Genomic DNA, 246,408 nt, shown 5'->3' with positions numbered 1-246,408 from the left:
TCCACATATGTTGAAATATTAGAGGCATGGCGGCATACTAGTGGAGAGAGGCAGGGTACACCCCGGATGCATCGCCAGGGCATGACGGGGCTTCCTTACAGACAACCTAATTTAATTTCCAGCAGCCACGTGTCATCTTGATGAACAAATGCTAGAAAAGTGCTAACCTGATATTGAGAACAAAATAAACAGAATAAGCTTTGTGGCTTAAGCAGCTGCACCAAACAGCAAACAAAATGTTTGCTTTAATATCGCAGCCTCCGCTGCTCTGAGCTGTCATCGTTCTTCAAGTCGCGAGGTAAAACACACAGAGGGAATCATCTGCAGAACCTGTTGACAATGTAAATGATAATCACGGAAGGAAGAAGCAGGGACTTACTGTGAGTAATTGGTTCTGTAACACAAACCACACTGTTAAAAAAGAAAGCAATACAAAAATCTACGTGTATCGGACCTACCCTGACAATCCAGAATCACATTTACATCAAATACATTGATAGATGCTTCAGAAAAGCAGTATTTCTTCAATGGTGGTTTTCTTTGGGATCTATATCAGGAACATTTGATGAAACGCTAAATATGCAGGAGTCATTTTTGTCTTAAATAGTCACCTCCATTGTTTGCTTCACTGCCATGAAGCAAAGATGCTCAAATCTACCACAGATCTTTTGTCCATAGCCTGGGAATGTTGTTCCTGCAGCCCACATGGCTTTGATGGGCATACTTTTGCTGAGCTGCTGTATGAGAGGAGAAGGACAGTGATCCCCTGATTTCCTGTCGATATCGGCGTGGAATGCAGGCTGGAATACCAGCGGCTGTGGGAGCGGAGCTGGGGAACATCAGGCCCTGATGTTTCAGTTGATGTTGTTGTATTTAGTTGTTGTGGACGCGTCTTCGTCTTAGCTATCAGGAAGGAAGGATGAGATTGAGTTTCTCAGCTACATGTCGCTGTCGAGCCTTCATGGAATCCTCATGAGGACGTACCTTTGGGTCACGTGTCCTCTTTTTTAGCAGTAAACCGTCTGAGTCTGGTGTGATTTATGACGTTGGCAGGTTTTGCTTTCAATCATCCATACAGACATGATGCTTCATGCATCTCACAGGGTAATAAAAATCGTTAGTTCTTAGTTCTTCTTCTTCTTCTTCTCCTCCTTCTTCTTCTTCTTGTTCTAGTCGGGACGGTGGAGGATGCATTGTGGAAGACATCCTGAGGAAAACCACCATCAAGCCAACATTAGGCCTAATCTACTGGGGGGGTTCATCTGAAAACCGTCATGGATGGACGTCTGTGGGGGCCGTCCTCTGCCCAGACACGTGAAGCTCCACCAGGATTCTGCTCGTAAATTATTTAACAGCATCCAACTGGACTGGGCAGCAGAACGTTTACGCCCAGTTCTCTGAATGCTCGTAAACTTTGCTCCGGATGACCTCGGCTCCCGGTTGGTTCTTCGGCTGATGTATTGATGAGGCGGCTTGAGGATTGGCTCGGATGAGATGCCATCATTGCCGCAGCAGAAGCAGCTCATGCTAACCAAGCAACACGGGGGGGTTGTGATTGGACGTCGCTGTGGTCTGTTACATAACATGATTCACGGCTCTGACATGCAAAGCTCAAACGCTCTGGTGTTCATGCACACAAATACCAACACATGCACGTATTGGATGACAGGGAGTTCTCATGTTCGTGCCTATGTTAAAGCACATACGTGTAAATGGTGTGCTACGTGATGTGGTTTTCTGATGATCTTGGGTGGTCTTCCTCAGTGATGAGTCAGCTGATGTCGTGTGATCTGTAAATGAGGAAGATTTCTTTATTACAGTCCTTACATGGATCAGCAGCACGTCTTCCTGCTTTAAATAAAAACAAAACTCCACCTTCGTAGATCCGGACGTGTGCGTGATATGGTCAATGTTTGTACACTCTTTACTAATTTACTTGTGCATTCTCTTGTGTGCATCATAAACCCTTTTCCGTGTGTCTGGGTATTTATTTGTGCTCTTTAATTCCTGCTGAGCGACCCAGACACGCCATAAAAACCAGCTTGTAACTGCCTCACGGCCGGTTTGAGCTGGCTATGTCCTACAACAACAACAACAGAAAAAAAAGAAAGAAAAAGATTTACGCTCTCTCAACCACATGCATTCTGAACAGAAGGTAAAAATTTAAAAAGCCTCCTCCTTAGAGGAGCCTCAGGCTACCCTAGGGCTAAATGAGTACACATGAAACCACACCTAAGCAGCACGGCATTAACATGCCAATGCAAATGAAATGTCTCTGCTTACCTGTCAACACACGTGACTTCTTACAAAACTTTACGTGTCACGTGGCGTGCGGAAAATGTTACCACACAGATCTGAAAAATACCAAAAAATATGATGGCACGTGGCCACGCTGCCTTCTGTTCCTCGATGCAACATCAGTGGGAACCAAGAACGCTTTCTCATTCTTTCACTGGTATGAGAACTTAATGAACAGTCTAGTGGGTGAAGCTTTTCTTTCTCTGGACAGCTGACTGTGGGTACATTACCTTAGTGAAGGTAAACCAACACTTTAACCAACAGTAGACACAAAGGACATGAAGGGGTTGACGGTCATTTTTATGTTCTTGTCCATAAAAAGAGAAAAGTCATCATGAAATTGATCACATGTCATCTTGCAGGAACCATGAATGTACGTATGTGTGTGTGTGTGTGTGTGTATGTGTGTGTGTGTGTATGTGAGAGAGAGTGTGAGTGTGTTCGAAGGGAAGTCAAAGGTCAGGACTGAAAGGACTCAGTGAGCCCAAGGGTCAAGAAAAAGAAAAGAGTGTGTTGATCTTGTGCTTCTTTGTACCTGCAGGTATGTGTGCAACATGACCGTCTTCTTCATGGGCCTTACCTTAATAAGAATGTTTATAACATGAAATAATGCATTATTCAATATTTATGACACAACAAACAGGAAGTAGAAAAAAGTTCCTCAGCACCAACCCACCCACACCAGTCACATACATCTGTCTGTCTATTTTGGGGTGGAAACATTCTCTCAGGTGATGGAGGTGATGGTTAACACATCTATCAGGCTTGTCACCTCCCCCCAGGCATGAAAAGGACAAACGTGAATCCAGCAGGTGGGAGGGGGGTTGTGAGAACAGTTGGGGAGCTGAGAAGAAGGACAAGCACAGATGTAATAAAATAAATTCAGTTGTAATAGTTTTATTTTTTTTTACACTTTCAGTAGGTTTATGTTTTGCCATTGTTTTTAACACACTTATATTTAATTACCTTAAGGAGGATTTATTTCTGTCTTTCTTTAGTTGATGATCACCTCACTTTTGCAAACGTCCTGATATAATGCAGTAATTTTTAAATTGTATTTTCTTTTATTTATTGGTGTTAAGTGTTTTTGAAGTTTCATCTAATGAAAAATTGTAAAATTTTCTTAATGTGATTGAAGTGTTTTTGCACAAAATCTTCTTCTTCTGAAGCACTTTAGTGCTTTCATCTAATGTAAAATTGTAAAATGTTTGAATGTGATTAAAGTGTTATTGCAAAAATCAAATATTTCTTTCTTTCTTTCTATCGACGGTTTGATTTTACCTGGTGTTAGAGAGAGCATTCTTTTATCTGCCTATGCTGATGATGTTGTTGTTCTCATCAAAAACCAAAGGGATGTTGATGTTTTGGTGGGTTTGACAAACTCATTCAATGTTTTAACTGCTGCAAAAGTAAACTGGAACAAAAGTGAAGCCCCTTGCTGTTGGTGAGTGGCATGGCAACCTCCCGGTTCTTCCTCAAAACTTGTGTTGGAAGACTGATGGTCTCAAATGTCTCGGTGTGTACCTGGGAAATGAGACAACAACCAGGAAAAACTGGGAGGGTGTCATTGAAAAAAAAGAATGGAAACTTAAGAAATGGAAATGGTTGCTCCCCAGAATGTTGTACAGAGGTCGAGTGTTAGTGATAAACAACCTGGTGATTACAGTTCATCCAGCGGTTTCTGACCGGACCAGCGGATCTGACGTGGAGAGAGGTGGCCAGCTGCATATTCAAACGTGTGAGTAACTTGGACCTGGATGCTGCACTGTTTTTAATGGACTCTACGTTTCTAAAGTTAAACGGTTTGCCTCTGTTTTATCATGGTGTTTTTAAGTCATGGGCCCTATTTAAAAGCAGCCGAGGAAAAAGCTCTGACTCTCTCTTCTGGTTACTGAAGGAACCACTAGTGCATGAATCCAGGTTGGATGTCTGCAGTGGAGCCACACCTGGGCTGTCTGAACTTTCAGTGAGTGTGGGAGACTTGCAGTGCTCTTCACTCTTCTAACGAATGTTTTTAATCTGTTCAGTGAAAATTTTAATATCAGGAAATTCATCTACGGTGCTGGGTACAATAAATCGAATCAGAGAAAGTGGCAGCTTTTAAATTTTATCTCTGAAGAGGCAAAACTCAATTTATGTGACCAGGAAGAGGAGAATTGAAAACAATACTGTTCAAGAAGCAGCTACTGGTTTTTGCTGTAACATCAGATGTTGCTTAAAACTAGAATTTGGTTTCTATAAAATGACAAAAGACCTAAATAACATTAGGAACAGCTGGATGTTACAAAAATATCCTATGCACTTTAGTTAATGATCACCTCACTTTTGCAAACTTCCTGATATAATGCACTAATTTTTAAATTGTATTTCCTTTTATTTATTGGTGTTTAGTGTTTTGGAAGTTTCATCTAATGAAAAATTGTAAACTTTTTTGCACAATATCTTCTTCATTCTTCTGAAGCACTTTAGTGCTTTGATCTCATGTAAAATTGTAAAATGTTTGCATGTGATGAAAGTGTTTTTGCAAAAATAAAGAAAAATCTTTCTTTCTTCATTTATTTAACTGTTGATTAAACCTATCAGTTAAAAAAAACTGAAAATAGGACAACCTATAGTTTTTGCGCTTAAATGTACATATTTTCCTGCAATTAACAAACTTTTACTCCAGTAAAATAAGTAATTCGTGCAAATATTTAGGAAATGTTTGTTGACGCATTGGTTTGGTTTGGCTCTGGCGAGCTGCGTGAAACCGGTGCGTTTCAGACTCCAAACGCGCTCACGGATGAGACGCAGAGGGATGCGCCAAAACGGCGGCATTTGACGCACCGGTGTGAACGCTCATGGTTCCTGACATTTATGGTCTGGATTTATGGTTGAGGAGAATCTGCCTTTGAATCTGAGGTCAACTGGACATGCCACCCCACCCCCCTTCTTTACAGCTCACACGTGTTTACCCGTGTTGCGTAATGACCATCCTCAACATTTTTTCTGGCATTTATTTTTTCTTCCCAGGTTTGGATTGAAATCGAATGAAATCTTCATTGTCACCACGGCAGCAATCTTAATCTTAATCTTAATCTAACCACAAATGTCCTAATCTAGACCCTCTGGGCGGGTTTGCCACTGCTGCACCTTGTTTGTTGATGATGGAGCGATGCATTTGTACATTATTTTGCACACTGTGTTCCGTCTTTCTCATATAACACTAGAACATGCTTCACATCCAGAACAGCACAGAAGACACCGACGCTCCTAAGGACACCGTAAGGACTGAATTCCTCAACTGGAAAATTAAATAAAACAAGATACGTTCAACTTTATCAACCGGTGGTTTGTTTCAAAGCCATACTTTAACATTTAAAGTCTCTTTTTAAGCTTCTAATTGTTATGACATCACTTCTGACACCTGGTTTTTGTTGATCTAAATCATGACCCACTTCTCTCACTACTTGACATCAACATGAAGATATTATAAAACATGATGATACAGTCGTATAGATCATTATAGTATTTTTCAATGATTCCCTACTGTCCACAGAGCCGACGCTCCATTCTATGAACGGACTCTTGAGCCACCTTGTGGAAATCTAAGGCTACAACCTGTAACATGAAGGTGTTGAGTTTGTTTTTTATTGTGTGGAAGCCATTAATAAATTCAAATCATTAAACAAACACCAATTAAAGAGGGAAACCACAGAGTAGAGATGCATCCATTCCAGGATTCCTTTTGTTTCCCACAGTAATGAAGGAGTTATAAAAGTCAAAGTACTGATGTGTTTTTATAAATTCTCATAAATAAAATCTAACACTCTCCTGTGTCCTCTGATGATAAACTTATTTAATGTTTCCACATCTTTCTGCAGACATCTTGCAAGGCGAAACTCATTAAATAAAATCCAGCGTGCACAAAGAATGTAATAACAAAACCATTGTTTTTATCTTCTCTGAGGGTTTTCATATATAATCCTTTTTGTTCCTATAATCAGCCACAGGTATGTAGGTCAGAAGAGAAGCCCTCCTGCCTCCATAACGCTCAGTGTGGTTTGTGAAGTATTTGGGTGTGTCCAAACGTGAAACATGAGCTGCTGCTGCTGCAACCAAACTGGATGCTCTTCAAATACCCAGAATCCATCTGTGCGTATAGACCTACTGTCCAGTGGTGCATTTATAATTCACAATGGTCTTATGAACATATCCGGCCTCGCGGCTGGTCTACTATCTCTGAACGGTAATCAAATCCAGGAACAGGACAGTTAGATTAAATCTCTCAGGTGTATAATTAAGACTGTCGCCACGGCAACACTAGATAGGTATAAATAAATGCATATCAAGTGGTCGTCTGCAGTCAATATTGAGCTTCTCGCGGCTCATGGGAGGGAGGTAATTGAGATATTAGCAGCAACGGTGTGTCTCTGTGTAGCAGGCTGCAGTCAGTGAAACACAATCAGCCATAAAAGCTTCACACATCTCTTTAAATCTACACACCCTATCAGGTTGCCAAGCGACAAGTCTCGGAAAACCCTGCGGCGCACCTGAATCTGACTGGCGTGCGCCCTGATGGGTTGGAGCAGCCAATGAGAGCGAGGCTGAGGAGAGGCCTGCGAACAAGTGGTTCAAGTAACGATGGAGGATGCAAGAGTTGAGGGGAATGCTGAAGGTGTGTGTGTGTGTGTGTGTGTGTGTGGAGTTTGAAGAGAATTACAGGCGACATTAAAAGTAATTCATGCATATTTGTTAAATGTTTTTACTGATATAAAGTAGGAAGAGTTGGGATTCTAAATTCAAAGGGATTTAAATTGTCTTAAAGAGAAGCTGTGGCATAAAAGTTTTCCATTTATGTGTGCATGCGTGTGTGTGTGTGTGTGTGTGTGTGTGTTTGTGTGTGTGTGTGTGTGTGTGTGTGTGTGTGTGTGTGTGTGTGTGTGTGTGTGTGTGTGTGTGCATCAGGTTTACAGAAGCCTGTCTATCAACAATGGCTGACAATGGACCTCTGGCTAGAGGAGAGAGACCCTTTGAAATATGAATGAGGAAATCTACACCTGTTTCCAGGTAACCAAGGCAGGGATTCTGAACCGTGACGCTGAATTTGGCGTGTGTGTGTGTGAGTGTGTGTATGCTTTTGTGTGTGCACCTGCGGGAGGTGCATTCATGAACGACACAGCTTCCTGTACCTGTTCAGACACTCCGAAGGGACGAAAGCAGCTGTCGACCCCTCCGACCTGACGGGACAGACGTCAATCTGACCTGCAGACGCGCTATGAAAGGCGGTGGCCCTCTGTGCTGAAGGTTCCCCGCATGACCCGGCCTGCTGACGACTTCACGCATGGAAGCAGGTCAAAGCTGGACCAACTGAGACGAGCCTGAAGCTGCCGGCGGAGACTTAACGGAGGGTGGACATCGGAGGAATAAAGACGTCTTCACAGGATTTGCACCGACTGTCGAGTGCGAGGATGAATCCGTTGTGGAAGGTTTATAAGAGCAAAGTGTTGAAGACTCTAAACCCTGAATATGAAGAAGACACCGCTGAAGAGGTACAGACTTAATTCTCTCCATCCCAACTCATAAACGTATAGAATCAGAAAGTTGAAGCATCTGTTGTCACTAAAGTCGGTGAGTTCATTTGGCCGGTCATTCTTTATTCATCACGGGGTCAGATGATCTCCCTGAGTCCTTCTGGTTTTCTGTGCAAACGGAACTTAAAAAGCAGAACTACAACCGAAAATACTTCCTCCTGCCTGTTCTGGCAGGTTGAAGCTTCCAACTGACAAAAATATCTTCGTTCATTCTGTGGATTCATTGAAGATGATTTTCTACCACAGAGGTGTTGAGTTTATTAAGTGTCTGATCTCTTACTTGTATCTAACTTCTTTAAATCGTTGTATTGATGTGTGATCTGATTATTTCTCCACCGCTGCTGGTTGTGGTTGCAGCACCTGTGCTCCATTTGGTACCAATGAAACAGATCCAGCGCCGTGTTGACCCAGATATCTGGTTGAGAAACTCGATCCTGAGTTGGATCTGAACCAACGGCTTAGCTGGCATTCCGTTGACGGACAAGGGAACGGGACAGAAAGCCAAGGCCTCGGGGGGGGGGATGGAGATCAAACTCTTGGAGTACCAGGGTAGCTAACAGGACAGTAGGGAATACGGTGCATGTTCGGAAAGATAGTTTCCATGGAGTTGGACGTCCGAGTCGTCCTCGCTGCTATTTGAGTCACTGCGGATTCACACGTCCGTGAAAAATGAGAAGTGTTTTCATTCACGTCAAATTCACGTCACAGTCGAGATAAAAAAGCAGAAACAAACCCTAAAAACAATCGTATTCTTTTCAGGTGCATCATAGGTTTGTCTCCTTTTTCTCTGCTGTAGGTCACAGAGGTGGAACATGAAGTCACGAGTCCGGTGCAAGAGGATGAGGGGCCCAACGCCGTAGCCCAGTTGGCCAGGAAAGTATGTCTGCATCGACAGCTCTGTTAGCGTTTGAAGAAATGTATTTTTAAAAAGTGGTGGAAAATTTCAGTACCATCGTTAAACTGATCCTCCGAAGCCAATCACAGGTTTTATTCCGCTGACCTTTGACCCTGTGTGTGCGGGTGGTGTCCAGATGCAGGGGGCGGGAACTAAAAGCTGGAACAGGCTATCGGCTCTGTTCAGCAAAGACGATGAGCACCAGCTTCTAGAGGAGACCGAGAGCCCGCCGGTACCCGACCAGTGAGTGCAGCTCTATATCTCATCCTGGATGGAGGTTGTTCCATCTGTCAGGTTCATGTGGGGGTACATTAACAGGAAATTTCTGAGTATTTATCAAGTTGTTTGCGATAAATAGAAGCCACGATCATGAATGGATTGGATTCATGTTTTAATATGTCGACACAAGTGGGCCCAAATAATTGTAAAAGTAGAATTTATCTGACAGGAACATGTCAAATTTATTAGATGCTTAAAAGAAATCCTTCAATATTAATGGAAATATTCATTAATTTGCCTCTCATCACTTATAATAGATGACAAGATCAATTTGACCCATTCTCTGCTGAAATGAAAATCACCACTATGCTAGCTTAGCTTAGCATTAAGACTTGAATCAGGTATCATGTCCCTTCATCAACCTGAAGGTCAGATATTTAGAAGTTTGTAGGTGCAAGCTCAGAAAAAAGATAGAGATACCCCCTCTGGAGTTCAAATGGTGGTGGTGGTGGTGGTGGTGGTGGTGGTGGTGGTGGTGGCCGATGACCTGGTGAAGCTCATAAAAAATGAATTTGGTGAATTTTTGGTGATGTGGAAGTGGAAGATGTGGAAAGCAGTAGCATGAAAGAACTACAGCGTATATTTAGACAGAAGCAAGATAATTGGCTGACAGTGGAGGCGGAGCCATGCCACTGAATAGCTGTGGTCAGCTGATGAGAACAGGTAATTACTGAGCTCATGTTATTGATAGCAGGAACTGAATTTATGCTACCAAAGCTTTGTCCGCTAAAACACAACTTTCTCAGTCCTCTCGCAGTGAAACCAGAGGAACCTCCTCGACCCGCTCGCCGCACGGCATTCTGGGATAGCTTTGCAGCCAACTGGGCTGCCAAGAAGCAAGCGGAAGCTGCAGCCACTGCCTCTGCAGCCAATGAGGTGGCAGCAGGTCAAGGTGAGGAGGCGGTTACAGGTGCCAGAGGGGAGGAGTCCCAGCAGGACGGGCAGGCGACCGTGGGGGGCGGGGGCGACGGAGGAGAAGGAGGTCGGAGCAGCAACAACAGCTTCTCCAAATACGTGTCGCTGGGACGGGGAGGCGAGGAGGCGTCCTTCAAGTGGAACTTTGTCACCAGCAAACTGGCTGAGCTGAAGACCAAGACCAACTAGAGATTCATGAAGGGATGGGGGCAATGCAAAGAATGTGATGAAGGATTGGGAGGGGGAACGTTTACACAGGATGTCCTGTAAATCTTCAGCTATTGTAAAAGTCACTTTTAATCACATTTAACAACTGAACTGAAGCAACGCTCCTTTTTAGGTCTCTTTAAAAGCACAATTAATGCACATATGTGAGAATAAAGGAGTATTTATTTTACCTTTATACACTATTTAAGAACTAAATACTCTCAGGACAAATAAAGGGTTGTGTTAAATATTTTTATTTATTTTATTTTGGGTTGAAGAGGGATATTTAACTTCCTGTGTGTTAATACTGAACTTCAGAACTGGGATTTGTAAAACAGCTTTTAAACCATAAAAAAAAGGTCTTCACACCTGTCAGCAAACTTTATCTAATCTGTGGTTTAGCAAAAACTGGATTAAGGGATTGAAAGCAGTGATAGCAGGATTAGTGGAGGATTATCCCACTTAACCTGTTCAAAGGGCATTCTGGGAGTTCTGCTTCTATTGCATAACATTTTAGGAACTGCGTTTCCTCTCCTCAGACGCCAGGAGGTGGAATATAAATGTGTGTGGTGAGATAACTTCAGGTGCAACTTGAATTTTTGTGAGTGTGACTGACATGTGCAAAGTGTGAGTTTATGAACATTCTTGACCTTTGAGACATGTAAAAAAAAACTGAATTTAAATATTTTATTTTAAGATTTTGGGGCGGTTTTTTTGCCTTGTTTTATTCTGCTGTTTTGTTTTCTTGTATGCTATAATAAATTCTGCTGCACTAAAACAAACAAAAAGCATGAATCAACAGTTTATGTATTATTAAATGTGCGTGCATTTACAAAAGGTGAGATGGAAAGAAATTGTGAAAAAAAAAATTGTGTAAATTTTTTTGGGTCTTTTTTTATTATAACTTGTGCAAAGTGGATAAATTAAATAGGGTCTAAATAATAAATTAGATAATTTGTGTGTTTTAAAAAAATGACACATAGGTGCTAAAATCTCAATGACGTCAGTATAAAATAAACAAAAACTAATGGACATGCAGTTTAGAACCTGAACGCAACTGATTCATGAAGCCTTCGCACAATCCGACATGTCACAGCAGGAGACCCGCAGGTGTATTCACGACTGACGCATTCCACGCAGAGGTAAAGGTCACGTGACTGTGCGGCATTCACTTCCTCTGTTCCTGGGGACACTTCAATGGGAATGGGCCATTATTACTGTTATTAAACCCACCTGTGTTATTCCTGCTGCGACAAGTCAAAGTACCTCCTGCCGTCCCGCCCAATAGTGGAAAGAAGAGTCTGTTGTGGTGAGTTGTGTTTGGATTATTCACGACTTTTCACTTCTGTCTGACGTCATTGTTACAAAATGAACAGTAGTACCCCAAAGTGTCCAGCAGGGGTCTCTCTTCGCTTCTTAAACTCTCCCTGACGCCGCCGTTCTATTTGTTCTCTATAATCATCTAATTTACTCTCTGATCTCTCATTTCCTCTCGCCTCTTTCATTTCCTGTTTTTCCTGTTCATACACCCATTTCCTCTCCTACTGCGCCGCGTTTCCTCATATACAAAACCGTTTCCTTTTTCAATTTAGAGGCCTTTGTTGACGTTTCCATTTGTATTTGACAAAACGCCCAAATTAAATGTGAACATCACGTCAGCAAATGGACCCAGAGCTCAAGTTCAGCTTTTATTTTAGCTGACCGGGCTCCATCATTTCCGAAGGTTTCAGCCTATCATTACGGATACTCCTGTTAAATCCGGTGAGGCCTAGTAGTTTCGTCCAGAATTCCAGTTTGAGTCCGAACAAATCTTTTCTTCCCCACAACTCAAGTGACATGCACAACTTTTTGTCATATTTATGTGGCTCACACACATTCTGTGTCAAGGACCATAAAACAGAGACGTCTGAGAGTAGCTGAGTCATGGTTTCTGGTAAGGTAGGCATCACTGGGGAGTTGTTCGGGTATATTTCTGCCTCTTTCAGGCCTTCTGGCTCTTTTTTGTTTGAAAAAAATTGCTGATGTCAAAGCTCTTCACGGGAGTTATGACCTGTCTGATGTGACCTCATCTCAGGACTGTGTCCCCCCCCCCCCGGGGGTAAAAGAACTTAAATAAGTATCAGGGACTGAAAATAAAGTTTAGCAAAGTTTGTCTGCCTCATTTCTCAACTGAAACCAAATTTCTTGACTACACACACACACACACACACACACACACACACACACACACACACACACACACACACTGACGTCATCGGTCGTCCTTTCAAACAGGTGTGTCCCTCACCCTGTCTCTCTGATCCTGTGACCTTTGCCATTTGGTCAACTTTTGTTTCTCAAACAACCCCCCCCACTCATCCCCCATCCTACCTGAGGAAAAAAAAACCATGACTCAGACACAACTTTCTTTTCTTTGCTGATGACCTAACTGACTCCGCCCCTCACGGTTCTAATGACTTGAAACCGAAGCAAAGTTGTTGGAGCACGTTTTAAGAGAGAAACGCGTTTCTGAACCGTCCGTCCGTTCGTCTCTGCGCACAGGAGGGCTGTTTGTGTTCACGATTGTCGTATGAGGTGGGATTATGATTGTAATTATGATGTTGTGTGCAAACAAGTGGTAATAATGGCAACAGGTAATTCTGGAGCTGAGATGTTTATACAGACTGAAAACAAAGTAAAATTAGATTTCTATTATGCAAAGAAGGGAACTGTGGTCACCCCCCAGAACCCGTTGCTTCATTGAATCGTCTGCTGACACAAGAGTCTGATGTTGCAGCGTCTCTGTTTTAAATTACGCCTCCATGGCGTTCCGAGTCAAGGTCGTCGGAGTTGTCGAGTTTATGAACCAGCATCAGTCAGTGGGAAACAGGAGTTTGACCCTGAGGCGTTTGTCGCTCCGTCACCTTGTTGTGTCTGTAAAATAATAATTATAAAAAGATTTACAGGTGATGTTACGGAGGCGTGGCAGTAAAAGCAAACAGTGAAGGTGATATTTGTCGTCTTCTTACATGAAAACCAGACAGACATGTCTGGGGGCGCTCAGGTGTGACGGCGCTGTGGCGACGTGACTCACGCGCTCCAGCGGCGGTCCCATCTGGAGAAGAGCCGGTAGAGGAGCAAAAGTGTGTGTAAAAACACACCGTCTGATGGGGGGTAGGGGGGTTTCCTTAAACCACCACACCTGTTTGGGGCAAGAGGGGGAAGTCTGAGGAAAACAGATTAAAAATACTAGCATGACACATTCGTCACTGTTTAGTCCAGACCTGGGTAAACCACGGCCCCGGGGGCCACATGTGGCCCTTTGCACATGTCTGTCTGGCCCGCGTGAGGCCAGTCATAAATTGCATAAATTAAACACCACAATTTCACGCAGCCTAATATAAATATTTGCAAAGAGTTTTATTCTTATGATTATCAGTAACAGCTATTCAAAATATTTGATTTAGTACATTTTACAATGAAAGAAAGATGCGCAGAATTAAATTCAAGTTACCACTGGTGGGGCCCTATGACACAATTCAGGTGGCCCCTTGTAAAAAATTTGAGTCTGATGCACATCCGTCCATATTTAAATGATGGTCCCATCGATTCTGTTCTTATATGGTGGCATAATGAACATTTTATAAAAGTTTCAGCAGTGAGGGTCTCTTCTGACGTGGCTAATCTTACAGCAATGGAACAGATGGAACTCGACACCATCAGCAGGATTTTTAAATCTGCACCCAACCTTTATTTCTTGTCATTTTAAAATGAAATTGCTGCAGTAACTGCCCCCCCCCCCTCCCCATAATATCCTATGGTTACAATAATTTCACTACTGTAACAGAAGTTACATGATCTCTCTAAATGGAGCAGAGGTTTCAGACTTCCATTTCCCACACAGAGGTCGTTCTTAGAGAGAAGACTGCTGGAGATTAGCCCAAACTTTGCACCAGACAAAACTGATAGTTTTATCAGCGGAAAGCAGGAGAGACCCCAAACAAGTACGCCGTCAAAGCAGCGTTAATCTCCAGTGTTTTTTTTTTTGAGAGATAAGAAGGAGACAACTTGATTTTCGTAAAGCTCTGCAAGGTCAGGGTGTCGCCTTTTTAATTTTGAAGTGATAATGTGTAGATTCCTTCCTCTCTGATAGATTTTCAGTGTTTTACTGGAGAGGAGAAAACCTCCAGTCTTCGTGTCAAACAGGTTCTCACACGCTCTAATCTCCAGTTTAAATCTCAGGGTCATAATCCCGGGGGCTCTTCAGGGACAGATTCTGGACCCACGAAAAGAAAACTTACCTCCTGTTTCCCCAGCAGAGGGGTAATCTCCTGGCTAAACTACCCCCGCCGGTCACATCACAACCCACCAAGGCACACAAACACCATTCATCCATCTGGGGATTGAAATGTGATCACTCGTCACCGTTTGTAGATGTGTCTGCTGTAAATAGATTGATTTTGCTTTGGGTTTCCACTCTCTAACAGGAGCTCAGGGCTTTAAATCCTGCCCTCATCACCATAAATCAATAATTGTTCAGTCAAATATTTTTGTTGTTCCTCATTCCTGCTGGTGGAGTTGATGGCTTCTGCAGAACAGGGCCACCTACCAAGGCCGCTGAGCCCGGGGAACACGAGCCTTGGTATTTTCATACATGACAGAAAATATGGCCGAGCAGCTGAGATGTTTCTGCCTCCAAAATTACAGTTTGTGGAGGTTATTTTTAAGGCCGCGACGCGCTGGAGAGCTGCAGGCCTTCATCAATCACGCTGCCTTTCTGAGCCGGGTTTGTCAGGCTGTTGTTCTGGACTTCTGGTTCTTGTGGTCGCGCAGACAGTAAAAGTGCTGGTGTGTGTGTGTGTGTGTGTGTGTGTGTGTGTGTGTGTGTGTGTGTGTGTGTGTGTGTGTGTGTGTGTGTGTGTGTGTGTGTGAGTGTGTGTGTGTGATAACTTTAGGTTGTCTATTTGGGTATCCTGGTTGTTGGAATGCTAATCGATTCTTTAGCCTTCCACAGATTCCCTGTCAGGCTCGAGTTACTGTTGCTACAGCTGTTTAGGGTTGTTGTTCTTTGCATTCACGCCGGACCTGTAGCTGCAACCTCTACACACACACACACACACACACACACACACACACACACACACATGCGCACAGAGGGTTTGGGCTATCAGTCCAAATCAGGTTTAAGAGGAATAAATGTAAATGTAAAGGTTTCATCAAAATTTGTCTTTGGGACATTTGTAATATTTATTCCACAGATGTACAACCATGAAAATGCTTTGATTCAATTTAAGTAGTAAATTCATGTAGATTGCAGAAAAGGAATCGTGGGATATTTTTGGGAAACCTGCTTCTTCGTTTTCATGCACAGCATTACGGGACGATCGATGCCGCTCTCCTATCTGCTCATGAGTCATAAAAATGAAAGGGAGACTGAGACTCTCGCGCCCATCAGTGGAATTACTTTGTTCAAGATTTACGAGGCGTTCAGGTCAGGCCGGCAAAATGATGTTGTCTGCAGAGAGCGACGACGGTTTGGAACGGTCTTAACCTGACACATCTTCTACATCCTGGTTTATTTCCAGCTTCTATATGCTTCATAAAAATAAGATTCAAGCTCAGACAACTGGTTCAAACATATATACAGTAAAGACATGCTATTTGCGGGGCTTTCCCACCACATCAGTGAAATCCCTCGTGCACCACAAGGCCAACCTGTGTCCTCTGACTGGAGCCTGAAGGAAGCAGTGACCCGGAACGCAGTTGCGGAAATTACACATTGACGCACAGCTGGAGGTTTCAGTGCTCCTGTTTCCTGTCATGTATGATCAGAACAGGTATGGAGACACGCTGGGTTTGGTGTGCACACATCCATTCACGGCGACGTGAGTCCACATGGCTCGGCTTACACCCCTCCGTTCCTCCAGCAGGAGCCCCAAATGCTCCCGTCCCGCCTGTCATCAGGAGGTCATTAAGGCCCCCTTCTCCTTAGACCGGTCGTTCTTTCGAACGACCAGAAATTCCTGTGTTCCTCTACGTCTCTTTGGAGCCGTCATCCTTCCGTCCATCTCTATTTCTGACAGGGGAATCTGGAGCGTCTGGGAGAACAGAGTCATTTGATAAGGAGCTGATGGAGGGAGGCGGGAGGCTATTGTGGGAAGAAGTTTTTGTGGGGGGGTCATCATTTACGAGGGCTTGTTTGCCTGGATTTAAATGTTTGCCTGGATTTAAATCGAGGCAAACTAGTCTAAATGTTAAAATGTGGTGGAAAAGACTGAAATTGATGGATTATGACTCCTGAGAAGATCGATCAAACAGATGCAACCATTATTCAGGCATTGGTATCAATTTTATTCTCTGGTATTACAAAAATTCAAACAAATGACAATCTATGGTTGTGTTAGGGTCTCAAACTTCAGGCCACATTATCGATTTCTCCCTCCTGAAGGTAACTCATCACAAGCAGAACGCACCTTTGAACGCTCCACTGTTACTGTTCTACATTTCTGTTAATACGTAAGTCTGCTTCCTGGATGCCTTCTGCACGGGAACAGCACCGCTGTTCAGAAATACTTCTGCTGTGCAGACAGTTTGCTTTGAATTCTTATATGGGTCATTATAAATCAGTCATCAAAGAGCTGCGTTCCTCACTGGATTACACCCAGTGATTCAAACTTTGGCAAAAAATCCGCAAGAGCTCAAGAAGATAGGCTGAAAAAGAGACGGAACGGACTGTTTTAGATCCTGTTGGACGTTCACATGTCAGTTGCTGACAGGTCATTTCGCTTTGTGGTTGGTTCCTGTCGGTTCTGAACAGCATCATGGGAATAATCAGCTCTGTGACTTTAATATTGTTCATTTAATTCCGAAAACCTAATTTGAGGGGAACCAGTGAAGTGGACAAACAGAGGCTCAACTTAATGCAGGGTTTCCGAGACTGGGCGATACCAAATTTATTGCAAAGCAAACTATCCTTGACATAATGACTAGAATCACTAAAAACGACGCTGTACCTTCGCTACCACTTATTATTCTTCTCTGAGACATAATTAGACCCCACAGAGAATGATAGGCTATATTAAGTGTGGATCCTATGGGGTTTTCTGAGGGCCGTCTTTGGTCAGATCCTCAGGGGAGGGCCTGCCCAGTGTGGCGCCCTGGTGATGGGCCTTCCCTCTCCCTGACAACCAGACCGGGGTTAAATTAGGAAAAGGCTAACCCCAAACTGTGGTGGTGGCGAGGGCGAGGTCACACCATCTCCTTTGATGATGGTGGAGGTTGGAGTCGGCAGCAGACAGACGCTCTTTATCTGACGTGATGTGACACCCCCACATTTTCTGCTGCTTAGCCGGCTGTCCCGGTATAGATGTGGATTTAGCATCCGCTAACGGCTCACAAACAGGAAATGGACGACCCCAAGGAGGCTGTTTAAAGGAGGCTAGTCATTGTCCATCCCTACTTTAGCATTTATGGTCAGATTAAGCTGGTGAGAAGTTAATTACATCCCGCTTCAAAGCGGTGATGTACTGTACAGTACTGTAATTGTCAGCGTTTGTGTGTCCATCCGTTAGTCCGTCCGTCCGTTAGTCCGTCCGTCCGTCCGTTAGTCCACCAAATATCTTCGCAACCGTTGCTGACAGAAAGATAAAAGAAAAAGCACATTACTCGGGCAGCAAAGGGGATGAAAATGAGATGATGACCTTGAGAAAACTACATCAAGGTCAAATTTTAACTTTTGTACACTCAAGATTTGATCTATGAAAGTAGGTCAGGGTAAAATTTTGAATTCAGGGGTGTCGCAGGATGTTGCAGTCAGTAACTGCCTTGGTTCTTGTTATATACTGGTTTCATGTTTCAGTGTAAGCTACAAACATTAGCATGCTCAGCTAACTACACAAAAGTTCAACTTTATTGTATTTCCTGTATGTCATTGTCATCGTTTTTGAATTGTCAACTGTAAATATTACACATCCTAGCCACAGGCTCAATTTTCAACATAGCCACAGTGTTAGCATTTGAGCTAGTCAGGTTTACCATAGCCAGGCTTTCTCACTGCTGAGGCTGCAGTGAGGAAGATAACCTGAAGGTAACTGTCTAAGACTGGATTCAGTTTGACTACACCAGTTTGATTACACCAATGTGTGTTTCCAGCATTAATAGAGATATTTAACACCCCATCACTAAAGGCTTGTGTTAATCAGGAATGTTGTCTAGAACTCTGGCCATACGTGAACATTTGGTCCCAGGACATGCTTCTATATTGAAGCAAATGTCCAGAATAGAAAGCAAAAGAAATTGACTGGGAAGGTGACTACATTTTGGAGTTTTGTTTTGAACTCTGTGTCCTCATTGGAGTCAAATGTCTGAGCTGGAGAGGTGCAGATGAAGCTCCCCAGCTCTCGAGGCCCAGCTGTCGACCTGATGTTTCCTTGTTCCCACATGGCTGTGAAAAGATCTGAGTAGGTGATTAGAGTGCTTTCTCACAAGCGGGTGACCTGAAAGAAGTTCAATACTGTGGTTTTGAGACCTATTTTACAGACATAATCTTTTCTTTGATGACCAGAAAACACTAATCTTTTAAAAATACACACACCCATGTTTTAGCACCCACGTTTTGAGATGAATACTGAGGTTATTTAGCCTGAAAATATTTCCATCTACCATCAAGTCTTGTTTTCAGATACCATTTGCATATGTGTTGACTTTATTAGTCATGTCAGATTTACTTTCTGACACTGGACATGGAGATTCTTTCAACATCATTAATGCCAAATGTATTACAGATAGGATTAGTCATATTATGATTGAGCAACATTGCGGGACTTTTCCATTTCTTTCAATGGAGTAAAAAGAAAGTGAGCCGCCTTTGAAGGCAGTTTAAACTTGCTGAGTGCTGTTAGTTGCCTCTGCCAAAGACTTTGTTTTCACTGCTATCTCTTTGTCCGCTGGCAGGATTACGCAGACAGTACGTCACATATTTTTATGACACTTGGTGGAAGGGTTTGGCGCGGCGTAGGGAACAACCCACTTCCTTTAATTGCATTGCGATATCTACAGCATCTTCTATTCACTATGCACAAACTAACGTCGGGATTCTGATGATTTTTTTTTTTTTTTGACTTGTCTGTGTTATGAAGAAACTATTTGATGGAAGGGAGTGTAAATGGGGGATCATGTTTCAAAGTGCAAACTATCAAATTCTGCAACCAGGTTGCATCCAGTTACTCCCTGAATATTTCTTACCTTTGCCGGTGAGAGTTGGCGGATTAACATATGTCATCATCTCACTTTGTTAAGGCCAGTTTCAATTCAAAAAGCTTTAATTATGCCCAAGGGGCAATTGAAGGCACATAAAGCAGCAGTATTGGTGCAAAAGACAGGATTGGTGCACATAAAGGAAATGCAGAGTGCAAAGACAAAAACCATACACAGTCCATACACAGAAAACTAACACTAACACTAAAATACACAATAAACAGATATGTATGTATTTATAGATCCAGGTTTATAGACCCAGATTCATTATATCACAATGTAGAAAACATAAAAGGTTGAAATATATTCAAAAAGTAAAATTTTAAGAAGATTCTCACTTGTCCAAATCAACATGTGGTGAAAACCAATATCTAAAGGCATTGAGAATGCCTTTAGATTAATTTATTAATTTATTTTATCAAATAAAACCACCAGAGAGTTAACATACAATGCAGCTACTCACTAGGCTAAATGAATTATAAGGATTAGTTGCAGAATCCTAATGGGTCTTATTCTAAAAGAGAGGTGAGGTAACTTTGATTTTCCATCCATGTTGGAAAAGGCCATCAGAGGACGACGTGAACTATCCAACTTGTGTAACACCTAAACCAGGAAACTGTGGCTAGCTGGAACATTTCCTGATTGAAAACAGAACAACGACCGTCATATATTCGGTTTCGGTTGAGCCCAGCTGCAGTCAATCCTGGCCCTTGTTCTACAATGAGGGTCAACGGACCTCACAGACCACTAAAAAGGAAACACATAAAAGTCTTGTCTCCTCTTTGTGTAAGTTTCAGCCGGGGGGGGGGGGGGGGGGGGTGGCCTCTCCTGCGTCCCTGCCGTTGTCCTCCTGACGTCAGGTAGTTATTTGAAGAGGGTCTGCGTCTGCTGGTCAGGTTTCCCACAGGCCCTCAGGCTCAGCCCATCTCCCTGACCCCCCGGGAAGAAGAGGTCACGCATGAGAGAAGGGGAATGAAAAGGACCACTCCTCTGATTTATGAGCTGATGCAGCTACAGGATACCCCCCGTCTCAGGGACGGCTTTTTGTTACGCAGGTCAGGGTACACCAAAGCGTTTAGCATTTCAGCCGTTTAGTGGGAGAAGCTCGGCGTTCGGGGTGGGAGGGGCAGTAGCTGAGTTTGTTTTACGGTGTGTTAGGACAACATGCAGGTACAGCGCAGTTTCTTTTTCACTGATTCTCATTTAGCTTTCATTCCCAGATGTCATCCAGCTGCAAGACACTAGAACATTACATAACTGACTGGACTGTTTTGAGTAATTCCAGCCATTCCTTGGAAGTTGGAATCACTTATGAGGATTTTATTTTGGCCTCTCCGTTATAAGTCAATCTTCTACTGAATAGAATCAAACGGCAGGTTTGATTCTCACTTAACGCCTTCATTATTTTGTTTTACCGTCACACCGTGTCATTAACGCTCCTGTCATTTAAGGTCCTGCCACTCCTTTAATCATCTCATTCCTTCCACCTGGCTGTCCCGCCCACCCCCTCACCTGCAGCCCATCCTGTCATTTTGCCTCTCAGTATGAACACAGGTCCAGTTTGACTCTTTCTCTGCCGGATTGTCTTGCTTGGTCTGTGGTCTAATCTGTCCTTTAATCCCTCTTCCTGATCCTCAGGACAGTTGGATTACCCAATTTTCAACCCCTGACTTTATCAATCTGAACCACATGTACACTGATAATCATTTTATTTGACTGGTTTGATGTTTTTTTTAGACCAGAGGAGCTTCTCAAGTTCCTATATTACAAGGGCAGGATTTATGGTCTTAATTATTGCCTGCATCCTTGAATTTTTTTTTTTTTCATAGCAAATACAACTTCTTATCCTAGTTTTTGTAAATGCATACAAGTTCATTTCTGATCAAATAATTCCTTTCATCATAATTTTCCTCTCATTTCTCAGTGAATTCTCAATTTGTAATTCAAACAAATTAAATGCAGCAATTCTACAGAAAACAAGACAATATAATTAATCAGAGGAACCCCGATGTCCATTAATGCTCAAAATGACTGTTTCGTATGCACGTTGACATATTTAGATTATTTTTTCATTGATGTGGGGGTTGCACCATAAAACTGGGGCATTTCTGTCCCTCCCCAACCCCCCTACTACCTCTAAGAAGTCCCTCACCCATTTTAATGTGCATTCAGCACATCCCCAACAAAATTGGGGCTTGTTAGCAGCTTCTAATTGGCCAATATTTTCTACTCTCCATAGCATGAGCTAGTTTTGTGTGTTCAGTCTTCCCTGAGTCATGAGTCCTCTCAAGCATAGGGATCCACAGTCTGCTGAGCTGCTTGTGCAGAAGAAGTGGAGCAGATTTGACACACTTCACAACCCCTGCAACCCCGACAAACGTTTCTGTTTCTTCGAGCAGAGAGGAAAAATCCCCAGCTACAAATGCATCTCAGTTTTAGGTCACTCAGATGTAAAATTCACTGAAGGTTTTCATACCAAAAGAAGCTCTTTTGCGTGCCAATGTGACGTGATTGCAAAAAATAAAAAACAAAAAAACCTGTCTCCTTGTGACAGTCGTCAAAAATGTTCGACCACAGGGATGTTGAAACTCTAAGCATAGAGGGAGTAAGAGTTTATTTTGTTGCCCTAGAAATAAGTCTGTTATTCTTCAGTCAGAAAAGGGGCCCCTTAAATAATTTAAAAAGAAGACAAAACAGCTTTTATGAATTAACAACTGTTTGATTTTGCATTTATGGTTTACCGAAAAGCTGAGAAAAGTTTTTGAGAGATAATTTGTCAGTAAATACTCAAAACCAGTTTGTCATGTCTTAATTGGGCCAGAACTTTGATGTACAGGATACGCTGGTGGGCAAACAGAGGTCTTTGGACCCCCTGTGGCGTTTTTAACGTGAATGAAAAACCACATCAGCAGCATCAAAGTCAGGAGTCAAGGAATCCCTGCAGATTTACCGTCCACTTCTCAAACTACCAGCCATTCTTTGCAGGCACACTTAGGTCTTAGACAGGGACACCAACTAACAGCTCAACACTTGACTGACCACAGACACGTATTCCTCTAAATTCTCCTCTAATGTGCCAGCTGTTATCTGTTTACTTCCGTGCAGGCATGGGGAAGAAAAACCAACCCAAAAACATGACCATATGTTTAAACCTTGTCCTATGAACCCAAAACAGGATGTCCCAGCAGGACCTCTGGTCAAAGTAACTGACATCGACACAGGCACACAGGAGTGCTATTGTTTTGTTCTGCTTTGGGAAAGACGAGGGAAAAGGAAGTGTGATAAATATAAAAAAATTGATGTGTCAGTTTATGTGTAGTTCCACGGTATTGTTTGCAGTTTAAGACTTCACAGCTATCTGAAGAAACAACCAGCTAGCTGAATATTTTACCATGCAGAGGTGGGAGAACGTGTCCGACACTGCTATCCTTAAATGTTCTTCAACCATTTTGTGTTTGATTCAAGTGAAAATCCTTCATCATTACTACTGAAATAGAAATGGCATGTTTGTTCCATTATAAAGCTGTAGCCAAAGTCCAGCTAGCAATTAGTCAAAGACTGTAAAGAGGGTAAAAAGAGCCACTAAAGTACATTTAATGTAATCTGGGCCAAAACTGATAAATTCTTGTTTCAGGAAGAGCCGGATAGGGCTGGGTACTCACATTGTGTGGGTACTACTGTTAATGATTGGTGCCAACTTTCCATATATGACAGAGCGCCTGGAGAGTTTGATGGGAAAGGGTGGGAAGAGACTTTGCTCTCCCTTGAGTGTGGCAACACTTTCCAGAGTTAAATGCAGACAAAAATTGCTACTTTAATAAGAAAGCTTGGTCCAAATTTAGTAAACTTAACACTTTCAACCCTATATAACCCTTGATCAAAAGTAAAATATGCCTAAAAGTTGACCAAGTAAGAAGCTGAAGTATTATGAATAACGAGCAAACCCAGCACTCTGCCATGAACCCTCTACGGTCCTGGACTCTTCATTGATGTCATCATGTCAATAATTAACAAATAAGTTGTTTTTAGAAATCAGTAGGTGTTTATCATTGACATAAATGGCATCTGTTGATCACAGCTTCGAACGTTAGCCAGCACTACAGCTTCAACGCACAACAAGCCAATGCATCCATCCAAAACTCTATCTGAGCATGTGTTGAACAAGCTCAGCTAAAACAGCAGGCGTTGGTTGAAAGGTGAGCAGAGCCCAACCCAAGTGATGGACTCGTCCCTGATAAGAATGAGTAAACTTGCTGGAGTTTACCCTGCTTTCTTGTTTTATTAAAAAAACTGTACAGGTACTAGGCACCTGTACAGTTCACTATGAACACATTATAGCTTGTTGGTTCAGGGCTATTTCTTATGCTGGGCACAAAGAGTTTCTGACTGACGCATTGACATTTTCATTCACTGTCTCATCAAATTATGTTTTCTAGTGCAGACTCTTTTCATGCACCACTGCCAGTGTCTTTTGACTCTTTCCAGAACACTCCTTTCTCTCCAAATTTAAAGAAAATGGAATATTAACTACAGATGCTATCAACGTAAGAAGTTTAAATAATAGGTAATTCAAGCTTCTTTCCCTTCTACGTAAATGGCATGGATAGAAATGTTCTTTGACCCATTGACATCTCATTAGAAAGATTATTTATATGATCTGAAGATTAGATCCAAGAAAAGCCAGTGTGTTTTCTCACATATGGTATGGATGGATGGGTGATGGCAGGAGTAGGAGGTCCACCCTACAAAGAACACATACCTGTCTCTCAGCAAGACGAGAGAAGCTATTTGAACAGTGATTTGCCAGGTGCAGGTACACCTGCCTTTAAGAAGGAATGGGCCTGATTGGTTTGATTCAGGCTACACCTACTGATGAGTACAACACTTCATTTTTACTTCATGTATTACACTTTTGTGTTCTGATTATGCAGAGAGGAGCTGGATTGCTTAAATAGGGTTTTTATTGCGTTCACGAAGAGATTTCTATATACAACAGTTTGTGGTCCTCGCAATGGACTGGGAGAGATGCAGCAATGCTCCACTGCTTTCAGTCTTTATGCTACTGGTCTATCTCTATATTTGATACCCATGAGAGTAGTGGTATTATTTTTAATTTTTAAATTTCAAGCAAGTGAAGCAGTATAAACCCAAAACATATTTTACTTTTGAAAAAGTTTGAATTTGTTAACAGTTGACCTGATTGTTGTTTAATAGGTCTTGAATTTAGAGGGTGACAGGTTCTACTCTAGGAGGGCAGAGCACCAAAAAGTCCTACTTGTCTGTAAACACAACCTGTTGCAACTCAGTCAGGAGCATAGTATGTAGGGAATGCTAAAAGGATTAGTGCAGAGGCACTTGAGATAATGTGAAAAATGAGACGAGACGTGGTGGAGAGAGAGAGTTGTGACACCGTCACAACACCGCCTCAGTCAACCATTACCTCTAAGACGATCAGAGAACCAGAGACTGATTGAAAGTGAATGCCACAAGAATTTAAAATGGAAAAATGTGCTTTAACACTGTAAATACTCTAGAAAATAAAGACGCCAAACAGACATTTCTTTCCTTGTGTTTATTTGCTGTGTACACCAGGCACAAACATCTTTGGAATAAAAACTAAATCTCTCATATAAATCAAATAAAAATGAGATTCAGAATTTAATGGAGCCACTTTGTAAACATGCAACCAGATGGTTTGAATTGGGAGACATTTAACAAAAAAAAAAACATTTAAGAAGTTTAGAAGAAAATATGGGGGGAAAAAACAAAAGCTGCAAGTAATTGTGTTCAATATTTACCATGTACAAATATATCAAGTAATATTCAGTCTAACCTCTGTAAATCTTGGCAGACCCTTATTTCAAATTTAAGTGGCATTATCCTGGCCAAGCAATGGGAATGACCTTTCATGGAGAAGAAGTGAGAGTCAGTGAAGGATGAAGTGAAGTGAGGTAGAGTCACTGGTTATCAGGGGAAGGAGGGCAGTTTCAGCCTCCCCTGCTTGTTTTGATGGAAAACAGGCTGACTGGGCCAGCTGGAAAGGTTAAACGTCCGTTGGCTGTCAGATGGTAAAAGTGATGTCCCAAAATATTGCACAGCAAAGATCAGTCAATTCTACGTGTTAACTGTGGGTGCTGAATGTTTTACCTTTGTGATAAAATGCCATTGTGTATTTGTATATATACTTATTTTATACAAGTGAACCTCAATGGATAAATTTAACATGAAAAAAGCAACAACTGGCTGAATTAGCAAATGGACATTACAACTGAGCATAAAATATCACAACTGCTGGATGGTGATGTCAGATTTCCATATACAGGTTGACATGCAAGCTGCAAAAGTCCAGATTTGGACTCACAAGACTCTTTGCCTCATCATCATCTCTGCAGTTTGCATCACTATGAGTGCATTAAAAATGTTAATCAATAACAATCCCATGTGATTATTGGTCAATGTGAAAATGTAGAAAAATAAGACAAATAAGATCAAAATGATGAAAAATATCAGCCGGGCATGGCTTGTCTTCCACAATGCAAGCGCTCCTTTGAAGCTCAGTGTGTCATGTTACATGAGATGAATCTCTGTCAAGAGTAAAAGCTATACCTCTTTCATTTCCTTTTTTCTATGTCCAGTTCAGTGCATTAACAACCCCACGGGGGTGCCTCGCATGTTTGTTTCAACGCCTGCGTTTAATGGGTAAAAAAAAAAAAAAAAAGCAACACACAAACTAAACTGGGACAGATCAGAATGAGGTACTCATGGTTCACTTCACACTCACAACATTTTTTCCAGTTTCAAACAACCCTAGCTTAGTGGTTTTCCATTTTAAATTAGTCATTAGGGGAGACCTTCGGTGTCAAGGACCCAAAACGTGTCCACTCTGTTGGTGACTAAAACACTTTCATGTGCCCTGTCCGATTTCAGATCGGCTCTGAATCCGGGTGGGTCAATCATGGAAAAGAAGCGACTAATTGAGAAGGCAACGCTGTCTGCTGTAAACCCAGTCACACACATCAATGCAGACATTTCAATATTTTGTTAGGGAGAAATAGTTCCCATCACCAGAATTCACCAGAAACAAGGAATCCAATGAGGAAGGTAGTCATATGTCATCGGAAGGTGACTAAGGAGTAAATGTCTGCACTGATTCCACTCTTATTTCACTGACAAGTCTCTTCTCTGTGGTTAAATATTAAGCCACAGGTTGATTACAAAAAAGAAACCTTCCGATTCTCTGCAGTCCTTGGCACATGGTCCCTTTGCCCTAAGTTTAAACGGTAGACTCTTTGGGTCCCTGTCGAGTAGCGTTCTTGCATCCGTAAAGCCACTTGATGACCCGAGCGTTTCTCTCGATGATTGACACGCCGGTGGGGAGCTGCTCGGCTAGCTCTTCCTGAAACAGCCCGTCTCCCGAGTGCCGGGAGAACTCGCTGGGCTCGGAGCCACCGCAGCCGTCCCCGCCTACACTGCGGAGGGCCAATGAGAGCGTGTCGATGGAGCTGGCACCAGAGAGAAACTTCTCTCGACCCAGACACTGTATCATGTCCACATCCAGACCACAGAAGTCAAAGAAATGCTCCTGCTCTGATGACGCTACTGAGCCACCCAGACGCAGGTCCGACTTTGATCGCCGCAATCCCCCGAACTGTCTTCTGGGTACTGATAGGGGTGATGCCCTCTTCCATGGGTCATTCTCATTTTTGTGGTTACTAGAGTGGTTTCCATTGGTGATGCCACTATTAACTCCCTCTGCTGTAACATTTGTAAATCCGTTCTTAGTCCGTTCAAGCATACAGCTAAACCCAGGACTGGGGATAGACCCTGGGCTGCGCTCTTGATCAGTTTTACTAGACCTCCTGCTCCCTGGACCACCATCCATTGTGTCTTTGTCATTGGTCCAAGACATGCGGGAGTCTCCGTCCCTTGATTGTGCTTTCTCTTCATTAATAACCATCTTATGGATCCTGCCTTCACCTCCACTGCTCTTCTCCCTCATGGATCCCTGGAAAAGACGGCGAACAAAACTGTAGCCCTTCACTTCCATGTTATTGTTGTCAACCACTGCAACTCCGCTTGGGCTCTTGCACTCTTTCTTTTGTCTGTAAATGACAAGGGAGTCTGGTCGCAGCATGCGTTTGCCTGTGCTTCTTCTGAGTACCGGGGCACTGTGTGGTGCCACCAAGCCAGTATTTCCCGGAGTCCTTGGGATGGGAGGCATTACATTGCTCCGGTTATGTGCCTCAACGTCAACAGAAGTCCGTCTGTTCTCCTTCCTGGAGTCGTCATTTTCATTTTCATCTCTGGAGGTGAAAGAGCCAGAGAGTGTAGAGAAGGGAGTGTTGGATGAATATCGCGGGGGTCGATGAGGAGACAGGCTACCGGGAGTGGAAGCAGCTCTCCGGGGATGTGGTGGTGGGGTACCGCAGGGCACTAGCACAGGCTCCTGTTTAGTGTTGATCACCTGTTGGCTCTTAACATACTTAGCCTTGTCTGCCTCTAGCCTCTCCACAGCGCTGACTGAGCGGCCATGGCCTCCACCGTCTATCTGCCTGCGCAGGTAGTCTGGACCCTTATTGAGCAGCCGCAGAGGAGATGGTGATCCAATTGGCGTTAGGGGCTTCATGTTGATTCAGTAAGCTGGGAGAGACATCAAAACTGCAACTGGCTGACAGCTTCTGATGTTCCACAGAAGTTCAGTCTTTGAGTGGTGATATTTAGTTAGCAAGTTTGTTTAAAAGTTTTCTACAGATGGTTTAGAGACTCTTTGTTGGGCAATGTTTATCCTGGACAAATCTATATATTTTTCTTGTATTCACACAGGCATTTGGATGGGCAGGCAGAGCAGGGAGAAATCCTTTTTTTTTTTTTGTCTTGTCAGCCAAGAGCACTCTTAAATGAGACACTCCCTGCCCACAGCGCTACAGAAATAGAAGACTGAGTGCACTTTAAAAGGGTAACTTTTTCCTCCCCCACTTGTTCTTCTCCCAACAACACTGTTGATCTTTTCAGTGATGGTTGCCAGAAGAAATCAGATACAATGGCCTCAAATATTTGCTTTGTGCCAGCAGGCTGGGGGACACTCGGTCAAGACTTTTGTTTGGTTCCCTTTCGATGCTGAGGTGACCTGAAGGTGGCCGGCACCGAGGCACTTGGCTCATTGATGGACACGAGGGGTAGATGCAGATCTTCTTCCTTGTCCTCACCTGTGTGGCCCCTGGGAGACAGAGAGAAGAAGTGAATTTAGTTGGATGTGGTATTCTCTAGAACAATCATAAACTGTCCTATTGAGTGAAAAGCAAAAGTGAGTCCGTAAGTCCACCAAATATCTTCACACCCGTTGCAGATAGAAAGATGAAAGAAAAAGCACATTACTCGGTTATAGTCTAATAATAAACCATCCTCAGTGGTTTTGTGTCAAATGCGGACGTCTACATTGATTTTAGATCAAAAATCCTTTCTAATAAGAAATAATTGAAGTTCACGGCAAATGTCTTTAGCAGCGGGCAGCAAAAAGTTTACACCAACAGTTAAAGGTTTCTGTGCCTTAGCAATATGATAAGCCACTCAGTATGACGCTCTCAGTGCGCTCGCATTTGTTGATGTGGTGGCCATCAGTGATTACTTCTGCCATTCGTGTTCTCTTTTTTCTTTCAAAGACTCTAAAGCTCTGTCTTTTAAGTTGTAAGTGCTTTGGTCTCCAGGTGCTGAAACAGCTTTTGAAGGCTTCATTGACTCATTTATTAGCTTGTCGCCACATATTACACAGAGCAGGCTCAGCGCAGGAGATTCAACTGAAGGGATAAACCCCGTATTGTAAGTAGGGCTCCTGATGTTGTCTTTTAAAAACAGATTTTGTTTTTCTTGAAAGTTGTAAGCTCTTCTGTCTCCTCATTTGACCTTTTTCCTTTTCCAAGACTCTCCCTAACAAAGTTTTTTTTAAAATTCGCTTTTGCTTGTGGGCTTAATTTTGGGGGTAACAGCTAGTAACCTGTCATGTGACCGAGACTTGTCAAGAGGCACAGATGCATGCATTTGTCTGTGAGTCATTCCGCACAGATGTGATTAAATGCTTGTCCCACCGGATTGCCCACAGCATTATGTCTGTAAGGACTGACCAGCAGCTCTGGAACCAGGAGCTGAAGTCCACAATGAAGCAAGAGGACCCAGAGGTTTTACACCTGAAAGAGGAACCAGAGGAACTCCAAGGCAGTCAGGAGGGAGAGCAGCTTGTACTGAAGCAGGAGACTGATGTCGTAAAGTGGACTCCTGATCCACACAGGGGCAAAGCCTTATGGTTGTAAATTATGTGGAAAATATTTCATAGTGAAATCAGCCTTGATTAAGCACATGAAAATCCACACAGGGGCGAGACCTTATGGTTGTGAAGTATGTGGCAAAAGTTTCACAGCGAAAACACGCTTGAATAGGCACATGAAAATTCACATAAAGTGTGATGCCTTACAGCACACATGTCAAAGTCAAGGCCCGGGGGCCGGATCCGGTGTGCGTGTGAATAATCTATGGCCCCCTGGATAATATTTAATCACTATTACATTGTTCTTGTTTGTGTGCGTCATTGCGTCTTTAGCACACATTTTTTGACAGGGACACACGATCATCAGACAGCGTGCGTCCCTGGGACACAAGCTTTAAATGCACCTCCGTTAACCAAAAATATTCACAATTTTTCCATGTCTCCACTTAAATTTTGAACCCGGAAATCGGCCTTATGTTTTGATCTTGTGCAAGTTTCTCATACTGAGACTCACCTGCGTGATTATGCCTTATTAAAATCGACCAAACGGCACCACGACGTCTGCTCGTTTTACTAACACTGCAGTGAGAGTTAGTTAGACCATCAAGAGCAAGCATAAGCTGTCCCTTATGTTTAAACAGTCCTGTTGGGTTTCTCTGTCTGTTAAAGTGCTTTGAAATGTCTGCTGATGTGAACAAGAACTATGCAAGTAAGGGTTGATGGATTGATTGAGTGATTATCACCATGCCTCCGAAAAAGATGCAAAAGGTGGAGAAAAAGCATGTGACAAGGAGTGCTTTCTTGAATAAAAAACATCCATCCATCCATCCATCTTCCACCGCTTATCCGTAGTCGGGTCGCGGGGGCAGCAGCTTCAACAGGGAGCCCCAAACTTCCCTTTCCCCGGCCACATCCACCAGCTCTGACTGGGGGACCCCAAGGCGTTCATGAGTAATGAAGAAAAAGAATCAGACATTACTGACAGATATGACTGAAATTTGTGTGGAGAAGGCACTTTCAGCTTGGTGTAGCGTCCACAGGAGAATACAGTATATGAATTAAAGGCAAAGCAAAAGTGAAAAAAAAAAACCCTATTACATCTTTCTCTATTTCTAAAACTTTAATGACAACCAGACTTTAACATTTTGATAAAACTAGTACTGTATATAATTTTACTTTTTTTTTCTTTTTACTTTAACATTTATGACATTGTTATTAATAAAATCATTAAAACGAACTGTTTGGTTTTTATATTGTACTACAGTATCGACAAAATTCAATCCTTGCGTACGCTTCTACCGTATATTCTGTCATTACTTTTGGGATGCATGAACACCATGTTGGGATGCACAGATTTTTCTTGGAGTGCATCCCGGGGATGCACTACTTTCTTGAGGTAAAATGAATTCTGCTATTGGAACCAACCAGGCCACAGCCGCTGGTGTTTATCTGCTGGTGTTTTGCACGCATCAACACTTCATTCCCCACAATGCAACGTTAGCCTGCGAAGTCACTGCAGCAAGCAGGCCTCAGCTTCATTATTCATCCTCAGTGTTCTGTGTTGAGAAAGTTTGGCAGTAATGAAAGAATATAACCCCATCAAACATCTCAGAATCACACAAAGATGTGATTGTTCTTTGAAGGAAGTTTGTTTTTGTCTGCATGCATGTTAAAAAATACTTTCACTTGAAGAAATTACCAGTCCAGCCCTCAGCTAGAAGCAAATCTGGTTTCTTGACCATCTGTGTATTTGACATGGACATCCCTGTTCTAAAGGGAAAGCCACAGACACCAGATGGCAGGAAGGACCATGCTCCCTGCAGCTCAGCTCAGGTTATGCTTATTTAAAGCTGAAGGGAGTTGCATGTCTGGGGCCAACGGTAATCCAGAGCAGATAAATGTCATCATTTAACAACCTTCTACCTTACATACTGGATTCAACTCTATGTTTAGACAAGCAGATGCTTTTAAGAGTCGCTGAATAAACAGGGAAGGGTTCAAATGCAGGATGTTGCTGTTGAATCTGCAAAAGGCACTATTTGTTCTTTACGGAATGCTGTGCAAGCATTTTCACAAATGCAAGCACATACGACACGTTACGAACGAGCACGTCAGTAGTGATTCGCATGCAAATGTTTCTCGTCTTTTGTCAGTGATTTGTGTCCGTCCTGTATCTGTAATTTATATCTGCAGAAATCTGTAAAAGAAGTCATCCTGAATCAGTTTTTGCCGGACAGAAATATAGGTCAGTTGTTGGTTAGGATTCAATTGAAGATAGTATGACAGTAAATAAAACTTTTTTTTTGACTGATTATTGAGGAAAAGGACTATTTTTTTAAATATTCTGTTGCCTATTCACTGTCTTTCTGTTCTTTTCAAATAGAGCAGCACTGCCTGAGGTGAACTGCTGTCACCAACACGCCTGTCTCTCACTGCATTATGTTGCAAATTGCATTGACATTCCATGACATGCAACTCCAGTCGATTGATTGTTGCTCACTCTCAAAAAAATAATTGATTTTAATCACATTTCCATCTGTTCCTACCTCGTCTTTTTCAGCTGTTTTGTCGATGTGAATAAATTTAATGAGCTTAATTTGCAAACTTACACATAATGTCGATCACTTAAGCAAGTGAGTGGTTTCAAACACGTTATTCTGTCTCACGTAATTAAGAACACTCGAACCATTTAATGTATAGCATTTAATTTAACTCCACAAAACAAAAATGGCATTAAATCTGACCTTTTACACATTGATCTTGTGCTATTAAATTAGATGGCACCTTTGTGCAATTAAAATATTTACAGTCTGAGGTTATGCTACGACTGCTGTAAAGTTTTAAACATCTTTGCATGTTGAAGGTTTCAGTAAATTAAACACCCTACAGTGCTGCTAACTAAAACAGATCCACGCAGTCACACTTAAACAGCTTGTTCAACAAATTAACAAGCCAGTAAGAATTTACATGATCCTTTAAACTAAACGCGACACTGAACATGCCTGTGAAATGGTGCCATATCAAATGTTTATGGCGTGTTCTGTGATGGAACCCGTTCCATATATTTGACTTTTTAATGCTATGTGAAAATTTGGGAGTGCGACGTTGGAGAAGGAGGCTGCTTGTGTCTATTATGGGATAGGGTTTACCCGAGGAGTATTTATGGTACACCCCAGCACAGTTATCATATGTCTTTGTATTAGTGCATATATGTCAGCATGTCATGGTATATTTGTGTATCTGCTCTAGTTTTGCGCATGATCTTCCAAGCATGTGTGTTTGTGTGGAGGAAGAAGTGAATTCCCTGTAAATGAAATAAGGCAAAGAACATATATTGGGGCACAGGTGGTGTCTGTTTTTCATTTGCTTCCTTGTAAATTGTATTAAGGGCCCATCTGGAGAGATAAATGCTGCTTGTGCCGTTAGACGGCAGGAGGGTGTTATACTGTTGTGCTTATTGTTCCCGCAGGTTCCTCTAAAATGTTATCAAATGTTATTTTAACCTTTCCTGCACATGAGCTAAAACAATGAACGACCTCCTCCGACAGGAAAAAGGATCTATGTCTCAAGACAAACCGCATGACACCGCCGATGGTGGTACACACAAGAAAACGCTTAACCCCAAGATTCTAATCATATGTTATATTTATGAGTCTTATATTTAAAGAATGATGCGTGACACTAACAATAGCATTACAAAATAAAAATAAATGAAGGTCAAATTTGACACAGTGTAAGTTCTATCAGCTCAGTATGTCAGATGATGATCTCCTCATGCTTCAAGACTTATTTCCTTAAAACTAAGATTAGTCTTTAAGATAATTTTGTCCATTTTCAGTGCATTGTGGGAAGTTTCATGACTTTTTTCAGGAAAAAACACATCTTTGCACTTCGACTCAGAATGTTTTACTTTTGCCAGCTGTTAGCCACTGTTGGTTTGTTCAGTGTGAAGAAGATGAAGAGAAGAGCCTCAAGCGCTATCTGTTTAGAAAGGGTTGGAGTCTTGATTCTCCTAGTTCCCTGCTGTCTTCTCACGACCAGCTGACATTGGTTCACCACTGCGTTCCTCCTTCCTTCTGTCCATGACCCTGACTACTCCCTCATTCCTTCATCCCTCCCTTTGTACGCTCAGTCCATCTCTCATGTCATAAAATGCAATAAACTAGTGTAAATCTGATAGTTAGGGGCATTCCTTGAAATAGGCCACATGTATGATAATCATTAAGATTTGAAGGTTCGCATTGCTTTAATTTGGGTTACATAATAAGTCCGCAAGCTAGAATTAGATAAATTATGTATTTCCAAAACCAAATAATTCAAATTTTTCCATTTCATTTAGTATAACTATCAGTATTACTGCCACATTGGGAGAGGAAACCTCACATTCATGTAACTCTACCTTGCTCAATCTCTACAGCTTCTCACAGCGTAGCTCTAGCATGTCTAATGGCACGCCACTATAAATTTACCAAGGAAGCGGGTAAGAGGGGAAAGAGCCAGCCTGTTTTTTTTCCCCCCAGATGTCAGGATGTCGGAGTTCAGGAACGTCAGAAATTGTTATTGTAATGTTACGGGGGAAAATATTTCGCGACAGGTGTGGAGAAGGGAAAGGAAGGGGGTTTGAACCGGACATAAAACAAGAAAAATGGAAAGAAACTGTGAAGGAAGTTGGGATAGGGGCTTTATTGTACTGGTTTTATCAGGACGCCTTTTCTCCAAGTCAGTCTGTGCTCCATATGAGATCAAAACGGTAATGCTATTGAAGCTTTAAAGGGGATTATCACCACAGGTACCTAAACAAAGTCATTAATAATGATGTTGGCTTTCCATTTTAAGGGGGTGGGGTAATCCCTACCAACCTTGGAATCAATCAGAATGTGAGATATATTCATATTTGTCCTACTTCTAATGCATGTTGTTGGTTCTTGTGCATTAAGTGAATCTGACACACCAAGCTTGAAGGAACCCAGCCACTTTCAGAGGTTATCTCTTGCTTCAGGTGTTTAAATCTGAGTTGCAGTGTTCAGTAACGGCTGTTTGAGACTGTGGGGAAATAAGACACAAGTGCATTAGATATTCTTCTTAACATGAATTTAAACATTACAATAAAAGAAAGTGGCTCATCGAGGGGAAGGACTTTGCATGATGAATAGAAAACACACCAACAGCGTGAGTCAGCAACTCCAGTGCGATCTATTGGAGAACAATCACCGCCATTAAGTCTATTGAGAATGATGATCCAAATTAGTACCTGGCACCTTCTCCTGTTATCTCCAAGCTTGTGGAAACTGTAGGCTGATGTTAGCCACCCTCTTTTGTGTGTAACTGCACTGTGATTAAACCATTCCCTTCTGTCTTATCACCAGAGTGACCCATCCCAAACTTGACTTCCTAAAGCAATCTTACCTTCTGTTTTTCATTCCCCTGTACAACTCCTGTTTGTGCTTCCTTAGTGCCTCATTTCCCTTCCTACTCTCTCCTCTATTGGCTGTGGACAATCTTGGAGCTGATTTAGAGTATATAAAGCCAATGCCAATTAATGATGTTCTACCACTATGCGAAAGTAGATCAACCAATATATATCTTCTAGACGTATGGCACTAACACCAATATTGGGGCTGAGATCATGCAAATTCATTGAGTCATTGAACAACAACAACAACAACAACACATCCCAATTCCCTTTTCACATGGAGTTCACAACACAGAAAAACAACCTGAAAAGGCTGTGAGGGTTTGCAGATAAAATTTATATGAATTATGAGTCCACAATCCTATAGTTTCCTATTGAAACAATAGGAATGTTTTCCCTCCTTAGTTGTCCATTCAACTCAAAATCACCAATATCAAGAACAAACTCAAACATGATCATCAATTCAGATGTGACCCTTCTCTTACGCCTTACATGTCCCTTCTCTTTAATTAAACTCTGTCCATATCTCCCTTCCTTTCCTCCCTCCCCCATCACCTCTCCACGAAGGCCCGGCCTGCAGGGGAGGCTTAACTAGACGCCCCCATGCAGTTAAAGAGGAACCAGATGTGTTGCTTTGTGCTACGAGAAAATGCTCAGACAGAGACCTGTCACCGAAAGGTACTCTCATCAACATCATTATTTAGGCCACTAGCATTCGGCTTGTGCAGAGCCGGGTCATGTTTGCATTTTCTTTTTGATTTGCACACATATTTGGAAGTAAAAAAGTTCAGTTAATCCTTGATGCAGACATGAGGATGCGATGCATAAACAAAATACAGGAAGTGTTTGTTTGCTTCAGGAGAGCCCACAGAGTAACATCTGGGTCTGCCGGGCAGAAACCAAAGGAAAACCGGCTGGCTAGGGATCAGAAGGTTAAAGGAACTTGCAGTTTGAATGATGTATTCAGAGAGGTAAATATAAGATAAGAGGTTAATAAATTCACAAGGACCACCTTTGAAGCTGTTTGGTAAAGAATCCAGCGTGCCTTCCTGTCAAATTAATCTTTGGACTGATGAGAGGCATCTGCCGCAGACACGGAACCAACCGGCCATCTCTAATGTCCTTCTCTGTCCTTTATGCCTCGTATTTCTCAGTCTTTATACCAACACCTGCCACTACAGTTTACTGAAACATCTGAATGCTCAAACTTTAACCCAAGTTTCTTTATTTCAAGAAGCAGCATCTGTGCACAATGATCCTCAACAATGTCACAAATAAAGTAGCTGCATGGATGCCAATGAGACAGGATTCATGATTCATTCCAGTTCTGCACTGGTCACTAATCAACACTACAGACACAGACTTCAAGAAGTCTGTTAAGGACCAGGACAAAAGAAAGGAGGCGTAGTCTTCTATTAACCCCACAAAGAGGCACACGGCTCTATGCATTATTAATGGCGCCCAACAATGGTTCTCCTCCAGGTCTACAGATCCATCTTGGCCTGGTTGCTTGGACTCATTAGTAAGGGAGGGAACGGGGCAAACAACAACATGGTGACAATAAATGCAAGTGATGCTGCGTCCCTCAAAGACAAAGCTTAGCAGGCGATTGTAAAGCCTCATCAATGTGAACCCCCGAGTGGAATTAATCGCTTGATCTATGGTTAGAGGCTACCAAGGGCTTTCTCTACATTCATGCGGAGCAGCAGTGGGCCACCTGGGACGATTTAAGGGTCCCCAACCTGAATGAGCCTTCTCCCCATTCGTAAAATGGACAAGCTAGGCTCCTAACTCACTGTCACTGTTGCTTTTGTCATTCAAAGCAAGTCACCGCAGAGACAGCCGATCTGTGGAGCCACAACCCAAAGAAGGCAGGTCTGCCCACAGTTAAACATGGATTGATAAGATATGAACCCCTAAGGAGCATGCAGCCTGTGTGCTAGGACATCAGTTGGCTAGAGATGAAGGTCCAGGGTGAAAACGTGCCAAAGAAAGCCAGCATGTTCTGTGCACAGCAACCTAAATCGCTTAAATTTAACAGCCATTGGGTAAATCATCTGCAAAGCTAATTAGCTAATTAGCCAACTGGCTTCTCAGATGGCAAATAATGAGCCGATGAAATCACATAATATTTAGACATATTGAAGCCAAGGAAAAAGCTGCAGCAAACCAAATATATACCTGATGGAATCGCATGAACTCTTATTTGGCTGCATTCCACTAAGTGTTGGTAATAGCCTTATTAGAACAATTATCACTATGAGATTTCCATGACTGCTTCAATGTGTGATATAGTCCACCTAGGGCGCTGAAAGTCAGGCCTGTTATCAACACTGTCACGCCCATAAAGAGCTAACAGATAACATTTGCTGAGATAACATAATATTCTCAACAGAGAGGGTAAGTTCCTACTTCTCAGCCAAAGACCCAGACGGGTGCTGTTACCATTGATAATTAAACTACTCTGGCCTAGAAAGCTTTATGAGTCACTATTTACTTTTTCACCTCGAGCTGTACTCCAAATATTAAAGTTTGAACTCGTGCTGCCAAAAACTGCGCATCATGGTAGAGAATGAGTGACTATTGCAATAATATTGTGCACTGTTCTTTAATACTGTAACATCAAAAACTTAAAATTGATTTCTTTGGTCAACTCTTTGTGGAGCATGCATCACATGAATAATGACAAAACGTGTCCTACTGGTGCGTCTACCATTGGGATAGCCATACTAAATATTCATTAGTGCCTCTTCTGGTAAAGTCTCCTTAATCAATAACTGACGACAAAATAACACACATGTCATGCCTAGATAGAGTGTACGACAAGTGCTTCATAAAGAACATAAAAATGAGCCATCACGTTTTTGACCTGATGGTTCATTTTCAGATAAATGCATGAGTGTGTGTTCATTGTATTATAGCTGTTGACCTGCAGTTCCAACAATGGCCACTGGGTAGAGAAAAAAATGGTGTTATAAGTGGTATAGTGTTGTTCCTTGAATTTGATGGAGGACAATTGTAGATGTTTGATCGATGATCGATTAACAATATGCTAGAAAACTTTAAAAACACTTTTTTTTTTTTTGAGTGGGGTGCAGCCACAGGGAGTTGTGCGTCACGGATGTTTGTGTGGGAGACGTCTGCAGTGGAGATAGAGGCACTATGTTCCTTAGAGAGTGTTCCATACCAAGTGTCCATATCTGAGCTGTATCAGGTAACCATCCCAGGTCTGCACAGCACCTCCATATGCCCCGTGATGACCAGATAAACCCCAGAGACCTACAGCATGTAGGCGATACATCCCTGGACACTTTGTATCTCAGGGTAACACAACTCTCCCCCAAGAAAGCCTGTCCTGGGGGCATTCACACAGCAGAGTGCACCGGCAGAAATCTGGGCACTCCCTCTGTCTACCAGAGCCTTAAATTCTCAAGGCCTGCTCTCACACTGTGAAGCCTCATTAAGCTCTCAGCTGGTGAGAGAATGCTCTATAAGAATCTGCCGTCTGGCAGGTTTCCATGTGTTTTATTTTGTCACATTTTTCACTCTGCCAGGCAAACGTCTGCTCCAACAACACGATAAAAGACACTTCAATGGATGATGGCTTTTAGACTTGCATCCAGCCACTAAAATGTCAAAACGTAGTTGCTGGTGGTGATAAATGATGTACTGTTGTTCCTTTTATAAAATGTTACTTCTATTTGGGAAGTTTTTCTGAGAGCAGACTCGCACATTCTCACAAATTCATATCTGGAAGGTGCTTAGTGCAACTCCCAAGGTTAGGGTTTGGTAATGTGGGGAGGGAAGCCTAAATTCTGGTGTAGTGGTAAGAGCAAATAGGCCCACAGAAAAAATTTAATTTAATTACGTTTGCATTTTAAGATAGCTTTACAGTAATAATTGTGAAACTGAAATTCAGAATCCAATGATTACAAGCAGTTCTGGCCCACTTTAATCCCTGGTTCTTGCACCTCTAGGTCCATTTCAGGGATAACAACAATGTCGAATTATCATCAGTATAAATGGTGCGAGCTAACAGGATGACAGGATGGGGGTGTTACATTTTGACAGCGTGTTAAGCGTGTGACCCACATTCAGAAGACTAGCAAAAAAAAAATATTGAGGCGACCGGGACAGAGGTCCAGGAGCTGGGTCTGAACAGAGAACCAGATCTAAAGGTGATCCGTTCGATACGGATGTAAAACGTCACGCTAGACGCTAGAAGCTGCTTCTGGAATGCTGCCACGCTATTTAAAATAACACACCGGAACGTCATGGCGCTCTTAGCTAGTTCTGACTATTTAAACAAAAGCAGAGTAGAATGGGTTCTCCTGTGAAAAGGTCTGTAATGTAGATTAAGATTGAGAATAAAAGCAGCAATCAGATAGAAAACGATTGAAAACAAAAGTCTCAAAGAGACAAAAGAAATATTTGCGTGACCCCGTCCTCACAGAGACACAACAGGTCGTCATTCACACAACATTGATAACGTTTTAGTAAACAGTCAGCACTAACAGTTAGCAGTAAAGGGTTAACTCAGAGCTGTTTGGGGTTGGTTAGAGTTTAAAGCTGCTCCAGCTGTGCCGTGTCCCCAAACGTTGAGTCATCATGTGAACGAAGTGCCAAAGCAATGAACAACACCCCCCCCCATCATGTTGCTTCATCTCCATCGCTTTAAATGTGCCACCATTGATTTTTGAATCGACGTAGCCAAACAGGTTGATCAGCAGAACATCTCTTGTTGAAATCAGACATGTTTGACTGCTGACTTTGCTGTTATTTAAATATTAAATGGTTTTCTGTAACAATAAATACCAGTGACTTGTTGAACAACAGCTAACAAGATGTGATGCCCACATCTCCAGGAAAGTCTAGGTGAGGTTTAAGTAGATTTGACCATGGAAACACGAGACAACATCACCACAAATCTACCAAACAAGAATAGAAATATGTCTTGAATTCACCCTGGGGAGTCCTGCCAATTTTAAACCAGATTTAAAAAAAAGGCAAGAACCAAATAAGAAATGCGTAAATATCTCACCCAAAACCTCATCAAAGAATTGCTAATGTGGGATCTCATCGCTCAGAGTAAAAATGTAATGAATGAAGTGGGTTTTTAGGGCATTAAATACACAGAGACATTGTGCGGTCTTCCCAAGGCAAACTAGAAAGAAGCATAACTTGACTAGAAACAACAACAGATTCAGCTTCTCGCTGCCATCTACACTTAGCCGTTAACCTCCGCTGAACCTGCCAGTTGTCGTCTTTCATTACCGATCAACCGACCCGCTTTCTCAAAAACACCCCCACCCCGAGTGCCACGGAGAGAGAGCCTCCTTCTCCTCCCTTGCTCCTGTCAGAATAGGAAAACATCTGGGGGATCCACGAGGGTTTTAGGGGGACCCTCAGGCGTAGGGAAGGGAGCATCCAGGGCTCGTGTCGTCTTCCTCGCGGTTGAGCGGACGCTTGGCGGCGTGGCTGAGCCTGATGCGATGTGGCGGGGCTACGGAGGCGACCGGTCGGACTGTGAACAATTACCAGGACGTGAGAGCGGAGCAGAGCAGAGGGCCGCTCTCACAGCTGTCACCGATGCGCCGGGGAGCGCCAGGAGATGGAGGTCTGTCACATGGAGTTTCACGATTTCATCACTCGCCATCAATTATGGATCGAGGAAAAAGCTCAACGGAGACGGGAGCCATGTCAAAAATCAGAAACCGACTTCAGGCCGCTGAGATTTGCGTGACTGATTGTGATAATCACATATCAGTTGTGGTTTCATAATTAGACGCAAACATTTGGTGCAAATTTAAGTGAGTTAAAACCTGCTAAATGATATTTGTAGAGACCGAAGCATCACAACCTTTCAAGGGATGAGCCAACAAGTACAGGTTTTGCTGACAGAAGACACAAACGTGGGCTTATCCATTTTTGCAAAGTACGTCTTTGCTCAAGAAATTACTTAAATGAATATAATTCAACACTCCGCTGTTTACAAAACAGAGAAACTGCTAGCTTGGTTCTTAGATGGTGGGTTTTACTTCTTCTTTTACCCGGCAATCTAATGCAAGGGTGGGTTTTACTTTATCACAGGGTGTCAGCCAGATGATGTTCTGAGAGGCTCCACCTGTTTCGGAGGGTTTCTTCCTCTTTTTTCAAACAGTTCCTTCCAAAACACGGCGAGAGAGGAAGTTCCCCAGAGATCGACGGCGCAACGGTCCGAACGAGGAGCAATAAAGCTAAATTAGAAGCCTAACGGCCGTGAGGGTTTGGAGCCTCGCAGCGTCGTGAACCTCGAATGCCTAAAACCAGCTGCTGTTCAGACAAACGAACACACACGCTCCCCTAACGCACTGCCGGGGGCAGATGATGTCATTAATAGCGAGCGTTTTCCCCCTCTCTAATTAGGAACTCAAGCTTCCCGCCATAACTTTCGTGTCTTTTCATACAGCCGTTCAACAAAACGAGGGATTTACACAGAACAAATGTTTGACGTCCTTTCTTCAGATGTGATGTTTTTTAAGGTTGAGCTCCACCGGAAAGCAGAACCATGCCCTGAATGTGGCATGATAAGAAACACATGAGCGGCCCATTGTGAAATAAAACCAGCAAATATCCGTCGGCTTCCTCCTGTTCCGCACACTGAGTCCTGATGTGGCTCAAACTGAGGGGATTACACAGGCAAGGATTTAAAAACAAAAAGCGATTCAAGTCGAAACAAAGAGTGAGAACAAAAACGCCAGGTTTACGATTACATTCCGCAATATATAATCGATGGCTTCTGTCGAAGAGGCGACGGCGCAGAGCGTTTATGAGCAAAGGTTCTCTAAACTCGTGAAGTCAACACGATTGAGCACGCTCTCCAGAGCGTGTCACGGCCGCCGACGCCGCCGTCATCAATATGGCCGATGAAGCTAGGAGCCAAGGCGGGGGGGGGGGGCGGAGGAGTACGTTTCATTTAGTCATGTTAATGATGTCAGGCGTCCTTTCAACACCCCAGATGGAGGCTACGACGGCAGTACCCCCCCCAGGCCATCCGATCTGTAACAGGAGTTCTGCTTGAGTTATAGCCATGTTACGGCTGGAAAATGAGCACTGCAAAGGTCTAGAAGAAAAAGGAGGACTCACTCACTAAATGCACTTTTTGGTGCAATTTTTTTCTTTCCTATTTTAGCTTCTCGTGCAAAGTTCTCTGCAAAGTAACGGTCCGGCCTCACCACAGCCGGTTCTGCATCAGAAAGCATGAATTAAACCTCCCGCTGCTGCACACGAGCCAAACCGACACCTATGAATCTCAGGGCGAACATGTTTAGAGGACACGTGTGGTCTGTTTAGTCTGGCTCCTGAGCTGTTTATGCGCCTGACCCACCCCGCCACCCCCCCACCAACACCTATCAACTGGTGCATGAGCCTTCAACATATCAGTGCAGGATGAGGGGAGGGGTTGGGAGGACGTGGGGTCAAGGTGGAGTCGACCCTGAGGCCGTCCAGTCAGAGGAGTCATTAGAGCCTTTTCATTTCGGCGTGTTGCTTAATGACCCATCAGACCTCCAACTTACTTTTGCTCCTTTTTAAAGTTCTCAGGGAACACTTTCTCAGATTTTTTTTTTTTTTTTGTTCCTGTTAATATAAAACAAAACGTATATATTTGTCATGACCAACCTGATTGCTTGGGAAATGCTTGATTTAGTTCAAGATCACAAAAACTTCACTGATTAGACGTTTGGAAGTCAGAGAATCATTTGAGCCGTTCTCCTAACTCCATCCAGATGTGAATATTTAATGTAGATGGTATAAACCTGCTGCTCCGGGGTCAACTGCGTCTGCTTTAATCAGAACACAGGGGTCAGCCATGTCTCTCTTTTTCCTGCAACTTTTTTTTTTACCGACTGGACTCCAATCCTCGGTTAAACCGCATATTTCCGTGGCAGATGATGGATAACCGCACTTGCCCAACGTCTTGAAAATAAAAATGGATCCATGCGTGAACCTGATCTGTTGTTTAAAAACACAGGGAGGCCAACATCCATCACATGCGTGCTGTTAAAGCAGAATTTACCTCATGGGGAAAGGACCATCAACACACCGTAAACATTTCTCTGACGTGACGCACAAGATAAACAGAAGTAACGCAGCAGTCAGTGTTAAATAAACACAAAAACACACCCCGTATTAAACACCAATATGTCATAGAACTCATTTTTTTTAAATAATATTAATAATAATGTGATTTTAAAACCTGGCGGTCGGGCAGCAAGCGCTCAAATGCGCAGTATTTGTAAAACTGCGCAACAATCATCTGCCCAATTAATAAGACAATCTTAAAGTCACGTAAAGAGATATATGGTTTTGTTGTAATACCTTCACAACGCGCAGCCGAGAAGTCACAAATAATCCCGCTGATCGGATCGATCGGTTCCGACCCGGATCTATCCCCGATCGCAAACCGGACAACTTCACAGACACGCCTCCGTCTAACGGAACCTCTGACAACGACATCAAGTTTGCTTCCTCACCTTGTTTGTCTGGTTTATCTCCTTCTTTTTGCTTCACGAATTCCCCGTGGAGGTCCGGAGGAGCTCTCCGTGACAGACGCTCTGCTTCAGCGTGGCGCGTCGCCGTGCGCTCTGCGCTCTGCGCCCTGCGCTGACTGCTGGCACACTGACGCACCGCCGCCCGCCAGCACCGGAATAAAGAGGGAGTCCCGACCTCCCCACGGCGGAGAAGCGGGGTGGGCAGGTACGAGCCGTGTAAACTGACTCCTGTGGGCTGCAGGGAGCCGAGCGGAGGGGTGGGGGGAGGCTGTGGGGCTAACAGTGTCAAATGTAGGCTAACATCTTAATAAGTAATGCTTATTATAATATTATTATAGGAGGCTGTTGGCGGTGTTATTCTGGTCAGATCCCGTGGAATTCAGCAGAAAGCCACAGTGGCGCTGCTAGGCAACGCTGTAGGAGGGCACCCCCCCCCTAGTCTGGTTGAGTTTGGAGCGGATACCTGTACACACACTTTGCAGTAATTCTGCACATATAGCAGAACTACATAGTAGACAAATACCTGGTTGATTAACTTGACAACTTTCTGAGTTAATTGAAAGTTTCATTCATTGATCATTCAAATTAAGTTTAACTCGATTGCTTCTACCATTCGATTGGTTGATTGTGCTCCAATCAGTTCCCATTGTTCTTCTTTTGTTGGTAATTGAACTTTAACAATGCACTTCACACATTATCTCTGCAGACTTTCAGTTTGTCTCTCATGATCTGAGCTTCTTACGATGTTCCACCCTTTGATCAGTCACTCATCATGCTGATAGATTAGCCAGGAGTCGCCCTGTTTTATCTTTGTCTGTTGGAAGGATGTCTCAAAAAGCTAAGAACAGATTTTTAATTTAATTAAATTGTTTAAGTGGTTAGCATAACACACAAGGAGTCCATCAGGCTTTGATGAACATCATCATATGGATCCAGACTTTTGAAATGGATTACTCGAGGGCAGTTACCACAATTAGGAGTCTAAGTTGTTTGGATGTAAATTACACAAAAGTGTTCTCATAAAATCCGTAACACATTAAGTCAAGATCTGCATCCAAGTAATCATCCATACTTGATATTCCATAATGTTTAAATTAATTGGGCCTACTTAAATGTTGTTTCTGTGAGACAACAAATAATAAATAAAACAACAGACTTGAACTCATACCAAATTTCCATTTACTGTATACTGTTGATTCAGTTTGGATTCAAATATGACACATTTTCCAAAGATACTGAGTTCCATCTTCAGTGAAATATTATTATGACTTGAATTAGTCTCAAACTAATAATGAAAGTAATGTGATTCTAAATCCTAGGGGTACGTTTTTATGCTCAAGGAGTCACATTACGGTGATCGTGGGACAATTGCTTTTAGGCAGAACGACTCAAATGTCATTAACATGCTAACAACAATCTTCATCATCATTGCTGCTGGAAGGTAGGCGCTGCTAATGATTAAATTACGTCATAACATCACTGTACTGTTGTCTTCAGCACAAAATAAAGATCCTGAAGTGTTTCTTAAATCATCCTTCTGTCTCCTCTCTTCTCGGCTGCCTTTATCCTTTCTGTCATAAAACACTGTCTCATAGACGTCACCCACATCTGTTTCTCATTTCCAAACTCATCACTCTCTTGGCATCAGACAGGCAAGTGAGGAAGAACAGCGCCAATAATTTAAACGTGCTCCAAGACAGAGTGATGCTAAGGTTTATGTGATACACACACAGACACACACACACACACACACACACACATGCAGACATACACACACGACCCTTCCCTTCGTCTGCGCTGCCTCTGATGAACATTTCACACCAACGGTGAACTGTTCCTGTGAAGTAGCTCCATAGATCACAGGAAACATGTGAAACTGATGTTTGGAAAGTGCAAATGTGCAGCTTAAAAATAGCAAAAAGCAAAGCCTTGAAAGAGCAGAGGTTTTAAAAATGGAGATCAATAAATCCTGTGTTATAGAGGAATGGCATTTCTCAAAATAGACGTTCCTGCTTCTGCGATCCAAGCGGGCCGTCACGCTTCATTTGGGGGACCTACGGGCTGGAGACGGCCGTCCTCTGCCACATCTGGGTGCAGTAACACGATCCACCGATCCCCATTCCTTGACCTTTGCCCTCACTGCCACCAGTCGAGGAAGCTCCACTTCCTGCTGAGTGCTTTGTGCTCCGTGGTGAGCGACCCCAACCTCGTTTGACGCTATATTTCGCCCCAGGAGGACGTTTCCTGTGCAGTAGTTCTCGCTACTGCTACGTGCTTGTGGACGGCTGATGCAGCAGGTGGCTAAATCCTAGCACGATTCCTGGTGCCAGTCAGCTGTTTAAGACCCTGTTAGCTCAGGGGCACTAATCCGGTAAGAGCTGTGAATGATCACGTACTGAGAGACGGCGGGAGACAACGGGGTTACATCCACGGTCTGAAAGGATCTGTCATGTTTCAGCCGTGACGCTAAGACTGGTAGCGGCTGAGAGAACCCCGACCTGACCCGACAGTCCATGTTCCATGACTAATCAGTTTGTAAAAATCCTGCACCGTTAATTTCAATATATGCCGACATACATTAATACCATGCAGATCCAGGTCTTCACAGTTTCTGGTGTAGATTACATCATTTATTATCTTTGTTTGACGTGCATTGAACTTATTGTACTGCACTTAGCTTAAGAAGTTAAAGTGATTTAAGAGGTTCCACAAATCTCATTCATTAGGATGTCCATCCAATATTTGTATTGGGATTCTTGTGGTTGTTTCTTTCTTTGGACAGTAGCCAGACTGCTAGCCAAGGCTAGCTGCCAAAGCTAGATGTCAAGACACCAAGCCAACAACAGTCAGACATTGACATTTGTTTCTGGAACACGAGAAAGAATCATCTACATATATAATGCAAATACGCTGTGCAATCTGTGGTGTCCACATGTGAAGAAAAGACATTCTGACTGTTTTGACTGCAGGAGATTCAGTTATGGCAGTCACAATTTTGTGACTGTATTCCTGACCTGGTTTACTTGATTTTCCTTCAGGTTTTAAAGAAGGGACTGACAGGAAGGGAAGCCAAGCAGTTTTTAATATTAGGCAGATAAAAGTATTCATGGATCTTTAGTCTTCGTAGACTTGGATCTGTGAAGATCTAAGCCTTCTACACTGATGTGTTGTTAGTTTAGTTGTTTCATGACATTTGATCAAAGCAGTCCTGTGAGGAAAAAGCTGAATTACACCCTCACACCCTTAAAAGTTTAACACTTTAAAGAGAGGAAGCCATCCCGCGACCAGCTTCCTGTTTTGGCCCATCTTGGACCATTTGTTGGCTTCTCTGTAAATGATAACGGTCTTATGACCATGTGGTGACTCTGAGGGCAGAGAGGGAATCGTCTGCTGTCCTGTCATGTCTTAGCTTTTACTTCTTCAGTTTAAGTTCAACAAAAAGGGTCCGGTAGGATCTTTAATGAAGCCCATTTATCTACGTTCTTTTCTCCAGAGGGATTATTAAGCACAATAATCACTTAGAGGCAGACATTTCCCTGTCTCCAACTACGTTTCTTTTGCTTAGGTGCTGGTGAAACCATCACCATGATCCAATTATCTGGCAGGAAGTGAGATCTTTTTATGCAGGAGATGTTTAAGTGGATGTTTGGCTCGACAAGTACTGAAAAATATTGCCAGGTTTAGGCTATTAAAGTACTTTATCTTTAATTTTAGCATTCCAACATGATCTCATTCCGGAGGCGTCAAATACCTGCAACCTGTGGATCCATAAGCTTTTATCCTCTTCGACATCTCACGCAGTGAGCTGAACTTAAATCCTACATCTAAGAAACATACTCCTTGTCATGGTGTCCTCCTCTGTTTATTTTACCCTTTGTCCTGACCTTTAACCCCTCCCCCCGCCACCACACTCCGGTCAGTCACGACGCCTTTTGTTAGCTGTTTACTTCTGGTGGGAGGAATAGCGAGCCGCTGCATTGTTTAGCTTTAGAGCTAACAATCCTGCTCAGACAAGAACACGCTACAAGAAAGGGAGGAAGGTGTTTGCTCGCTACTGAATGCGCCGCCGCCACGGGTACTTGGTTGTGTTTTAAAATGGGTGAGCAAACAAGGAAAGATACATAATCGATGTCTGGGCTTTTCCATGACAGGGAAAAAAAGTCATTTTAAAGCACATTTCTCACATTTCTACACACCCTTACCCTTTGGGGCATGACTCAAGAAAAATCTGGTTAGGTTACGTTAATGTAATGTTGAGTAATGACAAAGTCATAAAAGGTCTGATCAAAAACCCCAACTGAACAAATTATTTTCTCTGATTTAGAGACCCCACACTCAAACTGCACCTCTACCGGTCCACGCGACGAGATGACGCCTATAAATTCTGCAGAGTGGACCGGGCGTTGCGGGTGATTTCTTTATGGTTTTATTAATGGATGATGTTTTATTCATGCTGTCAGTTGTCACTGCAATGAATCTCATGGGACATTAAAGCAGCAAACCTAGGAGGCAGGAGAACTCAGGATTTATCAGGAGAATGGATGCTTTACTCAAACTATTTCCGTCTTTGAATCTTAACTCTTTTTGTGTGACCTTTCGGATGCAAACACAGGATGTCAATTAATGACAAATGCAGGCTGATCCTGTCAGAATGTCACAGGGTTTAAATAATCGATGGAGCTAAGCGGTTCTGCCTCGATGGTAAACATGCATATGATCTCTCTTAATGAAGAAAAATAGAGCTCAGGGATCGCTGCAGGTAATGTTTTCCTCATTGGTGTATTATTTCACCCATGAATCAGTCAATGCATCACCTTTAAAAAAAACATAATCAAGTATATATTAAATATCAATATTTTTGAGTAGACAGAAAAGACATTCTCTTGGGTGTTTTAACTTGGCCGAGGGATTCATGGCCTTCGTCTGTACATCCTTTCCGTATCTGGGAGGGAACTGGCTTTATGAACAGTTTGCTGCAGACAGACTGAGAGGTCGGCCGGCCAATGGGTCGTCACTCCATTTGGAGTTTCTACAAAAACAAACACCGAAAAGTAAGGATTCATTTTTGTATACGGGTCAGTGTTTGTCATGTGGATGTCTGCAGGCTGTCATGTCTACATAGCACCTGCAATAATAGTGAACAGTCTTAAAGTTGAGCTGTTTGTTGGAACAAGACAAAAATGAGGGAGCCAGGATTGCGGTGTAAGAACGTTTCCACGTTGACTTATTAAAATCCCAAGTCTCTACGTTTACTTGTCAAATAATCATCCAACATTGGCTCGAAATATTGCTTTCAAGGTGTTATCCCTCACCAACTACAGTCAGCATGAACTTAAAACTTGACAATTTCTACCTTTTGTATATTTTCCAAGTGGAACGCTAGGTACAGACTTTCACATTAAACACTATAAATGCATGTTTTACCACATATCCATTATATTATACTGGCTCAGAAGCACGTCCCCCGAAGGGCTTTAGGAACTGCATATTTCAACATCCTCTATCTTCACAACCTTTTCACAACAGAAGTGCCAAAATGTCGAGGGGAAGTTCTTGACATCCAATGTTTCACAAAACCCCACATGATGACACAATTGTCAGCGGTGATTGTGTGAAATAAGCACTATATTTAGCCAAATGTAGTTGATATCTGTCTTTATAATGAAGCAATGGAGATGCAAATTATGTTAAAGGGTTAATGTCTCTATGAATAGTTGTACATTTCTTTTAATGCTGTAAGAAATGATCAATAATGGATGTAAATGTATCAAAACATATTTTAAATGAGACAAGTTAATATTATTTGTCAGTTTCTTCAGTCCTTAGACCGTTTGGAGAAGATAACCCGTAAATAGCTTCCAGACACCGATGGTGGTGGCGGCTGATGACTCCGATGAGACTGGCAATCCCTGAAAACTGGACAGTTAGGACAAAATTTGGGGTACCCCTACAAACCTGAGGTACACAAGGATCACATTTAAAATGACAGCAATAAAAATGAAGGTGTGCACGAATAACAGCAATAAAGAAAAACTGCACATGGAAAAATGTTATGAGAGATCAACTTTTACTTTACTTTCTTCACTTATTAAGTGTAATGAGGGGTCAAGCTGACTTCAAAGCTCTTCACACGGGCAGAGCCTTCCATTGCGAAGCTGGAACAAAACAAATGTGGATCACGATCCAGGCTAATCGCCTCGGTCTGCAAAACATACAACCTTGTTCTGAAAACATAGCAGCTAAAGCCTAGAAACCTGGCTTCACGCCACATCTACACCACCAGTCAGCATCATTTTAAGCAGGTCACTTCTCAACTATACCCCCAGTCTGCAGCGGGACCAGGTGGAATCAAAAATGGTTTCCACATGTACTCTGCTTGACTTATGATGTATGGCTCCTGTATGCTAGGTAATGAGTTACAACGAGCGTTAGGTCTTCTAGGAGAGATTGTTTGCAGATTGAACCTAAACCCCACGGTTAAGTTAAACAAAGGCTCACCTATAGAGAGTCATGCTCCATTGGCTTTTCCTGTTGTAGTTCACCCATAGATGAAGTCCACCGAGACAGCGGATCTCTCTCTGTGGTCCGTTAGCTTTCTCTGATTTATTCTGGGCTCCTGCAGGAAGACAAAAATCTCCTCACCTTTTCCGTGACACAGGTGTTGAACAGGGTAAGTGGCCCAATGACAGGCCCTATTGTCCCCCCAGGGATGTAAGTCTAGCCTACCTTTGTTCTTAAACAGGAGACACAGGCCTTCAAATAGATGGGGGTCTCAGCCTGTGGGGACATGTACCTCTTCACATTTAGCTGATGCAGCAGTGTTGTGAACAACAGGGTGGTCGGATGCGAGTAAAGCGGCGCTTGTCAACACCTATCTTGTCCCAAAACATGAGACAAAGTGGACATGTCTTTTTGAGGTGTGAGAAGTGGCGACAGGGTGCAGGTTACTTGTTTGGTCCTGATTAGTCTGACATTTTTGTATAAAGTTTAACAGAACTGCACATTTATTAAAGACATCGAGCAAACCTGCTTTGTCAAATATGGTTCAGATTTTAATTAAGGGGGCTTTGCTGTTGTTTGGTCATCCATTCACCAAGCGGTGTTTGTGGTAATTAGGATTTGAATGCAACAGCTTGCTGTCGGGCCAAAGGCTCTACACTCATCTGCCAAAGCGCTTGTTGCCTTTTTTCTAGAAGTGGACACCTACAAGCATCCAGCATCAGAGCCAACAATTAAAATTCAGCCAGTGTCTTAGAGGCAACATGTTGTGAAGGGTGCGTGTTAGAATGCCCTAATCCATTTGAAAAGGCTTTATTTGTTGACTTTTATCAAAAAATTCATTTTGATTTGCAACTTAATATGATGCCAGATCCATGGGGGGTGTGTGTCTGCGTCTAATGATTTTGTGGCCTCTGGGAAAAAGTAATCAAACGGTTTTGAAATATGCGCCTGTGTCTGAACAAATGTTTCATGTTAACTCGTTCAGTTCAAACATATGGGTACAGACGGGGGGGGTTTCATAGTGTGTCCCAAAGGACATTTACCAGCACTGTGTGCAGCCTTGCAGAATCCCATACTGCTAGCAGAACTTTGATTGTGCTCTTTGCCAAATGATGCTAGCCGTGTGTGAACTCCCATGTTTCATGGTTGCCAGTCAGGGAGGTGGTCTGAGCTTTGACCCCTGTGGAGTTTCAAAGGAAATAGACTTTCCCAGTGCCATCAGCCTTAATCAGAATCACATTGCCTACGACTACACTTACAGGCTGTCCCTAACCTTAACTTCGATTAGCCTGAATCCTTAGATTGAGTTGACTACCGGTCTCCAGTCTTTGATCTGCTGCAGTTCTTGCATGAGGCTTTGGTAACCCCTAATCAGCATTGTGGACCAGTTAAAGCTTCCCTGAGGGTTGTGTGGAGAATACGGACCCACAATGTGACCATTAAGGGGGGAGACAAGGCCACATTGGGAGACGCACAGTCTGGCTCCAGTCATGGATAACCTCAGGGTACTCCCATCCCTAATGCCACATGACCATTAAATTAAGGAGCCTTCATAAATTGGACACAACTGTTTTTGACGCCAGGGTCTGCCAAACTGACACCATTTATGTGACCATTACGGGGACCATTGCTCTTTGCAGACCTGCTGACATGAATGGGTAGTTTGGCCATGCTTTAGGGCGGTGGTAAACCCACAAAACTCTTAGCTTGACCAATGGCTTAATTGAGGAGCATACTGTGTAGTGACCAGCTCAGAAATCCCAGATTAGGACTCTTGGTAGGGGGTCCGAGGTAGATTATAGAGATGCCAGGTAATAAGAATGTTAAGGTTGAGAGTTTCACAGGTACTTGTTCAACAAAGTGTCAAATATTACAATTTGGCAAATTCCTCGCATGTCATTGAGAAGCACAAGGTACCCTCTTATACCTCTGTTGAAAACACAGCAATATTGATATTGGAGATCAGAGCCACTGTGAAAGTCCAAATATAAATTGCCCAAATAGTGTTTTGTTCTTCGGGATGAGACACAAGAGTCACAAGACAAATTGCTGGAACCTGATGTCCTTGGATAAGAAAGAGTTGTCCAGACAGTTCTGTTTAAACCTTAACAGAGATTTGGTCCTTCCACAGTGATTACACAATATTACCACAAAAGGGAATACCCTGGCTTTGCTTATTTAACGGAGGTGGGGGTTTCAGTCCTGTCACTTGATTCGAATCAGACCCAAGAATTGTAAAGGACCAACTGTTGGGTGAACTTATTGACTTTCAGTAAGAGAGAGTTGCCCGCTGCTCACTTAATTAACATGTTCGTGTTAACGGAAACAGTCCTTAAGACTCAAAAGAGACAAAGACTGAGACAGTCATTCTCTTCATTTCACGGGGTAGATACCATGTCCAATGACGGCTCAGAAGCCATCTTCTCTGAAATTTCTATACTGAAAAAAAAGATGCCATAAAGACACGAGTCTCATCTTGAACGAGCTTTGAAAAGGGTGGCTAATGTCAAATGGAGCTTGACCTGCATCGTTGCCTTTTTTTTTTGAGACCTCCAAGTGACAGGTTTTTTTTTTCAAAGGTCACGAGTCTGCTTTGGCCAGTATCATCTGTCATTCCGTGAAGGAACTTTGTCCTAAACTGACCCTTGCTGCATTGCGGAGCACAGAGAGCCTTCTTTTCCTTGTTGCATATGTATCTGGTCTTGCTCAACACACTACTCAGGAATGTTGGAGGTAAATATATTCATTATGTTAGACAAACAACAACCAACATCTCTTGCATCTTACCCTACCAAATGATTCAATGTGCTGTAAGGTGAAAATCAAGATAATGAAACTTAAAATATGCAACCCTGGGCTGGAAAGTTTAGTAATCTGTAAGTAGCACCATGTTGAAAGATAATGCAACAAGATTATTGGTCTGCTATCACCAATAAGAGATTAGTAACTTCAAATCTGTTTGTCTTGTTGTTATTCTTAACCGTCCGACCATTCCGTTAATCAGCTAGAGGCTTCTGTGTTGTCTCCAGAGGCAACACATTAACACTGGAGATGCTATAAACAGGAAACAGATCTCCTCTCTTGTTTCGCCACTTTGCTCCCAGGAAGCGACAAACCTATTTCCAGAATGACGCAAACCAGAACACGCTCACACACAAACACAAAATCCTCAGCATCTACACAGGATCAGGTTTTATTTACCTACTTGACACCTTAATCCTCCCACTTGTCAACATAATGCTAAACACTTCTCAATTTGATTTTTGCTGCCCTGTGAACTCTGATCCAGGCTGGAAAAGTCCAACAATTCTAAAACCTGGTCAAAAGCAATGAACACAAAAACGGGACATGACTTACTGCTGTTATCAGAATTCAGATGGAACACGTGAAAGACTGGAATTTGCTGAGGGAATGTGATTCATTAATGATGCAAACAATATTCTGGTATTTCACCACTTCCTTGTTAACTTTAGTTTGTTTTCTTTTGATCCTCTGGACCTGATATGTTGGGCAAATGACAATCTGAACAATACCTATGAATCATGGAAACATTTGCAAGAAGTCATTTTAAGTTGAAAATACTGGAAAACCCCCAGAGAAATGTTGTCCGGAGAGAATTAGCGAAGTACATCGTTTGATTATTCCGTTCGGACATTAGAACCTCCATGGAATTATTGCGTCGGGTGGATGGAACACCTGTCAGTGTGAAGAATAACTTGTCTCTACCTCTTCTGCCTCTATCTCAAAGACGAGCACACACCCACATACAGATGAGAATCCTCAGAGTGGGGAGTCCAACCTGACGAACCAGCAACTGTATCAGCAGGAGCTGCAAAAGAAATACCAGGAGAAGAAAAACACAAGAGCAAGAATCGAGGAGAAGCATGAGAAGAGATAAGAGAAGGAGCAGAGAAGTAATGTTTGTGTTGGCTCGCCTCTTCCTCCAGTCCTTGGAGATCTACTTCTCATGTGTAAATATAGGTTTGCATGTCAGAGGGTGTTGGCGTAAGATTTAGTTAGTCCGTGTTCTCCTCTGTGGGCCCGCGTCGTATTCTAGATGAGTCAGCGTTTGCAGGTTTGTGCCAATGGGGATGGAGTAGCCCTGACTGACGGACCCCAGCACTGTCAGGCATCAGTAAACCGTAGAATGATGACTCAAAACTCCTCTGAGAGAAGAGGGTTTTTGTTCTTTCTACTCTTTGTTGTTTTTTATTTCATGCCAAACTAGGCCAACACAAATGAGACGATGAAATGTGTTGTTTTTTTTTGGACTGATTCCAAGCATCTATAAACAATTAAAGGCAGGATTTTATTTTGACACAGCCATAAAACTATTGGCCCTGGTGGTATATGTAAATAGATTCTTGGTCTCAGAGAGCCGTTCTACTTTTTTTATTTACTTTATCCCCTTATTTACTTTATTCCTGCTATTGGAAATAGCATGAGACAACTTAACTAGATAATTCAATTTGCTTGTTTTGTCCCACAGGGCGGCATACGGGATTTTTAAGTACTGCACACAGCATTTTATGCATCATTTTAATACAATTACATGTATAATGTGCTTTAATGTTAGCCACAGAGACTAAATTAGTCCCTATAAATAAATAACAGTGTAGAATTATTCCGTATTAGCCATAACCCAGCACATGCATACAATGGGCAGGAGGTACAGACCAGTTGTTCTATTGTGTAACATAAACACAGGCACATTAAGTGTGTTAATGTTTATGCTTGTTCTATATTTATGTGTAAATTCGTGCAGGAACATGAAGCTGAAGTTAACACATACACACAACCCCCCCACCCCACTCCACCCACTAAAACTACACACATGCTCAGACCACATCACACAAGCCCCGTTTCTCACTCCAACATTCGGGACTGTGGTTGAAGTTCTAAAAGAGCACCATGACAAGCTTCTTTGTTTCCCTGCCCTCCTTTCCCTTACGATCGCTGACGTGGAGAAACTCGACGATTGTTCACGTTTTTTGTTTTTTTTTAGATGCTTTTTCCAAATCAACACAAAACAATTGTGATTCTGTTTCTGTCGTCTCGAGACAATGGTCCATTCAGAGCATCTTCTTCTACAAGACGCAGTTGGTTCGGTCAGTGTCAGAAGAGCAGTCTGCATCACTTCTGAAGGAGTTCAAAATATCTTTTAAGAGGCTTTTACCTCACAATTATTAGCTTTTTTAAATTAGAAAATCCTTTTTTTCCCTTTGTAAAATAACTTTCTCACTGTTCAAATGCTGCAAAAGCCTCTGACAGGTAACAGATTGTTAGTCACGTACTTTCCCTCTCCATACTGAGTCGCAGTCATCCAGTCATAATCCTGTCTTTCCCAACTTCTGACTGACATTTCCTCTGTTTTGCACTGGTCCAACTTCCCACCAGCGTTGTTGTTTGCAGCGGATGACATCTTCATTTGGAATCCATCAGTAGGCAGAGCCGATTACAAATCGCTGTTTGTCCATTGTTTTGTTTCCCATGGTTGCCAACACGTCTGGCTTCTCAGCGGCTATTGTGATCGACTGTGACTCAAATAAACACTCAACGCGTGGTTTTATAAAGGCTGTAATGTGTGAATGTGTGAACTGTGCTTTATGATGCCTCTTGTGGTTAATGGTTGAATCTCGTGTACTTTGTGCTCATATTCAGTGGCCTCTATTCTGTGGACTGAGCAGCATCCGTCTTTTAGAAATGGTACCCTGGTGTTAAACCCATAAGGTGAAGACTTCTAAGTATATTTTGTTGATTTTTTTTCAGTCTTGACTTAAGAATTCTTAACATTTTCATAGCATTGCCACAAAGATCCTTATCTCTCATCTCCAGTCCTGCAGAGTTCCACCCAGCCCAGGCCTGTTTGCCCCCTCTCTCTGCTCCTACTCTGTGCACATGGAACTTTGTGGTTTTGGGTTCGGTCCAGAATGCATCTCTGTGGTCAGCCACTTCTTAGACAGGCTGAACGAGACAGGACCTCAGTTTTCCTCCTCTCGCAGCGGCGCCTACCTAACATGTCATCACATTCACACCAGCGGACAAACACACGTCAGCAAACGGCTCACGCCCGACCCGGAGAGGAACCTCTCCAGAGCTTCCAGTTCAACCGAGGCTGATGCTCTGTGGTGCAACCCCTCTACCCCCCTACCCACCCCCACTTCAGATTGAGGTCCCAGGCCTGGGTTGGAGCTCCACAGAGCCCTGGGGATACATCTCCAACACTCTAATGCAATATTCAAATCCCACCTCCATCTGATGCCAAGGCGTGCCCCGCCTCTGCAAAGCTGTCCTGTTTCATCACTGTCCACGCTGAGTCACGCTACACAAACACACACACACACACACACACACACACACACACACACACACACACACACACACACACACACACACACACACACACACACACACACACACACACACACACACACACACACCCCTGCTGCCTCCTCAGCTCTTTCCACATTCTCTGCACAGCTCCAGGGCAGCGGCGGCGGCGAGCACACATGCAGGAAGACGATCGAATGCACGTGCAGAACGATAAGAAAGCATCGGTTGAGTGTGAGCACACAAGGTGAACATTTAGTACAGGTATGTGCTTCTGTTTGGACTGACGTGATGTTTTTCACTACTCTGACGATGAATCTAAAAACATAACCTTCCTCATGACCTCAGGAACTGAACTAAAATACAGTTTTGAAGCATTTATTACACCTTTCTGTTATGTTTTTCATACCTGCATTTTATTCAACCGTGCAATTCACATTTTACATATTTCTGAGAGTAACTGCATCAATTTTTCTGCCCAAAATTACAGATAATGGGTGATAATGATAATGGCTCTACAAATAATGGGTGTTTAAGCTTTATAAAATGTTTTTTAAAGCATTCCAGAACTTTGATAGGACTTTGTTGACCCTATCCCCATTTTGCCGTACAAGAATCAGGTGAATGTCAATATAGACGTCCCCCAGTAGGAGTATCTGATGTAATGTCAACATTAACTTTGTCCACCGCCAGCTGCTGACAAGATAACGTCTGTAAGTATAATATGTTCATACCTCGGTTTGCACAGGCCTTCTAACATCACATGCATTTTCCAGCTATATTTAGGCTTCACCAGCGTCTTCTCCTCTTCAGCCAATCACGTCTCGTCTCTCGTCTCTCCAACTCAATCAGGAGTTTTCCTTCTGTGGAGCCACCTCCTCTTTCTGGTCTCCCACATCTCACATTCAATGTGTGATATTGTATTTCTATATTGGGTAAAATATCTGCTGCTTCTTCTGCAGATTTACTAGAGAAAAAGCATAATTCAGATGCACAGCATGGTGGACGGAGAACCAGTAAGGGTGTGATCTCACACAGACAGACGGGCATCGTATTCCCTCGAACTCATGAAACAAGTCATCACATCGTAATTGAGATTCCATAAAACCCTTTTAGACATTTCTCAAGGCTCGTCTTTTCAGCATAAATGCGGTGTCTCCCCCAAATAGCAGCCTGCATATATTGTGTGGACCTGTATTTTTGTTGTTACTCTGCTAAAAAAGGGGCGAAGATGGAGTTTTGTGGTTGTTTTTTCTGCGACAGGCTGCTCCTTTTTTAGACTCGGCGGTCACTGCGTTTCTCTCATGTGGTTTCACTAAGAGGCGCAGTGGGATTCAGCTCTGGAATTGACTTTTCACCCTGAGCTGACACAGTGGCAGCGGTTATGTGACTCAGACTGAGAACTGCTAGACTGATTAAAGGGGGGGGGGGGGTTGCGATGGAGAATGGTGACAGATTTAGCAAAAGCTTAAGGTAAATGACAGCTTACAACAGGGAGAGGGTTTATGGAGAAATATCATCCGGACACGTGGAACCTAGACAGTTTGTGTGAAGAGAAGACTCACATTCAGTCAGAAACATTCTCATCACGGCGGAAATTACAGCTTTGTTGCCCCCCCCAAAAAAACTGAGTAGCGATGGGAACAGGATGAAGCCAAGGCCTGATGTTTTGTGGCAACTATAAATCCTGAAAGGACATACCCACTAATCTAAGTGACAGCTCTTGTAGAAGCAAAAAATCAAATAAAATTCAATAAACTATTCAACTAAAAAGAAGTTTTATTGTGTCTATAGAAGAAACAGAAGAAGACAATTATTTGTACCGATGGACCAGGAGGTGTCAGAATGCATGTAGTTGAAGATGGATTTGTCTGTCCCACCTCACCCCTGCTGGGAGGAATTGAATAATCTTGTGGCCTGGAGGATAAAGGAGTCCCTCCATCTGTCAGTGGAGGACTGAGACGACAGTCTGTGATGGATATCGTACCACCTCAATAAAAAACGGTTGCATATGTTGTTTTCTGGTTGTCCGCCAGCATCTCTTTGGTCTCTATCATATTTATGTAATCTCTTTTCTTCCAAACGTCTTATGTCACTCTCAGCGTGGAGGAGGTGTTCACGCCTCGCATCCTTATAAAAAGATCAGGATAGATTTAGATATGCTCACTTTTATCTATTTTTCTTCTGATCCACGAGGTGGCTTTTCCAGAAAGACTTAAATTGGTATTTATGCAAAAGAAATTACTTTTGGGTACTTTTAGTGCAAACTGCATATAGATTTTATCACACATCAGATATATTATTGTATTCCATCATGCTTCAGACATCTCAAACCCCAAGAGCTACTCACTACAACATCTGGCTGTTCACACAGTGTATTTATTCAGCGGTACACACACTCTCACTGTAAAGACATTTCAATCCAAATTACAGTTTATTACATTTAATAATACATGAAAGAGGAATTTCTTGCGGTGGTAAATTGTACATGGAAAGCGTGTCGGTGAATTCCAGAGCTGCGATGTGGAGATACAAGCCGGGACATCTCCTGGTGTCTGACTACACCTCTCTGAGAGGATGATTTGCATTCATGCGTACGGATTGTGAGGGCAGCGGTTGAGTCAGAGCAGAGTTACACCACTGACTCTGTGAGTGGCGCAATGTGTGTGTGTGTGTGTGTGCGGGGGTGTGTGGATATAAAGTGTGACGAGAAAATACTTTTAATTACATAACCCTATTCGAAACCCAAGTTTCACATTAAGTGATATATAGATATTAGAACGTTATGAACTGTATTTGTGGCCAGCTTCTCTCCCTCATCCCATACAGGTACTGATATATTGCTGATATATCAAGGCTGGCCTTGGCTGGGGGAGCCTAAGATAAACCAACTACTGCCTGCCTCTCATCCTTGGCCCTAAGAATGAAGTCATAACTCTAGCAGATGTTCTGGGAACAAGCATCACTTTTACAGTTAACAGAGCCCCCTACAGGTGAGGAGGGAAACTCAATTTGTAGCAGAAATCTGATTAAAATAATCCGTGTCCAATTCAGGTAATCTGAGTCTGCATGCTCTACGTTTTAGTCGTAAAATATTCATAATCGGTGACAATGTGCGGCTGAAAACAAGGTGCTGTTCCACATGTGTGGAATATCTCACATAATGGAATAACTCCTCAGGTTTCTTTACAACTCGCTTTTAAAGTTCAAAGTGTGTTTCCCCACCCCCTCGCTTCTATTTTGGAGGGTGCCAGATGTGACCTGAGCAGAATCGCTGAGCCAGCACACCTTTCATAGTAATGAGGTAAGAGTTATGGTTTGCCCCCAGAGCGAGAAGGTCTGCATGGATCAAAAAGAGAAGAACGCCCTGGAAACCTGGATGTGACAGCGCAGAGAAGAGTCTGGACCTGATGCATTAACACAGTTTTATTAAAACAGTGTGTGTGTGTGTGTGTGTGTGTGTGTGTGTGTGTGTGTGTGTGTGTGTGTGTGTGTGTGTGTGTGTGTGTGTGTGTGTGTGTGTGTGTGTGTCTGTGTGTGTGTGTGTGTTTAAACTACTGCTCTTTCATTTCAGGCCACATGGCTTGCATCTGATTTTGATTGACACCAACTGGCTGTGAGGTGAATCTTTACTCGTGGATTCAAGCCTCTTCTTGACAGAAGTCACTTCTTTAATGACAATTCTTTTCCGTTCTTTTCTCGTCCTTCTGTTCATTCTAACACACTGAATACCTGTTGTTTGTTTACTGATTACCTTAATGCCACATGTCCTTAGTTGCTGAGAGAGCAGAATTCATGCCTCTGCTGTGTTCTTTGTATTTCTGGGACAATGGCTCCCCCCTCAGGCACATCCGTGCGTTTGCAGGAGCACTGCCTACTTGTTGACTTTAGGAGGTGCTGATGCATCATGGGAAGACAGTTTGCTTTTATTCATTTTGTTATCCTCTCTGCACTATGGCACAGATGCTGAAGCGGTAGGATCCCACCTCCTCCCCTCAGGACTGGGCCCGAACCTTAATGACGGGTCGTTGGTGTGATCTCTCATCTCAGTCGGCGCCTCACTGTCTGATATCTCAGGGGCTCGACACTCCTCACCTTACCTTCCCACCTTATATCAGCCCACATCTTCAAAGTGATGTCCACATGTTTTCTCAGTATGACCCATCTCTGAATGGAGGCTGGAAACAGGGTGAAAAACTAGTTTGTGGCATCAGTGAAAGCCTGAGAAGCATCAGTCACAACCGGATTGAAGGAATGAGCCCCACATGGCACAAAAAGAGGTCCTGGATTAATTTGTAGAAGCCTGGCTTTTCTCTTCATGTTTGCCCGATTGTCGTTAGCATGTCCTCTGTTGGCCTCAACAGGAACTTTGAGCTCATCCAGTCTCTTTAGAATCAGAGATGATTCCTCTTCCTCCAAAACCCCCCCCCCTGAAACGTTCCTGAATGCAGGTCAGTGACGTCTGGTGTGCAACAAGAATAATGGAGAAATATTTTGCCTGCTTGATCTCACTCACATTTCAAAAATAATCCTGCTGCTCATCAAATTAAAAACAATTTGTTCTGTATGCTGTACCTGAAGCAGCTGGTGTGACCAGGGGAACAGTGTGGATCTGGTTAGGGTGCTCTTTCATTATTGAGTCAAATTGTTAATAATGGATGAATGTTCATTACGAAATACAATTTATTTGGAAGTAGTTTGTGCGGCCTCCTCGTTCGCCCTCACAGAGATTGCACTTTGGGCGGCGACCCACATTTCCCATAGCAAAAGCCGTCCCTGATGGCGTCACATCAAACACTTAGATTTGGTCGGTTATGTAACCTCTTTATTGGTATATTTCCTGTTTTGCCATCAGCTGCTTTCCCAAAGCAACATTTTTACGTCGTTTGAAGATCTGCAGGTTGAAACAAACAAACAAGGAATCACCAAAGGCGGTGAATTAAACAGAAGAATGAGAGAAATGTTTCACAGTGACTCAAACGGTACTCGTGCAACTTGGTCGCCTCTGGTTCCTTTGAGTCTCAGGTGTGTTCCGCTGTGAGTCGTTCATGTATCATTGGACTGTTGGTGGTAAAAGGTCTGTTCAGCTCAGTTCTTTCTCCACACTTTCATTTTCACACTTGTAGTTTTCACATAAAGCACTGAGTCAAGACACTTAAGGACATTAATGAGGTTTCAGAAGCACACCCTGGAGCCACAAAAGGCTGTTACAGCTCTTGGAATATGTTATACTTTCCAGAAAGACCTGTAAAAAATCCTTTGTTTCTATAAAATCCACAATTACTTAGCGTGTCTTGGTAAAAAAAAAAAAGAGTTCTACCTTTCAAAAGCAACCGATAACAAATGATAAAGATATGGAATGTAATCAAATCTAATCACTAATGATCAGTTCCAATCTGTTAAAGATTACAATTGAAGAATGAATCACTGTTAACTGTCTCATTTTATTCACACTGGAATCTTAACACCCAGATTCCAAACATGGAACAATTTTATCCCGCTTGATTTGACAGAAGTCCAGAGCCTCAAACAACCCAAAGGTCCAGGAAGGATTGATCCCTACTTCCTTAGGTCAGCTCCACACTTTCAATCTTATTCTCCCTTTAAACAAGACCAAGAACAACTTGTGTGGAAATAACTAAAACCATTTATCTAAACTATAGAGCCCCTGAAAGGTTTATTGAACAAGTCAAAGATTTTTTTAGAACAAATTTTCTATCTCTACATCAGTCTGGCTTTAGGAAACAGTACGATTCAAGAGCTCATGTTAGACTGCAGAAGCATTTTTTTCAGTCTTTTATTAAATTTCTCAAAGACATTTAACAAAGTCCATCATTTTGAAGGATAGAGTATAATAAACCACATTGGTTTACCTTTGTATGATTTAGGTTGGTTTTCAAATTACTGATCAGATATATCTTCCTTCCTTCCACTGTGCAGAGACGACATCCTGCTGTATGTGGCATTTCGGTGCTCTATAACCCAATCATTTTCGGTCAATGACTGTCAGCTGCAGTGAGCTGCTGAAAACCTTTGCGTCACACGGATCCTATCGATTCTCATCCACCGGAGACATGATGTGGATCCTTGTCTGATCCTCACATGCCACATGGCCATCATTACCAATCTGCGCCTTTGCCTTAATCTAAGATGATGTAAATTGTACCCTTAGGACGCTCACCATCTGCAGGAGACATTCTATGCTTATTAACCGTGATGTGACCTGGCATTAGTCAGAGCGCTGATATTTTCAGTGGCTTAGAGGGAAAGAGAGAGAGCTGGACGTTATACAGATGCTTCAGCTCTCTGGCAGAAGTGACTGTTGTCCCTCAGATCCTCAGCTGACCACTTTTTGCCAACAGCCTGCAATTAAACCATCAAAATATTTTGCTGATGTCCTCGCTTGCAGACGTGCCGTCAGAGCTTGTCATCGCTTACAGAGCTTACACCGGTGGCGTCATGTCACCGTTTACTGTTACTCATCCCAGTCTCATCAGTGATTCCTGCTGGGCCCTCAGCAAAGATCCCGAGGCCAGCATCTAAGAACCAGGAACCCATCAGTGATGTATACTTTATGAGCAAATTGGAACAAGAAAATATCAGTGTTATGATTTATGAATTATGTACGACCGTGAGTGAGCAGAATGTTTGTGTAACCCAATTTAAACTTTTTGTGTTGAGTTTACGTGAATAAATGTGAGTCTGTATGCTCGACAGGATTTGAAAATGAAAGTAATTTTTCCAAATGAAGCATCTATTAAGGCAAACAGACTAATAGAACTGTTTTAAAACATAATTATCTTGTTTCAAATCAATTGGAAGTTATAATGATTACATCCAGCTTCCCGTCCCCCGTGGATTCAAACACTGCTTGACAGCAGCTGACTGGCTTTGAACAACTCACTTCGGATTAGGGAGAAAATGTGGTGACAGATAAATTATGAAAATGGAAACTTCATAGCATGAATAAACAGCTGTGTCTAGGGTTAGCTGTCAGATTTTTATGATCTGAAAACTGCGTGATTCCGTAATTCAAAGGACAAAATGGACTTCTTCCACTGAGAGTGATTTTTATTTAGTCTCAGGAATGGAACTCTCAAACAAAAAAGAATTAGTTTTAAACAGACTTGGTCACTAGGGTTCAATAACATTGTTTTTTCCAGATGTTCTCAAAACACAGCTTTTTTTCCCTCCAGACTGAGGATTTATTTTGGTGAGCTACAATTCATAGGAATGTCCAGCTTTAGCTGCAGAGAGCTGACCAGCCTCGATAGAAGCTTGTGTTACAAGTAGTCTAAGTATCAGAACAATTATCCACACTTTCTTTATGTATGTAGATGAATTCACAAATCGATGACATGTATGGTAGTCTCTAAGTATTATTTTGCAAAGTGAGCAATTGTGATGACTATATCTGAACCTAGACACATAGAAATAAAGTATACAGAGACAAATTTCAAATCTTTTCTGCAGCCATGTGGGAGCATCAGAGACATTTGATACTCATTCATTATTAAGCCGTTATCCTAAATAGAACATAATACACAAAAGCAATGGACACACTCATGCCAAACTGCAGACAATAACAAGATACATGATATCTGTTCCACCGTCTGATTAACTAGCATCACCACCAACATATGGTATTCACCAGCGTACGCCATTTTCAGGAGGTTATAAAGTCTTCCTCTTAAATAGTGTAAGCTGCTGCTGATCCTGCAGACATAGCAACGCTAATAATTCATCTTCAATTCAGGTGAACCTTCAGGCGAGCTATTATCATGAATATAACTACCAGTTTAATATGCAGAGCTGCTTCACTTCAAAACGCCTAACCTGAATGGAGAATAATGAGGTGCATATCCGATTATCATTTACACTGAGCACATGGGAACGAGAATGAGTCAAAGCGACTTCAGATTCAACAAACCGACGTTAACTAAGTGGCATTTAGAAGTGACACAGAACTCTGTATGAATGCTAAACGCCTTGTTATTATGTGTTATGTGGGGAAATATTTGCATTAAAATGAATTGATAATTGTGGTGAAACAGTATCAACCACACATGAGGGTGTTGTTTGTCCCTGTCCTTCTGTGATTACCCTCATCTCAGTGCAGTCTCTGAATGTCACGGCGCCAGGAAGCTGTAAAAAATGAAGCACCCTAATGTCATAAAGAGTGGTAAAGACAGACACAGCCAGAAATGACTGATAAGACACTTTGTCTCCTGAACTCTGACTGCTGCGGTGTTTTAGCATGCCTATTGAGCAGTACTCCATTATCACCGCTAACCATATCTTATTAATGCTTTAACCAGGATTTTTCTGAGACTAGACAATATGTAATTATTTGTTTAACAGTTTTGCCACAGAACAAATGATGTGTTTAGTCAGTATCTCATTTGAAAGTCCAAAAACATCTGTTTGGGCTCAAAACTACACAATCAACACAGATCTGTCATGTCTTATCTTACTGATCTAACTCTGAATAGTTTGAGCCTAAACAAGTAAAGTCCTGACTGGTTATAACATCAAGTTTCATCACAGCAGAGACAGAACAATCAGAGGTTACTCGGATAGTTATAACTCAATTAGCTGTGCAAAATCTGAATTTTATATTAGCATTGCAACTGCACATTATTTTTATTGTCAAGGAATCTGCCATATGTTTCTTAAAGGCATCAGAATGTCATTAAAATGTTGAAAAAAACAAAAATCTCATTTAAATTAAGTCTTTTATTTATCATATGACAAAGAAAAGCAGGAAATCACAATACAGGAAATTAAATTAGCAAATATTTTTCGGTTTTTTTGCTGAACAATAACGTCAATAATCCATAAATAACAATCATGGCAGCTCAGCTTGACACACTTTGGTACACCTTTGTGTTGCATCATGGGTAATTTCGAACAAAAGCACTCATAGTCTGACCCTTGAACTCTTCTGAATCAACAGGCCTGATTCATGTCAATGCTTTTGTCATTAGGGGAGTGAAGACTTTCTTAATCCGGAAGGTGCTTGTACCGGTACGCTGAGTCATGACTTTTGAACCAGCAAAGCGAGGAGATTCCACGGCCACTCCCACATTTACACACCAGCGACAAAAGTTAGAAACAGGAAAAGAGTCAGGGTGCGTTAAACAGAAACTGACAAGTCTATCTTTATTCAAGGATCTTGGGTCAATACAGCGCATGTCGACTTGAGGGGGGTTGAGCAATCCGCTGAGGAGCTACATGCTCCAGGGCTGTGGAATGAAACTAGCCTCTTTAGCAAACAGGATGTCCCTTATAGGCAACTTCCCTGTAAGATTACACTAAAATTCTTCAGATGAAGTCAGCCATTGTAAATATCACCGCTCATAATATTGGGTCACATTGCGTTTCAGAAGAATTCAGATCACTGAGCCGATCGGTGCCTTTGGGCCTAACGTCTATCTTCTGAGATGAATGCAGCTGTGCTTCCATGATTACATTCCTTCGATCGGGGTGAGCTAAAGGCTAGATAAAGACCCGTGTGATGAGAGTGGTCAGCCACCACGGATTTACTGAACAACTGCACAAATGCCATTGTCATCAAAACAATCCTTCTGAAAGAGGAATGAAGGAAATGATCCTGGACGTCAGGAGGAAACCGGTCTAGACTGTAATTTATGGCCACACTGTTGAACTATGTTTGTTTCCTGTTGATTTCTAGTTGCTTACCTTGAATAAACAAGGAGAGGTCGGAGGGTATTGTCATAATGTGAAAGAAATATGGCACAAACAGATGTGAAAATCCTCTCCCACCTGTCAGAGCCGCCAATAAAAACCACGTTCACACCTTGTTTCTTGAGTTCAGGGCGATTCCGTCTGGTTGTAAATATAATCTATCAAGGTATAGGACCACTGGTTGATGAATTCATTTGTCTCTGCTGCCACTGGACCTCCTGCTCTTTAAATCTGTAGTGTTTATTCTCTTGTTTTTACTGCTGATTGTGCAACAAGCTCACCTTTACCTGGATTTAAGGTGAGAGTGTTGCAGCTGCAGAAGGCTATTCTGCTAAATTAAGCACCCTCAAAGGACATAATTACACTCCAGTCTGCGCTATGGACCATGACCTTTGACCCGATGAAGGCTGACAAACAGTCCCTGTGGAAAAACACCATCATCATCAACAAAGACCAAGTATTTCAGTAACAGATGCCTAAACACACAAGAGGTGAATGCATTAGTGTCGTTACCTAACGTGACACCTTAAACCTCCGTTCCTATAGGTGTCACTATAATCGCCCCCCACCCCTTTCACTCCCGCTCCTCCTCCCTCTCCCCCCCAAACCTCCGCGAAAGGGTGTGCGTTTTGAAGGTTGCGTGGAGCAAAAAAAAAAAGAAAACCAGAAAGCCCCGCCACGGAGGAGAGCTGCAGTCACTTCGGCTTCACCAGCACCCGGGACGAGCGTCTGATGACAGCGGGGTGAAAAGCTCCGCATCCCCGGTCTGAGCTGAGCCCCCTAACTCCGCTTCACCCCTACCGAGGTGCTGTCCTCCAGGGAGCCCGATGGAGATACCGCATACACGGACACCCACAGCAAAAAGTTCCGATACGTAACGTTTTCAGCGAAATGCGATGTGGTAGCAGCTCCGCGGCTTCTCCTCAAGGTCAGCGTCGGAGCGACACCCGCCTCGCGGACGACTTTCTCGGGCAGCCGGAGGGAGGAAGAGTCGCGGAGGGGATGCCACCGCGTCTCCAGCATCAGTAAGGACGTCTTCCCCCCCAATGACGACGGTAGCTGCTGACGGGGAGACGGAGCCGAGGAACCCCGCTTCCGCGGAGGTTTATTGTCATTAAATTCCACGTCTTTTTTCCCCCCCTTTTTTTTTTTGCGGTTCCTGTTTCCTTCAGTCGGCCTGTGTCGGTGCTGCGGTTCACCTGAAGCGGCTAACGCCCACCGCGGTCGGTGTCTGTCGGCTAGCTAAACCGACTCCGTCAAGGAGACGCTGCGAAGTTCGTACTAACTTCCTTGAACTTGCTTGTTATTCAAGCGGACTTTCACTGAGCAATCTTTTATTTATTTTTTTAAAATCATTATTATTATCATTTAAATTCGTCATGCCTTCGAGGGGAGCTCCACACAGCCCTGCGGGGCAGGGTCTACCGGAGCGGGGACTGCTGCTGCTGATGGTCCTGCTGTTCCTGCAGGGCTCCGTCCTTCCCTTCGGAGCGGCTAGCTCTCCGGATGTCAGCCAGCCAGCGGGTTTGAACCCCCACAAAGTGGCGGATGTTGGGCATAATGTTACTAAAAAGGCTTTCCCTGTCCTCATCTTCGACTACCAACACATCCAGGCTCCCTTTGAGATCTCGCTGTGGGTGCTGCTCGCCTCCCTGATGAAACTAGGTGGGTGTCATGTCGGTGTCACCGGTTCGAATGTTTAAATGTTTCCTGGAGCTCAGCTAGTATATAATTAGTTTTTATTTATAGTTTAAAGACAAGAATCAACAAGTAGTCACTGCAGGTAAGTTTACCCTTTTTCCACAGGGGTGTTCATAGAGATGTTTTACCGGGGCAGGTGCCCGTGGATGCCCCCCTGGTTAAGCAGTTATTCCAGGTGTGACTAGAATAGAATAGAATGCCTTTAATGTCATTATACACAAGTGTACAACAACATTCTTCGACAACTCTCTGTGCAAAAGGTTCAAGTATAAAGTAACTATAAATACAGAACACGAAAAAAAAAAAAGTCACAACTACAACAAGAACCAATGCAGTCACAAAATACAACATCCCGCGACACCACTGAATTCATAATTTTACCATGACCTGCTTGCATAGGTCAAACATCATAGCTAGTAGCTTTGATCTATGGTCTTACTCACCGTTATCTGGTTCCTGAGTGTACAAAAGTTACATTTTGACCTTGACTTAGTTTTCTCAACGTCAAGGTCATCATCTCATTTTCATCCTCTGCTTCCTGAGTAATGTGCTTTTTGTTTCATCTTTCTATCTGCAATGGTTATGAAGATATTTGGTGGACTAACGGACAAACGAACGAAAACTGACAACTACAATACATCACTGCTTTGAAGTGAGATATAAAAAAGAAGCAATAATGAGATTATATTTACAAGGAACCCTCAAGATTTTACGGTTTACTGTGCGGCAGAGGGCTTAGTAGCAGCCATTATGACACATCTGTCCATGATAGCCATTTATATTAAATTCTCATTCTTTTATCTGCCGCTTTTTTCTTTTAAATAAAATTAAGTTAGTTTCTTCTATTCCTGACTTCATATTAAACATTGATTTTTGTAAAAACACTTTAATCACATTCAAACATTTTACAATTTTACATTAGATGAAACGTCAAAAACACTAAACACTCAGAAACACTAAACACCAATAGACAAAAGGAAATACAATATAAAACTTAGTGCATTATAATAGGAAGTTTGCAAAAGTGAGTTGATCACCAACTAAAGTGCATAGGACATTTTTGTAACACCAGATGTTCCTAAAGTTATTCAGGTCTTTTGTCATTTTATAGAAACCAAATTCTAGTTTTAAGCGACATCTGATGTTACAGCAAAAAACAGTAGCTACTTCTTGAACAGATATGTTTTCAATTCTCCTCTTCCTGGTCACATAAATTGCGAGTTTTGCCTCTCCAGAGATAAAATTTAAAAGCTGCCACTTTCTCTGATTCGAGTTTATTGTACCCAGCACCGTAGATGAATTTCCTGATACTAAAACTTTCACTGAACAAATTAAAAACATTCGTTAGAAGAGTGAAGAGCACTGCAAGTCTCCCACACTCACTGAAAGCATGAAAGACTGTTTCACGAAGGGGACAGAAGGGACACTGGCTGGACACAGCAGGGGTAAAAACGGAGATAAAAGCATTGGAACCGATGGCACCATGTAAAATCCAAACATTGAAGAGAAGATTATGTCAACCTACACAATGCCTGGTTTACAGATGACTGACTTAATCAGTATAGATAAATCTAATGGTTTGTAGCTTCGGCATCGATTCATGTCAGAAGCCTACAGTTATCGGCACTGATGGGCTCCTAATCATTGACAGAAAACTCAAAACTTATCAATTTACTATTACAAAATGATCTATGACCTCCAGGCCAACACGGAACCTTTTGTTCTGCACAGCAATGAAAGAATCCACCAGTATGCTAACCTCTCAAAACTGCTCAGCTCCCTTGGTGACTCAGAGAGTAAATCCATATTGCTGATTGCACTGATTGCTCGTCAGATCTGTCGGCCTCGCATAGATAGTGCTGTCTCCTTGCCACGTAGATGACTCAGCAGCTTGATGCAGCAGTCTGGATTTTGGACAACTTGAAGCTGACGAGTTTTTTACAGGCGGGCCTCCTGCTACGCTATTGTGCAGCAAAGATTTGCAGCATTGTCATTAGGCTATGACCTTTAAGCGTTGTTGCCAAACTGAAATACCTCTGTCCAGCTTCTCTTATTCCGCCGTCACTATCCTCTTCATCATTTTCTTCCTCCTCATCAATGCCTCTCAACTCTCCATTCGTCTGTGCTTCACTTTCTTCCTTTCATTCCTCTCTGTCAATAAGTCCTCATGCTGTGTTTTCCACACAACACTGCGTTGGACCTTGCTGCTTGTTTCTGAAAGCACACATCTTCCTAGTTGCCAGTGACATCAGGGGTCAGAGTGATCAACGACTTGAAGCAAAGGGAGGAAACTGCCGCACTGTCTGGGCAAGAAGCCCAGTGTCTCTCTGGGGAGAGAAGACAGACAGGGATTACCTTGCTTGGTGGCTCTCCACTAGGATGCAGTTCAAGGATATGAAGTCACCGTGAGATAAAGCGTAGAAAGGAAAAAAAAAGGGCACTGGATGAGTGGGTGGTCTGTGAGCAGCAGCGGACTTTAAGGCTAAGAATGGCTGAAAACGGGCTGTAGATAATTCAGTGTAGCTGCTACTCCGCTCAGCCTTGGTCCAGCGATTGATTCATGTTCTTGGATTTGCCATATCTCCCGAGCCTAAGAGCGCATCCTCAGTCCATTTATCTCAAGAAACCCTGCTTGTGTGCTGGGTGCCTTTCTGTTCTTATTATTCACATGAGTACCCTCCTTAAATTGATTGTAACGGGTGCAAATGACTTTTATATAAATCAAAACCCAGGCAATGTAATTTTGTCCGATTATGGCCTAATAGGGTTGAGTCAGCATCATATTCTTTATATCTATATTCTGTAGTTTATGCGGCAGACCGGTATTAGACAGAAAAAGCTTTGATCTATCCTGAAACCGATAATTGATACTGGAAGCCTGCTATATATCTATTGTTTATGCCTCTATTTGTAGCACAGGTATGTTCTAATCATAGTTATAAGCACGAAGAACTGGCACTATTACAGCTTTATCTAAATGACACAGTTTCACATTATGTTTTTTCAGTAATATATAACAAGGCCCTCATAAACATGATTCACCTCCAGATACAAAGAACACTAAGTATGCTGTTCTAGGTTGTAATGCGTATAATGGTTTACAGCTTGAGATCTGATAATACTCACTAGTCCTGCACGGCTGACAAACGGGACACACCTTATGGTAATAACCTTGGTGGCGGCGAAGTCCCATGATTCCTGCGTTCCCCGTGTTTCTAGCCAAGGCTCTTGAAACATATTTGACAAGCCCAGCTAGTCTCACCTTCCATTTATAATCCATAACTGGTCAAACATTTTGAAACGAACGTCTGGGTCACTTGAGTGTGACAGTCTGTGAAATCCACGCGCTATTAAATACAGAGCTGTTGCTATGCAAGTGGTTTTTGTTGTAGTGCCAATGGGAGAGATGGTAACCTGAATCTAGATCCCTGGGATAAGGGTGAGGAATCAGGACTTAACATCAACCATTTGACAGTATTAAGGGTCATTTTGATAACCAGTTTGTGATACAAGGTTATATATAAAAAATTAAACATTTATAGTGAGCAGAATGTTGTACAGTCAGTTCAGTACAAGTGTGAACTGAAAAATAGTGTTCGATGTCTTTGTTTTAATAAGTGGCACCCAGAATATAAACTTCAGCGGCTGTACGAACTGCAAAATGTCAGGCTTTGTGATTGTAAGACAGACATCTGTTAGATTAAATCCAGTTTCACCGTATGTAAGTTTTTTTTTAAATAAGATTCTTCAGTTCTTGATACTTTTTCAAGAGTGCTGGAGTTAGTTTGCTTGTTTGCCAAGCAAACCATTCCCACAGTCCTACCCATTAATCTAAGGATTGCATTATCTATAGTAAACAATGGACTATAAGTAAGGTTGGAGACTTTATCGGCGGCATTACTGGTCTGACCCTGACACCACCAGTATAATTGAACAGTTGGTGTTTTTCCTTGTACGTCTTACTACAGGTTTTCTATTTTTAAAAAACTTGTCACTGACATGGAAATTGCAAGGAGTGTGCCAGACTCAACCAAGGGTTGACCTTGCATGCAAGACTCAGTTGTCTTGCCACAAGTTGACAAGGCATATGACTTGTCTCTGAGGAAGTGTAATTAATATTTGTTCATTTTTGGACTCCATACTTACAGGATTTGGCAAGCTAAAGTTAAAACCCTTCACACTGTCCTTCTCTAGGGTCATTATGAGGGAAAGATTACAGATATGTTATTAGAAACTGCATCTTTGGCAAAGTTTATGTATCACAAGCTATTTGTGTCTTCAGCTATGAGACAGCGTTAAGTCTTTTTTTTAATTAAAAAAAGAAATGTCCCTAACTTATAAATGGATACCCTTTTTCTTCATTAATAAAATTGCTCTGTGCTCTATTGCCTGTGTTGCAATACAAAACTATCGATCAGTTTGATAGTTGTCATTTTAAGTGTCATGTGGGAAAGACATCTTGGCAGTAAGTGGAAAAAATAGACAATTATTTATCCAAAATAACCCCTTTGGCAAAGGAGTGGCTGTCAGAATTTCTAACATGTTGTCCCAATGAAATGAGATTCTCTTATTCATCACAAGACAGTCACAGAGTAATCTTAACTTGTCGGCTGTTTCCTCATAATGCCTAAACCTTCTTTCTGTTCATTTTTTCCCCATTTTATAACTGTCAACGGCCTGATCATGGCAGAGACTTACAGTACTGCTGTTACTAGACATTTGATACCGTCAATGAGTTGAGCAGTTAGGAGTTCCAATGGTTGTCGTGCCTGTAAAGTGTAGTAAACAGAGTTCTTAACATCAAACCTCATGAGGAATCACATGTCTGAACCAGTAGTATTGTGCAATCCGTAGCATTGGGGATCACTGGAAATGAACCATCTGCAGGCCATTATAAAGGCCGTTATTAATAATTCAAACCAACATGAGTCTTGTTGAAGCAACTCGAGTACAATGATCTGCATCGCACAATCAAACAATGATTCATAGGCTTGTCTTTACATAGCACGGTATCCAGGAAGAACGCCTCATTTACACTGAAATAAAAGGACTTTCTGACTCTGCTGTGAACCTCAGTGAGATATGACGTCAGAGCATTTGCTGCTGTATTTAACATCTTAAGATTCTAAGGAAATCCCTTTTCAAAGTGACTGTTTCAATATATTCTTTGTTCTCTGTTGCTTGATCTAGCATATGTGGTTGCCAGCAGTTTACAATTAGTCACCTGGTAACAGGACCGAGTCACTGGCTTTGTAAATGATAGTGTGTGACAAGTACCAGGCCGTGCTCGCACTGGGTACACATGCCCGAGTGAAAGAACTGCCACCCTTTGGTGGTTTTTAGTGAACTTGTTGCATGAAAGTCAAACACAGATGAAACATTGATCGTTTTTGACAAGCAGCCAGGATGAACCACTTGATCTGGGGTTTTACATGCAGCGTGTCCGACACATGTCTTGACAGCGGCACAGTTGTGTTGTGTGTTGCTCTTTAGACCATTGCCCTTGTTTTTGCTATCTTATTCTCTTATGGAGCACTGAAGCCATGATTGGAGTCATGCTGGAGAGCTTGAAGATTCTCCGAACTGTCACCAGTCAGCCAAAGCTGGACATTTCATACATCCCCACTGAGGCTCTTGTCCAGGCTCTCGTCATTCTAGGAATCTTTACATTTGAGAAGGATCAATATTGATGCTGAAAAGGCTCTCTGTCTTATTTGCTTCCTCTTTGTGCAGAAAGCACAGGCATTACTTGTCCCTCCTGGTCAGCCATGAATGATAATGGGTCATTTAGAGTGTCACTGCTAGGTCCAGTGTTGAGGCACCAGCAGTAATGCGTTTAGTCTATTAAGTCATGAGCCGTTTTCCCTTTCCTCAAGGATTGTATGTGTCATCTTTTTATCAATGATTTTGTGCGATTGGTTTTGACAGCTGAGGTTGTTTATTTTTGAAAATTGAAAGAAAAATTCCTGCGGCCACTGCAAATTATTCCACAAGCGGAAACAATACTGGCAAGGATTGGTATGTACTTACCAACATGTGTATGCTGTAAGCATGTGTGCGATGTTTTACAGACTCAATAATGAAAGATGTCATGCTTCGACAAAGTTGACAATATACGTCGATAGATGTATTCTCAGAAAATATTTAGCGTTATCTTCAATCTCCCATAGAATGCAGGACAAACAGAACTTTATCTAGCGTGCAAGTATTCAGGGTAATTTATTTGGAAAATATCTTTTTTTTTGGCAGATTGTAGATTTTACAGTATATGATTTTCATTCATTCATTTTCTGTACCGCGTTTTACCAGTTATGCTGTTAACGGGGTTGCCGGATCCTATCTCAGCAGACTTGCAGGCATGAGGCGGGGAGATATTCATGGTGCATTGCAAGTGCATCACAGAACCACACGAAAGACGAAAAACCACTTGTGCACACACTTGCACCTACGCACAATTTGGAACCGACCAATTCACCTAAGCTGAATGTTTTTGGGGATGGGAAGAAACCGGAGGATCCAGACAAAACCCTTGCAGACACGGGGAAAACATACAGAACTCTGTACAGAACAGAACTCGAACCCGGAACCGTTTAGTTGTGAGGCAACTGTGCTGTTGTACTGCTCTAACATGATTTAGTGAGAGGTAAATGTGAGCTCAGGCTAAGGTTAGCATACCATGTCACTCAGAAGAAGGCTCAACACAATGTGACGCCTTGTCTCCTAAGAATAAACCTGCTTGGTTTCAGATGTCACCCATGGATTCAGTTATACTCGTAGCATATATTGGTAGATATCTGAAGTATGGCTAGCAAGAACTGTGCCTTTGGTCCCAAGGTCTACCAGAGGTCAGATGATCTACAGCAACATTAAACCAGAGCTGCTTAATGGTTATCAACAGAGGAAGTTTGTGAAAGGTTACTTCCCAAGAATTTGTCAAAATGGGCCGACCAGTGCAATAACTCTTGTCAGTCATTACAAAAAAGTGTTTCTAGTAGTTGCCTTTTTAAATCTTACGTCATCTTGAAATATTTGTTATAACAGAATAGTCTTTCAAGCATATGGCCTGATCTCATTTAGAAGTGATGTTTGATCAGACATTAAAATCAAAGTAAAGTCAATGTCTAGCTTCGAAGAAAACATTTTTTGTTCGCAGATGTTTTTTCTTTTCAATCTCATGACAACTTGTTTTGTGCATCACCATCTGCTGCCTTCTGCCCACTTTCCACAGGCGAAATTTGCTGCTGATCCATTGAAGACTACATAGAAACAAGTAGTAATGATGGGAGTCTCTTTTTCTTTACACACATTGTGATTAGATTTTATTTACTTAAAGCAAGGTGATAAACTGATATAAAATTCCAGAGAGTGAAAATCACTATAATCTGCTCTGGTCATCTTTCGTCTGGTGTAATCTACCATCTCCTGCAAGTCAAATGCATTTCTGTGGTGTTCTTACTTTTTTAATGACATAATATTTTCTATCGGGGTTTGCAATGTTGTGAACATCAGTCAGTTATTTTTTAGTGCTAATTTAATGTAAGACTTCAATATCAAGCTCTCCTGTACACCAAACATTAACCTTTCCTCTGAGAAGACATTGTTCACTGCATAGAACCGGTTGTAGAAAACATCTAGCCCACCCAACAAGCTTTGAAGGGGAAACACGAACACATCAGGATTCTCTTAACCGTGTTTCAAATGGTTATCAAATATTGTCTTTGTTGTTAGGACTCTTTGGAGTTGTGTGTAATGCCTGTTTTCTCTTGAATGCATTCAAAAAAGAAAGAGCACTTAACTTCCCACGTCTTGTCTCGGTCCAGTTCAGCCCATCAAAAGTGTATGAGAGAAAGGCTTCCCCAGTCTCCTTTATAAAGAACAGACATGCACTTGTTGTTGATTTCTATCCTGTCAGTTGGAAACCAACTAATATAAGTCAAGCAATTCATTATTAATACATTATTGCTCAGGCTATGCAGAATGAAAAGACAGACAAGTGTGCACGGATCTTGAATATTATCCAGATCAAACTGTATTTGAACTGTATGTGCAGTTTTATTAAAAGATATTTTCTGTGGAGTTTTGCTGGCATCCACTGGGTACCAAACCCAATATCGCCCATCTGCGTGCAATATCTGGCTATTATTTATCCTGTTTCCCCAACAAGTCAGCTGAGGTAAACTTTGACTGGCTTCTGTTGGCTAGGCGTTAGCGAGGACGGGGTGTGCCTGAGATGACCTCCCAGGCTAAAAGTAGGTCCCACTAAAAAAAAATAAAAAAATGACTTATGACAGTAATGAGCTAAACCCTGCGGTATGCATCATGGGATCAATACACAGCCATAACCCCCTCCCTTCAAATTCAGTTGCTTTGTGTTCCCGCCAAGAATTTCTAAAAGGCATATTTCCATGAAACGTCTGTAGCTTTAGGGTGTGACTGTAACCAAAAAAACCAAAAAACCCCCAAAACAATTTGTTGAACACAGTCTGCAAAACATGTCTTTATTATGTCATTCAGCAAGAATATTTATGAGGACTTTTTGGGCGTGTCTTGTAAGGTACCAAGTCACACTAGCTTCTAATAAAAAATAAACTATCATAGAAGCGATATAAGGATTTAAACATAAGCACTTCCAGTTTAAGTTTCAATGTGATGTTATCAGTTCTTATCCACTGTTATGCCACATTAGCAAACCCGTATGAGAGTGTAGCCTTCTTTGGTTCATATTTCTGTGTTTGTGTGTCGGTGTTAATGCACCATGTTGTTAGCGGTTACAGCTAGTTTGGAGAACGGCTCGTCTCTCTGCTGCGATAGTGTTCTGTAAATATAGCTGAGGAAAATATTGTCACTATGATGTTCACGCCACTGTCTCGTTGATGTTTTTTTCTTTTCTTTTTTTTTTTCCCCCCGCTTCAGGCTACAGTCACGCCCTCGCCTCATGCTGTATGTGTGCAGCCTTGTCTGTATGTGACTGTTGTGACATTTGTGATCCCATATCACCTCGGTTTTTCCTTGTTGGGTCAACAAGTAGAGTCAAAAATAAAAGTCAAAAAGCATTTGTGAGGCAGACTTAGACATAAACATAAATGCAAAAGGTTAGTTTCAATTACACCAAATTGGGTTTGTACGTAAGCACAGCCACAAATAGTCTTTTTACTTTCTTTTGCTTGTTACACCTGGGCCAACTGTCATGTGAGATCCATCTGGATGTAACAAAGCTTTGCATATTCTTCCAGTTTGTCCCATGAGAGGTCACAGAGACTGGAGACTTTACTTTCATCTCATTTCAAACATCCAGTTTGGTGGGAATATTATTCCTAAGGGATTTTGACAAAATGAGCTAAAAAAAAAAAAGTCAGGATCAGAAATGTTTTTCCCTGCTGTACCTCAGAACCTGAACTCTACTGAATGCTGATTTTTATTCTAAAATAATCATTGATGTTCTTAAACTCTTCATGCAGCATTTATTTTACCCTGAGTCGGCTCATTGGCTTCTAAATCTGAAGCAGAAATTAGAATGTTTTGTCCGTTTGACACTCGTTCTTGCAGAAGTGTGGTATTTCACAGCTGATTTCTCTTCTGCAGTTTTGTTAGCGAGTCTTTGGCGTGCTTTTGCAGATGGAAAGTGTTCCAGTTAATCTTCCCTTGGTGACGTAGGCTGTCACAAATATGAAGGCCTAAAGCAACATACAATGATATGCTTGATAAGTCACTAACTCATTCCTGTTCTATCCTTTTTTCCCAGGGTTCCATCTGATTCCTCGGCTGTCCAGCATCGTGCCTGAGAGCTGCCTGCTGATTGTGGTGGGCCTGCTGGTGGGGGGCCTTATCAAACTAGCAGGAGAAGACGTCCCCCCCGTGCTGGACTCCAGGTTGTTCTTCCTGTGCCTGCTGCCTCCCATCATCCTCGATGCTGGCTACTTCCTGCCAATCCGTCCCTTCATGGAAAACTTGGGCACGATCCTGATGTTCGCCGTGGTGGGGACCCTGTGGAATGCCTTCTTCGTCGGGGGGCTGCTGTACGCCGTGTGTCAGATCCAGCCCAACAACCCGTCCGTCCTCCACCAGCTGGAGCTCCTGCCTTGCTTGCTGTTTGGCTCCATCATCTCGGCTGTGGATCCCGTCGCTGTGCTGGCCGTGTTTGAGGAGATCCACATCAACGAGCTGCTGCACATCCTGGTGTTCGGCGAATCCCTGCTCAATGACGCCGTCACAGTGGTGAGAATCAACAGGCTGCTGATTAAACAGAATATTTAATCGTTGCTCCGGTAGTGTAAATTACATCCTGAATGTGTGATATCCAGAGGTGTGAGCCCTGGATTGTATCGCCTGTATTTCTGCACAGCTGTGAGTCGGTGATGGTTAGAACTGTAGAAAGTCGTGATTCCCTCTTTATGTAGAACATCTGGATACAAGTGAAAGCTTTATATTGTGCAGCTGAAAACTCTCAGTGGTAATTCCCATCACAATTGAATGAACAATTAGAATTGTGCAAGCATGCCATCTGTTTGTTTGTCTGCTGCTAACAGCCATGTCAGTCCATCCCCACCAGCTGCAGTTAAAACACTCACTGAAGTCACTCCTACATGAAATATTAGGATATATTCCTCAAATCCTCTTCATCCTCACTCGCGCAGGTCGTTATCTTGACATCATGCAGGATATTAACCAGTATGATTTGAGGCTGGACGACACTGCAGTCGTTGAGCCGGAGCAGAACTCATCAGTCTTGGCAGCTGATTGAGTCCATTATTAGCCTGTCTGGCATTGCAGGAGACTCGAAGCACCCAATGGAAGATATATCACAAATGTGTGCAGAACTCTTCCACTATTTTGCAGTTTGCCTCACAGGATGTGCTCAGCGTTTACAAATTAAAATGTGATTTTGTTTTATGTTTATTTCACAAAAAACATTAAATCTTCAGGCTAAATGGTCGCACAAACATCATTTATTACATCATGCACTCAGAGAACTCTATAATTGTTTTACATGTGACACCCTTTGGGATCTCTGTTGATTTTTGATCATTAACCTTATCTTATGACTCTTTGTCTTTGTTGGTTGAACAGAGGTAGACTCTACCACCCTACAAAGATAAAGAGCAGTATCTTCAAAAAAACTAAACTAGGAAGAACTAATTTTCTTTCTTTCTCTAAAAGAATTAAAGCATATATTTCAATAACCCGCTACTACTAGAAAATAAAATAAATTGATTAAATAAACTTCCTATTGGGGCAAATTTGCTTTTGCATGTCCATAGAGCTGTTATGATTTTCACGTTTTCTTTTTTATTATAAACTTTCTATTTGTCTTCATGAGGAATCCTAACGCCTTATTTCTTAATTTCATCCGTGCTGATCTAATCATCCTAAATTCAGAATGTTTTCTGTGCCCCCCCCCCCCCCTCCTTCCTCCTGCAGGTGCTGTACCACCTGTTTGAGGAGTACTCTGGCGTCGGCGTGGTGACGGTGATGGATGTTTTCCTGGGAATCATTTCCTTCCTGGTTGTTGCATTGGGTGGCGTTCTGGTGGGGGCGATCTACGGGATCCTGGCTGCCTTCACCTCCCGCTTCACGTCACACACGCGCGTCATCGAGCCGCTGTTTGTCTTCGTGTACAGCTACATGGCCTACCTGTCCGCGGAGATGTTCCACCTGTCTGGCATCATGGCGTACGTTTAAAGAAACTACAGATCTAAATACATGTTTAGCGCCACCTTGAACCTTTTTGGTTTTGGTTTCTTCCTTCAAATTCAAAAAACTTTGTTAGTCCCCAAGGAGCAATTGAAAGCACATAAAGCAGGATTGGTGTAAAAATGTAAACTTAAACAATAAACATAAGTAACAATTACATAATAACATAAATATAAATATGTTAAATAATAATTCAAAATCTAGTTAGTTTAAAACCCAGTTAGTTTTTGCAGGTTTTTGCTCTTAGTTCTTACAGATTGTCTGTCTGCTGTTTTGTCTGCTCTGGTATATGTTAAACGCCCCAGCTGTCTCAGGGACGTCCCTCTAGTATCATATGTGTTCAATATATGGATCTTCCCTCAGTTGTTAATTATCATGCTATACATGCAACTTTGACACTGAAGGGAAAATCTATTTCAGGTGTTCCCTGAATAAATCAGCTGTATAACTAGCAGCATTGTGAATTCAAGTTAGCTAATGGAATCTAAACCAAGGATTACATCGTCATCCCAGAGTTCTCGGTGGCGTCGTACCTCATCACCCTTTCTGGGTGTGAGCCCATTTTCTGTTTATAGTGCCGGGAGTTATTGATGTTGCGGAGGAGCTGATGATAAACGGCATGTCCCCCCGGAGTCGTGGCCAAAGGATGCGAAGCTTCAAGGACGGCCTCTTTATAGCCTGTAACCTGCACATCAACAGCTGCATCTGTTGTGGAGGGTTTTTTTAATTTTTATTTGTTCACCTCAGCCAGGAGGTGAGGTTTTCATCCTTGTGTGAATTTTTAATTATTTAGTTTTGGCGGGTTTAGACAGAGCTGAAGACTCTTGGGTCAGAATGGATGGTTTGAGACTGAAGGGGAAGATCCTGTTTTTACTTTTACTCTAACATGAAGATAAAGACTTTTCCTTTCATTCATCAGGGTTTGATGTTTTCTTTTCTTCCCTGACATGGATGCAACAAGGTGGTGGATGTTTAGCAGCTGCTCTGTGTTTAACACTTTTAACTCAGAAGCGCCATTTGTCACCTTAATAGAATTAAAAAGTCACTAAACGGGAACGAGATCTGGAATCAATGCCGAACACGAGCCGAGTGACTTCCTCCATTATTAGAAACCTGTGATGTCATCAGCTCAAATTAGACTGCTGTTTCTTTATTTTACATTGTTAGAATAATCTTTTTACCTGACAAGCGATTAAAACATGCATACAAACCCCCCCCCATGTTCATATTTTTCAACTGATGTAGTTTGCTTCCTGTCCTTCCAGGCTGATCGCATGCGGAGCGGTGATGCGACCGTACGTGGAGGCCAACATATCCCACAAGTCCCACACCACCATCAAGTACTTCCTGAAGATGTGGAGCAGCGTCAGCGAGACGCTCATCTTCATCTTCCTGGGCGTGGCCACGGTGGACGGCGATCACGACTGGAACTGGACCTTCGTCACCGTCACCGTCATCCTCTGTCTGGTGGCACGTGTCATAGGTTAGCGCCAATAGGTCGGCGGGGGGGGGGGTTTATAAAGGCTCTGTTTTTAATTTGTCACGTTCGTTCTCGGCATGGGGGTTCTTTCATGTCTTGATATTTAAGAGTCTGCCTAAAAATGAAAGTTCTTCCCATGATTTGCATCATGATGCGCTTTGAAGTGAACTTTAATTCACATAAGACGGATTTCTAGTTATCAAAGAGGGAACTGGATGTGCCGCTGGGAATAAACGCTGCCGTCGTGTTTCATCACGCGGGTTGGCGGCGTATGAGGGGAAGCCCCTCCGTTGATTTCCACATCGACTTCAGGCTGTCACACGTCCTCCTGTCGACGATCTGTTAGCTGGAGTTATTGTCGATGTCGTAGAGAAAGGATGAGGACGCGCTGAGCCGCACCGTACGGAGTTCTAAACATTAGTAAACAGTTTTCTCCTTAGGTTTGCTGAGAGATTGCTCTAATCAAAAGGAAATTTGCTCAAAGTTTTCTTTTTAATAATCAAGCAGATGTTTTTTCATTCACATGATATAAGAATCAACAAATTCGTCGTTTAAAGACAATTTAAAGTTGTTGTTTTTTACACCATTCACCTGATAGAATGGCATTATTTCTACTGGAACAGATTTATTTAAAAGAATCACAATTGCACACTCTTGAACTCAGCTGATTGTCAAGTTTTTTGTAAGTAGCTGTAGGAAAAAAATTTACAAAGTGAGAAAACACTGGGGAACCCTACACCCTGTGCGTTTGTAGTTTTGACCCTCATTCACCTTGTATTTGTCTGGATCTGACGCGCACAGGAAAAAGCGTGAAAGACTTGCTGAGCTATTTAAACTTTGACAGTGTGTGACTCAAATACACACACACACACACACACTGATACCCACTGACAGACTCCTCCATGTCCCTCCCAGGTGTGGTCGGTCTGACCTTCATCATCAACAACTTCCGCATCGTCAAACTGACCACCAAGGACCAGTTCATCGTGGCCTACGGCGGCCTGCGGGGGGCCATCGCCTTCTCCCTCGGCTTCCTGTTGGATAAGGAACACTTCCCCATGAGAGAGATGTTCCTCACCGCCATCATCACCGTCATCTTCTTCACTGTTTTTGTTCAGGTACGACAGTCTGGTTTGTCTTTATCTGGTCTATGATTGGATTTTAAGTTCACTTCTGCTTTTCTGACATCAGTACGCTTTTTTAAAACCATTTTAAAGGATTCCGACGCTCCCTTTAAGTACCGTGACCTTTTAACGACCCGGTGTTGACACGTAATCCAGCCACCTATGAAAACCTACATGCTAATGGAAGCAACTAAAATAAAAGCCTGAAGATACGAGGCGACACTGGGAACATGTATTATTCATGCTGCTGGAGTTTACCGTGGCCATCAGATGCTCGGGCAAATACAGACGGAGCGGGGAGTGTGTGTGTGTGTGTGTGTGTGGGGGTGGGGTGGGGGGGCTCTGGATTTGGTCGAAAACATGACTGCATGAGAGGCCGTGGGGTCCCGCTGGTCTTTACCTCCGCTGTCAAGAATCAGAGCCAAAGCTGGGATTGGTTGTGTGTTTTTGTCTTCAGGTTGAGTCAATAAATCTGAAATCGATCTCAAAAAGGCGACCCGGGGGGGGGGGGGGGTGCATGTGATGAGAGTTTGAGGCTCATGCAGAAGCTTTTGAGGACTTTCAAAAAAAAGTGACAAGAGTAGAAAGATGTGACAAGAGTAGAAATTTGATCCGATGGAAAGAATCTCTGGTATTTTTATCAGCTGTAACAAATAATTCTGATATTTTATTGCCTCTAAGTTGGACACAAACATCAACCTTATATCCTGTTTTGTACTGGGAGGTTAAAATAAGCAGAGGATGATTAATGCGTTCGTGAGGAGCGAACACGCGCCAACAGATAATGTGGATGCAAATCCACACCCAACCACCTGGTTTCCCTCAGAGCCGCCATCCAGCTTAAACCAGAGCAGGAGGTGTTTATTCTTCCTCTCATCTTCCTCACAGGGCATGACCATCAAACCCCTGGTGGAGCTGCTGGCGGTGAAGAAGAAACAGGAGGCTAAGCGTTCCATCAATGAGGAAATCCACACCCAGGTACCCCCCCGCCCTCCATGAGTCTGATAATTACCAGCCGGTATGCAGACGAAGAATGAATTGCTAAAACGGTCCGACGAGTTGAACCGTAATTCCGAGTGTGCTGCATTTGAAAACGACGGATTCATCTACTTCCGCTTTTCACTGAACCTCGTCGTTGCAAAGCCTTCACACTTCCTGTCACAGCAGTCACAACCTCACGTTAAATGTTTTGTAGCACATTCCTTTCAGTTATAGTTTTGGAATGTGAGCCTCTTACTCGGTCGGGAAACAATTATTGGTTGCTGCTGCCACCTATTGGACGTGTGATGATACTACATCTGTAGTACTGTAGAGAGGATGATTATCCAAAGTGGAAGAAGTCAAAAGTTATTTTACCCTTCAGTCAAGTGTAGGATAAAAAAACAGTCACTGGGAGGTTGATGGGGCTTCAGGCTAGAAGATGAGCCTAATATTTTCTTCTTCCTTCTTTTTCTTTCGTCTTCCAGCTAAATAAAGAAGACAGGAGAGTCAACAGGCTGTTTCTGGGGTGTTTATTATTCTTTTGCGTCATTAATTCTCTGTGCAGGAACCACAGTGACATCGCCGGTTCGCACGGACGAGGATCACCGACCCTGTTAATGATTTTTTCAATCTTTTGTTCAATCGCATTGGTGTACAAGTCACAATTGGAGACATACTAATATATACTTTGTCGTTCGAGAACAATAATCGTTTATGCCGATGGAAAAAGAAAACTGCATGAAGATAAATTTCATTTCAAAAAGCCTGAAACCGTTTTGTTTCCTGATGGATCTTTGGACTCATGTGATTCCAAGTTTTTGTTTTGTTGTTGTTCCAGCTCACGTAGAGAATAAACCAATATTTGAATAACAAATGGAAGCACAAACTCCAGAGTCGGCATGCTTATAATGAAATATGAGTGTGTCCATCACACACTATCAGTATAACCAGAAGCATCATAATGTATTATTACTGTGTTGTGTAATACTTCATCATCAAGCAGTAACACTTCAGTGAAGCATTTCATTCCGCCGTCAGTCTGTCACCCCCGCCCCTGCAGCGCCGGCCCGCTCTTGATATAAATCAGCCTCTTCCGACGAGACGGATGTAAATTCTGTGGCTCTGCTTCATGACTTGTTACCATGGCGACACCGCATGCTAGACTGTCATCTGCATTCTTAGCTAAAACAGCACGGCGACCCTGAGCCGGCTGCACTCCGGAGAACATTTGCATGGGTGTGTTTGTCCGGTTCTCTGTGTTCAACTCACCTTGTTGATGCTTCTGCTCTCATGACTTCCTTCCTCATAGTGTCACATGATTCCCTTTATGAGGAAACCATTAAAAGTATTCTTCATTCTCCCTCATTCAAGGGGCTTAAGCGTGATTTTTAGCTGCGATGAAAGATCCGGTCAGCTGTGACATCTCGTGATGATTTCTGCTCATCGGTTATAGTTTACACACAAAATAAAAGTTTTTCTCATTTTTTCTCATCCAAATGTTGGAAGACATTGGATATAACGGTGGAAAACAAACGAGTGTCGATCGCATGAAAGAACCGCATTTCTGTTCCCCTCAGTGATTTCATTAAGTTGCTGTAAACACTGTTATCCAGCAGCAGACGTCACATGGGTCAGACATGAATATTAGATCAAATAGTTCTCAGACACACTAATGATCACACTCCGCAGTAGAAACTGGATTTCGACTAACTGAATTTGGAGTTTTGCCTTCTTTAAAACCTACTTTTCTGACGCTGCTCCTCAGTTCCTGGACCACCTGCTGACCGGCATTGAAGACATCTGTGGACACTATGGACATCACCACTGGAAGGACAAGTATGGGCTCCGCTCCAATTTTTTTTCAGACTGTCCTGCTCACCGTTCATCCCTTCATTTGTTTTTTCATCCCGTCTTCCTCCCCAGGCTGAACCGCTTCAACAAGAAGTACGTGAAGAAGTGCCTGATCGCAGGCGAGCGCTCCAAGGAGCCGCAGCTCATCGCTTTCTACCACAAGATGGAAATGAAACACGCCATCGAGCTGGTGGAGAGTGGAGGGGGAGTCAAACTGCCTTCTGCGATGCCTTCCACTGTTTCTATGCAGTACGTAGCAAAGATGCAGTTAAAAAGAATCGTCATTCTGTCGGATGCTGCCATACGAGTCGTTTCTGTTTTCAGGAACATCCAACCTAAGAAGCCGCCGCCTGCCAAGCCCGTGGAGAGAGCTCTGCCCCAGCTGCCCCGAGGCCGAGAGGAGGAGATCAGGAAGATCCTCAGGAGCAACCTGCAGAGGACGCGACAGAGGGTGACGCCGCTCTTTCAAAATAACTGAATGAACTCCAGTTTTTAAAGAGTGAATGAGCATCAGTGCAGCTCTTCTTCTGTTTTTCGTCTTTGTCGTCGATCAACACGTTTCCTTTTCAAAATCGTCATTTCAAAAACGTGTCTTTTCCTCCTTCAGCTGCGCTCCTACAACCGACACACCCTGGTGGCCGACCCGTACGAGGACGGCTTCAGCGAGTTCCTCCTCAAGAAGCAGAAGATGATGGAGCTGGAGAAGAAGGTGATTTAAATAAAAAAACAACACATTTTGATAGAATTTCTCCAGCTGGAATCAGTTGGATTGAAGTCTTAAAAAAACTCTGCAAAACTAGATGAAGAGCAGCGCTTCATCTTGGTTCCGTGATTCAACCCCAAAGTAGAATTTGTCCTATAATTAAACGTCCACATTCGGGATCCTGCATTCATTTTCCTGACACAAATGGGAGACTGATTCCTTCAGACGCTTGAGCGACTCCTCGTTTTCATCAGCCTGTAATTACGTAATCAAAATAGACTTGCGTTTGGAGTTAATCGAAGGCGCCGTAGACTCCAGAGGATTTCTGTATCGACTAACGGGCGTGATATTAATGAAGTTTCTCTCAGCGGTGATCTCAATTGAGTTTAGAAGCGTTTGAATGAGGGGATAAAGCAGCGTGTGAATATCTGGAGTGTCTTTTTAAGCTTCCTGAAGTATCGACTTGGAAACGGCGTGGATACACATTCACTCAAAACAAAATTTTTCTTTTTTAGATTAAACATATGAACAACTACCTGACGGTGCCGGCTGCTCCGCCCGACTCCCCCACCATGCGCAGAGCCAGACTGGCCTCAGGTAAACTCATCCACCTTTGCTCCAGGGAAAAAAAACCTCCCACCTCCCTTCTAACTGGTTGTTTGCGATGTTCACAAAGCGGTCGCAGCCATGTACGAAAACCCGTTTTGCGTGTGCCGGACGGCGTGTAAACCCATCTGTGGTTTTATTTTAGGCAGACAAACTGATTTCAAACCCGATCAGCAGCAGAAAGGGCCCCCGATCTGTCCAGGTATGTAGCGAGGGAGGGCTAGAGGAGAGGCCCACCTCGCATGCATGCATCAGTTGTGTTCCTTGACGCCCATGAATTAACTCATCACTAATGAAGGCTCATGACGCGGTCCCGGGTCGGGTCCAGAATTTGAACGGATTCGAGTGGAGCATGATTTTCTGTTGTTGTTGTTTTTTTTTTGACAGGAGAGGATTTATCCAGCATGCGTTGCATTAAAATATGATTCTGATGCTTTAGTTTTGCTGAGTTTAAGATGTTTTTAAAGACGTCTGCGGTGACTGTACGTATATTTTTGATTTGAAACTGTTGATGGATTCTCCTCCCCTCGTTCATCACTCATGCACGCGGATGGAATGAAACGGCCACATTTGCTTCTCAGCTCATTCCCCTGATGTTATCCGTTTTTCCCCGCCTGCAGACCCCCAATCCTACAACGTGAAGCCAGCATCGGACAGCGTTCCCAGCATCCAGGTGGATCTGGCCTCTCCTCAGTCTCCAGACTCCGTCAATCTGATGGACGAGTTCAGACGGGCCGAGCAGGAGGAAGAGGACCGGGGGCTGATGATGAGGCCGCCGGGCGACGGACACGCAGCCAAAGACCAGCAGAAGCTGATGAGGTGCTTGAGCGACCCCGGCCCCAGCCCGGATGAAGACGAGGATGAACCCTTCCTGCCTTGATGTGGGGATGAGGAAGGGGTGGGGTCTCAGACTTTACTGGTTAGAGGAGAAAGAGGTGCTTTTCTGCTCTAAAGAGTCCCTTTGGTTCACAAACCAAACAAGCCAAAACTGCTAATGCTGTACAAACCAGAAAGAGGAAGGAGATCTAGAAGGAAAATTAGAGCCATTGGTTTATCGTCATCCGGTTTTCGTTTTTTTTCTTTTTGTTGTGGACAGGATGGGATCAGAGTAAATAAACAACATTTACAGTTGGCAGTCATTCAGGAAAGAACTATGCATTACCAAAGTTTTGGACTGTTTCCATGTTAGACAGAAACGTCCATTAGACAGACAGACATTTTTTTCTGTCTCCAAGGTGAAGTCAGTGATTCTGATCGTTATCTCATGTCTGTGCACTGGAGAAAGGAGAACCGGCGTGACTCGAAATAACATAAAACACAGCTCTTCCTCCTCCTCTTCCTCTGCTGCTCCTCTTCTTCATAGTCTTTCCCAGGAGGAATTAAATCACATCAGACGTTTTAGCAGCTCTGGGCTTCCTCCCTTCTTTCCAGGTCAGCCGACTCAGCTGTTAGTGCCGTTGCCATGGCAACATGTGACCATGGCTTTGTGGAGCGGAGCATCAGAGGCAGAGATTTGGCATTATTATATATATTTTTTTCCAGATTAAGGATCTCGATCCAGAATCACCGACTTCGCCCTTAAATCATTTATTTTTTGTCGATTTTGTGAACGTTCACAGATTTGACTGAATTTCTTGTCTTCGTACTTTGAGACTCGCTGGAACTCGTAGTCCTGAACGTAATCAACTTACTGAAGACATGTTTTACTTTCAAACACTGACGCTAATCCATCACTCTAAAGAAAAAAAAAGTTCTTCCACAGCTAGATTTTTAAACTTATCGTAGCGACTTTCGAATATTTTACGTCGAGCCTTTTCACATTGTGCATTTATATATTAAAGTGTATTTTAATTTCAGGGGTGCTTACTAGAGGTGGTTCCAGTGTTTTGTTTTTCACCTCAACATTCATCACACGAGTAGTTTCCACATCAAATCATTGATCGTTATCTTAACCCGTCCGACTGTCACGGCAAAAAATTGTAATTCTATGCAGTATGTGTGTAAAATAAGTACATTTATTCTATCATATATGTACAAATACCCTTTAAAACTCTTGTCACCTTATAAACGTGCATCACAATAAAACAAACCATCCGTAGCTCAAAGTCTAACCGGGGCATTCATCCCGGAAACAGGATGCATAGCTCGACTCTTTTCATGCAGCTGCTCAGTAAACCGGAGTAGGATAGAAATGATTTTATTCTGTTTGAGCACGTCGATGACAAATCCACTGTGTTGTGTTTGTGCAAAGAAAGAAAAAAGTGCCACAATGATTCGATCGTAAACCTGAGTATTTTTTCAGTGGAGTCGTTCCTCCTTATAAAACTCCCAAAGAACTGAAGTAAACGCAGATCTCTGAAGTCAGATGAGTCCCCGCTCTGGTTTTTGGGCTCTTAAGTTTTCTCAGCGCTTCCTGTAAGCATCTGAAAATGTTCTTTCACCTTATTTTGGCTAGATTAGGGAATCATTTCTCATTGTATATGCATGCACTCGTGTACTATTTAAGTGCAAACTTTTCCTGCATCAGAATTCTAACCCAATCCTTCATCTTAAATTTCCTTGTTTGCTGATAGGGTCAGGGGTCAGACATGCCTCACTGTCCCAGTCCTCAAATCCTCTTCCTGTCATATTTTTGCTTGAAGGATATTTTCACGTAACGTTAAATTTCAGAGGTTACTAAACTGTTTTTTTGGGGCGACTTCTATGTAATCATCCCCAGATGCTCTTAAACCTTGACCCCCATTGAACAGGTCGCTTCTGTTTTTGACCCTTTCGTGCTCAGCAGAGACACACGAGGTCTAGGAAGGATGCAGCGAGCGATGTGTTTCTTACTGTGTTCTCGATTCCTGGTTTGGTGGAGGCAAAGTGGAGTTTTATTGTCCTCTCTGCAGATGGTGTATTTTTCATATCCAAATTGATGTGTACTTTAAATCAGTATAACATGGTGATGATTCTAGAGGTATTTAAGAACGGAAGATGTCCCGTCCCTCGTCGCATTACTCCACTATTTTCATGTGTTTATTTTCATATCAAATATCCTCTCTTGGCCGGGACATAATAATCAAGATAACGTCAATCTGAAGCCATACAGCCTATAGAAGAACTTATTTCATCACATTAGAATGTTCTTGTCCTATGTTATGCGTTAAATGTAAAGGTAACCTAAAGTAAGCCTTATTTAAATCTACTTTGTGTCTTGAAATGAATGCTTTCTCTCGTTTACTCATGGATTTTTTTTTTCTTTACGGCGCTGAATTGTTTATCTGTTTAAGTGAAATGTTGCTGCTTCAGCATCTCCAACACATCTCTGTGCTTTACTATACAAATACCTTATAATGGCTTGAATCTGAAGTCCCTCGCTTTATCATTGTGTGTTTCATCTGCATTCTTGTGCTTTACATTGCGTGCTTTACAATTTCCTTTACCCAAGATGCATCAGACAAACTTTAAATTGTACAGAGGAGGCTGAAGTTTCCAGCTAGAAATCAATCTGCAGCTTATAAGCTTTTTACACAAAGTTCAGTGTCCTAAAGTTTAAGGTGGTTCTGCTGTGGGAAGTCCGATCAGAGGTGCACGCAGACACTTGACGGGCTAAAATGTGTAAAAACAATAATTTTCCGATGAGGCAAACGCCAGCGGCGTCACCATGACTGTTTTCGGCCCTCCTTTACCTCATCGCCTCCTCCTGTGCCCCACCCTGTTGCACCACACCGAGCACTTTAACAGAGCTGGACTTCTATCTCAAAAACGTTGATGTTAAAGAGCAATAAGTGGCTTTAATGTAGTCTACATAGTGCATGATTATCAGGTGATGCATCATAGGGAAGAGGAATGTACTTTCTGATCGGCCTTATAAAAGTGGATGTGGCGTTTTTCGTCTCAGCGTTACGACGCCCTCAAGCTGTGGATTATATTTCCCTTTATTCATATTCTGTATTTCTTCATGTGTTTGATGAATTTTTGTCGGTCAGCTGTTTGCAAATTTCAATTTTTGAAATAATCGAAGAGTTTTTTTATTTTGTATAAATAAATATGGGAAAGTATACACATACAAAAAGAGCAAAAATATAAGTATATATATATATATATACACAGTATAAAGTGTATATATTAGATATTTATTATAGTAATGTGCAAAATCTGAAAGATTAAAAGTGTGCACTTTCTTCTTAGTTCGTCTTTACCTTTCAGCATTCCATTCCTGTAATGACCAGTGAACTAAGAAACAGAAATGTAAGATACTATATATGAAATAAAAGTTTTACTTTATAGCAATGTGGTTTCCACGTCTCATGTTGTTATCTTCATCTTACACTGCAGACATCTGAGCAAATTCACTCACTGGCAAATAAGTATGTAGATCCTTTATTTAGTAATAGGAGCGAGAACATTCAACTGAATTAAACTACAGAACACAAGAAGGTCCAATCCCTGATGATTTTTCCTGAAGCAGTTTAAAGATGGTGAAACTGTTTTTTTGACTTGCAGTAAGCTCTATTGGCCAAAAGGGTGCGCTACATAAGAGAAAAATTACAATTAAGTCAGGTTTCTGCTGAGTTCAATAAACCCAGAATTAAGACTATGAAATATGCAGAAACAAAATCTTGGCCTATTTCCTTTATATTTTATTCAAACATTAATTATTTTGATTTACTTCTAAATAAATTCTTTTATTTATGTTTCCCCCTGTTTTCAGTCTCTATGCTAAGCTAAGCTAACTGGCTGCCACATAACTGTGTTTTCTGTTGGTACATGAGAAATTCTAGTTTAGTCATGACAGCATCCATCCCTCCAAATATAATTGGGCCCAGAGAATCTGCTGCTCTTGTAAATTAGTCTAAAGTATACTGAATAAAACTAAGTGTGTTCTGTAATAGACTTTTTACATCAACATACACACACAATGAATTCATGCTAACATCTAATATCCCTCCCTTTGTGTTGTTAATGTACATGTGGAGTGTGAAATGATCTTGAAAGCTTCTCAAATTGAACTCTCCAAATACTTTCATGCATTTATTTATTCATTTATTTAGCTGTGGTTAAATCTTTTGGTTTGTTTGTGTTCCCATGGAGTGGATTTTATTAAATTGATCTTATTTCCATGAAGGCTTTTATGTTAATTGTCCTTTAAAGTGGTTGTTCCGTGTCTGCACTAAAACAACAGGGCACCGCTTGTAATGCACAAACTGTACAGCAGGTGGCACTGTGTCACAACAAAAGAACATTCCACTTTTTTCAATAGTCCTACAGGAACTCTTGACGCACTGGAAGCACACCGGCACGTTTAATCCACGTTCTGGGGAGGGGGTCGAGCTTCCTGTACACCCCACCCCCACCCCATTCCATCAATTTAATGTGTTTACTACTGCGTTCCCTCTCATTTGCACGCCCCATGTCCCCCCTTCTAATGTATGGCTAATTGTTGTGTTTAGGCAATAAAAACCGCAAACCGTTGCGCCGAAAGCATTTCAGCGTTGACTAATACGCTTTGACAAATACTTTGCGGCCCAACCAGGAACGATTTGATGATGGATCTGATGGAGATGGGTCAGGCTTAAGCACGAAACAATAAAATTGCAAATGTAAATATGTCTTTATGTCAGCACTGGTGACCTCGAATGAACCCTTGACCTTCAAAAGAGGCATGGGTAAATGGGACTTCCCCATATCCAGAAAGTTTTGTCATCGTGCACCGAGGTCAGCATCCCATCCCCTCCCCCCAAAATTGCTATCAGAGATATTTACAGCTCGACATGAAGCTCCCTGCTGGGCCTTAATTCCCAGCATCAGGGAACGCTACGAGAAACCCGGCGCTACGAGAAACAAATAGAAGGCCTGGCGACATTAATAATCCCGACACAGCGGCACAGGCCAATACATCTCTGACTGCTGTTTGACGCATTGAACAACCCTAACACAGAGATGGACTTTTCTCATTGGCATCCTGTTTGATGAATAAAACATCAGCGCAGGTTGGGACGAATGGATGTTTGTTCCTGACCCTCCTTCAGGAAATGTTTTAAAGATGGTCATCTTGGAGATGATTCCACTGACTGTAAATAAACGGGCCTCGATCGTCTTTTGAGATCCTTCAGATGTATCCTCTGGTCATTATCACATGCAAATGAAGAGCGGAAAAGAGGGCAAGAGATTCGCTTCTTCTACCCCATAACATATTCTGTTTGCAGGACTGATAAACCATGATAACACAATAACAAAGCCCAGCCCTGCAAAGGGAAGCATCTTGATGCAGACGACTTTGAATGCGCTCATGAATTATGATTGAACGCGGATGTTGCCGGTATGTTCATCTCTGGGGCGGGTGGGGATGATGTGCACAGGAATGACATTTCTGCAACGACTGCAGCACTTAAATTCATATATTACGAGATACAAGAAACGTCCTTGTTGGGGTTGTTTAAAATATGTCATTTATTCTCAGGGAGGAACGCCGAGCTTTAATTTCACCCTCGCCTGTCGATGGCGGTGGGACTGCATTCCCTCGACCATCTATCCCGGTGATAAACTTGGGCTGTCAGCGGCTGCTGCAGCTTCATGCAAGCTCAATGACCGGATTAGTGTCTGAGTTGGCCTTTTGAGAAACAGTGACTTGACATGTCTGTCTTCTGACAGAGAAGACACAGTTAAGATGTGGCCGGAATGAAAGGCGGCGTCGTGTTATCGGTTAACTTTCTTTAACCTCCATGTTTTCATAAAAACAGCAGATTATCAGAGATGCCTCTGAAGAAAACATCGTGGAACACATGGAGTGAGAAGACGGTCCTTTTATCGTCGATGCAGGCCACAAAATGTTTGATGGATTCTCCAGTTCTCTAAGGAACACAGTTTTTGGATCATAAAATAAAAAACGCCATATTGAGAAGTCTTCTTTGCCTCATCTGATTTTTTTCTTGAATTTTAAAGATCTACCCAATTAAGACTGCAGAGAGAAACGGCTTAGCGGTACAAGCATGGGGTCAAACACAGTACAAATGACTTTAAAATCAGAACCCCCCACCATACCGGTATACTGGGAGACTCGTAAAAAAGAGCCCGAGGAGCTTCACGCCTTGAATGTTAATGAGCTCCTTCTGGTTTTGCAGGCTGGAGCTTTCTCTGAGAATCTTTTTTTTTTTTTTTTTTTTTAACCTTTTCTGCCCAGAAGGAAGAAAACCATCCACCTCCACAATATATTGAAAACAAGAAGAAGAAGAGGAGCTGAGGAGAAGTTCTGAGCTGGATGTAAGTTAAGAGTACAGGACCAAAACCACGACGCCTGCAAGAACAACCTGGGGTAACTTCAGGATGGCAGGATGACAATAACCCCAGCTGGTCTCCTGTTGGGTGGGACAGGTCTGGTAATTAAAGACCAATATGGAAACTAATCAGACCTTTGTTTTCTGGTTCCTGATTCAGGTGCATTAGGTGAATAGTGCTGTGCAGGCTCTTCGGTAATGGGCCACTCATGGGCCAATCTATCTTATTTAATCCCCAGCAAACACTGTGTTTACAATTTAGTTTCCATCTTGCTTGTGTCAACATTATGCAAATGAACTTTTCCAAACTTCACGCGCACCAACACACCTGAGACGTACCGTAACGCCATGATTCAGCTACTTTTTTTTTTTTTCCAATGAGAGCAAAATGAACCGAACAGACTCCAGGTCCTTCCGCCGCAGCCTCCGGTATAGACGGCGTTCAGCCGCGGAGGTGGGCCTGAAAACGGATGCTGAGCCTGCCAGTCAGAAAATCCATCTCCATGACAACCAAGCAATCTGCTAATGATGAGAGTGTGATGTGGATAAAAGCCCCAGAAAGTGCTGGTAGGATGGACCACGACGTGAGATGATTTATTTAAATATGAAAGCATTTGTAACGACGATGGTTGGAAGGGTTTTGCGAAAGGATGCAAAAAGTCATTATTTTTCTATTTTCAGATTTGATTAAAAGCTTTATTTCTATCCATCAGGATGGAGACAAACATGTTTGTTTCTTCTGGTTCTTCACACCAAGCATCCCAGATCGTACGTCCGATTCACTTAGTCTATGTTCTGTAGTCTCTTTGTTTTGTCGCTCACATTCCTTCCTGCTTCCTGTCCATCTGGTGAATCCTCCATCCTGATTGGATTAACCTGTGAACCACTTCCTCCCCCATTTCCTCCCCTTGAGTGCCAATCTGGTGTTGAAGGACCTCCACCAGCCTACCATTCCCCACCGGTTTACCACAAACACATCCAATCCATCCACCCATCCATCCATCCATCTCTCCTTTCATTGGATGGATTCCCCTTCCTGGTTTAATCATCAGATCTAATTTATTCCCTAAAGGTCATTAAAAATCTGCTCCCCTATAGATAGATAGATAGATAGATAGATAGATAGATAGATACTTTATTAATCCCAGAGGAAATTGCATATATCCACTGCTCAGTGGATATATCCAGTGCATATATCCACTGCTCAAACAAATGTATTTTTTAAAAAAATCTTGTTTTCCATTTGTTAATTTTATTCCTGATGATCGTTAACTCCACATCCGTTCTGTTCTGGAAGCTTTTCTTCAGGATTAAACGGGCACATTTCCAAAACGGACCAAAGCGCTCAGACTCAGGTTTTGTGCTGCGTTCTGATAAACCGCTGCGAAAATCCATCAAGAATCCCGACCAGCCCACTGGATTGTCGAGCAGCAGACCGTTTCACCCCCACCACGCTCATCCACAACCCCCCCACCATCCTCCTCCTCCTCCTCGCCCTGCCCGCACTATATGTTACATTCCCAGCCCCTCTCCTCTCGCTGCTTTTACGCAAGACGTCCACAACAGAAGCGACACTAGTGCGCGCTGCAGGCGAGGGAGACACGGCGCGGCAGCAGCCTCACACACACACACTCACACACACTCCCTCACTCACACACACTCACACACACACTAACGGACGACGAGTAGCTTACCGAGGAGACGACGCGGCGGTTTGTGTGTGTGTGTGTGTGTGTGTGTGTGTGTGCGTCTTCTTCTTTTTTTTTTTTTTTTGCACCGGAGCCCTCCGGACTGACTGGATGGTGGATTTCTTTCCCTCCCGCCTCCCTCCCTGATGGACCCGGATCCAGGGCTCGGATAACTTCACTCGGGACAAAACCCGCCTTCTTCCATGCCTCCAAACGAATTGTTTCACCCGGCGTGTTGACGCCAGCTTTTATTTTTTAATTTTTTGGTCCAATTTTTTTTATTTTATAAAGAAAACGCTCGTCTGGACGCGCTGACAACCCCTGACAGCGGCTCGACTCGACTGAACGCGTCCGGGATAGATGCGCTCAGAGCGGCGTGACAGCTTTTTATTTTTATTATTATTTTTTAAATTCTTAACGCGATTCCGGGAGATTTGCCAAGTGGAATAAAAGACGTGGGTTCGGGGGAGATTCGGTGAGGAGAGGAACGGGGAGCACATGAACGTTTCCCCCCCCCTCCCACCTCCGTCAGCAAACCGTATAGGACAGGGTGTTATTTAGATTCAGAATCATGCTTGGGGGGCGCAACTTTGCGAGACGTTTGCTGATCTGACGTGAAAGAAGTGTTTTTTTTTAATAATTATTTTTATTATCCGCCGGCTCGACTGCATGAACGTGGAACCCTGTTATCGGTGAACGTGAACGCGTCCGTTCGTTACGCAGCCTGGCGCCGCTTTTTTAGTTATTTTTTTTAAATATATATATATATTAACGATGCGCATGTTTAAATCCCGTAGTCTGTGTTTGATGTTCTTTTTGCTGTAATTTAAAAAAAAAAAAAAAGGTGGTGTTTTATTTTTATTTTTTTTGAAAAGTTGCCAAAAAACAACAAGAACAAGAACAACCCCGATCCGGATCCCGTCGATGCGGCCCAGGCCCCCACAGCTCGCCTGCGCGGATTCTAATCGATATCCGTGATAAAGACAGCCCCTGGAGAGGAGCGATCACGATAAGTATCGAGGGAGGGAGGGGGGGTGGGTGTGTGTTCAGAGTCCCACATATCCAGTGTGTACTCATGCCTCAAAGTGGCAGAGAGAGGACGCGTTAGAGGGGGGCTGTCAGGGGTAAATACTGGAAGTTAAGGCGACGCGTCAACAAAAAAAAGTTTCAATGGTTTTCCGAAAGTTGCCCGGTGTGTCTGCATCGGGCATGGGGCTGCGTTTGTCCCAGAAATTCGTCTTTCTGCTCTTTCTGTCCGGTTTGGTGACGCTGTGTTTCGGGGCCCTTTTCTTTCTGCCCGATTCGGTTCGGTTGAAGCGCATTTTTTTATCCAAAACCGAAACCCAACCCGTCACCGTCGGCTCGGAAAACGATGCCAGGGAGCATTTAAAAAGACCCAAGGAGCTGGATCACCCGGGGGCGATGACCTCCACCAAAGGAGAGACCAGCACCAAGATGAGAACCTGGAGCCGCAAACCGTCCGTGTCCCGGGAGGGGGCCGAGGAGCGGCTGGCCGGCGGCAGAGCGCAGGAGGATCTGACTCTCCTCAGGTCCAGGACCGAGTCCGCCTCGGAGAAAGCCACCGCCTCCGACTACAGCGTCCACTCGGATACGTTCAGTTACGGTAGATTCAAGAGGTGTCTCCTCAAACCCCCGCTGGGGAGGGACGGAGGCAAACCGAGCGACCCGAAGACCGACGAGCGGCGGGAGAAAGTCAAAGAGGTGAGGAGATGCGTCAGGACGCGTGGATGTGGCGCAGGAGACGGGTGGGTGGGGGTGGGGGTGGGGTCAGTGGGGGGGGAGAGGGGTAAAGAGTAAAACAGGAAGTATGTTTATAAAAGATATTTCATCAAGAATAATAATGAATAATTGTCATTTCTGAAAATGTGTGTTAAACTGCAGCCGGTCACTGTACAGGGAGAGGGTGGTGTGTGTGTGTGTGTGTGTGTGTGTGTGTGTGTGTGTGAGAGTGTGTGTCAGCTGTATCACCTTTGCCCCCCCCTCCGCCTGGAAACCACGTGACTGCTCAGTGACACTTTGGCCAGCAGCTCTGGAAGTCAGTGTGTCAGTTTTTTTGTTGACCCCCCCCCACCCCCCCAGCTCCAATAGGGGCTCCAGAGTGGGAGCGTCTGTGGATCACACATCTGTTCTCACTCAAGGCAAAGGGGAGATGTGGTGGTGGTGGGGGGGGGTCCTGTTATCACTCTCACTTCCAGGCGGCTGTCATCCTCCTCCATCCGCCGCCCTTCAGGCCGATGCTCTTCTGAGTTGCTCTTCTGTTGCCCCTACGGTCTCTCTGGTTGCCTTTTTGTCCTGACGGTTGACGTTCGTGTCTCCAGCTCAGACGTAATTCCAAGGGAGGAGCTGTAAAACCAAACCTGGTTCATGTCTGCATCTTTATTCTTTTGATGCAAACTTCTGTGGAATCAGATGTTTACTCATCCGCCTCTCGGATTCTTTTGTTGTGTACAAAGAAAAATCAGCGTCTCGGTGGTTTTTCCTTTGGTGTGTGACATTCCAGACAGACGGTCCCCCCCCATCCAAAGCCCACAAAAAGGGTCTGCTCCAGCCTTCCGAGTGCCTCAATGCCCACCCTGTGAATGGGCATTGTTTTCCTCAAGTGCCAACAAGTAGCAGCCCCCCCCCCCGTGTGTGTGTGTGTGTGTGTGTGTTCTGTGCACCCACGGCCAATTGAGGGGGGAAAACGAGGCATAATGACAGTCTGATCACACACCACCCATTTTCTGAAGCCAGCCCGCCCCCTCGCTGAGCTCCCGTCCGGAATGCCAGCGAACGGTGCTAAAGCCATCCAATGTGCTGTCTACCTGTTCCAGGTATGCCCCCGCCCCCCCCTACGTCCCCCCTGTTAATGGACGGTTCAGTTTCCTGTGAAACCCAGAGCCGCTTGAAGATGAGAGTAACACCAACCCACCTCCTGCGTGTGATCCCGTCTGGATTCGGATCGATCTGGACTTTGACGGGCCGTCGAGGCGTCCGTTGCTGATCCAATGATCTGCATCTGTTTCCGCTTTAGTTCTGCACGGGTTTAAAAAAAATTTTTTTTACGGTTGTCAAAGTTGTGCGTGTGTGCAGGTAATTCAGAGTAATGAGTGGTGTGTCAGGGAAGTGGACCCCCCCCCCTCCACCACCACCACCACCACCTTAGAGATGAAACGTCTCAGTGGATGTTTAAGAGACAAAGATTTGATTCCAGTTTGGAGAAAACTCCAAAAGCTGTGATCTCCGTCGGTTAAGACAGTGTAGGAACTGTTTACGGCGGTAGGTCAAGAGGTCAAAAGGTCAAGCCAAATGAACGCCTGATTCAAGTTGTCACGAATCTACTTTATTAATGATAGCGTCATTTAAATACAGCCAACTAAAGGAATGTGAGACGTTTTGCAAAGACGGTCCACTAAAAAGTGATTTTTACCTTCTTTAACGAGTTTTCAATCGAAGCTAAACTTCATCTCAAGAGCATTTAAGAATAATCAAAGTAAAGCATGACTATTATTGTTGTTTAGAATAATAAGGAACATGTTTGTTAGGGAGAAGACAAACATTAGGTTGATGTTCAGTAGTCTTCAAAAAGTCACGATACTCCAGCTCAGTAAATGGCGCCATGGTGATGGCATCTTGAATCCGATTGGCCGGCTTTTCAAGGAGAAGAAAAATGTCATGTCGTCGTTCATTTACACTCGACAACTCGTTCAGGTTTGGAAGCTACCCTTTCCGTAACATCTCCCGTCTTCTGGTGCTTCGTTGCATCAACAGACTCTCCCAATGCCCCGCATCCCAGAATCCCGACTCCTCCGTGTGTCAGAGGAGGAGTTCTGGGGTTTCATTGTTCTCCCGATAGACGAACGAGGCGTTCTGGCTTTACCTCATGAAACCGACACGTTGGTGAAGAAACTGAAATAACATCTCGACTCTTCAGGCACAGTGTGATCTTACAGGAACCGCTCTGTCGTCTGGGACGAAATCTAATAAGAAGCAAAATTAAGTTGTAAGTAAGAACAAATAAGCTAAACCTGACAGATGAAATTACCTTGTTTGCGTGAATATTTTAAATTTTACCCCAAAATAGATTTCTTGACACATAGCACGTGTTTTTGTATTTTATCACCCTATATTTTAACTTTTAATCAATAAAACAACAAGTAATGGTTCAAAATATGATGACTAGAGATGCATTTCTCTTCTCAGGAGTGTACAAAGTGTGAAACTACATAGATAATACAAAACATTTCATGTTGTTGCTGTTGTGCAGTGCAAGTTATTATGTCTGCAATCTAAAAATTCCCTCTTAGCAGTAATGACCGCTGAGCCGGTCGTCTGAATAAAACGGTGTTGCCAAGCGTTGCTTGTGAGCGCCGTGACCTCGTTCCGCCCTTCGGTCCCCCCTGCTGTCCCCTGCGAAGAAGCAGGTGTGCCAAACAACCTTCAGCCTGAGTCCCGGAAAAATGGCCACCTGCTGCGTTTAGAAGAAAGAAGCGTGAGATGAACAAAGTCTTAAAGGAAAAGGTTGACACTCTCCCGGCGCTCCCACTGAGCCGTAACATTTGCGCTTTCCCTCTCCGCTGTGGATGCTGTTTGGAATACGACCCCATCATTGTGTTTTGGGCTGTGAGGAAGTGAGCTGCTGGGTCGATGGGTATTGATATATCTCGCAAGTCAATGGCTCCTGAGATGGATATTAACAACCCGCTGCTGCCAGGCATTGACGCAGGACTGGAGAAACGTCACACCAATAAATAAATGGGCCCTCAGTTTGTTCCTGTTTGGGCTAATTTTTACATTTTTTTTGACCAAAGGTTGATTTTTTTTTTTTTTAACCTGGATAAATTAAAAATAATTGGAGTTCAATTCATGGGGAGTTAAGTTAAGAGTATTTAGTTTCTGGAAAACCCTGTGAATGTTTCCTATATGAATTATATTTATTTTATTTCATGTGCAGTTTGTTTTTTTGTCCGTAACACAAAATCCACTTATTGGAATTTCATGAAACTTGGTGGGAGCCTCAAACATGTGGCTGTGAAGAACTCATTGAATTTTGGATTGTGTAAGTTTAGGAAAAGGGTTGGAAATGGCAAAATATATCTGATCTCTGCATTTCCGTCCAGATTTTTCCGGACCTTGTTGGAAGGGTTGAGCCTTACCCCAAAGAAGGAACTGTTGAATTCTGTAATAGATCCATATTATGGGGTGCATCCAAGATTTGTTTGACGTTATAAAAACTCCGATGGTAAACTGACACTGAGGATGTGGACAGGTTGCTTTAAGCCACACCCTCACGCCGCACAGGTGACCCTGAAGGTGAAAACAAATCCTGTGTTTCACAGAATAACAGGAAGGATAAAAACTTCAGAGCCCAGCAGAGAAGCTTTTTTTTTTTTTTTTTTGTCAGTCAGTAATAAAAGCTGATTACACCGTACAATACTGGGTCTTTTCCCTGCAGGCAATCACTGCAGGAAGTTGGTGATCAGGTGAGATGCAGGGGGGGGGGGGGGGGAACGGAAGGATGGGAGGAAAACGGGGAAGATAGTTAACATCCTTTTTTGCACTCATGGCAGTTTTCTGCTTTGTGGTGGGGGCATTAACTCCAGGGCAAGTATTTCTGTTTAGGCACGCTTTTCTAGAGGTGTGTGCGTGCGTGTGTGTGTGTGTGTGTGTGTGTGTGTATGCGTGCACTGGTATACACCTCTTTATAGATAATTCCATGATGCACATAGGCTGCTTTGTATGGGCGTATTTGTTTATTTTTGGTGTGTGTGTGTGTGTGTTTGCTGTGTTCTGTCCTTCGTGCTCTGTGTGTGTGTGTGTGTGTGTGTGTGTGTGTGTTTTGCTGTGAGCCAGGGGCCGGAATGGAGGATTAAATCACATCTTGAAAGAATAAAACTCCTTAACAGCTGTTCCCTCTTGCCAGGCCTGCGAGGTCCAACTCTTCCTTTCATCGTGTGTCAGAGTAAAGATGTTCTGTATCTAACCTAATCAATAGTTCCCTTTAACAATACATAATTGATTAATCATGAAGAACAGAGGTGTCTTCTTCATAGAAACACCTCCATCCCCTCCATCCACGTCACGTTTAGCTTCTTGCTCCTCTTTGGGCTGCATTGACTGTCATTTAAAATGATGCTGTAATATTTTTTTCCCCCCAAAATTCATCTTGGCATTGATTAATCATTAACATCCCTGGTTTTGTGCGTTTTGTTAAACGTTTCCCTGCAGCGTCGGGTCTCACACAGCTTTTCCCTTCTCAGTGACGTGTCCCAGTCAACAGTTTGCAGATGTTTTCCCTGAAACCGCCTCCTTGTTCTTTGCCTCCGCACTTCCATATTTGCACAGTCTTTTTAAATACGACCTCGCCGGTCTATTTGCTCGCTGTTCTTGTCCGAGGCCCCCGTGTCTCTGTTTATCGAAGCCTGCGGGCGCTGCAGCAGTTGCCAGAAAAAGCAGAAAGGGTCCCAAACTAGAATCCCTGTACATCCTTGACCGCCGTCTCCAACAGAGGAGCGCTAAGAAGCCGAGAGAGGCTGGTGGACACGTTACTGACGGCAGTCGTGTAAACTCATGCTTTTCTCAGATTTCATTGTCTCCCCCCAACCCCCCAGCATCTAAAAAGACGTTCTTACAACATTGGGCTTTTCCTTTCTGGTGCCGTTTCTTGGATGCACATTTATCTTGCGTTGACGGTATTGCTGACACAATGGGGTCAGTGTAAGTTTACAGCTTAATCCTCCCTCCTGAAGGATCAAGAATACTGGAACAAAAAAAAAAAATCCACTTTCATTCCCGACTTGATGCTGTCAGGATCGTCAGTGTTCCTCATCTTTGGGATTTATCTCACGATAAAACCAAAATCATACTCGACTTGGGCCTTGACCCTGACCTTTTTTTTTTTGCACTTGAGGGATTAATGGCCTCACGTTTAGATACAGGAAGTGGATCGTTTGCTTCTGCTTCCTCTCCAGCTATATGGAATAAAACGTCACTCACCTCTTCCTCACCCAGCCTGACAAATCAACAAATCAGAAGGAAAAACAGTCGGAAAGAGAACAACTAGCCTGCATGGAGGACGCCGACCCCCCCTCCCCCGCAGAGTTCCAACCCCCTGCCTTTATTCTGGTCTAATTGGTCTGAAACAACATGTGTGGCTGTGTTCACGGCATTGGGGCGGGGGGGGGGGACGCAGCATGACCCCACATGTCTTCTTATCTGGTCAGTTTTTATTGCTGGTGATTTTTTTTTTTTAAATAGAAATCTGTCGCCTCCTTCCTGCATCTCGGCGTGTCGCCGCCGCGCCGCCGCAGGCGTGTTTCCTGCCAACCAGGCACCACCAGAGAGCTGCTGCTGCAGACTGACCTCTCTGCCTTTGTTGGTATTGTGTTGTGACATGATTTCATCCATACTTTAAAGACGACTGAATAATGCTCTCAAGCCTTTGACCCACAATTTAGGGCGCGTCCCCGGAGGACAACATCTTTTTTTCCCCCGCTAGACCTCTTCCACAAGTCGGTGTCGTCTTTGCTTCAAGTGGGGATCGAACTGGAAAAGACGGCGTCTCCTTGCTTATTTTCTTCTTCATCAGCATCAGTGGGCAAATAGCATTAATTAGCCGAAAGCTTACAAGACCATTTTAAGGAGAGCTGGGTGTATTTGTTCATTATTATCGCAATTAAACACCTAATCAAATGGCAGCAACAGTGTTCAGTGCTCATTAGGGAGCCGTATGGATTTCTTCTGGTTTCCATCGAGGTCGGACGAAGGGGGCTGCGAGATAATTGCAATTTTCATCCGTCCTCCGGTTGATGGAAAGGCACACAAATAACAAATAAACTGATCCAATAGCTACACTAATGAATGTTTGAGTGTGCGGGAACAAGCAGTTCGCCGATGGTTAATTGGATGAGAAGTGTTGGTGACAGGCCCTTGAGCGTATCTCTGGAGGACAAATATTACACCGGACAGAAGCCGCTGAATAAGGAGGATCGTCTCATGCGATGTCTTTTTGCAATAAATAAACCCCTTCAAAAACTTTAAAAAAAAAAGGATATTTATCTAGGAGAAGATGGTGCAAAATGAAATGTCAGTCCTTGGTGAAACAGCACTCAAAAATCCCCCCCCCCCGTTCAGGAAAGCAGCTGTCGACAAGTCAGCATTTAAGAGCCGCTCTGATAAACTACAGAAAATGATCATTTTATGTATAGTTTAAATCTCAAAGGGTTGTACATTTTGTTTGGATACTGTATAGGAGATATCATCCCAAACCTTGAATATCCTAAAAAAAACCCACCTTTTTTCCCTATAAATTTAATTTAACTGTTTTACTTTCATGTCACAATCCATTTCTGGAACTTATTTTTTATTTTTTTCACTTTTGAAAGAGGAAGGAGGAACGTGGACGACGACAATACGGCGGCTTCCAATAACAGGAAATGGGTGGAACTTTGCTGTTCAGTTTCAGTTGTGGTTGCGGTTAACGGTTTTCTGGAGAACGTCACACATGTTGTTTCAGTTAAGAGCGGCAGCTTGTAGATAAAGAGAATCATGTTTCACTCGCTGTGAATTGTGGTGCGTACGTTGGTTAAGTGATGGGGATATTCCACAGGAAACTCCTCTGACTGATTAGAAATTCTGGTGAATGTTTTTCTAGATACTGATGTCATGTATTTTCTGCTTTATTACCTCAACAAATCCTGTTTAGGACATTGAATGCTGTCATATATTTTCATTTTCTCATCACCAACTCCAGTTGATAAAGGCTTCAGGCAAAGCTCTCCAACTAAAAAACCCCAATGCATATTGACATTATTATACATAATTATATCTTTTGAATTGATTTAGTGTAAAAAAATATACAGAGTCAATCATCTTAATTTCTCTTATCCAGTAGGGAAATCCGTCCCGCAGCTGAAACCCAGATGTTTTCATTTACGTTGATATAAAATAGAGAAAAAAAAATCAAATTCTCAAGATGGAATTGCAGAAAAGAAATCAGGTTAATAAATGTTCAGAATGATGCTTAACAATTTTGTTTTCATCAGCTGTTGAGATAATGAAATCTTTCACTCATGATCACTCATAAATGGAGAATAATTGATATTTAGTATGCAGCCTTGGTATTGACAGGGAAAAGTGGAATATGTAATCCTGACAGAGGTGTCATAAAACCAAGCAGCCTGTCAGTCAATCAGCACAAAGGAGAGGCATTAGCGCCGTTTCAGAGCCAAGTCAGCTCCTACCTTGATCCCCTGTGCTCAGACTTGGGTACTTCTGAGTCATGCTAATGATCTTATTACACTTTTAATGTGCAAACTGTACTGTTAGCTCGATCTGTCTCCAAGTTAATATGGTCCACAATTAGAGTGGAACTCTGCTGCTAAACCGAACGTTCCCATCAGGTTTCTGCCGTGCCCCCTTCCGGATACGATGATGACTCCAATGTTTGTTAGCCTCGCTCTCTCCATTCGTGTGGCATATATAATATCAAAATGACATATATACTTTATTAATGTCACTATGTTGGTGGAAAAATACAACATGTGTTGACCCCTCCTGACAGAGTTGTGAGGTTTTAATGAAATTTTTTTCTGGATTGACATGAAATGATAAAAATGTTCTTTCCCAATTCATCTCTCGTGGAGATCCGGTACGTATGAGGAGCTCAAGCCCGGGCATGTCATGTGATTTTGTTTTTCTTTGCCAATCATGTGCCTGCATGCCTGTTATTAAGCTAAACATGGGATCGTAGCTTAGCAACAGCTTCATTTTGTCATTAGATCCTAAACTGCAATCCAAACACTATATGGAGTTCCATTGGTACAAACCAGTGTGATGTATTGAACAAGTCATCGGACCAACATGATAATAAAGTTTCTGTCGCATGCAAAGCTATCCTTCTAATGCACTCTGCACTGTGATGAAGAGTATTTATCTCCAAATGTAGGATTCATAAATGATATCAAATGTGCTGAGAGAGGAGCTTTCTTTTGTTCGTAAGCGACTCATCTCTGTTTTGTATTCCTCGAGGCAGCCGTCCAAGATTTTGATGCGGGTGTTTTTCCTCTGTTTGGTTCTGAAACAATGCCTCTAACAGCATTGCTATCACACATGCAGAGATCTGTTGGCCAGAGGGGAACTTTTGCAGGCAAGTCAACACATGAATGAACTTACAATGCTAACAGAGCTAAAAGAGCTAACAGAGCAGAAAAGCCCAAACCAAAACAAACACATGGCTCCACAGGCCAACCCAGCTAACAGTGGAGGGTTTGGCACTGAGCTAATATCTCATCAGGAGAGATGATAATATGCAAATAAACTCGAATGAGGTCTTTGAGTATTTATTTACCCAGTTTTTACTTTATTGATTACAGTATTTTCTGAACTATAAGGCACACCTTCAATGAACGGGATATTTTAAAGCTTTTCAACATATAAGGCACAGTGGATTATAAAACGCACAGGATTATAAGGTGCACCTTCAATGAATGGGCTATTTTAAACCTTTTCCCATATATAAGGCACACTGGATTATAATGGATTATAAAGTGCACTGTTGGTTTTTGAGAAAATTAAAATCTTTTAGGTGAGCCTTATAGTGCGGAAAATGCTGTAGTTGGCCAGAAAATTGTGACCATCATTGCTCCGTTAAATGATTATTTACACAGCAAAATTTAATATCTCCGATATAGAATACTCAAAGGTCCTACAAATAAAGCTTGAAAATAAATTGATTAAATTTTCTACACTTTTATTCCGGACAAGTCAAAGGCAAACATGCTAATGTTTTAAGCACACACCTTTTAGCATGTTAGTCTCTGTTGAAATAAAGGTGCTGAAACTGATGTTGATCAAAACACCAAGAAATTGCGAAATTAAACAGAGGAGCTGTTTTTCTTTTGTGAAACTAGGATTTATTATTTTGTCTTAAAAGATAATGTCGGCTTTGTCACACTCGTCCCTTTGGGAACATTCTTTGTTTACATCCTTTAACCTCGTTTTGCACCTTTTTCGTTGACATGTTTCCCTTGTTTTACTGGATGAGTTGGCTTGACTCCATGTCCTGAAACAGGAAGTGTGTGTGAAGATGATCCATGATTTATCACTAGCATCCCCTGTTCATGCGTGTGTGTGTGTGTGTTGTTGTCACAGTTTGCGACTCACGCTTTGTGATTCGTGTGCCTTACCTGTGCAGTGAAGTCACTTCTTCAGCATTCACATTAATAATTTACAGCGAGTCTCAGCTCTCTGTTTTTAGGGCTTGTCCTCCAGGCCTCCAGTTCTGTTGAATTCCTCCTCACACCCTAAACACACATGACTCTCTCCCTTCCACTTCCTCCTCCTGCTATCTTTTCATTCTGCTGTGCTTTCTTATCATTCAGACTGACCTTTCTGTTTGGGAAACGCTGTGCTGTTGTACTCTTTCCCGTAAAGCGAGATCAAACGTTCCTTCACGCCTGCCTGACTCCCATCATCCTGCCCACCGAAACAGATGGATCCCATTGGCAAACGCCGCTCATGTTAGCGTCCCGCGCTAACGGCCGTGATGATTCATCCGCTAACACTGTAATCTGATCTGTAATCATGGCTTTCAAACGTTGTGATTGAACGTCAGAGTAATTGTAGAATAGATGATGTGAGGCGTCAGGTGTGAGGACGCTAGACGTGAAAACAAGAGACGCTTTGTTGGTCCCACGGATGTGATGGGTGTGGACGGCGAGGGAGTTGGTTTGTCTTTAACGCTGCAAACATTTATTTATGTCAGCATTTAGTGCTCATAATGATGTCAATATTAGTCATCAAGCTTAATTAACTGTGTGAGCCACAATTATCAATGTAATTAGAACCAATAACTGCGCCTCAGTTGAAATGCATCATCAAATGGACGTGTGTGTGTGTGTGTGTCTGTGTGTGTGTGTGTGTGTGTGTGCACTAATTTGGTTTTTAATTGTCCGGTTATTAATATAATTGCCAGAAGTAAAACCCACCCATCGCCCCTCCCAATAAAAGATGTCACTTTTATCAATAATTAAGTCAATTTTGGACTCTTGCCTTTGCCAACTCATTTTGAGTGGCGGGGGCCCCATTCAGGGGGAAGTCAGGGGGTGGAATCAATAATGGTACAAACTGGCCGTAGCGCCGGTGCTGTTTGATGCGATCGTTTTGGCGGTGGTGGGGGCCGGCGATCCTTTCTGTTGTACAGAAGATACCACAGTCAATAGAGTCTCTGGGATCAAGACACCAAAATAAAACACTGTTCAGTCCGGAAGTCTTTTCTACCTGGGGTTGACTCGTACGGCACAACCGCTTGATGGAATGAATGAACGCTCTAATTGGGCTAAAGTTTCTCCAGCATGTCTCCTGGCAACGTTTTTGTATCACCGCTCTCGGTCCAGCAGCTCTTCGAGTCTCTCCTCGATTTGAAACGATGCTTTATACGTCTGCCACTACCGTACAGTAACACCCCCCCCCCCATCTAAAACTCAACCTCCATCTCTAATCCTGCTCCAAAGCGTAGGAAGCTGCACGGCGAGTCAGGGGAAGGGGAACTGGCTGCTGATTAATATATGCTTCTACTCCCACACCATTGGACACTGACACACAGTTTACTGGAGACATCCCAATGATAACTGTGACTCGCGTTGAGGTGCTGTTACCGTTGGCGCTGCATAGTTCCTGAACTGAAACCGTTGACAACAGTGCTCCGAAAGTATTGTTTAGTAATGTTTGTCCACATTTGACTTATTGGTTGGTTCGGTTCTAAATTCCCCTGTAGTTGTGGTAGGTGATAATAATATGGAGTAAAGCTACAAATGAATGAATAGCTGTGGGCAGGCGCCGGACTCTTGAGGTCATAGTGTTGATCTGACATGGTGCAACTGATAGCTATGCTCTAAATATAATATATGCTTGGTTAGGAATGAGGAGCAGCTGAGTGGGCAGACCACGAGGTCGGGTGATGAGTGGATGTGGGGAAATTTAATACATGTGTTTGCCGGGAATGCACAAATCAGTGGGCCTGGAATGACGACGAAGGGTTAGCTGCGTGTTCGCAACAAGGAGATGAATCAGACAGAACAGAGGACGATTCTTTTTTATTTTTTATTTTAATGCGTTGATTTTGATCCAGCTCCAGTAGAATTTTTTTTTTTTTTAAACATTTCTGAAAACTGTCATCCCCATTCTGCTTGTAATCCGTCCAACTTTAATTCTTTGCCTCGCTCCTTCAGTACCATTAGTGTCGAATCAGCCCTTTTTTCCCCCCATCCATTTATCATTTGAAGATGAATGCTAATGCGCCAACGCCCCACTGAACTACTTACAGTCTCTTGACATGCATTTACATAAAGAGTACGGCATCTAAATGCTCCTAACACCCCGGACATCTGTGGTTTTTTTTTTCAGATCTCCCACGAGTTCACCTCTCGTGTGAATTTGCATGTCGCTTTGGTATGCATGCGGTAGCACCCGGCAACTTTGAATGAGTTTGGCCTCTGTGCAGCCGCACAGTTCATCAACGCCCACCTACCCCTTACTAATGCATAAATGCATGTTCTCATGCATGCCAGTTTTGAACCGTGGGCATGAATACACGATACGTCTTTGTTTTCTGCTTCGTCTTTATCAAATTTTGTCCTGGTTGACTCAGCATGTTATCTATCTGTCTGACTGATATTTTGTGCTCTATAAGTAAAAATCCCATCGTCACTAAACACTGTACATTCCAAACTGCTTGACTCCGTCCAAAACCACATCAGCTGCCCGTTGCTCTACATTTCCTCCTCCATGAACACCACTGAGAACGTTAGCCTGATGTTTATCGTCAGCTTAGCTGCGTAGCGGGTTTTCCTTCCTCTGGGCCAATCGGTTTTGAGGTTTAAAATATGAGCCAAGTAGCAGCTGGTTTTGACGCGAGGTGTTTTTAAAGTTCTTTCCATGGTATAAAAGACGTAGTCAAGGGCAAAACGGGTGTCGTTCACGCCCTCCAGCTGACTATCACTGAGTCTTCCAAGAGAAATGAAACGTGTTTCGAAGGTAAACTGTAATCTTGTAGCCGTAATTGGATTTGATCCCACATCCCTCAGCGAGGGGGGATGGAGCTGAAACCAGTTGAGAAGCTGGGAATGCTGGTTCAGCTTTTCACTTTCCTGGTCTGAAGCAGGAAATGGGAAGTGGGCTCAGCAGAAAATGTTTTCTTTTGAGATCAAACCGTATCAGCGTCAACTCGCTGCATTTCTGCCGCCGTACTGATGTTATCTGGCCGTTCGTATACTTTGAGGTCAGAGGTCGCCTCACACTCATCCACAGGTTAGAACGGGAAAAACAGGAATCGGGAATTGGAATTTCCTGCAGCCTGTTATTGATACTGCAAAGGTTCACGAGAAGTGCCGTCTCAGCGTGTGGTCACCCACCTCCATTCTACAAGCAGCTTATTTTATCGGACAGCGTGAGGAAGACGATGAAGATTTATGGCTCGTGTAGCTCATTCTAATTTCTTAGCTGAGGTGAGCTGTGAGTCACCACGCCTTCCTCCCGTTTTCATCATCCACCCTCACCTCATAATCCCACCTCCGTTTGCCTCCTCCTCTCTCCTCTTAGCATTTTGAATTATATTGGAGGTCTCATCCAGCCGCCGGTGACACGCCGTAACTCAACAAGACATCTGGTTTTAATTTTGTTCTTGTCACTCAAAGAAGGGGCTGAACACTTAATTGAAATGTTATCGGAATCGCAATATGCGTGACTTGCGATATTTAAATCGGAAGATCTGCTGTTTTTCTTCTTCAAATAAAATAAATCATGTCGTAAATGAAGCGGCGTAGCTCCAGCTTACAAATCACGTCCTTCAGAAGTAAGGGAATATCCTAGTTTGATGAAGACCCACACAAAAGCCACATCTTCATCATCACAGCTGTATATTTTGGGCGTGAAAATGAATGCAGTATTTACCATATTTCTAAAGAATATTCTGACCTTCTATTACCCCGTCACACTCTTCATGAGGGTAGATAACTCCTCCCCTTAATTGGCCCCTTAATTCAAATTCTTTCTTAATTCTTGCTTCTTTTTCTTCTGAGTTAAATCTCTTTAGCTCCTCCCCACCCCCCCGGCGGCAAGTCGAGGAGCACATGGAGTAGCCTGGGATTAAAAGGCCGCACGATTGCCAACTTAAGCATTTAAAGTTAGGAGACAATGCTGGGCTTTAGTCGACGATTTTTATGTTTTAGCAGGCAACAGGGGAAGCGACCGGCCTCCTCGTTCCACTAGTCATTGTGACGCTTATGGCTCATAACTGAGAGCTCATGCTGCCCGAATGCAATGGAAGAAAAGGAGAAGAAAAGGCTTTTAAATGAGAAGCACAGTAGTGAGAAATGGGAACGCAAAAGAAGTTCAAGCGGGGATGAGTGTTTGTGTGCTGGCACTTTCCCCTGAGGTGTGTTGAACATTTGCCCCCTAGGCTGAATACTCTGAGATGACTGGCCTCATTTTGCCTCTCTCTGCTTAAGTCCAAGACATCCCCCCCCCCACCCCTGGGGGGGGGGTCCTGTAAATTACAGCTAACACAGAATGGAAAAAGGGGAAAATTCTTGCCTGCCTTTGTTTGGGTGTGCGTTTGATTTGGTAGAGGAATGCATTTCCCTGAGAGCGCTCTGGAAGCCAGTTGTGCTTCCTTCTAACTTTCACTTGTGTTGGTGGCTTAATATGTGCAAAAACCAATTTCCCCATGTTTCTCAACATAGTCCAACGAAGAATTACTCAGCAGGGCCATCCGATCTCTCAATTCCCCCATGCAACTTTTTGCTAACGCAAACAACCACATACAAAGATTTATTCTGGTCGACAGTACCTTCTGACAAAACTGCTGCTGTGAGTCCTGGAGAGAAAAGGCCACGCTGAAAAAAATCACTGTGGGGATCAATAAGGTAATTTTCTGTCGGGTCAGCGGCTGACACTCAGGTTATTTACTCTGAGGGGGCGAGGATGGGCTCGAGGCGTATGTTGGTAGACATATTGCTTTGCTTACCTAATCTCTCCCCCCTGAAGACTTTGACCATGACAAACAGCTCCTGCAATGACCTGGAACCATCAGGTGATTCGCCTCAACCACGCTTTCATTCCCTTGTTCCCGGCACCTAGCGGATCAAATAAATTTTCAATTCCTGTGGCTCAGTTTTATATATTCACAGATGAAGGCTGATATTTTTAGTGGGTCCCTGAATGTATTTGAGGTTATTTATCGGGTTAAGGGACTCAGGAGGAATGTATAGCTCATAGAGAGAGATGTGTCGCCATTGATAGTCTCAGTTTGGTGGTCTGAGAAGATTTTAGTGCTTTCTATGATGTCGTTATTATTATGTCCAGTTTCTGTATAAAAATGTATTATTTTTAGCTCTTGGGTAGCATGAGGCATGATTTTGTTGAGAAGTTAAGACACATGTCTGCAAATATTTTGCATTTTTTTGCTTCATAAAATGACTTTATTGGAGAATATTTTGATTTTTTTCAGAAAATGCTGGCAGTGTGTTTGTACTGTTTCAGATTTTAATAGATATTTCCCTACATCTTTATTCATATCCGAGTGCGGATACACGTTATGTAATACACTTACAGCAGATACGTTGCACAGGAGCAGAGGTTGGTGAGGTAACACAAACCGAGACGGAGACTTCCACCGCGTGATGCTTTTGATTCTCTCAGAAATGGATAAAGATTTCATGGAATTTGAGCGAACTAACTGATCTGTTTGAAGATCATAGAAGTGCCTTCAGCCTGTGAGGGAACCCTGTGCCTCTTTTCACCTCCTGGATTTTGCTAATGAGCGTGTGCAGAGTGTTGTGTTATGTTCAAACACCCCAACCCCCCCACCACCACCTATCGCCTTGTTGCCTGTGGAATAACGGGAAATCCCGAGGGAGCTGTGAAGAAGAAAATTTATGCATATAGAGCCTATATTTACAGATCCTCAGATTGGACTCAGCGAGCCTTAACAGCTGTAAAGATCTCTATCTCAGAAGTCTGCGGTGAAACATAAAGATCGTAATTTACACAAATAGAAACACTGAACAGGGGATTTATGTTACATTACGATTTATGTCAGTCGAGATAAACGCAAACTCCTTTCTTACGTTTCTTTCGTCGACGACACACAGACATACGTGGATGTTGTTTTTCTGAGTCGACGGCTCAAAGACCATTTAAACCTACATGATAAATAATTTGTGCTGCAGCACAACAGCTCTCTTTAATCTTAATAGAAACTGTACTCTGACCTTGATGCATTTTTCAATATAGTTCAATTTAATTTTTCATAATGGTCCATATTACAATAATTACTGTAACTATTCACCCTGTCAGAGTCTATTTTTCTCTGGGTGCTAATGGTTGGGAGCTGGGGTGGAATAAGAGCGTCTCAATGAGGGGTTCAGGTTCCCGAGGATGGAGGCGAGGCCTGCCGTGTTAAAGCCTGCAGAATATGCATTGGGTATATCACTGAGCCGTCCCATTCGACTGCTACACCCGGGTGAAATATTCGCAGAGCAGGAGACCATTTTCTTTCCAATTACAGCAGCTGCACCGGCGAAGTGGCCCATTTGCTCGTCGAGGCACAGGGGGGTGTGAGGGCGAGGGTGAAGAAAGGTGGGCTTTGCATCAATGCAGGTCGTCCATCTGGTGACATGGAGAGCGTGGTGAAAGTTACTAACAGATGCTGTCAGTCTCAGTTTCTGTCAGCGCCTCAAAGTTTCTGATTCTGTGGAGAAAAAATACTAAATAGAACTAAAACTGTCTGATGAGGATGGAAAACTGCAGAGGCGAACACGTCTTGTTGATATGTTGTTCTTTATTTTGTTGCTCTTTAATTCATGTTTCAGTTCCCATCTGCATGCACAAGCCTCCTGATTCCCGTCTGCTGTTTTTTCCACAAAAACCCCCCCAGAATGATTAAATATTTCCAACTGTAATTGGAACATCTGATGAATAGTGATTTGTTGTTTGATTCTTAATGAGATATTTGGATGATTTTCTTTTGTGCCAACTCAAACAAAGTTGTGTGTTGTTGGATTTAATTGCATATGTCAGTCAAACAGAGTAATGGGGATGTATAACAACAATATCCAGCATGCTCCCCCAATTTTTACAGTAATCTAATCCAGAGCCACTTATATACTGAATATCTATCGATCTATCGAGCTATCGATCTATCGAGCTATCGATCTATCGATCTGTCTACCTAAATGTAACACATCAGATACACGTTTAATGGATAATAAAAACAGGTTCATTATCACATTTAACTTTGCTAAGAGGCTGTATCTGTATTGATAAGACAATTCGGATTAGCATGCCTTGTAATAAGTTGACATAGTAGTGTGTTAAAAGAGATGGTAGCTTGGATTTGTTTCGATTGATATCTGTTTTGTGGAGTAATGAATTCATGGTGTAACGATATTTGTTTGCCTGTGTGAAACAAACCATTTTAGTGTTTAATCAGATCGCCCACATCAGACTGTCAGTTTTGACGACTGTACCAGGTGAATTTCTACACTGAATTGTTTTATTTCCTGCTAAAAGGGGCAGGACTTCCTTTATTAAAAGGAAGTCTTGCCAAGAGAGTGTGATGAAACTAACTAGGATGGATGACACAACATTTGTGAATGTGGCCATCAGTGATGTCCGTCCCGTCTGTGTCGATTGCCTAAAAAGCGCGTTGTCTGCAGACATCTCTGATTGGCACAGGTCTGAATGAGGAGATGCTGCACTGGTTTCACTGGTTTCTGCCCGACACTGAGAGCCAATCACACAACGCCCTGTTGATGAAAAGTGGGAAGTGAGACAAAGATGTCTATTGTTTCATCAGACTAGGGCTGGGATGGGGGGGCCAGGAGGGGCCGGGAGGGAGGGGGTTGGTACCCAACATGGCATATACCTCAAAAACAAGACTCCGAGGGAGGCCTCTGCAATGCCCTGACACCTAATGGGGTGAATGACAACCCACGTATTATTGCAGGGGATTCTGGGAAATGCAAAAGGAGAGCTATTCATAGGCAGGACCAGAGAGCCTCTTAAAGGGGGGGTTGGACAGTATCGCTCTTTGTCACGGCTGGAGTCATACACATTCAGTGTTTCAGAGGTGGTGTCAGCAGTGTCGTTGGTGGGGAATGGGTGGAAAGGGGCGCAAAGGGTGGGGCTGGAAGCTGCCCCCCACCCCCATTGGAGTCCCCCCATAGCTTAGTAATGACATCACTCCCACTTCTGTACCTACCCCATGCCGAGCACCAATTACCCCGTCCCTGGCTGCTACTGGAAAGAACGCTTTTGAGCAGTTTTTTTTTTTTTTAGTGTGTTGACACCTCATGTCAGGAAACCGGCAGCCGCATTGGAAAGTGATAACACGTATGAGCTGTCACATCCCCAACGCTCAGCCGTTCAGTTGGCAACACATCAAATGACGTTTCATTTAGTTTTTTAGTTTTTTATACACGTGCCGTTCTGCTCTGAGACCGAGTACCGTTACTGTACGCTTGTGTTACGGTGTCTGATTGATCCTGTTGGGAGTTTCTTTGGACACATTTTATTCTGATTTTAATGTTTAAAACTTTCAGGTTTGTACACATAGCTGCCACCTTTTTAATTCGTCTGAATATTTGCTGTTTGGCCTGTTTTACAACCGTTCTCCTGCAAACTGTGAGGCGTGAATAATGTTCGGGCCTTTGTGTTTAAAGACAAAAACGGTTGAACTTTAATATTTTTCAGAGTTTTAGAGAGAGACAGATATCCAGCTGCACAAAAGGAGAAGTAAGCACAGTAATAACTTTACAGAAGCGGTTAAAATTCCTGAATGTGTTTGCTTCGCACTGTGTCGAAATGCAACGTGTGAATCTGTAAAAATTAAATTAAATGTGAGAAAATCTTGCAACACAAACCAAATGATTTGAAACGCATAAATGTATTGGTTAGTATTCTGTCTGTAGTGGCCGCGTAATGCAGGTGCTGCATGTGTTAACACAGGTAAGGGCTCTTATCGCCTATTGCACCTCCTAGTCATATCTGACTTTGTCTAATCCGGGGATTGACGGTGACTCATTCGAACCACGGTTACAAAAGGTCGCTCTTGGTGAAATTATGAAGGCTGTACAAAATTTATGATACCCCCCCCCCCATCTCTGCAGCTCGTGCACCCTGACACGTGTTGTCAGACAGGCTCAAGGACATCATCACATTTTGCTTCTTTATCTCTTTTCAGCGTCGTTCATGACCCTAGAATGTGCCTCCTCCAGTGGTCAAAGAGGAGACCGTTCAGCTGAGCCCCTCCCTCCATGTTGCCCTTAGTAACCACTCTAATTCAGGTTTATTGCCTCGTGGCCCTCTGACCCTTGGCAAGAATGAATCCCTACCCATTTTTTTAAAGAGATCACACATTAACACCATAACAAGGACCCTCTCTACTCAGATTTTTATCGATATTTATCAAAATCTATTTCTGTGATAAGTTAGCGTTTGTCTGGGGTCATTAATTACGTCTTGGAACGGATTTAAAAGCAGGTTTATTGCTCTCCAGTCACATATATCATCTGGAAGTATAAATTTAGCACATGTGTATAAAGTTAAGAGTCCTAACACTAACCTTACCCCCCCTCCCCTCCATGCTGCACCAACAAGCGGCCATTCTGAACAGACTCAAATGTGCTTGTGTAATAATCAAATGCCGACAAAGATGCTTTGGGTCGCTTAGCTTGATCCCAGGTCTCAGTGATCACAACCCAGTTTCAATCAACAGGGAGAGATTTGAACCGGTAGCATCTGTGGAATCTTCTAATGTAGGGCGTGTATGCAGGATTCATGATGGAGGGCATGTGTGCAGTATTCTGGTCTGTGGTGTGTTTCTGTGGGGCATCTGTGCAACACTTTGGTGTGTTGTAATGAATCATGTCATGTTGTTAGTTCATGTCTGATGCTTATTGATCTGTGTGTGACGCTGCATAACTAACGTGTGCTTAGTCTGCTGTGTTATCTCAGACAAATTCATCATGAGGAGGACAATCTAATCTAATCTAATCTAATCTAATCCTCTAGAGAGTGGATTGCTCTACTACTATATTTACTGCTAGATACACCCGTATCAAATACCTTAGTCGGTTTTGGAAACATCTGCTTTCCGTCCTCCATCTAAACTCAACATAAATAAAAACAGTATTCAGTTTTGTGCACTTCCAACACTTAAGATCTGTTTCTCATTTCAGAGCATAAACATTTTCTGTTTCCAACTTTATTTATTAAAAGAAACAATTTATTCATAGTTTGAGATGCACTGTAACCGTGGTGTTTATAATCTCCTTATTTTTCTCAGTCTGTATCAACTACTTTTATCTTCGATCTTTACTCTGTAAATTAATCCTAAAATCCTATTTATTTGCCGTTTTTGTGTTTCTTTGTGTTTGCCTTATACTGTATCTTTTTTTCTTAAAGCCTCTGTCTTTTGTAAAGCACTCTGAATGGCCTTTAAAATACCAGTTAGCAAAACAGGCATCACAAAAAGTCACTGCATGGAATCTTCCTCTAAAGTACCGGTGGACTACATTTGACAAGAATGGAGGAACAAACCATCTATCCAATGTCTACAATGAGAACAAAATGTTACTAGACAAAAATAACGGCCACCTTAAATGAGTCTTGTTCATGTCAATTTCGCATATAAGTACAAATTAAAGCTTATACTAAATCAGATCACATTGCGAGCATCTCCCTGTGGCACACCTTCCTCTTCTAAACATGTCTGTAATGGAGCCTACCTTCACAATAGTGCAGTGCCCCCTCCTGGTAGGAGACTTGCAGGTGCAGCTCTTCTTCACTCATCCTCCTGATCAACATCTTGAGCAGGCAAGGAGTCGTCAATTGTGCATCGTGGACTTGTAATCCGGATGATCCGGTTCACCACCAAATCTAATGGGTTATTCACTGGGCCGTATCCTACCTCTCCAAAAAAACCCATCTTGATCAAAGTCCATAAAAATGTTTTTGAATAATCGCGCTAACAGAGAGAAGCCTTTCCTTTATGGCTGAGAAAAATCTACCTTTAACGTGGCACTTATTCAACATCAGTGATATGTATCTGCATAAATGTCACTGTGACAGATTCCCATACCCTTTTTATACTTGATGATTGTTGCAGTTTGATTTGTTATGCAGTGACACCTCCGGTCTGCACTCTCCCTATACTTGAACTCTTAAATTTCACTTTGTTCTTCACTTCATGCCACATTTTCAGCAGTAGCACTTAGCTCATGAACACACACACACACACCAAGTACCACAGCATTACACCCTGTAGGGTCTTGTCGAAGAGGGTCTCCAGGGTGGGGTGGCTGCATGTTCCCTGGCAAACAGTGGACTGCTGATTGACATCTTATTATAGGGTCTTCATGTTCATGGCCCTATTGGGCGATTGGGAAAGTCATTACATGTCGTAAGTCCTTGCGCTGCCTTTGTATGTTGAGCATGAGCATCGTTTTTGACATCCTTTGCCAATGTGCTAAAGAGGCAGAGCGAGTCGGAGACAAGGTGCTCGGCGAGCTGGGGCCAAGGTTAAGGGGATGTCTTCAGAATGTACCTCCACATTTAAAGGATGCTAACTGATTGATAGAGATTAATTCATGTCCTCGTCAATACCTGATGCCTACATTTCTGCCAGCAACCTCATCTTAGATTAGTGTTAATTTAGTCATGGATGATACTTCCTTTAGCTGCTTCCTTCCTTTAGCTTCCTTTACCGTCACCCAGAGACAAGGAGGAAGATCCAGAAATCTGGATCGGATTAGATTAGATTAAGATCCATTGTCATTGCCCAGTGCAAGCACTCAACATCGAAATGCAGTTTAGCATCTAATTCAAAGTAGCAAGGAGTGACATAGACGATTGGACAATGTCGTATAGCTACATAACAAGGCTTCTTGTCATAAATGAATAAATGCATACGCATATACTGTACATGAAGTGCCTATGTTATCAGCTGTTTATAGTTGTTGGAGATGTTATCAGCAGAAATCTTATCATAGGCTAATGCATAAATACATAAAAACATGAGAGTAAGGCAAATAAATGATAAGTCTGGTCAGACCAAGTCTTTTTAACCTCAGATGTTTGCAGATAATGCTGACACTTCCCGTGGAACCACAAATGTCCATGTGTGTCATATATGTTTATAAACAGTCGTAACCCTTAAGACCTGTAACAGCCTTGTGTAAAATAAGTGGAGTTTCCCCTTTATTCAGACATGTGTATAGCACTGAAAGATTTTTTCACTTTGCCAGTCTGCTAAGCTAAAACTCTCTCTTTGAGGAGAATGGGTACTCCCATCGTTGTTAATCCATTGGTGGTTCTCCATGGTCACAGGGCTTATTCTGCAGTGTGTGTGATAACGGATGTGTTTCCTGGTTTAGCTGCTCTCCCTCAGCTCCCGCTCTTACAGCTGTGTAATTCAGCCTCTTTTTACTATGCTGGCATATCTCCTACACCCCAACTCGAGGCCCCCCTAATTAAAAAGTGGATGTTTTCCTTCAGGGCATGAAAGTGTATGTTTGCCTGTACAAGTGGGTGTGTTACAGTGCGCGTGAATGCACGCGGTAATATTACTGAGGAAGCAGTAGGAGAGGATGTCAGCCCGGCTTCTCTGTGCTACTGAACCAGATATAGAACCCGCCCAGTTGGAAATAGGACTCGCCACGTCATCTCCAGTCATCGGTGTTTTCCTTTTGTTTGTTTCATGAGAAATATATGTCAAAAAAACAGTTAAATGAAAGTTACTGCAATCCTACCTCCTTCCCCCGCTGAGGTGTTTGGCTCTCAGCCGTCACTGTCAAGTGTTTCCGAGGAATTTCTCCCTGATCATTTGGAAATTCTATTCAGCTGTTCCTGTTAAACAGAATTGTGTTTTTTCATGCTTCAACCTTTGTGCTTATTGTTGTGAGTAGTGACTTGTCAGTTTTGGTGCTGAGATAATTATTCACTATAGAAATGTGAAGCTACGATGAATGATGTTTTCTGATTCTAATTTGATTGAGTTTGGTTCAAGACTAGGCTGCTTCGGTTACAGGGTCAATATTTACAGGTATATTCAGGTTGCAGTGTTTATTTTCCTGAAAGGCAAAATTCCCTGGTATTCCTTTAAGCTATTGTTGACTATCTCTGTGTAACCGTGTGTTTGGTAAACTCCACCTGCCCAAACTCCTCCCAGACCTTATGGCTATTCTTTATCATCTATTACACCAATCAGCCTCGTCCTGCAGCTCCAGTGGTAGAGACGGCTCTATCAGTCTTGCTTGGCCTGAGCTCCCTGCACAAAGCAAGACAAACGAGCGAGACCTGCCCCTCATTACCTGAGCTGTAATCACTATGTCGGCTGATAAGATAACTGTCACAATGCATGTTCGGTTATTGACGGCTTTGGCCGTCCAGATCGATAACCCGTGATATCTGTACATGTGTGGTGAAAAGGAATAAGATCAAATGATCACTGCTCTTTGTTGATCTGTAGATATATTATATTATATATCTAACGCCATTGGCCGGCCTACAAGATACTGAAAAATACCAGCCCAACTTCATTTTCCTATTGATGCAAATCAATAGACATGTTCTCACATGCATCTATGCTGTCATTCTGCACTCATCCGTCAAGTTTGCCTCAGTATTTGGCAGTAGCTGCTTTGCTAGCATAGTGAAAGTGACTTTTGTGTCAATGGTGCCAATTCATAGTGAGGGGTCTTCCCTCCCCCTTCTTCCAGCCCAGATCCCAAGAGGAGCTTCAGGCATGAGCGAGATAAGAGCCCCCGCAGAGAAAGCTGTTGTGGGCTTGGCTCACTTATGTTGTCCCCTGCGCCCCCCCCCCCCCCCCCGTAGGCCTGTTTGAGCAGCCTCAGTCGCTTGAACAATGAGGAGCAGGATTTGGCAGAAGGAGAACCTCAGTGAGGAACAGCTGACTGGATGGAGTCTGAATGGAGCAGTCATGACTGAACTTTCCGTGGTTATAATTAAAAAGAGAGCTATAATCTGACTGTATTTGTTGAAGTAAATGCTCTAATTAGTGGAGTGATGATGTGCCCTTTTGATGCTCTTTCACTGAGAGGCTTTGTCAGCAACATTGCAAAACAACACACAGCATAAAATGAAGTGTACTGCTTCACCTTCTTGTGTTAGAACACAGTTTTCTGTTTGCTCACAAGCATAGGAACTGAGCTGGTGGTTTGAGGCTCTTCCTGTTACAGTGATTAGTCAGACAGACAGATGTGGTCTGCAGGCCGCGTTGCATAATTTGGCCCAGATGTAGCCGGGGATGTTGAAGCCAAGCGGCCAGCTTGAAGCCGTTTCTCCTCTGATCCTCACTGCTCCTTTCTCCGTATGTGCGTCTCATGAAAATGCATGTCATGCTCAGCGAGCTGGGTTGTTGGAGAAGAATCTGCCTAAGCCTTATAGTTTTTTCTGGAGAGGCGATTGCACCAGACTGCATACCGTACTCTCGGGCACGCCCGGTCTTCTTACTTTCCATTATTTCTTTCTCCACTGCCTTTTTTTTTTTTTCTAGTGATGATGCATGTTGCTTGTCAGAAACAACCCAGAGTTGGAAATAGATGACCAAGAGTTCAAACTGTGACTCCAAGTTTTTTTAATCTTTCAGCTGAGGTAGGACAGCGTCAGATTTTGACATTGTAGTTATCTTCCGACTCTAGTTTTGTCCCCTTTCAATGCTATAAAGGCAGCTTTTACTTGGTCCCCTTTTGTGAGGCTAAACATGTATGACATGAACAAAAAGCAGGAGAGCATGAATGTCAACAACTGATTTAATGCAGTCAGGTCACAGAGACTGAATCATTCTATTCATTTATTCTGTCAGTTCATGTTGTACCGCTCACTGAAATGAGGCATAATCAATTTTAATTGCACATTACCTACTTCAACTAATTTATGCCATTATCTGATGAAGGAGTTGAGAAGTTAAGCTGATTTCGGTCACTGTTCGTATTTATCAACCTTAACCTTGTAGCATTTGCCTTCGCTCTGTATAATTGAACAAGACCCTCGACTGGTTTCTCTTAGGATGTATCTCTTCCCTTTGTGAATATTTCATATAGAAATGCTTAGAAAGGGTGTAGATTTGCATATTTGCACTGATGTGCAATTCCCTTGAAACTTTTGCCATTCATTTGACCTAGTTGTGTTTTATATCCAAGGTATCCGCCACTGTCTGCTCTCTTTGATAAAGACTTATTGTAAATCGCTCTGTATGCGTCCTACACGACTTGAAGGAGGAGGACTTTAAATCTGTCACAGAAAAAGTGATGGCCGCTTTCACCGTAACCAGAATTGCGCCTTGCTCAATCGTCATTATCTTAGGGCGGTCGGTGGCAGAGGCTGTGATCTGAGAGATTGATGCGGAATAAGATATTGTGAGAAATGGATGGAGGTAGTCATAGAGCAGGGAAGGACAAAAGAGCAAACAACATGCTGGAAGATAAAGGCCAGCCGAGAAGATGAAGCACCCGCCGACTGCTCTGTAAACAATGCTAAAATGAAGCCACAGTCCAGCGCCCACGGCTGGACTACTTCCATTATCTCTTTATATCAGCCGTATGTCTTTCCTCACCCATTAATTACCAGTGGACACAACTGACAGGCATTAGTCACTCCTGAACTTGTCTTACAACTTGCTGTCACAAACCTGGATGGACTGACGAACGCCCGATTTGCATGGGAGGCTGGAAAACACTTACTTTGACTTATGTTTGCACTTCGCTGAAGACTCAAGCCTCCGTGAGGCAAAGATAAACAAATTCTAACTCTCGTTTGCAAGTTTGTTGTTGGGGGAAATGGGCTGTGTCCCCCACTGAGGTTCAAATTATGTCTACATTGCTGCAAATTCACTTCCCTTGCAAACATTTAAGGCCGCACAGGGCGACCTCTCCTGAGTTAATCGTTATCATGTCTGTCAGGCGGTTGTTAGGTTGACCTTATGGTATGAACTGTTTGTGTCCTTGAGGCAACCAATGAGCTGCCTGTCATCCTTTGGAGTTAAATCATTCAACATGGGAGGCAAAGTATTTAGTAGATGGTTGCAGCTTCACTAACCACATCATTCAGAGAGTCTGTCCGGGCACTAGATGGGAAACGCTGTTACGGAAACATGACTTAAGCTAGGCCTTAAATTTTGCCTTAACATGCTCTTTTCTGAGCTTTGCAAACAAAAGCTCTCAAAGCTACCACCAAACGTAGAGCCAAGAAGTCGACTTTATTCCCTGGCTGCTGCCTGCCAGGACCTTGTTTCGACTGGGATGTTGTCTGGATCAGATATACCAGTGCAAAGATTACATCAGCAGAGAAATCTTAAAAACTTGCACACACTTCTAAACAAACAAAACCATCTCTACCATCTTCAAAAAAAAACAAAAAAAAAAGTGGTCTCATTCCTTATGAAATTTGATGGGTGCATCGAGGGCTTTTTTAGCTGGAAGGCACTGCTTAAAGACAGAATAACAGAAGCATGTGTATGATACATTATTCAGTCCAGTACAACAGTCTAGCAGTAAATACCTCATATCAAGGCCTCTTCTAAATCAGGGGCTTTTGTAGCCGGGGGGGTTAACATTCAAAATTTAAATTTTCTGCACAGGCTGAGTGCAAGAGGAGTTCGAAAGGAAGAGTGTTGTGTAAATGCTCAAGGAGTTTAGCAAACAAATGGGTCGTACCTTCACTCAAAGGACAGAAGGTCAACCTCTGACCCCATCCTTTGACCTCAGCAGCCACACATCATGTCATCGTCAGCATGGAGGGCTGTTTGTGTTTTGGTCGGACCTGTTGGGCTTTGTGATTTTAATACAGATTTGTTTAGATTTGAATCGTTTCCTGCCTCCGTCCGACTTTGTTTCTGGAACTCCCGTTCGCTTCCTGTGAATCCGTTCCGCCTTTCATCCCCTCCCTCTCCTCTCTTACCCTGAGGTGGTGTAAGTGTGTGTGTGTGTGTCATCTCTTTGCTGTGGTATCTGAGACCAGCATGCCGAGGCTGGTCATATGATCCCCGGCGATGAGTCAGAGATGAGTGGAAGTTCTGCTGGGTGTAGCCGGCCTCTTTTGACCCCGGAGTGCCGCTCTGCCGCTCTACGTTGCCCTCCCAGCATTAGCCCCAGTGAGCCAGTCATCCAGCAACACTGATACCATAATGGAGGTCATGGCTGGGGGTAAATTTGTGTACATGGTGGTCTAGTGATTCTGTAAGAAGATTACATCTTTCCCAGACTGGGAACATCTTGTACACATATGTTTTGGAATATATAACTTTCAAAATGTGTGATTCAGAAGCGTTTTTTTAATTTCAACAATTCATCCTTGATTGATCCTAACACTACTAGCGCTAGTCTGTACATGTGAGCAGAAGGTATTTGCAGATTTCCACCCTCTCCTAAGTGTTGGGTTTTCACACAGAGCTGTGAAATTAGATCTCAGTGTTTTTCAAAACAGTTAAAAAACAAGTTTTTTACAAGACAAAATAGATCTATCAATATACCAAGAAGGTGATCAGTTTGTTCTGTTCATTAGGTCCATTACAGAAAAACCATTTGGTATTTTTTTATGGAGCTCATTGGGAGATCATGTGACTGGGAAAAACTCATTAATCTGGATCTGGTTAAAAGAGTCCATCCAGGAATTTTCTTTTTTTCCCCCCACTGTTTTCATTTCATTAAACTCCCTCAGAGAATTTGATGAATTTGAAGAGTTGGATGAGAAGCAGAAATAGATTATACTTGAATGTGGAAAAAGAGGAGAGGTTTCAGGAATCTTTTCCAGTAGCTCTGTGTGACAAGTCTTTTGGTCTGTTTTTCTTGATTGGACTTAATTTATTTGACAAATTACAGAGAAAATGGGTTCAACAGTGCATTGTCCTGAAGAAAATTTAGGAGTGGATCCAGATAAAGGAGGGGGAATCTTCATGAGAATGCTGAGGACAGCCGTTGTGTCAGCCCTGGTGTATCCCACCAGCACCATCCCCAAGAGATAAAGACTCAGGATGATATCTGGAGGAAGGCCTCGGATACTCTCACTGTTAATTCATCTGCGGCGCTCACAATTCTGACTCGACTTTCCTTGAGTGAGACGTCGACGCTCCGAGGATTCCTCGCTGTCGGAAACTTTCAGCTCAGAAATCTGCATGTGTAATGCTCTGTCAGTGCATGGCTCAAAGACATGAAACTAAAGCGTATGAAAATATCCAGACGTCTCGTTTCAATCTATTCCTCTCCGTCGATCTGAGTGGAAACGCTGTCACATGCTTTTCCAACTGTGGCAAGTGTTTCTGCTTTTAAAGCACCCTCCTGGCAGAGGATAGATATAGTTTTCGACTCTGCCACTCTGACTGTCACATGGCTGCCATTTTCTTCCTCGGGGTCTCCTCTCTTGAGAGCTGGCCTGTCAGCAGAGGACGACGTAGAGGGTTGGGTATGTCGGATTCTAGTGGGTGATGGAGGAGGACAGAGGGCTAACTTCGTGCAACGGAAATCTACCTAAACCCAAGTGATGAACCGTGAAGCAGCACCGATCCGAAGCTTCTCTCTGGGACGGTGGAAGGACCTTTACATACCTTCAGTCTCGTGCAGATGGATGTACAGACTAAATGCACACGCATTCACGTTGTCATGATTGTTTATGGCGGTGGGCGGGGACCCTACGCCATAAACAACCACGGCTCTGGCAGTCTATTTAGCTGATGGATATGGTATTGACTTTATGGGCAGTTTCTCCATCTGGAAGGGCCTGACATGGTTGATTTCCTGCATTTGGAGGGAGTTAGCTGAAGAGGATGGATTAACTCTTGTATCTATAACTCTCCCCTTCTGTCTGCGAGAGAATGGTTTATAACTTTCGAAGCGTAGAGACGAGAGAACCTGGTGCAAAAAAATAAAAATAAAATAAAGAATGTCTGGCTTAGTTGGACACGAAACCGGAAACAAATCACACGTCCTGTTGGCTTCTTCTTTTTACATCTCTGAATTAAAAAAGAAGGAAAATCTCTGAAGTCACATGGAGATGAAAGAAGACAAGATGAAACTTTAATGGTCCCCCCGGGTGCTGAGTAATACTAATTTATGCATGCTGGTCTGTAGACTTTCAGCCAGCGCCTTGTGTTTTTTTTCTGTCATCAATTTAAAATGGTGCTTTTATGGTTAACAATTTAAAACTTTAATGGCTGAGTATCTGCTTGTTTCGGGCTTTGCAAGTTTCCCAGCCGCCACACCCCGCTGTCTTTTCTGAAACGCAATAGGCTTAAAAAGATGAAATGGTAGACAATGTCAAGAAGACTGGGTCTGGGGAGCGTCAGGTGGTCTTGCAAAAGAAAAGTTGTGTTTGTAACTTGAAAATGAGCCACTTTTGTACATTTTGGACTCCAGGATGGAAGTTGAGCAATATTTGGCTCGAATATTTGCCTCTGTTTTTGTTTTTGCCCTGGATTTGCATAGAATTTTCTTCATTAGTGCCTCCTGAGGCCTCTGTTCCAATATAGGTGCAAACTATGTATTCGTCTGAATTCCATTGTGTCTCCTTTTGTGCAGGTTATTGATGGAGGCAGGGTAGGTAGCTGCAGTCCTAAATGGCATTAGGTTTTGTTTTCCTGGTTTCTTTTAGTCTCTCAATGGTCTTATGGGTTCAGTTAGCACTCTTTCTATAGAGGTGCTCACTAAATGATGATTTAGCCAGCCTTCATTAGCTCATTGGGGTTGTTAATAGGCTTAGTCTTAGGGTGTGTGGTGGGATTAAATGTGACATTTCTTATCTCTTCTGTTTATTATCTTATTGGCATTTTGGCTTCATGAAATGAAACTTGCAAACAAAGTTGGAACATGAAGGACATACTTACCCGAAAGCACTGCGATGGAACAACAGAAATCTATTCATTTCATATCTCCTTCATTGTTTCTGGAAACAGAAGTAAATGAAATCAAGCAGATGTTGGCGCATTGCATGTGTTCAGCAACAGAAGGCGGCGTTATGAATGCATCTTTTGTGAATGCGGCTGTAGTTTGTCTTGCGTCACCCTCCTACTGTTAGAGGACTCATGCCTGCAGCTCTTCAGGGCTCAGATGTACACCCCACAGATGTAACTACAAACAGACGTGAAGTAGCCTGGAACACACATACAGCACAACGCAACACCGCTTGAGTCCACAAGCTTGGAAAAGAAACAGAGCATGAAGCAATCTCCTCTGTGCATCACATGCAGAACGGTTTACGGTTTGGACAATTGGTCCACGTGACGCTCAGCTCCTTTCTATGAGTTTGATTTGGTTTCTGTGAAAGTCACGAGGCACCGACAAAGAAACGTTTCTGTATGGAGGAGCGGTAGTTGTTGATTGAGTGATGCAAATCTTTTTACATTTTGTCATTTGGTTGAACCAGTAAATGGATTAGATGAACATGGGAAATAAATGTGGGTAAATATAAATGGGACTATCTTGACTGAAATGTCGGGAAAAATTGTAGGAACATTCGACACAAAACAAGGACGGATTTAGCAAATAGCTAAATTGGAACATCAATTTTCTATAAGCACAGACTAAAAGAGAAAAATTTGAATTTCCTCCTCAACCCATCAGGCTCACCTGCAATGGATTCCCTCCGCCTGAGAACAAATGGACTCTGGCTGCCTTTTGTCACTTCTGAATCACTTGATGTCGGCGCAGAGTAAGAAATAAAGTAACGTTCTCTCCTTTTCCTTTTACATAAAATAGCGAAAATTGAAACGGGCGTTTCAGTGCCGTTGTGGAAAAGCGTCGCCTAATGAAAGACATCAGCCAGCTCAGAGGGCTGGATAAGGATTCCCTTTAGCTTTAGCTTCAGAAGTAAAGTACTTGGTCGCGGTAACCATCACATCTCAAAGAAGTGTTTATCTCATCATTTCTAAAAGTATCAGCTGGAATTGGCCAGATATTCAATAACAGGCCTATTATCAGCCTTAGCAACGAAGAAGAAACCATGATGATGTAACTGATGTATTGGGATAGCTTTCCTGGGTGGTTGATCCATCCGTAGGAACCACACGAGCCGCCCCGGCCCCTCGCGTCAATCACAGCCGCGCTTCCTGACCGGCTGAATATTTAATGGTTGAGCCGGACATGAAAGATTCACCACCGGGGCGCTTCAGCCCATAAGACGGGGGATGATCTTGGATTTTTATGAATTATAAATGGTGTCACATTTTATACAGAGGACCCAAGCATATGTCCATCATCGTGAATATTTTCCTTTTTCAGAAACACACATTTCACCAGTTGTTACTTGTTTATTGCCGGCAGTATAACTTTGTGCGTCAATAAATCTTTTGAAATAAAAATTTGTCAAGCGTTAGTTATGAGGCATTTCTATTGTTTAACCCACAGATGGCGCTGTCATGGCTGTGGTTTATATATTTTATGACTTCTGGGGTCTTTTTTTTTGTGGATATTTTTATGAGATTTTACAGGTTCGTAGTTGTGTTGTGAATTAATAAAACACACAAAAGAGAATCCCGAATCAAAACATTTACAAGAACTTTGTGCACTGTCTTGCTGACATCCTATTAAAAGCTGTGAAATTAAGATTGGGCCAAGGGAGACATTCTTGACTTTTACATGAACATAGAACCCATTGAACCCATCTTGTGTGTGTGTGTGTGTCTCTGTGTCATATAGTGTGTTTCACTCAAAGAAAACTGAGGCCAGAGGGCAGAGGCATCAGCAAGACGCGAAAACATGCAGATTTTATTTGAATCAAGCAAATCAACCATTGTTGTGTCGACACGGCGACGCTTTGTGTTTGTGTGTTTTTTAAAAAGCTGGTTTGCTGGTGCTCCGCTGCGCATTAGTGGGCCAAATGAGATTAGGCCAATTTAAAAAGAGCCTGTTTATCAACTCCCACCGCCACCCCCGTACCCCATGGCAACGTATGCTCATATCCATTTTGAGGGAAATAACAACCATTTTTGATTTATTGCATTAAGTACATATTGATTCAGATCTTTTCAATTTCTTTCAAAGCGGTTTTTTGAAATTTTTTACTGTGGACTTCACACAGGAGTCAGGAACTCAACTGTTCTTTGTTTTTTTTTTAGATTGATATTATCCTTTCCTCTTTTTGTTACAAGAAATGATCAAAAGTAAATAGTCGCATGAGATTATCCGGTGACGTCAGAGCGTTAATCTGTAGCAATCACATTTATTCCCAATGCCTCCGCGTTTATTTGCTCTTTGCCTCGTCTGCTTCTGATTCAGAAAGCTGGTACCCCCCACTGTGTTTACCTTCAGCCGAATCCACTCCAAATCACACAGAAAGAGAATAAAACAGTCTGAGAAGGACAAACAGTTTCGGGCCATGTAAAGTTTGTTTGTTCGAGTGGGAGTGGGGGTGGGGGGGCTCTGGGTGGCTCAGGCGGTAAAGGCTTTATGATGCAGAGGTCAGTCCAAACCCTCTGCAGAGGCACCGGCGCTGGCATTTGGGCTAACGAGGGTGTGCGTTGGAGAAGAAGGGATGAGGGCGTTCATGCGTGCTCATGCCTTCATCGGGCATCCTGGAATCCTGCACAAACGAACATCCAGCATTTCAGCGGTTCATTTATACACACATACACATGCATGATGTGTATATTTTTGTCTGGGGTCGTACAATCATCTGGCTTCCACACATCTTTTAATGTTCTGCTAATATCCATCCACACCCACTGGCCTTTCTTTAAGTAAGCAGCAACATTAATGGATTGTCTGCAGATCACTGGAGGCTTTCATGGCACCGGGGGAAACTGACAAATGCGTTGAAACACGTTCTGCCTCAGTTCTCTGGTTATTTATTTACTCGTGATGTGAGCTCGTATTAACTTTACAAACAGCCCGGACCCTGTATTTACTTGATGCCCTGCTGGATTCTATATTCCATGAAAAAACACACAGAAATCAAAGAAGCGTGTGTGTCTCTGGCTCTTTTGATAGAGAAGAAGAGGGAGGGTGAAAAGAGGATTTAAAATACAGGAAAATGCAATAAATCATTGTCAGAGAAATGTTTCTTAATTGTGTTAGCAGCCCCTTCATAGCGGAGAAAGATGCATATAATCAAGCGTGTGCTAAATTAACCTTGACGTGGATCTTTTTAAATTCATAAAGTCTGAATTTGCAGATAAAAGTCCCTGAAAGGAATAAAAATGAGCGCGGGGCAGGAAAAAAAAAAAAAAAGAAGGTAGCATTGGGGTTTTTTTGTGGGTTTTTTTTACGTCACACTGACTAGCTTAATAAAGATAGTGCTTCCATAATAATCCGCGTCAATATGATTTCACACTGTCATATGTCTCAGCCGATGAAAGAAAATCTTCAAGTGAAAAATCAATGATATGCTAATTAATGTTATATCAACAAATCAACTGTGCCTGGCGAAGCTTAAAATGCATACCGCTGTATAATTAAATGATATATCAGCACAGTTACTAAAGAAAAAGACCTCAGAGCTGTTTACCTGCACAACAATGCATCTCTGCAGAAAAAAGGAAATATGCAACTTTAAATTCAAGTACCACTTACTTTTAAGTAACCTGTGCTTTTTTTTTTTAATCTGTTTTTCTCTTATTTGCTGCTGCTGCTGCGGTGATTGCTGCCCTTGTGATGCCTCTTCAACAGGTAATGTAATTTTTTTTTTTTCTTGCTCTTCTACTAGCCTTATCAATTTATTTTGGAGTTTTCTGAACCATATTGCATAACATCAAAGAAACAACAATCATCCCATTTAATAGATACGACATCACTGGGTTGGTTTTGCTTAGATTCCTGCTGCGGAGTTGCATGAAAATTTACCTCGAGCTGCGAGCAGAGAAAGTAAATGTGGATAAAATGCACGTTTCCTTTCTGGCTGTTTTTTTATCCGGGTAGGGTGTGGTTGTGTGGAACTCAAGCGTTTACTACTGGAATGGTTTTTGTCTCTCTGAATGAAAATAAATGGCCTAGTCCCCCCCCCCCTCCCCAGAAGAATCCAGCGGTTGCTTGGAGAGCTCTCTGGTTGGATCCCCGTGTGGCTCAGCGAGGACCAATAACCCCACGTTAATCCTCATAGGTCCATCTGTCGCCTGTATCTACACACGTGTGTGTGTGTACGCCGACGTCAACGCCGCGCTGGCCTCATTCACGTCCGTCCTCTCCGCTCGTCGTCGTTTAATTCCCCCTCCCTCTCTCTCCTCCTCCCCATCCTCTGACATTTTATAATCCACCCATTTCATTGTTTTAAGCCGGCGCCGCTGTCAACCCTCCTCCTGCTGTTCCTCTCCTCGACCCCGTTTCCCTCTTTGCCTCCGTCGCCTCATCCTCTTTTCACTTTCGTGTCACCCTCTGTTGCCCCCCCCCACCCCTACCCCCACCTGTCCCGCTCACATCAGCCCTCCTTGCAGCACGATGGCGACTGATTCAGCGACTGGTTTCAGCTGGAACCGAATGATTAAATCATTAAAGATAATGAGTGAAAACAGAGCGGGGAGGTTTTTTTCGCTGTCGGTCGTGTGGCGTTGGAGGGATGTGGGCTCTGGTTGCAAGTTAAAGGCGTGACATGATGGCGTATGAACATCAAGGCTAGTGGCAGATGATACCCCCGCCACCGAGCAGCTGCCTGTAAGGCTGCCTTTCCATTTGGTGTGTGTGTGTGTGTGTGTGTGTGTGTGTGTGTTGATGTTTTTCTCATCCTTTATCAGCTGTTCGGTGACTGGCGGTGACTCCCTCACCATACTCATAGTTTACCGGTTATTCAGATGCAGCACATTTTGTAGTTTTATTATTTTTTATTCCTCCATGCACGCACTATATCTCAATTACCCCCCCCCCCCAGAGTCTGTTCGTGCCCCTTTTATGTCTTTTGCTCGTGTTTTTGTCTCTGTTGCATCATGGGATCCCCTCAGGAGACTTTTAATGCTCCCCAAATGTCTTTTTTGGTGGCAGACCCCCGTTAACCAAATTGATGATCTAGTGCCAGCCCTTTAACGCGTTATATAAAATATATATCTGCTTTGGGATGATGCGTTCTTGTTGATGTGTGTGACTGCATTGCATAAACCCACAAACGTCATCTGGAAAGCGGGGACCCATCCTACTGATGGGGCGTTTAGATGGAAGGTGGAGATTACGAACCGATTAATTTGCAAGGGAAGATTTCGCGGGCCAAAGGGGAGGCGGTGGCAACGAGCTAAGCATCTGGGATTATCCAGACTTAATGGTGGGAATAAAGCAGCCTATGGGTGGCAATCCGCTTTCCATCGGTGCAGATTTCCATCACATTGACGTGTGATGTCGTCTTAGGGGAACCCTGCGTCGATGCAGTTTCCCCTTTGATTCCGGGCCACTAGGTGGCAGCGCAGCCAGTTTCACCACCGTTGTTTAATTAGAGAATAAGTAGAACAAGAAGTGTTCCACATGTCCAGGTGTTGTGAAATTTACAAGCGCCTTGGTTCAACTTTTACTGGTGAGGGTGGATTTTTCTAAGGCAGTAATGGTGTTTTTCAATCGCTTTGGAGCGGATTAAAGAAAGGATGTTGTTGTCAGGTTTTGTTTTGGTGTGGTGTCCATGGAAACATGGACATCATGTCCAGAGCATAGCTGGTAAAACTCACCAGCGTGTGTTTCTGCACAGCAATTACATCAGACGAGTTCTTAATGGTGTTTGTGGAGGATTTGAAACAAGCCAGACTCGTGTCATCTCTCAAGCAAACTTCACTGAACTCAACAATCGGGAGTAGATGGAGGTCGTCCTGTGTTTTTGTTCTGACTTTGAGCTCAGGCCTGATTACACAACAAAGAGGCTTTTTGATTCATGTGCTTTGACTGTCTGTCGATGACCAGACTCAGACTGCTGACCTCATCCTCTGCAGACGTGGAGCTGTAAACCTAAATGGTTGTCTGATGGTTCAGATGGCTTCGTCCCTGTGCTGCTGGCTGTGCTGTTAGTGTGTGTGTGTGTGTGTGTGCTGTTAGTGTGTGTGTGTGTGTGCTTATGTGTGTGTGCACACACGCATGTGTTTGTCTGGCCATAGAAGATCAACACCGGGTGGGCGGTTTGTGTTAAAATGCCTGCATGCATTTTTTTTAGATGCTGGTGGGCGTTTTAATTTGTGTCTGCGTTTGTGTGCATGCCTGTTTGTGGGGGTGTATTTTTTTTCTTTCTTTCTTTCTTTTTGTCCATGCAGTGTGTGTGTGTGTGTGTGTGTGTGTGTGAAACTGAAGTGTGTGTCATGTGATACACATCTCTCTGCGGCCGACCCATGCAAACGCACCCCGGGGCTGGAGATTCACAGCAATCTATGGCGTTGTGGGAGGACCACAGTGTACGACTTTGCAGGTTCACCTTTTCAAGATGTATCACAGTGACTCCATCCCACCTATAGATAGCCACCAATACCCTTAAGACTCAATGAGGCATGTGTCTCCTCCTTTGTAGAGCTACAAACCACCTCAGGTGTCTCTGGGTGAGAGACGATCCAGCTGTGTCACCCAATTACTGCAAAATCTCTCAACGGGTCGCACCTTTTCATCCGGCATCCGGTGGTCCCGGCAGGCATCGGATGTAAGAGCTTTGAGAAGAAACGGTGGCACACAGTCGTAGAGCTCAGCAGTTTTTTTTTTTTTCCTGGAACGCTGTGGACACCTAACAGCTGGTGGAAAGAGGATGTGGACTGAGTTTCCCAGGGGTCTCTCTTTCCAAACAGAACGACCGACGAGGAGCGTCGCCTTGCTTTTTTCTGCCTTCTTGTTCCTTTGCACTGAGAATTGTTTGTGTGTGTTTTTTTTACCTTATTCGGGGAAAAGCGGCATGAAATAATTTGACTTTTTTTACCACTCAATGTACAACTCCTTTCTCTCTCTCAACGGGTCTTTCTCTTCGACTGAGTCTCAGTGTTGTTGGCAGGAACAATGCAGGTATTTATAGGATCATATCCGTCCGCCTTTGCCCTGCCTCGCCATCCTCCTCGTCATCTCGATAAGTCTTATCTCTGCAGCTCCTCTCTTTCTCTTTCGATAATCAGCTCTTCGCCAGAGATCCTTTCCTTCAAAACTTATTTTCGTCTTGTGAATTCCAAACTGGAGGTGTGAGGATGATTATGAGAAGGGGACTGAGACACATTAAATGTTATCTGAGCGTGGCTAGGATTTCGGCTCTAATGTTTTCATCGCAGTTTCAGCAAAGGTGAGAAATAACAAGTCCCCAACCTCTGTGGAAATACATACCTGAGCTGAAGTCGCACTATAATGTTATCCTATTTTTAAAAGGTTTTCTTTGACACCAGGTTTATCTGTAATTTTCAGGCCGATTCTGTTCACCCTCGATTATTCTGTCGGTTCCGTTCTCGAAAAAAACCCATTATGGTTTGTGAAATGGCACATACGGCGGCGGCAAATGTCAGTTTCCCGAAATCTACTGAAACAATCTTTGAGTGACGTGATTGATTCGATGGCCAGCCGCACAGCTGAAAATATTCACGTCCTGCAGAGAGAAATCAAAATCCTAATGTTTGAGAAGCTGGAAACTGACTTATAGAATCAATCAAACATTAAATCAGCTCATATTTATTCAGCTAATTTATCAGTGAACATAATCGATTAGGAATCATGCCTTATTGTAACTCACACAACAATACAAACTGATGCTGGGAGGCGCTTTTTCGTAGTTGGAGAGTCGGGTTTGACACGGTTGTCATCTTTGGTTTATGGAGGTTTATGGAGGTTGTCGGGTTCACAACCAGCAAAGTGATTGAAAAAACAGAATGATGCACCTTTGGCGTGCGTCTGGATGAAAGACGATGACAGGGAAGGCTGCGGTGTTGAGCACGGAGGAGGGGGTTCGCTGTAGAGGAATCAATGCAGTGATTGACTGACTGACTGACTGTCATCCCCTTCTGTCCCGCCTGAATTGTAATTACTGAGGTGAACCAGCGACGTTCCTACAGGTTATAAATCCCACTCCCACTGCCTGGTGACAGTGATAGCACCCAAGGTTACTGGAGCATCTCGGCCGTGTCAGAGACACCACTTTTAATTCTGTTTCCGTCTACGTCTGGTTTATGGGTGTTTGACTGTCGTTGGGTTGATGAATCTGGTACAGTCTGGTTGGATCTGCGTTCTGGCATCATAGTATCCTCATTACCCAAGATCTGTGCTTATTCAGTGTTTTTTTGTTCTCCTGATGCATTAACTTGAAGCTAATTTGGATGACCTGGATGGAGTAGATGAATTAAATTGCGATACACCCTGATCCTACCTCAGGTGTATTCTTTTTATTCAGGCTGAAACCTGAACGCTGGTATTAAGATGTATTCCATGTTATCAAATCGCTCTTTTGCAAATGAAACTAAAGCCTGCAGCAAAGTAGAAGTAATTGTTTAATCTGCTGAATGCAGCGTGAAACAGCGTGTTGCATTGACATATAGGTCATGGGGGTATTGAACGGCTCGGCGGCTAACTGCTAGTCCTTGTTGGGACTGGACACCTCTGATAGTAAACCATCTTAACATGTTGGAGTTTGGTTTTTTTTGTTTTTTTTTGTATTTCTTTAACGTAATCATATCAGAGGCTCCTTCTGGTTTCCTGACTCGGCTGCTTTGGTGTGAGCGTGGGGCAAAGATGAAGCGATACCGTATCCTCCATCAGTGGTCTCTTCCCACTCGTCTCCTCCCTCTCCTCTCGTGTTGGTCGGTCAATAATCAGCTGCTGCTCTGCTTCTTTCTCTTTTATAATTAAAACGTACCATTTTAATTCTTTATTTATTAATAAACATTTGTTTCTTTGACTCTATTAGCTATCTGGCATTCTCTTCCCATTTGTATCGGCTCTTATCTTGATCATAGTTTCTCTTTTTATGATAAAGAAGGAGTTTTCTTCAAGAATAAAGAACATCTGAAAGACACCAGCTGTGTCTTTTTTTTTTTTAATGTTGGAACAAAACAAAAAAAAGAATCCTCTTCTCTAGATATTGTTCTTGGATACCTTTATTCAATAATAGAAACAAGCGAAATAAAGTTTGCAGTCTCCATGGTTTGAAACAAAAAAGCAGCTTATTGCTGTTCAGCGACCTCAAATAAGAAGCGAATCCTGTCCGGAGCAGAAGTAAAACTGTGTTTTCTGATGAATAAAGAGGAAGGGAGTTGAACCACAAAAGCTTTCAGATGTTTTTTCATTGAATATTTCCTCTCCTAGACTTTTTAAAACGGTTTCACAAGTGTGAAAACTGCAGCTATCCAATCACCAGCGGCGTTTTTTTTTTTTCTGTAAAAGATGCCCGGTCCTTGTCAGGAGAGCGAAAACCTCTTGTTCCTCTTGACATTGAATTAAGTTGGGATGACGTTTATAATCAGAGGTAAATCTGATTGTGTTGCGAGGCTGATACTAAAACCTGCAGTGAGCGCATTTACATTTACATTACATTACTGCATATTTATTCATAGAGCTCTGTCGCGACATGGCCTGAGTGGAATGATAGATGGAGCTAATGCGTTTTTTGTTTTTTTTGTTTTGCCGTAGAGATGGATGGAGGAGCCGAATCGATAGGATCTGCAGATCCTTTCACTTCCTGTAAAAGGAAGTAGCAAGCTGCGGCGTCGACAGAGAGATCAAAGCCGAGCGGCGGCGGCGGCGGCAAAATATTTGTTTGCCCTTGATTGAATAATTGACAGATACTCTCACACACTGACAATCATTGAGCGTACGGCACGTCGCTGATCCTACATTGTGATGCTTGACAAGCATCATCTGCGTCAGTCATCGAAGTTCTGGGTGGCAGCAGGCATGTGTGGGCTTTTAGCTCAGACAGGCGTGATGTTCTCTGATGTTCCCCGCCATTGGCTTCACCAGGCTGAGTGATGCGGAGCAGATCAGGTTCACGTTTCCCTCTATAAATGGTTAGCGTTTAAAGAATATACAGGCTTTTTTTTTTTTTTTGACGAGATGTAGGTGACAGCGGGTCTTCTTTGCAGGACGTTATTCCATTTTCTCTGCTTTTTGTTTTCTGGTGTTGTGTTTTGTTTGAGGTTTTGTGAGCATTAGGCAGTCTGGCCTTTATTGAAAGGTTAAAACCAATGTCTTTGTTTGAGATGCCACTTACAAGGCAGAGACACTAACATAGATGTATTGTGGTATTTTGGGGGTTTTTTTGTGCAAATTTTCCATTGCTCAACTGTGTGTTTGGAACAAAAAAAAAAAAAGCTCAATTTTTCATTGCTTGTTTTTCTGTTTCGGTAGATAAACTCATACAAACTGTTTTATTCTTGTCTGTCAGTGCTGCAGGCGATAGTCAAGATAGCAAATACAAAAAGTGTTTAAATGTCAGTAACCTTACAAGAAATTATCTCCTCGGAAGCTCAGCATTTTACTATGATTCTGGTGGAAAGAAAACGGACAATATTAGTCTTTTATTTTCTATTGCAATTTCAAAGGAATGATCGTAATATCAATAGCTCCGTTTGGAAAACATTTCATCATCCTCAAACCTTCCTGCGGGGTTTTTAAAAAAAAACTTTTAAGGGGAAGAAGGCTTGCAGTGGGAGGCACAGCTGACAGGGAGTAATTTAAAATATGCAAATAAAATCACTTTATCAACGCAAACAGGGTAAAACAATAAAGTGAATTGGAAATATAGCCATGAAATACACATAACACATAACCCACGCTTCTTGGGTGAATAGATGAGGGCTTCGGCATCAATGAGCAAGAACTTGTAGCGTTAATTAAAAAAAAAAAATTAACCGAAACAGAAAATATAACAGAATTCTCATGCATTGGCTGTGTGGGGTCTGACAGAGCTGCTCCCCCACTGGAGTTTTGTCTCAGGTTTTTAATTTACAGCCTTCGCAGAGGATTTTTTTTTTTTTTTTTTGCAGCCCTGTAAAACCACTCGAGCTTTTCCATCGCTTGTCGCTTTATGTTCCCCCTCCAGGCCATGTAAAGTGTCTGGGGTGACCCTGCTGAGATAGAGGTCTATTCATACCCTTAGAAACCTCTCAGCCCCTGGTCTCCTGCCAGCCATAAAGAGCACACATAAACTCAAAAATACACATGTTGCTCGCCGGTGCTCATCAGTCAAGTAGATCTTAAGTCACCGCGGTCGGGCCGGGACCGGCGGGGAGGCCGGAGCTTCGACCACCTTAAACAGTAAAGATGGACTATGCTGCTATTTATTCCTCTGCTTTTACGAGGCCGTAGGGACCGATGTCTCCGCCTAAGGTGTTTGTTTTTAGCATCAGGATGAAAGTGGAGGGATATTTGTATGTATGGGTGGATTTATAGGTCTTGAAAGTGCCCCTTACATCAGCCGTACAAACGCAGGTACCTCCTCAGCCTGTAGGTTCATCTCGTCTAAAAACAAAACACTGCTCCCTCTGATAAATAACGTTATTACAATGTCAAAACGTTGCAGAACACCATGTTTTCTGATTTCCGTTCCCTTTTAGGCTGGAATTAAAAACCGTATTTCTACAATTAATCCTTTTTCCGACATGTAATTTTTTTTTGCAGCTTAAATTGTTTGGGCGGTTCTTTCTTCCTCGCTATATATTTCAAGCGGTGCCAGCTCCGTGTCTATACTCTACAGCCAATTAAATATGCCTTTAGTCTATTAAATATGCCTTTCACTGACTTTCTTTACTTTCTAACAGTGCGAGGTTTCCCATGGGAAATATTTAATTTGCCTCCCCCACAATTTCACTCAGCCCTCCTCCTGAGATGGAATGTCCAGGAAGCAGACAGGTGAGACTCTCCCCCCGCCCCCCTAAAACAAATTCTCCGTTGAACTCTTTGCAACTCCGCTGATGTCTTATGGAGCCATCTTGATGTTTTATGTAGAATCTTTATGCATTTTAAATGTGTTTTATGGATTTCGCACCACATACTGTTTATGGGACACTTCATCAGTGATTGTACGTTGAATTTGCGTATTTGTTCACATTTTCAGCTTCTCTCTCTCTCCATTCAGGAGTTTTCTAATTTGACTGGTTTTTGGTTCTTCAAGGCCAGTTTTATTGCAGATATGTTATTGAAATGAGAGTTGCAGACATAAATGGGGGCACTTATGTGATATATGATCGCTTTATATGTGGGTAAAAGTGTATATTATGAGTGAGCGGTACTAAAACTGAAACTTAAAGTATACGCTAATTGAGCTAAAATGATTTGAACGGAAAGAAATCTCTTCTCAGCGAGCACGCTTTTTTTCTTAATGTTTTCATACTACGTTACACATTTCCATTTCAGCTTCGGCCTCAGAGTTCTTGCGTCTCTTGCCGGCCTTCTGTTGTTTAGTATTTTTCCTTCATTATTATTTGTCCTACTCCACACAGCAGCGGCACTTTTTCCTGACCTCTTTCCCCCTTTCCGAGGAAAAAAACCCGACAACTTTAGCACCTCAGTATCCACGTCTGCTTTTTTAATGATCCCATTCAAAGAAATCTAAATGCAAGGAAGTTAAAACATAAAGACGCCATCACCTTCAAAGCACTTCAGACCCAGGAGGCTTCTTGTTTCTCTCTCTCTCCCCCCGCCTCTCTCATTACCTCTTTTGTCCTCTTTAATACTCCCCATCATCTCTGCGCTCTCCTCCATTTCCCTTGATATCCATGCTTTTCTTTTCATTCCATCCATACCTCTCCCTCCCTCTTTCCTCTTTTGTTACATTGGAAGCTAATTGCCAAGTAACTTGAATCATTTTTGCTGCGCCTCTTATGTGGACTACCCCCATCCACCCACCCACCCACCCACTCCCCCTCCTGGGGCGGGAAATGAACGAGAGATGACTTTGCACCAGTATGAGCCAATCCCAGACATCAGTCTGCTGGCTTTTCACAGGATGGGATCAATGCTAACTTCATCTGAGCTCTCTACCAAGGAGGGACTTGTAGCTTTTACGCCAATGAAGTGGGGGGGGGGGTGTAAAGGAAAAACTGCAGAGGTTACAGTGGGCTGTCGTGCATGCTTTAAATAACTGGACAACATGTTTTTGAAGACATGCAAACATCTATTTGGACCATGTTGCAGGCATTTGTATGTTAAAAGTGATTTATAATTTGTTGCTTTAGAGCTCACGTATGCAGATGATCCTAAACTTATTAATTATTGTGTAATAAAACAGCTAAGGTAAGCTAAGCATCCAGATGCCAAATAAATCTATTTCCCGTACCTTAAAATATTCTTTATTAATAGTTCCTCAATGTTCTTTTTCTATATTTTTCTCCAGAAAATGAACTTATTGGTGCCACCCTGGTGGTTAATTTCAGCAGAGGGAGTCTGGTTGGTGTCTGAGGTTCTCTGTAATGTAATGAATCTACAAAGCTTATTCTGCAGTGTGTACCTGTAGGGAATCTGAAGGTGGAAGGATAATAATGGACGGAGAGCTGAGTGGGGTCCACGGCTCATTATTGCCCCGACTGCTCCCGTGTGGTAATTTGGCCCTTTTTGTTAGCTCACATTTATTTTGTGGCTCATACAATGGAGTAAGTGCTGCCTTTTTAAAAAAAAAAAAAAAAAGAGGCTAGGCAGTTCAATCCATCATGTGGGAGTCGGTACTAAAGCCTCATGTTCTCTTGGAAAGAATGGGCTGTGGGTCAAAGGTTTTTACCGAAACTATAAAAATAACCCAAATGGATTAAACCTACGTATTGATCTGACTTGGACCAGGTCAGGATTGGATTGTTATCACCAAATGACAACCGACCAGTGAAAAAGACCCATCTGGATTGGAGTGTTTTGATCTCGTCATGGATTGTTACTGCAGGAAGTGAGTCATCTGCTAAGTAGAACTGATGTGTGTGTTTGTAGATTAGTGTGTATGGCTTTATGTATTATCTCGCGTCTGACTCTGACATTTCTGATGATTCATTGCCTCACCCGGCCCGGGATGCAGTTCATCATTTCCATCACATACATCCTCCACGAGAGACGGAGGGGTGGGAAGGCGGGATGTGACTGACTACATATTTATCAAGCCTGAATTCACGCATCTCCGATAAACTGCTGCTTTAGAGTCGACTACCTGCAGGTTTCCACACCTCACTTGGCCTGCTGGGTAAATAAATGTGAGCGGAGACGAGAACACCTGCCTCGTACCGCCACCGCGCAGATTAATAACTATCATCCCTCCCCCCCACCCTTCCCTTTGCTTATTCCTCTCATTTCCAGTCAGCCTGGTGATTTCCGTCCATCTCTTTTATTTTCTCTGCATCACGCACACACGCAAACACACACACACACACACACACACACACACACACACACACACACACACACACACACACACACACACACACACGCCTTCCAACATGCAAACACAAGAACTGTAGTGGTAGCCAGATACCCCGGGGTATTCTCAATGAAGAATGGAGTCTGTAAGGTCAGCCTTTCTGGGAATTAATCTGCATTTTGGGAGTTAATGTTACCATCATCAACAATACCTGTTGATTTAAGAAGGTATTTTAGTTTGGAAGGGTGCCATTGTGCTTTTTAGTTTGAAAGGGTGTCATCGTGCTTTGCGGCACTTTCAAGCCTACAACCCTTGACAGACTAGATTGTTATAAAGCCACATTCAGCTTTTTTGACTGCCCAAGTCGGAGGCGCAATCCTCCTTATATAAACAAATATTACCTGCCAAATGAATAGAAATTTATTTTCCATTTTCAAAAACTGCTGCCCTTCAGTAACTCATCAAATGAGCTAAAATATATAGAAGAGCCTGGAGATGAGATGTGATCAGGGAGGAGATGGGGGGGGAAAATGGCGTCGGAAAAGAGAATAAAATATAAGAAAGCTGAACAGAGGGAGGCGTGTGCGAAAACAGGCTAACAGAAAAGAAAAGTGGAAAGCAATAAAGATAGAAAGGATCAAGGGGTGAAACAATAATCTCGCACAAAACAGCCAAGATGGACCTCTTAGCTGGTTTAATTTCCACGCTCTGTCTCTGCTGATCTTCTGTAATGGCTGTGCTCAGAAAAGAAAAAGCATCGCACGGACTTAAACTCATTTTTTCCCGCTCCCTGGACACATTTTAGCAGCCAATATGGGTTGAATCTCCAGCACAGAAAGCTTTTACCCACTTCAAGAACGTATTCCTGTTCTGTGGCTCTTGGAGAACTCAGGGGAACGGCAACCTCTGAATGCAGCAGGAACTCCCTGCACCGGCGTAATATAAAGACCAGGCCGATTCCGCTTGTGGTTCTTGTATAGAAATATGCAAAATAATTTTATTCACATTAAGTGTACTAAAGCCATTTCCTGTCTATGCGTGTTTGACAAGCTTAAATCCAAGGTCCTTACGCTGTTGTAGCTCCATAAATCTATGGTCTGTGCTGCTCTTGAGGAAATGGAGCTGCTTTATAAAGCAGACTTTAATAGTCAATATTTATGCACCCTTTCTGCCACCATGAGGTATTCACCCGCATCCGGTTTGAGTGTCGGAGTGCTTCTTTTAAACATTTGACGTCGTAGCGAGGAAAACCTCCAGGAAGTGACACGGCAGGAGGTTTATGAGATTATGAGTAATAGCAGTTTTTATTTTGATCAAAAGAGAAACACGTTGGCTTCATTTAATCTCTTTTGCTTGATTAAAATTAGATTAAGTGAGACAGCAACTCTGTCATGACGGTGTTTAAGAGAAGCATATAAATGCAATTTAATACACATTAGGTGTTGCTATTTTAATGTTAATATTATGTGTTCTGGTGATGCTTTATTGCATTTGTGATAAATAGGTTTAAAAATAAAGGGACAAGTGTGTGAACTTTTATTAAGAATCAGCTTAAACATCAGGAAGTAACGGATGATTTTTTAAAATTGGCTTCCAAAAGTCACTACATTGCTTCTTTTCCTGTTGTGTTCATATAAAGTTTTTACTTTTTGTTTGTTTGTAACTTTTTCCTGAGTTTTAAACTTTACTCTTTGAACGTTTTATCACCGTCCAATCTCAAGGAGGACCTTTACATCTCCTTTACGTCTCACATTGGTCTCCTCAGCTGTTTCACACTTCTCTTATCTCTACCTCTGTAACTTTGTCCTTGTGTTTGGACAGTTCTACTTGTTGTCATGGCAGCTTCTTGGCCTGAGCGAGGTGCTAAGATGGTACCTTTTGGTACCTTTGGAAGAGAATAAACCTTTTAATCTCTAGAGTCTAGTTCATTTTCAAGTTTTAGAAGCGGGTTTTGTACTTTCTGATAAACCTATTAGTGCTGTGGGTTACCTTTTATGTAATCTCAGTTTACGTTTTAGTAATATAGTGGAGAAGTGATGATGTCACCACGTCCTTTCAGATCAATCGATGGTGGATAAATGAGTTCCAACTGGAGAGTTATTTGATCTGGATTATAAGATTTCCCACCGATGTGAAACGATCGTGCGATGTTGTGTCCCGGCGATCCCCCTACAAATATTTCATGACTGGACTTGTTGGGTTTTTATTTACATTTTGCCTTGGTTCCACTCGTCTCTGTCTGCGTTGAGCTTTTCCCTGTCTGTGAACATTTCACCTGTTTACTCGCCCTCCACTTGCAAATAGAATTTTATGAAGAGGTGACGAAAGCATGTCCCAGCAGTCAAGAACAAGGCAGTTCTTATTATAAACTTGCTCCCCACAACCTTTGTCACCACATCTCTCAATGTGACTCCTCTGCGTCTTCGGATGGGGGGCGGGGAGGTGATGCAGGTGGAGTTTCTGGGGATTTAATGTAAGGAAGACGGAATAATCTTGCCGTTCATGGGCTGCGCTTATGATGGACCACGAGGTCACCTCTGTTTTTATTCTGGATTTGTGATTTAAAGAGTTGCCGTTGGATACAAGCTCTCCCCACCTGAAGACCTATGGATGAAATTCTGGGTACAGCTTGACAGAACAGCGGCGCTCAAATGTCAGGGCTAATCAATCTACAGTGGATCAGTAGGCTGGTAAATAAGTGTTTTTGTCACGCCGATGACCCCCCCCCGCCCGCAGCTTCAGCTTCACCCAGACTTTGTGAACGGACTCTCAGCCGCTTCTGCAGAACGGATCACGTTACTTTTCAGATGCGGATCAACCTCTTTCAGGTTGTTGTTTAAAGAATAATACTGCAGATGTAAAGTGTTCAATATGGTGCTGTAGGCTTTAAATAAAGGTTGATTGTGTTTACATCACAGCAATGGTGGAATACGGTGCGATTACTTTATTATGAGCTGCTTTGGTTCTTACCCATTCCCTACCCATGTAAAATCCTCAACTGTGTTAGTATAGAAATTTTTTTGTAGTATAAAAAATTATATATAATAGTATATAATTTTTTTTGGAAATTATTGCATCGTCAAATTGACATACGGTCATATTTTTTTTACGTTGGCATCCTTTCAGACACTAGGGGGCAGTGAAGAGTAGAACGTTTCAATAGCAACAAAAATACGGAATAAAATAAATAAAGACAAAGCAGAAAGAATCTCACCGCTGGTCAGTGAGGTCTATGGAATCCAAGATTTGAGTACTTTTTTAAAAAATAATCGTCGCGCCTCGCTTGAATTATAGCTACACTGCCCCCGACCATTTCCAGTGCTCTCAGTCTACTTCTTCCTTTTCATTTGTCTCATCGGTATGGACAGACTGTTCTGTCTGTAACCGTGACAACTCTAACAGGAGCTCCTGGACGTTGAGCCGTCTCCTCCAGTCTCTTTTGAGTTAGCTGCTAATTGCTAATAGCTGCTTTTACCCAATCCCGCGGCCTGTTAAGTTGTCTTTGTTTATGCGGACATCGATTTGTGTCTTCGCTGTTGACACAGAGGTGGAACAATGAGTATTGACAATTTGTATTGTTTGTATAGGAATAAGCCGCAATAAAAGGGACGACCTTGAGCAGGCAGTGTAAAAAGGATGTGTTTGTGCAAGTCGGTCTGCTTTAATGGATCTGGAGAAATCATAATTACTCTGTTAACTTGTTGTCTTCAACTGCTGCAGCGCTCGGATTTTAATCATCAAGTTCTAATGATTCTCTCTGTTTTTAGAGTCGGATGTCAGCAGGCCAGACGTCTTTCCTAAGAATTCCGGAGAGAACCATTTATGTGATAATATAGACATTATCCACGCAACAGCTCAGTCTCCCATTGCTTTTAATTGAAGATGATATTTTGGGGATTTCGTAGGCGTAGGCACTGATATGCTTCCCTAAGTGTGAATGTAGCCGAGGATGAGGAGGTGGAGGGTTTATTGTCGGATCGTTTGAAATTGGGTCTTTTCTGAGTTGGAATTTCATTAAAGTCACAGAATAGGGCTGTCAAACAGCTCCGGCAAGGTGACTTATGTCTTCCTGCTATTTGAAATGGCAAAGAAAAGGAATATATAACTTTCTTCAACCTGCATTCATAGCTCAGCAGAAACACATCTTGCATTATAAATCGCTGGTGTCTGAAAGCGATGATAAATTAAAGAATGCTTCCACTGAGAGGTTCTTCTGCTTATCTGCAGATGTGGAGTTTGTGTTTAGTTATTAAATTAGCATTGAAGAGGTCTATTGGTCTCCATGCTTTCTAATAGAAGGCAAATCTTTGCTTTTTTGTCTTTTTTTCTCAAGAGCTTTACTTTTATGATTTATGATTTGTGCCGACATGAAGGCATCAGTGGCGTCTTTGTTCAACAGCAACACATTTTATTTTATGTAGAAAGTAATGCATTGCATCAACACAACGTCTCAATTCTCATTAATTTTATCTTACAGGCCTGCTGCTGCTGCAATCAAATTAAGCAGCAACACAAATGTCAGGCCATACAAATTGAGTTTTATCAACGGAAATGTAGCAAATGAATTGGTTTCATTGCTATTTGGGAAATGCTACTTTGTGGGGAGATCGTGCACAAACAATTCATCACCGAAGATATTTAGAATTCAAATTATTTTACTCTGGAGAAGTTTGGATTCAAGATGAAAAGAGGTGATCGTGTTGGAGCTCAAAGGCTGTGTTTGAGAAATCATGCGGGGAAAAAGGAAAATGTTTCAAAGCTGCTACCAGTCTGCTCGAGGAAGGATGAGGAGTATTCGTCACATGGTGCGAGGTTGCGCTGACGCCGTACGACATCATTCGATGCGATGACACTAGTGATACTCAGTGTGAATTATAGCAATTATAATACTAATGAATGCACCACCAACATTTGGGGAGAAAAAAAACAGGAGAATATTTTGTGTTTTTGGATCAGTCCCAGTGGGAAAGATTCCTGTTTATCGTAACGAGTTCAAAATAATTCTAGGGTTCAGATGGGAATTTTATTTTCTCTTGAGCTGCAGTAAGACGACTTATCAACCGTGATTCTACAGCAGAACAGTCACGCAGTAGCAGCAGACATTACTGCACACAACAGTACAGCAAAAGGTCAGCAAAGACTACGATGAATTGGAACATAGAATAAAACAGAAGTTTGCACTAATTGGGCCAAACATGGGGCAGTTTGTAGAACATTTCATTATAGGGGAAGAATTTAATTTTATATCTGGGCTGTAACTAACTAATATTTTCCATTTTTGACTCATCTGTTTGTTTTTTTTCTTAATTAATAAATGATTAGCCACCTCCTTTTCATTTATCCCAAAGTAATGCCTTGGAGTTAATTAATTTGTTTGACCTCTGGTCCAAAACCAAACTGTATTTAATTTACTGTTACCAGAAGAGTAATAATGAGTATTAAATGACATTAAATTAATTGGTTCTGAATGTCAGGCCTAAGGACCCCATCTGGAAGACAGAGTAACTTATGTTAGAACTTACATTAGGACATGAGAATATGAATACTCCAGTACTGTAAACTTCAGCTACGTGATCTGGTTGCTTTATTTTTTTGTTAGAAGGATTATGCTAAATCCAGTGGGTCTGCGTGAAATGTTTGCCAAAGATGGACTCTATCATACCCTTAATTAAAGTTTAATGACTTTCAAAGGATGCTTTTTCATCATGAGATACGCAGTTTTCATCATTAGAATCACGTAAAGGTCATGTCTATCAAACCTTTCCACATCCGACTGTCATTTTCAGTGAAACCAAATCCTGTTGAGTGGAAACCACAAAAGTCCCATCATAAGTGAACTTCCACCTCTCCTCATGTTACCTCAATAAAAGTATTAATAAGGCCTCATTTTTCTGCAGGATATGATCTGCTTGTCCGCTTTGCTCTCTAAATAAAAGATTCCTCTTTTGCTTGTTGCTCATTGAAAACTCCAACAGATGGGTGGTGGGACTCGCGCCATTGTTTGGAGCTTTCTCTGAGGGGAGGGGGCATTGTGTATTCATCTCTAATAAGCATGGTGGGCTCGCCATCATGATTCTTACAAGACACTGTGCCGTTCCCGGAGTGGAACCCTGTCCTCAGGCAGCTCACTAAAATTGGCAATTTCTCACAGACAAATTACTTCCCACTTTTCTATGTGCTTCTTTTTACTGCCCATTCTCCCTGCTTCTCTATCTTCTGCCTTACACCTTCTAATACCGTAAAAGCTCCATAATGGTTCGTATATACTTTTAATAGCCCCCTCATTTTTTGCTGCACCCCCTACATTTTCCCTTCCTGTATTCACTTTCTATTTTTGAGGAAAGCGCCGTTGTCAGCGACTCGTAGGTATCCTTGAGAATTATTGGTCTTGCAATCTTTAGTTGTGGAAGTTCCTCTTTTTTCCGCTGAGAGCGAAGACCGCTTGGAACTCAGCCCCTCCGGATTCCATCAACTCTCTGCTGAGGTCTATTGATTTGACTTGTTCAGTGATCCCAGGAAATTGAAAGGGGGAAAGCCAGTTTGACAAGAGCAGCTAGAGCTGGTGCAGAAATGCATTGCCTTGGATTGTAACTCATTGAAGCCTTGAAAGGTAGAGCATCTCGATGTGTGTTAATCCGGTGTTTCAACCAGGCCGTCACTAAATCACACACGGAACTCGACGACAGAGCTTCATTTCAGGTCCCGCATCTTATTTTACGACTGCATAGCCCTTGTGTCCAAGAATCCACACTGAATGCAAATAACCGCATTGTCCCAATATCTATAGGGATAGCTAGTCATCATAGCCGTTGATGTTTATAGCATCCTAATGCCCGAGAATAAGACATTCAATCAGAGATGGGAAGACAAATGTGTTTATGATTCATTGAGACAAGCCTGTAAGTTGTAGAGACGAAGCGGTGGCAGCGCCAAATGAATAGAATTCATTGCCACGCTTTAAGACAGAGCCAAGTGTGCTAACGTTAGCCAGGGGTTTTATTTGGGCTGAAGGAATCCATTTTTGAAGCAATATCTCAAAGGAAGGCTAATCGTAACACAGTAAAATGAATGTCTTAGGCATCTGCTTATTGATCATGAAGCTGTTATATAATATCTAAAACGATTAGTACCTGAAAACAAAAACAACCTTCAGGATTCTGTTTTCATTTTCTTTTTTGAAAACATTCTTTTCTGCTACTTTCCGGAAACCCCTAAACAGATTTTTCCAGATTGAATTTGGGCAACAGCCACCAAGTGTCTGGCTATGCTGGGATGCTTCATCCAGATGCTGCATCTGCTTATATAGCAGCACACGTCCAATGGCTTGTCTATAGTCATCCTGGCTGTTGTTGCTATCCTCCCATCTTTTTCTCTCTTAAACCTGTGGTTTCACAGCTGGCTGTGAGCACGTCCTGTTTCACAGCTGGCTGTCAGCACGTCCTGTTTCCTTTGGCCTTCTCCACTAAATAACCCTGACAGAAAGGGGCAAAGGGTCACTCAGCCAGCAGGGGAAGAAGAACCACTACTCGATCGGAGCAGGCAGGTGTCTTTGCTGTGAACCTGGCTGGTGAATAATTTTCTAGAGTATTATCACTGAACCTGAATGGAATTTAATTGTTATGGTATTTTCTTTATAGCTTTGCCCTGATGTTGTTGCCCTGAGGCTAATTTTTGTATCAGGCAAAGTTGCACCATGTCTATTTTAGTATGACATGTATGTCGAGGGCAGGGCAACAATAATGCAAATATTTCACTCTCTAATTCCCTAAAAATAAATTATGTAACTTAGAAAAGTAATTAAAGGGCAAAAAATGTGATTTACAAGTAGTGGAAACATGGAGGAGAGTAGAGGAGCCATTAGAACTATAATGTTGAACCGGGTCCCAACAGTCTCTGAGGAATATTTAACTTATGCAGAGTGTAGACATCAATGTCGTAAGTTCTTCTGAAATTCTTTGCATTCTCCTCTTTTTTAAATCCCAGTGGTGAAAAAAAAAAGAAGAAGCACAAATTGTCAGCGGTTGAGAGTTGTGGACGTCCACCGATTCCTGAGCGCTTGAACTGTCCAACTTCCCATGTGGCTGCTGTCAGACGACTGCAGAAAAATATTGTCTTGAGACTGCCATGATGTAAGACTGAGCTTGAAATTAATGCTGCGTAACAGACATGATTTATTGTCTGCCTCTTCCAGCTCTCTGCGGCTCCAAACGCCAACGTTTTTTTGTTCTTGTTTGAATCAACTTCATTGAATTGGTTGCAGACCGAAGGGACCGGCTTTCCCTTCGTGTTGTCGCTAGAGTCGTAGCCGTTAGATTGATCTGTTGTGATGCAGATTAGAGTATCTCTGATTATCTTTGAGTTTGAAATAATAGCCAATAACAGCCTGTTTGAATGAAGTTTTAGCACCATTGCTAGCTCTGTTCACAGCTCTCTTGTCTCATCTCTGTCCGTCTTCATCGTGTGTCTTCATCTGGCCCCCCTTGGGGCCATTTAGACACGTTTTAACTCCAGGTTCACCTCCCTTACAATTCAATACCGGAGTCCAGACATTTTAATAGGCTCCTTTTTGGCAGTTGTCCCTCTCTTGGCATCAACTAACTTGGCGCTTTGGAACTCTCAACCCACCAGTGGGAGACGCTCAGAAGACGGGTTGGCACAGGCCTCATATCTCTCCTAATGATCCGTTTCGAAGGGAGCATTGGGGACACCTGGCAGAGAGACAGAGATATTCAGGCAAATACGTATGTGCACAAAATCAGAAGCTTTTTCTGTTGTTGTAGAAATGTTCTCTATGTAATTAAATTGAATTAATGCACACCAGTTGCAGATGGTACATCACAAATTCAGATAATTATCATCACAGTGGCTAATTCTCTCAGAAATATCTTTTAACACCAATCAGACTCACAGCTCAGGTAACTTCATCAGTTTTATTTTTTATTCTGTATCTTGCAGCTGCATTTCTGAATGTGCCAAATCTCCCTGAAGGAGCTCTCAATTATTGGACAGTTTTTTTTATTTTTTTTATGACTTTGCATATGCAATATTAATAGCGTGAAGAAAGGATATGATTGGTGAAAAGTTTTTGTTCCCTTCCAGTGCGATCTAAGTAATGTAATCTATGCTTTAATGTACAATTAATGAATGGAACATCAAAGAGAAAATTAAATAGCACAGAACCGTGAGGTTAGTTGTGACAATGGGATTTTTATTTTATTTTTTCCGTTTCCCATGAAGTTCCATTGAGACTATAAATCTGTTTGGCCCATCCAGGGGAGCAGTCACAGGAATCACAACACATTAAAATGCAAAACATATAAAGATAAACAAAGTCACAATAAAACAGAAGGGACAATTATGCAAAACACAATGGCTACTCAGGAGGAATAACCACATGCCTCCACCATCGGCTTCTGTATAATAGCTTAAATTTGTCAAGGGGTGAAAGTGTTGCTAGTTTTAAATATTTTTGCAGATTATTTCGTGCCCCGGGTGCATTGTAGAAAAATTCAATTTTCAGCTGCCAGAACCAAATCTATGCTAAATGTAGACCAAACAATCCGGGGTATCCTCTTAGAGGAGCTCCCCAAGAATTTAAGTACCTCCTCCAAAGGATCTTTTTTTTTCTTTAATATGAATGCTGAAGTAAAGCTAGTGGTTGTTATGGTAACATTGCTTCTTCCTTAAGCAACCGTTTAACAGTTGATATTTGCTGGCTACCTTTAGGAGCTGCTTATGACACAGTTAACCAATCATAACACGTTTTATGGCATTGATTCCTGTAATCAACCAATCACCTTTAATATCTTTAGATTTATATTGGGGTGATTGCATTAACACCCCACAGATCTACATTTTCATGAATCCCTTTTATGTATGATCGGCACCTTGGTGCTGGATGAGTTGTCTATGACTAGTTGTCTATGACATTGTTCATAGTGTCATCTGAGTCAGGATGACACCTTTCAAGCCCACAGGGACCAATCACCTGTGTCATCTCCTAAATGCAGTTGCAATTTGTAGCGAACAGCCATGTTTTATAAGTGATTTAATATCGGAAGCTTTTGGAAGTATGAGAGGAAAAAAATGTGCGTTTGGAGGTGGAAAGCTCAGGGTGAAATGCCAGAGGAAAGCTGATTCTGTGTCTTCTGAGTCAAAGATCTCCTCAGACTCAGGTGATGATGCAGCAGCATCTGAATGCTGCAGCATCTTGGGGCTGACGTACAAGGGTGCCAAGGTGATTTATTATCCTCGATCCACCCGAGGAGTCTTCAGATTAAAGGGATCTTTGCTCATGGAACTAAAAGCAGCAATTGCATCAAAGTGGGGATGTGTCAAGTCTGCATCAAGGCATGAGTCAGGTATATTTCCAGATCTCTTGTTCATGTGGTGTGAATTGAGGATATGGCTCAGACAGAGTAGTACCACTCTAAAAACGATGAATGATGGTGTCTTTCTGAATGATGGAACTTTCTTTCCACCATTCAGCCCATTAGAGACTTGGAGACTGAATCAGAAGCAATTTGACTTCTATTTAAGGTTTAGTTAATAGATGTCTAATTCAACAGTCAACCCTGAGAGAAATCCCAAACAAAAATGGAATCGCCCAGTGTTTCAACTTTGAGAGAAGCTAAACCAGATCGGCTGCAAGTGTGAAGTAGTCCAGAGGATGACAGATCGACAGTAGGACCCTTTATATAAGTCCATTGTCAGAGTTTGACGTGGCTGCTGTCGTGTTTGATAAAGACGGATGGTTTTCACGCCACTGCTTTGTGTTTTGGTAGTTTAGTTTGTTCAGACAATAAACCCCAGCATCACATATTATAATCTCTTCTTACTTTGATTTGTCCAAGCAATTGATTTGCCTTTTTTTTCTCCCTGTGTGGATACGTTTCTCTCGCTTCAGGACAGATAATAAATCATGCCGGTGCTGATATCGATCAAGTTGGTCTCATTTTATCTTTTCATTTTATTTTCACTAAGACTCTGCATGCTTACCTGCAGGAGCTGCATATCAGATCTTTCCAGTTTGGACATCATAGATGAAGTGCATCCAAGTTAGGTCACTTATCCAGAGTAATAGATGACTTCAGAAGTGGGAGTTACATTACCTCATTGTGTGACCATTACATTTCAGTGAGGCTGCAACACACCGGAAACCAATGGAGCTTAAATATTCATTTTTAAAAAATTTCATTTATCTTATCTCCCATTTATAGTCCTTTCCTCCCTTTCCTAATGCAGATTCTCCCTGTGTTGCAGCCGCTTCCTGTAATTTTCCATTAAACACATGCAAAAGTCATTGCATACAGTAACGGTGTAAGAGCACATAATGTAGAGAACGGGATTTTTATTTGCATCCACTTATGTCGACATCCACAAATAGCTGAATGAAAGGAACTATTCAGAACGTAATTAGGCTTTTCTCATATTTCAGGGTAATGCATTGTGTAAAAACGGTACATTTTCACTCGCATCTTTTCTGTATCTGCGCCATGGGAAACATTTTCTTTGATTAAATAGAAAATATTGTTCAGAATATGCAGCAAATCTGCTGTTCCTGAACGATGCAGGAGCCTCGAAGTCCAGAAGCAAGTTGTGTATTTGCGATGAACACAGCGTAGTGATCTTCCCTCGTGATGCAGCCCACGCTGTTAGCCAATTAGCTATTACCACAGCGGATGTGAATCTCAAGGCAACCTGCTGCAGCAACACATCTGATCCTGGAGGTTTTTTCTGTTCTACTTTATATTCTGCCTGAATGGAAAGAAGCCGAGAAGTTCTACTTATCTGCACAATTCACCAGCTTTATCACGCCGCTGCCTCTAAAAACACAGGACAACTCCTGTACAGAATAGATTTGTGCTGAAAATCATAGTCTCTTATCTGAGCATGCCGGTCCGAGTGATGGAATATTGTTTTATGGGGGACCGGAGAGAGGAAACGGCAGCTTCAAATCGAAACAGCAAAGCATGAGAGGAAACCATGCAGATGCATCCTGTAGGATTAAACCCATGCAGACCCCCCCTGTCTCTTGTTTTGATGTAATTATGGCTGCAGTTTCATTTTTAGCACCATTGTGGATCACAGTTGGGGACTAAACTTTCATCAGCATTTGTTAACACCTCATTATACTTTCTTTTCCTGTGCATCCATACTTTTTAGTTTAACTGATACATTTTTGCATCGTTCCCCAAAGGAAGATTCAGTTCAGTTTGTTTCTTCCATGCATCAGATGGGTCTTAACCTCCGTGGAACTTGTTGCGTGAGTCTCGTTTTTTGCAGAGAGAGTTAAAACGTGCTTTAAAAAGTCCTTTTTGAAATTCTTATCCCCAGTCATTCTTTCATGACTTTTCATTTGGGAGTCTCTTTTCTGTGCAGGGTAGTCGTACAGATGGAGTTAGCAAATGTGGATCCAAGGAAAACAAAGAAAGGGTGACTTTAAAAACACACATTTATCAAAGGGACACCCTTCAAGTGTGCAAAAATGCCTTTCCACGCTTTCACTGAAAGAAAAAGGATTTGATTTTAATAACTAAGGCTCAATTATTCATGCAAGCTCAATTCATAATTCTCTGGTTGTTACTGTGCCACAGACCGAGTTTGATTCACCTGTAAACCTCTTTTTTTTTCATCCTTTAATACTTTGTAAGAAATTTAATGATTCAAATCCCTCATTTTTCAAAAATATACCAAGCACATTTTGTTTTCGTTTTTTCTTCCAGTCCTGCGTGTTTCATATGTCATCCAGTGACCTTCATGATTCTTCTGAGTGATTCACAGGAAACCATTTCCTGGTCCATGCTGGGTCTGTGTAGGATGGAGAGGACACATGCTGAGATAACTGTCCTCTCCTGTCCAGTATTTTCTCTGGGAAACACACACTATCTAAGTATAGCAATGAATGGCGCTGTTTCAAAGCATACACACGTGTTCATATGGAGACACTTGACTAATATTTCTTGGAGATTTAAAAATAGTTGACCTAACCTCAAATCCATATCCACAAAGTCACCATTCAGCGTATTTTTTACTTGAGGTGAAGACATGACTGTTGCATCAGTCTCAGGGTTTTTCTGCCTCTGGTTGTCATGGATATGATGTAAGCTGCAAATATTTGAGCTCTTTCTCAAGGATGAAGATGCTGGACATGAAATGTAATCGTTGTAGTTGCTCATGTCTTTCACAGTCCGGTTGATGGACGTTCTTATCGGCAGCTCATGACTCCTGACCAGGTGTCTCGGTATCGGCACGTTGCATCCCCTCTCAGTCCCTGTGACCGTTCATTTTAATCAATAGCTCTGTGTTCATTTATTGAACTGAAGTACCAGGTAATTAGCTTCACCAAAGAACAGCCGGTGTCCTTATCAGGTTGTTGCCTTTTTTTTTTTGTGCTGTTAGAAATGAATCGTTCACAAAGCATCAAAGCTGGTGCTAAGGATTAGCTGCACGTGTGCGTCGGGTGCTCTGATGATGGACTGTTTGCTGGCTTTTACAGCCATTTTCAGCTGTGTGATCTGGGTCTTGACCCTCGGTAGCATCATCAGATTCTCGTTTCCTTTCAGCTGACTCGAGCAGAAAGCTGAGATGAATATCTTTACCCAGAGCGTGACTTTGATTGTGATCACAACGGTTTTCCATGTACAGCGTATCCTCAGACCTTAAACGTAGATGTAATTTTCTATTTAAGGAATAAGAAAGTATTTATTTTTCCAAAGTTTCTGATAGTTTTTCCTGCCATAGGAAAAAATGGAGGACAATAAGGTCTTTCTTGTGGAGTTTAAGTCGGAGTTCTCGCTTCTACAGTCGGGACAGAGGCTCGGAAGCTCATCTGGCTATAATAGGTGTTGATTATAGCAAGAAAATCTAATGAGATCATTTTCAATTACTTTGTCAATTTATCCATTTGATGACACTCAAGAGGCTTTAATTTGAACTCATTAGGAAGTATTGTTATATCCTGCTTGGAAGTGCTGGGATATCTATAGAGTAATGACTCTTATTTCTAGTAGGCAATCAGTTTGCATGTTGGAAATACATTTTCGAAAGCAATCAATCTATTGATTAAGTAGGTCATAAACCTTTTAATTATAATCTGTAGAAATATTATAAGTGAGGTACTTTATACAGTATTTACAGCAAAATGTGTTTTTTTTTGGAAAAAAGATAATGGAAAGGATCCATTGTCTGATTTAGGTGGAATTTGACGTCTTTGTGTGAGTTAGAAAGTTTTTTTTTTTACTTTGGACGGTCAAACCTTTCTGATCACATGGTAACTTTACTAATACATTAATATTTTATATCATTATTTCTCTCTTTGTTATCATAATAAAGTGAATTTTGGGGGGAATTTCAAATCATCAGCAGAACAAAACACTAAGCTATAAGATGTCGCTTCAGAATTGGGAAATTTTCTGAATTAAGAAGTAAATTAAAGAAGAGATTAATCTTTAGTCAAAGTTAATATAGTTGCAGCACCAGATCGGCATCTAATCCATTCTTTCAGTGACTTGAGCGTCGTGTCGGGACTGATTAATGCTGCAGTTTTTCTATGCATACAGTCATACAGCTTAAACTCACCATCTGCTGTTTTCTGCTTTCTCCTGCAATTGTTTGATGATGGTCATAAAGTTCTTCTTCTCTCATATCATTTAATCTTTCTGCAGACGCGGTCTGACATACATTTCTGTAGCACCCCTTCAAAAACCGAAGCTGGAAAAGGAGACAGTTCTGCTTATGAAATGCCAGATTTTTTAACATTTTTGCTATTACTTTTATTCTTGCGCTTTCAGAGCTGTTGACGGGACTGACAGCCGGGCATTCTAAAAGATGGAGTGATTTTCAAATAAAAGTTGAGACGCTTACTGTTTCTCTCTCTGTAGGACAGAACATCCCGTCCAGACACAATCAGATCTGTACTTTGTTGTTTCTCCCGAACAAAATGATTACATCTGAGAGAATGTTTCCACGAGATTTACTCCATTTTTCCCTTTAATCACATTGTGCATTCTTGTTTTTAACTTTCTGGGAGACTGAGCTGAATAAATTATTGATATTTATTTAAAATTATGCTTTCTCTGTTTCTTTTTCTTGCCATATTTTGAATGAGGAACACAACAAAACAAGCTCAATGCCGATAGATCCTCAAGCTTTTCATGTGTGGCGCAAACTCACGTACCTCAAGTAAAAAAATTACCTGTTGACAGACTTCCCTGCAGATGAATTATGTATAAGTTTTATTTAAACAATACATATTTATTATAAATTGATGCTTAATGGTGGAAGGGAGAGAACATCACATACTTTGAGGTCTGTAATGAGCTTTTTTTCAGTGTGAGAGGATTCTCTGCTGCAGGCCTTGTCAGAGATAATCGGATTCATGTTGTCTATTTCCCTCTGGCTTATGTGAGCCCACCTTTGGAGGGGGGCATCTCATGCAGTATTGATAATAGAGATGACTTTGTGTTACCCTGCAATCCAATGAAGGGGGGGGGGGGGATCAGATCCTTTCCCTTCTGTCCATTGTTTCTGACGGATGTCACGGAGGGAACACGATTTCTTCATGTCTGTTATTGTGCTGAGGATGATTGAATGTCAAGAGTGTGTCAAGCACTTGAATCAAGTATGCTTGTTCACACGCAGCTGAGTTAGCGTCATTTTCAAGATCGTATTTGTGTATTCGTGAGGAAAACATTCATTTCTCAACAACGTGTTGCTGTGAGATGCAAAGACTTGAATTTAAACAAGTTTCCTCCAGCTGCTGTGATCAGATTAAACCCAACAGTCCATCTCTTATTTTGAGTTTTGAAATATCTTGACCTGGTTGTCCTTCGAATTTTCCTATTTTCTAGATTTATTTTATAAATTCAGCAAAATGACTCAACAAATGCATCATGTATTGCTGCAAAATCAAATCAAAAATAATTTCTTTCCCTTTGCAAATCTGTACTATTTTTTACCTGAATGTTCTGGAGAACTACACTGCATCAAAAGTATCCCTTCTCCCAGATGTATTCTTGAGTATTAAATTTGCGTTCCATCTACTGGCATCATTCAATCTTTAATTTAGGAGGAGCGTCTGCAGGGAAAATGTCAAACTCATTGTTTAGCAGTGTGTTGGATATGTGTGTTAATTACATATTTGTACTTAATCCGGTCTGATCAATACGTTATCATCTCCTTTCCCTTTGAGCTGTAGCGGTTTAATTACATCAGGGCTTAGAGGTGTGTTGCTTGGCTATCAGTCTAATGACGGCTATTTTCTGTGTTGCAGATGATGAAGTTTTCCTGGGATAACTACAAGCGCTACGCCTGGGGAAAGAATGAGCTGCGGCCTTTGACGAGAAACGGGCATATTGGCAACATGTTTGGTGAGTGTCAATGTTTCGCTTCAAAAGGTCATCTGATAGATTTTTTCCAAACACTATTAACCTTTATTTCTGTCAAAGGTTTAAACCCTAAGATAAAATAAAGAAGACATTTTTTAAATTTATTTTTCCAAATTGTATTTGAACTTGAAATGGGAAATATCGACATTGGATCAACAAACGCAAAAATGTGTTCCAGGACGTCACAAAAAGATTCATCTAGCGAGCTAGACGAGGGAAGCGACAGGTTGACTTTTAACTAAAAACAACTGTCTGTGTGGTTTTGCTTCTCCCTACTTTCTCTTTCTTTTTACATCTTTCATCTTTATTTCTCTTTTCTATCTTTATCCTTTCAATCTCGATGTTTTAAAATCAATTGTTTCTTGGTTCGGAAAAAAAAAAACCCCAAAAACCTTTTCTTTGGTATCTGGTGATTTTTTTTTTTTCCCATGAATGATGGTTTGATGAATCAAACTAATTGTCAGATGAACACAGTTTGGAATATTTTGTCGTTAATTACCTTTAAATGACTCACCTCCGTTTGGCTGAGGTCGCCCCGTCTCTCATCACATGAAGCCTGACACAATCCCAGTAGCATCACTGTCACCAGAAGCCTCTAATTGAAGCCTGGGGGGCGGTCGCCAGGTCCTCGGTGCCGGAGCATATCAATCCATTCAGTCAGCTGAGCTGGAAAGAAATCCCATAAAGAGGCCAATAAAAGACAGATGAACCCCTAATAAGACTTGGATGGGATTCTGGATTATTAAGGCGATGATGCAAACGCTCTTGAACATACGATGATGTCTCTACTCCTTCCCTCGAGGTTGCCAGGTTCATAGTTAAGATGGGTTCCTTTTAAGTGCTGTCCTTAAAACGTATGTCAGATGTTTTTCAATGCAACTGATTCAGAAATATTTTCTGATGAAATCTGCCGAGAAAATTAGAAAAAGTCAGTGTTTGAATGTCTCCGAGGTCGCAAAACTTTGAACTTTTCTCAGATTGGAGCAGTTTTTTGAAAGTTAGAATATTTAAATTCCTCTGAATTGAAAAAAGGTGACAATCACTTTCTCATCCCTTATAACACAGAGAATAAGATGGTGTGAGGCTTGAAAGGGCATTTGGAGCGCCCTTACCTCTAGCCCGGGTTCCAAAGCTTTACTGGATCTGTACTGTGATCCAGCTACGCCTGGAAATCTAATGAAAAATCTCTATTTCGACTTCCAGTGAAAAATGTCCTAACAAACAAATAGACAAGCAACCTCTGAAGCAGATGTAAAAATATACAACTGACCCAGTAAGTGTGTTGTATGTTGAATTAATTTGATTTCCTATAGCAAAACTGACGTTTTGTTATTTTTGATTAAAATACAATGGAAGAAAACTGATTTGTAATATATATTAATTGTTTGCTATTTGTCATATTTCTGGACGGTCTTTTGACAGGCTGTGCTGAAGCTGTGAGGCTTGCTTCAGGTCGTGTCCCGTGATGATGCTTGCACTTAGACCACTTGTGATGAAAAGCGTCATTAGGCATTAAGGAGCTAAGGACAATCAAAGCTAATGGACTGAAGTGTTGTCAATACTGAAAGTACAGGAATGATGGAGTTGATGATGGAGTTAGCCCATGTGATTCGTTTCTATTAAAGTTACATCAAGAAATGTGTGCTGAAGGGCAGAGAGTCAACGCCCAGCCTACTCACAGCAGTGGCTTTTATATATTACTTACAGGTCCAGGACAAACGTAGCAGCTTTAGCATCCCATTCTGTTTGGTGTTTGGCTGTTGTTTGACTGTTTACTCCTCAAATAGAAGTATTGGTGGAAGTGGAAGAAAATAAATAGTAAGACAAAAAGTAGGCTCAAAAGTATAATCACATTATTGGAGTATTTAACTCAATGTTGTGAATATATTTACTATTGTACTGTATATTTACTCAGATTGTTTCCACATACAGTAGAAGCCACACTCTAACCACCCTCATGTTGCCGTTGGAACCAAAGCTTTATCATCATGTCTAATGCAATCTTCAACATCTGGCAGCTAACGGCCGTCTTTATCTGTGCAGAGCAGCCATCCTCCAAGCAGCACCTTAATACAGACCCAACCAATAATTCAAACAATAAATGCAGGGGGAGAATAACCTTTTGTCTCGGAATAAAAAAGGTGTGGGGGAAGGGGAACGATTTAATGGTTAATCCTATAAGGGCATGTATGTATGCATGTTTGCATGTATGTGTGTAGGAATGGCTGGCATCGTTTTCCGCAAAACAAACATCATTGTTTACAACACAGAGTATTAGAGATGATTGCAGAGAGAGACATATACGTATAAATATATACAGTTTTACACAATATATAATATATATATGTATATATATGTGTGTGTGTATATATTTATGTATATATATACTGTATATGTATATATTTAGGTATAGGTATACAGTATATATATAATATTATATATAATATATATATAATATATATATATTATATATATATAAAATATTGGACAGAGCGAGAGAATGTCACATTGACAATGGTGGAGTGGGAAGTCAGGTATGAAATTGGGTGCTGTGTGCTTTAATTTAATCCCCAGAGTAAACAGATCGTGGTGAGATTGGATCTACAGTTAAGGTTTGTGTCTGAATCTTGTCAACTTGCTGAGTCGTCAGAACCTTCCTCATCAGCTCCATCCAAAAAAACAAAACAAAACAAAACCCCCCCCCCACGAACAACGTAAACCAAGGAAAGACGGAGAGCTGTACTGTACTCCACTTCTTCTTTGGCGTGCTTTCTCTTTAATCTTCCTCGGAGTCATTTTGTCAACCCCCCCTCGTTCAATTCTATTTATACTGTAATCCCTTTTTTATTTCCTTTGTCGCGACCCTCAAGGCTCAAAACTGTCTGTATTCCTCCCTCATAGAGCTTTTTGTCTCATTTCTCTTTTGTCATTTAAAACTCAGTATGTCTCTTAGAGCTTATTAAAAGTTTCTTTTGCTGAGGGCCATTACAAAAGGAAGGTGGGCGTTTTACAGTACATTTAGTGTTTTGAGAGCTCGTGTGGGAGTTCCCACTTAGAAGGAAGTGAATCTGATGGGAAAGTTAAAATATTCAGATACATCTTCTTTATTTTCCTCTGAGAGAAATCTGTAGCTTTTGAATCAAAAGTTTTTTATTATGTTTAAAATTATTGCCGTAGCAAAACTTAAATGTATTTCACTGATAAATTAGCTTTTTAGTTGTTCTCTTTTGAGTTGTTAAAAATTCCCTGCCTTGTTTGATTCCTTCAGATGACTGCATGACAGATATCGTATCTCCTGTATCATTATTAGATTAAGAAGAGCTTAACATTCCTTCTAATAACGCCATCTTCAGCTATAGAAATACATTTATTAATAGCTTTAAATTCAAGCTAAATGTTGGCACTAATTTTATTTTTGAAGAACGCATACGAATGAGTTCTTTCCAAATCTAATGTTCCATTAACAAAATCTTAGTATTCATGATATATTTGAATTTTTATTTAATATTTTCAGTACTGAATCATCAGCAGAATCCATCATGACTGATAAATGTGGTTGGATGTCGTGTTTGCCACTGTTGACCTTCAGTAATCATAAATCTCTGAGCAGGAGGTGCTTATTGCTACTAAAACTGAAATGGATTTGTCAAATCGCTGTAAATTCAGGACTTGAATGTCCAGCTCGAGATTTCGGTGCATAATTTCTACTTGCTTTTTGGTATTTTTGTGTTACCAAAAGTAAAAATATAAAAGTGTCAGTGAACTATCAGAATTTAGCAGGAACAAAACAACAATAACAACAATGGCGTTCATTTGGAATCATGCTCCAGGTCATTTGGCAAACTTACGATCGATATACTGACTCTGTTTTTGGAATCTGCCAACTCCTGAGTGGCATATCTCTCCCTTTGGCTGCTAAAATCCTGCACTATTTTCAAAAGCTATTTGCTAACTGCATCCATTATCTGTCTGATACTGCAGATGGAATAAAGTCAGATAGTAAAGCAATGTTCTGCTGTGAAAAACTGATTTTAAACCAATAACGGTAAAGTTGCGTAAAGAACATTTATACAATGTGCTGAGACTGTCTAATAAATTCAGTGCAGCCATGGAAACGTTTGGATTCTGCTGACAATTCTCTTTATGCAGGTTTAAGAATGAAAGTTGGGCTTTTAGAGAATAAAAGGGTTCAGATTTTTTTATGATTTAATAGCTGGTTTCATTCCTTCTGGTAGCTACAGGACGAGGGCTGACAGCACCACTGCACCTTGTCTTTTTACTGTTCCTGTTCGGGTTCCGATCTGTCTTTTCGCTCGTTTGATTCCTCCCCTCGTCATTGTTTTTCTCTCACTTTTGTTTATTTCGCCGAAATGTTTCCTGTCGGGGAGATCAAGCGAGGCCGGCTTTTTCGCCGTCATCGATCATTTCGTATCGAGACAGACGATGGGAAGGGAAGAAGGTAAAACTGCACAAGGAAAGACTCTCCTGTGAAGAAAAGCTGGAGAGCTCAGAGCAAAGGAAGAGGTGAAGATCTTAGGAGCTTTTAAGACTTCAGGCTATTAGGAAAGACTTCATTCCCGTGTGTGTGGACATGATCAGATTTAAAAGAGTGTGGGAAAGTGATGAAAAGGCATTTGGGGACACTTGAAGTCTTGCAAGCCAAAGGCCTCAGTGCAGTAAATTATTTTCAATGTTTGGCTCCCAGAGCTCTGCTGCCCTATTTTCATGGTGGAGAGCATTAACTCAACGTATAAGTAGTGACGGTTCTATATTTCCACCACATCTCCAAGCAAGACCAAATTAAGCCTTCAGCCTGAATTTAAATGATGTCAAACCCAAACGGGGAACTGTCCTTAAGAGGTTATTCATTGTAAATAGAAATGCTACACTATGAAGATTATTTTCTTGTAAGAAGCCCACAAATGAAAGTTATCGAAATATCTCTTTTGAATCTTTATTCTTACTTTCGATGTTTAATGTAACGACACAAAATTGTATCAGGAGGATCACCCCAGAGGTTTTTAATACTTGCTTCTACGTTAGCAGCATTTCTCTGCACCATTTATAAATCTTAGCATTTTGGTCAACCTGCTACCGTTTTCTATTATCTGTAAAATGGTGGAGTTGGGCAATCTCAGGGCTGTTTCATTCCTCTGTTCCTTTTGTTACTAGTCTGGGAAGAAAAACCTTGAGAATAGGTCCCTCACATCAATTTTGTTTACCCATCCAGTGTCCTTGAAACCTCGGTCGTATTTTTCTGTCCCTTTTGGCTACATGTGGGCGAGGAGATTAATTGGACCTTCAATGACGCATTCAGAATTTGTGGCCCAAAATGCTCCTCACAGCCCCCCCACCCCCACCCCACTCCAAATCCAACCGTCTCTGTTTTTGTTCCATTGCACTTTAGGTAAATAAGGTCCATTCTCCGTCTGAGAGGAATCACCCTGGGCAGCGTATTTGGCTCTGTGGTTTTGGGATTGATGCAATTGTGTTTTATCAGAAAATAATTTTTACAGAGCGGTTTCAGAATTACGGCTGCACAAGGTAACCCGTGTAATGAAAATATCATATTCTCTACAGCTGTCACGCTGCCCTCGCAGTGGTAGTGAAAGAAATCTAACTCCCACAGTACTCCTAATGCCATTTGTAAAAATTCACCAAGCCTGAACCGTGACGTTGAGGTAGGAAGTGGAGTCTAGAATAAAAAATACAAAGAGAAAACTTAGTTTTTAGGAAATATGTTGTAAATGCATCCAAAAGTCTGTTCTGGTTTCAGTCTTACTGACAACAGGAGCTCCACAAATAATATATTTATTTATTTATAACTGGCTTGTGCATTTAAATATGAAACTACAGGTGCCAAACATTTAAAACAAATGAATTTATAATTTTGTATGCAAATGTAAGCATCAAAATGACAAAACGCAGCTTGACAATGACTTCCATTGATGCTTACGGCAGCAGATGGTCGCTGGGCTCTTCCAAAAACAGTTTCAGCTCCATGTCCAGCGTGTGCTAATTATTTCAGCTATAGATGTGCAGTTGATGTTGCGTTTGGGAACCACTAATTGTTCTCTCGTTGCACCCTAACGTTTAGTTAACAGATATGGTGGCGGTATCGATATTCTCTCTAACTCCCAGCAGGAAGGTGACCTTTCTTTTCATAAATCTGCGGGACTTTCCTTGACAGCTTTCCGGTTTTTGCCGTTGGGATACCCATCATCGGTTTTGATCAATTGCAGGTTTTTTTGTATTGTAATCCTAAAAGAGATTGTAACTTCATGGAGCGTTTGTCAGCATCAGATTCTACACACAGTTAAAGCTGCTGGGATTCTCGTGCTCATTATCCCCTCTTCAGTCGCGCCCTTCTTCCTTCTTTTCACCAAGGCTAATTCTTTCTTAGTAGGGCTGTCGTATACTCTTTCACTTTATCCATTCACCATGTAATAAGAAGCCAACCGGTTCCAGAGAATGAATGGGGGATTAAAAAGGGATGTTGGAGCCTCTCTGAGTGACGTCATTACCCACCCCCCCCACCCCCCCGTGCCTGCGTATGTGGGTCACTAACTGTAGCGCGTAACGCATTAAACGCCATTCGTAAACCACCATCTAAATAGAGCAGACTTTACATTAGGTGTCACAGCCCCCCCACCCTCCCCCATCCTTTGCTCCAGAGTATTTCATCAACAATGGATGTCCTATGGCTGTTAAGGGGATTGGCTACATGCTGCTATTCACAATTGCTCCTCATTCCTCGACCCCCTTGACAACAAATAAAAGAGCTCAGACTCCTTTTTTGCGAGAATGGAAACATGCTTTTCTCGTTTTTTTTCCCGTCTTTATCTCAGGATTACACAACTGTTTTCAAACTACCCCCCCACCCCCACCCCATCCCTTGCTTTGACCTTGTTTTTTGTTTATTCTCTCTTTTCCCTTCCTCATCCCAAGAGGTGTAATTAAAGAGCACAAGGTCACCGTTTTCCTGGAGTACAAAACAAACTACTTCTAGCAACCCTTCGCCGTGAGAGCGTTTAAAGCCGGCTGCGTTTATCAGACCATCCAATGGGCGCTCTGACTGTTATATGATGGAAAACAGAGGAGATGACTCGAGAACCAGGACCAATGGGCCATGCAAATGAAACCCAGGTTATTTATCATATGGTCCTTTCCAGGAGTGTGCATTTTCGGAAGCCCCTTAAAGCGGTGCAGAAGTTGCACCGACGTTCGCTGTCATGCAGCATTATAGTTCTAGATCCTGTGCAGCAAAACAGGATGGAGGATTTCTGCTGAGGCGGCGCATTTACTAAAAAAAAAGAAGGTACGACTGGACGCACGCGTCCGCGTATGCAAATGAAAATTGCTTTTAGGACCGAGGGATGTGAAATCTTGAGCAGCTCATTCTCCAAAATCTCCCTCGTGTTGTTTAAGGAACATTTTATTAAATCATTCAACCTGCAGCCACCTCCTCCAACCTGCCCCCCCCTCCCCTCCTCTCTCTCATCGAATATTAGCTTGAGCAATTTAGCTTGGTTTAGCAATTACCTCCCAACAGGCATTGTGCCTGATCTTAGATGGGGGTTGTGGGGGGGGGTGAAGGTTGTGAGGAACAGCTGAAGGAGCGGCATCCTCCTTTGTCATTAGGCTTTAAACGAATGGCGCCCATCACCGCCTGTCACATTAGAGTCACGCGGAGTGAAGGGTAGTCAACCTCCACCCACTCTCCATTCCTGCTCCATCCCATTTCTATATCCCATGGGCTCCATCATGGCGGAGCAGAAAATCATCTGTCTCCATAGCAACCAGCGCAAGGTGACAAATCAGGATCTTGATCGCTCCTCTGGAGAGTGCATCCCCCAACCCCTCCACTCAATATTGTCTATTTGTTCTTGAGCCAATAAGGCCTGGAACCGAAGCTGCCGGCCCCAACACGACGCAGATCATCGTAATTGTAAAGCCTGCGATATTTTTATGATAATAGTGATAGACGGCAGCGGGGGGAGACGGGGAATAATTTATACATACTCGAGTGTCATTAAGATATGTGATGTGCATAGGGGAGAGAGGGGATACCAGTATCCTGATGATATGTCAGTATTATTCTTTTTTTTCTTCTTACTTGAACACACAAGTTCACTAAACATTTTCAGATTTAAGACGTATTTGAGTTAAGAGGTTATTAAACAATAAATCTATTATTGTTTGCAGTTCGCTGCTCTGCAATTTCTTCCACAGACGCCTTATAGTAACACGTCCGTGATAACCTGTTGTCAGCTGGTAATATCATACCATCAATTATCTTTACGCCCGTTAATAGTATCTCATTTCAATAAATCCCATTGCCTCATAAATGTCTCGGCACTCAGTGTGAAATGAAATTGTCGCGACCCCGGTCATGACAAATATGAGAGAATGCTTTCTCTTTTTTCTTTTTTTTTTCCCCCCACAGTTTAAAGAAAATAATTTATTGAACAGACGGAACTGAAAATGTAAACATGAGACGGTGCAAATAGAAATGAGACGTGTTTGTAAGTCGTGTCTGTAATGTTGGCTCTGCATGCGGCGCCAGTGTTAAAAGAGATAAAGGAGAAGCAAGGAGAAAGCACAGCGATGGCATCACCGGGAGGGGTCTCTGCTGGGGGAGGATAATAAAGCGTCAGGCGGGACAATGGCCTCATAATGCAAATTATAATGATGCTGTGAATATTAAGCATATTTTCAATTATTTAAACGCAGAAATTTCTAGCTGGATATTTTTATTTTGCAAAATGCCTCAATTAAATGACAGCTGCTGGAGAACTTCATTACAGTCTGGACTGAAACAGATTAATCATTCATCGTTTGGGAAATGAAATCAGAATTTTTGCGTTTGCCTACCCGTCAAATGACACTGTTTGTTTGTGTTCTTTGGGAAATTTGTGTCCGGAATCATAAGAAGCATCAGGAGTTGACTTTGTCAGCGTAGGTCCTGCATGAGACACTTTTATCGGCTTTCAAATTCCAGGAATGTTTGCACCTCCTATATAAAAATAGTGGCTGTGATCACAAGTTATGGGCTAAAGTCACTCAGCTGTTTTAATATGGTGGCCAGTGATTTGTATTGCACGAGAACTTCAACAGACACTGTGCACTGATGATGCAACAACCCGTAAATGATTCTCTGACCAATCAGTGACCTGTAATATTTCACTTGATCTTTTGCTACCTGCTCTCCCCATAGTGGATGTGCTACTAAAAAAAAACCAACCCATACCTGCCATGTGTTCTGTCTCTCTCTTGATTATCCCAAAAGGTAAATGAACACATACTGCATTGAACTTTGTTAAAACTAGGAGATCAGAAGAGGGTGGGAAATAAGTCACCCAATAGTAGCTGTGGGTTCACTTTCATCTGCAGGCAGATGAGGAATGTGACAGCGAGCCTCTGATAACGTATGCCGAATTGAAAGCTATATTCCGGCTACATGTAACGATGGTCAGCTAGATGTGTGAATCTAGTGCAACTGGTGAAAACTTGCCTTAAGATCACAGCAAAAACACAAACTGATGGCAGCGCTTCGCTTGGGTTAAGAGCTAACAAGCTCAGGTCACACAAAGGTTATAAACGCCTGGTTGTGTTGCAATAATGAGGGACTGCATGAAGATCAATTGCTGAATGGGAAACCAGGTAAGATTAAAAAAAAAAAAAGGCTCATAGAAAATAGATAAAAAGCTAAGGATGCAGAATGCATTCCTGTTTGTTTGGGGGTTTTTTTGTGCTTCAGTGCATCTCATGCTAATCCCGTTTTTTGATGTATAGGTTTTTATTCACCAGTGGATTTTCATGCTCTCAATCTAAACAATCATCACCCTGGAAAGAAGAAAAAAAAAGCAGCAGAACACAGGGACGCTATAAAGAATCCCGTCATTCGTTATCATCTGCAGCAAAATTTCAGATTTGAATATGAGTTCCTCTCAGCGTGCGTGAGCATCATCAACCCTCGCTGCTGGGATTATCGCCAAGATGATGGAGAAAAAATAAGTACGATGAAGCAGGAGGATTATAAAGGATTTTACTCTGTTCTACTGCAAACGATTCAATCAGCTGCTGATGGATACCAGGAGCGAAGCTAAAATTAGTTGTGTTCCCACAAATCCCTGATCTCTGTCAAGTTGGTGCACTTTGGAATCCTTAAACCTTATGTTTCTTTCATCGCCGATGAGCCTGGGAGTGACGTCGTGTCGATGCTGACGTCTCAATCTGAGACATGCTGTTTGTCGGCTTGTAATCAATGTTCAGCAGTTTTAATCACGAGCAGTTCCTGCCAAGCCGTTAAGCTCCTGGCGGTACACGGGAGCAGACTTTGCTTCATTCACGTAGTTTGAGGACTATTTATACATACACAGTACTTTTTCTTTAAAGCTTTGCCTCATTGCAGTCTTTACTCTCATCCCGAACGTTTCACTAATTGGGAAACATCAAGCTGACAAGATTCACAACCCATCTTTTGGACCTCTGTCTTCAAAACTATCCATCACGACTCCTCCTTTTAAATTCCCCCACACCTTTGTCTGTCAGGCATAAAGGAACATTCATTTCTCGTCTCATGCTTATTTATCAGTCAACCAGGAGCTCCTCTGATCTTGCCTTTTGTGTGCCGTGAAACTATCACAGTGAAAGCATCAATTCCTGCTGCAACACACGCAGCAGAATACGGCACGACGATGGATTTAATAAATTTGTAGCGAATTCTTTTTGGCTCATCACGCCGTGAGGTTTGGGAGAACTTTGATACCAAGCTTGACTCTGGGCCACACTTCAGAGGCGGCGAAGGGGTTGTGCGGGGGTTGTGAGTGGTGCTCAATGCCTCTGGCATGTTGGAAACAGAAGAAAGAGACACCGAAATAAAATAAAAACAGGTAAAACACTGAAACAGAAACTGATATTGAGTCATGTGGATTAGTTTTACAAGTGCCCGGCTGGCGTTGCTTTAGGAAATGTTATTTAAAAAGTTTGCATTACCACTGTAATTGAGTGTGAAATTGCAGGCAACCAAACGGCAGCATATTTTAATGTAGAAATGAAGCTGTCCGAAGATTGATTAGAAAAGTGGAATAGTTCACGTCGTTTCCTTAATTAAAAAAATCGTCCTTCCTTTATTTTTTTAAATACTCCTGCAGTTTCATTTAACCACAATGTCAGGGGCTTGAATTATTTCTTCACTGCCTGGAATTTTACAGCCTATTATATGATGAGAACAAGACGTGCGGAAGAACACATGTCTTTGATCAAAAACCGTAGATGCACGTACTTTGGTAGTGACCACAGCTTCCTAAATCCAGGATCTCTTAAAGCCTGCAGGGCTGCACAAATGATACCAAGCAGCTGCTCTTTTTAGGTGGCCGGTTTAATTTCTCCGGCTGACAGTTGCTCTTTGTCAACAGGTTATTACAGCTCTCCCAAATTGGTTGGGCTGCTCTTTTTTTTTTCTTTTTTTTTCTGTGTGCAACTAGTGAGCTAGAAAGCCCCATTCAGATGAGATAAAGTCTGGTGGACAGGATGGGTGGTGCTGCCTCATTACATGCAGGGACAAAATCGGAGATTAAAGGTGGAATGGGCCATTTGGGAGAAAGATGGTTGATTCTCAGGTCATCTGTGTTTGATGAACCTGGAATGAGACTCGGAAATAAACAGTAGCTGCTTGATCCTTTACCTTTGAGCATTTTAAAAAGGTTTTCTGTCAAGGTTGCACTTGCATACTCCACCCTCCTGGACCTATTCTGCAGCGAAGGATGCATCGATTACTGGGCAATATGCTTGACTTAATTTTCCATTTGTTACCCGCTGGATTTAAGTTGGCCGAGTGTCTTAACGAGAGCCTCGAGCTTAAAGCTTCCTTCTCCTATCAGGTTCTGTGGGTTGACAGAGTGTGAGACATGTGATCCACCCCTTCATATATGTCTCTCCATCAATACAAGAGAAGATGAGGAGGTAGAGAGCAGGGTTGGATAGCGCCTGCGTGACGTGTCTAATCTCATTTGCCACACAGCACTCTCAGCGTGGCAAATTCGATTTCAGCATCAGATTGACGTGCTCAAAGTCTCCCCAGTCAAGTCTTGACGGTCTGCGTTTTGTATTTGATTGATTCGATCAGTGTTTTCAAAGGTGTTTTGATCATCTTGTTAGTTTCTGACACATCTATAGTTGATATCACACATGTAAACGCCAATCACCTCCTGGTTGAATTGTAGTGTGCAGTTCCTGCCACTAGGGGTCTCAAAGCCAAAACACTGAACATAAAGGACTATTTGATTGAGGTGTTTTCTATCAACTGGTTTTGACAGGGTGGGCTACACAAAATATATGGCAGTGTAGATTAAGTAATGGCTACAAATGTGTAGAGGAAATAGAGATTGTGGACTAGAAACAGTCGTTTGACATTCAGATATACTTGCAGCACAAGAAGAACCAGATGATGAAAAGGATGAAGGTGGTAAATAAGAGGGAGAAACAGGCTACTAAGAGGAATCAGCAGCATTCATCAGCAGGCAGGTTAAAGATGAGTTGATTAAATACAAATATTATTTTGTCCTCCTGCCTCTTGCCTATTCCTCTGCAGGAGTTCTAATGGGAGCAGATCTATTATCAGGCTCTAATGTGCCTTGATTTATCAATTCTCTGCCCCTTCCTCTGTCTTCCCAAGCACCGGAGGTACAAAGCCCTTTTTTAAATTCAAGTCCTTTTGCAAAGGCAGTCAGACTTTGTTATCCCCATAACGGTGAAAATGGACAGATGGTTGAGGTGGATGCTGAGGAGGAATGAGTTGCTTTCAGAACTTTAAGAGGTTCTTCATTGAGGGACTTGAGAAAGAGTTGTTGTATATTGCAGAGAAACAAAGCACTGGTAGCCAAAGAAGCAAGGTATTTATGTAAATCACAGAAAAAAGGAGTTATATTCAAGGAGACAGGTGGTAAAGAGACATACGTACATGCGGTGAGTTTTTACACGGGCTTTTTTCTGGGCTGTCTCTACTTTATCTTTCACTGCTCTGGTCCGGACAGGGGTACTTCATCAATGTCTCCCTCACAACAGACCTACGGACATTCCCTGAACCAGGGTCAGCTTTCCTCAGTCTTGTGATTTAAATAGTACGAATCAATACACAGACCTCTTCAAGCAGTGTTGGCTCTTTAGCTGTCGCCTGCTCATCCAGACACTCTTTAAAGTGCTCTTTTCGTTCTGCAGTATTGCTGGAGACTGTCTTACCTGAGAGTTGACTGAAGAGCGTCAAATGTATTGCAGTCCTATGTAAAGAGAACAAACTGTCTTGAGTAAACATGAGGATGAACACATGTTAATGAGACCCATCTCTGCACCTTTGCTCTGTGAAACATTTTTTTTGGGTCATATCAGTAAAAAAAACTTTAATTTTGAAGTAAAATTTCAGGAAATTTTCTCTACTTACTGAAAGGTCGACTATTTCATTATCATTTTTATCTTTGCTTCCAGCTTGATAATTATTTAGTCCTGATAATCCTCCACTGCTGTGACATTTACTCCTCCAGAACAGTAAAGACATCTCGACTGACATGCTACTTCTTTTTTTTTTAGTTCACAATGACTCCACATGTTAATTCTACTTAATCCTGTTCCATCTAAACTCACTTTCTTCTTCCTCATCTTTGCTCTGTTGCATCAAAAGTCCGGTCACCTTTGGAACTGTCTCCTTTATCCTCGGTGCTCACCGCATGCCTGGAATAGCAAGCGTTGGGTATCGTTAACATCAGACAGACACTCTCGCTCGCTAACCTCGTCTCTGTGGTGCCGGGTAACATTAAGCACTAACAAGATGCTCATTGCCCTTGCGATTGATAATTGGATACTGGCAACCACTGCTAACAGGGCAGTGTAATTATTGTGAATCCGGCGTCTGCATCTATTAGATTCACTTTGATGACGTTAACAGGGTCACTTATTCACCACGTCTTAAATATTATATTCCCGTGTCTGTTTATACCACGAGTCACAGGCTAACACGAGGAACGCCTTCCTCTGTTTTAACGTTTCCCACGAGTGTATTAAAACAGTCACTCTCTGAAATCGAATTATTCTTACCCACTGAAGTATATCACGTTTAACGTATTTTGTTGGTGGAATTTCAAATGAACATCGAATTGCATTTTCATGGATATCAGCATACAGTTTGCATTTACATAGTTCAGTGTGCTGGTTAAATGAAATTATAGCAGAAATGCTTCTTCTGAACCGTCCCCGGGGGTTTAAATAAACGTTTATTTATATATGCGTTTATAGTGGTCGTGTGAAATATTTGCGTGTTTGTGTGCATGTTCATAGACAGAGGTTACTAATATCACAAACGGGGCCGAAACATGTGATTGATCATACGGACGCTGGCTGTCGAATGTGACCCCCCCTGACCGACAGTGATTTTCTTGTGACAGAATGTGATGAATGGACACCCACCGACCAGTGGCTCACTAATGGTTCTCCCTGTACTCCACTTTTCACCTTGGAGGTGACGAATGGAATAAAGCGTTACTGCTTGATCCTGCAGGACTTACCTTTCTTGATATTTTTGTGCAAAGTTCCTCATATATGTGTGTTGGTGCTCCAAAACTTTGTGACATGCAGTGAATCTGGTGCTTTTTGCTTTAACGTTGTCCAGTTCTGTCTTTGAGCTGGTTGGTCATCGTTTATAGCCTTATTCTCCCTGTGCAGTATTTCAGTCAGATATATTTACTTTCTAATTCTCCCTTCTACAATAAGTGTCTTTATTAAAAAGCTCTGAACCCAGTAAATGTTTAGACAAATACAGCATTTGCAATGCATTGTTTTTGCAATAAATGTTGGGTGTTCTCTTTCACTTTATTGGGTAAGTCAACACAGTATGCAAATAAAGATTTCATATGGTGTATATTTTTAATTAAATGTTACCCTGAATAAATTTTAAAAGCGGTTGGAACGCATAACAATGCAAGTTTGGAAAGACCCTAAAGCATGGCAGTGTGTTCATGTTTTTCAGTTTCACTCTTTATAAATACACCGAAACACCTCAGGCTGCTGACTTCACAGATCCTTCAGGCCTCCTTCCATTTGTACCAACAGACCTCATTAATAAATAAGAAGTTAAACCTTGGAAGCTCAAGGAGTACACTATGATGGATTGATCTGCTTCATCCATCCTCTGAATCAATCAATCATCTTAGCTTTGATACTGTTTTCAATAGGAATTTTCCACACATGGCTGCTCTGCCTGCAGCCACAGGGAGTCACATCTGGGAGTCAGATGAGCAGATTGCTTTCGTTTACTGTCGCTACACCCATTTCAATTGTTTCCAAGAGAAAACTACTGAATATTTGATTCGAAGTCTAAGTTGCACGATTAACTTTTCTTCCTTCTTGAATCAGAAGCTGAAAGTCTTGTTGATGTGATGCATCATCAACGTGCGTCTGATGCGTAGAGTACATACTAGGGTAGCTTATGTGGCTTGCTCTGGGCTAGCACTGCCCTCTTGTTGACAGTATGAGATGAACTGCCAGGAGGTAAATAAACTACGGCAGAGTCGTGCTCAAAGGGAGGAAGATGTGTGGTAAATATTCACAGGGCAGCAACGCTGTTGGCACTACTTGTTATACAGCATCAAACTGATAATAAGCTGAGACAGGAAGGACTTTCTAGCAACGATCCGACCTCACAAGTGATCTGCAAAGTGTTCATGCAATTCATGTCGCTGGATTCATGGCCAAAGCATCTGGCGCTCGTCGTTCGGTCGAGCCGGTCGACTCATTGACCCCTGGGGCACCCGTGCTGACCTCATTCGCTAATCCATATAGCTGTGATGATGAGGTGAGAGGTCAGCGGTTGTCAGAGTTTTAATTTCACAGAGACATACAGTAGTTATTGATGAGTTGAAGCCCAGAGAAGTTCAACAGTTCAGAACGCTGAAACTGAACAATTAACTGATTAAACTAAAAAAAGAAAAAATTGCAGATTCTGTAGAATACATCTAAAGATAGATCCTAATGTTCTTCCATGGCTCTTCAAACTCTCATTTAAAACGCCATAAACCAGGAATGAAAGTCATTTTATTTTAAAGCAACCATCTCCGAAGCATTTTGATTCTGCCTGTTTAATCACAGTTTCTTGATATTAAACTTCTAAATGACAATTTGCCTTTCAATCCTTTTTTTAAAATTTTTTTTACAGTCATTCATTAAGGCTGATGTTTATTTTTCCTCTGCGCCGTGCTGTCGGTAAGGTTCAGCTCCATTTGCATAATATTTGGTCATATGAGAAAGAAAACAGCCGATGCAATTTCTCATAAAGCCACCAGGATGGAGTAAACAGCCCTTAGCGTTTCTCATTTAGTTTGCGAGAAGAAATGAATAGCTTTAAATGAGATTCATAAAGAGAGACGCTCATGCACAGATAGGCAGATTTATACGTGGCGCCTTAACAAAGAGAACACACAGACGGGTTTTAATAGAGGAGCAGCTGCTAAACAAGAGGAGTCCGTTCTCCTCTGGTGGTTGATTCCTGAATGACTTCACTTTCATCACTTTCATAACTGAGGCTTTTCGAGCGATGCTTTCATCGTCACAGAAGATGCTTTTCATCAGGACAACGCAAAGATGTTTTAGTTTTAGTGTTACCTTCCAGCAATTACAGAGGAAAAGCATGTGAGGGATTTCATGTTTTACTTTTCTGTTGCTTTCTAGTTATGGTGAGAAAAAGAAAATGGAAAAAAATCTATTTCCTAATGGAAAATTAGCTATTTCATCATTTTCTTTCCTTTAAAGGTCAAAGATTCTCCAGAGTAGCATAATTTCTAAAATAAAGATGAAGAAAATTACCCTCATTTATCAGAATCAGAATCAGAGTCTTTATTTGTCATGCTGACACACATTTTCACATGGGACAGTATGAAATACCTCTCTGAAGGTCCCAGTAAGCCCGGTCGATAAATAAGATAGATTAAGAAAAACAAGAAAAAAAGTTAAAAATGTAAGATATATAAAGTGTGAAGTGTCTGAACTGCAATTTATTTACAATAGACGAAATTTAGACGCAACAATTTCCCCCTGATCTCTTGTCAGTCACTGTTTTCCCTCTCAATGACCTTAACTGTGAATAATATGAGATCTTCATTCAAACAGGTGAGTTTTACACACATCCTCAAGCTGTGCTGTTGTTGTTAAAAAGGGAAATTAGCTTTAGAAAGCAGAGCTTGTAAACATGTTTATTCCTTCTGTTTCCATGGGAGCGATAAATTCACTTTCTAGAGAAAGCCTGTTGTGGCCACTTGTGGAAGCTGCGGTGTGCGTTGGCCTCATCTTCATTTCAGCTCCGCAGGTTGTTGGTAACAAACAATCTTTCTGGTGTTGCGAATGCTTAATTAGACGAGTTGAAATGAATCCTTTTTTGGAGTTTAAAACATTTTTTTCCTGAGCGTCTTGACTCTGAATCTTCTCTAACGTCCTCTCTCTGTTCTGCAGGCGGCCTCAGAGGAGCCTCCATCATCGACTCCTTGGACACGCTGTACATCATGGGACTAATGGACGAATACAACGACGCCAAGGAGTGGGTGAAGACCAACCTGGAGATGAACTCTGTAAGAATCTCTCTTTTTTATTCTCTGTCTGGTTGGGTAGTTTTTAAACTTTCAAGATTTATTTTTCATGTTGGACCTACTTTGAAGTCTCAGTTCAACTCATGGGCAAGCACCACGTCGGCATAATGAAGTTTTCAGCGGGGGCCTTTGCGTGTTGGATGGATTTAAAGCTGTGTTATTGTGCTTTTAGCAGCAGCGTTGTGTTCGCTGGTTTGACACTTTTCCAAGGCTTGGGACACTCCAGCAGGAATCAAAAGCTCCCTGTGTGGCCACCAGCCACGCCGTGTTACAGACTGATGGGATTCTCGGCTTCACTCCGGGGCAGAAAATGTGATAAATAAAAGAACAAGACGAAGGGAGGGGTCAGGACCGAGCACTGCCAGGGCTTATATCATGTTGGCATTGGAGAGAAAACCAGGACAGTGTTTCTAGGTAGAGTGTGGGTCACTCAGGTTTTTATCAGTTAGAATAAAAATGCAGATTATGCAATAACACAACCGTCATAAACACAACTGCATCACTCTGACTGTCAGTTTTCACAATGTAGACACTGTTTAATTACACCACTACATGTAATGACAGGGTGTCGGATGTCTCGGCTGAAAATATTTTCTTGTTGAAGACAAAATTTGTCTTGATTTGCATTTAAAATCATAGGTTTTAAGTCCCCTTTGTAAGACAGCTATTTATTCAGCATGTGCAAATGCAGAGAGCCGTGATACATGTGTTGTTTTCCTCTTGTCTATCCCAGTGGGTTCTGAAAAAACAGCGATTCATGCTAATTTTCCAAAGACGTGATTGGATGTCAGATTGACTTAGAATCTGATGGCCGTCTTGAGCCAGCTATACAGTTTATCCTTGCATAGAGCAGTCATTTGACCACATTTCTATATTTGATATGCAGCTTTGATGCCATCTAGGGAAATAGGAACTGATCCCTGTAAAGCAGTGGTTCTCAATTATTTTCTGGTACCCCCCCCCCCACTAGCAATAAGAAAACAATCCGTGCCCCACACTCTCCGCCGAGACTATAAATAATAGCAATTGTCTATAAAATTGTTATAAGTACAACACTACCTAAGTTGTATCCTTAACATTAAAGAAAACAAAAACGAAAAAAAATTAAATATAGTTCAATTTATAACCAAGAATAATTTTATCATCATTGTTTTTTAGTCTATAACAAAAAAAGTTTTAAGTGCATTAATATGCCTAAAATTAAAAAAAAATTTTTTTTAAACTGTTTCATTTTTGACTAACTTGTTGCATCATTTGATACTGAAAAATAAAATTAAATAAAATCGGTAAATTTAAAAAAAAAATCAAATTCAGTTCAGTAACATTAACTGAGGAGCACAACATAAAAAACACTTTAAACTACAAAACAAAAACGAATAAAACAATTATGTTGATTTTTTTTTTTCCTTTCGTTTTTATCAAAATGAGGATTAATGGCTACAATGAGCACGTTTAGACAGTGCACAATGGAAAACGGGACTGAAAATAATAGTATATGTCTAATTAATTCAATCAGATCTAATGTTCGATATTATTTGATACGATTGTATTTATTTATTGTATTTATTTCATGCGCTGCATACATTTTCTTGTGCGCTGAGAATATGCGAGCAGTGCGTAATTGCGCAAGCACGCATTTTAGAGGTAACGCTACATGTGACTCCACCTCCTTCCATTATCAGTTATGTCAATACTGCATGGCTTCTAAGTCGAGAGAGTCCGGAGCTGCTCTCCAGGCGACTCGCCGGACCTTTTCTCATTTAGTAGCGACAAATGAAGAAGGATTAATGAGGACTTTAATATTGCATTAGAGTCCCTTGTGTCGCCGCCTGCCTTTTATTACACCCGTGACCTTCCTCCTCTTCTTCTTCAGCTCCTACAGTAACTGTTATTCCAATTCCGTCCGCATCACATGGTGTCAGGCTCAGCACTTTTAAACCATCAGCAGGACATTTACTAGTAGATAGATTGACAGACAGACAAGTTTTAGTTCATGTTATGGAGATTTTATTTATTGAATAGCAAACATCCACTCAACAGGAACGACAAAACCCATATTTCCTGCGTCGTTACAGATCACTCAAGGGTCCTCAGACGACTTAATCCACCCACTTATTATGTGAATGAGGAAATACTTAAATTATAAAGACATCTAGAGACAGTGCATTGCCATTCAGACCATTATTAAACTTTTATGGGCTGCTGGAGAGTTCATGGCTCAGGCGCTTCATTTGAAGATTTGGATTTCGCTGCTTGAAATCCATTCACTCAACAAAGTTTCTTGGTTTAAAAAAATCCACTCACAAAACTACAAAATCCGATTTTTAATATTAATATTTGGCAAAGCTGATGGTGTGGGTGGAATTAGAGATATGCAATCTTAAGTGTCTTCCTATACAGGTGCAATGCACAGGTGCATCATGGGATACTGGGTCATTTGCTTTGGTTGCATTCAATGCATGTATCTTTAATTTTAGCTCTGAGACAGCCATCAGAGACAGTAACACAATTACAGGTAATTGTGGTTTAGATTTTCAGACTGAGGGATATCGTGCAGAAGCTTGTGCGTCTTTCTCGGTGGATCTCATCTGCTGTGAGTTTTAAAACCGTTGATTGTTCCCATGAAACCTCTTTGGCATGAGTAGCGGGAAGCGCTGGAAATAAATCCTGACACACAACGCTGTGAAAGTCTCCTGAGCCCCACCTGGACGACAAAGCGACCGGGTAATTAGAATAATCAGGTCTATAATTCCACATCTCAGATGATACTCAGGTGGGCGTGAAGTCCTGCAGGTGACATTGGAACATTTTTTAGGGAAGTGCTGATGTTGGCATGTGTAAGCAGAATGTCACCAAATGGACCGACAGCAGAGGCGGAATGGATGGATTCTGACACGCTTTCTGCAGCGTGGAGGTGGGATGGGGGTGGGGTGGGGGGCATGAAGACTGGGACAGTGATGGGACATGTGGTGTCACTTCTGGCCAGAAAGTAATCTCACGGAACCGGGCATTTTTTGTGTAGTGACTCGTGTCAGCTGTCGACCTCTGCGGAAGTTAAAACTTTTTTTTGTCAGCGGTACACAATTTTTCTTGTGTGTTGCACAATTATGGACAGAATTGAAATATTCGAAACTATTTCTGCGTGAATCGCTGTGAGGTTTTTCCACAGTCATTAAGATAAGCCCTGATTACATGTCTCTCCATGATGAACTTCACATTTGTTTTGAGGTAAATATAGCTTGACCTACATTTGTATGGACTATATTCAACGGTCTCCATTAACACCTAATTACATCCCATCATTTTCAGCTTTGCCTTGTATTTATTGCTAATTATCTCATTTCACAATGCTGATATGCTTCCCTTTGTAGCTGATAAATGTTAACGTTAACTTTGCACTGTGTAATTGTGATCATGTTAGCATTCACTCGTGTTTAGACGGTGGATTTAGCGTTCAGCTCTAATCCCAGCTGAGAGTAAATCTGGCCGCACAGAATGACTTTTTTTTTGTTTTTTTGGTCTTCACTCCTGTTTTTGTTCGCTGCCATTGAGCTTGACAGCGTTGATATGCGAGGATAAACTCAGTAGGAGGGGTGTCAGCAGCAGAATGAAGCAAAATGGTCGGATTTTCTTAAAACAAGTGGAAGTTAAAAAATTGTCAGAGGCATTTATTTCCCTGCTACATCTCAGAACCAAAAAAAATATCAATCTCTAAATCTCCCCGTACAGCAGTTCCTCTCTGCCTTATATATGTATGTCAAGCATCGGTATTGACTCAGGTCACCGTCTCATCACATGCAACAAACTTTATTCTGAGATAAAGATGTGTAGATCGGGAACAGCTCGAGTTTATCTTCGTCAGCGCCGTTATAATCCAAATGACTTCTCGGTAGAACGACTGCAGATACATTTCTCAAAGGAAAATCTGACTGCTCTCCATTATCTTTTCTTTTTCCTACTAGAAATAACTCATCTACTCATTTGGAGATTATTCTGACCTGTATCGTCTCTTCTCCTAAACCCCAGCTTTTGAAGGAGAAGAGCCTAAAGAATAAATCAGACTAAGAGTTTGTCCTTTCCAGTTTGACAATAACAGCAGAAAAGTATAAAAAGCAGATGTTGCTTGACTTAATCCTGCTGTTTACTCTGGATGCAGAGGTCAGAGGGAGTTTGGTTAAAACCACACACACACACACACACACTCCTTTTATGGAGGAGTGAACGTTTGGTGGGAGTAGACTCGGGAGAGGAGATAGCCGGCAGCGTCTGACAGTATAAACTGGTTTGTGTATTGTTAACCTTGACACGTATGTACAACACTGATGGCAATTTAGAGACGTGTGTTGCTAACTATTTTCTGCATCAACATTGTTGACTTGAGCTCAGCTTCCCATGAGCCTCAGGCAGATATAAAGTTTATGCTCATGTTCTTGTCCCAGACTGCTGCGAACAACCACACTTATTATTAGAATAGTTATTATCACAATGGCATATTCTTATTTTAGATTATATTTAATCTCTTTGTTTGGATATTGACCAAATAAATAGTGTAAAAATACATGCAAACAGTGGCGAGAACAGTGTATTGTGTGTCCGAATAAAACCCAAAACACTGTAAATGGATGGAAGTAAAAGCAAATCTATTTCAGAAGATACATTTAGAAAGGGGAATAACAAGAACGGAAAAAATAATGAAAAGGTCGGGGAGTGTTAGTCAGGGGACAGAGATTGTAAGGAATTAGTGGATGGAATTAAATTTAGCAACCCAAAGCATTCTGCCTTTCACCGAGAATTATAATTATCTTTTTGTTTAGTTGTGTCCCTGAGCCACAGAAATAGAGGGAGGCTTCAGATTTCAGTGTCCCAGGAAATTTGTGGAAGCTCTTGTTTAAATGTTGCAGCAATGTGTGTGTGTATATACAGTATATATATGTATGTGTGTGTGTGTGTGTGTGTGTATATTTATATATGTATATATGTTTATTTATATATGTATGTATATGTATGTATGTATGTATGTATATGTATATATATATATATACACATACAGGTATATATATATATATACTGTGTGTGTGTGTGTATATATATAAACTGTGTGTATATATATATACACACACACATACTGTGTATATATATATATATACTATATTTATATATATATATATATATATATATATATATATATAAGCGAAGAGTGGGGTCTTATTTTAAGTCTTTGTTAATAAGCTGTTGGCTCACATTGAGGACATCGGTTCATGACAAGGAAACCCTGGAGCGAGGTTGCTGTTTATCTCAGCAGAGCTGTTTTGTTGGCCCTGGATGACCTTGTGTCCATGCTTAAACGAGACCCGACTCCCTCCCGGTCAGGCTGGAGTCCGAGGAAACCCGGTGTCATTTTACCATGCTTGAGTGAAGACGCCGTTCCTCCGACTCCAGGTCAAACTCGACTGACATTCTGTCTTGGGATGTGGAGCCCAGAGAATAAATAGTGTGGCTGGATCATCATTATGTCTGTTTACCCACATGTTTTTCCACCGTTCACAAACTTTGACCCGGTCGACTCGTCATTGCAGAAAAATGCTGAAATGACTGCTTTAACGAGGATAATGAGGACGTGATTGGCAGACGGAGAGGTGCTGAGTTGATGTAAAGACGCCCACAATATAGTTCGTTGACTTCAAGGCTACATTTTTATGAAAAGCTCTTGAGTTGCAAAATATATGCTGATAAAATCTCGTAAGTGAACAGAAGCCTGTGATGGAGGGACAACCCTGCAGAGGATCACATCATGACTCTTTTATTCCCCTCAGGGGTACATTTTAATGACTTTAAGTTGAGTTTATTTTTATGCCGCAGTTTTCCTGTTTTGATTCACTTGCCCTTCACATTTGTAGTCCTACGACACGCATGCTTCTAAAGCGAAAAGGCTGACTTGACAGTTCCTGAACATGCAAAGTCAAGGGTCAGCTGGCGATCAGAAAGGAGCACAGATATTAGTTTTATAATAATACTATTATAAAATTATTATTTTAACAATGTTTGTGTAGGTAGATAATTTTAAATAAATGCATTAATGTTAACAAGATTTGCAGATTGATCAGGAATATTTTTTGATGAATTCTCCAGGTGATTTATTAGCGGCATTACTAAATGTTAGCTGCCTGCTTGCGTTCACCTTGGGCACTCAGTTATGACTGATGGCTTTTCCATTCTCCTTGAAATTTATGGACGGAATTATTACTCGAATATTGGAAAAAAAATATCTAGAGACGCATTTCTAATGTACAGTGGTACCTCTACTTACGAAATTAATTGGTTCCGGAAGAAATTACGCAACTAGAAAATTACGTAAGTAGAGATGCGTTTTCCATGCAAATGCCCTAATCCGTTCCAAGCCCACAAAAATTCCGACATAAATGTTTTATAAAGCATAAAAATGCATCAAAATATGTAAGAAATACATGTTACGATTAGATTATTACACAATAAATGAGAGTTGTGCATAATGTAAAAAACAAAGAATAGAGTAAATAATAATAATGTCGGTCATTTTCCTCTTTTTTCCTCATTTTTCCACTTTCTTGGGGTCCATAGCGAATGCGTACTCAAAAAGTTCTTATATTTGCGCAAAACTATCAGACTACCTCACGGGTCGAGTGCGGAATGACGAGGACGCTGCATAAACACCCGATCTAGCTCCACACAGAGGTGGAGTGGCATCCCTCTTAGCCAATGGGATGCCAGGAAGATACGTATTGGTCATATCCAATGGCAGAGCAGCTATGAGAATGTTGCGTTCAGGAACCTGTGGGAGATTCGAGTATCAGCCGATACTGTGTTTTTACATTACGTAAGTCGAAATGTCTTTCGTAAGTAGAAGCAATATTTTCCTGTTGAGAAATTTCGTAAGTAGAGATATTCGTAAGTAGAGGTACCACTGTAAATAGTTACGGCCCAAACAGGGTCGCTTGGACCATCTATTCTCAAAGCTATTACTCAAGTTTTACTCTCCACTGAAAGCAGACATGTGTATGACTGATGCACTAATTATCTCACTTAATGACCTCATGTAGCCTAAAAATACATCAGCGTTAACGCGGTGGAACGTCAGCAGTTTGAGGGAGTGAACGGCCCCCCCGAAGGAGGAGACAAAGTGAAAGGATGTGTCTCAGTCGGCAGAGCCGGACCCAGTGGGAGGCGTTTGATGAGGAGCAGAGGAGACGGTGGGAAGATGGACTGTAGCGGTTAAATAATAAAGTTAGAGCGAAAGCGCAACAAAAAACTCCTGGGATTCGAGTGTCATCATTCTGGGGCCCAGTGGAGAGCTGCTGCAGCCCCCCCGAGAGAGATGAGACCCACAGACAGAATGCTGCTCTCCTGGTTTCCCTTACCTGCATAGAATGAGCTACAAAAGTGTGTGTGTGTGTGTGCGTGTGTGTGTGTGTGTGTGTGTGTGTGTGTGTGTGAAATTCCAGAAATAGACTGAAACAGATTCAAACACTGTAGGATGAAGAGCTGTCGATTCAGGTTGTAACTCAGATATAATTCATCATTTTTTAGGGTGGGGGGGGTGGGGGATGAGGGGTTGCTGTTAATTATTCATCAGGCTGCTGATTTACATTGTAATGAATTTTGAGGAAATGTTTATGATATGTAACACTTCCTTTGTCTCCTGTTTGATGCGTGAGGAGATGTTTGTTGCTGATTAATGAGCAGATTACAAAAGATAAATGTTATCTGATAAATGTAAATCACACCTGATGAGGATCAAACCATTAGCCAGCAGTTAATCCCTCTCTGCTCGGACCATTTAATCAGCATTTATTGGTCTGATGGGAATAGGTTTTCGCCCGCCGAGGCATACAACCCCAATTTGTAAAGATGCATCGCGGGGAACGCAACAAGAATGAAGCCTTGAAGTATGAGAAAAAGAACTTAATGTATCATGACTGGTAGCCATTAGCACATATTGTCTGTCAATTAAAAAGCTATTTGAAAAATCATAAAGACTCACTTCACATTTCAAATTAACAGCAAGAATAAAAGCATTGGGAAAAAAAAAAAGAGAGAACTCCCCAATGTGTTGATTGTTGCTGGAAAATTAAAAGCTGCTTCTCATTGGAGGCTACACAAACTATTTCATTAGTCCATTATTATTTTTTTTGTATAAATGAAATGGGATCATTAGTCTCTCAGGAAATTCTGGTGAAATTAAAAATGGTTGGGGGATCTATTTTAGCATTGCAAGGTGGAACTAGACCAATCAGAATTAGTCAACCTTTTAACATCAAAAATATCATGGAAATGCTTTTCTTAAGATTTGAAATGAACAGCAATGAACCTGAAAAAAATGTGAGATCAATTTGAATTTAAATACCTGTAAATACCTGCAGCTAAACACTTGTGAAAGTTGATCAGATAATCCGTCTTCCTGGAAGAACCCTAAAATCCACACCTGTCCTCAAATAAATCCAACCTGTAGTATTCCTCAAGGACAAAATTGACAAGGCCCGAGATTTTAATGGCAAAAGTTAAGAATAAATTATTCATCAGACAGAATGAATGACTAGAGCATCAGTGATCTCTAAGGAGGGACTTGTTTTTTTAAAACTTTTGCAAACGTGAGGCATGAGGTTGAAGTGAAGAAGGTCTGGATGAGAGGCCTCGCCTTTCAGCAGAGACGTTGGATCTAATTGGTCCCTTTTTATGATTTCTCTGTGTTAAATCACAGGCAACAAGCGTGAATCACTGGTTCTGGTAGGAGAAACAATCATCCGTCTCATTTTCATTCTTGGCTCATCGAATTTTTATTTTTTTTTTTAAATTTTTGGTTACATTTGTCAAAATTTGACTTTGTAATGTAGGAGCCAGTTGAAAAACCTGGACCGAGGCGACGCTGAGAACCATCTGCCCCTGACAATGATGCCTCTTTATTGGAGTTAAATCATTACATTAGTGTCTGAGCTGGACATACCACTGGGCAACAGTCTAGTCAGCTCCTTGGCACCCAGCGGCCCGGCAGCCGTGCCAAACAGGATCTTGTCCCAAGCAAATGTGGGCCGAGCCTGATAGCGGTTTCCATTTCTGTTGAATAGACTTTAACCCAAACCAGCAGCAAATACGGAGAGCACTGGTGAAGTACAACACCAACACGTAACAAGAATTTATCCAGGGAGTCGTTGTACACATTTTTTTTTGCCGTGACTCCTCCTGTTCTGCATTTGCATCATTTAAAAAAAAGCATTTTTTTTCATAGCAGTTTTCCAGCAGTGGATGAACTTCTTATTCATTATTGTAAACAAAGAGCTGTGATTTGGTTCCGAGCAACAGAAAGAAAACGTATTTTACTTCTGATCTTGTTCGAAATGCTTCTAATCAAGCAAGAAGAATAAACAGAAAAACGATTCCGATTGAATGATTGCTTGGTTTTGGTGATATGATTTGTATTGACTCCTAGTTAGCTGCGTGTTGGGAATAAGGACAGATGAGTAGACAACAGGACAAAGAAAGTAGGTATGGAAATGTGTGCAAAGACTGGAATCTCAATCCGGTTTGGTTCATGCTCAGCCCTTTGTCACAATTTAACACTCCTCTTTCTCCCTATTTCCTGTCACAAATCTCTCAAGATGTTCTGTCTCATAAAAGCAAATGTCTCTGTCTCATTTTCTGAGACTACAACCCTCTGTCTTCCCCCATTCTGCCGCCGCCACTGTCTGACAGCTTCATTTCTTCTACTTTCATTTCAACTATTCTCACATTAAAGTGTAAAAAAAAAAATACCCCAAAGAAACCACAATTTGATATCTCCAAAAGGATTCTATGGCTTTTTCAGCATCTTATTTGGAGTAAATTATACTTTTGGAGATAGACAATTAACTCATGATCCAGAAATCATTCATCGTGTGACAAAAATCAACATCAACCTAAACATGCAGACATTAGAATAGCAGGAATTCATGTTCACAGTGAAAGACCTAAGATTTAGATTTAAGATTTGAATTTTTAGCATTAAATGAAATACCTAGTAAATTCTTTGGTGGCTTCTGTTGTGCAGTTTGTCCCCTCAGTGTTGTTAAAATTATTTATCTGTCTGAAAACAGCCTCTCAGGAGACTTTGACATTGTTTTTCATCTTCTGTCTTGATATCTACTTTATGAGGTGATTATTAACATTAATTTATGTCAGTGTGTGTTTAAGTTGTGTTATTTTGTTCAACCCTCAGGCTCAGGGTTCCTTTTTATGATTTGATTTAATGGAGATGCAAATCTGATCCGTCCTATCAGCACTGAAACAATGAATTAGTTACTCTTGAAAAATGTGTCCAGATTCAATACAACCCCTTTACCATAAATTGGATCCTTGTTTACTGTGTTGGCTCATCAGGTCCTGCATCAGTATGGAGGGGGGGGGTGTCATATAAAACTTGTGAAGAGAGTTGTTGAACCTCTTTTGGGAAATAAAACGCATTTAGAAACTTTTTTCTGCAGTGCCTCGACTTGGCTCGCTGTTGGAGGCTACCTGTCCTGCTGACCAACGCCATCAATGACGATAAATCGACACTCCTAATCTTCATTATTCATAATCACTGCCCCCACAGTACCATTACTGAATGGGACACTCATTTTGGGGTCTCCTCGGCATCTTAAATGTGACGTTTTGTTTATTTTTGAGGGTGTTATTCCAATGTTCATTGGAGACGTCACTGTCCTATCTGGAGAAACCTGAAGAGCACCTTTCACATGATTATGATATTCTGCACATTAAATAATTAATGTGAATCTAATCAGCTTTTTAATTAATTTTAGAAATGATCCCCCTCCATTATCAGAGGCATTTATGACCAAATACTCATTTTGATCATAAATATTACATTCCTGCACCCGCAGCTGCCAGTGTGGATGGTGTCAATAATAACATCAATGTTTTAATGTTGGCAATTAATCATGACACTAAACTTGGGAGTTTTTATTGTTCTGTTGTCTTTCTTGTGGTACACTGTCACAGATTTATGATTATACACCAGCTTCCTAATGGGGGATAATAAGTTTAATTAATGAGTCAATCAGGAGATGTTCTGTCACATCATCTTCCGCTGTTGTCATGTTGATTCATTGCCGAATCAATTTTGTGTGACATAAACTAAAGATCTGGGGAAGTTTTTGTTTTTTTTGTTTTTGTTTTACCACATCTCAGTTTAAGTTAAGTCTTAATGCCATAGACACCTTTTAAGTCCATTTATTATAACACGATTCATGCTAAATTCAGAAAAAATGGACCACAGGCCCAGAAATGCGATGACCTGCCTGCAGCCGTATCACTGAGGTTCTGCTCATCCCAGTCAAATGACATTTCAGTTGTTATAAATCAGGCGTTACGTCTTAATGTCCCTGTGTAGTGACCTCTTCCAGGCTTTTTCATGGCCGGTATTAAAGCCTTCACTGACTGGGAGGTAACAGCTGTTCAATCAGACCAAAGCAGTTCAGAGTTTCAGTGAGAAGAGTTTTTTTGATTTTAATGTGCTCTACAGGTGTAATCAGAGGTGTAATTTATTACTGGGCTCATCTGGTCCTTACGCCGGTACTGATATAACCGCAGGAGGGCTGGGGATTTTTAAAGGTGCAGATGATTACGAAAATTGCGCCGGTAGGTGGAGGTTGTCTTCACGTACTGTGTAAATTCAAACTGGTGGAAGCGAAAGTGCCTCCGTACCTGACGGTTCTTGGTGAGGCCGTTCGGTACATCCAGACGTGACAATAAGGTCTTCTTGAACACATTTGTCGTACCCGGTTTTAATTGTGACTGCAGAGCCTTAAAACATTTCCGTTGGTATTATTCATCCATCACTTCCTAATCCTCCTGCTGAAAGGTCGATCCTCCTGCCCCCCCACAGTCAGCTAGTCGGGACGTCCTTGAACAGTAAATTGAACCCCAGTTTACACCCTTGCTGTAAATGTCCTCTATGTCCCAGATCATGCATTCAACTTCACAACAGAGCTTCCTTCAAGAATAAAGCAGACATCCCTTGTGATGAAGACTTCTGGACAACTTAGGAACCAATGTCTTTTCTCTAAATGTTTTTGCTGAATGTGCAAAAACGGACTGCTAGAAGCTGTTAATATGTATGATTTATTGTCTTAAGCTGTTTAATGCAGTGTTATGTAGAGTTCACTGTGTTTTAGGGAGGTTTTTATATAACAGAGGCGCTGCGCTAACTTGGAAATGCATGCAAGGTAAATGCAGCATTGACATTGAAAAAACCCACAACCCGAGTCATAAACACTTGTCTTGCTGTGACTGCAGTGGTTTTATTATTTTCTTTTAAACATCACCGCTCTGCTTTAAATGCTCAATGAGTCCTTGGCAGAATATGACATTTGACAATTTGATCTCTCTCTTGGTTCACAGAACGGCGAAGCGTCGCTCTTTGAGGTGAACATCCGTTACGTTGGCGGGTTGCTGTCGGCGTACTACCTGACAGGAGAGGAGGTAAGATGAATGGATGTCTGATAATCCCTGCTTCCTTTATCCCCCAATCAGCCCAGCAGTTTGAAGTGTGAACTGATTTTGACTGCATTTGCTTACGTCGATGCATGTCGCCATGGTGTTGGTTTGTTTATATACAGACAATATAAAGCCAGTTATCACAGATTTGAATTATGTTGACTGGAAAATAAATAGATCACTAATCCTGATGGTATTATCCTTAAAGTTTCCAGTTTTTAAGGCTCTGCTGCAAAAGAAAGTCTTATTATGACAACCGTGTGAATGGCAGTGTGTTCGAGTGTTCAGTATTTCAGACAGTGATGTACAGTTTTAATAGACCTTTTCTTTTCAAACAGTTTGTCTATATCTGGGTTCCAGGTCCCTTGATTTTATTTCCTGATTTAAAAAAAACAAACAAACATGAAAAAGTATCACCAAAACGGATAAATCATGTAACTCGTCCTTTATTGTGCTGAATTCAGGTGTTTTTCCAAAATGTGGATGAAAGATGCAGATTACACAGTTTATAAAACAGATAAAACTGTTCAAAACTGCAGCATTAAATCTATTATTCCGTTTACCTCTTCCAGCCTGACTCCTATTCGCTTCATCTCATCAAAGTTAAACAACCGAATCAAAAATAACGATCTCTAATTATCCGTTTGGGTCAAACGTGCTCCCATTGCATGATGGTTCTGCAGTATAAATGTGACAAAGTCGAAGGGGGAAAATGACAACAACCGAGTGTTTAAATTTAGGAGGTAGAGGAGACGAGAATGACTTTTTTTATGCATGAAGAACTATCACAGTTGTGTCCTTCAAGAAGTCGCGCCAGTGAAGCGGCCTCAGCTACTTTGCGTAAAGACCTGCGATATGATTGACAGATACCAGCTGTGAAATTTTATGTGTGACGTTTTGGCCTTGGAAGGAAAGTTATTGTGGTCTGCAAAAACCTTGGATAAGTTTTTCAAAAAGCACATCTGCCCAGCATAAACTGTCCAGTTCTTTATCACTGCATTGTGCAGACGCAGGAGGTCGGACTGTCGCCGTAATGAGTATCTGCCTCCAGCAGCCTTCTGGAACAAGCGCTCCCCCCTCCATGTTCTGCAGTTGTATTGTTCTGAACAGTGGTAACAGGCTCTAATCTGTGCAGAAGCAGTGTAATAGGAGATGGGGATCCAGCAATGTGTGAAAACTCAAATTGGTTTAATGGACATTGATCTGAACACGGAGCGATTTCAGTGGAGAGAAGCATAAAACCGTCCGCAGCTGCTGGGCGAGTGAAAAATGAATGCAATGCAGAATCAGCAACCATTGAATCCATTAGAGGATCAAATAAATATGAAGTCATATTGACTGACGGATTACTTGATTGATCATATGGTCTTTTGTGATTGGCATCCAGCGTCATCAATCAATCAAGAAAATCAGTTTCCACAGTTTATTATAATAAAGTATATCGAGTAGATAAAGAGTCATATTAAGACCTAACATTCCCTCACATGGTGACAGGATGAAAGAAAACAGGACAGTCCTTCATTCCTGGTGGACGGTCTGGATTATTTACAGTCATGTTGGTGATGATAATACATTCTAAAGTAACTGCATCATTAGATGTGTTTTGAGATATTAGGGGCCATCATGATACCTTCAGGTTCAGCTTTTATCTCCTGAGGAGGTGCCTGAATTACCGTTAACTGATTTCATTTGAATGTATATAATTAGGTGTCATTTTTATATCATTAAAATGTTGGTTTTCCCTTTCTATTACCCAAAGTAAGCATATATAAGGAAAATCATATTGGTTCAAACATAGAACCTTGTGGAACTCCATTTTTGATTCATCATTTGCTTGTTCAAAATCTGATAAAATTCCTTCGAGCATTCCTTTTATGGAATATGAATGTTCAAACTCTTATAACAGAATGTAAAAATCAAAAATATCTAATGCAGCATGAAGATCTGTGAAGAATTAGAAACCCTGGAGCATTTCTTCTTTTCACCACGCTCAGTCTACATTTAGGTCTTATAATAAGCATTTCCACCCATCTTTGTTTTTCATTTACTTTTCTTCATACTGCTGTCCTTCCTTTGTCCCTTTCTTTACTTCTTTCTCACTATTAACGGCACACGATCTTTCTTGTGAGATGGAGCACCCCAATTTGCTGTCCTGACGGACATATCAATACCCTTTACCCCAATGTGATTATTCATACAACACACCCGTGTGCTTTCATTTAAGGGTGTCCAGGAAACAAGATTTATGACTTCCTGATCCCCTTCCTCTGTATTCCCCCCATTAGGGCCCTGTTTTAGGAGTCTTCCGCTCCATCCGAATGATAAAACCGACAGATTGAAGGTCTGTCACTGCTGCCGAGTCTTAAATCACTCAGGATACAGTGTGGGAGACTATTACCGGATCGTGGCTCCAGTTTGACCGGCAGACATTGGGCAGCTGATGCCAGCATAAATGATTGCTCGGGAGCAGGTGATGATTATGGCTCCTCCTGGGATGGAGTTTGCCGGCGAAGTGCTCGGAGCGGAAACAGGAGCAACACCTAACCATTAATAACCTCCTGTTGTTATTTTTTTGACTCGGTGTGTGTTTAAGTGTGTTTTCTCCAGGCCCCGGAAGGATCCTGGTCAGTCTTTATGTAAACAGTCCCCGATGCAAACGTCTCGCTTTAAACGCGTCTGTTAGCCTTTGTCCTTTTGACACTTTGTCATTATTCAACATCACACGCTTCCACTGGCAAAAATACAAATTACAGAGCAGGTGTTTCATGCGCATTTACTTTTATGTTGACCGTTTTCTCTGCTTTAACAGTTTTATTTTCTTTTGGGCAGTTTGATGGAACTAAAATGGAAGTTTTGCTTGCTTTTGCATGGCAATACATATTTACTGGCCTCGGCTGGATAAACAGACGTGTGTTGCTCCAGTAATGTTTCTTTTTTATTGGTCCAACCAACTCCAAACAGAAGACAGGCCATCATAAATTGTCGTCCATGCAATGAAGTTCTTTCCAAGCATCCTCACCTCTAATACTTTGGTGAATATTTTTGGAATATTTCTCATCTTCCTCTGTGAATATATGACATTAGCATTACCATGCATGTTATTTTAGATGTTTGAGCAGGTTCCACCTACATCGCTCTTCACCTCCATATAGAAACGTGTTTGTATGTCAGCTCGACCTCAATTTCTCAGTGCAGCTTGCATCATTCGTCAGTGTCCATTTACACATCCATGAGTATAGAGTCTGTGTGGCGGTAGAGCTTTTTTTTTTATACCCTTTTACCTTTACAACAACAAAAAAAAATGTTTGTGCGGTGGGGAATTCAATCAGCCTTGTGTGAAAATTGCCTACAGGCTGAAGCGAAGCAGCGCGGAGAGGAGGCAGCAGCCGGCAAAGCAGAAGAAAGACGTGTTCATATGTTCATCAGCAAGACGGAAGAGTGGACGGATAGCGAGAGAAAGGGGGATTTGGAAGACGTGAGGAAGGCAGGGAAAGTGTGTTTATATGCTGATCAGAAAAGTTCGTGAGAAGGTGATGGAGGGTGGGGGGGTGGGTGGGGGAGCAGAGGGGAGTAGGAGTGTGGAAAATAGAAAGAAAAAAAAAAGCAACTTGTCATAAATAGGATTGTAAGGGAAGGAATGACGTGTTTAAAGAAAACTATTAAACCCCCTTTATTAGTGTGTTCTCAACCCCCTCCCCAAAAAATCCGTATGACGACCCATAGCCAGGTATTATTGGAAATACAGTGTTTGGTTTTTCACTTACATTGAGTTCTCATAACAAAGTTATGAAACTTCGAAGTTAGATTTTTTTTTTTTTTTGAGAATACAGCGATAATATTTTCTGTTTGCACAGTATATTTTTTCATACGGTTAAGAATCACAGTGATATTATTGTGTCGCTGAGCGAAGCAGCTTGTCTGCCTTTCTATGGCTTCACCGCCTCCTCAGTTCTCTAGAAGGAAATCGCTGTCAAACACCCCCTTTGTGCTGGTCTTGTTGCACAAACATCTATCAGCGTGTAGCATGGCCTTGAAAATAGTTATTTAGCCAACAACTTTAATAATACGGGGCAGCTGTGCGCAGCAGGTGGTTGAAGCGAGTCGTCTATGAATGCCAATATTGACGATTTGATCCCTGAGCGGCGCGAGAAGCTCGGATCTCTTCCATGTGGTCGGACCAGTGTCCTGAATCATATCACGTCACCATTGTGTTTGTAAAAAGGTATAAAATTTAAGGCTGGGGGAGAATAAATATGGTCCTCTTAAAAAAACTGCGTGAGATAAGACTGAAAATGCCATGGTGAAAAAAAAAAACAGTGGCTTTATCGCAAACTTTATGAAAAGATTGTGATCCTTTTAATAGTGGCAGAGCTCCCAGGAAGCGACTGGAGGTTGTGTGCCGAGTGACAACCCATCATTGAGGTGCGATTCTGAATATATTCTTCTCTACACCTCAGCAGGTTTTCAACTGCAGTTCTCCTGTAGTTTAGAAGGGTTAGCAGGAATCCAGTGGCAGGGGGTGATGGACAGCTGTCGTTCCCCCTTAAATATAACAGACAGGAAGGTGCACATGTTTTATTTATGCATATAAACAGTCTGACACTGACTCCATCTCGAGAAGTATAGGTGATGTTTAATTCTTTATGTAGTGGGAGCAAGTTTTGTCCAACTTTTAACGCAAGAAAAATTACTCAGGAAATCACTAAAAACTGAAAATGTCAGCCGCTAAAACAGAAGAACTCTGGATTATTTTTCACACGGCTGTATGTTTTTGAAAAGTGACTTTTTTTTTTCATAGGGAAGGGCCCCCAAATTCTCTCGCATAATTGGTCCTTCCCCATGTGTGACAGACTATGTCTACCCATCAACAATATACATAAGCAGAGGAGAATAAAGACAGACGGGGAGGAGAGTTCGGAGAAGAAAGCAGAAAGGCAAATAGCCGGAGAGGGATACCGAGTGAGACAAAGTAAGGAGAAGAAAGATGAAGGCGACGGCGGAGACGGAGAGAGGAGGGATAAATTGATAATGATAGCATGAATGAAAGGAGAGGAAAATATAGAAATGAGCTGCACGGAGAGGGGCATATATTCCTGGACTCATTACAATCACCGGCAGCGGCAAAACCTCCATGAACCTCATTTTCTCTGCAAAATCTCATCAACAAATAAAGGTCAGAGGAATCTAAAAATAAACCTTCAGATGCATCAGAGTTGATGTTTTCTGTGCTGAACCCCCTGCTGCATTTCTCCGTTGGGTGAAATAAACTCTTTTCATGTATTGTTCCCTTGATTTACATTTTATGTCACTCACAGGTATTAGTGCCTGTAACTGTTTGATGCTTTTGTTTTTGGTGTTTGCAGATTCATCACTGATCTCAATCTTCATGTTTTTTTTTTTTTTTTCTGTTTTACAGCATCATTATTCCGCGCCAAGGGAAGAAAAAAAAAAATCACTCTTTATGTTATTTTATAGCGCGCGCCGTCATGCGTTAATAGAAGAACGAAGTTTGTTCTCAGTCAGAATGAGTTGACCTTTACTCGCTGCTCGACAAGAGGGCACTCGACAAATTGATATTCATGACGCAGCTAATAAGCAGAATGTATAAGACTCAATCACAACCTGTTGGGCAGGAGGGAGATGAAAATGATCTGCTTCACTACACGAGCCTGCATGTCTGATTTTGTCATACCTCGCAGCGCCGCAGCAAAAATCTACTCATCTTGTCATTTCTCCTGCAGCCGCGAATGGGGTCGTGGTGATTTTATGGTGATATTTATACGTGTTTTAAATATTTTAAACATAGCTCGATCTTTATTTGAAACAAAATATTCAACCCTCCGCTGAATTTTTTTTTTTACTTGGGTGAGAGATGCCAGAGAGATTTGTGTCCTGTTTCGGAGAAGCATTAATAGATTTTTTACTGCCAAGATGCGATGGCGCAATTTACATAGATTAAACCGTACGTGGATAATGGATATGTTGGCATATTTGACCTGGAGATGAATTCCTCATTGCATGCATTAGGTATTAAACCAGATCAGAGATCTCCGTTTAGCTGGTTAAGCTAAAAAATTGGTAATATTCTAAGTCACCACTGACGCCAAACCCTGTCGTGTCTTCTGGTAACGTCTCCTCCACATTTTGACCTTGAATTGAATAAAATGTGAGCCCCACTGGTTCAGCGGATGCTGATTTCATCAAGACAAGGACATATTCTCTTCCACTTGAAGGGTACCGTCCCTCTTCTGACACTTCACCCCCCATTACTTCTGGCTCCCACTTATATCAGCTTGGTGGGGTGGGGGGGGTAGGTATTTGTTAGAAATAGAAGATATGATCAGCCTGTATGGACGGGGTTAATATATTGTGCTGTTTGGTATGTCTGGTGGGCACAAATGAGTGGCAGTCCCATCAGCTTCTCCTTCAGTGTTATCGTTGCTAATATTTTCTATATAAATGCGGTTGACATGGAAACACACGTCTGATAAGCATTAGCCCGGCTGCAGACATTAGCATGTAGCCCAGAGTACACACACATGGAACCGCTATCATGTCTGTGCTGTAGGATCTGACGTGATGGAGCTGTTAACGTACGGCCAGTTAATTAATCATTCAGAGGTGTCATGAAGGGCATGGTCAGACATTTCCTTTTAATTACTTACGCTAGTCATAATAACTCATGCTTTTTTTTCTTTTTTTTTTAAAGAAAAAACTGAAATCGGATTTGTCTGGTAGTACATTCTGTAATTCCTGCATTGAAATAAGTTTAACAGCAGAGTCATAGATTTATACAGTAAATAAAAGTTAGCCTGAACTCATCACACTGCTGATTTCTGCTTTTACGTTTTTACCTATGTTTCCTCTTTCCAATGAGCCAGATCATTTTTTATTTAAGGAAAACTAATTTCTCCAGGTCAGATGGGATCATAATCACACGGTAACTTGCCACACGCCGTCGTCCCCGCCGGGCAGAGCCCCCCTCCCCCCCCAGTCCCAAACCCTCATTCTGCTCCATGGACACACATCCAATCCCAATTCGTGCAGAAAAATAACTACTCTCTTGGACATTTCAGTTTTATTACAGAATCAAGAGTCTCCAGATAAGAACAACATCTCATGACTTGGCCGTTCACACGTCCTGCATCCTAAAGCTTCGTTCAAATATTATTTGCATCAAAGCTTGCTGCTCATTTAATAGCTGTTTGGGTCTTGTTCATAATAACTCACTCACTGAATAAATCCGTCACTCAGCAATAAGCTAGAAGCTCGTTTTGGCAAAGATGCAGCCGAGCTGATCTTCTCGGGATGTATTTCTGTGGCTGATTGAATTATTACATGATTAACAACACAATAGTGTTTTTATGCTGCAAAGACAGACGCCGGAGCTTTTCTGTAAATTGTTGCCCTTGAATGCATCCCCATCCTCTCTTCTCTTCATCAGTCTATTAGTTCCCCTCTATGAAAACTCTTCAATTAGCCTTAGTTTTGTTGTTGTTGTTCTTTTTTTTTTTTTTTTTAGCTTTATATTGCATTCATGCTGAAAGTAATTGCTTGGAAAGGCTTTGGCACAACTCCAAATGAGCCCAGGCCTCAACAGGAGCTCTGCTGAGAAACAGACGGATCTCGGGGGCTCTTTTTCAATCGTTCTGGACGTGACACGAGCCAAACTAATCAAATCCTAGAGATCATTAGGATGTTCTTGACATGGTTAGCAGCGTAGCGTCCATGTGGCTTCATTCAGACTTTGCCACAGGGCCTTATTTCCAAGCGTCGGTCTGAAGCCCTCTGAGGTTGAGAAGACATTTGGATAAAATCTGAGTTTTTAATACAAACTTTTGATTGACAAGAAGAATTATGAAATCAAGAGTAAAACAAGTTTTTAGCTCAGAAAAGGCAAAAGATTGCATTTGGATGTTTTTTTGGTAGAAGAGGCGCTGTCATTATACATAACACAGCGATATATAAGTGACCAATGAGCTGGCTCTTATAGAAACAATCGATCCTCGCGGCTTCAGCCTCGATCGATATCTTCCTGGAAATCCAGTTTGTGTGAGTGTGTGCATTGTGTGTTTGTCTGTGTGTGTGTGTGTGTGTGTGTGTGTGTGTGTGTGTGTGTGTGTGTGTGTGTGTGTGTGTGTGTGTGTGTGTGTGTGTGAGTGTGTGCATTGTGTGTGTGTGTTTGTCTGTGTGTGTGTGTGTGTGTGTGTGTGTGTGTGTGCGTTGTGCGACCGTTGGCTTATCTGTCTCTGGAGGGGTTGAAGGATTGCATTCATATCATGCAGTTTAGCAGCTTTAAAATACAGGACAAAAAAATTATGCTTATACTTAAATAACTCTAAAGTTTATCGGACCGTGTCGAACCTCACGCCTGCTTCCAAATTATGTTTAAATATTCAGATTCAGAGTTTATCGGTCATTGTGATATAAATAAGGGCGAATTTAGGGGAAAACTTTTCATTGAAGCTAAAAAGGAATTTTTTTAAAAAAGGCCATGGAAATTAATTTTGTCCACGTTTGTTTTCCTTTCCTAAATGCTCCGACTGCCAAGAGGGTTTTTTTTTTTTTTTAAATTCAGACAGTATTGGGCCGTAACCAATTTCTATGCTAAAAAAAGACCCCACGGAATCAGTTTGGATGACAGCTTCTCTGAACACGAAGCTGGAGAAAGATAAACATGTGCCGGTGTGAGTTTCTACATCTTTTCTGTGTGTGTGTGTGTCTTTGTCTGTGTGTTCTTGTGCCGTGTACAAAACAACGGCTTTTCTCTGAATATGAAAGGTGCGGTACATTGAATATGACGCGCCACGCTCCAGAAACATCAGCACATTGTCACAGAGAGAAAACAGGATGGCCGCAGAGCACAGCAGCAAACACTATCGACAGCTGAGTTCATCCAAAGGGAACTTTGGGTCTGGGGGGGCAGTAGAGGTGGTGGGGGTGGAGGTTACTTAGGAGTAACGTAGGTGACTGAATAGTTTTGGGGCACGTTGGGGTAGATTCTCATCGTAATTCTTGAGGGGATCCATTTGGTGAAACTGGATTTCTGTTCGGGGTTTGAAGACTTGGCCTGTCAGATCCCAGTTGGTGATCCATCTTCAGACCTTCAACAGAGGTCCAGTTGCTTCTGGATATTTTTTTTTTGTTAATTAAACACATTAAACAATATCGCTAGCTGCACCTAGAATGGTATTGTAGTTGTGGAAATCATGGAAACATGGTGTGTTAATGAGAGGAAGATGAAGGTGTGGTTTCGTGTCCAGCTACCATAAAATAAATGAGCGTCTTGGGAAAAACCCTGAAGGAAAACTTAAGCTGCGTTGCTGTTATTTAGGCAGCATGACAACAATATGAAAAATAGTCCAATTTGGTGCAGAAGACGATGTCAGTCCTATTGAATTCCTATTTTGTTCTGATTAATGTCCCCGGCGTAGCGATGCGGCACAAGCTTTCAATTCCAGATGTAATTGAGTGTGTTTTTCATGACGCTGCATTGGCCATTAATTAAGAACATAAAAAGCAGCGCATTAATTGAGGGACGAGCTACAAAGCCTATTTGAAGTAATCAAAAGCTGAAATTGCAGCTTTTGGAAATTCAATAATTTATGATACTCGCTTCTTCCCTTGGAGGCATCTCCACATCTGTATCACACTTCAGGGAAATGCATCCAAGCCCCCCATAAACAAAAAAGATCTGGATCTGAGGTGGACGCTGTAATTGATTGGTCTCTTTAAATTCAGTGTAACAGAACCAGCCAATGGGACAAGCCTTTTAGCTGAGCTCCAGAAGCCAATGATTAGACAGTAACGGGCATCAACTTGTCTTTACTCAACTTCCTCGTTTGCCTCCCACTCGGTCCCTTCTTACCGACCCAATCTCGGTCAGCTTGTTTTGCCGTTTTGTCTGAAAGTAGAAATCGTCGAATGTTGAAGTGATTCTGGACTGAAGGCTGAATTCCACTTCCTTTTTTCTATCGTTGAGTTAAATATGTGATGATACACGGATTGTGATCTGGCATATTTAGAAAGCTCTTATGAAGGTTTTTTTAATTTAATCCAAATTTATTTTTGAGATTCAAGTAAAAATCCACCGAAATATTTTTTCATAAGGTCGTTCTGCTCTGTAAATTATGGTTGCAGGGCATTGAGTTTGATTTTTTTTTGGATAAGGCTTTATTTAATTAAAGGGGACTTCTGGACCTCGGCGAATTCGAGTCAACTTTTTTTTTTTCTTTCGGGTTTTTCATTCATCATCTGTATTGTCCCTATCTTGGTTGCCCTGCTGGATGAATGCATGGCTTCTCTTTCTTCCCCCTTCCTTTGTATGCGGCTGGAATGGTGACCTTCTCTGCTGCACACAAAGTGAGCTTTGCTCTGGGATAAAGGAGTCAGCTCACAAGATACACCTGAGGTACTTACGCTTCGCTGTGTATCTAAGGAAACGCAAACAGCATCCTCCCTCAGGCCTGCAGGACAATCTGTGTTCCCAGCACGCCTTTCGTTTTTTTTTGGGGGGGGGCTTCATGCATCTTAGTGTTGGGTGACGGTCTTTTCTCTTGATCGCTCACAGTTCTCTGCCTCTGCGGGCAATTGGAGATAACATAAAGTACAGCGCCAATCAAAACACAATCCGTCACCCTGTCTGATGAACCGAGGAGGGCAAATTGTGCCCTCTTTCGGTTTTTTCCTCCCCTCTTCTTCATCTCTTCACGGTCCCGTTTCTGTTGCAGTATCTCTTGATTCTGGGATCCTGGTCCCTCATGGCTGCAAGATGGTAGAACCAACCCTGGAAGGCTCTTTGAAGGAAAGACTCCATCTGTACCCTTAAATTAAAGTAGAAAACTCTTTCCGCTGTGTAAATAAAATCCAATTCCTCTCCATCTTACTTTTTTTAATCTGCTATTATAAATGTCATCCGTGGGTTTGGGGGTTTGTTTTTTTTTCACCTCAGTAACGAAGTTATGAGATTAAAAAGAAAAAAACGAAGATTTTCCCATGATTGATCACTCCCGTGTGATTGGCAGCTGGAATTATGATTCTGGCGGTGAATTCATCTACTTGATTTGCTTCTTCGCATGAAACGCTTTTAATACCCATAATCCCCTGCTGCAAATTAGTGCAGCAGCCCCCTCCCTAGGATAGCCAACAGTTAAATGGAGGTGACGTACAAGTCTGCAGCTGGAATCTTTTTAGCCGCATGTGGTCTTATTGAAGTCACACATAGATGGTTGCAAAGAGAAGTCGGCTCTGGGAAAAAACAAAGCTCCTACAAAAATCAATCCCTTCTTACAACTGTACCTTCCAACAGGCAGCGCCGGGGTTTTAAAATCCATTCGCCTATCACTCAAAGCCTGTGCAGTCTGGGCTTCCACTCGTCCAGTCATGCAGGAAATACAATATCTGTGTGTTCTCGCTGTGCTTTATAATTCCAGGCCAAGACCATGATGTTTGCTGCACATGTTGTTTAAAAGCAATTTGCGGCCCCCGTTCTTGCAGTTACACATATTTACACCAGGTACAGCCTGAGTTGTCAGACATGCTTCACAAACAGGCGAAAATACGCTCGACGCCATTGTGTCAGACAGGTGTTGTTGTCACCACTTCCCAGATTTCTAGTTGGTGTCTTTATTGCTGTGAGTTCAGACAGACCTCACATTAATGTTTTATAAGCGATTTTTAATGTCGAAAAATGTCTATTATTGTTGTTTTTAATCCTTCAATGAATGATTTAATTTCATTACATAAACAAATGATCAGGCGGAAGCCAACAGCAAACCGGCGAAGTAATGAATTGAATCACAAGCATCCAAAATTGCTCCAAAGAATCCAATTTAATTAGCTTAATGTAAAATATCGCTCGACCTGCCGAGTTCAAATAATAAAACCAGCTTTTTTTTAAAGACCACAGATAAATTAAAGGGCAGTTTACATTCGACCTGTCATTCAACGACAAAAGCGATTGTCATTTGCAGCCCTCACTGTGTGTGCGGTGTGTGAATACTAGCAGGAAGTGTGCCTTACAACATAACCCGAGCCCGACACACAACCCACCCCACAACTCACTCTCTGACACAATCCTAGTTAAAATAATGCAACCCTTATTTACCAGACCTGTTTGGTATTGCGGAGCTGTCACACAGGATTGCATTATATTTCACAAATACTTTTGTTACCACATCATTTACTCATTAATTCATATTTTAGGATTCACTGCTGCTGCTTGTCCTTCAAACCCTCTTGACGCATCGACACTTGTTTAATATCATTCTTAGGTGTCTGCAGCAGCTAGTGGCTTCTTCTTTCAAGGCATTTAATATTGACACCCCCAACCCCCCACTCCCAAATTGCCAAGCTTGTCTTTAATACTTGAGGTTCAGGGGTCATTAGTTGGATCCTCCACCACTGGTAGCCTCCCAGTATAACCTGGGAGTTATGATCCTTGCAGGTGAACTTTCTTTTTAATGGCAAAGCATTCACTGTCCAGGCTCAGACAATATTTAAGCCACGTTCATTCCTGTAGTGAAGGGTCTAGTATATTTATTTTACATGGCAGGAGTGGTTGTGACCAACACAGTGTCTGCAGTTAATTCACCTTCCTGCACTGTTATCTATATAAATAATATATACTATATTTAAGCCATGCTTGAAAACCTTCCTTTTAGTAGAAAAATGCAGCTCAACATTAATACCGATTGGCATTCTGCTTCATTCTGTCTGTGGAATGTTCAGGTCAGGATGAATGCTGACTTTACAAACAGTGTATTGTGTTCACGCCCTCCCTCGGCTCCGGCCCGGTGAACCCATCACACCGAGGCAGGAGGAAATAGGATTACGGTGAATTCTGAATTTTCGGGGCTGAGAAGGAGTTTGATGTATCGGTTAATATGCACACAGGCTTAAGCCTACAGTTCAGAGCCCATTCCCGAGTGGCGAGGTGTGTAGATCATGAATTAACTTTGCTGAAAGCACAGAACAGGACTTTTCTGGAAAGTAGGGCAAATTGCATATTTGCAAGTGGGTATTTTATCACCCAGTGACAGTATCCAGGTGGTATATGTCACGTTGTAGGTAGAAATATCATGCAAATTCACTGAACCCCAGTGCTTGAGGGTTCAGCTTTACATGCACAAATGTGCACAGTGCATGTCTATGAATAAAAATAAAAAATAAAATAATGAGCAAATTTCAGAAGCAAATTGTATTCTTTCTGCTTCCTGGTGTCGAGCGGCGTCAGTCCAGTGGGCAGCCTCTGGTCGGCTTTGGTTTCCTGCTGATGTGGGTCTGATAATTGCGGACACTGGCTCATATATCACTGCATCGGGGGCAGACAGAAGGGCTGCTGATGATGGCCACTCATCCATTACATGTCGACATGCGATACTCCCATTTTCTACATCCTCCACACAAAAATCGCTGTATTGGTGAAAATCACCGTCATCTGAAACACGAGTGTGGAGCCGCAGCTCATGTTCATTTCCAATATTTATTTTCACGTAATCATTTAGCGTAAATAACAAATGAATGAATACCATCTTTTTTTTTTACAATAATCTGAAATCAAGAGCAACAACAGCCCAAACCTAGAGTTCAACTGTTTAACGGATGAAAAACAGCATTTATGAGGAGCCGAAATTAACCATACCCATTTTATTTTTTGTCAAGCACAAATAAAATAGAAGCATGTAGAGCAGACAAAAGATTAAGAATTTAAATGAGAAGGTGAAAAACTAAATATTTGCTCCAAGGTCTTTTTTTTCTCCCTGTGGTAATAAATACTTGCTATGTTGGCTGGACAAAGCAAACTATGTGACATTGTTTTTGGCTCTTTGTCTTTATTTGTCCAAATAATTTAACCTCATAATTATGAAAGGAAGTGATAAATAATGTCGAGATGCCCGGATATTAAAAGCAACTGCACAACAAATGCTAATAAATTCGAATAAAATAATCTAAGGACAGAACACTGATCACAAAGCAGTCGTTTTAAAATGACATTCACAAAAGCCGGTTTTCTGCTTCATGAATTTTTGTGTATTAACGAATTGATTAAACCAATAGTTTTATTCATCATCTCTCCCTCTGCCTCCTAAACTCAGACAAAGACATTTAACTCTGAAGCCTTTCCAGACCTGAGCCTCCGATTCCATATTTTAGACGTCATTCACATGTTCCCATTAAGATGGAAAATGACAAATTCACTGGATGTGAAGGCGGGTTTGACCGGACAGAAGCCGGGGCAGCGCCATCCTTTTCGGTCAGTAAACAGCCCACGTCACTCGACAGCAAACACCTGCTCCATCTCTTCGTTGGAGATGCGACGTGCTGCAGTCAGACTATGTAATTTTCTGTTCCAAAGCCATGTGTGAATAATTTGTCTGTGCAGCTGCAGAAAAAGAGCGATTATGTCTCCATTATGACTGTTGACATTTTTGTGATTTCTGCTGCAGAAATCTGTCCTAGAGGTGTGGTTTTTTTTGTGTGTTTGGATGCACAATCTGAAGTAGTTTCATTTTAGTGAGCTTTCCAACCTTTATTAACCATATTAGCTCATCCGTGGGTCACGAAACATATGTAAAATTAGACCTGGGTTATTATTTGCATCTCCAGATTCAATGCAGTCATTATACATGGGTGTTGATTCAATGTAAAATTGTTTCTGTATTGAATGGTTTAAATCGTTGGACAGTATTTTCAGTCTTCTGCTCCAGTCACACCATTTACAATGCATAATTATCACATTGGAATACAACATTAAACAAAACAGCCAGATAAAGTAAACAGTCTGCATCATTTACAGACTGTTGAAGACTGTTTAAAGGTTAGCCGTGTTAATTAATGGTTTAATTATTCAAAAAGCTATTTAACATTCTTCTGCCCGTGTGACGATAACAGATGAGGGGTAGGAGGAGCGCTCCGCTGCCATCGTCAGCGTCTCGGCTGATATTCATAGTGGCGAAAAGTAGATTATAAAGTCTATCTTGCTGTTTGCTTCTTTTTCTATGAAAGTGATTTTTCTAAGACTAGAAAAGTATTCTTTTTTTAAGTCATGTATTCATATGAGAATGGTGTGTCAATAATCCTTGTGTACACAATCCAGAAAAATGATTACAAATGATGTAGTACCCATGCCAGGCCACTAGTGGGCAGCGTAAATTCTCAACATCAACTCTACAGATTATTATCTCGGTAACTTTGGAGGAGTTTAAAGTCTGCAGCTCCAGAATCAGATCAACATATTGAAAATATCACACCCTGCCATCCATCTTCACAAGTTATCGCTTCCAGGTACCAAAATGTCGTTGCCGCCTCTCAGCTCTGGCAACGACATTTTTACCACTTTATGCAAGAACAGTTGTCATGTTAACGGCCCCCGAAAGGCAACTGCAAGCAGAGACGGGGGGCATATTTGTTTTGACGTCTTCTCAGCTCATAAAAGAAGGAGGCAGACGTTGAATGTGTCTACCCATGATGCTCAGAGGCAGCTGAAAGCCAAGGGGTCACTTTGCTCTCTGTCTTCTCTCTCTCCTCTTTGTTGGGGAACTCAAAAGAACATCAAACAATTTAAAAGCGAGAACGATCCGCTTCATCTCTTCACCGACACTCGAGATCAGATTCTGCAAACACTTTGATGTCACTCTTTGTTGTTTTTGTTGTTGTTGTTTTATAAATCCATTCTAATGTGAAATTTGATAGCTTCTTTAAAAGAGGATATGTTTGACCTCTGGAGATGAATCCAGACAACAGAATTCCATCGTCAGAAGTAGAAAAGTGGTCATTCCTTCAAAGGATTTGCATATAGTTACCTTGATGAGAAAGGAGTTAAATCCATTGTTCTGCTGCAGGAGTGATGAAGAACTCAATACTTTAAGTGCTTAAAAGTTTTAATAATCACTCTTTTTCTTAAATTTAGTCCAACCCATCCATCCATGAATCCAGTCCAACCCTATCAACCAATAGTTTCAGCTATGCTTGAGGGTTTTTGACTATTATAAATTAATCTTAAATTTATTAAAATATATTTTTTTAATTTATTTATCTTTTTTTTTAATTTAAATTAATCAAATTAATTTTAATTTTAAATTGACTATTATAAATTAATTTCCCTTATGAAACCTCCTTAAGGGATAAATAAAGTTATACTCTATTCAGATCTAAATGAAGACTTTAGAGAAAATGTCATGGAAATTTTTCCAAAGGGAAGCAAAAATTCACAAAATCTCACCAGGATTGGTATTATTATGTCTTATTCATTCAGACGTCATGCAACCCCTCAGATTTATCTCAGGACTACTACCTGTGGTCTCCTCAACCCCCCCCCCCCAAGGCTGTTAACCACTAATTCACCATTGTTCATTTGCATGAGCACTGCTCAATGAGTCGTGTTCAAAATCAAAAGGGACTCCTGCGAGAGTCACCTCAGACATGAGAATTCATTAACCTGTAATTACATCCCAGGAGTGAAAATGAAGCATCACTGTTTTTCCCGACGCCGTATCGCCTCAACGTAAACCCGCAACACGTCAACAACGCCGCGCCCGGGTGGGGTCCACCGCTGTTTCTGCTCCCCCTTGAGCTCATTCACCACCAATTCTCTGTCTATCACGCCCAACTGTTTTCGGGGGGCTTAGATTGGACCTATTCCCTGTAGCACACCATTTCATTACTGCCAAGAATTGAACACATGGTGACCTCCTCTCTGCGCCCTGCTCCATTATCAGGTCAAGGATTACTCTCTTCCTGAGAAAATATTTTTTTTCACAGTTGACTTTCTAACCAGTGACTTCACGGCCACTGCCCTCATAATAGCGTCAATCAGGGACTATTGAGATGCTTCTCTTTGACGTTGCATTTTAATTTGGACCTTAATGAACCCCATTCCAATATAATTTTGTTGCCCGCTCTGAGATGGCTTTGATTAAATGAACCGTTTGTGCCTCAGTAGGGAGGACGTGTCTCGATCTGCCTGACAGACATGCATGTGGGGAAAATGTTCTTGCAGCTTTAAAGTGGAAAAAGCAAACTGGAAGAGACTAGTAGTGGATGGGCAGGATGCCAGTGGAGTGATGTTGCTTTCTTTCTGTGCCAAACAGTGTTTTAGCACCTTCCTATATCCTCATACCCTGCCCACAGATCACGGACACAAATCTGGCGTCCACTCATGGAATTGTTCAAAAAATGAACATATCATCCTTGCCCAATCCCAAACTTTTGACCCTCCTGCAGTCTGTAGAAAAGCCTGTAGAAAGTCCTGTAGTCAGAGTCGTCCTTGAACATTGGCGTGTTCATGCTGCACATGTGACAACCTCTTTCAGAGTTACTTCAATGCCTTGGAGGGAATGTTTTCGCTGGCAAGCAGTCTGTGGGATTGCAAAAAAAAAAAATAACTTGATGGATTTTTCTAAAACTTGGTGAAAGAATGGGGTGTGTGTGCCAGAAATTTGGAAACAATTTGGAGTTGATCCAGATAAAGATATCAGTCCATGATTTAATAGAACACTGATGGAAGGAATTTTAGTGAAGCATATGTCATTTTGGAATAATGAATTAAGGATCAATTAAATGGATGTGTTTGGCTTCGGTTGAGGTATGCGGTCTGCTAAAGTGCCCTTTCGGTTAAATGTGTCATACGTGTGCTGAATATGTATCAGATTAACATTATGAACATGCGTTCATTTGAACGTTTGAGGTCAATGAGCTTTAGGTTGTCGATAAGTATGTAGGAAACAAACAAAAAAAAAACAAACGTTAGCAAAATCCGAGCCTGCAGCTTCCCAGTTTGCGTCTGCCCTCACAATGTGACACGTCTGCCACTTCAAACTGGCTGCATGCAGGAAGCCGACACCCACCGCCGCTCCGGCTTCATCTCCCCACAAAGGCAGGTGTTTTGGTGCTGGGAGTTGCTGAAAAGAAAGAAAAAGAAAGAGACGGAAAAAAAAATGAAAGTTTGGGCTCCGGTGTGGACATTGCTGTGACAGGAGTGGCATCACGCCTTCCCAGGGGACACCTTGGCTGTGGTATTGTCACCACGATGGACGTGGCCAGTCCCTGCCCCCCGGTTGATATTAACACAAGCTGACCGCCGGCCGGCTCTCTCTGCCCCGATGTGGACAGCAGACTTATTAAGGGTGACAGAACCTGTGACTCGTCCCAACAAACCCCGGTTGTCCTGACTGCGCTGGGACAAAAAAAAAACTGCCACCCTGCATGAAGCACTCAGCTGATTACCTCAGGCTTTGGCTTGGATAAGTGAAACGGGTGTGCCAAGGTGACTTTCTCAAAACGCAGACATGTCAACTTAAGTTGCTTAGATTCTTTAATAGAAGTCTGTCTGTGAATGGACTCGTTTTTACCCTGACCCGCGGTGTCCTCTGAACTTCCTCTGCATGATTTCCGTGACCACGAAACTAGAAGCACACTGAGTAGACCTTTAAACGGGGTTTTGTCACGCCGCGTTACTGCGCCAGTTTCCAAAAGTGAATAGACAAAGTGTCTAGATATGACACATGCAGCTAAAGCAACATCACAAGACAAATGCACGCAGGAACATACACTAGATCAGGGGTGTCAAACTCATTTTCACCGAGGGCCACATCAGCATAATGGCAGTCCTTTAAGGGCCAGCTGTAACTAATAAATGTAACTAAATGTAACTAAATGTAAAATAAATACTCCTTAATGTTAAATAACTCTGAATTTATTACTTATTCATGTTACAAACATTACAGGTGCACAGAAAAAAAATATTTTTGTTTGTTTCTTGCTCTGTTACAACATAAATCCTTTTAATTTGTCAGGTTATGAAACCCACAGAACTCCATCAATCAAGGATCAAAACCATCCAATGAATAAAGAAAAATAACATCAACCACAAGTTAGAACATTAACTTCACTTCACACTAACTTCAAATAGTTCAAGTTAAGATGAATTACTGCATTGTGGGAAATGTAGTTTTTGGTCAAAGTCACACTTTTGACCTATTTATTTACAGGCACTGACCTTTTATGCTCTCGTGGGCCACATATAATTATATGGCGGGCCACATTTGGCCCCCGGGCCTTGAGTTTGACACACGTTCACTAGATACTTTCATGAGGTCTGAAATGAAATCTTTGCTTCAGCCCAGTGTTGTTCGGCCGCCTTATCAACCGAGGACCTGCTGATGCAATCAACAACCGTAGGACATCCGCCCTGCGTCATCCTGTTGTCTGTCAGCAATCCCCTTTCACGTTTCTACACCAACCCGAGTACACAGTCGCACGCTGGTTTTACTCAGATAGTCTGAGCTCCAGGGCTTCTTTGTCCAGTTCCAGGAACTGTTATTCATATAATTTATGGGCTCCAAGATTTTTTTTTTTTTTTTTTTTTTACTGTGATAACCTTCAGAAGGAGGTAAGGTTTTTTCGAAAAGAGAAGATTTAATGCATCACACTCAAATCTGATTTTCTAGACAGCAGCCTTGCGTTTGTTGTCACACTTTTTTTTTTTCTACGTCCTTTTACATCGAGTTGACAAAGAACTGTATAAGAACTCCTCAGGGTTGTAAGTCTCTGAGTCGGAGCTGCAGCTCTGACATTTAACCATCAATAGATGTCAACATGGCCTTATTTAATTATTTGCATAGAGGAGTTTTGATACAGAAATGATGTAACTAGGCTTGACTTCATTTTAAAACAGCATCATTATTGGACTTTCAGAGGTTTTTTTTTTTTTTTTTAATCCAACTGCCATAATTTATACATCTGGTCATTTCTCTTCCTCTATCATACAAATAATGATCTCATTTCCAATTCCATCTCTGTCTTCCTTTCCATCTTCTCCTTCGCTTGTTCTTTTTTTTTTTCTCTCTCGTGCTTGGTGAGCAGTAGCATATAATTAGCATCAAAAAGCTTTATCTATGAGCTGTGACTCTCCTAACAAGACAGGAATCCCTCAGATGACCCCCGGGGGCGGTGGGGGGGTGGGCGCACACATCACGTGTGGAATATCAGATACCGTGACTCATAGTCTTGTACGAATATTCAGTCCAGCATCTTAGCTCCTCAAAGATATTTCAGGCTTGTGATAGGTGAAAACTGTAAGCGCCCCACTTACGAAGCAGAATGTCAGAATGAGTCATTGTTAATTATCTTGCTGGTCATGCTTGTAGCTGTCTTGTTTTTTTTGTTTTTTTTTTCCACTGTGCAATTCCATTTCCTGTTGTAATTAGTGTTCTTACTGCAGCCTCCATATCTATTTCTTCTGCTGGGTTTAAAGTGTGAATTCCAATGCAACACAGGTCGCTTTTGAACCAAATCAACGAGGCACAGAACAAACCTGGACTCAACCCTATTGGCATGTTCCAACAGAGATAGCCTGTGAACGCTGCCACTGCCGCTAAAGCCTTTAGCCAGATGCCCTCAAGCATGACACTGACACGTGTTGTCTCAGTAGGCGCACATTTAATGCTCTACGCCATTGGTGCTGTTTCCTGAGAGAGTAAAACTTAAATTATTCACACACTGCGTGCGCAGAACTCCAAAATTAAAACAAATTAAAGTGTTGAAGAAAGTCAGTGTGGATGTAGAATACAAGCAAACCTTGGTTTTCGAACGAACGCTTTAGACGTTGAACAAATTGGAATTCGACCAAAATATCAGAATTTTATTGTCTTAGAGGTGCTTTTTATTTTAGTTTACTGCATTCAATCATTTTTCACTTAATTTGCGTTCCATTGCCTATGGTACAAGTTACAGTACCGTAAACTTCTGTCCAAAAGACGACTGTAACTCGTTTCTTAGGCTAACCTGATTCTTTCTTTCTTGCTGTCTTTCTTGTATTTGCTTCTTTCTTTGACATTTCTTTGATATGTTTCATGACTATGCAATTTGATGTATAAATGACATTGTGAAATAACATTACGTTGAAAAAAGGTATTTTTCTTGCGTCTTTGAACGGATTAAGACCATTTATATTATTAGTAATGGGAAAAATGTATTTGGAATTTCGAACAAGTCACTGTTCGAACAGCCTTCCGGAACAAATTGTGGTCGGAAACCGAGGTTTGCCTGTGTAAAGTCACTTGGTATATTAGTTTAATTACAAAATGTATGTATGTTCATTTATTATTTCTCCAAACCTTTTGCCTGAATCCTGCACCTGGATGTTTTGGCAGGAGCTAAGCAAATCCGTTCAGCTTTCCTAACATTATTTAGCCTTCAACTTGATGAAGCATGTCCAGCCCCAAATGACAATCCTCCTCTCCGAGTGGAGTGTCTGAGCTGGATGCCGTTATTGTGATGATGTGTACCGGTGTGAAGACAGAGGAGTGGCAGCGAGGATGGATGCTTACCCCCCGCTGAGAAAATGAGCAGAATCACTGCATTTTCCACCCAGCTGACATCCAAGACAGATGGAGCTCATGAACACTGCAGCGCAGCACCCAGCCAAAACCATGGCAACAGTGTGTACGCTGCCACAAGGAGCCTGCCAGGCCAATCAGAGAGGAGAACGCATCGCCATCTGAGTATGGTCCCCGAGGTAGACGGGGAGGATGATAGTCGGATGGAGGTTGGTGCTGAGAGAACGAAGAGGATCCGTCGTAACTCCAGTGGAATATCACGCCATATGCTTCACGTCCCGAAGGGAACGTTTGATAAGGGTTACAACAACTTACATTTTCAATCACAAAATGGCAAATCATTGGCATTTTCCTCCGTAACGCAGGAGCCGACAGAAGGATCAAGGCACATCTGTGGTTGATCTATGTTCTGAGAGTCATTCAGTTCCCTCTCCACTGTCTGAATTCATCTTACTGTTTCTGTGCACTGTTGCCTGCAGGGATTTTTTTTTCCAGTTCTGCAATCATTTGCTCTACAGCGAAGTTACAGATGCTGGAGATTCAGCATCTCCATCACCTTGACCTCTAGAATTACAGGAGGATGAAGGCAGACCTAAATCAGTTAAAGGTCACCTTTCAGCTTGTTAGTTGGTTAGAAGTTACGTTCAATCATAGGACTTCTCTTGATTCTCTTAAAAGGATTGATAGTAGACATCTCCGTGTGGAAAATGCACCTGTTTAGACATTTTATTTTCATTGCTGCAACATCTCGAGCACTTTTCTATTAGGTTTACGGTAAACCAGCTTGATATAGATCAGGCTGTCACCCCTACAGGACCCCATAGTATGACTCTCCAAACAGATACCTCTGACGCATTCTCTGCCTCTCGTCGTCTTCTCTGCAGAACTCTAACATCTCTGTTGTGACTCCGACGCTCTCAAAGCTGTCACATGAAACACGCATCGATGATATATTATTGTATAGATCAGCATCTCTGAAACTTTTCTCAGACTTTACTTCCCAACTATGTCTCCATTCCCAACGGAAAAGGAACCCAGATTGACCTCATACCAAATTTGTTCTTTCTTTCAAGATAAATGACTTCACATGAAATCGCCATAATTCTAACCAGTAATTTATTGACTTTGCTGTCATATGTGAACAATTTCCATGGAAAAGCAATGCTCCTCCTGCATGTGAACCCAAATTACAGTGAAAGGTCTTGTCGTCACTGATTGTATGGAGGCTTGCTGATTACATAGACCTGATGGGCCATCACTCAGAGAGGCAACTTCGCTGTGTGGCAGCATGAACGTGGCTCTACCTCCCGACACCAACGCCTTTCATTTTCATTTGATAACCACCTGCAGAGGCTCAAATGAAGGATTTGTGACACAGGGATTAATCTCTTAAAAGCATTTTGTATGGCATCTGAAGCTACCACGGCGACTCAAATTCAAGAAAAAGAGGATATAAACTCAGCAAAGTGTGTCTATCTCTCTGTCACACACTTCCACGAACCAGTTGATCTCCCACAGGGGTGGCATCGCAGTGGTCACATCATCCCCCAACCCACCTCCCCCAGCTTTGATGAGGCAGGCGACGGTCTTTGAAGCCCGGTTCCATCCCCTTTCTGTCTCTTCCGGCGCTACCACTCCAGAAACAACAACTGGCTCACGTCACCAGCTGGACCACTGATACCAGCAGGTCACGCAGATAACAGAGATCTGATCTCCCTGGTCTTGACTTCCTTTCTGTCAAACGCAAACCAACCCACCCTCTTTCCTTCTCTCTCTCTTGGTCTTTTTCGTTCTCTTTCTCTCTCTGTCTCTCCCACTGAGCTTGTGACTCTTCTATCCTCCACGCTCCATCCTCACCCCCCTCATCACATTGTGTTCCTCCAATCTCATTATCACTCCTGTGCAATCCGCCTGGCTCCTCCAGATTATGTTGATCTCTTTTTGGAGGAATGAACAACAGGTACATGCTGGGTGTTTTCTTGTCAGGAATTCAGAGATATTTTGGAACGGGAAGCCGTGAACCTTTTTTTAATTTTTTTTTTTTAAACATCCTGAAACAAGAGATAAATCCAAAAGATGTTCTTTTTCTGAAAAAGATTTATTTGTCACGTCTTGGCAGCCGTTTGCATCAAAGAATAGCATCATCTCTGATTCCTCCTCTGCTAGAAGCTGCCTGTGTAGGATAGATCTTTGGTTCAGAGCCACATATTTTGCATTTCAATTTTTAGCCATGCCCCTAGCATGTCTGTCTTCTGGTTTGGGCCTCCACTTTGGCTCAGAAAATAAATATCACAAGTACTGGAAGGACTTCTCTCTTGGTACCCAGAGAATAAATTTGGTGGTTTTACACTTGTACCGCCAGCAGGTCCAGGTCCAGTTTCAGTTCTGGATAATTCCCCGTTCAGTTGATGAATTGGCACGGATTTATCTTGAGAAATGAAATTTAATTTTGAATAAACTTCCGATGATATCACCTCTTGAACCACTTTCAGAGCAAAGTGCCATGCGTGCTTTCATGTTTTCAAGATGATCACATTTAAATGACGGCGTGACCCGTTCCTTCCCGCCACCCCAAAACCTGCTTCATAACGTGCTACTTATGCACGTCACCTAATACATGATGAACAGCTAAGCCTCTTTGAAAGTCACAGATTTGGTGTCTGATTGCAAAATGCTGACAGATGTAAAAAAAAAAAAAAACCAGAAAAAGAAAACGAAATGTGAAAACTTAAACCCGCTGTCTCCCGATGTGTCGCCCATTTGCATGTCGCTGACAGGCGGCATCAGACAGTTTTCCCCTCGTAGGCTTTAATAAGTTCTCTCAGCTCTCCTGCAGTTTCTTGGATATTGTTGTCTGCCGGTTGCCCACGCAGGAATGTTACCTGTTAGCTCCTCCAGCTGAGTCGGACAGGAAGTGCTTTTTCGTCATGGAGAATATCATGGCCCTAATGAGAAAGAGGACCTGACATCCGCTCCTCTCTTCCACCCCCATCTGCACCCACATCTTCTGGCTCTTCTGCCCCAGTAATGATGGCAGAGAGGTTTTTGCCATCAGGAAAATTGTGGGCTGAATTATTGATGGGTCACTGTGTCTGTCTGGTCAGTTGCTACTGGTGGGGTTGATCTTGCATGACATTCACCAATGCGTAAACAGGTGAAAATGTGTTCCTACGTGCATGGAAATCATATTTTTCTCTGCATGGAGCACTGACAGCGTGGCGCCAGGGTACCCAATGAGGTCTGAGGCACCAACAATATCATCTTTTTGCCGTTTGGAGACAGTACCTCGCGTTGATCTGCTGTGACAGGTAGCTTAGGTGTAACCCCACAAATCTAACAGGATTTCTCAGGAGTCTTCCTGTATATTTCTTACCGTGGTGCACAGATGGGATTAAGTTCATCCTTAGGACCCCCCTCCCCCTCCAAAAAAACAAACAAACACACACACGTGGTATTGCACACAACAATCAGCTTTAGATTCCAAAAGAAAAAAGCGAAGCATGCAGTGCCACTCAGTGGCAAACACGTAATATGGAAGGATTATTTTAAAGTCATACCGTCCCAACAATGAACACACCTTCGCGAGGAACCATAATCCTTTGCACTGGACAGCCTTTTTCTTTTTTTTCCTGCCATTCCCATGCCAGGTATGATGCTGTGCTTTCACACTCGCAGCAAGTAGGTCCTGGGTAGCATTTAAACTGATCCATAAGCCATATATTATACAGGCACTGTAAGAAAAAGAAGCTGTGACATCCAGCAAATGATTTGTATAAGCCCGGTTTAGTGGGTCAAACGGAGGCTTAGTTAAGTGGGTGAATCAGGATCACTGGTGAACATCGACTGTAACGTGGACTAATAACAAGCCGCTCCGATCCGATGGAGGAGGTTTTTAACTGGTCAGCCTCCGATTTGTTTGTTTTTCAGTTTAAACTTTTGGTGGCTTCCATTTTTTTTAGCATTTGTCTCATGATTTCCTCACATCTATTACATCACATTGTGTTCGCCCACCATCTCTCATCCGACGCTGCGCTGCATAAAATATGCAAATGGTTTATAGTTTCCGACGGCCCGAGATGTTGTTATGGGACTGCGATCTCCGAGTTTTTCAGAAAACGTTTAAGACATCTGAGATACAAAACTGTAGCTTTGTTGAATAAACCAGATCAGTCAATAATTGAACTTTTTGAAGAAAGAACTGGCATGGATGTGTAACCCTCATTGGACTTCCCACTGATATGAATAGTAATATGATGGTTTGGAGAGAACCCTCCAACATCACCAGCTTGTTTTTATTTTTTGCCAACCTTGAATATTTAATATATATTTTTCTCTATAAACAAGTGCTGTTTTTTACTCAGCTGCCATCTGTAGCTGAGAATCAGGATGAAGGATCAGGAGAAGCAGCATCGCAGGTCGCACTGGATCCAGTCAATCAGCACCAGCGGGGGTTTTTTTTTATGAAATGAAGAAGAAAATCCATATGTCCCATCAGACGCACCCCTAAAATGGCATAAACTATTGAGGAGGAAGATTGAAGCGGAGACTTGCATTGCTTTCAATCACTGATGATTACTCCTGCCTATTTCTGTTTCTTTCTGAATAATTCTCTGTGTTCTCCGAGTCGGGTGCGTGAAGAAACAGAGAAAAGAAAAGGATCCTTAATAATGATCTATGCCACTGGGAGAGAAACAACACCCAGGTGCAGCCGCCGCTTATGAAGAATCGACTTTTTGTTCCACTTACCCCGCGCCAAGCATCTTACTGTTTCAGGGACCTCAGCAGAATTAAACTTAAAGATATTGTTCAACAAGCAAGCAAGCAAGCCATTGAACCAGGTGTTCATGGGAATGTGCGTCCGCGTGGACACGGATTTTATTTTTAAGCATGAAATAGTGTTTTGTAGAAATAATTACGCTTTGAAAAATGTTCTTCTCTTGCTCCCGCAAGCAGACGTTCTCCCATTGGTGAAAAGTTGGAACTCATGAAGTCTCATTTCTGTTTCTAAGTTTGAAAGTTTGCAGTAGCAAAGAGTGTGTGTGGGTTTTTTTTAACCAAAAAAAGTTTAGTTGAAAGTTTTTCCCAGATGTAAATATCAAGCCATCAACTTTGTGACCTCACCCCAAGCGGTGACTGTTCAACTCTGTAAAAAAAATTTTTTAAAATGGTGTGTTGATGTGGACATTTCTAGTTGCTGATAAAAGATCTCCATGAATGCAAATGTGTCTAATAATTATTCTGTTACACCCACACACTGTGCACAGCAGACATACCCCAGTTTTTTTTTCTGTTTGGGAGTTCGCCAGATTTTCAGCATGAGTCGAATCCACGATGAAAGTCAAGTCAATGTTAAATTTCTTCCCCAAACTTGAGCACCGGTTGTTCATCACGTTGACTGTCGCTAGGGGTGTAAAATAGGGCTGCAAATCAGATGAGATACTCAACTTTTCAAAGTCAAAGACGCTCAGAGTAATGAACAACGCTCTACACCATGATCGCATTCAGAGTACGGTTCAAAATATGTTTGGGTTGTGTCTTTGTGAATATCCTTTTTTTTTTTTTTTTGAAGGAGGTGGGGGGGTGGGCTTATTTATGTCTCCAAGGCAATGATCAGTAAGAAAAGACAGTGTTCAGTTTGAAGAACGTCACTTTTTAAAACCATTAAACTAATGTTTGGACTTCAGGTTGAACCTCTCAACTCTATTTTGTCTCAAATTTGAGAAATGCTCTTATGATGTCATCCTCAAGAGACGCATTTTGTCGAACAAACTTTCAATGCAAGTCTAAAATCCATGCTGCAGCTCTAGACATCAGCAATGCAGCAACAGATGAGTGGAGATGTGATCGTTTGCTTCCATTTGCTGTCATCACAGGCTTTTTATGAGTTACATGTCCTTCCACGAAACACATAATAAGGTGTTTCAGTTTTTCTTTCTTTTAAGGACATAATCTTGCCTCTTGCATTCAGGATAAATCGGTGACATGAAAAACGTACTTGCTGGTTGAGACAATAGAGGTTAAGTTTGCAGATCTGTGTTCTTTAACAGCAGGAATTTTTCATCCACAGTCCAGGAAAAAAAAAAAAAAAAATTTCTCATCAAGGCGACGTTAGAAAATTGTCAAAATGTCACCTGCTTCATTTCTAAGATGTTATTTTTGGAGGATGGGAACCTGATGTTGTTCCTCACGGCAGCAACTGGTTGCGTGGAAAGAACGACGTCTGCTCCGGATCTGTTTTAGTTTTAGAGGACAGAATCAAAGAAACCACAAGCGATGCTTTGAAGCTTAGATCATATTTGTGTGGATGTTTTCCACGTCTCTGCAGCTTACCATCCTCTTCTCATCTGAGCTCACAAATTTAGATTTTTTTGGGCCTGCCTTGTCTCCTTCATGTCAGTGATCTGACTAAAGAGGAGGCGATGGCAGGTAGAGGAGAGGAAAAAAGCTTTTGTTCTTGCAGTAGCAGCCCTTTTTTTGTCAGAACCAGTGACACTGATGGAGGGATATTTGCTAGCTGCTGAATCACATCAAGACCCAGCCACAGTTCATTACTGGTGTACAATTTCTGCACGCTGTCCAAATGAATCAGTCCGCTGGTCTGGTTCACTTTATCATATATGTACAGTATATATGGGTTCCGCTCCAAGCTTTCTCCCTGTTAAAGGCAATCGTGTGTAATAGAATATATGGTATTCCCATATTCCACACATCTATTGTCCAAAATAAATAAAAGCACGACATGGCCACACCGTTCAATTGACGTTTTTTATTTTTTTATTTTGCGTAATTCACTGTAGATTCATTAAAGAGTTGCATTGGCATTCTGGATTCATTACGCGCTGTAGAGACCTCACGGTTGTAATGACAGCAGAAAAACACAGTTCTGTTACCAACACAGGACTGATTCTGATTTTATTGAGGCATGAAATTAAGAGACAGAAACACGGCATTGCTTTTAAAGTACAGGCACTATAGTGAGGAGAGGTGGCTTCCAATTTGAATAGCGAAACCACGGCGGAAGAGCCTTAAATTTGCATTCTCAACATTTGATTATAAGTATGCGCGTGAGAAAATGACCTTACTTCTTATTTTTACAAATGGAGGAAGTCATAAAGTGTTTACAGATGGACTAACACAATCTTTGCTTCTCGCTTTTTTTGTGCAAAAAAACACAAAACATTGAATATCCCCTGTCTTATAATTTAATTTAGAAGGTCAACATCTTCCTCATACACAAACAATGCATTTTTTTCCTGTGATGAAATCATTCTCCACAGACGGTCAGACAAATGGAGATCTGGTATTAACATACACAGGAGTCAAGAGCGAAAGAGTGCTGACTCTCGTTTTCTCACATCCCTGAAGTGAAGGACTAAAAGGTTTTTAGTGGTAAACAGAGATGACAGACGTAGAAAAGCGTCTCTTCTCTGGCTTTCTGTTTGCTGTGGGACACAAGGCTGCATGCCTGATGCGTGTCTTTACTGCTTACCAGCTGATGGGACAGCCGTGTCTTTCCAGTCGTATGCTTTCGGTACCAGTAACTCCATCTGAGAACGATGGAAGCCACCTGTCGACTGTCTCTTCAGATCAGCGCGTGTCATCCCCGAGTTCCACCGCTCTGTCGTCTCCTCAGAAACACACCGGAATATGAGCATTTTTTTTGAGAAGCAAAAAATGAGACAATACTTCGATAATGACACTCACGTGCGAGAAGAGGCTTTTCAGAATGGCACAGTTGAGCAGAAGGGCGTCGGCGAAGACGGATTTATGAACACGGCCTTTAATTTAGAGTGTGCTGCGTACAGTAAATCACAGAGCAGATGCCAGCCTAAGGGGTTTTACTATAATTAATCAAGTAATTTATAAACAAGCAGACAAGAATAAATGACTGCAATATAATCCACTGAGCCTGCTCCATGACTGCCTCCTATTTGAGGTGTGTGTGTGTGTGTGTGTGTGTGTGTGTTTACTTTACATGATTACAAGACCTGATGTATATTTCTGCTGTGACGTTCAAAAGGATGCAAGTGCAACTTAATTTGCTGGAGGAGGCATCACTAGTGTTTCCTTTGATTGAACAGGAAGCCATGGAAACACACACACACACACACACACACACACACACACAATTGATCAACGCAGTTCTGTTTCATCATGTCAGGATTAAGTTGATGTGATATTTTGATGCTGCTTTCCCCATTTCAGTGTTTTTTTATAAGTCGTATCGATGGGTACGGTGCATTTGTATTATCTTAAGTATCTGGCTACTACTGTTGGGAAAACAAATATCAAATCAATTAGAGTGATTGCGGTTTAAAGATTCTGTATCGCCGTGCTCGTCTCGTTGGTTTTCAAAGAGTGGCGCTCGCTCGGAAAAGTAGGTTTTGTTGCACCAGTCAGGATTTTAACAATGGGGATAAAATGGCAGATGGAGAGCTTTACGCTCACTGGCTTGTTGTCCAAAGTGTTCACTCACTCATGTTACAGTATATACACCCACCAGATGCTCCGGTTAGACATATTGAAAGGTTACCAAAAGGAAATAAACATTCAGCTTCATTTGTTCTGTTCTGGAAATGTTTGGAAAGGAACCACAGATGGGATACGTTTCAGATCAAACACACTAAATAATAAGGGGGAGAGGCATTTCAGGCACAATCACTGCTAATGGAGGCAGAACATGCCCACTCAGTCTTGATGAAAGAAGATTACATGAGAGCAAAAACTACTTTTCATATTTTATTTTGAGCGGCTGTTTGAAACTGTTTGAATGGAATGGATGATTATTTGTGGGTCGTGTGCAGAACAAAAATCTGTTGGAACATCTTATTTTCCAGGTCACAATGAGAAAATAGCGTTTTTCACCATCATTTCTTCACTTGTGTGCTCTCAATCTTACAATTCTGTGATTTTATTTCCCTTTTCTTGCCAAGCTGTAAGGATTCCACCATGAGGCTCTGAAGGACGAGTGTTTCATGCAAAGGCTCATGGGTAGTCTCTGTGTAATATGGTTAATTAAATAAGTGTATTAATGTAGTGCACCTATTCTAACCAGAGACAGATACCTGAGATCAGATTATCTGATCCTAAAAGTGACGGCTGGTCATTCCGACCAGTCACGATTCAGTTTCCTTATTTTCTCGTCATCTTCCACATGTTTCTGTTGAGTCACTACTTCCTGTTCTGCAATGTTCAATAACTCTCTCTCTCTCTCTGCGTCTGATCTCTGTCTCCGATCATTTTCCCGTCTGTATTCCGAATCTGTCTCTTCAATCAGCTCCCTTCCCCTTTTGTCTCCCAGGCGCTGTCTCCCTCTCTTTCCCTCTCACCTCCGCTCTGCCATCTCAACCCCTTTTGTCTCCTCAGACATCTTTCTGTCTTTGCCAGGATGTCAATCTCTCTCCCCATCTCTTGTATTTGCTTATTAACGTCGTTTCCAGAGCTCTAATGGAGATCTGGGCACCGATCAGTCACCGCATGAAACGATTCGTTAGCTCTGCCCTCGGTCGTCCGGCCTCGCAGAGCGGCCGGGGAGGACGTGCAGTTTTAAATAGACACGGATGTGATTGCTTTTAATCCCTGGAGTTGTGTTAGAGCGTGCCGCCTTATGTTTCACGTAATTAGCTTTGGTCGAAAACTGGAGGGAAATATGACTCCTGGTCTGTGACAGCTTGGATGAAATGGCAGCCAAATTTATTTTTTTTGAGACGTATCCCTATTTATGTCTTACATATAAACAACACAAATGATAAATTTGTATTTTTTTATTTTATTTTTTTGCCATTTTTCTGTTTATTTAGCCATTTGCTATCTTTTCTTTCCAGGCATTCAAGACTAAAGTAATAGAACTGGGAGAGAAGCTGCTGCCTGCTTTCAACACGCCAACAGGAATCCCTCGAGGAGTCATCAACCTGGGGAGGTGAGTCTCAGCGTCAGCTTCCACCTTCAGATTTCTTTCCTGATTAAAAGACCACGTTAAATTGTTGGTTGAAATTAGAGAGCTCTTAAAAAGTCTTAGGAGACATGCATGTCATCGACAAACGGGATACGTGTTGAAAGTGAATGAACTCTCGCCTCCTTTTATTGTCATTTTTTGCAGGTAAAACCTAAAGAGTCAAATTCTACAGAACCAGAAATAAGAAAGCACATAAATATCTTTAAATTAGGAAGTAAGCATGCATCTGACTATAAACTCCTCAAGAAACAAACTAATGCTCCCAGTGGCATTCAGATATTAACAATTAAGCTGCGTTCAACTTCAGATCATAAGAATAATGTTTGTTCCATGTGGTTCTTAATCAAGTCTTAAATCCTTGCCAACACAAGCTTGTTAGCATCTCTTCATATTTCACCACAGATTTGAAATTGTATGTTTTTGGATTTTGAAGTTCGATCTTTTCCAAGCAGGAAATGAGGATTAAAAATGAGCCTCTTGTGTTTTTGAGGCAATCATTTTTGAGAATGAAATACGAGACGGATAAAGTCTGAGTGAAATGAAGTGAGAATGTCAGCTGAAAGCATTATGAGTCATTACATTATGATATGTCCCTAAAGTTTTGGATTTAATCCAAAAAGACTAAAAGGTCAGGTCCGGGGATTTTCATATTTGAACACTATCTGCATATCATAGTCTGGAAAATGATTCATACTTAGTGAAGGTGTTGTGACTCACCTGAACCATCAAAAGTTAGTGTCCAGTAAAAGTTGATGTCATAGCAAATGTTTGCAGAGAAAAAAAACTTTTTATTAAAGACCAGAATCAGGTTTTTTATTTCAGCAGAAACAAGAAATGTTGCTCTGAAATCTTGCGGGAGGTGAGCCATTGTTGCCTCATCTCAAATTGTTGAAACCTTTGAAATTTTCCTCCTTGACAACTTGGAAATATATTCTGACTCGGGGTTCCTCTCGGTTCTGTTTCGTCTCCTGCAACAACTCACCTTTTCATAACGACGACTCTTGCTTAAGTGAAACTTTCAGGGATTTTACCCTTGAACAAAAACGTTCTTTTTTTTCTTTACTTTTTTTTTCTGTCATTGATTCCATCCGGTTGGATGTTGGATGTTGTTTTTTGGCCGATGCGTCTCTGACAGTTGAAATATGCCGTCACCACTGTGACGGCTGCCAGCTGAGGCTCTCCATAAATCATTAATACCCCCAACTATGTAAATATCTGGCTTCTTTGGAGAACTCTAGAACTTGGATTTGAATGTCATACTCCTTTTACGACTATTTTTTTGGTAAAATCTACTCATCTTCCTCTCTTTCCTTAATCTTATAAGATTTTTCTTGGCGCTCCTGTCATCCACCTGCTTCCAATTAACCCTCCATCCAAGCCGGACAGCTGCTGGCAGATTTAATTACCTTATTCTACAGCTAATTCCTGCTCCGTCACCAGCATGGTTCTTGCAGTGTACAGATGGGCAGGAAGATCCAGGCTGCTTTTAATACGGTCATGTAAGGGGGGGGGGGGTTGTAGAGATGCACAAACAAGCGTATCCACACTATTTCACTTTAGAGGAGAACACACAGCGGGTTTTAAGGACGTAAACAGACAGCAGGATGTGTTTTTTTCTTAGTTTTTTGTTCACGATGAACTCGGCGACTCGAGTCTCTTCTTCCATGTTTAATATTATGGTATTATTTGTGTGTCACGCCCATTGGATTTAGCTTCGAGCTAACTCCTCAACAATACGTCGGGGTTATTATATTTTGGTTTTAACTGAATGATTTATTTTTCAAACATTTCACCAACATTTCATCATTTCATCAAACGCTTTCTTTTTCTTCTTTTTTTAACCTCTACTGCTCAGTTAGGATTTCCTGTATTTATTTATTTTTTATTCTTCACAAGATGATAAAGAAAATTATTTAAAGTTTATAGCCTTTGGGTTAGAGGTACAAACCCTCAGATGTATTGAGAAGTTATACACTTTTCTTTATTTGTTCGTATTCACAGTCAACTTTAAAGACTGGAATCTTCTCAGCTTTCCTGATGAAATGCTAATTTCCATGCTCATTATGCTTGAGGTGGGTTATTGATCGCTGCTCTGCACACCTGATTATATCTCTGGTCGCTGTGGACGAGCGTGAAGCTGTGTTTGTCAAAAGGAGTCAAAGGATTGGTGAAAGCGTACCTGATACCTCCTCCTGCGACCGCACCACCCACCGCTCCTCCCCCCTGAGTCTCAGAGTGAGTCTTTCCAATAGATTCATCAGATGTGACTCGAGAATTTGCACAAACATCAATTTTGCAGGAAACTTTTACATGTTATTCCTGTTGCTTTTACATTCTCAGATGGATCCTCCTCGTCCGATTCCTTATAATCAATATTTTTTTTTGTGTTTCATATATTTCACTTCATTTTATATCCAAACATCTGCAAACAACTAATGCATTTGTTGAACAGTTTCCCCAGATTTATCATGGAGCTGAAAAAAATGCCAGAATGCAAACATAATTGTGAAACAGCTGCTTTTATTCCCCTCAGCACTTTCTTCTTCTTTTGTAGTACTTTTACAGAGAATTATCACACAATATATTTTACAATCAAACCAAAAAAACCCCAACATGTTTTTATGTCTTTTTTTTTCTTTAGTCACAGAAAATAAACAGGAATCGTGATTTTATTTTGGAGTTAATGATCAACATGGCTGTATATTAAAGCAATCTGAATAGAAATTCTCCAAATGCTGCTTTTAGTTGTGCTGAAACAAGATTACATCCTTGATAAACATATTTTTTCCCAAACAGAGAACACAGAAAAGTGCTCTCTGATTAATCCTCTAATTGTTTCGGTTCTGGTGGTGCTTCCTAGTTTGGGAGAGTGGATTAAGAACGATAATATATGGTGCAACTTTGAAACCACAAATGGCAACAGCTAGATCTTCAAAGAGATCAATACTCTCTGGATGCCATGCATTAAACAGATCTCCAGAGACACACAGTGGAAGGTTATTGATTTCTTCCTCTGAAAGGGGAGTAGAACATAAAAGTCAGGTCTGGCAGTTATGAAGTAGAGTTTAGGTGTGCTGGATCAGAGAGGCGCTTTTACTTTGATTGGCTCTGGAGATGACAAATAAGGTTCTGCCAAGGCAGAGGGATCTCTGTAGCTATACTACATACACAGTAATGGTATGCAACTGTGTGATATTCACTGGTTTGGTTGTGTTTCTGCTGCAGTGGCACCAGTTGGAGTTGGGGCTGGGCCTCGGCGGGGAGCAGCATCCTGGCCGAGTTCGGGACCCTCCACCTGGAATTCGTCCATCTGACGGAGCTCTCCAGGAACCCCGTCTACACGGAGAAGGTGAGATAAACAAGAGAAGCACGCCAGCGTTCTCGCAGCGTTCTTTTCCAGCCCCTTGAAGTGATGATGGAGCGCGAGTTAAATGTGTGAAATGCATATCCGGATCATCTCGTGTATTCTGGTGTCTTGGCAGGTCATGAATATCAGAAAATTGCTGAATAAGATTGAGAAACCCCACGGCTTGTACCCCAACTTCCTCAGTCCGGTCAGCGGCAACTGGGTCCAGCGTAAGTACCGTCCTGGATGAAAGTGGGACCTTTAAGGCCGACTACACTTCAACATTATTGTAAAGTCTAAATGTGACATCAGTGGAACATTATTGTCACCTGTTAGTTTTAGAATTTTCAGATTCATTTCAAGATCTCCGTACTTTGAGATCATCGGACGTCACTCCGTCGTTGCGATTCTTTATTTTGCATCTAATAGACGTCGAGTCGTCTCGCACATCAGAGCTGTCGTGGCAGCTGTCATCCACCCATCCGTCTACTTTTCTTTCATTTTTAATACCGAGCTGAATGCGGTGTCTCGATGATTCCCATTGCTCCGGGTTATTAAAATGATAATGAATTCAATTACTTCAAGAAATTGGATCTATCCGATTTACCTGAGAGGAGGTGAAGAAGACAAATTCACTGGGTATTACAGAGGCTAATTGTTGTAGCCGAGTGTGACGAGAAGCAAGTTTTATATATGTTTCTTATAATATAGTCTGGATATTACATATTATTTTTTAAGATTTTTTTTTTTCCTCAAAGTGGAAATAAATATCTGCTCCACTGCCGCCACTCAGCTTTGAGTATCAAGGACAGACACACACAGAGAGGTGTTGACCTCGCAGAGGAGTCAGAAAACATCCACTGCAGCGTCCCATTCACATTATAAATTTGAACAAAGGTAGGAGAAAAATCAACCACTTGTCAAAGTGTGTTACATAATTAAGTGTAAAATAACCCGTCAGTGTGTGCACAGCAGGAAGGATGGGAGTCGAATTACCTCCAATCCAACTGAATAAAACTAATTTAAATCTCATTTAAGATGTTTTTAGTTTTCTTCCACACATTATTGAAAAATTCATAGAAGACCCGATTGTCCTTCTTCTTCATTTTCATTTTCATATTGTTCAAATGTATCTAAACTGTCATGTTCTTCTTCATGTTTCCCTTTTATTATCTTTTTCTTCATTTCCATATTAATTTTCCTTACCTTGATTTTCTCCAGTTGAATTCCTTTCATCTTCATTTTACTCTCCATCTGCATTTTCTTCATTTCTTCAATCCTCATCTTTGAGTTTTTCAAATTCCTCATATCCATCTTCTTTTACTTCTTCTTCTGCAAAATCAGCGCTTGCCACGTGTCATTTTAAAATATATCAAGAAATTTTTACAGCGTTAAACACAACGTGTGTGTGACCCTGTTTTCCTCCCGTCCCTTCGTCTTAGATCACGTTTCCATCGGCGGCCTGGGGGACAGTTTCTACGAGTATCTGATCAAATCATTTCTGATGTCAGACAAGACAGACGATGATGCAAAGAAGATGTACTACGACGCGCTGGAGGTATATGGAAATTTTAATCCTACATTTCACACTGAGTGATGAAATAATGACTCTAATCTGCATATTTGCCTTTGAATAATCAAAGTGATGTAAAGTGTTCACACCCAAGACAAATGGAAGACAAACAGCATCAGGCGGAACATCACTCTTGAGTTTCAGGGGATAATTGAAGGACGGAGGATGCAGTGACATAAAACCCATCGCTGACGTCATGATTTTAGCGATTGCCTTTTGTCATTCAGACCTAAAACGTTTCTCATTGCTTAATTCAGACATGATAGCACTTGTATGGAGTCACAAACCTCACAGGAGCTTATCGCTCAGTGTGCAGGAGGGAAGAACAGAAGTGCACACTCCGGCTACTTTGGAGACAGGTGTTCTGAAATAAATTTGCAGCTGAAAGCCTTAATTAACGGCAGCATGTGTTGAATTGGTATCATGTCGCACCAGAATGTGTGAAGCGTGTCTTATAATATGGGCTTTAAAGCATGAAAAATAAAAAAAAAAGAAATCTTTAGATCTTGGAGCACTTGAACGCACCACACAGTATGTATATAGAAATATATCTGAAGCTTCCTCTAACGGAGACATCAGAATTAAGTATATTCTCTCACGCTTAATTTACAGTATCGCTGGCGATAACTTGAGACTGCAGTCAGAGATCGTCAGTTCTCATCAGAGGGTCAAGCCTGTGGCATAATTACTAATTACAGACTCCCCCATCTCCCCTGTGAACCTGGTGTTTGAATGGCCAAGGCCCCCCCCTGCAGTTACGCTCGGTGTGTTTAGACAGCGATCTAATGTAAGATTGCAGCACGACTCGGGATCTAAACGGCAGTGAATGAGGTGACATTTTCCAATTATTGCACGCCATGATTACAGCTAAGAACAGCTAGTTAGCAGCAAAAATCATCAGTTCAGTTCCTCAAGACACAATCGCTTTTTTTTTTTCTTTTCTTTTTTCTGAAGGCAGGGTATTCATAAGCTTTCATGCTACACATCCAAGATGTAATTGATAGATCAAATTCTGTTAAGAAAAAAAAATTGACAGAAAAGGAATGGATGGTTGGAGATTGAAAAGGAAGGTTTTTTTTAATTTTTCATCTGAAGTTTTAATCCGGACAGATTATATAAATATATAAATAGGACAAACTGTTAACTTCACTGTTGTAATTTCTACACACTCATACTGAACATACTGTAAGTGTTAATGTGTTCCCATCACAAAATGATGCAGCATGATGAATATCATTGGTTGTCTGTGATGCTGCAGGCAATCGAAGCCAATCTGGTCCAGAAGTCTCCTGGCGGTCTCACCTACATGGCCGAGTGGAGGGGAGGAATCCTGGACCACAAGATGGGTCACCTGGCTTGCTTCTCCGGGGGCATGATCGGCATCGGGGCTGACGACGGAGCGTCGGACAAGAGGCAGCATTACCTGGACCTGGCGGCTGAGATCACGCACACGTGCCACGAGAGCTACACTCGCACAGGTGAGGAGAAACGTCACGGACGCCACAGAGACTCTTCAGTGTGGAAATAGATGGACGTACAGTAACCTAAGAGTTGTCTATCATCCGCAAACGCTTAAATGTTATATTAAACTAATAAGATTCATGGGAGGTCGTTGTTGGTGTGGGCTTCAACACGGAACTGACAGATCATACAAGGAGCATCGACAGGTAGAGCTCTTAATTATTCCAACACCTCGACAGTGATAATTCAACTTTGTAGAGTGGCATGGTCTTTTCTTCTGGGTAGATGTCTTTACCCAGAAGAAAAGACATTAAAAAAATGTGTGGATAAGAAAAAGAGAGGAATCCTTTATTTGAGCTCTTCTCCTTTCTGGGTCTCCTCTTCATTTTTTAGCTTTTTCCCCTTCGCTGCTGGCTTTCCTGTCCAGATTCATCCTCCAGGTGTTCATTTACCTTTACTTCTCCAGTAGTCTCACACAAAGAGGTTCCTTAATATGCTCCGAATACTTTTGATCTTCAGGTCCAAAAGGTTTCCCTGCCTTCCTCTTTCATAGTCATCCACCTGGTTTCTCTTTACTGTTGAGAGGAATGGAGGATACTTAACGGCTCTCAGCTCGACTGTCTGCAGGAAAGAGACTGAAAGAGGGAGATACTGAGATCTTCTCCTGCACCAGAGTAAAATAGCTGCCTTTTAGCTTTGAGTAGTAATAAGGTGAAAACTCTCCTGCTGCTCCTTTGGATCTCTACCACCGTCATGGCAACAGACCGAGGAGGAAGAGGAAGAGAGCTATAGATGTTATATGCTTGGCTTTGTGCATTTCTATTATTGAGATGCAAGAGGAAAATCTTAATCTGCAATCATCAGAGTCAAGAGATGACCATGTAATCACAATATCGGACAGATATCTCAGCAGGATTTTAAAAAAATCTAGTCCGTGCTTTTATCTTCTGTGGACTTGTACCCTGTAATAATAAAATCCCTTCGATATAACTTGTGTTTTGATTTTATACTTTATAAATGAATTTAAATGAGCTGAATTGGACTCCCAGAAAACAGGAGGATCATCTAGAACTTTCATGTCTTTTAAAATCAATACTAAAAACAATCTTTGATCCATAAATTGCCATTTTTGCAAAGCAAACACTCACTTTTGCGTTACTTATTTATCTTCCGTTTATTTTTTTTACATTTTCTAGCTATGCCAACTTATTTAATTTCCTATGTGTCCTTTCTATTTTAAATGACGTACTTTGAATTGCCATGTTAAAATGTGCCGTACAGATAAACCTCCCCATATTTTCCTCGCTCCCTCTCTCACACTATAATGAACCGGACTACCAGGTGATCCTGCTGTCTGTCACGCTGATTTCTCATTTCAAGATGACTGTCTGGTCCAATTAAATGCAGCGACTCACAAACTCTCCGTGACCCCGAAGCCTCTGCTTCCTCCAGTACAATCTAATTTCCAGGCAGCTGCAGCGCGGTCATCTAAACTCAGAGAGAAAAGGAAAAGCAAAAGCCGGTCCAGGACAGTAGATAGAAACTAAATTTCAGAAGCACCTTGATGGTTTTATACAGCTGCCATTCCGAGTGTGCCTCTAAATGTAACTCGTTGCCATGCCGATGCCTCTCTCCTGACCTTGGTGGCAATAGACTCCTTTGTGCTGTATCACAAATAGGATCTCTACTCTGTGTGGTCTCGTATTGTGACAGAACTAACAGAAGAAGTGAGAAAAATATGTTGTAAGAGAGAAAATGAAAGCTGACAAACCACCGGGCAAGTTGAAGAAGTCTCGCCGGCTTGGCTTAACACTGTGATCTCTGTTCGCTTGTAGAAATGACTAAGAAACTTGATTTTTAGAGTTTGATTTTATCTGATGCTCTGTCTTAATTTTTCTTCTCACCATAAGCCACCAAACTGGGACCGGAGGCGTTCAGATTCGACGCCGGAGGTGAAGCCACAGCAACCAGGCTTAGCGAAAGATATTACATCCTGAGACCAGAAGTCATCGAGAGCTACATGTACATGTGGAGATTGACCCATGACCCCAAGTACAGAGAGTGGGGATGGGAGGCCGTGGAGGTGAGAAACACCAGCAGATTGATGATAGAATATTAAATCATAACACACTCAGAGTATATTATATTTTTTATAACACTCTTGTCCAACTATTTGTTATCATATTGTTGAAAACCAGTGCTTAGAGTTGGGTCGGTGCCGCCTTAACGCAGCTTAAATCACAAGAATGAATTCCTGATGGGTGGAAACAAGTAAAAAAGTGTCTCCTATCGTTGTCTCCAAATAAATAAGAGGGAATAAGTCAAGCAGCCAAGCTTTACATTCATTTCAAAACAGTTTGAAAGCGGTAACATCCAGAAGAAATCATTCGAATGACTTAAACAGCCTGACAGGAGAGTGTTTGACTGATAAACACGCCGTTTGTTTTTCTTGTTTGAAGAGAAGTACGTATTACTTTTTCTTTTTCTTTTTTCCGGGAGAGAAGGCTTTAAAGATGAGACGCCTTAACAAATCTTTTCTCTAAAAAAACATTTTTTCAATTCAAACAAGGAGTTAGTTTTTAAATCAGGCTGGTGTGACAGAACAAATAAAGAGCATTAGAATTTAGCATCCTATAAATCAGATTCACCTTTTATATCAAGCCCTTTTTTTTAATGCCCCTAATTACCCGTAACCCGCCTCCTCTGTATTGCATGGTGCTATAGGCATTACCTTTTCGATCGTGCGGCCCCACCAGTAGGAGGTGAAGGTTGCACAGGGAGCAGCTATATTAATAAGGCAAGAAATTAGTTGCAGTAAACTGGAGTGGCTGCTTGATAGATTCAGCATTAATTCAGTGTGCACACAAGTGGAGAGATCAGGATGACGAGTTTGACAGGCCTTTAATTACCGGTCACCAAGGTTGAAAGCAGCACACAACGCTTCCCTTTCTGGACATGGCGGGGTCTTTGTTAATTAGCACGTATAAACCGAGCGTTTGTTGCAGGGGGGTAATAATGTGCTAATCCGCTCCGATAGCTCAGACAGCCTCCATTAGACTTGTCAGATTTAGGATCATTTTGGTTTTCTATCGTGCAGCCGTTCGAAGGGTCGGACACGTCCCGTCATTTAGGATTTCTTTGTTTGCATGGACGTGTTATTTGGTAGAGGATTTCCTCTTTATACTCTGGAATGTACTGTATACGGTATCAGAGTGGGCGCTAATCTGTTTCTTCAACTCCCTCCTCTGTGGGTTTTTTTTTTTTTTTTTAATTGTAGAAAATATGATCAGAGTACATAAGTTTAAAGGTCATTCTGTCAGAACTGATGGAGTGGGTTGATAAATAATGTTATCCGTTCAGTTTGGAGTATCACACTACTAGAAGTATTCTTTGCTTTGTCCATAAATAAGATGTTTTAAGCTGCGTTCGATGTTCATATGTTCCCTCCAGGCCCTGGAACGGCACTGCAGAGTCGACTCGGGCTTCTCGGGGATCCGTGATGTTTACACCACATCAGCGAGCCACGACAACATGCAGCAGAGCTTCTTCCTCTCCGAGACACTCAAGTGAGTTGTGTTTGCCCCAAAAACACCCAACCCCGCTGGTAACGGAACGCGACAAACGGCCTTTTTGTGTACCTCATAAACGGTAATAGATGCAGACTAATGTTGGAGATGTAAAGGAGACACGCAGAGCGTTTCCAATCACACTGTGAATTTTGATTGCAAAATAAATAGACACAGTGAATGGAGAGCATGCAGCTAGACGCCTCGGTTTTTCCTCAACTCATTCACATGTCATTAAGAAAGACCCAAAAAAAAAGAGTTTTTGCATAAACGCAGGCATCTGGAATTTAATTCAGGTCAGCAGTCACCAGTCTGTGCTGACCATGTGTTCTAACATCCCTACTGTGCACTATAAAGCCGAAGTTAAAAAAAAAAATGCTTGTGAATAATTAAAAGTATTACATTGAGCTTGCAAACCGTTTTGTGCTTTATCATTGTTATGGAGAACAGTAAATGTGGCCCATGTGTAGAGGATGAAAGTGGGCTCCAGAGGTTAAAAAAGAAGACCGGAGTGATGTCAGAATTGGGTTCATTTCAAAAGTAAAGAAGAAATCCAGTAAAAGAAAAGTAAAAGAAAAATCAAAAACCTCTGTTGGTATCAGTTTAAGTGTAATCACCATGACTTTAATTGTGAGAGATCGCTTTTTGAAACTGTTTTCATGCTAAGCTAGGCTAATCAGCTGCTGGCTGAAGCCTCACACTGTCAACTTGCAGAAAAAAATGGCCACATTTGGAATGTGGTCTTTTTATAGAGAAAGCATATAAATGCATGACCAAACAGCTTCAGGGTTATAAGATGACATTTAAACTATTGAGTGAAAAGCAAAAGCGAAAAAAAACCTAAATCTTTATTTCTAAATCTGATTTATAAATGACTACCAGGCTCTAGCATTTTGATAAAACTAATATATAATTTTACTCTTCTTTTTTTTTTACCTCAACAGTTATGATGTTATTAATAAAACATTTTAATTAACAGTTTGTGTAATTTTAATATTTTACTATTGGCAAAACTCCTTGCGTATGCCTTTAATGTATATTCTCTTATTACTTTTGGGATGCATAAATATCATGTTGGGATGCACAATGTTTTTTTTAAGTGCATCCCAGGGATGCACTACTTTCTTGAGGTAAAATGAACTCTGATATAGCTTCTCCTGCAAGTCAACACTGAGGTTTTAATGTTTCGCGCTGTTCACATTCGCTCAGGTATCTCTACCTGCTCTTCTCCGACGATGACCTCCTCCCTATGGAGGACTGGATCTTCAACACGGAAGCCCATCCGCTGCCCGTCGTCCGTCGGGGCTGCCTGCAGGACGAAGCTACACAGGACAAGACGACCTCTGAATGAGGAAAGAACACGCCGGACCCGCCAGGACATAAAAACGGACACATCTGCACAGTTTCACGTGCTCACGTAGAGTCATTCAGTTATCTCAAACACCAATACAATGCAGGTTCAGAATCTTTTCAGGAGCAGGTTGTGGACTCTCAATTCCTTTCCAGTAAAGGATGTTGTTTTACGCTGTGATTGTATATCCTTTTTGCCGCTGGCGCTTCTTTTTTTGTGGACAATCAAAAAAAACAAAAACAAAAACGACAAAAAAACTTTCATGAAAAGAGCACCTTTTTCTTTCCTTCTTTCCTCTGTGAGGAAACCAGTATAACTTGCAGACCCAAATGTATGGGAGGAAGGTTGAACTACGGGCCATATTGTTAGAAAGAAACCACTTAATTTTTTTTGTCTTCTTTTAATTTTATTGTTGATCTTAAGTGATGATTGATTTCCTTATATCTCGTCATTGTGTTACTTTTCCTTACACTCTTCGACCAAAGGTTTCTTTCCGTTTTTTCTATCTCCTTCTTTTCCTGTAATGTGTTTTTTTTTTTTTTTGGTGAGATTTGACAGAAAGTCAACACTATAAGAACTGAATTGTATTGAATATTGATTACTGTACAGACAAACATGAAATGTGATTCTCCAATCCGCCTCCAAACTAATGTTGATGTCATGTTTCTTACTGAAACAAGCTTGAATGATTTTTTTTTTTTTCCATTTAAGGAGTGTCAGGAAAGTTGGTAATTTCTTATGCATCCAGGGACCATTTATTAAAACGACTGATGTCGGGTTGTGTTTTCATTGTACGCTTGGGTTATTTTGCGAGTATGACAATGTTTTCTCAGTCCTCCCAGTATTCAAATCAAAATAATAAATGGGCTGCCAGTTCTGTGGTTCAGTTACATGCATAAGGGCAAAAGAAAGCATTTGCTAGCCAGCTCCAAATGGGTTCCCCTGTTTCTGTTGTACATTTTAAGCTTCACTCTGCGTTTTTACGTGTGAATCCATACAATGTCCAACATCGACGGTAAATTCTGTAAGAGCTGCTGGCAAAATGTTCATTTTCAACTTTCTTTTTAGCTCATTGCTTTCCTGTACATTCTGTGGAGCGAGTGCGCTGTACATACAGATGAGGCGAGAGAGACCCCTGTACCAGCTTGTCTTGACTTTCATTTGTGATCATTTTGTTTCTTTCTTTGTTTCCTTTTCTCCCCCTCCCCCTTGAAAATTTAGTGGTTATATTTTCTTATTATTTGCTTTCCTCAGGTGTTTCAGCAAAAAAAAACAAAAAAAAACAAACTAAACTAAATAATTCTGATTTTAAGTCCAGTTATTGCTGATATTAATTATTGTTACTACTTCTTACTGATTGATTTATCTTTAATTGTTGAATATTTTTCAAATCTGATATAAAAAAAAAGACCTGTGCAACTTTGTACATTTAAACCAATGACAGTGATTGTGTGGTTTTTTTATTGGCTTCCTCTTGTTTCCTTATTTGCATTGATTGACACAAAGGAAAGAAACTCATGCTACTTACACTTTTTTTCAGTGTTTGTGCATTTAATCATCTCAGATTTAAGGAAGGTTCCAGCAAATACAACCAGAAAATAGCTGATCAGATTGAGCCAATGCACCACTCTCACAGTGTAAGGCAGACAAAGCAAAACTTCATCCCATCCCCCTCTAATTATCCATCCAATGTCATCTGAATCCTAATTTCACTGACATGACTTGAAGCGATTTCTTTTTTCTTTTTCTCCCCCTCCCTTCACTGGCTTTAAATTGAATTAGCACGTGATTGACATTTAACAGCAACGTAAAAGATGGCGCCTAAATGTCATTGACGTGGTGACATTCATCTTACCGTCACTTTACAAAAAGAACTACACAAAGGTGTATGTGTCAATGTTATCTCAGCTAAGCCCCTCGCAGCATCTCTGCTCCAACACGGGAACATTTTATTACCTTCAGCTAAGCAGCAACATTGAAAAGAAGGGCAAAAACTCAAGGTTACAATTTGTATATGCGCTTGCTTGATCTCTCCCTGGGACATAAATGGGAGGATCGCTGTCTATTTGAACATACCTGACACTGATAGTGAGGGACAAACACTGCACATGATTCCCTCCCCTCTGGTTTTTGCTGCTCCGAAAGCCTCCGGCTGAGCAGGGCAGCAGAGACGTGAAATATCAGGGCCGCCGTCTGACACGGGCGAGGCCTAGCATCAATGTGTAACGAAGTGGGGGGGAGTGGAAGAGCCGTCACAATCTCGCCGCCACACTCGTCCTACAGCTGTCATAACCAGGCTTGGCAATTTCATAGGGAATGGCTGACATGTCACGGAGAAGTGGTTCAAATATCACATGATAGAATTCCAACTAGTCACACCATCAACCGCCCAGTGATTGAAAGCGAAGAAACGAGAACAACATCGCTCGCAAGCGGTGCGATTGTGTTTTCAAAGTTCAGTCTGCTGTCAGTCAGTGTGTTAGAAACACAAAGAAGATATGACAGCGATTTGTGTAAAATACAGGCAGCCAGTGATCGCAAGTAAGAGAGAAAAAGCTGGAAATTACTTATTTATTATAATACATATTTTATGTTTCTCGCATTACTTTAAATTTCCCGTGTTACACAAAGCATCGAACCCACACCAACCACAACCTCAACACACAAGACTTCTGTCACGCTTCTGTCAGTCCATCACTCCCCTGCTCACAACTATTATTATATCTATTGATCCATCTTCCTTTAGATTATCGCAATCATCTCATCTGCAGACACTTATCCGTCTTGCGGTTCACGAGTCAGTAGGAATCTATCTCAGCTGGCTATGGGCAAGAGTCTGGGAACACCCCAGACCAAACGCCAGCTTGCGGTCATTATTATTTTTTAAAAGCCATTGCTATATAAAGACGATATGAAGAAGAAGAAAGTCCACTTTATTATCCCCAGCAGGGAAATTATCTTTTACACTCTACATGCATATACAGTATGTGTCAGACAATGCATACAATATAATGTTGTGTACAGGCCCCTGAAACAAACACAACACACATTGTACAGTAGGCATACAATTAATACAAACAAACAGTACAAGGGGAGGCAGAGCGATGGGCAGCGACTTCGTGGTGCGCCCAATTGAGCTGCTTGTAAGGGGGACGGTGCCTTGCTCAAGGGCGCCTAGGCGGGCGGTGGCTGGGCAGGAGCGGGAATCGAACCGCTGATCTGGAATCATAGGACGCCCCTTTGAGCCACTGCCGCCCCAATAATGTCTTGCAGATAAGTATAGTGACTTTTTAAAAAAAATTATAATAATGACTGCAATGAGCTGGTGCTATTGTCTGGGGTGTTCCCCGCCTTGTTCCTGTAGCCAGCCAGTCGACTCATGACCTGCAAGGCAGGTAAGTATATACATATATAATATACTGTATATATATAGAAACCATGTAGAACGATGTAAACAAAAGTGAATGCATCTCACAAATGTTGTTTATGTGTCACACAATCATTTCTGATGTTTGGAAGTGGAAGTTGCCAGCTCCAAAATATAAAACTAAAGATAGAAGACAGTTTTTGGTTGTCGTCTTTGATGACAAAAACATCTTGGTGACAGGTTTGGTCCCCCGTCTTCTATCCTTCACCCTCCTCCTCCATCCTGTGATGAGATCAATGTTTTCTTAGATATATACCGGGACAACAGCGACATCTCACAGGGCTCTCAGATCAACAACACAAACGCATCAGACCTACATTACCACTAGCTGACAAGTTTTAAGTTTTAGGTGAACGACTCGGTCTTCATCTCATTCAGTCGACGATTTTCTACCTTTGATTCAAAATACTAAACCTCTCATTTTGTGAAAGGAGGCCCAGCAAATTAAGGCTTGGTTTTAAATCCTTCCTCCCCCTCCTCGTGTCCTCTCTCACACGTCTCATCCGAACACTTTCATGGTTTGTTGAACATTGCTATTTTCTCTCAGGCTTGATAGTAATAAGGAAGGAAAGGGAGGCAATACGGAAGGAATTGCAGGATAGTTCTTGTCTGGCTAGCTTTTGACTTGGTGAAGCACCTGGCTGTGATTGCATACATAAAAATACGTCATAGAAAAAGGTGCTTTTTTGGGGGGCTAATTCCCTTGGAAAGAAACAAGTACTGCAGTTTAGTAATTGCGCTTCTCAAACTACCACCATAGTCATAGTCAATTTTATTGTCAAATGTACCATACATATATGAACGACATACAGCACAGATGAAATTACAGTCCTCTCAGACTGTAAAATAACACAAAAGAACTGGATCGCATTTAGAAATGTCAGTTTAATGGTTGTATGGCTTCTTAAAGGAAATGGGACTAGAAGATTGATATCACTGTTATAAGATTTTGCTTCGCTGAAATACATGATAAACCAAAAGTAACAAAATGGACTTACAAGTAACTAATTTGTCATGCAGTGTAAACATGGTATGTTGATTTACTGATTGTTTGCCCCAGAAATGAGATATGTGATTGTTGAGGAGTGAAAGAGGTGGATAGATGTTGTAGCCATCATTCTGTTTTTTTAACTTTATAATAAGCTTAGCGAAGTAGCTTCTCTGCTGCTCCACATCATATGCTGGTCAGCCCTCTAAAATTACATGTAAATTTGCTTGATCGCCTCCTAGTGGCTGGGAGCAGTGCAGGTCTTGGGACTGGCCTACTGTTGACACTGGTTTTTCCCTGGTAGGGCTGCAGATGCTGGGAATTGAACCCGGGGTAACATACATGGAAAGATGCTCTGCGCTCTATCACTGAGATACATCCCCTAATATGGCAGATCTGATATACATGAAATTAAATCTCATTCAAATATCTAAATGATTATCTAATGCTTTATTCATTTAGTGATGTAATTAAAAAGGGCAACGGCTATCATGATGATCATCCGTGCTCTGCCCCTGATGAACCAATACCAAAATGAGATTAAATGGGCAATATCATAAATTATTATTTATATCATCAAATAATTTCACCAGTTAATTTTTTTTAAAAATCTCTGTCAAACCAAAACTCGTTGAAAAGAAATGTTTGAATGTCTTTTTCCAGCTGCTGCATTTTGACACAATCAACCAAAAACATGTGTTTGCCAGTAGCAGTAAAAACTTTGAATAAAGCTTGATTGAATTAATGGGGTCTGCCTAGCCTTGATGGGGGTGCATTGTGTACTGATTGTCATTCGAACTGCTTGTTCTATTTCCAGAAAACTTGACCAGTATTTCAGCTTTACATTTTTTTTCTCAAACTATTTCTAACGATAGAATGCATCACAAAAATCCTGTCTGGATAAAGTAAATGTATTGTTTTATCGACAGGTTTCACATTTTTGTGTACAAGGATAAACAAAGTTGCTTTAGAATTTATAAGAAATAAAACTCCTGTCATGCAAACATGAGGTGGTGAGATGGAGACGTATTTATTCCTGGAGAGAAACTGAAACATGACAGAATTCCACTCAGTATTTGGTTTCATAAAACTTTTTTGACTTTGAAAATTAGCAGGACAGTGAGTTATCAGTGTAATGTTCTCCTTCATGGACATATAGAGATCGTTTCTACAATACGCGATGAACACATCGACTGATAATTATATAGCACCATCAAAGTGACATGGCAACCCCTGGCGCTTTGTCCCTTGCTATTATGAACATTTTATGATTATTAAAATTTAAATGTGATTATTAACTAGATTCTGATAGGGGTATGATGCTATTTGCTGTCATTTAATGTTCATATTCTACCATTTCTTGTAATTAGATGACTGTAGTAATTTCCTTTAATGTCTTTTCTGACTTGTTTTTTAATCAAGTTTTGTCTGAATACTGAGAGACAAAATTAAGGGTGAAAAAGGGGTAACAGGGTAAATGGTGCTGATTTTACCCCTAACCCCTATTGATAGTTACCGTGCAGTACCGTGTAGTGCCGGGATTTGCTTGTCTGCTTGTGCTTCTCTGCTCTGCCAACAATCGAGGGTCCATCGGTTTGGCCTCATCTGCTGCTCGGAAACCTTGTTGGCACCCTGAGGGGAACATAACTGCATAATCAGCTGCTAAAATTGCTAAAAATAACACTTTCAGCTCCGGGGTCAGAAGACGGAGGACTGAGACATCACGCGGTACATAAACACATCGTTCTGTAATGGTTGGTTCTTTTCTTTTAGCAGCTCCACCATGCTTGAGGCTTTCTTTGTGAAGGTCACCCCAGACTACTTGGCTGTAGTCGCTTTGAGCTACTGTTTAGCAGGTTTATACTTGATCATGTAATTTACACATGAGCTGAGTACAGTATCTGTAAATTGGTGCTGACCACAAAGCATAGCAGAAGGCGCGTGTGTCATTAATTTAGTGATTTAGTAGTAAACCAAACTATCGCAAAATGTAATTTTTTTGATGGTGCAACATATCAGATCAGAAATTGACAAAATGTTGCAGCAGTTCCTCCTAAAGGAGACAAAATAGAAACAAAAAATTTGAAAATTTGGTTGGTGATGTTAGATGGAACGTCAGTAGATCAGCAATATTTCTATTTCTATTTCTATTCTATTCTATTTCTATTTGGATATATGCAATTTCCTCCGGGATTAATAAAGTATCTATCTATCTATCTATCTATCTATCTATCTATCTATCTATCTATTTCTCATTCTTTGGACACCACAAATGTATAGTGAATATAACCATAGCCTCACCCCAGTTTTATCATTTGCAGCAAAACGACAAACTTACTAGATTAATATCCGACAATCCATGTGATAAATTGCTGATAAACAGCTTCAGTTTTTGTCACCTCTGCATCACGATTGTTCTGCTGTGGTCCATCGTCCTCTGCATTGAAGTATTTTACTGTTCAAAGACTTTGAAGAGCCTCGTGAGTGAAGCCATTCAACCCAGAATCCTGATTAAAGCTAATGATAATTGTTATGGTTCCCTCAATCATAAGTATTCATTTGTTAAGACGTTCAAGCATCTGTGTCACACCACCTGTCTGCAGAAATCTGCAGCTATGAGGACACTCGCATTCGCTGGGTGTAGTTTTCTAGTGTTAGTCTGTGAAATATTGAGACATGTATACTTTCATATTATCACTCAGGTACTGCTTCATTTAACACATTCATTAACTACGCATTAAATAATATTATGTATTCATATTTACAGCTGTCATGATTACAGTGGAGTTAAATAAAACAAGAGGGTTGAGGAGATAAGCCACGGGACTCTGAGTTGCTGTGAGGAACCCATTCATTGCTCTGGAACTGCACAAATTAGGTCTTGGTTATTAATTCTTTGTCAAACAGGCCTCTAGGCTCCACTTGTCCATTTGGAGTCTCCTAAGTGGTATTTAGGGAGCTTCTGGATCTTTTCATAAAAATAACCCTGTAGAATGGTCAGTTCATTGTTCTTCACATTTCATCCTTTATGAATGAATGAATGAATGAATGATTGAATGAATGAATGAATGAGAGAAAGATTTTTTTTAATTTTTGCAAGAACACTTTAATCACATTCAAACATTTTATAATTTTACATTAGATGAAAGCACTAAATTGCTTCAGAAGAAAGAAGAAGATTTTGTGCAAAAAAGTTTCAATCACATTCAAAACATTTTACAATTTTTCATTAGATGAAACTTCAAAAACACTAAACACCAATAAATAAAAGGAAATACAATTTAAAAATTAGTGCATTGTATCAGGAAGTTTGCAAAAGTGAGGTGATCATTAACTAAAGTGCATAGGACATTTTTGTGACACCAGATGTTCCTAAAGTTATTCAGGTCTTTTGTCATTTTATAGAAACCAAATTCTAGTTTTAAGCGACATCTGATGTTACAGCAAAAACCAGTAGCTGCTTCTTGAACAGTATTGTTTTCAATTCTCCTCTTCCTGGTCACATAAATTGAGTTTTGCCTCTCTAGAGATATAATTTAAAAGCTGCCACTTTCTCTGATTCGATTTATTTTACCCAGCACCGTAGATGAATTTCCTGATACTAAAATTTTCACTGAACAGATTAAAAACATTCGTTAGAAGAGTGAAGAGCACTGCAAGTCTCCCACACTCACTGAAAGCATGAAAGACTGTCTCACGAAGGGGACAGAAGGGACACTGGCTGGACACCGCAGGGTTAAAAACAGAGATAAAAGCATTGGAACCGATGGCACCATGTAAAATCCTCCACTGGAGGTCGGCTGTTTTTTTCTTGATGGGAGGTTTGTACAGAAGTCTCCACTGTGGGTCGGGTCCATTTCCCGTCATCCTGTTGGCCCAGGTAGTGGGTGCTCTGTCACACAGGCTTTTCTTGTTGATTACTTTTACACATTGTTTGTACAGTATTTTTCTGTTGGCCGTGTGCAGGCTAAGAAAGAAAGAAAGTAAGAAAGAAAGAAAGGAAAAGAATGAAGTCAAGCACTGCGGAGTAGATTATATAGAATGTATTGTTCATCAGAACATTCAGTCCAATAAATCCGTCCTCCTGCTGGCTCTGAATGTCTGTCTGTGAATACAAGTTTTTTTTACAAGTTGACAGGACCCGTCGTGCTTCAGACAATTATTAAGAAATTACTTTTTGGCTTCAAGTCTGGCTCGTTCATGTCACGGATTAGCAGTGGAGGGTTCAGGCATGATGGTGATTTGAGCTCTAGTGTGAACTCCCTGTGAACTTTACTCTGCCGGAGTGGAGCAATTTAGATCAAGGAAAGTACTTTTAACAAGTGTAGTTTTTACCTTAACTTGAACACACATGGATGGGGGGTATGATGGAAATGACTTTGAAATTAAGCAATTTCCCCCTTGAGGGATTAATAAAGGAATCTGGTTCTGATTTATAAAGTTGAGACAAGAAGTCGTCGCTCCTTACACATAAAATGCGAGATACCGTAGTTTATAAATTGTAGCACCATAAAGTTATTCATCGTAGTCACAAACAAGTATTCCGGGCATTTCTGCTCTCTTGGTCAAATGGTTTCCATGGTTACAAAAAAGGCTTCCATTGAGCATGTTGTTTAGTCTCAAGTCTGAATAGGTTCTCAGTCATCCAGGTGTGATTAAATTTGAAAACAAAATAGATAAAGTTTGAGCAGGAAAAGTTTTATAACTACGATTTACTATTGTAGGAATGAAATATTGGCTCACGCTCCAGCACAGGTGTGCAGTTATTGTCTTCGCTTTAATCGCGTTCTGAAGGCTGAGAGATGATTGCCGAATGGCTGTGCTGTTGTAAGGTAAGTCTAATCTGCTGTTCAGACACCTGCATTGATCATCCTGACTGCATCTCAGCTATGTGTGTTTTTGATTCCCGTGAAACGGCCGTCCTCACATTCTGCTGCCGTCAAACCTGCAGAAGCTGTTAACGGCATAATTTATTCAGACCTACTCAAGAGTTTCTTTTAGCAGACAGTTTTGACAAAACCAAAAGTGGAGAGAAACCATTTAATTCTAGAGTGGATGAGGATGAAATCTTCGCCAATAGTGTAACCTTGCATATCCTAGAGGTGATTAAGTTGTGATGATCTACTGTACATACGACTCAGCCTTGGGCAGCATTGCTCAAACTGAGTGAAGTAACATCTCTTTAGTTAAATTGTGAATGACTGACATACTTTTATTCATCTGACCCCATTTTTACATTACGCGTACGAGCAGCAGATCCATCAGAACTCCACAACTCCCTCAATTGCGAGTCAGCATGGGCAATAAATCAGCGCGTAAACAAAAACTCACGTAGTAAGAATCCCCAAAGCATCTCATCCATCATTTATGCTCCGAAAACTGAAAACTTCAAGCACTGAAGCTGACAAATTTAAAAACTGCAAATCTCTGCCAAGTCTTCTCAACCACTACTAAATGGTGTCTCCTCTATAATTTTGCTCCTTGTAAGTTGAATCTGATTGCAACTGGACTGGAAGTTGTTCAGTTCTGAGCCAGAGAGGCTTTAGATGAGAAGTCAAAACCAAAAAGCAGAGATCCAGTTGCGTCAACCTTCAAAAATTAGGGTGAATGAAGATCTGGACTAACATATCTGTAAACTTTTCTACAGATATATAACTTCAATATTTATCTAATTATGGAGGTTAAAATCAGAAAAAGTCACATGTTAGCTGCTCAAAGTATATATTTTACAGTTGGACGCAAATCTCACCTCCTGAAATAGCAGCTTCCCCGTTGGTGGTTCATAAAGGCACACATCTTAATTTCCAACGACACATTTAGTAGAGGAAGACATCATCCTCTCTGTCCCTTTTCCTCTGCGTGTCTAAACACTACAAATTCCACCAGGAACCGCGAGGCCCGTTTGGCAGCGCCAGGACCCAAGTGGTTATGCCCAGTGTGGGACACAGGCAGCGGGCGTCAGGCCAACCCAATGCTAATCCACCGAGCTGTCTCAGCTGCCCCAGCAGTATGATGAAAGAAATACATTTACATTAATCATTTTGCCACGCTTTCTCCGAGGACTCTCCTTTCCTGTTGTCCCTCTTTCCATCAAAAAAAAAAAAAAAAAGCACCCAAGACTTCTTTAATTAGGCGTACAGTCGGGTTTTTTGCGAGGGAAAAAACATTCAACAAGAGCTATTTTAAACCTGGTGGCTTTAAGCGCGTTGCTCTGCCCAGAAGAACAACTGATGATTGCTATTGCAGCTAATTTTATCCATTAAATTGATAGTTTGGTCTACAAAACAAGAAGAAAAAAAAAACATTACAAAGACCCATCACAACTTCCCAGAGGCCGAACTGATATACTGTATTCAAATCGCTTGTTTTGGTCCAATCGGTTTCCCACAGCCAAAAAGATATTCTGTTTAATAATCAAACGGAAAACTGAATTGAATCATTTATGAAGCTGCAGCCATCAAACGTTTGCTTCATCAGAATTTAAAAGGATGTAAACGATTACTCAGTTATCAATTCACTGCCAATTTATTTGTTTAATTGAATTATGGTTTTATCCCTGTGAATCACAATATGCAGCTCCGCAAGGATGTTTGCAATTGTTTCTGTTTCATATCAAAAACCTCAAACGTCTTAAGTGAGAATATTGCTTAAAATGTGCAGCAATGATGCCGAAGGTGGATTAGTGTTTTGTTTTGTTTTTTGTTTTTTTCAATGAACATTTATTAATTTAATCTTCCAAATGACTGGACTGGGGGGAGAAACGGTGAGCTGAGAGAAGCTGCTATTGTACAAGCAGGCATTATTGCCATTTACAGTTGATTTAATCGTCTGATCATTATAATATCAGCCTGATTCTAACGGAGTTCGTTCTACAACACGTTTAAAATCACAGCAGCAGTAAAATAATGTGCAAAAGGATGACCAGACATGAAGTATAAATTCGGATGGGAGCATGTGCTTTGGGTGTCAGAGAGCGACAGATAACTACCCATAAATTAGGGTTGGGTTAGGCTAAGATAATACAATCATTCAAATGGATTCCATATATGAGTCAGAGTAAATCCAGATCCACTCATGCAAAGTCCTATTTTTGTTGCAAAATCTTCAACCTGATTCCAAATACCAAGATTAATTCTTCAGGGTCAGGGAATTTGTTGGTATTATTTTGGCATCTGTCAGAACCTTCATGGAAAAGTCATTATTCATCATTTATACTTTAGATGCAGTGATAACAGCTGAGGATCTCCAGGTCATACAAAGGTGCTGTAGCAGTCCGGTCCTGTTCATTCGGTTTGCTTCATGTCTGCTTTCTTGACTAAATTTAAGATGAGCAAAGAGGAAAGTGCAGATTAAAACTTCCCCATTTAGTGTGTGGTAATCAAATGACTTAGAAAGGAATTGTACTTATAAAATAGGACATAAAAAAAGAACTTCCAGTCAGGCTGTAAATTGGAAAAAGTCTTGTAAGAGAGATATTTTTCAAGATACTTTAGCCAGTACTGACGGTAATTAGGAGGCTGCAGTTGACTGAAAGCTTGGACCTCACCTCCTGAATGAATGAATGAGATCGAAGTCACCAGAATGTTAGATATATAATATTAATAATACTTGGCTTCGGATCATGTTGTTGATCTTATAGGGATATCTTTGCATCGGCTTGGGGATCGGCTTGGGGATATCTTTGCATTATCCACGAAAGTAGAAGCAAAAATATTTTAAGTACCCCTTTCCCGCAATGGTACAAAAAAGAAAATATACAAATAATGATCCTGGTCACTGTCAAAAGGCAGATGAAAAAGAGACTAATCATAATCATTCATGTTTTTGGTGTAGGAAGAAGCTGGGGAGCAAACACACTCACAAGGAGAACACACAAATGGAAAGCCCCAAATGCAATCGAGGCTACAGCCCCACCCTCTGCTCCATCTTGCCGCCCCATCGTATTTTTGTCCACTGCTAGTAAAACGTTTAGAAATGAGATGACACATCAGCGGAAGGAGCATCTCCCTCCCTCATTTTCTGTTACATTACCATTAAATAGATTGTGTTTTGTCATTTGCTCAATATTGCTTCAGTGCAATTCACTGACTTCTGGATCCGCTTCAGGAACAATGACATCATTCTGAAGAATTCATGTGAGCAAAGGGAGCGGATATGAGTCATTGTGTTTTCCTGGGAAGGTCTTGAAAGACTCCCAAAGGTCAGGACTAATGGAGCGAATAATTCTTTTTATCTCTCAGGCTGCAGAACTGTTAAATTATTATGATGATTCAGATGATGGTTCCATATAACTGGCTGGATTAAATGGCAATAGCTCTAATAATAATAACTCCAGTTTTTATTTGGCTGTTTGTCACCTGATTAATTCATCTTTTATCATGTTTTGTGCTCTTAAGTGCAGATATTTACCTGTGGTTGAAGTAAAAACTCACTGTAAGCCCACATTAAAGTTGAATTTCTCCAAATGACCTTAAAGATTGAATTGTTAGTTTAATTGTAAACCCAGAGAACAAAAAATCTTTGCTTTAGGAAATCTTTATAAGCCAAAGCCAATGGCAAACATCCTCACACACATCGCTCACAAAATAAGTTATTATGGTTCCATTGCCAGTATTCTTGTATTTGTTGAATTCACCACACTCTTCATTGATTTTCTGTGAAGCACTTGATTGATATTCCTGGCCTGTATAGGTCTAAAATTAATGTGCAGTTGAACATAATGTCAACACAGACGTTTGTCACGTCTGTACTGAACTGTCATTATCTATGCTGTGTGCAGAGCCGGCAATGACATTTCAAGTTCACTTCTCTCTGAGAGGGAGGCAGAAACATTATTGTTTACTCTGAATCAGAAAATAAAATTATTGTGATTATGATCAGCCTACACTCACATCTAGCTAATTGCCCATGAAGGCATTTCCATAAATAATATCTCCTGTTTATTACGGAGGTCCCATCTGTCACACAGGAGTAATCAAATGAGCACAGTGACTCTGTGTAATGGCAAGGTAGGTGGTGGTGGTGGTGGTGGTGGTGGGGGGGTTAATATTGGAAAACTCCCACCACAAAAGCAAATGAAGTGAAAGCCTGCAGGTAACCTTTCTAGCATAATATACAGCGCAGGCTTATAATGAACATCAACGCGAAGATCTTTCTGGTAGACATGTTATCAGTGCTGCACTTTGATCCAAATATCTGATGAATTATGAGACAAATTGTCTTTAAAGATACAACAGACATCCATGGTGTGGATAATGAAGCCTGCTTAGTTCAGTGATGCTTTTGTTCTGAGGTTATCTTCATGTCGTTTCTTTACTTAAACAGTTTCAAACCTTCTTATCTAAAGAATGGATTGAGATAGAAATCTGAACAGATGTTTCTGCCTCCCAGACTGCATGTTGATGATGTCCATGTGGGTTTTCCTTTTCAAAAACATCTATTAGGCATTGATCATTAAATGTGGATGAGATTGTTTTTTCACAGAGCGTCATCATTTCGTCTAAATTTTTAATTATATACATCCTTGGAATCCTCGGTAAAGCCGTATGACTTGGTCTGGACAACTCAAAGAAGATGTTTATCAGAGTCTGTTGAACAGCTACATGCTCCATTTCTTTGCAGACCATAATGTCGTCCAAATTCGTTTTGACACTCTCCCTCGTCTCTCATTTCCAACACTTAACTTCCTGCCTCTGTGTGTTTCCCTCCTGTGTGATCACCTGCCCGATTCTGATTGACTTCACCTGTCCCTCATTTCTCTTCCTCCCTCGTGTATTTAGTCCATGTGCTGCCCGTCGTATATTCCAGTGAGTTTTTCCGTGAACACGAGATTATATTTCCCTCGTGTCCTTCTTTTGGTTAACATCGCTTGTGTTTTCAGACTGACTTTTTGTCCACCGAACCTTTCTCTCAAATGGAAACCTTATGTTCTGCTTGTGAGTCCTCCTTTGTTGGCTCCAGTCTGATCGTCCTTGATGTTCCTCTACAGGTGCGTTAAAAGTTAACTTGAGCGGTTTGCAGATTCCTTGATATTCAAAATGTTGTGAATCTCTTGGGCTGTTAAATAAAGCGATTCAGAATGTTGTGTAACATCCCCAGCGTTTTGCTGATTTTTACTATACTGACATGAAATTTAGTTATGCACATAGTCTATTGATGTCACTTTTTAATTTTACTTATTAATTTGAATAAATAGTAATTTTTCATCAATAAAATATGTAGCCATATTTTAGAATAAAAAATGGCTACATCATGTGATTTTTCTCAACACTTTAAATTTTAAAATTTTTATGCACTGAAGAGATTTGTCAATAAATTGATTTTGAGTTAAATTGAATTCATTGATTAACGTACTGTTAATACTTATTCTTTGTAGTGTCATTGAGTGACTGGAGCCTGTCCCAGCTGACGTTGGTTCAAAGGTATGGTAACAAATTGAACCGATTATTTTACCAACAAAACGGCTAGTACGTCATGTGTGCTTCAGTCAATATCTGAAGGACTTCAGAACATCAAGAAAAAAAATCTAGGATTCTCCAATAAAGACAGTCAGGAAAAAAAATTAAAAATACAACATGATTTTTTTAAAAAAATATTAGTAAAACATGAAGAAAAACCATGTTGAACGTGTGACGGAAACATGGATGTATAAATTATGGTCAATAATGGTCTGTTTATACACCTTTTATTTAAGAACAAAAAATCTTAAGGGTTTTACAGACTTGCCCACGGCCCTTCAGGGAGATGTAAACAGCAGGACTGTCTAGCAGTGAATAACAAGATTTTCATTTCCATTAATTTGCTACGCGAGCTTGTTAAAAGCCTGCTAAGTGTGTGACACACACAGTAAAGTGTGTGATGAAAGCGCGCACACACAAGGGGATCCACACTTGTATCGTCCTGTGGATGAACTGTGTGGCGGTTCATTTAACCAGGAGACAAATAAGTGATAATTGGAGGATGGACTTGAAGGTTAATGTTTACGTTGCAGGTTCATGCAGTTTTAATTCTGCCGTGCCATCGATCACGTGTGACGCTGTGGAGAGTGCTGTCGTGTGGGGAGCAATGGTTCCATATAAAAAAAGTGATGGCAACAATTGTCCATCACAATAATGGAGTCTGAAGCCTAAAGAGGAGTCTATACACACTATCCTCCTAAAGGATGTTTACCTTCACCACTGGGATCAATAGTTTACGTCCCTCGGGTCCGTGCAATGATGTAATGATGATTAATGGGGTGGCTTGAAAACATTGGTGTCAAATGCAGGTGGACTGGATTTCCTCCCTTTGTGATTTCCTTAATTAATCTCCTCTTATCTCCTATTTCCTTATTCATTCCCCATCTTTGTCTCATCTCTCCCAAGTGGCTGTTTGAGTTCCCGGGTATTTTTCATATCTTATCTACGGCTCTCCTCCAACAGATTATATAGAGGAGTCAAATGAGGACACAGTTTGGTTTACTTTTTTTTTTTTTTTCGAAAATGGTTGTAATACTGACTACTTATTTTAATGCGAGATGTCTAGAAATATGCCAGGTTTTGCCTTGTTTGTGGTTATTTATGGCTCCTTGTGGTAGATGGAAGGATGGATGGATGGGTGGTTGGTTGGTTTCTGTTGGTTGATTGATTTCTGCCTCACTGTCGGCCATCCGGTGCTGCATCTCCATCCGTCAAAAGCTTAGTTCTGTCAATAATTGCAACTACATTAAAAATAAAGCTGTTAGAAGAATTTTTGAATAATGAATCCTGATCACTTGAAAATGAGCTGTTTCACAGACTTTAATTTAAGAGCCACAGTGAAGTGTTACGCTCGCCTGATTATGGTGTGCACGTTCTTTTTTTCATGAAAATGAATCTCATTACTTAGAAGTATGAAATGTTTTAACTAGATCAATAGAGGTGTTAAAAGGTTCCGGCTGATTTAAAACAATAGTGTTAAACTGTTTTAAACCACCACGATTTTTATGAATGTAGAAATACCAAAATGTCACTTTTAACATCAAGACTGATTTTCTTTGAGTTAGTCATTAGTTTACATCTCTAATAAATTTAAGTAGGCAGTAAATGAATATCCTGAAGGGTATGTGTCCAAAGCGCACAAAATGTGACATCAAGCTTTTTGTCTCTAGCAGTACGACTTAAGTGATGTGAATTAAATCAACATTTTTAGAGATACCTTAAGAGTGCGATATAAACAGGATCCAACAAGACAATCGGATGCAATAATAGACAGAAAATAAAAAGATCTTTGGGATGCTGGAATCACAATTTTGCTCCTTAAGTCACTTCAGGAGAGTTTTAATGCTTATTTTCTCTTAATTAAAAAAATAATAGTTGCTGCAGCTCTAAAGACTCATAAATCAAAATGCTGGATCCATCTGAGGCGATGTTATCTTTGTTTCAAATAGGAG

At 41.8% G+C, this 246,408-nt stretch overlaps 4 protein-coding genes across 9 annotated transcripts; 3 read left to right on the top strand and 1 right to left on the bottom strand.

Moving 5' to 3' along the window:
- Positions 1-7,499: 7,499 nt before the first annotated feature.
- Positions 7,500-10,894, top strand: LOC137601820 (uncharacterized protein C1orf232). The gene is made up of 4 exons (XM_068324247.1): positions 7,500-7,829; positions 8,668-8,748; positions 8,903-9,009; positions 9,792-10,894. Exons 1-4 carry the CDS (start codon positions 7,749-7,751, stop codon positions 10,147-10,149), a joined length of 627 nt encoding a protein of 208 aa, XP_068180348.1. The 5' UTR covers positions 7,500-7,748; the 3' UTR covers positions 10,150-10,894.
- A 2,076-nt stretch (positions 10,895-12,970) lies between these two features.
- Positions 12,971-43,744, bottom strand: fam110d (family with sequence similarity 110 member D). 4 transcript variants are annotated; one of them, XR_011037115.1, is made up of 3 exons: positions 43,586-43,744; positions 13,176-13,348; positions 12,971-13,080 (listed from the first exon to the last, which is right to left on the bottom strand). XR_011037115.1 is itself a non-coding variant. In XM_068324448.1 (2 exons), exon 2 carries the CDS (start codon positions 28,025-28,027, stop codon positions 26,675-26,677), a length of 1,353 nt encoding a protein of 450 aa, XP_068180549.1. In that variant the 5' UTR covers positions 28,028-28,618; positions 43,586-43,744; the 3' UTR covers positions 24,945-26,674. The 4 variants fall into 4 exon arrangements, 3 of the variants coding, with proteins under 3 accessions (XP_068180549.1, XP_068180551.1, XP_068180550.1); XM_068324448.1 differs by lacking the exons at positions 12,971-13,080; positions 13,176-13,348 and adding an exon at positions 24,945-28,618; XM_068324450.1 differs by lacking the exons at positions 12,971-13,080; positions 13,176-13,348; positions 43,586-43,744 and adding exons at positions 24,945-28,618; positions 43,431-43,451.
- A 23,076-nt stretch (positions 43,745-66,820) lies between these two features.
- Positions 66,821-90,554, top strand: slc9a1a (solute carrier family 9 member A1a). Its single transcript, XM_068323210.1, has 12 exons — positions 66,821-67,807; positions 77,586-78,058; positions 79,262-79,512; positions 80,800-81,017; positions 81,930-82,132; positions 83,027-83,116; positions 84,885-84,955; positions 85,043-85,219; positions 85,295-85,421; positions 85,578-85,679; positions 86,189-86,270; positions 86,900-90,554. Exons 1-12 carry the CDS (start codon positions 67,522-67,524, stop codon positions 87,157-87,159), a joined length of 2,340 nt encoding a protein of 779 aa, XP_068179311.1. The 5' UTR covers positions 66,821-67,521; the 3' UTR covers positions 87,160-90,554.
- A 5,722-nt stretch (positions 90,555-96,276) lies between these two features.
- LOC137601306 (mannosyl-oligosaccharide 1,2-alpha-mannosidase IC) lies at positions 96,277-231,022 on the top strand. 3 transcript variants are annotated; one of them, XM_068323450.1, is made up of 12 exons: positions 96,277-96,948; positions 156,749-156,845; positions 174,357-174,472; positions 186,899-186,979; positions 218,157-218,251; positions 221,513-221,636; positions 221,770-221,863; positions 223,076-223,191; positions 224,465-224,684; positions 226,578-226,750; positions 228,118-228,233; positions 229,443-231,022. In XM_068323450.1, the coding sequence occupies exons 1-12, from the start codon at positions 96,397-96,399 to the stop codon at positions 229,582-229,584; spliced, it is 1,926 nt and encodes a 641-aa protein (XP_068179551.1). In that variant the 5' UTR covers positions 96,277-96,396; the 3' UTR covers positions 229,585-231,022. The 3 variants fall into 3 exon arrangements, with proteins under 3 accessions (XP_068179551.1, XP_068179550.1, XP_068179552.1); XM_068323449.1 differs by having other exon boundaries at positions 221,510-221,636; XM_068323451.1 differs by lacking the exon at positions 96,277-96,948 and adding an exon at positions 129,557-129,899 and having other exon boundaries at positions 221,510-221,636.
- Positions 231,023-246,408: the final 15,386 nt, after the last annotated feature.

The sequence above is a fragment of the Antennarius striatus genome, chromosome 9, assembly GCF_040054535.1.
Source record: "Antennarius striatus isolate MH-2024 chromosome 9, ASM4005453v1, whole genome shotgun sequence".
NCBI lineage: Eukaryota > Metazoa > Chordata > Actinopteri > Lophiiformes > Antennariidae > Antennarius > Antennarius striatus.
The sequence above is the reverse complement of the archived record's forward strand: the minus strand, read 5'-3'. Positions and strand labels throughout refer to the sequence as shown.

Coding starts and splice junctions, on each gene's coding strand:
- LOC137601820 (XM_068324247.1), top strand. CDS start 7,749: ATGAATCCGTTGTGGAAGGTTTATAAGAGCAAAGTGTTGAAGACTCTA. Junction 7,830..8,667: donor AAGAAGACACCGCTGAAGAG/GTACAGACTTAA, acceptor TCTCTGCTGTAG/GTCACAGAGGTGGAACATGA. Junction 8,749..8,902: donor TAGCCCAGTTGGCCAGGAAA/GTATGTCTGCAT, acceptor GGTGGTGTCCAG/ATGCAGGGGGCGGGAACTAA.
- fam110d (XM_068324448.1), bottom strand. CDS start 28,027: ATGAAGCCCCTAACGCCAATTGGATCACCATCTCCTCTGCGGCTGCTC.
- slc9a1a (XM_068323210.1), top strand. CDS start 67,522: ATGCCTTCGAGGGGAGCTCCACACAGCCCTGCGGGGCAGGGTCTACCG. Junction 79,513..80,799: donor CACCTGTCTGGCATCATGGC/GTACGTTTAAAG, acceptor CTGTCCTTCCAG/GCTGATCGCATGCGGAGCGG. Junction 85,680..86,188: donor TGATGGAGCTGGAGAAGAAG/GTGATTTAAATA, acceptor TTTCTTTTTTAG/ATTAAACATATGAACAACTA.
- LOC137601306 (XM_068323449.1), top strand. CDS start 96,397: ATGGTTTTCCGAAAGTTGCCCGGTGTGTCTGCATCGGGCATGGGGCTG. Junction 174,473..186,898: donor CCAACCTGGAGATGAACTCT/GTAAGAATCTCT, acceptor CTTGGTTCACAG/AACGGCGAAGCGTCGCTCTT. Junction 221,637..221,769: donor ACCCCGTCTACACGGAGAAG/GTGAGATAAACA, acceptor GTGTCTTGGCAG/GTCATGAATATCAGAAAATT.